Source organism: Canis aureus, chromosome 31 (genome assembly GCF_053574225.1).
Source record: "Canis aureus isolate CA01 chromosome 31, VMU_Caureus_v.1.0, whole genome shotgun sequence".
NCBI classification, from domain to species: Eukaryota; Metazoa; Chordata; class Mammalia; order Carnivora; family Canidae; genus Canis; species Canis aureus.
This window is the reverse complement of record NC_135641.1, coordinates 27618714-27862506: the sequence shown is the minus strand read 5'-3', so window position 1 is coordinate 27862506 and position 243793 is coordinate 27618714. Positions and strand designations below refer to the sequence as shown.

General features: G+C 36.4%; 3 protein-coding genes across 10 annotated transcripts; 1 reads left to right on the top strand and 2 right to left on the bottom strand.

Annotated features, from left to right (window-relative positions):
- Nucleotides 1-818: 818 nt before the first annotated feature.
- On the bottom strand, nucleotides 819-74849 carry CCDC50 (coiled-coil domain containing 50). 3 transcript variants are annotated; one of them, XM_077880086.1, is made up of 15 exons: nucleotides 74830-74849; nucleotides 57989-58094; nucleotides 55862-56091; nucleotides 52279-52315; nucleotides 45508-45570; nucleotides 44569-44695; nucleotides 39279-39369; nucleotides 30579-30696; nucleotides 25791-26318; nucleotides 17016-17131; nucleotides 16388-16432; nucleotides 16176-16280; nucleotides 14308-14387; nucleotides 8676-8782; nucleotides 819-7161 (listed from the first exon to the last, which is right to left on the bottom strand). In XM_077880086.1, exons 3-15 carry the CDS (start codon nucleotides 55889-55891, stop codon nucleotides 7142-7144), a joined length of 1467 nt encoding a protein of 488 aa, XP_077736212.1. In that variant the 5' UTR covers nucleotides 55892-56091; nucleotides 57989-58094; nucleotides 74830-74849; the 3' UTR covers nucleotides 819-7141. The 3 variants fall into 3 exon arrangements, with proteins under 3 accessions (XP_077736212.1, XP_077736214.1, XP_077736213.1); XM_077880088.1 differs by lacking the exon at nucleotides 25791-26318; XM_077880087.1 differs by lacking the exons at nucleotides 55862-56091; nucleotides 74830-74849 and having other exon boundaries at nucleotides 17016-17140.
- Nucleotides 73648-132401, top strand: UTS2B (urotensin 2B). 6 transcript variants are annotated; one of them, XM_077880090.1, is made up of 7 exons: nucleotides 73651-73802; nucleotides 103703-103855; nucleotides 114496-114719; nucleotides 119841-119939; nucleotides 121099-121136; nucleotides 122352-122445; nucleotides 128598-131174. In XM_077880090.1, the coding sequence occupies exons 3-7, from the start codon at nucleotides 114617-114619 to the stop codon at nucleotides 128723-128725; spliced, it is 462 nt and encodes a 153-aa protein (XP_077736216.1). In that variant the 5' UTR covers nucleotides 73651-73802; nucleotides 103703-103855; nucleotides 114496-114616; the 3' UTR covers nucleotides 128726-131174. The 6 variants fall into 6 exon arrangements, with proteins under 6 accessions (XP_077736218.1, XP_077736216.1, XP_077736217.1 ...); XM_077880089.1 differs by lacking the exon at nucleotides 73651-73802 and adding an exon at nucleotides 98132-98269; XM_077880094.1 differs by lacking the exons at nucleotides 73651-73802; nucleotides 128598-131174 and adding exons at nucleotides 98134-98269; nucleotides 132050-132401.
- A 1710-nt stretch (nucleotides 132402-134111) lies between these two features.
- On the bottom strand, nucleotides 134112-175165 carry OSTN (osteocrin). The gene is made up of 5 exons (XM_077880095.1): nucleotides 174997-175165; nucleotides 162937-163035; nucleotides 159950-160164; nucleotides 139848-139944; nucleotides 134112-136004 (listed from the first exon to the last, which is right to left on the bottom strand). Exons 2-4 carry the CDS (start codon nucleotides 163033-163035, stop codon nucleotides 139860-139862), a joined length of 399 nt encoding a protein of 132 aa, XP_077736221.1. The 5' UTR covers nucleotides 174997-175165; the 3' UTR covers nucleotides 134112-136004; nucleotides 139848-139859.
- Between the last annotated feature and the right edge of the window lie 68628 nt (nucleotides 175166-243793).

The following is a 243793-nucleotide window of genomic DNA, read 5'->3' as shown; positions in this document are numbered from 1 at the left end:
TTTGGTAATTGGCCTGTAGATATGTCAACTTCTTTCATTGTCAACTTTCACCCAGGAAGGTTGAAATCAACATACCAACTTTTTTCAACATCTGCACATCATTGGTGTGCCTTATGCATCTGGTAGTGGTAACAGTATAGATATATTACAGATCATTTAGATTTCCTATTATATTTGCCAGAGAAGAAGCTAAGTCCTAGAAAATATGCTCCAGGGAAGCTAGTAACCTCTGAAAATTGTTTAGTAGTCATGAAAAAGAAGATCTTATTTTTAAGATACCTAACATCTGGAGCACAGGTTTCTATATCATGGCTAATCTATCAAAACAAAGAAAAATGAACTTATAAAAAGTTAAATGGTAGTTGTTATTAATATCTATTTTATCAAAATCCATGGAGTATCAGGTATCCTGCAGACTTGAGTTATTGTACTCATGGAGTCTTTAATCACTTGTATTATTCTGTGAACATCCACTTACCTGTTTTTCTCCCAAATACATCAAACTAAGTCACCAACCGCCACAGACCATACAAAGCCACTTCTCTAAGCAACTTTAGGTTTGGAAGTATTTATTGAGGACTTCAACATATTAGCTATCAGTATCAGATTTGGGAGTATTTGTTGACAATTTCAATATACTAGATAGCATCATCAGTGCCATACATGGTTACAGAAAGTGGATGGAACTGGAATAAGAGAAAATGCTGTTATTAAACAAATATACATTAGGGTTACTTCATAAAGGAAAAAAAAAATACTCCTTTCCTCTTCCCAGAACTTTTCAAGTCCTTGAATGCAATAAAGAAAACATGAGACCATTGACTTAACAAATGGATGACTTTATTAAGAGAGAAGGACAAGATTGGTGTTTGCCTCAAACCATCCAGGAAAACAAGCACACAAACATATACATACTTTGGTTTAAAAATTATTCATAATATTAATGTTAGACCTGATTATTTAAAGAATCAAATGAGCAAACATGTATAAAACAAACCATGAAAACACAAGCTTGCATAGATGAATTAATGTAGATGTAGAACTGGCATTTAAGGGGGAGGCTTGAGCACTGGAGAGTGCTGAGTGACGTTACCACCTCACCTCCCAAGACACACGGAAGTCACCAGCACCATGTTTCTCATTTTCCTCAATGAGGTTATGAGCAGGAACAGCTTGTGCTGTGTGAAGGTGAACGGAAATGGTTTCCGTCAGCCTAGGCCAGATGGGTGCACACATACCCACCAGTACTCAACACCAGTCACCTTTAAGGCATCCACAGAGTATCCCTCACAGTTTCATCTAATCTCTAAATAGGCATGTGGTATGAGGTGGCCTCTTCGTTTTCTGTCCTCAGACAGACAACTGTATTCCATTAAGGTTCTGTTCAGTTCCATGAAGTAGTTATTTCAAAGCTGCCTTTCCTTCTGGGGCTTGGTTACAAGTTGATGAGCACTTGGATTAATATTTCACTCATTTTTTTAAACATATCCACATTCCAGATCCCAAAGGGCTTCTTACCAAAGAATCTGAAACTGCCTGGGCACTATGCATTATCTCTCTCAGGAAAGTACTTTTCCAAATTGTAAGACAAATGATAGCACCACCTCTAATTTCCTAAGCAACTTGATTTATATGAGCATACTCTTGTATTTTATAATTCAGCACCTTTTCAAAATATAATACTGTGCCGGGATGGATTCTTTTAAAGGAAAACCCCATTATAGAGAATTCTCATTGTGGAACACCATTTTAATATGCTATCTTCCCACTGCATCTCCTCATTATTTATAATACTCCATGAAACAAATATTGGGCTGCCTTTAAGAGGCAGGTGAAAAATATAGCTACTTCTGAAAAAGGGCATTTGGCTTTCAGTTTATAGCAAGAGCTGAAGTTTATAGCCTACGGTGATTTCAGGGGCTAATTCAATCAAATAAAAAAATTCTGACATCAAAAACCCTCTTACTAAATTTAATAGCTAGAAACTATTTTAGCAGTTTATGGTCTGAAATTCAGTGCAACAAAAACATACCCTAAGTATGCAATGTGTAATGGTGTATTTTCTTAACTGTTTTTTTTTTTTTTTTACTGCTATTAGTCCTTGCTCTTTTGTGAAGGACATGTCACTCAAAAACCCTGTCTTTCAATTCTCCTGTTCTTTATATGCGAACCTCAACAATGAATGATAGGGCACTAACTAAGATGCACAATTAATCCTGTCCTTATCTGAAATGCTGAAACCAGCACAGTGCTGGCTCCCTATGCTATTAACAGTAACTCAAAAAGAGAAAAGCATCCTCTAGTTTGCTGAGAATGAACAACAGCATATGAAATGCATTCAGAACATGTTTCTAGGCCGTTCACAAATATAAAGGGGAACAAGATGGTTTCCAGCACTAGATAGTTCAACAAATCAACATGATTACTTAGATGATTCTGTCAATTTATGGCATCAAACACGACCTTACAAAAACACTCTGGTGTCTCCCTTACCACAGCAGTTTTCCTGGTTAATATTCTCCTAAAACTAACAAAATAGAAACACTCTTTCCATCAAAGATCTCTCATTTCAAGTAAATGTCTCTGTTTTGTTTGGTTTTCTCCCTTTTTTCTGTCAATGGTATGCATTAAAAACACAAGAGTGTTGTTGAAATTCTCACAAAACAATAATAAGTGACTTCTCTACACAACACAACATTTGGAAGTATCTTCTACATGGTCACTATAGAATAGACAGTCAACTCTCAGTTATTCAGGAAACGATAACCTGAAAAATCTGGCTAGGAAATTCTCACTCTCCCTCTACCAGCCTTTTTTGGTCATGCCACTGCTTATTCAGAGATTGAGAGGCAACTCAATGAAATGATGTATTTATCAGTGTACAGGTCACCCACAGCTCAGCGGGAGGAAATCCAGAGTTCCTGACGGCAAGGATGTTTTGTGATCACCTGTGAATTTTATATCTCAATGGAGAGTTGACATTCACATACAGGAAGTACAGTACACTGACCTCAGTTAGAATCAAACTAATTTAAGGCAACACTGCTCCTCAAGACCTTGCAAGCAAAAAGTACAAGTCTCATCAGAAAAGTGACTCTGTCAGAAGTGAATTTTTCCTAGTTTACCATTTCCTTTTTTACTTCTCTGGAAGTAAATTTCAGGGTTTGTAACAACAATTAAATGGCAGGAGCAACAACAGCCTTGACTCTTTCCTTTAATAACTGTAAGCACCATCAGGGCTGAATGAGATTCTCTGACCAGGAGTTTGGATGACCCTGTGCCCCATTGTGCAGCATTATCAGGACAGTCTTCTAGTTTGCTCCTCCCTGACCACATTACCTGTTCCAAGCTAAAGGCTTTGAAAAATAGGATTCTATCAATAGTAAGGTAAGCAGTTATGGCTTTAAAACTCACAGGTACCACCCAGATAGGAAAAGAAAATGAGACCACTTGATCTAGTCACTTCTTTGACTATGAGCAGTAAGTAAGGGACAAAGTACCTTAAACATCTGTTTTTTCCTTTCAGCTGAAAGAACAGGTTTTGGTTATTTTGATTGTTTCTAAAAATTCGGTGTTATGAGAACATGGCACACTACATATGGTGAAATCTACCTGAACGGTTTTCCTTTCACATTAATGTTCCCTACACAAATACTCTTTTCCCAAAAGGGAAAAAATCCTTTCAGTGCAAGTTCTACTCTGTTCTCAGTCCCTGGGAAAGCTGATTACACGGGGGTCTCACTCCTTTACTTAGAGGGAAGATCTTACATCCAATCACCGTTTATCTTTCAAGAAAATCATCAATGAATAAATGAATAATCCTGATATTCCCCCAGAGTGATTTTTATACAAAGGCAATACCCATTAAAAATCAAGGCCCTAAAATGTTAACCACTGATGTGGTAAACTGAATGCACCATATTATATAGCAGGTGTTTCTAAAGAACAATTTGGCACAAGACAAAAATTAGAGAGTATCTGACAGTATTGAAGAAAAATAATTATCCATTAAAAGTTAATTATATTTATACTGAAAAGTCCTGACATCGATGGAAAGGTGTGGACAAATTCAGCAATGAATTTATTCATCATCCAGTTCGGCTGCAGACCACAGTAGAGAAGAAAAGGGGAAAAGGGGTCCGGTTCACAATTTTCTAGAGTGAGTTCAGTGGAATACAAGGTCCAAGATCATATACCTTGGAATATGTTGATCTAGATCCAAGTGGCCATTGCAAATATGAAAAGGTTTTCCTCCCAGGAAACATCTATCCAGATCTTTCTTTTTAATTTAGGTGTTTCTCTATGATCAAAGACCATAAGTCTTTTTTGCAGTTTACGTTACTCTGTTGCTGGTTGTTGTAAAGTCACTTGAGAAAAAACAATTCAAAGGTATGCAAAGTCACTTTCTAAAAAATCTCAATGTCCTGTTAAAGCATATGTAGCAACTGTCCAGTCTTCCGTAAAATAATTATGTCTAACAATGGCTTCAAACTACATTTTTTTTCCAACTCAGAACATTTAATGTGACCCTTGTCTGACCTTGCTTCTAGGCAACAAGTTACAAAAAGTTAGATTGGGGGCAGAGGCTGTACACATCCAGTAGCCTCATGATAAGGCTCCATAACATACTGTGCTCATTCAGCAATACTAGTGTTAATGGGGCCTCCAGGGAAAAGAAGTACGGAGACAGAAAGAATTTCCAAGGCCAGCTTATTAGTTTACATCACAACATTAAAGCATAATACATGGTGGGCCTAAAAATTAAATTGTGTGTGTTCCAGTGGTAGAAAGAGGAATAAAGTATTTCCGCATTTATATAAAAATAACAAAGTGATAAGCAGAGAACACAGTGAAGAATGTTTGGCAGTTCCTTTAAATACAGTTGTTAGTTACTTCTATAGTCTTAAAAATAATAATTATAATATTTGAGTGAGAATAAAAGGATTTAACTAATAAGAAAAGAATTTCTCTGATACTCTTTAAAAAGTGTTTGCTTTACAAAAAAAATAAAATATCTTAAAATTCTAATTTTTAAAAAACCTAAAGAAAAAAAAAGTAACAAATGTTCAATACAGATGTTGAATTGGGTGTCACAGGGAACTATCACCGCTGGCTGCTCACTAAGACAGCTGAAGCGCTAATATCCAAGACTTAACTGTTAAGTGGCCTAACATTTTTTGAATGAAAATACCTCGATAGCATTTTACAATAATAAATATGATTGGATAAAGTACATGAGAAGCAAGACAAATGCAGAATTTTTAAAGTAAATCTGATCATTGTATGAGATAGAAAAATAAACATTCATGAAATAAAAATATGGCAAATGATGTTGCACATTTGCCTATCAAAATAAAGATACATTGTGTTTTCTTTTAAAGTCACCACACAAAAAAAGCTTTTTAAAACATGAAACAAAATCACAGGGCAGACAAAGAAAAATATAGCATTACTAGAAGTCAACAAGGCCTAAGCTTTGGATACTGATAGCACCCTCTAGAATTTGACTAAGGCTAGGACCTCCATCCCTTGTGTCCTTGCCTATTTAATTGATGATTCTGCCTCATTCATTTCATCTGTGTCATTCAAAGTCCTGTTTGTTTTCTCTTTCACCTTTTCTCAAAAATTACTCTTTTAGGGTTTGCTTCTTTCTAGATTATCATTTCCCTAAAACTTGACTCTTAGGCACCTTTTACTCAAGTTCCTGCAATCCAAAAACTTTAGGAACGAAAGCTCTTTCTCAAAATGAAAGGACCCAAAATCCACTCTGAGAAACTATTCTAAATAACTTCCTGAATATTGCCTCAATTGAAAGACTATCTGCAAAGATAAGGCTAAACAATAGTCAGTTCCCAGTGGGAAAAGAATGGATTTACAACCTTTTCTCTAATCACTTATGTATTTCTTTCCTAAACAAACACCATACTGGAATGTCAGAAATGTCAGATTCACACAATAAAAAATAATGGAAAGTCAAGCTGAAGGGAAACTTTTATATAGACCGCATGTTTGCCATTTATGTTAACTAACTAGAATGAGAAGATAAGCATTTCCACAAGGTTAAAAGCTAGACAAAGACTAGATTTCTCAAGGAGGGCTTCAAAGATCCTGTACAAAGGAATCCAATGCCATGTATCACTAATGAATACGTAGAACCAAATACCTGGATAAGGAACCATTTTATCCACTTCAACTTTATGTTGAATCAATCTGATTATTGACAGATAAAATATTTTTTGAGTGGTTGCCAACAAATACTTGCTTTACTTTTTTAAGCAAGAGGAAAACTTCTCAACCTATGTCGAGAGAGAATTGATGGCATCATTACTTACATAAACTTTTTTCTAATTCTACCTCCCTTGGCTCTCCATATAAAAGTAAAATAAGAGAAGGGATACAAAGTTTTTCACTTTTTCACTTTCAGTTGACTGCACAGACTTGAGTTAAAATTTCATAGAATTAAACTTTTGTGAATAAATACTAATAATCTGCCCAATGCCCAGGTACCTCAGAAAGACTTGCTATTAATCAGAAGAAGAGAAAGTGTCAGAGAATGACATCTGGGCCAATTCTCCCACGAAAGCTTATAAGGATATACAAAACCACATGGTTCAATTGTTCCAGGTTTTTTTTTTTAAACACTTCATAGTTGTGATTTTTTAAAAAAAAATTTCTAAGAAATACAGAAAACAGGTTCTTTCTTCAATATGCCATATACTAATGCACAAAGAAAGCTATTTCTTATAGTCTTTTATTCTGTATTGCATCCAAACATTGTTTTACTCTGATCATAATCTCCACAAAATTCTAATTGCTAAATAAAGCCTAGTCTCTAGATACCAGTACTCCATACCTAACAGAAGTGACATTTTACAGAGCTTTTAGATACTATATCCCAGGAAGTGTATGCAGCAGAGAGGAGGCCAATATTCAGAAGCTAGATTTTCTTGTACTGCCCAAGTGATCAAGAATAACCAAAACATTTTAAATGAATTAAAATTATTTATGGTCAGAAGAACTCTTGAAGATAAATCCCAGGAATACAAACACAGGAAAGAAAAAAATGAATGTGGAACGCGTTCTGTATCATCCAGTAATGTTTGCTACAGTGAGTCCGTTCTCAAGGCAGATTCCTAGGGTTTTACTGCTTATGATGGAAACCTTGGAAAGGAGGAAAAAAGAAGAAATACCATTAAAGAAAAACCTCAGAAATGCTGTTTTCTCCCGGCTCGGGCAAATCATTTATCTTTATATCTATGCATGTTTCTTTGTTCTTGATTGTAAAATACTTACACACGGAGTCAATAAGTTATTTTAGGAATATATTTCAAATGTATGTCAAAGGCAAGAAGACCTCTTCTTAAAAGTAGTGGGTGTATACAATTTGAGGGAAAAAAATGAGCTACTTCCAATTAAGTCAGTGTGGTGGAAAGTCCACCAACTGACTGAAATTGTAGTATGTAGGGTTGTTTTGATAATGTCCAACTAATTCCATCTTTTACAATAATATCTTTTATCTGATCAACAATGGACGAATGTCAGAACAGAGACGGTTGGGGTAAGCAGAGTTTTCTAAAAAAAATATAAATGCTTGGCAACCTCTCTCCCCTAAAAATTCTGATTTAATTAGTCTGGAGCAGCACCCACACATTGATATTTTGTAATGACCACTGGAAAAAAAATTGAAGTTTGAGAAGGCAATCATTAGATTTGGAAAAAGATGATAAAATCATGACCTAAGATATCTTCAAAAGCTGTAACAAATAACAGACATCAAATAACAGGACCTAATATTTGTAAAGTCTATTGCAATCTGCTTTCATATATTTTATTTATATGATCCTGACAACACTGACACTATTATTAAAATCACTTCCATTTTTAGATGAGAAAATTAATATAAGAATTGCCTTTTCATTATTTCATTTTATGAATATCATAAAAATACAAGTGAATGTGTATGCTTGGCCACATGCAACTATTCCTTTCATTTTAAGGATCTGGTCCAAAAATTAATTAATTAATTAATTAATTAATTAATTAAAATTAGGATTTGGTCCAATTTAGACCTCATATTCTTTCATTTTCTTTGCCCTGTTTTTCTTTTGTATGTTAATAGTTTTATGTGAAGTGTATGTGTGTTCTTTATTTTTTTATTTTCTTATTTAAATTCCAGTTATTTAACACAGTGCAATATTAATTTCAGGTGTACAGTATGTAAAGTATAGCAATTCAACACTTCTGTAAGGCACCTGGTGCTCATCACAAGTGCCCTCCTTAATCCCTATCACCTATTTAACTCATCCCTTCTGATAAGCCCCTTCCTTCTGATAATCATCACTTTGTTCTCTATAGTTAAGAGTTTGTTTTATTGCTCTTTTTTTTCCTTTTGCTCCTTTGTTTTATTTATAGTCACACACTGATGAAAGCTACAAATTCTTCCTGGAGGAAAATGCACATACCCAGACATCTTGCATTCAATTTAAGGTGTTTTGTTTTCTGTTTTACCTTTTTTGTTTTTTAACAAATGAAAAATACTATAATGATCTTCCAAAAGGAAGGATAACTTATTTTGCCACTCCAGTGATCTATAAGACACCATTTGATTTTTCCACCATAACATGAGGATTTAAAAAAAAAAAAATCCTAAACTTGATCACATATATTTTTCTTACCTTTATGAGAGGATTCCGATTTTGAGAAATGACGTGTGGAATTATGCTGGTTTGTGAAATGAGTGTAATCCAAATCTTCAGCCTCTGTCATGGTAGGTGGTGGTGGCCTGAAGGGAAGTCAAACTTTAAAGAGATATTCTAAGTAGTGGTGACTACAACTCTACCTCTCATTGGAAAATATGGTAAAACCATTTTGGTAGAAATGCAAAGACACAGAACTCTCATTTTAGTTCCCGGCTTGTTGCATAACCTTGAATAAATTATTTTATCTTACTGTTCCTTTGTTTTGATGCACATAATTCAATAAAAACAAACATTTTTCTGAGAAATATGTGTGAGGCACTGTGCTATGGACTAGAGAGAAACAAGATTAATGAGATGTGTAACCACTGCCATTAATGAGAAATTTCCTTTGTTTTGGTAGGTTTTATGAAGAAATAGAGGGAAAAAAGGAAAAGATCAAAGGGAAGTAATACAGAAAGTTAAGAAACGAATTAAAAAAGAGGGCAAAATTGGCAGCTAATGGGGGAGGACAGGAAAGAAGGAAAGGGGCGGAAGAGGACATGGGTCATCATATAAAATCTAGAGCAAAGTCTTTCAATCCACTAGGTGGCAAAGCAGAGCTTAGAAAAGGAAAAGACAACTACATTGGCAACTTTTCACATCAAAATAATACAAAATGTAAAAAAGCACTGGGAATTTTTGCTACTCTGAAGTTTTTATTATTTTAAAATTATGTTACATAGATTTTTGTAAACATTTGGCATTGATGAAGATGAAGAACAAAATCTCTCCTTTTTTGGTTTTTGTTTCTCAGAGGTGTACTTAAATGTTGCATTAAAGCATGGAACCAGATGCAGTAACAGAATATGTCAAATACATAACCATGTTGTGGGAGATTTTCTGTAACCATATATGCAATCTGGAAGACATAAATACATTGCAGTTCAGAAAGTTATGCTAAGTTTGGTACAAAGGGCTCTGTCATATAAGAAGACAAGTGATTTCAAATTTCTCACTCTGTCCCTAAGCAGTAGGTCTCTTGCTGGGTATTCGGTTATCTGTAACAGGTCAGCATAGAAAAAAAAAAAAAACCAAAAAAACAAAAAACAACAAAAAACAAACAAACAACAAAAAACAACAGGTCAGCATAGGATGTAAACTTATTTATTGAGGACTGTGCTATGGGTTCTACTCAGATGATCTCAATGAACTTTATTTTTTTTTTTAAAGATTTTATATATTTATTCATGAGAGACATGGAGAGAGAGGTAGAGATATAGGCAGAGGGAGAAGCAGGCTCCCTGTGGGTTGATATCCCACAACCCCAGGATCACGCCCTGGGCTGAATGGCAGACGCTCAACCACTGAGCCACCCAGGGGTCCCCTCAATGAATTTTCAGGACAAGTCTGCATGGTAGCCATCATACACATATTTTAGAGTTAGATTAGGTTAGAGTTCTTTTTTTTTTTAATTTTTTATTTGTTTATGATAGTCACACAGAGAGAGAGAGAGAAGCGGAGACATAGGCAGAGGGAGAAGCAGTCTCCATGTACCAGGAGCCCGACGTGGGATTCGATCCCGGGTCTCCAGGATCACACCCTGGGCCAAAGGCAGGCGCTAAACCGCTGCGCCGAGTTAGATTAGGTTAGATGAGGTAAGTGATCGGTCCAAGATCACACAGTTGTTAAATGACAGGGCTGGGACTCAGACTCAACTGTACTTCAAAATCACTGTGCTCTTCACTACCCTATGCTATGCTACATAGTTGTGTATTTTTATCAGCAGCAGTATCTGTATTTGTGTGTGTGTAAATATACTTTCAAATGGTATTTGGCTTATATTTTCATACTTTTGTATATATACATATAATTAATGTGAGTATAACAAATGATATGGTATTTTCATTTTTCTTGTTTTTCACTTTGAACTACTTGTTTACAAATATTAGAAATTAAATACAGTTTTTTTTTCATTATTGACTAACATTTGTAACATTTACCTTAAAAAAGTAGTATTAGAAGTTGGCAGAAGAGTTGAGACAAAATCTGACTCTAGAATTAAGAAACTCAACTTCAAAAAAATAGGTGGTTAAAGAAGTAACTTGGGTCCAAGAAAATAGGATTGGTAATCAGGACAGCAGAGACTTGTACTCACTCTTTTTTATTAAACTCTTATATTAGGTGATCAAAACCCAGAAACACAAAAGTCAAATGGGACTCTCAAAACAAAACAAAACAAAACAAAACCAAGAACACCAAAACCCAAAAAATCCAAACAAACAAACAAAAACCCAGGATTACTGCCTCACCATCAACTTGTCAAGGAAAAGATGCTGAAGTGTGAAACAACACAAGGAACTTCCACAAATCCACTAGGATCTCCACATAAGGATATACAAAATCAATCTAGAATGCCCTTAGTTCTCTTCATATGCTGTCTAGTTTGTTGTTGTTGTTTTTAAAGATTTGAGAGAGAGAGAGAGAGAGCACATCACACAAGTAGGGGAAGGGCAGAGGGGGAGGGAGGGAGAGAATCTCAGGCTCTCCACTTAGCAAGGAGACAGTGTGGCTCAATCCCAGGTCCCCTGAGATCATGACGTGAGCTGAAACCAAGAGTCCAAGGCTTATGTGACTAATAAGACTGAGCCCCCCAGGTGTCCCCTGTCTGCTTAGTTATTGACTACACAGAAAACAAACCTTTGTTTATGGCTTCCAGTGTTCCTATTTCTTTCTTTCTTTTTTTTTTTTTTTAACTAGAACTTTTATGTACAGAATTCTCTGTTTTTAATGTTTCCTATTTCAAACTATTTGTTATGCTGGAGATAGCTATTTTAAAGTCAAAGATATTCACATCCAAAATTAGAAAAAGCTTGCTAACCCAATAGTTTGTTTCATAGTTTTAGATGTATTAGGAATACCTGTTTCCTACTGTCCTCATGAAATGATTTACATGTTTAAGTCAGCGATACAGACACATCCCTTTAAGAATTCACTTAAAAGTCATTTCTTGGGATGCCTGGGTAGCTCAGTCAGTTAAGTGTTCAACTCCTGGTTTTGCTTCAGGTTATGATCCCAGGGACCTGGGATGGAGCCCTGCATAGTGGGGAGTCTGCTTCTCCCTCTCTCTCCCCTACCCCACCCCTTGCTCATGTCCTCTCACTCTCTCAAATAAATAAATAAGTCTTTTTTTTTTTTTTAAGAGGCTCTCCTAGATATGCAGACTAGGCTGTCTCCTCATTCTTTATAATATCACGTACTTTTCATCTAAAGCATTTAACATGGTAATAGTTATTTATGCAATTGTTTAGATGATAAATTTCATGAGACTAAGAAACAGTTCTTTCTTGCTAACTGCTGTTTACTCTATGGGCAATTATTAGGACATTCAATAAATATCTGATAAGTGACTGAGTGGAGATAAATATATTTCACATTCATAAGAGTGCTGTAGGAACTAAATGAGATTTTAAAAATGCTTATTTTTTTCTAAGGGAAAAATGCAAATAAAATACCAGGAGTATTATCGCATAATACCCTACAGTTAAAAGACTTTGGAACTTATTTGAAACTTTTCCCAGTTATAAAGCATCATAGTTAATTCAGATCACCAAACTGATTCTGTATTTCTTTAGAGAGAATACAAGATTTTTGTAATGGACAAAGAAACCGATTTTTGACCGTGAATATTACAAGCTCTACACAATAACTTGTTTTCCCTCTACTATTATTAACACTATAATGCAGTGAACTTCTAGATCTGGGAAGCTCCATGATTTTCAATCCTTAAATCCGTCTCTTTCTGTACAAATAGCTAACTAAATCCACCAAAATTAAATGTGAGGGAAGAAAAAGGAAATGTGAAAGAGGAAACCAAAAGCTCTAAGCAGAATGCATAAATTCTAATATTAGTTGTATAAAATCGTAATAATAGGCTTAACTTTTAACTATGAAATACAATTTCATAAAATTCTCAGTTTTATCACCTATATCTAGATCTGTATCTACACATATCTTTCTGCAACCGATACTTAAAGACAAATAAATATTCCCTTCAAGTCAAAACAAACAAACAAACAAACAAAAACTTCAGTTCTACCAGTCAAAGATCACTTTCACTTATTTACAATAGCTATTTTTAATACAGGATCATTTGATTATTCATTCTACAAAATGCCAAATATTTTTATTATTACTTTTTTTGCCAAATATTTTTTGAAGTATTACATTTTCAGAAACTTGTTTTCAATTTTAATTCATTTTTTAAAATAGACATTCCAGATTGGTCTATCATATCTGAAGTCAAAATTGTTAGTGTTCTAAAGAACCCCAAAATTTGGAAGACTGCAGAAAACCCAAAAGATTATTTTAATTCATTTGACTAAAGAAAACATAATAAACCATACCTATTTACCTACTGAGAACAGATTAGTTACATCTTATTTTACCTGGATATTGCAGGGATGAAAATAAAGTCTACCTTTGGCATGTATTTAATTAAAAGATATAAGAAGAACCAATTTTAAGCAATTGATAAAAATATATTACTCTTGTCCTAAGAGCCTTACAAACTTGATGCAGTTTTCTGAAGGCTATTTATCTTCTGAAAGCCCATGGATTTAAAAATAGAATATGGCTTTTTTTAAGTAGGTGGGCGTGGAGCCACTACTTATGGGACTAATGTCATGACCCTGAGATCAAGACCTGAGCTGAGATCAAGAGTCAGATGTTTCACCGACTGGGCCACCCAGGCATCTCAAAAGAATGTAGATTTTTAAGGACACTAAATATATTCACTTTAAGTCAACAAGTCTAGCAGCTTAAGCATGGGCAAAGAGTGGCAACAACAGTGTATGCTTTCAATGTGATAAAATTTATCTTTAGAGTTAATACATACACTATAATTAGGAACAATATTTGAAGTTCTAATAGAATTTTCAAAATTTTATATTTAGTGTTACTTTCATCTTTCTGTATGTAATATTCTTTCTATTCCAATCATGTTTTGTTTTGAAAAGCAACAGAAAGCAATAAAGGACAAAAAAAAAAAAAAAGTTTGCTTCTCCAGAGACTTAAATATTGCCAACTTGAGGTATGAGGTAGAAAGACAGCAACTGCTCCATTAACTATGACCTAAGACTGAGAGAAGTCAGAAAGAAGTACATACACCATAGCCACAGCTATTAGATCTGGTGGGATTTAGAAGTCTGCCGTGTCTCGAAATAAGTATTTGCCTAGACTTTGAAACTCATGCAGAAATGAATTTAAGCATTTGTAAATGTCATGCACACATTAGTGTACCCATGAAACTTGGTAAACCTTAAAACTGGAGATTTTACTGGGAAAATGGTTAATCTCATCCATTCTTAGCTAAGGGAAGTGAATCCAAAGACAAGAACTCGTCCTAACAAAAAACATCATTTTTTATATGCCCTAGCATCTTCCTGATTTGACTTGTTCAACCCAATTTAAGAATGGAAAAAAAGTTTGATAATAATCCTGCAAGACTTGATACCCCCTGACAACTGCCGATTTCTGGATCTCCTCTCCAAAGAACACTCTTCTCAGAATATCCATATCTTCTTACCCCAAAGTCAAGTCCCTCATTCCCCTTTTTTAGGTGTCATCTTACCGTGCTGGCCTGTCATTCTTAGAACGATGAGGGTCATCACTCTCTTTTGACTTTGAGTGTGCCGATTTAGTAGTTTTTGGCTATGGACAGAAAAAGAAAAAGAAAAAACATACAGAAAACAGCAAACAAACGGAAAGATTATTAGGTTTAGAAACTATCCAAATTATGCCAAATTCTAGTAATTTTAATTTACTTACATTCAGTTGAACAAATGAATAAAAAATATATATATATAGTCACAAAAATATGTTGGAAGTGCTCAGTACAGCCAGAGAGTGAGCTAACTACATGTGAACATGTTCCCCAGCAGGGGTGTGCCTGGCTACACATTATTAACATAATAGCTGCACAGCAGCTGACAAGAACTTCCAGAGTCTGTGGAGTGTAGGTCTATGCTCTTAAACTTATTTCTGAACATCTGACTTGAGGATGGTGATTTTCAAGCCAGGAAACTAAGGAAGGTTCAGTCCAACCCTTCCAAGAGACGAACTTACACCAATACCAGCACCCATTACAGAATCTAGAAATTAAAGAAATCCTGATACTTGCTAGAAATGTGGCTTTCCCCTTTTACTTGCCTGATTTGCAATTCTTAAAAATACTTACTTCTTTGTGGTTAACAAAGAATCTGAGTAACTCCTGGGCAATTATTTGTAGCTTAACTTATATAGCAGAATCATTTGGGAGCCTTCTACTTCTACTAAAATGAAATACATTTGTTAAAAAAAATCCTGAATTACTCAGAGGGTAAAAGAAGGAGATTCCTATAAATAATTAACATGGCAGTAATACTTTCATTTGTTTTCAGACTGACAGCTGAATAACTGAGCTATAGGAAATAGTAGAGCAATACTATTATCATCACAGTTTCTATGTCCTCTTTTTCCTCCTAATCAGTGCTGAGACAGAGACAGAACCAGAGACTCAAGGGAGGAATTTTTTTCGAGAGAGAGAATAAAAAAAAGAGAGAAGGAAAGAACAGAGCTGAATATCACTATGTCATGGACACACATTCTAGCTGCATCCTTCCAGGCCTAGTACAAAGTCCCTCTCTGAAGGTCCTGTAGCTTAGGAATTGATCCCTCCATAACTCTGCTATTCTTCTACTATACTTTCTTCAGTCAGTTTGACCTTGTGTTTGTTAGCTATCTATGTTATCCTATTTGTCCTCCTACATTATATAGTATTATGAGGAAAATAGATCTTTGTCCTTCCCTGTTAAGTCCAGAGGGGTGCACTGCACACAGTAACTAATGAGTCAAGTCTGTTAAACTGAACTTGCAACCACCACATACAACAATTACATTACTTTACAGCAGAATAAACTATTTTGTATAATATTTCTGATTAACTAGGGAAAAGACAACAGGTGAAGCTCATGCTATTAGTTCCTATACTTTGACATAAGCAATGATTATTGGCGGCATCTGTCGGTCTGCCATAGATTAAGTTGTCAGAGAAAAGAGAAATAATGGGCACATGATTATGGATGGGCAACACCGAGGACTTAGAGAAGGAAAGAAAAGGCCACTAGGGAGCTATGAAAGCTTGTGAAAATTCTCCTGTAAGGTACAGGTTACATTCTCCTGTAAGGTAAATATTAGTAAAACTAAGATTGCTCCTAACCAGAGGCACCTGCAACTTAACTGGTCTTAAAAGGAATAGAATGAGTTTTTCAATCTTAGCAGTTATTTTTTCATAGTTATTTTTCAAGAATTATGATTTTTTGTAATGAAATAACCTTTACAAATAAGATTCATATATGCAATACAGATAATTTGTATACCCTAAATACATTTGCAGAACTTACCCTAAAAGCAAAATCCCCATTACAAAAATCAAAAAAAAAAACAATAAACAAAACTTACCTTCCAATCAGAGTCATGCTTTCTTTTGTCCAAAGATGATTTCTCCCGCTCCTTGGCTTTCTTGTAAGCTTTCTTTTCTTCAGCCATGAGAAGTCTAGCGATTTCCTAAACAAAATCCAGTCAATATCATTGATTGCAGATTCATGGGAATCCCAGAAAATTACTGGGATATTTCTAAAAAGTCCTGGCTAAACAAACTAACATGGACTCACCTCATCCTGGGCTACTTGAGCTGCTCTCATATCCACCTGGGTAGCCTATGGTATAGAAAATACACAAAAGATTAATTAGAATCTATGTTGTCCATTTAAAAAATATCTGGGCACCAAGGTGGCTCAGTGGTTGAGCATCTTTTGGCTCAGGGCATGATCCCAGGGTCCTGGGCCCGCATCAGGGTCCCTACAGGGAGCCTGCTTCTCCCTCTGCCTATGTCTCTGTCTTTCTGTGTCTCTCATGAATAAATAAAATCTTTTTTTTTAACCTTCCATAAAAATAAATTGGTGTTTCAAACCAATTGTAATTAACATCCCTGAAGTTGAGCTAGTATACTTTCACCAGCCAGAGCAGGGGCTATTTTTATTAAATTCTATAGCAGATTATGAAAGAATTATCAGAATTCAATAACAGAAAGATAGGGATATGGAATTCTGTTGCTAATTCTTACTCAGTAAGTAAAACTGGACAATCTATTCCCATTGTCTTGATTTTTCCACCCATAAAAAAGGTATCAGTTTCTCAACTCATAGAGGCTCATTATGCCTATTATGTAATCTCAAGAATGATTCAATTCAAGAAAATCTAGTGACTATCACCTAAACTTTTGCATGAAAATTTGCTCACCAAAATTTCTTCTTCTTGCAGTTTTCTGGCAATTTCAGCATCATACCATTCCTGATCCCTGTGGGCCACTCGCGACGGAGCAGAGTCAGCTTCTTTCATCATTCTTGGCTTCATTCCTAGAAAAACTCAATGTAATAAGGCAACTACATTTGTTTTCTGAAAAGGTGCAAAACTTAAAGATTTTTTTCTTTAGTATCTAATACTGACAACACTGCTACCACTACTGAACTCCGTGTAGGGTACACCTGAAATAATTTTTTCTCCTAGGTATAGATGTGGCAATGCAGATTATCCACACATTTTTTTAAAAAGTTACCCACCCCAAACTGCCAGGCACAAAACTCCCCTTTCACATAGTTTCTTCAACAGCAGAAAATCACGCAATGAACTGTAGGTGAGGCTTTTGCAAAACAGTAAGTGAAATAAAGGCTAAGTCACTGAAACAAACAAAACAGAGAAAAGAAAGTTACAGAGCTGGAGTTTTAAAAAAGCTAAACTTTGAGACTGGAGGAAACAAGAGTCTTCCTTCTGTTTAACTCAGCCTTGCATACTTTACCTCAGAGGGAACAGAAATCGCATCACCCGGGGGTATGTGAGTCAACCAGTGGCTCTACCATAGCTTCTGCTCTAATGGTCAACAAACCCACTTGCTTTAGATCTTTCCTATATCTTTGATCAGTTCATGCTGTTGCTAAATTTTAGGGAAGATATAACATAAAGGAAATACCAGAGAACATAATGAATGATCTTAGATTTCTATTCCTCTGAGAGAAAAGGAATACAGTGGACTGATGGGGAATTTTGGCATTTTACTTTGAAATGTTGTAAGTGGCATATATTCCCTTTCTAACTTTTAATCAAGTGGTAAGTGCTAAGGTTTACTTCAAAATTACAGGCATTTCCCTCTTTGTATCCTGTATAAATTACAATTATTCAACAATGTGAATGTATTGTATTCAGAAGTAATAAAAAATTTTTAATGCCATGAATAAGATTAACCATCTGGAATAGTGACTTCCAGCAAATGGGTTACTGAAGGGAAAAAGAAAGTTTTTACTCCTAATTGACTATATCTTTGCATCAGTGGTTGTCAACCCTAGCTAATATATTAAAATCATCTGGAGTGCTTTAAATAAACATAAAAATCTTTGACACAAATCTCAAGGATTCTAATTTAAGTAGCCTGGATGAGATCTGGCCTTTGGTAGTTTGGTTGATTGCTAACAGTTGATTCTTATAGGAAATTGGCATTGAAACTATTAGTTTATTATATCCATCAAGAGAACCATATATTAAAACAATTTTTATGAATATGCCTCACTACACTTGATTCACTTGCTTTAAACAAAAAAGAGAAAAAGGAAAGAAAAAATACAACTAAATTCTGGGCACATGAAGAAATTTAAATTGTCTGGTAAAGTCTCTCTTTGTAGAGCTTTAAACCTAGCTTTGTGGTAAATCCAAAAGCAATGGAGTCATCTGTCTTTCCTACAAATACAGACTATTAAACCTGGCTTTCTTAGCTTCAGGCCTATTAGCACCTGTTTACTCAGCATACAGAATCCACCTCAATTTCCTATCCTCTCCAGAGCTACTGAATCTTACACTGCTGGGTTGGGCTACGCTGGTTTTAACCCAGATTTCTGAGGGGTCTGGGATAGTCAGGAAACAGAGGGATATTCCCGTAAGTGCACCATATTTAAATGAAATCTAAACCTCTGAGTTATCATTAGTTTGGGCATAACTAGAAAACAACATTTCAGAAAAAATAAATGAAATCAGATAGGGAGGTAGAGTTGGACAAAGTTAGTGGAAAAGAGCTTGTGATACTATTCTACCTAAAGAAAAATGACACTTCTGTAAGCAGCTCAAAACCTCATTGAGTCTCATACGAAAGATCACACTTAGGCCTTGCTCCTTCAATTTTGCCACCACTAAAAGAAATAGAGTGGGATATACTCAGATTTCAACACACTAAACCTTGTATGCCTCCTCTTACTCTACACCACAGAATTCACTGAGAAAATATTTTTTAGTTATCTTTCAAAGATACTTTGAAGACATTCAAATGAAACAGTCAAATGAACAGACTTAACTGGTTTAACAGGGTGATAAGACTGTCACCTCCAGGCAGTTTAAAAGAAAATGATACATAGGTCAATGGAACAGAATAGAGAGCCCAGAAACAAATCTCTGTATATATGTTCTATTAATCTATGACAAAGAAGCCAAGAATATACAATGGGGAAAAGACAGTTTCTTCAAAAAATGGTGTCTGGAGAACTGGACAGCTATATGCCAAAGATTGAAACTGGACTTATACTATATAAAAAAAATTAACTCAAGTGGATTATAGACCTGAACATAAGACCTGAAACCATAAAACGCTTGGAAGAGAACATAAACTCTTAGAGATGATTCTTTTTTTTTTTATTTGACAACAAAAGTTAAGGTGACAAAAGCAAAAAATAAACAAGTGGGATTACATCAAACTAAAACGCTTCTAATAGAAAAGGAAACCATTAACAAAATGAAAAGACAAGCTATGGAATGGGAAAAAAATATCTGCAAATTTGATATGAGGTTAATATACAAAATATATAAAGAACTCATACAACTCAAGCAAAAAACAATCTGATCTAAAATGGGTAGAGGATCTGAATAAATATTTTTCCAAAGAAGACATACATATGGCCAACATGCTCCACATCTCTAATCATCAGGGAAATCCAAATCAAAACCACAATGAAATAGCACTTCACACCTGTTGGAATGACTATTATCAAAAAGACAAGAAATAATGAGTGTTAATGAGGGTGTGGAGAAAAGGCAGTACCCTTGTGTACTGTTGAAGGCAATGTAAACTGAACAGCCACTATGCAAAAAACAATTTGGAGCTTCCTCAAAAAATTTAAAATAGGACTACCATGTGATCTGGCAATTCTGCTTTTGGGTATTTTTCTGAAATAAACAGAAACATCAACTCAAAAATATATATGCACCCCATGTTCACTTCATATTATATAGAAAAGCTAAGACATGGGAACAACCAAAGTGTCCATCAACATTCAAAGTGGCAAAGAAGAAGTCAAACTCTTCCTCTTAGCCGATGATACTCTACATAGAAAACCCAAAAGCCTCCACCCCAAGATTGCTAGAACTCATACAGCAATTTGGCAGTGTGGCAGGATACAAAATCAATGCCCAGAAGTCAGTGGCATTTCTAGACACTAACAATGAGACTGAAGAAAGAGAAATTAAGGAGTCAATCCCATTTACAATTGCACCCAAAAGCATAAGATACCTAGGAATAAACCTAACCAAAGAGGTAAAGGATCTATACCCTAAAAACTATAGAACACTTATGAAAGAAATTGAGGAAGACACAAAGAGGTGGAAAAATATTCCATGCTCATGGATTGGAAGAATTAATATTGTGAAAATGTCAATGTTACCTAGGGCAATTTACACATTTAACGCAATCCCTATCAAAATACCATGGACTTTCTTCAGAGTTGGAACAGATCATCTTAAGATTTGTGTGGAATCAGAAAAGATCCCGAATAGCCAGGGGAATTTTAAAAAAGAAAACCATAGCTGGGGGCATCACAATGCCAGATTTCAGGTTGTACTACAAAGCTGTGGTCATCAAGACAGTGTGGTACTGGCACAAAAACAGACACATAGATTAACGGAACAGAATAGAGAATCCAGAAGTGGACCCTGAACTTTATGGTCAACTAATATTCGATAAAGGAGGAAAGACTCTCCACTGGAAGAAAGACCATCTCTTCAATAAATGGTGCTGGGAAAATTGGACATCCACATGCAGAAGAATGAAACTAGACCACTCTCTTTCACCATACACAAAGATAAACTAAAAATGGATGAAAGATCTAAATGTGAGACAAGATTCCATCAAAATCCTAGAGGAGAACACAGGCAACACCCTTTTTGAACTCGGCCACAGTAACTTTTTGCAAGATATATCCACGAAGGCAAAATAAACAAAAGCAAAAATGAACTATTGGGACTTCATCAAGATAAGAAGCTTTTGCACAGCAAAGGATACAGTCAACAAAACTAAAAGACAACCTACAGAATGGGAGAAGATATTTGCAAATGACGTATCAGGTAAAGGGCTAGTTTCCGAGATCTATAGAGAACTTATTAAACTCAACACCAAAGAAACAAACAATCCAATCATGAAATGGGCAAAAGACATGAACAGAAATCTCACAGAGGAAGACATAGACATGGCCAACAAGCACATGAGAAAATGATCTGCATCATTTGCCATCAGGGAAATACAAATCAAAACCACAACGAGATCCCACCTCACACCAGTGAGAATGGGGAAAATTAACAAGGCAGGAAACCACAAATGTTGGAGAGGATGTGGAGAAAAGGGAACCCTCTTACACTGTTGGTGGGAATGTGAACTGGTGCAGCCACTCTGGAAAACTGTGTGGAGGTTCCTCAAAGAGTTAAAAATAGACCTGCCCTACGACCCAGCAATTGCACTGTTGGGGATTTACCCCAAAGATACAGATGCAATGAAACGCCGGGACACCTGCACCCCGATGTTTCTAGCAGCAATGTCCACAATAGCCAAACTGTGGAAGAAGCCTCAGTGTCCATTGAAAGATGAATGGATAAAGAAGATGTGGTTTATGTATACAATGGAATATTACTCAGCCATTAGAAATGACAAATACCCACCATTTGCTTCAACGTGGATGGAGCTGGAGGGTATTATCGGAGTGAAGTCAATCAGAGAAGGACAAACATTATATGGTCTCATTCATTTGGGGAATATAAATAATAGTGAAAGGGAATATAAGGGAAGGAAGAAGAAGTGTGTGGGAAATATCAGAATGGGAGACAGAACATGAAGACTCCTAACTCTGGGAAACGAACTAGGGGTGGTAGAAGGGGAGGAGGGCGGGGGGTGGGTGACTGGGTGATGGGCACTGAGGGGGGCACTTGACGGGATGAGCACTGGGTGTTACTCTGTATGTTGGCAAATTGAACACCAATAACAAATTTAGTATAAAAAAACATATAAATGGATAAAGAAAACGTGGTATTTATACAGTAGAATATTATTCAGTTATAAAAAAGGATATCTTGCCATTTGCAACAATAGGGAGGGACCCTGACAGCATTATGCTAAGTGAAATAAGTCAGAGAAAAACAAATACTTTATGATCTCATTTATATAGAGAATCATTAAAAAAAAAAAAAAAAGGAAAAAAAAAGTGCTCATGGATACAGAGAACAGACTGTTAGTTGCCAGAGGCAGAGGGTAGGGAATGGGCAAAATGGGTGAAGGGGGATAAACGGAACACACTTCCACTTATAAAATAAATAAGCATGGTGACTACAGTTAATAATATTGTACTACATATCTGAAAGTTGCTAAGAGAGTAGATCTTAAAAGTTCTCATCACAAGAAAAAAAATTGTGCCTATATATGGTGATGAATATTAACCAGACTTATTGTGAACATTTTGCAATATACACAAATATCGAATCATTATGTTGTACACCTGAAACAAATATAATGTTATATGTTACCTATACCTCAATATAAATGAGTGAATGAATGAATGATTAATGAGTATTTGAGTTAATATCTCTCTAAATCCCAAATATCTAGTGGGGAAACAGTTTATTTGAACGACTGTATACCACTGGAATTTACATGTCTCACAAGCATAAAATCTCATATCCTAAAGTGTTAGATTTCTGGACTGGCAAAATTGCTCACTAAATGTAGTATGCTCTGTACCAGAGGTAAAAAGAGCTTATTTAAATAAGAGAACTTCACATACTATATTGTAAGGCTGTACATTTCATTATAGAAAACAGAGATGCTTCAAAAATTTAAAAAAGTTAGTTGAAGGAAACTAACGGAATGGCTACTCTCATCTTAATAGCCCAAACAATCCAAAAACTAGCCTTCAAAAGATCAAGTGAGGGGCGCCTGAATGGCTCAGTTGGGTAAGCTCCTGCCTTTGGCTCAGGTCATGAATCCAGGGTCCTGGTATAGAGTCTGGAGTAGGGCTCTCTTCTCAGCAGGGAATCTGCTTCTCTCTCTCCCTCAGAGACCATCCCCTCACTCTCCCTCAGAGTCCACTTGTGGACTCTCTCTCCCTCTCAAATAGAATCTTAAAAAAAAAAAAAAAAGTGAGCCATATGTAACAGTTGCACATTCAATTATTTTTTCTTTTAGAAAGAAGGCGGGGGGGGGGTCGAGGGGGGGGGAGAAGGCAAGGAGAGGAGGAGACAGAATCCTAAGCAGGCTCCACACTCAGCACAGGGTCTGATGTGGGGCCGGATCTCATGATCCTGAGATCATGACCTCAGCTAGATCAAGAGTTGAACACTTAACCGACTGAGCCACCCAGGCGCCCCTCCACATTCAATTCTGAATCTAATCTTTGCTTATCTTCTTTTGTTCATATTCTCCAGTTTAAGGACACAAGAACTTCCTCCAACAAACATATGCAAACCTTATCTTTAAATTCTCACCAAATAAGCTAAAATTATTAGAAGTACTGATATTTAAGACACACCTATCCCAAGCCCCGGATGAGGTAAAATCATGACTGATAGATTCTTGGATATCACGCAAGAATATTTTTTAATATGCCAGTCTGAAGCTTGGGGAATGTCACAGCAGAAAGATACAAAAGTTTTATGGCCCTAAGAGGTTGGAAGTTAACCTGCAGGAAATAATACGCTGTTATGATTTAATAGCTCATTAGAGAAGTCACCCTCAGAGGAGATAGGGTTTTACTGTTCTTTAGAAAGTTAACCAATCTTATATTTAATTTAGCAACTGTATTTTGCATTCCTCTTTCAACGGACTATGCAAATTCCATTAGAACTAGCTCTTCATCCTGCTGGTTTTTTCATTACTAACTTAAATAAAACTTTGGCCTCTGCTGACAACTTTAAGAACTGTGCCTTTACAAAACAAGAACAGACACCAGTATTTAATAACTGCATTTTAATGTAATCTTCTATTCTAGGGGTCACAGAAGCAAATGCCTAAGGTCTCTAGGAAGGTAACATTTGTAAAGTTGAATACAGAATGATAGATTAGCAGCTATGTTGTAGCCATTTTAGTACTTGCCTAGCCACACTGTTTTTTAAACCACTGGGGGGTGAGGGGGGAGTTTGCCCACAATTCCAGTAGGAGGGTTGTGAATCAGTGTTTGATTTCCTATCAATTTTATCCTTCCTAAGCCTGTGTTGAGACTCACATATAATTAAAAGCCATATAAACCAGCCCTCAGAACACACAAAAAGTCAGAATCACAGAATCAGAAACGTAGAGGCAGGTACAATTCTCCCCCATGTTAGGACTCCAACATGTCTTTCTACATTTGGATATGGACAGTATAACTTATTATAGATAGATTATATCACCACCTCCTCTACTCTTTGTTCAAAGTATATCTAATTTCCAATTGTTTGTTTACATTCATTCTACTTTCTGGCTTGACTTAGTAAACCCCCTGAGGCTCAGATTCAAGCATATATCCCTGAACATAAAGCCTGAGGTAGTAATATTTTTGGCAGATACTCAATACCAAATTTTCATTTTATTTATTACCAAGTCTTTTAATAACTTAAATGACTAACATCATAGGAAGAGATAACATGATAGAAGAAACCAACTGTATCAATCTGAATCTGCAACCCAAAAAACAGTTTCCAAACCCAGAAGTAGAGTTTTGCTGGGCAGTAAAAAGGATGGAAATAAGAACAGATACCTCCGTGGTACTGCTCAATAACTCCTGCATCTCTTTAAAACTTCAGGAAAGTAAAATAGAACCAGGGAGGGGAGTATGGTCCCCTAATTATGACTTACAGTGGTAGAGCCACAAGGAAAACAGCACCACAGCAGTTTCCAGATAAAAATGAGAAACAGTACTGTGTCACTGAAGAACATCAGTTAAGCCTCAGAGACCAGAAATTTGAGGCTCAAATCTAACATTCACTTCATTTCAAACAAACGCTAAGAACATACCCAATACTGTCATTTCAGAACATCAATTGCAGCCTTAAAGCCGAACATGGTTAGACCTTAGAAAGGAACTTAAGGCAACAGTCTTCCAACTTCAAGCACAGGTCTAAAACAAGTCCAAATCACCAGGAAAAACTACAGAAATGATCATATATGTGAGATCCAGAAAGTTGCCTCATTTGGAAACAGCCTAGTTGATTCTTACAAAAAAAAAAAAAAAAAAAGCCTAAGGCCCACAATTAGAAATCTGCTGCTATAAGAGAATGCCTGTCCAATCTCTCACTTTACGGATGAGATCAAGAGAAGCTGGTACTTCCAGCCTGGGTGGTTCTCTAGTCAGGCAAATACTATGATGACAGTATCAACATATCTGACTTACAACCAGAAACTCAAGAGCTTTGATTTGGTATCGGAATTTCTGGTATATGGTCTCAGCAAATGAAGAACTGTATCTGGGATGGGCACCTCACTGCACTCTGGGGCTGGAAAACTCTGCAAAGAACTGGTATATTTTCTTAGAAGGCAGTAGGAGAAAGGTACAAATATTTTTTCTTTTTCTTACACGCTTGATACTAAGTAGATACCTTTTATAATGTTTGGCTCCAGGATTTATTTTAAAGCCACCAGTACAGACTAGAGAGAAAGAATAGGTTGCTTAAGATGCTTATCAAATATATTTGCTTGTATGCATATATGTGATACGAGGACTTTTCAAGGCGACTGTCCTTCATTACCTGTGTCATGGAGTTGGAGCTGTTCCTCACTCCCTGGGAAGGGAGGGGTCCTGGGCCTGTGCTTCCTTTCTCTGTGCTCCCCTTGCCCATTGTCCCTCCCATATACAGCTTCCTTGCAATGAAGCCCTGCTTTCTGTGAAGACTTGGGTGAAAGCCGGTCTTGGTGTCTGGATTGTTTTTCCCAATTCCAAGTTCGATGGCTACTGTGAGCCTCCCCGTCATCAAATCCAGTACTCAGAAACACCTCACCACTGATCTTGGGGAGCGGAGGTCTCCGACGTCTCTCATGGTCAGACCGTTTCCTTTCACGCTGCTCAATGTCAATTTGGGGATTGGCCCTCAATGTGCCCAAGCTACGGGATGACAGAAATTTCCCTGATGAACAATGATCTTCTAGTTCTTCCAAGTTCTCCACTGGATGTTTGAGTTTCTTGTTCCTTTGCTTCACAATGTTTCCATCACTTTGGAGTCTACATGACCTTGAGACTCCAGAACCCAATTCCCTTGCCCTCCTTGACTGTGGCTGGTCTGAGTGGAAGTGGAGGGATGTGAAAAATAGAAACGCAGGTTAACTTAATGAGAGTATGAACTCACTATGCAGGAAAGACAGGGCCCAAGCTTAATGTATTTTAAAATGGAGAAGACTACTTTTTCAACTTAACAAAATGAAAAAAAGGGGACAGGCATTTATTGGAATGGTTTGTGCATACATGAAGGATTCTGGGTACACAATCAAAATGTAAAAGACTAAAATTATGTGAAATAAATCTGAAAGGAACTTGATTATGATTAGGAGAGTTAATATAGTACTTTAATATTTGCCAATAACAAAAATCACAGCCATCAAATGTTAAATTCTACTTATAAAACCAATTTAGAGCTACTGTGGGGAGTTCAGGGAGTCATAAAACAGAAAACAACTAAGTTTGGTAATAACTAAGCTTTCTAGAAGAGGCTTTCAAATATTCTTATTGGAAATGACAATAAATCTCTATCAGGATGTGCTAGTATCTGTTTAGTTCAGGTAAACGGCCCAGATTTCCCTACTTTCTCCCAGCCATGCACAGTTCAATGTGGAAGAGAACTGGAGTAGAGAATTTTGAGTAAATGACCCTGTTCTCTGTAGATAAATTCTGATCCCAAACTTCCTTAACTTTGGTAGAGGAAAAAATTAAAATAGGATGCCATAACAGAATATAGAAAAAGGAGTCACTTCCATCCCTACATTCATTTCAAAAAATTTTGATATTATATTCTTTGTATAAAAATACAGATGTGCTAAATATACAAGTCCTAAATGTACACAAATTTCAAAAACAGCACAGAAGGGTGCTTTGGTCAGGTCCCACTGAAGCAAAATATATGATGAAAATGAAGGAAGGATATTACTATGCACTTTGCAAGGCACGTTTATTTTAGCACTTTCTAAGACTCTCAGTATATTCTGTAATAAAAAAAAGACATCCTAAATCCATAGAAAACTGCTAAATTAGCTATGTTCCCTGTTGAAATTACACACTTGCTAAATTGCATTTGAACCAGCTACCCCAATTTGATGGGATGTAGAGAACATATGGACTATACATTTTCTTAATTTTTCGGGTTTTTGTTTCTTTTTTTTTTTTTAATTTGTTGTTAATCTAATAAAGGAAAGAAGGAAAGGGAGATATGTACTAAATGTATCATTGATGCCATAAAGCATCTCAAAAACTTCAAATTGTTTCCACTTGAGCTTTCCAGGAGGAAAGGAAATTTGCTTCAAAGGTGACATCTAAATTAAAATCTGTCATCTCGGAAGTTTACAAAATTATCTGCAGAATTTTTTGTTAAATTTATTTTTTACATAAAAGAAAGAGAAACAGAATAATAATTATTATTAAATAATAACTTATTTTAAGTGTATCTTGACGATTGAGAAAGAAGCAATTGACTACTGCTATGAATTATTAATACAATATTGACTTGCTACTTAAATGATGACCACATCCAGGGAACAATGGTTTAGTGTTAATACCAGTGTTCCCACAGAGAGCTGCATGAATGAAGTCTGCCTTCTAGCCCCCAAAAAACAAGCAGAGCTTTGTTTCTGACATGGATATGTGAAGCTATGATTGTTCTGTTGTTTTTAATCTCTTCTAAAAAGTTAACTGATATTAGTACTTCTATTTTAGGTAATTATGCTCAAGAATTAGAATAGAGCTGTCACTATATTTGTATTAGAGTTGACAGAAAAAAAAAAAAAACATTTGTCTAGTTCACTTGTGATTATCTTTAAACCTGGGAAAGGAAAGAGACTGGGGAGGGGGAATCTGTCTTAATCTTTTGAAACTCTGAACTCTGTCCAGTTAAGGACTGAGACTTCTATGTTTCTTGAGGCCAAGTTATTTGGCAAATATAATTAACTTCCTTATAGCCAATACCTACATTTATATACACACATACATATTTATGTACACATTTTATTTGTATGTTTCCATGTCTTTCTTTCAAAATAAGATGATTTTTGTTTAGATATGTAAGATATTGTTATACACACATAATATTGATATATGTATAAACAATAGTACTTGAAGTCCTCGCCAAAATAACATTATTTATGGTGATCTTCTCAACATCCAGATGCAGGATGTATTTTTAAAATATATATTTTACAAATGAGAAAAAGGCTTAGCATGATTATAGTAGATAGCTTCAACACTGCAATTGTTCTAATGAAGGGATGCAACTTGAACCAAGGTCTTATGATTCCAAAGACCATGACTTAAAAAAAATTACTTAATATGCCTATGATACAGGTATGGCTTTGAAAGAAAAACATGGATTCACGAATGAGTAAGACATACCATTTCAACTAATATAAATCTGACAGATGTTTTAGATAATTTCAGATTTGCAGAAAATCAATAAATGATCATTTTTAAGATTAAAGCTTAAGTAAAATAAAAGCTAAAAAGAAGACCACTTCTGTAATGACCTACTGTAATTATTACATAATTAAGGCAAAAATCATAGTATACATATAGAGGGAAATACAATTAAAGAATATCCTTATGTGTTGGGAAAAGACTACTGCAAAGGACACAAGGATTACTTTGTGGGTAAGAGCTGAATTATAATGTGGTTTTTGTGGAACACAACTTTGTCTAACTCAAAGGTAAATGAATGAGGATCACACATGTTCAGCAATCTATAAACTCTGAACAACAACACCTGAAGAGGAATTTTAATATTTACATGAATATGGCTCAGGAGATCATGACATCACGTTTTTGTTTTTGTTTTTACTTTAAGGTGTCCTTGAAAAACTACTAAATTCTTAACATAGTCTCCTGTCCTAGAGGGATGACAGCACTCTGGTTAAAACCACCAGATTTCAGTCCCGACTGAAATTAGTCTAAGGTTTTAATAGAGGAAGGCCAAAATTAATACTTTAGTATACTTAATTACTTGCCATCCTAATGTTTTTATAGACTTAATAGTTTTAAATCGTTACTTTTATTTGCAGTGAAAACTATTCCAGAGCAGAAATAAATATAAAAACAAATGGAAAACACCAGAGCACATTTCTAAGCTTTTAATTAAAACTGGAGAATAAACTCTTGACCTTCTGGTCTCTAGCACAGAAATATATGGCGATATTTTTTTTCTTTTTAAATGATGTAATACACAATTTCATTAGAAAAATCAGCATGTAGAAAGTGACTATCAAAAAAGAGCTGAGCATTTTACATATGGAAGAAGAGCACATCAAACCATAGGGAATCAACCCGCTTACTATGCAATAGAAAGGAGCTCCACTGAGAACAATAAATTTAGAGCGTGACTGGGCAAGATTGTACTCAACTGTAGTAATCCTAGCATCTATGTATGCATACCTTGCATTCTGCTCATCAAAGACAAATACCTATTTACCTTTTACTATGAAATTATACAGGAATAATTGATAATTAGCTCACAAGGGCCTTTGGGATCATTGACCTTGATATTATTACTTTCTAGGAACTGCTTTAGGTGTTACTTGTTACCCTAAGCTTGGTCTCCAAGCTGAACTACAATAAATACTGACATTAGAATTATAGGGAATATCTCTCCTTTGACAGATCTTTTAAAAAGGCAGAACAATATTTGCAAATACTCATTTCCCAACACACTTTTAAGATAAAGAATCACCAGTACCACAATTGCCACCACAATACCATTGCTGTCACCACACTGCAAAAGCAAGCACTAGAGTAGAGAAATTCAGAAGGGACTTCTCCCTCAGGAATTTTTCTATATGGCAATCAAATAGCAAGAAAGTATCAAGAGTAAATAATGAATGCAGAATCTTAGAATTTAATTTTTCGTCAACACACATAGTTATTGGCCTATTTTTGAAATACAAGAGGCATGGGAAAAAGTTTTATTACCCAACTGATGTATGGTGTACCATCTTCATCATTCATGGCACTTTGCTGCTTCGGACATTCTGTCCAGACTCCTTGAGAAAGATCAAGCCCAGAGACACACCCCCACTTTTTACAGCCCAGTTTATGTGTTTAGAATGTAGTACAGCATTCCAAGTGGTTATAGCACAACAGAATGCATGTCAAATCTTACAAAACCACAATTGTTTTAATAGCCATAAAAATGGCTCTGATTATTCAACTAAGGAACTGATGAATTCAATAGATTCAGAGAGAATTTGGCCACAAATCCTTATGGGCCCTGAGGTCACTTTACAAATTTAAAGGGGTGTCTTATGGTTGAGTCTAAAGACAGAGTAAGTCATAATGTAGCCATTGTTACCTCCATTTTCATAATAGTAACTATCTCCATAAGCACTGGATCCAGAAGACTCTGGAAAGTGTTTCTTTCGCTTTTTCTCTTCCTGTAACTCCTTTTCTTGCAAAAGGCGAGCTATGTCCTGCAAAAACAGACAGAACACTAATCAATATTACCAGAGAATGAAACCTTTTATAATGAAACAGATTCCATCCAGTAGCTCTCTAAGTCAGTGGTCTGACATTCCATTGCCAAGCTTTTGTGCGTTCTGTCCATAGCTTTCCAGACTTCCTGGCATTGAACTCATGCCATTCAAACACCATAGATAACTGCTCAACAGGAGTAGTGTATGATCCAGATGAACAAGAAAGGTTTAAAAAAAAAATCAAAATTTATGTCTAACTCAATCTGGAGTCATACAAATCTAGTATTCCTAAAGCTGGTTACACAACAGATTTTTAAAAAATACTTATTTGTGGGCCCTTTTTCCAGATTATGATTCAGTAAGTCTGCATGGAGAAGAGAGCAATAATCTATGAAACTTTATAAATCATATGTATAATTTAATTTTAAAGCTTTATAATTCTTCAGCTGATTCTGATTTAGCTTTTCATTAGAATACCACTGTCTTCACTGAAAAAGAAAAAACAGTATTCTGTCTCCCCTTTGCTTCATTTTCAGGCAAGTTTTTAGCAGTTACTGAGTTCTGATCCTGCCTCCCAAGAGATTACCATCATTGTAAGAAAACAAAGGTATAAGAAATAACTACAATACAATTAAATCACAAATCCCTTAATAAGAGGGTAAAAATGTCAATGTGCGTATAAAAGAGGCAAATCTCATTTCTGCTGAAGTTAATTATGGCAAGTCTTTGCATTTGCATTAGGTTTTGAATAAAGAACTGGATTCCAATAGGCAAAGTAAGGAGGGAGAACAACCTCAGAAAAAATATGAATGTTTTAACTGGGTGACAACCAACAGTCCATTAGAACACAGGAGATATGGTGTTAAAGAGAAAGATGAGGCTGGAAAAACACTCTGACACTGGAACACAGGCAGTCCTTAACACACAATCTCAAGAAGTCTGGAGTCTACAGTTTAAGGGATGAAGGGTTATTAAAGGTTTTGAGCTAGCCAGTGACAGTGTTCTGAAACTGAAGCTCATTTCTATGAAAGCCCCACAAAACAGCACATAAACTTTGTTCCATGTACATTCTTTTGGAAAGAAGGTCCCTAGCTTCACCAGATTCTTAACTATCACACAAATATGCAATAGCATTCACTGGTGAAAAATGATAATAATCATAGGTAGTTTAAGGTGCTTACTTTCTATTTACACTAAGTACTTATATAAGACAAGAAGTGTTTAAATGTTGATATAAATTTTGAAGCAAGAATTCATTACTACTCTCCCTTTTGCAATTTTCCAAATAAGTCAAAATGAAGACGATATGAAGACTAGAAGGCAAACTTCAAAAAAATTCATCTGGATGAATCAATTTCTTTCATGTCAGTGCAGAAACATGAAGGATGCTGCAGCTAGGTAAATCAACAATGATCATCCACACACTTAGCTTTCAATGATCATCAAAATGGCCTTACAAATCTGCCTTTTTATTAAATGAATACCTAAATTCAAGCTTATGAATATACTAATAACATACTATCTCTAACTGATTTCTATGCTGGAAGTGTCTCATAAAATTTTGTGAAAGGTGTACATACCTTTCTGCTACTTAACTACCCAATGTTCACTCTCTATATATGTATATACACACACATACACATACATACCTATAGATATATATACATATCTGTATCTACATATTCTATACATACATATATCTATACAGACACATTACTAGTCAATCTTAAAGTCCAATGTCTTAATTTCCTAATGCATCATTTTAATAAATCTGTTACTACATATAACCCCTGTACCAGGTTCATTGTATTTGATATCTTATAAAGTAATATACCAATCAGTTCAAGAGAGACAAGTAGAACAGATAACTGTTCTCCCAAAGCTATTATTATTATAATAAAGTTTCCCAAATCTCTATACTTCTTAGTGCAGGATAGGAAGAAAATGCAAAACTTTCCTGAGCTATCATGTTTACTGAGTACCTAACGCGACAAACGGTTTGCTTTAGAGGAAACAAGAAATTTCCCTTGCTGTAACTGAGTAAAAATAAACAGGAAAATTACCAGGTCCAACTACCAGCATAAATGATTTAACGAAACTATGCTTTAGAGACCTTACAATTGCTTTCCTGCTACTGAACTTCATCCTGATGAATATACAGTAATAAGCTGTGCTCTCAGTGTGAAGAACAAGGAGGAAAGAAACAAGGATGATGCCACTTGTTTACCGTGCATTAGCCAGTCAAAGAAAGTGCTTTTCATCAAAGAGAGAAACAGTTATGCTCCTTAGCACCCAAACCTGTTGCTCTTTTAAGCTCTCAGCTCCTTTTTGAGTAAGCTTCCACTTGGTGAGAGGAAAGGCTGCTGGCTTGAGGAGGGAAAGGATAGACTTCACAGACCAGTGATTGACTTAGAGCTGTGGCTTAGTCCAAGGGCGGGCCCCTCCCTACTTTTCAACATCACTGTGCACTGCCTGCAGGGAGGTGATTTCAGTAGAAAAAACTTCCCCTGAAACAAACTGAAGATTTCAGTTAGTCACAATGCTGCTGCATGCAGCTTAGTCATAAACAAGCTCCTTGGTCCTTAGCTTTCTTCCTGTAAAGGTTAGTCTAGAACAGCATTTCCAAAGCTCTATTCCTGAGAATGCTGGTCTCTAAAGGTTCTCCAAGAAACACAAAGCATTCAATGGAAAGCCTGCATTACATCTAACTCTTTGAAATGCACAATAGATTATTTTAAAACTTTGATAAAAGAAACCTGTCATCTTCCTATAACCTAAAAATATTCAAATTTGTTTTGAGTAAAAAGCTTTTTACATAAAAGGTATAAACCTAATGGAATTACTGTTTCATAAAACATAACTTGAGAAAACAAACCTAAAAGAACTCATAAGCTCTTCTGAAGTCATTTTAAATTATTTTTTTAATTAATCATACTAATCAGGTAGGCTTACTTTGGGCTCATGTGAAAAAAACAAAACAAAACAAAAAACTGTAATTAGAAGACTTTCTAGTAAATACATTTATTGGAATGAAAACTCACTATGGTATCCAAATCTTGAAAATTTTAAACTATGAACATAAGACAGAACACAGTTAAGGATCTCTAGATGATAAAACAAGTCATTTTAATGAAAACATAGTCTTACTAATTGCCTTCAATGGACCAAACATTCTCCTACAGACCTGTAGAGAAAACAGGATATGTGGTCAATATCCTCAAGGTTCTTACCTATTAAGTTTTAGAAGCAAAATGATTAGTATAATTTAAGATATGCAAAAGTGAGTGCTCTAAGAAAGGCATTATCACAAACAAGGCATAGTGGAGCCCAGAAGAGCCTAACACATCATTCCCAAGTAGATGACAAATTACTAAACTATTGAGGCACCTGGGTGGCTCAGTGGGATGATTGTCCAACTCTTGACTTCAGCTGGTCATGATCTCAGGCTTATAGGATTGATCCCTGCATACCAGGCCATATGCTCAGGGGGAGTCTGCTTGGGATTCACTGTCTCTTCCCTCTGCCTCCCCACCCTCACCCCCTGCTGATACTCTGTGTCTGTCTTTCTCTCAAATAAATAAATCTTTAAAAAAAATTACTAAACTATTATGTTGGGTTCCTTAGGCTTTTTTTTTTTTTTTTTTTGGTTTATATGATTTTATATCAGGGTTACTTCTCCCCTGAAAGTTTCTACTTCTATTCCTCAATGGTAGTAGGTTTCAAAATTAGGAAATCTTTGGCATAAAAACAATCAAGGAAATCTAAAAATGTGATTATTAAATAACTATCAGAAAGAGAAAAGAAGAAACCCATTCCATTAGATTGCTACACTTCTTTATCAACTAGCAAGTAACATCTAATTCAGTAGGGAACTCAGAACAGGTATACTCTCCAGTGGGGTTTAAGACTGGAAAACAACGTAACAATTCTATGGATGTAAAAACATCACTATGACCAAGATAAGAAGAGAGAAGAATCTTCTCAGTCAACAACCTTCTACTCACTCCCCCTTTCTGGCCATATATGCATAATCTTATTTTTAAAGTACCAAAACATAAGGCATTTTTTTTTAGTAGCTAAAATGTACTGCTATTTGAAGTATGCTCTAATTATTACCAACTTACATAAATATCATTTTAGAATATGAAATTCTAATCACTTGAAGAATGTTATGAAAAAATACCATGGTTCACACTAGATTAATTTTTAATGTAAACTCGTTACTAAGTTTATCCCTGAACAGTTCATATTATAAATGGCTTCAAACTGTTGGACTAGTGCCACAGACTTTTCATAATATGGTCATGCTAATGTTTCCTTAAGCAAAAAAAAAAAAAAAACTTTTGCCCTAAAATAGTTGCACATTTCACATATATTTGGACGTAGGTTCAAAAGAAACATATATGTATAAAGAAACATATATGTATATCTATAGATATTTAAACACACACACATATGCTTAGGAGTTTTATTTAAAAATTACTTAAATCGACTAAACACATTCCTTAGCTTTATGAAACAACAATGACAAATGCTTATGCTGTGACCAAAGAGAATGATCCCGGTGGAATTAGTCCACTTTTCTTAGTTACAAACACATACAGTCCACTATTCCCAAAGGCTACAAAACCCTGCTTCCACAGAGGCCTAGAGAGAAATGGAACTACTATAGTCACACGATGTAAAAATGTTTTTTGTTTTTTGTTTTGTTTTTGTTTTTGTTTTTAAAGGAGAAAAGCTGAAAAGAAGGAAGAGAGGGAGGGAGTATGGGAGAAAAAAAAGAAAGAAGAAAGAGAAGGGGGAAAGTAAGGGAGAAGCAGGAAGGGGGAAGCTGCAATGCTGGTAAGAATACTAAAGATCTTTCTTTTTCTTTCTTTCCTTCTTTTCTTCCTTTCTTTTTTTTTCTTCCTTTCTTTTTTAAAAAAACTTTTCTACATCTGCCTCTCTGCATGGAAATGCTAGTTGCCTTACATCTGTGCTGTGTTAAAAAGCACAATAAAATTATACCATAACAAAGCTAGAAATGCTAATTCACCCACACAGAATTGTATAACTTCTCATGTACAATGCTATGCAGGAAAAATACTCTGTCCCAAGAGAAAAGAGGCCTTGGATTCTACATCTGGTTGTTTGAAGGGTAATAAACTACTAAAGAGAGTTGACCCCAAAAATCTCTGAAAATGAGATCTGGGTGAAAATCCAGAGAGGAATTTTCCACAGCCCTGCTGTTCAGTAAGAACTTACTAGCTAAGCAGACTCCACAAGGAAACAGAAGAGCATAAATGGAGAAAAATTTTAAAAAGAATTAGGGTAGTTCATGAGTAACAGGCAACATTTTTTTCAAGAGCTGGCTGGAAAAACCCCACTATTATCTCATCTCAGTCTCAGTCTCCTCTGCAGGACTAAAATAAATAAATATGCATTATTATACATCCTTCAATGATAAGCTTTACTATTACAAATCTTGTTCATTTAATATAGTAACATACCAGTGGGCTGAGAGTCCTATCTTTTGTTAAGAGAACAACTCAGCATGGTAGGCATCTTCTAATCTAAGGCATCAGCTAGAAAGTCAGAGTCTGAACATAGTTTTTAAGGTTAGTCTCACTAAATCTCCCCTACTGAATTTCTCCTTTAATTCTCTGCACTGCACTGGGGAATGGGGCCATTTCACCAGGTCAAACAGCAGTGGAGGGCAAGTCAGCTGGGAGGCCTATCAAGGCAAGGAAATGCATGAAGACTACTCAGATCACACTAGACTGGAATATACTTAAGCCTGTTTATTTTTTCCCTTTCTAATTTAGCATACATCTCTATGTAAGAGAAATAAGAGCTGTTATAAAGGGCATAAGGATGTGGAAAAAATTGGCAAGAAAGTAAAAAAGAAAGAAATTATTAACTTAATATGTCTCAGAGGCCTTACATACATGATCTCACTCAGCCCTCCAGGGTTTGTACAATTATCATGCTATCTTCAATTTGGAACCTGGGTTCTACAAGGTTAAGTGAGATTCGAAAGTCATAGCCAAAAGTTAAAAAGCTAAGATTCAAACCCAAGGCAGTCTGACTCCAAAGGTTACATGTTGTCTATTGAATCACAGTCATGTGTGTCCGAAGTGGTCAGTCAGAGGACCTGAACTATTGAGACATTTCTCTGGAATCTTATTATAGCTGGGGAACAGACACTGACTTCTTCAAGTTTTAATTTCTTCATCTGAAAAAGAATTAATCACTAAACTGCTTACTTTTATATAGTATTACCATGAGACTATTTAGTATGATCGCTGTTTAGATTCTACATGCCTAAATAAAGTGTTTTGGTTTTTCATTCTCCCCTGTTTTTCCCGAATGGGAGAAAAAAAAAATCACAGGACACCAGTAGCATTTATAAGAAGCCAAGTTCATTACTCTGTTATTTTTAAAATAAAAGCTTTCCTGTTTAGAAAATATAATCACTCCTTTCAGTTCCAGTTTCATCCCTAAAAGCAAAGTATTAACTACAGAGAGGCAACACATCCTGTAGTAAGAAAGAGTTCCTGTGTTGATAACAGGAAGGATAAAAGGGAATTCTTAATTCTTACTTGCAGTTCTGATTATTACAAAATCAAGGTTTGTTTCTTAAAAACAAAAAACAAAAAAACAAAAAAAAAAAAAAAACAGCTAAATACACACATACCAGGTGTCTCATGCTCACCTGGCATAGTACTAGGAGTCTTATAGGAACAAGGATGGCTCTGTGGGAGCAGCAGTATATGCAGGCTAGTTTACGGATGGCCCTCATCCCACCTATTTAACAGGATGATCACATGTGCTGGTACTCAGGATAGGCCCAGTTTATGTAATTATTAATAGTGCCCCTTTTAACCCAGAAAAATATTTGAGTATACATACAATAAATTTATGGCAATCCTATTAAAATTATAAATCATCTTCTTCTTTAATATAACCTTAACCTGTGACCAAGAACAGCACAATTGGTTTCAAAGAAGGCAGATGCAGAATCAATATACAATGAAAAGGAATTGTTTGTAAGATATGCTAAAAGTCCAACACAAAGGCAAATTCAAGTTAGTTAACTGCAAATTCAAGTCTTCTTACCAACAAGCCACTATTGATACTTTTAGTCATTTTCAGCTTTAAAAACAATACAATTTTAAAATATCCACAGAATCCAAAAGATTAGTTCTTTGAGGCAGAACTCATAGAAGAGTGAAGCCAGAAGCAACGAAGAGTGAGAGCAACGGCAGCTTGTGACCTCCCACAATGACATGTACTGACTCCCGTTCAGCCTACGCTCAGGTCTGTGCTTTCCCTCTCAAGATCACAGGAATACAGCCTGTACTGGGTCAAAGAGTGTCTCCTAAAAATTCATTTCTACCACGAACCCCAGAAAAGGACTTTATTCAAAAATAAGGTCTTCACAGATGTCATTAGTTAAGATCATGCTAGACTACAGTGGGTCCCAGAACCAATCAGTGGTTTCCTTATAAGAAAACAAGAGGACACAAAGATACAGCAAAGAAGGCCATGTGACAATAGAGGCAGAGGCTGTAGGGACGCAGTGACATGCCAAGGAATGCCAGACTGTCAGGAGCCACTAGAAGCTTGGAAGGGGCAAAGCATCATCTTTTCCAGAGGCAGCAAAGCCCCACAAAAACTTTGGTTCAGATTTCTGGCCTCCAGAACTGAGAGAATACATTCCCACTGTCTTTTTTTTTTTTTTTTTTTTTTTCAGTAGCAATAGCAATTTTTTTTTGAATTTTTATTTTATTTTTTTAATAATAAATTTATTTTTTATTGGTGTTCAATTTGCCAACATACAGAATAACACCCAGTGCTCATCCCGTCAAGTGCCCCCCTCAGTGCCCACCACCCAGTCACCTCCATCCCCCACCCTCCTCCCCTTCCACCACTCCTAGTTCATTTCCCAGAGTTAGGGAGTCTCTCATGTTCTGTCTCCCTTTCTGACATTTTCTACCCATTTCTTCTCCCTTCCCCTCTATTCCCTTTCATTATTATTTATATTCCCCAAATGAATGAGACCATATAATGTTTGTCCTCCGATTGACTTATTTCACTCAGCATAATACCCTCCAGTTCCATCCACCTCGAAGCAAATGGCGGGTATTTGTCGTTTCTAATGGCTGAGGAATATTCCATTGTATACATAAACCACATATTCTTTATCCATTCATCTTTTGATGGACACCGAGGCTCCTTCCACAGTTTGGCTATTGTGGCCATTGCTGCTAGAAACATCGGGGTGCAGGTGTCCCAGCGGTTCATTGCAACTGTATCTTTGGCATTCCCACTGTCTTAAGCCAACAAGTTTAGGGTCATTTGTTAAAGCAGTCCTAGGAGACTAATTCACATGTTACGTTCAATTATCGTTATCTTTTAAGATTTCACTTATTAGGTTATCAAGGGGCAATAAACAGTGGTCTATGGAAGGCAACACTCAGACTACGCACCCCAAAGACAAGAGCTCACCTGCCCACCTGGCAACCCTACCCTGAGCCTATGAATACTGAAAGCAGTCCCTCCTCTGCTAGGGTAGAGGGGCATTATCTAAGTTGTACCTCATCCTTCTTCTCCTGAATGCGTCGTCTTTCTGCTTCAATAGCCAGCTTCTCCTGGATTTCCTGAGCAATTTCACAGTCTTGTTGTTCACTAAAAGAAAGAAAGAAAGAAAGAAAGAAAGAAAGAAAGAAAGAAAGAAAGAAAGAAAGAAAGAAAGAAAGACACTATGAATAAAGAAAATAAGAAATGATTTTTCCTAAAAATAACACAATTTACTGAATACTCACTATAAGCCCCTGTACGTTTTTCTATCATTTAATCCTCACAATAGTGATGTAAAGAGTTTGATACTGTTACATCTTACAGAAAAAAAAAAAAAAAAAAAAGCTGGGGCTGAGTAGTCAAACCACTTCCCTAAGATCACAGAGAAAATAAGCGCCAGAACCAGATTCTGATCCCCAGACACTACAATGGAAAGTCCCATGCTTTTTCTGCACTCCTGAATCACCTCACCATACTGGGGCCACTCTACAGAGAGGCATGTTTTCTCAAGATTCTGCAGAGGAAACATACACTCTGAGATTAATGTCCACAAATACCCAAATAAAGATAGGGAGTACACAGAAAAAATTGGGGGAGAGCTCACTAAATATCACCGGAATCACTTCGAGGTGGTATGACTTTAAAATGATTGGATGTATTTTTCAGTTTCACTAATACTTAAAATACTCCCCAGCTTCAATTCACAATAGACACCTCCTGGCTGATGCCAGTTTTCTTCATACTCAAGCCCCTAAGAAAACCAAATGTTGTAATACTGTAGCTAGCATAGTTTGTTTGGGCATTCATGCATTCAACAAAGATTTAAATAGCACCTGCTGTGGTCCAGGCACTATGCTCCTCACTGAGGAAGCAAACATGAGTAAATCTTCACTCTGCACTCAGAAGCTCACAATACTTTTTTGGTGAAAAAAACAAGAGAATGATTTTGGTGGGAGAAACAGATCCTTTAAAACAGAACCTCTAAAACAGCAGTTCAAACAAAAAATAGGGTTTGGATCTCTCAGAGATGGTTACAAGTCCATATGTCTTCTGGATTCAGGTTTCAAGAAAAGTCATTGGGAAGCCTAAATCTCCAGAATGTGATAGTTCTGGAGAGCCAATTTTTACACAAAACTGTTAACTAGGAATGAAGACCACAGACAGGTTTAGAGCTTACTATTTAAAAAGATGCTGGAATAAAATCATAATTGTGATTTATAGATGCAGTTGTTTCCTAAACAAATAAATCCTCTCATTCTCCCCCTGCCAAGTGAACTTTAAATACTCAGTAGGGGCATGTGGGTGGCACGTCAGTTAAGCACTGACTCCTGATCTCAGCTCAGGTCTTGATCTCAAGATCCCAAGTTCAAGCCCTGCATTGGGCTCCATGCTGGGTGTGGAATCCACTTAAAAAAAATACTCAGTGAATCTCAGTCTTGGTTATATGTTCCATATTTAACAAACAGCATTTTGTAATTTAAAAGTGTTGTAGAGAGCAATAATCCTAACTTCAATTGAGGAATTAAAATCCATATATTCTATTCTGACAAAACTGAGAGGAAAGAATTATTTTAATTTGTATGGAAATGGGTCACTTAACATGCTTGGAAATAGGTAGGTGTTGGTGGAAGATGTGACACACACACAGGTGTGTACACATGTGTTATGCACACACAAGACAGAAAAGAAGGAAAAGAAAGTAAGACAGCACAGGGAAGGGATGGCAAGATTCCGTTAGAATCAGTAGGAAAACCACTGGAGAAGGTGGCTGCAGATGTGATGTCTGGTTCTGCCACTGACAGCCAGTGAGCTGCATCCTCTTGTGTCAATTTAACAGCTATAAAAGTATTTGCACTTAACGACTTCATTTAATAGGTCTAACATTTTAGGACTCTTATCCACTCAAGCCAAAGTACTGAAAAGAAAAAAATAACTACTCAGAATAGGTTTTATTATATAACCTCTTTTCATTTACTCACTTCTAATAATTAAGAATCATACACAAAATCATGGTCTTAGTTTTCAAGTATGCCTCTATATGCATCTCCCAAATTCATGTAGAATCTACACAGGACTTAGCAATTGTTAATTAAATGCAGATGATAACAGATGGGAAGAAAGCAGAAGCTCGGTAGAGAAGGCAAATCCAAATGAAATGTTAAAGATCACAACTGACATAGATGTATCTCCTCGTATAGAAAATAGCCAAACCATGGAAAGAGCCTAGATGTCCATCAACAGATGAATGAATAAAGCAGATGTGGTATATATTTATAATGGAATATTACTCAGTCATCAGAAAGAATGAAATCTTGCCATTTGCAACAACTTGGATGGAACTAGAAGATTTTATACTAAGCCAAAGAAGTCAGGGAAAGACAAATACCATATGATTTCACTCACATGCAGAATTTAAGGAACAAAATAGATGAACGTAGGATAAGGAAGGAAAAATAAAACCATAAAAACAGGGAGGGAAACAAACTGTAAGAGATTCTTAACTACAGAGAACAAAATGTGGGTTACAGGGTGGGGGAGGTGGGTGGGAGGGAGCATGGGGGATGGGTGGTGGGCATTAAGGAGTACACTTGATGGAATGGGCACTAGGTATTACATGCAACTAAATGATTCACTAAATTCTACCCCTAAAACTAATAATAATACATTGTATTTTAACTAAAATGAACTTCCATAAAAATGTTTTTAAAAAATAACAAACAAAAAAAAAAGAAAGAAAGAATTGAGGTTTAAGCTAAGCTTAATTACTTCAAATCATATTGCCATGAAGGACCAGATTTAATTCATTCAGCCAATTATACAGAATCCAGAGGAAGCAAAATCAAGTGATAAAGAAGTAGTCAACAACTGGCAAATCTGACGCTGGACAGGGCCCCCAGGATGCAGATTGAGTGGGAGGTTCCAGTTCATTAATATTTACAGCATTTCACCCATCCAGTGATGTGCAACTGTCAAAATTACCAGAGTGTGAAAATCATGAAACTTCCTTATTTCAGTTAGGACTATCTGCCAAACCCTGAAGTCCCAGGCAGAAATATAATACCTGGCTCTCTTCTAATTTAAGACCTATAATCCATCACTCCCTGAATCTTCATTTATATTTAGTGTTTTATTTTTATCTCAAGAATCTCTGAATAATCTCATTATGCTATCATTACCCTAATTCAGGATCTTAAACCTCTACACCAGCCTGAGAACTGCCTTTCATAGCAAAGCACTGTGGATCATATACAGAATAGTTGAGAACTCTAGAATATTTTTCTAGCTCTGGCTCTGATCTTCACCTGGTTGTGACCCCGAACCTCTCTACACATCTCAAATCTCTTCTGAAAGATTTATTTATTTATTTGAGAGAGAGAGAGAGCAGGGAGGAGGTACACAGGGAGAAAGAGTCCCAAGCAGACTCTGCCCTAAACACGGAGCCCAGTGCAGGGCTTAATCTCATGACCCTGAGATCATGACCTAAGCTGAAAACAAGAGTTGGTCGCTCAACAAACTGAGCCACCCAGATATCCCTCAAATCTCTCTCTTTAAACTCCATTTCTATTACCCTCAAATCAAACCTTGTCGTCTCTTCATTTGACCATTGCTCAATAGCGGCCTTCACAATCCTCCACCTACCCAGTCCACAAACTAGGCCTCAAAATGAAAACCCCAACAGGTTCTCTGTTGTTTCTAATATAAAATCTGCAAAATCTAAATTCCTAAAAACATAATTTATGTAACCTTTCGGTCCAGGTTTTGACTACTTTTCCAGCCTCATCCCCTACCCATGCCCTTAATCACACCCTGTAGTCCAGCAAGACTGAACATCGTGTAGGTACCATGAGATTCCAAGTTCTTTTACCTCTTACCTTCCCTATTACCTCCTCTGGCGAGAATGGTTTTCCCCAGCTAGGACTACACATTTCTAATTAACCATCAAGGTTCAGATTACCTGTATCTTTGTTGGGATGGTTTTCCCAGTCTCCTCTCTTCATAGGAATGAACTGTATTCTTCAATTTCCTGTGGCTTGTGAGATTATCTGGAGATTTATAATGCTCAGAGCTTTATTCTGAGGCTCTTAAGGGCAATGGCTATATTTTACTCCTATCTCTGGTCTCTAGTGCCTTTCATGGTGACAGGTATAGCAAAAGTCAGTGACAGCGTTTTTTCCAAAATAAGGAAGATGAACAAAATGATAACTAAAGTTCTCTCTATGAATAATAAAACAGAAGGATAAACCCTTCCTCAAAGACAGCACAAATAATAGGTTTTCCTGTTTCTCTGAACAAGAATGACATTAAATTGAGGGGTGCCTTCACTTCTTCCTTTGCCCTTTCCTCCTTAAAACAATACCTTGTGGTAAAATCCATCATTGAGATTTAAGGATGGGGGCCACTCTCAATTAAGAAATGCACCCTGTGAGCTTTTAAAGCATTGGAAAAGAACAAGTCATTGTGCTGGAAGAGACCTTACATGTGATCTTTCCATTTACCTAACTATTAAAGGAGGAGACTAAGAAAGAACTTTTGTCACATGCTGGAGTTATAAAGATAACTGAGGGTGTAATTTAAAGCATTCCAGGGCAGCCCGAGTGGCTCAGTGGTTTAGCACAACCTTCAGCCCAGGGTGTGATCCTGGAGACCCAGGATCGAGTCCTGGAGACCCGAGATCAAGTCCCACATCAGGCTCCCTGCATGGAGCCTGCTTCTCCCTCTGCCTGTGTCTCTGCCCCCCTCTCTCTCTCTCTCTCTCTCTCTGTGTCTCTCATGAATAAATAAATAAAATCTTAAAAAAAAAAAAAAAGCATTCCAGAAGATTCTATCTCTCCCTGAAAAGCAAGAGGTTCAAGGAAAATAATAGCAGCAAACACCCCCAGGAAAGAACTGTAGGAAAGAGTACCCCTAGAAAAGAGTAAAGAAATCCAAAACAACTCAGAAAGTTCTTTGATATCCACTATTTCCCTGGATTCCTCCCAAACCACCTACAAGGCAAAGGGACAGAGATTATTTTCCACATGCTACAGGGAAGAAATATAGACTCAGAGAGATGGACCAAATGGCTCACAGTCCTAAAGTTAAAAGTGCTGAGTTCATATTAGAATCCACATGTCCCAAAACCTAGAAAGTGTTCCAACAACAGAGAAAAATTTTCAAATCAAAGAAAACTATAGGATAGCCACTACAGGATTTATAATTGAATAGTGAAAGGCAGGAGAGGGACAGACACGGAGTCTCTTCCCTGCCCTGCTGCTCCACAGAGAAAATCAGTCCCAGCGTGAGTCCCTCCCACCCCCAAATCCTCACAGGTCTTTGTAGCGCTTCTGGAGCTGAGCCTGAGCTTTCAGGTCTTCCTCCTGAAGCTGCTTAGCCACCTGGAGATCATGTTGGACCAAACGGTTCCGTTGAATGTTCGATGCCAAATGATGCTCAACTGGACAGAAATATTGAAGACAGGAATAACAATGTTTCAGTTTTTGGCTTATTAATAGTATGCCTCAGAATAACTTAAGAAGAGCTTTTCCCTTAAAAAGAGCCTCACACCTATGACTTCATTTTATGCTCTCAATAATGCTATATAACAGGCAACTTCTTTGTATCTTTCCATTAAGTAAAATGAGGATCAGAAAGGTTAAGTAATTTGCTCCTGGTCACATGGCAAAATAGTGGTAGTGCCAGGACTTCCACACAAATGCTCTAAGGCCACGGCTCCTCTGCTCCACCAGTTGTCACTCTATTTATAAATTACATTTTTCAATACTTAATGTTTATATTGACATGTGAATTAATGATTCTTAAATTACATATTCACAAATATGTACTTTTATGTAACAAATACAACTTTAGCTGGATTTAGCTTCCATGATTACATATATAAATACTATGAAGACTCCACAATCCAGATACTGCCAATGCCTTGGAAAGATGTTCAAGCCCCTCTTCTAGGGGAAGGGATAGATGCCAGATAGTGTCTCCTTCCTATAACACTAAGGCAAGAGAAAAAGTTCAAGTCCCCCTTCTCCTTCCATACACCCAACAGTCTCCTAATCCCTGGCAGCTGTCATACTTCAAAATACCCAGAATTTCATCCCCCACCCAGGTGACATTTGCCTAGATAAATCCCCCAGGATAGATGGACAGTGTAGGCCTGGTGACTCTGTTCCTGGCTGTCTCACCCTAAGAAACCTGCCTCAAGCTACCACTAAAAAAGAAAACAGAAGAAACATAATGAGGGCCATTACTCACTCTCTTGTTCCTGTAGGCTGTGGGCCAGGGTGTGGTCCTCTAAAACAGCAAAATCTCGGCACACTGCAAAGGATGAGGGAAGAGAAGAAGACAAGAAGGCTCATTGGTAATATTTTATAGTTTTTTAAAAAAGAATTGTGTTTACTTCAAAAATCAATTCTAATATTATAAGATAACATGCAATGTAAAATAGTGACTAGTTAGTATAAAGTCTTCAATCATAAAAATCCACATAGTACGTGCTTAGTGCCAAGCACAGGGTGTCACAAAATAATGGTTAGCTCTTATTCCTGGCCTACCTATACTAACCACAGAATCAGAACTCAGAGGTCCAGAAATTCTAGTCCGCTAAGAGAGAGCAAGTGCTACTGCCATAATACAAGAGACAAGAACATTCTGCATACTGCAGATGAGAGAAAGTGGAGTCCTCGCATATCAGAGGAGTTAAGAGAAATCTATCTAGCCTTTTCCTCAGTTATCTGGGTGGAGGGGATCCTCTCTCAGAGACTGACAGCTATCTTGGTATCTCTAAAGAAAAACATACATTTATTAGTCCCTCAGGTAGGGGCAGATCTCTTTGTCAAGGATAATCACATTCTTTAATGGGTCCACACCCTCAGACATGAGTTAGAACTGGCTCCTTACATGTCCCTAAATGTAGAGCTTCCTAAAATGAATCTGTACACCAAAAGAAAATGGGAACCTTAGAGGATCCAGGAATCCGTCCCTAATGTTGCCTCAATTTGGAGATCGGGGCAGGAGCATTTAGTGGCCTTTTTAGAAGCAAATGGGAAAAGATGGTCTCCAAGGTCTGTTCTACCCTAAACAGCAATTTAAACTCCTGTTTCTTAAAACAAACATATACATAAAATAATACTTATGAAGGATTCTTATTATGACATGTGCTTTTTTACTTGTTTGAAGGACATGTAGTTTAGACGGTAACTTCTTGCTCTATTCCCAACATGTAACTCACATTAAAAAGGAAAAGTCCTCAAAGCCATAAACTAGTACTAGGGATTTATCTAGGATTCCAGAAACTATACCATAGCATTAGCAGAGGTTATAGATTTCTTTCCGCAGCTTTGGATTTGCCTATGAGGACGTTTACCTAAAATGGAATTTAAAAAAACCACACACACATTTTTGCTATTTTTAGCACTTACATATGCTAACATATACACTCATGTAGCCCTGTCCCTGAGAAATAATGCCATAAAAAAAGTAGGTAGATCTTGGACAATAGGTTGCTCCAAAATGGTTTTACAAATCATTTCTGCCTAAGAACCGCTTAAACTATATATGAACTGCTTACCCTTGTTCAAATGCAACTGTGAAACTAGTAATTCCAGTAAAAAGTCCTGTGCTTTGACATCAGATATATTCTCAGCAAGTTGTAACAACTGTGTCCCTGATCCTAGTTACCCTGTATTTCAGAGAATGAAAGTGCTTTCAAAATGACCTGGTGAACCCTTTCAATTAACAGGTGAGGAAAGTGAGGGCTGTAAGGAACAAAGGCTATTATTAAGGCCAAATGGAGTCTGTTGGTGACAAGGCTAGAAGTCAGTGTCCCAGCCAGTAAGGGCTCTTTCCTTCCCTGAAACCATGACAGCCCTCCTGGACTTCAGGCAAACCATGAGGTTGGAACAGACTGAAAGGAGATATTCGATATTGATCAACATGCATTCCCTAAAATGCTTAGCTAATTAATATTAATTGATTAAATGGCTAAAACATGTATGAATTTAGTTCACAGAAAACAAATATTCAGAATGAATTAGCCAAAATGAATATAATCAAATCTTGTTCAAAAGAATGCTATCTTAATATGTTGCCTTATTATTTGAAGTGCTTTTATTTTACTGCAAAAGCTTATGTGTGTATACTAAAGTCAGTATTAAACTTAATTAAGATTAGATTAATTGTTGAGATGATTATTTTTCAAATCATGGATGACAACCTGTTATTAGGTCAAATCAATTTACTAAGACTAGAACAAGTATTTAAAAATTAATAGATTCAAAAAAAATGAATAGAAAAAAGTATAGCATACACAGTGGAGGAAATTATGGTATGGAGAAACTTTTTCAGTTTTACACACACACACACACACACACACACACCTACACACATAAGTATATATGGTATGTAGTAGCTCACAATGTAAAACATACTTCATCCTGTATATTATACTCACAAAAAAAGCCACTTCACTTTATGTTATCAGAGCAAAAAATTATGCCAAACAATATATTTTATATATATTTTAATGTCATGCTGAATAAAATAAAAAATTATAAAATCGTTGCAATTTTCCATGTGCATACCCATGTGAAGAACTTCAATAATTTTTTTTTTGCTTTAGTCAGTGCAACATTAAAAATATTATGTTTATGGACTTAAACACTTGTAATAAAAATATGTTTTTAATACACAGCACTGACACAAACTGAATTAGAATCGTGCTCATCTGTAGAGAGAAGCAAAGGGCAGGAGTGTCTTTGCTATATCAGGTGTTCTCTTGTTTTAGGAACAAAATAGAGAAGACTACTGCAAATAAGGCAAATATTAACATCTATTAAATCTATTAGGTTCTTACATTTTGTATTTCTTCTGCTTTTTGTAATTTTTATATTGCATTTTAAATTCTACAATTAAATACAAACATTTTTAAAATCCACATCTTTAATTCCATCAGTAGCATATATTGCTAAATCATAAACATGAAGACACATTTGACATAACAGGTACAAGGAGTTTATGAATCGCTAGTTACCATAACAATGACTCTTCTCAATGATTTCTTACTATTTAAACAAGAACAAAGTACATTCAATTATCATGATTTGATCCTAAATCTTACAGCATATAGGGGTGAGGGCTTGAGCTAGCAGAGAATCTAGAAGCTCTTCAAGGACTAGAAGGAAGTGCACACACTCATACATGGAATTATACTGTCAATACGCTGATTTAGCACTTCAGAGCTTAATAAGAACTTTCAAATAGATAATCTCACTTATACCAAGTATTATGTGTTTAATCCAGTTTCTTCTGCATCCACTCTAGTTCCCTTCAAGATATATCTTTGCATCGTGACTCTACTACTAGCTGGAAAAAAATCACACATTCAGCCACCTTTTAAATCAGTATCCAGGCTGGGAATTACAGAAATACTTCACAGCCAGGCCAAGTTCAGAGCCTAGATAGTTGTTCCTTCCCTAATCTACTCTACTTTGAAGTAAACAGTATAAACACTACTGAGGATAAACAGCATAAACTCATCTCACCATCTTTCCCTGCAAGCACATTTAAGATGTATCATTGGACCTTGAGCTCTTACCTTCCCACGTCTCAAACTTTCTCCCTCCTATGTTCACTTTCACTCATCCGAATTTCAGGCTGATGTTGATATTAAGGCAACACCAACACTCTCCTTCATTCCCATTCAAACTTCAATGGTCCTGTAATCTCTAACCTCAAACATTTTCCCCACAATTAGGGCATGGTAGCTAAGTCTCTTTTGAAAACTAATAACCATGCAACTCTGCCTCATTGCTTTTGAAGAACATCAACAGAAAGAAACACACTTTATCATTCAGCTCAAATACACAGCTGCCTCCCCAACCAGTTGCAAACTCTTCAGGAGAAGGACCCTATTGGACTAATCTCTGCACCTTCCACACAGTTAGCACTGGGCGTAGCATATAGTAAGACTCCAAGAGATATTAATGGAAAAAATGAAGAAACACTGATCAACAAAGTCAAAACACAGTAAAAATTCCATTGACAAGAGAAGAAAACAATTTTATGAACAGAATTGAGCTCTTTTGTTATGACAGCAACACAGAGGCTTACAAAATTTTCAAATATTTAAATAAAAACTAGAAATCTTCCTCATTCCCATTAAATGAAATATAGTTTTAGTGATTCTTTTTAATCCAGATATATACATATAGGGATATAGTGAATTAGTTTGCATTGAGCCAAACAAATTTCAGAAATAAGAAGTGGGATTTATATATACATATAACACACACACACACACACACACTCCCCCATCCATTTTCCTTGAAGAAAAAGATGTTTTTAATTCATTTATGGATCTCCCTAAATAAATAAATGACATAGAATATATCTAGAAAGCACAGTCATTCAACAAACATTTGTTGAGCTCTTTTTTAGGATAAATAAGTCATCTCCAAGCCATCAAGAAGATAGAGATGACAGAAAGGTAAGTAAACATAAACACAATATAATTTAATAAATGTTAGAAAGACCTACAGAATATTCTTTGAGGGCATAAATAATGGAGGAGTTATGCTTGGTATGAAGTGGAGGTAAGTATAAGAAATGGGAGTGACTCAGACAAAGGTATCCAGAAACCTTAAAATAGCTAACATACAAAACAAATTTCAAAGGAAGGTTAAAATTCTTAAGGGCAGAAGGGGTAGGCATTCTCAGTGAAGGAGATCAATTAACTCTTACAAACCAGAAGAGTAAAGACAGCATTCCACTTCTGTCCTTCTTTTACCCACATCCCAAAACTTTCTGGAAATAACAATTCCAATGAGTCAATCTTTACAAGCTTCCACTCACATACAAATGCCTGGATTAATAATACACTCACTAGAAACTTTTTCTTTCAACTGCATCTGTATGCCTTTTATATTCTGGTATAGCTTGTAAATTATTCTATTTTTGTGTAAATGCTATTAGCAGCAGATGGGATACCTACTCATCACATTGAGAGCAGGGATAGTACTTGCTTTCCTTTGTTCCATACACATGAAAACAGCCTCTATGAATGAGGATGATATTCCAGACATATATTTTGTCTTAAAAAATTTGGTAATGACACTCAGGCACAGTTGACACTAACATAAAAACTGTTGATGACAGTGCACTTTCATATTTATTTCTCCTAGCCACTTGAAGGTAAAGGCTTTATCAATACTCTCGTTTTATTTATGAGAAAACTATGACTCAGAGAAATAAAGTGACTTGACCAAGATAGCCCAAAAATAAACAAATGAATCAGAACCAAATCAAGCTCTTCTGGCCCCAAAAGTTTCTGTTCAAAGTCTATATTTCATTACATCAGAAAAGAGTGATATCATTAAATAGTAAATAAGATAAATATGCATTTATTGATAAAATTGTGAATACAAGAGAATTTAGGTAAGGGTGATACATATACTTAGAATGTGGATTCCAGGTCTCAAAATAGAGCAATAAAAATGTGACATCACTTATTTTGTCTCACTCTCTCCCCAGAATAAGTCTCTATAGCAATCAGGCTGTGTTTACCTCTGAAAAACAACAGCAATAAAAAGATCTTTTCATCTACAGTGTTTCATGGGCAATCTACAAGAAGATCCCTCAGCTGTGAGTATAGTGGGAAATTCTGAGGAAAATCTCCCTTTGGGATCTAACCACCTCCCCCCTTCTCCTCTACTTTCCATCCAACATCAATGAGTATCCCCCTTTGCAAAGAGCGTATTAATGAATTTCATACTAATGTGTCCAAGTGATACATATGTAAACCCCTATGCTTTTGTTTGTTGCCCTACAAAAGGAAAAGCTCTAATAAAATTGCCTGAGTAAAAGAGAAATGGGATGCAGGAGAAAGTGTAAACAGTTATCCTAATGACAAGTTTTCAACGTTTTCATAATCAACAAAGTATATATATATACACATATATACCAATATCACCAATATCACCACCAATACCAATCCAAAATGAACCTTCATCCCCATCCCCGTAGCTCAGCTATGGACTGTGGACACTCTCTTAACCATCTGCCCCAATAATGAGTCCCAAAATAGCAGATAGCTTTGAGTCACTGGCCACTCTGACAACTGAAACTTCCCTTTCAGGCAGAAGGTTGAAACAATGAGAATAAGATCTCAGTGATGTTTGAGCAGTTAATTTACTAGAGGATAAGGGATAACTGAAGCCCTTGATCCTTCTCTGACTTTTAGTGTCCTAGATGTCCATCCTGTGGAAATTAACAACATCCAAGTACGGTATGACAGAAGTTGGAGAGTAGCACCTAATTTTGGCTGATGAAAAACTGGTCAATGACATAGGTATTCCATCCTCATTTACTTTGTTCCTAGTCAAAGTAGCCAATGGTTAGGCCTAGCTTTCTGATCAAGTCTCCAAATCTCCTGTTCTATCCCATATACTATGGTTATTTCATCTGTCTAGAAGATAGATGATCCTTCTGAGAAGAGACCCATAATATAATTAAATCAGATCCACTTTTCTAAAATATTTATCCTTAATGTAATTGCCCCCCTTACTAAATTAATTGCAAAGGGCACACATATTTCTATAATTCCTTTATGAAAGACAGAGACTTTCATCCACGTTTTGTACAAATGACTGAGTCAAGTACTATTAACCAATGTTTCAACTATTTGGGGATTTTTATGGTTACTGGTTTTGGTTTACATTTTAGTTCATTGGTGTGGGTACAGAACACAGAGAATGGGAAGAAAACTTAGTCACCATACTACGGATTGGGTGTGGAGGGCAGAACTCTGTTCTATCTGCCTGAGGCACCTCTCCACTGTCTAAAAAATTCATAATCAACTTTCAAAAGCCTCACTCAAATGTCATTTCTCTATTATCCAATCTTCTTGAATAAAGCCAAAACCATCACAATTGACTGTCACATAACCAACAGATATGCCTATACATTTTTCCCCCAGTGACTTCATAGGATATAGTAAATATAATACTATAGCACTAATCTTATTATTACCTTTACCCATCTGTTTCCTCAGCATACATTCAAGATCCTGTAAGGCAGGAAAAATATTATGGATTATTTTATCTCCAACATTTATCACAGTTCTTGAGATAATGATTTTCAAATAAATAATTGTGGAAATGAGGGCTCCTAGGAAAATGATGACCAATATAAATGAGGTACCATGATATACTGCATTTTTTGCAGGTATGAGCCCATCCTCACCTTCCAGCTAACCTGAAAAAAAAAAAAACTGAGGAGCTCCATGTCTGTCCACATTACCTAAAATGACAGTAAAGGGGGGCGCACACCTGGATGACTGAGTCGGTTAAACATCTAACTCTTGATTTCAGCTCAGGTCATAACCTCAGGGTTATGAGGTAGAGCCCGTGTAGGGCTCCCCGCTCAGCACGGAGTCTACTTCTCTCCCTCTCCCTCTGCCCCTTCTCTTGCTCACTTTCTTTCTAAGATAAATAAATCTTAAAAATAAAATATAAAATAAAATGAGAGTAAAGAGTTTCTGGTTCCATCACCCAAATTTCAGATACATTATACATATTATAATGGATAAAAGTTGATAGAATCCTAGAATATCTAGAAAGGTAGTACATTCAGTCAGATGGTCAACTGTTGGTCCCTTTAGACCACAGTTCAAAACGTCATTCAATACATGAAGAAATGATGGCTCTGAGAGCTGGAATAATAATGTCAAGGATCACACAAATAAGTGTCTAAGATTAGACCCCCAGACTACAAAAAGTGTGTGTATACATCAGGATATGTGTTAAGCTAAATAACCCAACAGGATACATAAGATGTGCATGGCATTTTGAAGCAGAGAATGTAACGTGTGCTAAGATACTGACAGGAATTTTCAGAATCTTGGAGTGGTGTCCTGACTCATCTGAGAAAACCTTCTCAGTCTTCAGAAATCTTCTATAGTAGCAGACTGCCAAAGAGTCTTAAAATCAGAAAATGTTAGTAAATTAAGGTAAATGAAAAAAGGGTCAATATCGGAAGAAATAAATAAATTGATTAATTAATTAGTTTGTTTGTTTTTTAAAATATGGGGGGAAGAATCTTGAAGGATCTTTGTAATAGGAAAATATCTTCCAGGTGAATCAATCCTGCCACAAACATTACTGAGAGATAAAAAGCTACCCTTTTCAAAAAAGGTGCTACAAGGAGCAGAATTCTGCAAAGTTCTACCAAATATCTGGTCTGCTAAAGTTATCACTTTGGTGAGAGCACCAAACTGTTTTAGAGTATCAAGAATTCTAACCTCAAGAAAATATAGCTAAGAATAATGAAGGGATCTAGGCCAGGTTCTCTAGTTTCTTCAAATATTTCTAAGCTTCAATCTCTGGTCATAAAAATGTGCTTATTCATCACTTTCTTAAAATTATGGAAACTGATTATCAGAAAAGGTTTTAGTAGTTGTCAAGTCCAATCTTACCCTGTCCAAGTAACCATCCTCTTAAATATTTCATCCCCAGGAAGCCCATTTCCTTTCAACGCAGCACCCCCTGTAAATAAATATAAGTAAGGGGGATCCCTGGGTGGCTCAGTGGTTGAGCGCCTGCCTTCGGCCCAGGGCATGATTCTGGAGTCCCAGGATCAAGTCCCACGTCGGGCTCCCTGCATGGAGCCTGCTTCTCCCTCTGCCTGTGTCTCTACCTCTGTGTGTGTGTGTGTGTGTGTGTGTGTGTGTGTGTGTGTGTCTCATGAATAAATAAATAAAATCTTTAAAAATAATAATAGGAAGAGAAGAAAGAAAGAAAGAAAGAAAGAAAGAAAGAAAGAAAGAAAGAAAGAAAGAAAGAAAAGTAAGATGGTCTTCAGAAGGACAAAACCTGTCAATTCATAGACATTATCCACTGATCCTACTTCCAGCCTTGGGTAGATTGGCGGTGGTGGTTGGGGGAGGGGGTTGCATAAAAAATGGCACTCTGAAATCTGTTCAATACACCCTATAGATGATTATCCATGTGGCTTATCATACAAGCTAGGCACAAGTAAAGGTATTCTCCATTATATGAGCTGACCTTTAAAAAAAAAAAAAGATTTTAATTATTTACTTGAGAGACACAAAGAGAGAAAGAGAGCATGCACTAGTGGGATGAGGGGTAGAGGTAGAAGCAGACTCCCGCTGAGCAGGGAGCTTGATGCAGGACTCAATCCTGGAACTCCAGGATCATGACCTGAGCCAAAGGCAGACACTTAACTGACTGAGCCACCCAGATGCCCCATATGGGCTGATCTTGTGACCCTTTCTGACTATAGGTGACACACCTGACTTTGCAACTTCATAAAATATTAGGAAGGATAAACCTCAAAATTCAAATACTGACTATATACTGTAGAATTACAATGTCACTTATTTTCCTTTTTAAGTATTTCTATATTTTCCAATTTCTCTACTCTGAAGAGTAGTCAATGTTTATAATCCTTTTAATAATATTTTATAATAAGATACATGTTTTTAATCTAATTTTCACATCTAAATAATGAAACAAATATTTGCTAGGAAAAAATGAGTTGCATTTGCAATGTTTTATTGATTCAGTTTATAGTTTCCTTAAGGTTACAAAATGAAAGGGTGTTGTTGTTGCTGTTGTTGTTGTTAAGGAAAAAAGTATATTACCAAATACAAAGTCTACATAAGTCCTCAAATTTGTATCTGATTTTCCTGAGAACCAAAGCAAGCTGGGAAATGTGAAAGTTGCCCAGTTTCCATTATCTAAAAAAAGAAAGAGGGATCCCTGGGTGGCGCAGCGGTTTGGCGCCTGCCTTTGGCCCAGGGCGCGATCCTGGAGACCCAGGATCGAATCCCACATCGGGTTCCCGGTGCATGGAGCCTGCTTCTCCCTCTGCCTGTGTCTCTGCCTCCCTCTCTCTCTCTCTCTCTCTGAGACTATCATAAATAAATAAAAATTAAAAAAAAATAAATAAAAATAAAAAAAGAAAGAATACCAGTTCTACACTGAATAGAAATATTTTACTAGCAGTAAACATGAAACTAAGCTGTTATAATGCTAGAACTTAAATAGAAAGCACTTAATGGACATCATCAATAGTTAAAGTATGTGTTTTAAATGTGTACCTACACATACACACACCACACACATCTTCAACAAAAGCCCAAGACTAAGTAAAGAGACATTAAAATGTCTTAAAGCAAAACAACTGATTTAACCCCAACATTTCACTCTGATGCAATTTATTAAAATCAGTCCCTGAGTTATTTTTTTTTCTAATCCCCCAAATTCAAAGTTAAATGAAAACCCCAGTAACCCAAACCACTTGTTTGGCAAGTAGATATGTTATAGTTGACCACAGACACATTAGATTGCAGGCAAGTGGGTTTTGAAAAATGCTGAGATAATGTAAGTCCTCAAATCAGAAGTACTACTTTAATATCATAAACCATCCACATCATTATCAGAGACCACAGAAGAACTGGGTAACTTATTGGAAAAGTGAAAATGGCTGAGTCAGAAATTTCCATCTGACAGAGCAAAAGATTGAGAGTGAGAGGAACAGTGAAAAAGTGGCAGGAGGGAAGATAGTAGGGTGGAAACAGAGCAATGTTTACCCATCCCGGTAGAACTGTCAGGTAAAACATTCCATAAAGAAATATCTGACTCAGAATGCCTGTGTGGCTCAGTGGTTGAGCTTCTACCTTTGGCTCAGGGCATGATCCCAGAGTCCCAGGATCCAGTCTTGCATTGGGCTCCGTATAAGGAGAAAGAAGGAGGAGCCTGCTTCTCCCTCTGCCTATGTCTCTGCCTCTCTCTGTGTGTCTCAAGAATAAATAAATAAAACCTTTAAAAAAAGAAAGAAAGAAAGAAAAATATGACTCAAGTTATCGTAAAGTATAAAAAATACCCACAAACACAACCTCACAAGCTTCCTGTGTTTGCAGGCATCAACTTTATGGATCAGTACTCTGAAGCCAACCTTTTCTGTGTTGACAGTAACCAAAATACTACTCAAGAAAAGTTACAACTCAGATCTTATCTATTTTCAGAAAATGCAGATCTAGATCCTCTCTTCTCAAGAAGCATCCCATAATCTCAAAATGAGGCTCAACCTGCAGGTCACTTAGTCTACACTCCCAAAAATTGGTGCTTAGGTTCTGTCCTTGCATTCCCACCAAGTGATCGCGAGTGAAGCTCCCTTCAAACTCTGTATGATGTACCTTTATATCATCCAATGTTGGAATAGATGTTAGAAAAGATTTCCTTAAACTAGACCAAATCTGTATGGTCTATCCATCACTATTCTATCCATTCAGGTCACAAGTTTTCCCCCATACTATATACGGGAACCACTACTCATATATAGATATTTCTTCAAATTAACTAAAATTAAATTTTAAAAATTCAGTTCCTCAGTCTCACGAGCCACATTTTCAGTGCTAAATAACTATATGGGGCTGATGACTACCATTTTGGACAGTGTGAAATACAGAACATTTCCATCATCACAGAAGCTCTATTGGACAGCACTGCTCTAAACAATAATCACAGTGAGATAGATAGGTTACCGCTAACTTAAACTAGACCACTCAGTAGCATTTAAAGCCATTTTAATCATCTGTGTCTGTGTGTATGCAAACACACACATGTGCATATGCACTTATATTTTAACCAACAGATGTAGCTCACTTTACCAGTATAGGCAACCAAAGGTTTTGAATATATTACTGGTCTTGTGTTAGCCACTGATTTATCTTCAAAATTCGTGTATTTCTCCTGTTTCTTTTTCTTCAGCTATAAAGTGGTGGTAGTTTTGCTAACTTCAGCAGTGTGAAAAAAGAAAAAGTTATTCCACATTTATCAAGCAAGTACTGTGCAGATATAGTCACTGAAACAAAGTGAGTAAATACCCACTTAGAAAGGAAATCGAACTGATTTCAATACAGTTAAAGGAATTCAATTCTGGGAAATACATCTGCTACTGAATAAACCCACCAGATGGCTAACACTTACTGACCAAACACTTACTGAAGAATTCTGCATTCTGATTAACAAATCTACATCTGTGAATTTCAGTTGATCCCGAAAATCAAACTGGTCAAAAGTAGAGAAGATTCTCCTCAGTTTACTGTCTTTGGTGCACTCCTTAAAGAACAATTACATTTTACATGGGTGCTCCATTTCAGAACAATTCAGAAATATGTGAATTTACACAGCAGGTAAATAAGTAATTACTTTTAATATCATAAAAATTATTTAAAATAAATCATTCCTTCTTTTAAATGATTCGGTTTATTTTTAAATGGATTTAAAATTTCCTAACTGAATATAAAAAGATAAATATCAAAATTACACTCAGAGGGGTACCTTGGGGGCTTAGCCAGTTAAGCTTTGCATTCTTGGTTTTGGCTCAGATCATGATCTCATCAGGATCCAGGGATCTAGCAGCCAGCACATTGGGTTCTGTGCTCAGCACAGAGTCTGCTTGCTGTCCCTGCCCCTCTGCTCCTCTCACCCCCCAAATAAAATCTTTAAAAATAGTTACACTTAGAAAACAATGAAACTCTTTACACAGTGTTTTCTGCAATACTTTACATAGAGCACTTGTGTTCAGTGAATACTCACTGCTGTAAGGATACAGTATAGTGTAACCAAGTATTCTTATCCTGATTACAGTCCTGGGTCTAACACTCCCTAAATGAATAATCTTGAACAAATTAATATAGCTTACATTTACTCACCCAAAATAGGAGTGATAACAACCACTATAAGGACTTGAGCACTGCAGGAAATCTGTACACTTCTTTTTAAAAGGTATTCACAAATTATTCTGATGGAGATAACTTTCTATGTAGAAAACAAAAGATCCTTGATTACCACAAGCAGTCCTCAAAATACCCCAAATACTTAAATGTCCTTAGATAAGCAGTAGCAGACAGAACAATTTTCCACAAAGAATATCTAGACTGTAAGAATTTATTGCTTTTATATTGCATGTATCCCTAAAGAAACTCCGATCTTCTGTTGTTCCACTATTTGAATGGCACTTTTCCTGGCACTTAAACAAGCCCTCAAAAGGTTTGGCAGCCCTCAAATGGTTTTGGTTTCTCTGTTTGCCTTAGCCTAGAAAGAAAAGCCACCCATCTCCTTAAACCCCTGTAGGATAAACCCAGTCATGCCCATTAAAACCCAAAAGATCACATCCAACCCAACTTAAGTACAAGTTTACACCAGGGAAAGAAAACCATTTTGGTTTATTGGCTTCATATGACAAGAGAGTTTCCTTAAGTACTAGCTACGGCAAATTCTATTTACCCTGAGTCAGATATTTCCACTTTCAACGTCTCTCCTGCAAGGAGATACTTTAGCTAGCACTTTCTTTCCTATCAGGATTAGTAAACACATTTATTTTTTATTTTTTTATAATAAATTTATTTTTTATCGGTGTTCTATTTGCCAACTTACAGAATAACACCCAGTGCTCATCCCGTCAAGTGCCCCCCCTCAGTGCCCGTCACCAATTTCAAAAAAGTAAGGGGTGCCTGGGTAGCTCAGTTGGTTAACCGTCTGACTTCTGATTTCAGCTCAGGTCATGATCTAGATGGTAAGATCAAGCCCTGAGTCGGGCTCTGCTCAGCATGGAGTCTGCTTAAGATTTTCTCCTTCTGGGATCTCTGGGTGGCGCAGCGGTTTAGCGCCTGCCTTTGGCCCAGGGCGTGATCCTGGAGACCCGGGATCGAGTCCCACATCGGCTCCCGGTGCATGGAGCCTGCTTCTCCCTCTGCCTATGTCTCTGCCTCTCTCTCTCTCTCTCTCTCTCTCTCTCTCTCTGTGACTATCATAAATAAATAAAAAAATAAAAAAATAATAATACTTAAAAAAAAAAAAGATTTTCTCCTTCCTTTCCACCACCCCTTGTTCGTTTCCCAGAGTTAGGAGTCTCTCATGTTCTGTCTCCCTTTCTGATATTTCCCACTCGTTTTTTTTAAAGGGGGGGTGGGGGGGACTGGGTGACGGACACTGAGGGGGGCACTTGATGGGATGAGCACTGGGTGTTATGCTATATGTTGGCAAATTGAACTTCAATAAAAAAAATAAAAATAAAAATAAAAAAAATAAAAAGATTTTCTCCTCCCTCTGCTCTTCCCTTCTCTCTCAAATATATATATATAATTATTATTTTAAAAAAATCAAGAGTAATATTCACCCCCCCCCAAATTTTGTTTCAAATAGCAGCCATGGAATAAATAGGCATTGTAAAAAGATTCTCTTAGAATCCTGTTCCTATAAAGCAAATTGTACTACTCAACAGTTCCACTCTGGTAACTATTTTTCAGAACTCTACACACAATTCCAGTAATCTTAGATCATATAGATTTAAAAATATATAAAAAAAAACAAATGAGTAAATTTGGAGATTTTTTGGAATTTTACTCTGATATGCTGCCATATGCTCAATAATTGGTCATGTTTACTGACTAGAAATGTGTTTTTCTACAAGATATCTTGAGATCATGGGTACCTTTCTTAGAATCTAGGGGAATGCCTTTCCAGAAGATCAGGAGATTTAGCTTTCTAATTATAATACAAGTAGGCTTACATTTAAATCAGATTTCCTGGAAATTACCATCTATATAGAAGGAAGCAACCCAACAGTAAACTGAAAGAAGCTAGCTTATATTTCAAAGCACACCTAGAAAATGCCTATGCTGATAAACAGGGAGTTGAGCCAAGAATTTAAAAAGTGATTCTTTCAACCACTTTGGCTCTCTCTATGCAGTTCATCAGAGAGGGTATTTTATTTTTTAAGATTTACTTATTTTAGAGAGAGCATGCGTGCATGAGCAGGAGGGGCGGAAGGAGAGAGACAAAGAATCTCAAGCTGACTCCATACGGAGTGCAGAGCCTGATGCAGGGCTTGATCTCAAAACCCTGAGAGCACAACATGAGCTGCAACCAAGAATCCAATGTTAACCTATTGCGCCACACAGGTGCCCCTATTTTTTTTTTTTAATTTTTGAGAAAAAAAATGTACTCACCTTAGTGGTACTTAAGTTAGATGTAAACTTTTGATAGTTCCCTATTCCTAAAGAAAGCTGGAAATGAAGCAGCTACTGCTATCGGGAGAAAGAAGCAAAACCTGAAGCATAGAGGTAAATTCCAATAACGAGAAAGCTGAGACCTCTTCAATAAAGCAAAAATAAAGATTATATAAAGTGGCAGCATTATTCTGTCTTGGATTTTTCCTGCTGTGTAAAGAGTATTTCAGAGGGGGAAAAAAAAAAAAAAAAACTTTGGAGCTATACAGACCAGGATTCAAATATGGCTTACTTAATGGCTATAAGACCTGTACAAGTTATTTAATCTTTTTGAGGTTCAGGTTCCTCCTCTGTAAAATGAGAATAAATGTCTTGAGAACTAAATTAGACAAGTGAAGGGCCAACAAATACATCTGTCACTCAATAAAAGGAAATTCAATAAATGGAACCTATTATTATTGGCAGCATCAGAATTAAGGAATTCTTAAGTCCTATACTTATGTCCCATTAAGTATTTCTTCCAATCAAGTCCCTCAACTAAGTTACTCACTAACACAGATCTTGGCACTTGTCTAGTATAGAATCTATAATAGAATATGCAATCACTGCTTCCTCTTATGAATGTTTAGAAATATCCTGGCAAAAAATTAAACTGTAATCACACCTTACTACATTTCTATAGCTCTTGCTAACCATTGTCCAACTGAAGGAGAATGTTTCCTTTACATATTGTGGGCCTGAGTCAAAGGAAAATCAGTGTGTCTAAAATGTTTAATAAGCTCCATCACTTCAAACTTTCTTTTTCAAGCGAATGTCCAGAGTTAGAAAGCAGAGTAATAACCTACATCACTTCAAACTTTTTCTATTGAATGTCCAATGTTAGAAAAGTAGAATTACATGAGAAAGTCATGTAATAGCTTAATCAACATCAAGAATGATGAGGGTAGGGGATCCCTGGGTGGCTTAGCGATTTAGCACCTGCCTTTGGCCCAGGGCACGATCCTGGAGTCCTGGGATCGAGTCCCACGTTGGGCTCCCGGCATGGAACCTGCTTCTCCCTCCTCCTGTGTCTCTGCACCCCCACCCCTGTCTATCATAAATAAATAAACAAATAAATCTTTAAAAAAAAAAAAAAGAATGATGATGGTAGACTGCTGAGCAGAAGTATAACCAGTCAAAATATAAACACACGGGGATCCCTGGGTGGCGCAGTGGTTTGGCGCCTGCCTTTGGCCCAGGGCGCGATCCTGGGGACCCGGGATCGAGTCCCACGTCGGGCTCCCGGTGCATGGAGCCTGCTTCTCCCTCTGCCTGTGTCTCTGCCTCTCTCTCTCTCTCTCTCTCTCTCTGTGACTATCATAAATAAATAAAAATTAAAAAAATATAAACACACTAACAAGTAGATTAAAAACAGTGCATGCTTAAAACTAGATGTCTTTTCCTCATTTCTATTTTTGAGTTGCTCTAGTGAAAGCTTTCTCCCAAATCCACATGTCATTTTGGTATCTTTACTATTAGAAATGTGGATATTTCTTGCCCAATGTATAGAAATATAGCTTTATTGTAGCATATAAGGAACTCACAAGTTAAAGTACAAGAGCCCTGTTCTTCAATTCCAGACACCTGACAGAGTTTTAGTTCTGGTTCTGTCAACAGTTCACCAAGTGACCTCTGACAAGTCACTTTCCAAATCAGAGCCTCACTGTCCTGAGCTGTAAAGAATCAGTCCAAATTAAGAATTCATCCATCTCTGGGGCACTTGGCTGGCTCAAGTCACTTAAGCATCTGCCTTCAGTTTAGGTCATGATCCCAGGGTCCTAGGATAGAAACCCCCATCAATCTCCACATCTGGCTCCCTGCTCAGTAGCTTCTCCCTCTGCTCCCGCCCCCATCACACTGGTGTTCACTCTCTGTAATAAATAAAATCTTAAAAAATAAAAAAAAAAATCATCCAAATTAGACATAGGGTTGCATGAAAGGTAGTTGATTCAGAGTAAGTGTTAAACATTTCTCTTGGACACGAGTATATAAAATGTGATCATCACAGCCTGTATAAAAGACTACTCTATAGAATGACTGTTAGGCTTTCTCCTTCACCAAATACCGCTTTCTTCATTGTTTCTGATGATTTAACTATTCCCACCATACAAAATGGCAAACATTTGCTTTTATTAATCTGTATAGTAGCTTTAATCATCAATAAATCCTAAAATAACCTTTCATTCAACTGCTGCCTTATAAAAAAGTGATCTTTTTCTGTTTCAACTAGCAATTCTCACAGAGCCTTCAATACTAGGGCAAAATGAGACCATGTTATCGGTCACTTATTGTCCAATGAATATAAATGTGAACTGTGTCACTAACTAAAGGGCTTATACGGGGCAGATGATCACAGCATAGCCTGGGAAATTCAGAAGGCTTCTGAAAGATCACCAAATGTTTTAAATTCAAGTAGAATGGATTCTTAATATGCCTTGGATTTTTCTCTGCAATGCTATAGAAAGTAGCTTCAGTACATTCTATAGTATGCTTGGTTATCGTGTAATTCCCCTGCAGAGGAAGTGAAAGAAAATCAGGGGCCGCCTGCATCTGTGAATAGGAAGACAAGTTGTCCAAATCCTTTCTGCTCTACAAGATTTACTCGCTTTACTGTTTTTTTAAGGAGTAAAAATTATTTTGGCAATTTTTTAAAAATTGAAATAGCTGTCTATGAGTATAAATTTATTTTTTACAGCACTGTTTTTAAAGTAGTGTTAACTCCTAATATATCATATGAAGCTGAAAGAAACTAAACAATGTGGCCTTAGAAAACCATTCCAAAATAAGTACAACTGGACATATCCAGGCCCAAAGCAAAATCTATTGAGCTCTTACCCATGCTTTCCCACCTTTTGACCTTAAACCACTCCAAGTTCGCAATCTGTACATCGTCCCTCTAGTCTCCAACCAGAAACTTTCAGATTCTTCACTATCTCTTCTTACAATCAAGAAGTTTAAAAATACATGTTATGTTTGATATGTTTAGTTAAAGCTTTGTAAGAACCTTACTCCTTTTATGCCAAAATAAATTTAAAGGAGAAAACAGTAAATATAAAAATTCCGGGAGAAGTCAAAAAGTCAAAGTATTACAGGGCAACTTAAACAATAATGTCATCAGGAGCTTGATTGGATACCACAACATTTTATAGAAAGTTTTCATATCCATTTCTTCAGTTAGCTGCCATCAGAAGCCCATGTAAATATCATCTTCAATAAACAGATAAGGAAACTAAAGCTTAGAAATACTGAGTGTTATCTCTGAGATCTTACACCTAATAGGTGGTAAATAAAGAGATGTGAAACCAGGTCTTACAAGTCTAGGTTTGGGGTATTTCCCTTTAGGAAGAAATCAGTCCACTGAAGTTAAATTTTATACCACTAGTCTGATTGCAATTGGGATGAATTATTTAATGTACCAGTAAACTACAGCAAAGACTGCAAAATAATTCTAAGAAAAGCTCAGTTACTAAAAAGATGCATCGTAGAGGTATATAGAGTAAAAAATGTAGCCTCCTGTAGTATTTAAAATAGAAAAATGATAGAAATATTACATATTGCCAAGTAAACGGGAATCAGAAATGTCTCCATGTCTTATCTCCCTTCAACTGGCACAAATCTTTTCAACACCTGTTCCCCACATTTTGGGGAGAATACATGGAAAGAACCCATAAATAGGGAACAGAAAACTAAATAAAAATAAAATCTTGATAAACCCCAATATGAATAGCTGAATGACACCCTAATGATTTCTATTCTATAACCTACAAAGCAGTTTTATGCTTTACATAGTAATCAATTATGAAACAGAAAACAAACTTAGAACTTCAAGACAATCTGTGACAGACAGGTATCCTTCAGGTTTTAAGTGCCAATGAAAATTTCACATATCCAGAAGAGGCTTTGTAACACAAGGACTTTACTCAGTCACCACATCCAACTGCTCATGGTATTTCAGCAATGTCTCCTTTAGTTGTGTGATTACCAGTATCCATTTACTCTGGTGAAATAATTAGAATCACCCTTTTTACTCACAAAGGATCTGGGTTTGGCCTATAAATTCCTTGGTGATCCCATCTTTAAGCCTAGTGATTATCCTAGTACAGGGAGCTTGAGAGTCACTGAAACCAAGTTCCTAGACCTCAGGGATGTTAAAAGCACAGTAAACTGGCATCTATCAATAGCTCCCTAACTATTCTCTAAACCTCCTGTCTCTCCCCTCTAACATACACACTTAGCCAAAATGACCTTTTGAGGATCGGCTCTGTGAAGCTCTAACGGGGTAACTACAGAAAGAAAAGAAATGTTCTGTGGGTCCACTAAAGCCCAATTTGAAATAATAAGGTCTGACCATGGAAACCTGGAAAAACAAGAGAAGCAGACATGTCAAGTTAAAATCCTGCCATCACTGATAGGATAAGGGACCTTTTGTAGGCAAAGCTAAAAAGTGATCTGGTAAATACAGACATTGAGAATGAACAGTTCTTTCCAAATAGCTCTTGGCCCAGATGTCAGACCAAGCTCAAGAAGTACAGATGGGGGAACAAAGATCTTAAGTCTCTTCTTTCTCCTTATTTATTTATTTATTTATTTATTTATTTATTTATTTATTTATTTTCTCCTTTTCTACTTCAGGTTTCCCATCTAGACAATAAGGACTTTTGGACAGTATTTGTCAACCCTAACATTTTATATTTTACACATCTTCATAACACCAAAGGAAAAAACCTAACATTTTAAAGCATTTGACAGAATGTTACCCCCAACTTATGTAATTAATGTAATAAAGTAAATCATGGACTCCTCCATACAGTCAATTAAAAAAAAAATACAGAATCCAAAACAAATGTTGTTGATGGGGAGGTAACAAAGAGGAAAAGACATCCCTATAAGGCACTCACACTTTTCTATGTGCAGTTAAAAGTTCTGGAGTAAAGTTAATGGAAAGTGACTCAACCTTTATGACTCATTAGAAAAATAAAAGCCAAAAAAGTCCAGTGGAGACTCCCCTGGTATTTGGTCATTGAGGAGCTGTATCAAGACTGGAAATGCTCATTACACACTAAACCTTCAAAGCTGAGGGGTAATTCAACCTAGGTACTTCTGATAGAAGTTTCCAAGAAGACAAAGTAACATTTCCTTCATGCAAATGTCAGTAACACATTTGAAGAGAGTAATTAGCAATAAACTAAAAATCATAAGTAAACTTTTTCAAAAAGTTCAATCTGTTTACTCATGCACTTCACTCAGGAAAGGCCACAGACCCTCACTCAGAGCTGGCATATGACATGCTCTTATTTTATATAAGGCTTCTATCTAGATAATCAATTTTGAAGTACCTAGAAATACACGGAGTGTAAATTTTTTCTTCCTAAAAAAAAAAATCAGGATATAAGTATATAATTTTAAAAGTCACTACAAATAGAAAATACACTACCATAAGAGTTCAATCAGCAATAGTCCCCAACAACACCAACCTATTAAAGCTGTAACTGATGCTCATGGTGATAACTGAAGTATTCAGGATTGAGTCCCACATCAGACTCCTTGTATGGAGCCTGCTTCTCCCTCTGCCTGTGTCTCTGCCACACTCTCTCTCTGTCTCTCATCAATCAATCAATCAATAAATAAACAAATAAATAAATAAATAATTAATTAATTAATTTTAAAAAAAGTCAAATAAGGAAGTTTTTTTTTAAAGTTTCATCAAAAATGGTCAAAAAAAAAACCCCACTATTTGTTCCCATAAAGTACCAGATAATAAAAATTTTAAGCTTTGCTGGCATATGGTCCCTGCCACAATTACTCATCTCAGCCTTTGTAGCATGAAAGCAGCCACAGACAATATGTAAACAATGAGCATGTTTTGTTCCCATAAAACGTTACTTATAGAAATGAAATATGAATTCCATATGTCACTAATCTTTCTTCCTCTTTTTTTTCAATTACTAAAAAAATATAAAACCTAGTCTCAGCTCACCTGCTGAATGAAAACAAGTGGTAGGTGAGCTGCATTGGCCTATGATCCATAGTGTACAGACCCCTATCTTAGTGGAACCGTCAATTACTAGAGGGGGGAAAATGCTGCTTATGTTTGAACATTGATAGAGAACACTGCAAAAACTTGAGAAATTAGAATAGAGAGGACTCCTGCACTAGGGTGACCACATTATATTGCAAATGTCCATTGTGTAAGTCCAAGTGTATAATCTGGGTATAAAAACTACAGACTCAAAAAAAAAAAAACAAACAAAAACAAAAAACAAAAAAAAACTACAGACTCCTGGGACCATATCAAAGAGATTCAACTGGTATCTAGTATGGCTAGGAATGTGTTTATAGTAAATTGCCCAACATAAACAATCTAATGCTGTACCAAGGTTTAAAATCCACTGACACTTGCAACATATTTATCTGATGTAAGACTTGACTCCACAATATATAAAGAACTCTCAGAATTCAATAAAAAGAAAATAGTCTAATTTTTAAAAAGGGAAGGCAAAAGCTTAGAACACATACTTCAACAAATACATAAGAATGGCAAATAAGCATAAGATAAGAGGCTTAACATCATTAGTCATTAGAGAAATGTAAACTAAAGCCACATATGTTATCATATACCTACTAAAATAGCTAAAAGGAAAAAAGAAAACAAAAAATACCCTGACAACACAAACTGTGGGCATGGAGGCAGAGCAATTGGACCTCACATACACTGCTGGTGGGAATGCAAAATGGTATAGCCACTTTGAAAAACAGTTTGGCAGTTTCTTATAAAGCTAAACATACACTCACCATATGACCCAGCAATCCCACCATAGGTGCTTAACCAAAAGAAAGGAAAACTTTTTTTCACCAAAAAAACCCCCTCTATATGCAAATGTCTAGAGTAACTTTATTTATAACCACGAAAAGTGAAAACAACCCAAATGTTCTTCAACAAGTGAATGGATAAGTAAACTGTGGTTCAGCCAAACACTGGAACTCAGAAATAAAGAGAATTACTAATATATACAACATAATATCAGATACATTATGCTAAGTGAAAGAAGCTAAACTCAAAAAACTATTTTACTGTATGATCCAAAGACAGGGCATTTTTCCAAAGGAAAAAAACTATAGTGGCCAAAAACGAATCAATGGCTAGCTAGCGGGAGACAGGGAAAAAGAGTAGAGAAGTTTGGTGGTTATATAACTGTTCTGATCTGGATTGTTGCAATAATTACAAGACTATACATTTGTCAAAAACTTAGAACTGTAAATTAAGGATGAAATTTCACTGTACATAAATTATACCCCAATGAATTTGACTAAAAAGAAAAAATATTAATATATAAGCAAAACGGATTACAACTGGTTCTGGTTTATGAGAAACTTCTTAATGTTGTTATGTCAATGTATGATTACCAACTATCATATGCATATGTACATACTTTATGTGGGGTTTTTCTTGTAAAATAAATGATGGCAAAAGAAATGACTGTGTGTGCACACGCGTTTGTCATGACTTCTAATGGTAATCTCTGAGAATTCTTTTGCACTGGTTTCTAAATTCAAACATCTGGGAATAAATGGTCTAAATAATCCCCAAGGTCCTTCTGAATATACAAACCAATTATCCTTTATAGGTCTTATTCAAGATCTAGGATATCCTAATTTTACATTTTGAAGTACAGAACACCTTTAAGTGGGTCATCAGTTAAAAATATTAATTCAATAGATCTTCCACCAGCTACTTCTGAAACCACAAATATAGCTATTATAGGTTTGTTTTTCCCCATGCTTCAGAGTGGTTCATTTTGAAAATATGCTCCTGTACTTAAGAAAACTAGGATTTCAAGCAGAGTTTACTAAAGCTTTGTGGTATCTATAAATGCTTTCTTTATAAGAGTATCACATAGCTTTTTGTCATTGACGCAAATTCACTCATCTCAATAACAACTCTTACCCCCTGACAAGGACTATGGAAAAACCATGGCCTGTAGTTTTCTTTGACTTTATCCCTCTATACATTTAAAGGGTCCAAGCCTTTAAACATTGGCCCCGTCAGTCAGGCTGACTATAGCAGAGAAGACATGCATTATTATTATCTTTTTTTTTAGATATAACACTGATGCAGGAGTATACCTTCTTATAGTTCACTCAGTAATTCATTTGATGAATCAAAAATAAAACCTAAAAACAAAATCTTAGTTAAAAAGTTTTTAAAAACCTACATAAACTCATTAACATTCATATCAAACATTATCCCTAAAATAACTTTAAAACATCTGTGAAACTTTTGTCCATTATTTTCATTCCACTGTTGTAAACATAAGGCAGTATTAAGGAAACATATTAGAAATTAATCTTATGTATCTACAGAATAATTTAAAAGAAAGGTGACGAGGGGAAAGGGGAAAAGGATGAGAAAGAGAGAAGGCAGGAGAGAAAGGAGAAAATGCGAGAGGAGGGGGAAGGTAAGTAAGGAGAGAATATCTGCAGCTATAAGTGTTTCTAATTCTAGTCTCAATGTGCTAATTCCTAGCTACTCAACCTCACCAGTTCCTGTAGCTCACTTCCCCATCCTGGCCCTCAGACTTTCATCTAGAAAATGAGGAGGTTGGCTTAGATTAGTGGTTTTTTTAATGCTTTCTACTCTGAGATCCTTTGATTAAGTATCAATTAACTTTATGGTTTCACACATGGAAGAAGTTGCCCTTTAGGAACCTGTTAGTTAAAACAAAACAAAACAAAAAAACTCAATGACTTAAAAAATGCTTTATTTAAAAAAAATCTTTATTTTTATTTTGTTTTAAATCTTTATTTTACAAATGATAGCTATATCCATTTTTTTTTTAATTCACTCATTCAAGAAAGTATTGCATCCATAAACTGGAAGAGCTTTTCTTTCTCCTTCATGTGAGGGGCATTTTGGCTACAGTATGAATTTAGAGGGTTCTTTACAGCAACTCCTTGAACTCTACACAATTGCTTCCCCACCACAGTGAATATCACGTCCATGCACTACAGGGCATGCTTTATGATGGTACTACCCTTGCGCAACAGGTGGCACACAGTAGATAAACACTTTTTTAAAAAATATGCATCTAAGATTCCTTCCAACTTGCAAACTGTGAGATAAGTGTATTAAACCTATTACTCAAATAAAAATCAAAACCACAAAAGAGCATTTATTACGAGTTTTCACTAAAATTTTATTCTTAATAATGATTCTCCAAGGACAGAAGGAAGAGCATAACAATTCCTTTATATTTTTTCACTTGTTTATGTTATACTTACCTATATGGGATGATATCTATTTCTACGATGCACCAATGAGAAAATAAACATTAGGGGGATCCCTGGGTGGCTCAGCAGTTTAGAGCCTGCCTTTGGCCTAGGGCATGATCCTGGAGATCAGGGATTGAGTTCCACATCAGGCTCCCTGCATGGAGCCTGTTTGTGTCTCTGCCTTTCTCTCTCTCTCTCTCTCTCTCTCTCTGTCTCTGTCTCTGTGTATCTCTCAGGAATAAATAAATAAAATCTTTTTAAAATTTTTTAAAAAAGAGAATAAACATTAGAAAAAATATTAAAAGTTCTTATATAAAAAATAAAAAAATATGTATTTCTTTAAATAAATTTACTTTCTGGCATTGTGATCTGTGCCCCCCATGGTTAGAAAGCATTATCTCTGCCCCTTAAGAGCTTATACTCTGAGAAGGAATATAAAATAACATATTATCTATAATATACAATAATAATAATAATATAATAATAATAAAATAATATACTTTGCCAGAGGTATGATTCCTGAACTAACAGGGAACATTTAATAACACATTCATTCATTCACTCACATATGCAAATATTTGCTGAATACTTTATGGCTGAAAGACCTGAAGCCAGATGAGGATAAAGAAAGATAAATAAAATATAAATCTCCCAATTCAAGGAGATACAGCCATTGTCTCATTAAAAAAGAGTAACAAAAAAACCTGCTGTAGAATTCTGAAGCAAAGAGAAACTGTAGTTTGTCCTGGAGCCATGTGCTATACATCTATACATCTCACCTTCACTGCTTCCCATTACACACCTTGTATGCTCACAACATGCTTTCGATCTCTGGGAATACTTGCTTAACTTAATGCATCAGACCTAATTTTGTACTCTTCTCCTTAAAATTCTGGATTTGTGCCATTAACTTAATTTACCTCATTATGCGACTACGGTGTCCTGGACCTAAAATGAATCAGTCCTTTGGGACATATTTCTGGAAATGTATTAAGATGTACTTATCTTCCACAAAAAAAAAAAAAAGAAGAAGAAGAAGAAGAAGAAAAGAAAAAAGAAAAGAAAAGAAAAGAAAAGAAAAGAAAAGAAAAGAAAAAAGAAAAGATTTTCTTTTAGAATAGCTAGTTGCTTTTACTTCAAGAAAAAAGTCATTAGGTGCATTTATTTCAGACATGCACATGAAACATAGATATAACCAACTTTGGAGATGGTGGAACTTTCCATATGAAGACTAGTACAAATACATAACAAAATGATTTCACTTCTTACTGTTGTAAAAGAAGAAAAAAGAAGGCTGGCCCTGGGAATTGACAGGAGGGTTTGTGTGTTGGGCTAAATGGCTAAAAGTGGGAAAATTCTAATTGCAAAGGAGTTGATAAAAGTTTAAAAGCGTCTAGAAATGGCTTTGGTGGACAGGCTAATATTAGCTCTTAGACCAACACTTTAAGTGTCAAAACTTTGTAAGATGGGAGAAGGGGCAAGATTATGATGATAAGTGATCAATTAAGAAGTGATATGGGAATCTGACTGGAGAGGGGAAAAAAGGAAAGTAAGGAGTCTGGACTATTTTGTCAGAAAGAAAATTCGGCAACGACGTTACAATTGACCAAAAATCTAAATTTGTCAACTGAAGAAAAGCATTCATTCTAAGAGAAATATATTCCCAGCTCTGATCTAAACTAAGAAGCTTACAGAATACTGTTGGAACCTGAATACACCTTTGTCTAACATTCGAAAATTGCATGATGCCTTTGAGTCATACATCTACTGATCTAAAAAACACTGGGGATTATTTCAAATCTTGTTGGGTAGAAGCTCGAATGTTTCAGAAGAAATAAAGGACTATTCCTAAACATTGGCAAAGTATTTCCATTACAAAAAGTATGCCTGTGTCCCAAATATGCTTTTAAACCAGAAATAATGACGTGTGTGAACATTTAGCTAGACTTAATTCCTTTCACCTACATATCAACTCAAATGTGTCCTTTTGTCTCCTATTCTAAGAGATTTCCTAAGGTAAAAATACTGCTGTAACTTTGGGTATTTTTTAAAGGTCTGGCCAAATTATGAATGTCTTTGACTAAGCAAGCATTGGATTTTAACCTAGAAAAGAAAATTATATTAAAACATTCCCTGCTGTCAGCTGTTACCCATGACCTCTGTTGAGACGTTCACAACAGAGGTCACAGGGCTCCCCAACCCCTCCCAAAGAAAAGGCAGCGGGAAGCCACAGACACTGACTACATTATTCTTAATCTGTATTGGAATCTACCCCATGACCCGAAATCGTAATTCTATATAAATCTACCAAAATTTAGATCGAAAAGAGAAGTGGAAGAGACAGATTTTTAAAAACAGAGCTTAAAAATCTATTCCAGGGTATTAAGCAATTTACCACTAAACTTCCTTTACAAACTCTGTTGTAGTTTCAGTATTAAGAACAGTCTCAAATGTGTATGTTTTACCCAAACAAGGGCATCAGCTTTCTTCTCTTTAAATTAGGGTTCAAAGACATTATTAGGGAGTAACTAGGCCATAACTAAGAATTACATTAGAGAAAGATACATTTTATTAGACTTGAATACTTCCCAGATCAAAAACTACACCACCATTAGGGCGTTCCTAGCCTGATACATCATTTCCTTTGAGTATCTTGGAATCAGAAAAGTCAGCTGCTCACAAAGACAATAATCTGACCACCTTCAAAAACAATCAACATTTAATTCTAACTTAATAAAAAAGCCACACCAAATTTTCGTACCACCTTACCATATCATGCAAACTGGACTGCCAAACACATGAGCAAAGTGAAAGCCAATTTGAATGTGTTAAAATTCCAGAGTCTAGCAATAGAAACATCTTGCATTTTTAGATGGAAAGTGTTTGTTGAACCCTTTGAGAAAGAATGTACTAGAATAAATCATTCCTGTTTTGGTTAGAAACCAGAAGACCTAAGAGTCATATAAATGCTAATACAGAAAGTGAGTTTCGAGTTTGTTCCAGGTCACTGACAGATGCAAGGGGCTGGGTAAGATCACAGCACCACACGATTAATACTTTACCTGTTAAGGTTGTGTTTGAACTCCAGTGCTCAATCTACTCATCACCCACCCCCAAGGAAGCACACTACACAGGGTCACTTTTTCTTTAGAGACATTTGTCCATAACACTGTACCCAAAAGGCTAAGGGCAACCAGACAATCTCAGAGACTAGGTCTTTCAAAGTGTCTATCAGCTTTTCCTTTCACTCAGGCACCAGACCTGACACTGCTGTGAAAACGACATTTACATGTGAATGCCTGAGTCTTCACCAAAGCCTTGCTGGAAATTGAAAGGTTGAAAGATCTCAGGCCTAAACTCTAATACCCTGCAGGAAAAATAGGACAAGCCTGGCCCCAAGAAAAATTCTACATAAAACCAGGGACTCTATCTTGTAGTGTTTGGAACTCTGGGAAAGAAAGCAGTCAAGCTTCCTTGGGATTTTGGCGTCGGTCTGAACACCAGAATTAAATCAAGTTGTCAATGAAACATGCAGTTGCAAGAAAGCAAAAATTCTTATTTTCAATTCCACATTCCCAAGACAAGACACCCGAGGCCAAGATGTTCAGTTGAAACAAATGGCATTCACAACAAAGACAACCTTTGCGAGCTTGGATAGCACTCTGGGATTTCCACACTTCCTGGGGCCAAAGTGGAGCCAAAGATAACTAAAGGTTAAGGTGATCTAACACCACCCAAAATTTCAACAACAACAACAACAACAACAACAACAAAAAAAAAAAATGCTAAATCTTGGAGCAGCCGATCACGAGCAGGGGAGGGAAGTCAAAGGGCTACTTGCCAGTGGCTAAACCAGACCAGTACTCATCAACCACGATTTTCCAGGACATCAGTATAAAGAGCCTTTAAAAATCAAGGTCACCAGTCAGTCCCCTGTCCCCCCTTACCCCCTGCTTTTTCTAAGAAAATGCTTGCAGCAGCTTCCCATCAGCCTGCCCGCGCTGGGCAGTGCCAAGATGAAACTTTTAAACCTTGAGGGAGGTGGGAAAGTCAGCCAGCCAGACGCTGGGCTAGGAAAAGTGGAGAGAAGGAGGGAAAGAGTCAAGTTTCAAAACAAAGGCTCCACAAGGAACTGAACGTCAACCCCTCCCCACTCCCTAGCCCTCACGCCAGCAGCTAGGCTGGGCCTGGATTTTTCAGGACACAAGTAAGTCAGATGTGCCCAGCCCTCGAACGTTCACCGAGGCTTGGCCTGTCACTAGAGCATTTGCACAACCACTTGCCGCGGGTGGTGCTAGCCTGTCTCCCCCCACCTCCTGGCGTAGGGCAAGCCGGGCTCAGAACCGGGTGACTCGCCCAAGGTACCACAGTAGAGCCTCAAGTCAACCCCGTAACCGGCCAGGGCACCCGGGGCGTCAGGGTCAGGGCACTCAAGGGGGCCGGGGAGCCAGGGTCAGGGCACTCAAGGGGGCCGGGGAGCCAGGGTCAGGGCACCCAGGCGGGCTGGGGCGCCAGGGTCAGGGCACTCGAGGGGGCCGGGGAGCCAGTGCCAGAGCACCTGGGGGGGCGGGGAGCCAGGGTCAGGGCACCGGGGGGTGGGGGGGGGCGGGGAGCCAGGGTCAGGGCACCCAGGGGGGTAGGGAACCAGGGTCAGAGCACGGGGGGTGGGGTGGGGAGGCAGGGTCAGGGCGCCCAAGGGGGCCAGTGAGCCAGGGCCAGGGCACCCAAGGGGGCCGGGGAACCAGGGCCAGGGCACCCAAGGGGGCTGGGGAGCTGGAGTCAGGGCACCCAGGGAGCCAGAGCCAGGGCACCCGAGGGGACCGGAAGCCAGGGTCAGGGCACCCGGGGTGGGGGGGCGAGGAATCAGGGTCAGGGCACCCGGGGGGGCCAGGGAGCCGGGGTCAGGGCACCGGGGGGAGGCCCGGGAACCAGGGCCAGGGCCCCCAGGAGGTCCGGGGAGCCGGGGTCAGGGCCCGGGGGTCCGGGGAACCGGGGTCAGGGCACCCGGGGAGGCGGGCAGCCAGGGTCAGGGCACCCAGGGGGGCCGGGGAGCCGGGGTCAGGGCACCCGGGGAGCCGGGTTCAGGGCACGGGGGGCGGGGAGCAGGGAGCCAGGGCCAGGGCACCGGGGGGTGGGGCCCGCGCGAGGGCCTCGGGGGCCCAAAGGGCGACGGCCCCGGCCGGCCGGAGCCAGGCTGGGGAGGGGGGCGCCCCCGCTCTTCCCGCGGCCCCTACCTTCCTTGACTCCGGGCAGCTTGGACTGGTCGATGGTGACTTCAGCCATGTTGGGCCGGGGTCCCGGCCGCCCCTCGCCGCCCGCCCCTCGCCGCCGGCCCCGAGCGCGGCCCCGCAGCCCCGCAGCCCCGCAGCCCCGCAGCCCCGCAGCCCCGCAGCCCCAGCAGCCGCGGCACCGCCAGCAGCAGCAGCAGCGCCCGACGCGGCGCAAAGTCCGGCCGGCAGCGCGCGCCGACCTGGGGGAGGAGCGGCCGCCGCGGAAGCGCTGGCGACAAAGGCGGCGGGAGGGCCGTCCGGGCGCCCGGGCAGGCGGCCCCGCTGAGCCCGCCGCAGCCACCTGCTCCCGCGCCCCCCGCCCCCCGCCCGGATCGATACCCGATCTCCGAGCCCGGAAGTGGAGCCGGGCCGTCCCGTACGGAGGGACAGAGGAGACAGAAAGGCGGGCGCGCGGGCCGGGCGCGGGGGCGGGGCGGGGCGGGGCGGGCCTGTAACCGCGCCTGCGACCAACTGGGGGCTGCGGGTCTGTAACCGCGCCTGCGAGCCCGGGGGAGGGGGGGTGCGGGTCTGTAACCGGCCTGTGACCAGCTGGGGGCTGCGGGTCTGTAACCGGGCCTGCGAGCCCCGGGGGCTGCGGGTCTGTAACCGCGCCTGGGAGCCCCGGGGAGCTGCGGGTCTGTAACTGGGCCTGCGAGCCCCGGGGGCTGCGGGGCTGTAACCGCGCCTGGGAGCCCCCGGGGGGCTGCGGGTCTGTAACTGGGCCTGCGAGCCCCGGGGGTGCGGGTCTGTAACCGCGCCTGGGAGCCCCGGGGGCTGCGGGTCTGTAACTGGGCCTGCGAGCCCTGGGGGTGCGGGTCTGTAACCGGGCCTGCGAGCCCCGGGGGGCTGCGGGTCTGTAACTGGGCCTGCGAGCCCCGGGGGCTGCGGGCTTGTAACCGCGCCTGGGAGCCCCGGGGGCTGCGGGTCTGTAACCGCGCCTGGGAGCCCCGGGGGTTGTGGGTCTGTAACCGCGCCTGCGGGCAGCAGGGGTGCCGAGGTCCGCGCGGCGGCCGCCTCCCCGCCATCTCCTTTGTGCCGAGGGACGCCCGGGGGCTGCGGCCGCGCTGAGCCCCCGCCCCGGGCCCCGCCGCCGTCCGGTCCGAGGGCTCCTGAAGGCCTCAACCAGGGCACGTGGGTCACCCAGAACAGAATCGGCCTCGCCGCCGGGGCTCTGGTTCCGGGGCTGGGATTTCCTGCTGCCTGGCTGTGTCTCAGGCATGCTTTGCCTCCGGGGATTAGAGGAAGGATAACATATGGACGTGGAAAACCTCTGATACAACCTACAGAGCTAGACAACAGCTGCTATGTGGGCCAGTTTACCGAGGGGAGCATTCGCCACCAGCTGGGGGGACTGAGTCATTCATTCATCAAAAACGCAGGACTGTCTACCAACTGTGGAATTAGGTACTAGGGGGTGATAAAACGTGTCTCAGACATTGTCTTACAGCACATCACATACTAGGCTATAATTGTGACATTTTCATCTCTCAAATATAGACATCCTGTCTGTATCTCCTGGCAACGCAATTCTCCCTCCTTTTGGGACACTGTCCTAAGCAGTGGGCTCCTCTCTCCGGAGCTTGCGCGATCATAGAACCTCCCACCACCACCACCTACGCGTGTTCATCCAAGGATGGGTGTGTGACCGAGATAGGTCAAGCAGAGTGCTCCCCCAAGATTATAGCTTAAAGAGAGGCAGGTACTTTCTGTTCCCTACGGGGAGGCTTTGCCCTCAGCAGTCGACAGTGAAACCAAACTCCCAACAGAGCAAAGGTAAGAGGAAGAGAGAAACAGGGCATGTTCTGATACCACAATAGCAAGCCAGGTCCCTGGAATAGCTGGGATGCTTGCAGCTCCTTGATTCTGGGATCTCCCTCCAACATCGTCTCAAATTCAAGCTGGTAATTTTACTCTCTTAAGGTTGTAAAAATGGATTTTCTTTCATTCATAACTCAGAGAATCTCAGCACAACAGGCCACAGGGAAGAGGTTTTATTTGGACTGGACATTAAAAAATAGATGTAGGTTAGCAAACATTTAGGAGAAGACTTTCTAGACTAGAAGGTGATGAACTACGGCTCACAGGCCAAATCCAGGCACTGGGTTTGGGTTTTTTTTTTAATTAATTAATTAATTAATTAATTAATTAAATTTTATTTAGGGGGAGAGAGAGAGAAGGGTAGGAACAGGCAGGGGGAGGGGGAGAAAGAGAATCCCAAGCAGGCTCCCAGTGCATAGCCCAACACAGAGCTGGATCCCATACCCCCGAGATGATGATCTGAGCTACAATCAAGTCAGGCCAACCGAGTGACCCAGGTGCCCCAGCCCACTAGATTTTAATGACTACATTTTATATGCTTAAATGGTTACATTTTAAGTGGTTGCATAAATACAATGTAATATTTTCAATTTTCTCTCAGGTCTCAAATCTAAAATATTTACTATTGGACCCTTTTCAGAAAAAGTTTGTCAACTAGTACTAGGCAGAAAGAGCACTCAGTAAGCCAAATGGTTGAATAGGAAGGTGATACTATTAGGAAGGTAGTGTTATGGTGATTTTTAAGTTCCTTGCCTTCTGACTTTTTAAAAAAATTATGGTCATAGAGAATATTTATAATAGATATTTTCAGTTTTCCTCTCCAAATCCACTGCCTCTACTTCTCTCCATGCTCTGCCTGGGAGCTGACATTTATGAATGTATCACGGGAACCTCCTTGCCTTGTGATTTCTGTTGAGTTGGACCAATGGGAAGCATTATCAGAAGATCAAAAGAAGGAAGGAGAGAAATACCAGCCTGTGAATTACCCTCTTCTCACCTTTGTATTAGGCCAAAATTTTGGCCCTACCCTGGCCCTCTAATTACAATGCCTGTTCAAAGACTCTTTTCCATGGCTATAGCTCTCTTGGGTCTCTAATAATACCATTTCCTACCAGTGCCCCTTCAGGTGTAGGGTTGTACCACTTTGCTTGGCCCTTGAACCATTCCCACACCTCTGTAATCATCCTTCATTATATTCTTTTCAATTAAAGCATTTTGCATGCTGCTTCTGTTTTCTGCCTAGACTCTGACTGATAGGATAAATAAGAAATGCCGAAAGGTCGCTGCTTTGTTTTCCCTAAAAACACCCACATTTCTGTCCTAGAGAAAAATAAATATATTCAAAGTCATGTCTATTGTTTAGGGCATCAGCTGCCTTCAACAGAAAAAGTAATGAAAAGTGACCAGAAGCCCCTTTCAGTTGCTGGACCAGATAACATGAAAATCCCCCCCCAAATCAGGCTATCCTTCCCTATCCCCACCCTTACTCTATATCTACCCCCCCCCCCAACCTCAGCAATTAGAACTTAGAGTTATAGGATCAGCACTTTCCAGCACAGGGCTGAAATGTCTAAATATCTTTTGACTATTTAAAAGAAAATGAATGTATAGTGAATTCCTATATCTAGTTTATGTATTTTAATGTCCTGAAATGTCAGTTTTGCAGTAAGAAGATTCAAAAGATACCTCCCAGAGGAGGTACAAATCCCCAATTTTAAGCAGATCTCAAACAAGCATTCCAGGGCTAAATCGCAACTCAAATGCCACAGGGAGAAATAAGGATTTATTTATAAGATACTATCAAACCACTAATTGAGTGGATTATTATAAATGAGAGTTATACGGCACATTTTCTACATGAAGAGGGTTAATTTGGGAATAACAAAACACGTGGATTGGAAGGGGGAGAGTATGGCCATAAGAAGTCAAATCAGAAAACTAAAATATTCAAGAGACAGCCAAGTGGTACTAGATGGCGAACTCCGTAAGGTCAGGGATTTTTCACCTGTTTTACTATCCCTAATACTTAGAACAATGCCTGACACAAAAGGGGCACTCAATAAATGCTTGTTAAATAATGAATATAGCTATCCAATTATAAAAATCCCAAATTAAAAGAAGGCTAAAGGGAAAGCAATATGGTCAAATGAATAAGTCACACTGGACCTTGATAAGGCAAGAAAGGGGACCCACGATGTTACACATGCTCCTAGAAAGACCCCTTCCTTTTCTTGGCACCCAGTTCTTTCTAGAAACTTCACCACCACAGTCAACCTAAGAAAGAAGTTACCCCCCAAAATAGGCCATAATTAGAGCTAATTATGCAACTTCTACTAAGTAGACATTGTCAGTCTGCTGGGGCTGTCTTAACGAAATACCACAGCCAGAGTGTTTTAAACAAATTTATTTCTCACAGTTCTGGAGATTAGAAGTCCAAGAGCAAGGTTTTGGCACATTTAGTTTCTTCTGAGGCCTCTCTCCTTGGCTTGCAGATGGCCACCTTCTCACTAAAGCCTAGCTGTCACCTGGGAACATTGTTTTTCCAGCAGCCCTCAACAATTAATGGGTTTCTTCTCGAATGCTCTATACCCCATTGGGCTTGGAGGTGCTACGGTTGTATTCTTTTTTATCTTATTGCCTCTCCTAGAACATACTTATCTCCTATTCTTAAATATATCTAGTGTCTCTGAAGCTCATAACCTCAGAATCCCTACATCTCCTGTGGTAGTTATTTACATACCCTTGGGTAACTTCTTGTTCCTTCAAGATGACAGCTTCTTTCTCATTGTGTCCATCATCTGTAACTTGGTGATTTCAATGTCTACATAGACAGTCCACCTCTCTTTTCTTGACTTCCTTATGCCCAGTGATTTTATTACCCCACCCCATCTCCACCAAAAAGTCCCAGGGTCATTAACTAGAATTTGGCATTACTAGAGAATGTGCTCCTTCATCAATCTTGAACACCTCATTCTCCACCTACCGTTTCTATCTCTGCAACTCACTCCTACTAATACCCCAACTCCAACAATTCTCCAACAGCAGCAGAACCGATCATCTCTTTATCCTGCCACCTCGGTACTGATTCTCACTTCTCCCTATATCCCTACTTCTTTTTTAACTAGTCTATGGCCTATTTTGTAATCACTCCCTGCAAGATACTCTCACTTCCCTTACCTCTGTTTTCCTTTTCCCTACTTGCATGGCAATATCCCAGCCATGGCTAATTGACTATAAATTCTGCATATTGCCCAGACCAATTTATTTCCTATTCCATTAGACATTATTTGCACATCTTCTTCCCTTCTACCTATATAGTCCCTTACATCTCTTTACTCTTAGTTTCTTAGACTATTAAGAAAATAAAAATCATTGAAAAGAGGACTTCCAACCTCACCCTCTCCAAATCTATCAGTCCACCTGTCTATTTCTCTATATAAGACTAACATCTTCATTGTGGACTGGATCCTTGGGTGATTTTCAAAAAAAAATTATAAACAGGATGGCAGAAATACAAACATGGAAACAGAGCAAGTTGTGGATCTTCCCCCTGTTCCAGCTGTTGCCCCTCTGTTTCTGGATGATGAGAAGACCTAGAGAGTTCCAAAGAAAAGAGATGTGGTGTCAGTGGGGGTAGGGGTAATAAGGGGGCTCAAGACAGCACTAAAACAAAAGCCAGCCTGAAAGTGTTACTATTTTAGCAACCATTATGTCTGTGGTTATTCACATCCGCTGAATATCAGTTTTTTTTTTAATTTGAGTTCAATTTGCCAACATTTAGCATAACACCCAGTGCTCATCCCGCCAAGTGCCCCCCTCAGTGCCCATCACCAAGTCACCCCAATCCCCCACCCACCTCCCTTTCCACTACCCCTTGTTAGTTTCCCAGAGTTAGGTGTCTCTCATGTTTTGTCACCCTCACTGATATTTTCACTCAGTTTCTCTCCTTTCCCTTTATTCCCTTTCACTAATTTTTATATTCCCCAAATGAATGAAACTATATAATGTTTGTCCTTTTCTGATTGACTTATTTCACTCAGCATAATACCCTCTGGGTCCCTCCACGTTGAAGCAAATGGTGGGTATTTGTCATTTCTAATGGCTGAAGAATATTCCATTGTATACATAGACCACAGCTTCTTTATCCATTCATCTTTTGATGGACACCGAGGCTCCTTCCACAGTTTGGCTGTTGTGGACATTGCTGCTAGAAACATCAGGGTGCAGGTGCTCCAGCCTTTCACTGCATCTGTATCTTTGGGGTAAATCCCCAGCAGTGCAATTGCTGGGTCATAGGGCAGGTATATTTTTAACTCTTTGAGGAAACTCCACACAGTTTTCCAGAGTGGCTGCACCAGTTCACATTCCCACCAACAGTGCAAGAGTGTTCCCCTTTTTCCACATCCTCCCCAACATTTGTTGTTTCCTGTCTTGTTAATTTTCCCCATTCTCACTGGTGTGAGGTGGTATCTCATTGTGGTTTTGATTTATATTTCCCTGATGGCCAGTGATGAGGAGCATTTTCTCATGTGTTTCTTGGCCATGTCTATGTCTTCCTCTGTGAGATTTCTGTTCATGTCTTTTGCCCCTTTCATGATCGGATTGTTTGATTCTTTGCTGTTGAGTTTAACAAGTTATTTTTTAAGATTTATTTATTTATTTATTTATGATAGACATAGAGAGAGAGACAGAGAGGCAGAGACACAGGCGGAGGGAGAAGCAGGCTCCATACTTGGAGCCCGACGCAGGACTTGATCCTGGGACTCCAGGATCACGCCCTGGGCCAAAGGCAGGTGCCAAACCACTGAGCCACCCAGATCTTCGATACTAGCCCTTTATCTGATAGGTCATTTGTGAGTATCTTCTCCCATTCTGTAGGTTGTCTTTTAGTTTTGTTGACTTTCTTTTGCTGTACAGAAGCTTTTTATCTTGATGAAGTCCCAATAGTTCATTTTTGCTTTTGTTTCCTTTGCCTTCATAGCTGTATCTTGCAAGAGGTTGCTGTGGCCAAGTTCAAAAAGGGTGTTGCCTGTGTTCTCCTCTAGGATTTTGATGGATTCTTGTCTCTGATTTAGATTTTTCATCCATTTTGAGTTTATCTTTGTGTATGGTGAAAGAGAGTGGTCTAGTTTCATTCTTCTTCATGTGGCTGTCCAATTTTCCCAGCACCATTTATTGAAGAGACTGTCCTTTTTCCAGTGGATAGTCTTTCCTGCTTTGTCAAATATTAGTCAACCATAGAATTGAGGGTCCACTTCTGGGTTCTCTATTCTGTTCCATATCTGTGTGTCTGTTTTTGTGCCAGTACCACATTGTCTTGATGACCACAGCTTTGTAGTACAACCTGAAATCCGGCATTGTGATGCCCCCAGCTCTGGTTTTCTTTTTGAATATTCCCCTGGCTATTCGGGGTCTTTTCTGATTCCACACAAATCTTAAGATGATCTGTTCCAACTCTCTGAAGAAAGTCCATGGTATTTTGATAGGGATTGTGTTAAACCTGTAAATTGCCCTGGGTAACATTGACATTTTCACAATATTAATTCTTCCAATCCATGAGCATGGAATATTTTTCCATCTCTTTGTGTCTTCCTCAATTTCTTTCAGAAGTGTTTTGTAGTTTTTAGAGTATCGATTCTTAACCTCTTTGGTTAGGTTTATTCCTAGGTATCTTATGCTTTTGGATGCATTTGTAAATGAGATTGACTCCTTAATTTCTCTTTCTTCAGTTTCATTGTTAGTGTATAGAAACTGATTTCTGGGCATTGATTTTGTATCCTGCCACATTGCCGAATTGCTGTATGAGTTCTAGCAGTCTTGGGGTGGAATCTTTTGGGTTTTCTTGGTACAGTATCATGTCATCTGCAAAGAGGGAGAGTTTGACTTCTTCTTTGCCAATTTTAATGCCTTTTATTTCTTTTTGTTGCCTGATTGCTGAGGCTAGGATTTATAATACTATGTTGAATAGCTGTGGTGAGAGTGGACATCCCTGTCTTGTTCCTGATCTTAGGGGAAAGGCTCCCAGTGTTTCCCCATTGAGAATGATATTTGCTGTGGGCTTTTTGTAGATGGCTTTTAAGATTCTGAGGAATGTTCTCTCTATCCCTACACTCTGAAGAGTTTTGGTCAGGATGGATGCTGTATTTTGTCAAATGCTTTCTCTGCGTCTATTGAGAGGATCATATGGTTCTTGTTTTTTCTCTTGTTGATATGATCAATCACATTGATTTCTTTACGAGTGTTGAACCAGCCTTGCATCCCGGGAATAAATCCCACTTGGTTATGGTGAATAATCTTCTTAATGTACTGTTAGATCCTATTGGCTAGTATCTTGTTGAGAATTTTTGCATCCATGTTCATCAGGGATATTGGTCTATAAGTTTCCTTTTAGGTGGGGTCTTTGTCTGGTTTTGGAATTAAGGTGATGCTGGCCTCATAGAACGAATTTGGAAGTACTCCATCTCTTTCTATCTTTCCAAATAGCTTTAGCAGAATAGGTATGGTTTCTTCTTTAAATGTTAGATAGAATTCCCTTGGGAAGCCATCTGGCCCTGGACTTTTGTGTCTTGGGAGGTTTTTGATGACTGCTTCAATTTCTTCCCTGGTTATCGGCCTGTTCAGGTTTTCTATTTCTTCTTGTTCCAGTTTTGGTAGTTTGTGGTTTCCAGAAATGCATCCATTTCTTCTAGATTGCCCAATTTCTTGGCGTATAGCTGCTTATAATAAGTTTTTAAAATTGTATTTCCTTTGCACTGGTGGTGATCTCTCCTTTCTCACTCATGATTTTATTACTTTGAGTCTTTTCTCTCTTCTTTTTAATAAGGCTGGCTAATGGTTTATCTATCTTATTAATTCTTTCCAAGAACAAACTCCTGGTTTTGTTGATCTGTTCCACAGTTCTTCTGTTCTCTATTTCATTGAGTTCTGCTCAAATCTTTATTAACTGTCTTCTTTTGCTGGGTAAAGGTTTCATTTGATGTTCCTTCTCCAGCTCCTTTAGGTGCAAGGTTAGCTTTTGTATTTGAGTTCTTTCCAGTTTTTGGATGGATGCTTGTATTGTGATGTATTTCCGCTTCAGGACTGCTTTTGCTGTATCCCAAAGATTTTGAATGGTTGTATCTTTATTATCATTAGTTTCCATGAATCTTTTTAATTCTCTAATTTCCTGGTTGACCCCCTTTTTTTTTTTTTTTTAACCAATACCAAAAGATTGGGATGTACCCTGCATACTGGTGACCCAGTATGTGGTCTATTCTGGAGACAGTTCCATGTGCACTTGAGAAGAATGTGTATTCAGTGGCATTTGGATGTAAAGTTCTATAAATATCTGTGAAATCCATCTGGTCCAATGTATCATTTAAAGCTTTTGCTTCTTTGGAGAGGTTGTATTTAGAAGATCTATCAATTGTAGCAAGTGCCCTATTCAAGTCTCCAAGTATAAGTATATTATTATCTAAATATGTCTTTTAATGGGATCATTAAGCCCATTCATGTTCAGAGTTACTACTGAAAGATATGAATTTAGTGTCATCATGATACCTATTCAGTCCCTGTTTTTGTGGATTATTTCCTTGGACTTCCTCTTTCTTTTACAGTCCCCCTTAATATTTCTTGCAGAGCTGGTTTGGTGGTCACATATTCTTTCAGTTTCTGCCTATCTTGGAAGCTCTTTATCTCTCCTTCTGTTTTGAATGAGAGTCTTGCTGGATAAAGTATTCTTGGCTGCAGGTTCTTCTCATTTAGGACCCTGAATATATCCTGCCAGCCCTTTTCTGACCTGCCAGGTCTCTGTGGAGAGGTCTGCTGTTAACCTAATACTTCTCCCCATAAAGGTTAGAGATCTCTTGTCTCTTGCTGTTGTAAGGATCTTCTCTTTATCTTTGGAATTTGCAAGTTTCACTATTAAATGTTGAGGTGTTGAGCAGTTTTTATTGATTTTAGGGGGGGGGAATCTCTCTATCTCCTGGATCTGAATGCTTGTTTCCCTTCCCAAGTTAGAGAAGTTCTCAGCTATGATTTGTTCAAATACACTTTCTGGTCCTCTGTCCCTTTCGGCACCCTTGAGAACCCCAATTAAACATAGATTTTTCCTTCTGAGGCTGTCATTTATTTCCCTTAACCTATCCTCATGATCTTTTAATTGTTTTTCTCCTTTTTCCTCAGCTTCCTTCCTTGCCATAAACTTGTCTTCTGTGTTGCTCACTCGTTCTTCTACCTTGTTAACCCTCGTTTTTAGGACCTCCAGTTTGGATTGCATCTCATGTAATTGATTTTTAATTTCTGCTTGATTAGATTTAAATTCTGCAGTCATGAAGTCTCTTGAATCCTATATGCTTTTTTGTAGAGCCACCAGTAGCTTTATAATTGTGCTTCTGAGTTGGCTTTCTGACATTGAATTGTAATACAAATTTTGTAACTCTGGGAGAGAGGGCTGTTTCTGATTCTTTCTTTTGTGTTGAGGTTTTCCTTCTAGTCATTTTGCTCAGTGCAGAGCGGCTAAAAACAAGTTGTACGTGATAGAAGCGCAAACTCTTCTCACTATAGCATTCCAGCTGTTCTCTCTTTAAATCTCAGGCCGAATTCGTAGGTTTTCAGGATGATTTGAAAGTTATCTAGGTAAGTTGGTGGGGACAGGTGACTTGGGGACCCTACTCTTCCGCTGTCTTGCCCCGCCTCCCCTGAAATCAGTTGTAATTAGGTCCTATTCTCTTACTGATTCAAGGATATTACTCCCGAACAGTAATCATTTTTCCTCTCTGGTAAATATTTTTCAACAACATTTGAACATGCTATAATTCTTACACCTTAACAAAAACTTCCTTTGACCTAAAATTCCCCTCTATCAATTACTACATTTTTCTGCACATTTATAGCGAACTTCTTTGAAATGTTCATCTATTCCCATGATCTCCTCTTGCTACTTCCTCATCCTTTCTTGAACCCATTCCAATTATATTTTTTAGGCCCACCATTCCAAAAAATTTTTTTATTACACAAATAATAACCTTCATGTTGTCAAATCCTGAGCTCAGTTTTCAGCCCTTCTCTAATCAACCTATTGCTACTTTTTAATAAATATGATCCAACCTTCTTTCTTCAAATGTTTTTTTTTTTCTATTTTGTTTCTTAAGTTTGATTTGTTTGTTTGTTTTCGTTTTGTTTTTCTTTTTTGGGGAGGGAGGGGGATTGTTTATTTTCTGCCAAAGTCTTTTTCACTTAACTGGTCTCTATTCCTGGAAAGCCCCTACCCTTGCCCCATCATCTGACAAATAACTGCAAGATGTGCTTCTCCATTTTTATTCAGATATCTGCTCAAATATCATTTTCTCAGAGAGACCTCCCTGACTTTATCTAAAATGGTAATCTAATCCTAGTCATTCCGTATCTTGCTCACTCTTCTATTTTTCTCTCCAAGTCAATTATCTCTGCAGATATTACATGTTTAAATGTGTATTCGTTGTGTCCATCCAATCTACCAGGAGGAGTGGAACTTTGTCTATGTGAATCACTACTGTATCCATAGTACTTAGAATAATGTTGGCACACAGTATCTGCTCATAAAATATGTGTTGAATAAATCATTGCATAAAGTATTTGGTAAAGAATTATTAAAGGAAATCATTTTTACTAGGCTGATCAAACAATATCCTTTAAAAAGTAAAGTTTTTTTTTTAATTTTTACTTATTTGAGAGAGACCATTTGCACACAAGTGAGGGGGGAGCAGAGGGAGAATGAGAAGCAAAAGCTGACTCCATGCCAAGCAGGGAGCCCGTGATATGGGGCTCAATCCTAGGGCCCTGACATCATGACCCGATCCGAAGGCAGAGGCTTAACCAATGGAGCCACCCAGGAAGCCCTAAAAAGTAACTTTTTTTATATTTATTTATTTATTTATTTATTTTTTTTTTATTTTTATTTTTTTTTTTATTTATGATAGTCACACAGAGAGAGAGAGAGGCAGAGACACAGGCAGAGGGAGAAGCAGGCTCCATGCACTGGGAGCCCGACGTGGGATTCGATTCCGGGTCTCCAGGATCGTGCCCTGGGTCAAAGGCAGGCGCCAAACCGCTGCGCCACCCAAGGATCCCAAAAGTAACTTTTTTTTTAAAAGAAAAGTGTGTTTTTCAGAAATGAGTTTTAAGAAAAAGCCAAGAACTTAATAGATAGCAGATATAATTAAAAAATTTTAGAGAAACAACTGGATTTAAAAGAAATATCACTTTGCAAAGAGGAATCTTTAGCTTATACCATCTTCTCCTGAAGCCTATGTTTGTTTTAAAGGCCTTTTATTTATTCCAGATAAATTTATTTCCAATGTGGAAAAAAAGAAAAAAAAATGATGGACACCACTGTCATTTGGGAGGTATTTTCATGGCTGCCATGAGAGTGTAGGCAAAGAACATTGTTGAAGAAAGTGAGTCTATAGGGAGCCAGGGCAAGAGAATCTCATCCATAAGACTTGTCAGGGACTAGGGTAGGATCCTTTACATCCAGGGATGTTAAACACACTGACACAAGTGCTGATTAGTGCAAGGAGCATACCATAAGGAGAAGCATGAACTAACACCACCAATGCAAGTTTCAATAGAATGAGCTATGTAAAAGGTGCATAACCTCTGGGCTCAGTATGCTAGAATTATTATGCTAGGCTTCACAAATTCATATTCATATCAAAAATTATAATGCTGACTTCATAAACTATAAATCTCTCAAAAGCATATTTCTTTTTTTAAAAGGTTTTATTTATTTATTCATGAGAGACAGAGAAAGAGAGGGAGAGACAGAGACACAGGCAGAGGGAGAAGCAGGCTCCATGCAGGGAGCCTGACGTGGGACTCGATCCCGGAACTCCGGGATCAGACTCTGGGCTAAAGGTGGTGCTAAACCACTGAGCCACCCGGGCTGCCCCTCAAAAGCATATTTCTATATTTTTAATGAACACAGTACAGTTGTGATGAATTTATTTACAATTTGTGAAAATCAGTGAAAGGAAACCTCTCTAAAATACAATGGGAGTGCCAGGAAGGGGAACACAAAAAGGGGAAACCCATCATTCAAATCTCAATTATAGGAAGAATCGTCAATTACAGACCCCAAAAGAAGCATAATCAACAAGAGTCAGTTACAGGCCCCAACAGGGAAAGATGCACATTGCATCTCTGACAAGAAAATCAACTACCCTTGCAAGTCAGCCAATGAGAAACCATCATTACCCTGAACTCTTGACTTTTTTCAATAGACTTTCATTTAAAACAACCTCTCCCAACTTCCTTCTTCTTCTCCATGAAATAACACTCACCTCTTTTGTTTGTGGGACCCGGCCTGTGGTTTTTCCACAACTTGTATGTTCCAAATTGTAATTCCCTGCTACTCCTGAATAAACCCATTTGCTGATAAAATATTTTTTATGTTAACAAAGTAATCACTAAGATCAGCATAACTTTTTATAACTATGTGTGTTTTTTTCAACCAAAGGTTAACGACAACAACAGAACATTTAGTATGGAGAAAGGTTTTGATTAAAAGGAGAGCTTCAACTCAGAAAAGACTGGAATCTACCTTTAAAGGATGAACTACACTATCCATTTTTTTCTGCAGGAGATTCATAATTTAGGAAACTTTTTCTACCTGTGATTTTCCTCAAGATATCTGTAACTGGAAAGGCAGGGCTATAAATTCAAATTGGGAGAAGGAGAAAGGATGAATCTGTGCAGCTTAAGGCATCAGCAATGAAATGGCCTTAGCAGATTCTTGGGTAAACATATCAAGGGAATCACTGTCTCTAACACATTTGTGAATTTCCTCAATATTCTGCTTGGCTCTATGTGGAGAATGCTTGAAGTATAAAACGAGTTCAGTGCTAGAGAAAACTATACTAACAGTATAAACATGTGAATGACAAGAATACATATCAATACATATCAATTATGGTGGCTATCTCTGAGGAAAGATGTAGGGAAGGTGAGGAAACTGCCATAGGTTGTATCTGCAAGAGTGACCACAGCATCGTTTCCTGTCGCATATGCCCTCCTGCAAAATGACATGGTAGTCCCTATCAAGGTGTGGAGTCTAGGGGATCCCTGGGTGGCTCAGCGGTTTGACGCATGCCTTCGGACCAGGGCATGATCCTGAAGTTCCGAGATCGAGTCACACATTGGGCTTCCTGCATGGGGCCTGCTTCTCCCTCCGCCTCTCTCTGCCTCTGTCTCTCTCTCTCTCTCTGTGTGTGTGCGTCTCATGAATAAATAAAGTCTTTAAAAACAAAAGGGATGAAATATAATTCTCCTCTGATTGAATCTTGGCTGGACCTGTGATGACATTCATCAATAAAATGCAACAGAAATAACACTCTAAGACTTCTAAGTCTTGGCACTAAGGCTACTTCTGCTTTTATGCTCTGAAAAAAGTCAGTGGACTGGTAAGAAATCTGACGGTCCTAATATATGTTGTCAGAAACTCAGCTAGTTATATAGAGAGGCTATGTGAGTGGGAATAAAGATGCCCAGCCAACATCTCTAGTGACAGGTAACCCCAAGATGTTTGCCAAGCATTTTCTTCAAAATCAGTTGAGACATTTAAGGTAAAGCCATGTGGGACCATGTCCTCACTGATCTTGCCCAGTTTATAGAATATTAAACAAATAAATGAATGCTATTGTTTAAAGCTAATAAGCTTTAGCTAGAGTGGTATACTATGTATCGATAGGTAACCAAAAGACTATGCTTCAACTATATCTGTGAAGATTCAATTCCTTGAGAAAAGGCCACATATTTGTGACAAATATGGAAAAATGGTTTCCTTGAATCTGGTTGTGGTACTTTGGTGACTGTATTATTTTCCATTTTTTCTTTACATAAGAAATTTTATGTAATTCTTAACTCAAAATTTAAAGACCCATTTAGGCTTGCATTTCTGGTTAGGATAGAGTAAATAGTTCTAACCACAGCCTCCCTCCATATGCAACTATACAGCTAGAGAAAGCATATGTGGCAACCGTTTTCAAATATGGACTGATAGGTGGTGTGATCCCTGAGGAAAGATAGACACATGAAGTGAGCCTCCCAGTCTTGGCAACTCTGTAGCATGGTACAATTTTCTAATGTTTATAAAGGGGGTGTAGGCTCCTGGATGACTCAGTTGGTTAAGCATCCAACTCTTGATTTTGGCTCAGGTCATGATGTCAGGGTTGTGAGATCAAGCTACACATCAGGTTTTGTACTGGACATGGAACCGGCTCGAGATTCTCTCCCTCTCTCTCTACCCAGCATCCCCCTCAGCCCCCTGCACATGTGGCACTGGAAAGAGAAGAAAGAAAGAAAGAAGAAAGAAAGAAAGAAAAAGAAAGAAAAGAAAGAAAGAAAGAAGAAAGAAAGAAGAAAGAAAGAAAGAAAGAAAGAAAGAAAGAAAGAAAGAAAGAAAGAAAGAAAGAAAGAAAGAAAAAAGGGGGGGTATAATCCAAGCCGAGTCTCTTTGGAGAGGGACAGAACTGAGCTTAGGGCTGCGGACACAATTTCAACATGTGGGGTAGAGTACAGAAGAGACAGTTGTACATACAATTTCCCAAGTGCTTCGCCAAAGCCTGAACATATACAAGACGAAACTGTGACAGAAAGAGTTTCCCTAACAGAGAGCAGTATCCCTAGAATAGAGAATGGAATAGTAATTCAAGAGGTCACTAGATGCTGGAAATGTCATATTAAAGACCCATTTAGAGTAGAGAGGACTCATTAATGCATCTAGTATTCAGATAAGTTACCAAAGAAGCCATAAATTATATGGATAGCTTACTTGCAAAGTCTACTCTTTAGCTAATCTAAGAAAGTCTAAAACCAAGCCTTGACAGAAAGAAAGAGAGCTTTTAATAAATAACTATCTGCCAGGACAAAAGTCAACAATTGATTTTTTTAAAAAAGCAATCTAATTCAAATTAGATTAAAAATGTGTCTTTCAAAATGTCCAGAAAAAAATTATCTACCAAAAATTATCTAATGTGCAAAAGAGTAGGAAAATGTAGTAATAGGGAAAAAAAAAAGGCATCAGACGTCACAGGTACCAAGATGACCCAGATGTTGGAAATAGTAGGCAAGGACGCAAAGAGGCTCTCATTATCAATTATTAAAAGTATTTTCAAGGATTTAAAGCAGAATATATGGTTATAAGGAATGAATAACTGGAGGATCTCCCTGGACAACAGAAACTGTACAAAAATCAGTAAACAAATCTAGAAACTTTTCAGATAAAACCTGAACATAAACGCAAATTCTAAAAGTAAAAATTATAATATCTGAAGTGAAAAAAAATAATATCTGAAGTGAAAAAAAAAAGACTAGATGGGCTTAATAGTAGAATGAAGATGGTAGAAGAAAGGACTCTGAACTTGAGGATAGATCAATAGAAAGGATTTAATCTGAAGAAACAGAAAACAGATTTTTTAAAAGAAGAGCCTCGGGTGCCTTTGGTATAATATCATTCTTGCAAGAAGTTACTGTGGCCGAGTTCAAAAAGGGTTCTGTTTGGTACTTAGAGACCCAGGAGTGGAGAGAGAATAAGGCAAAAATACTCAAAGGAATAATGGTTAATAGTTTCCCAGATTTTATTTCAAAACATCAACCGATGGGTGCAAGTAGCTCAGGAAATCCCAAAAGGAGAAATACAAAAACCAAACCAAACCAAACCAAAAAACCTAGGCCATTCCAATCAAGAATTTGATAATCACAGATGAAGAGAAAATCTTTAAGGCATCCGAAGAAGAATGGGACATATAAGAAAACAACTATATAAATGATGACTATCTTTTAATGAGAAACAATATAGGCCAGAAAGTAATAAAATTACAGCTTGAGAGTGGCAACAAGAAAAAAATACCTATCAAATCATTATTAAATATATAATAGGGCAGCGCAGGTGGCACAGCGGTTTAGCACCACCTTCAGCCAGGATGTGATCCTGGAGACCCGGGATCGAGTCCCATGTCTGGCTCCTTGCATGGAGCCTGCTTCTCCCTCTGCATGTGTCTGTGCCGCTCTGTGTTTGTGTGTGTGTGTCTTATGAATAAATAAATAAAATCTTCAAAATAAATAAATAAACAAATAAATAAATAATAAAAACGTCTTTCAAAAATAAAAATAAAGTTATTTTCTAATACATGAAAGCTCAGAAAAGTTGTAATCACCATTCCTAAATCATGAGAAATACAAAAGGAGGTTCAAAAGGCTAAAGGAAAGGATAGCAAATGGAATTTCAGATTTTTTTTTTTAGATTTTATTTATTTATTCATGAGAGACAGAGAGAGAGAGAGAGAGAGAGAGAGATAGGCTGAGGGAGAGGCAGGCTCCATGCAGGGAGCCTGACATGATACTCGATTCCAGGTCTCCAGGATCACACCCCGGACTGAAGGCAGCACTAAGCCACCTTAGTGAGCCACCAGGGTTGCCCCTGGAATTTCAGATTAAAAGAAAGAAAAGTCTAAATATGAGGATAAGTTTTCAAAGATCTAGCTGCTTTTATCTTTTCACTTTTTCCTAAAACATAATTTATTGATTAAAACAAAAAATAAACAAATAAAATTGTAAGTTAATGTTTATAAAGTATGTAGAAGTAAAATTCATGATAACAAAAGTACAAAGTAATGAGTGGATAAATGAAATTAAATTGCTGTGAAGTTGAGGTGTGAAAAACTTAGATAAATTAAAAAGGAACATGCCCCAATTTATTTATGTGTCCAGCACAGCACTAACTACAAAACCTGACAGAGATATAAAAAAAATATAGAACAATATCCTTTATGAATATAGTTGTGAAAATCCTCCACAAAATATTAGTAAATCAAATATAGAAATATGCAAAAGGAATAACACATGAACACCAATTGAAGTTACTCCCAGGATGTGAATGCAGAATTTATTTAAGAATCAGTCTGTGGAATTCAACGTCTTAATCATCTCAATAGATATTATCAAAATAATTTCGACAAAATGCAACATCAATTTATAGTAAAAAAAAAAAAAAAAGAAAAAAGAAAAGAAAAGAAAAGAAAAAAACTCCTGAAGACCAGAAGTAGAAGGATGCTTCCTCAATATCATAAGATGTATCTACGAAGAACACACAAGTTAGTGAAATATTACATTGTTTCCTTCTAATATTGGGAACAATAATAGGTTATGAGCTCTCTTTATTTTTATTCAATATTTTACCAGGCAGTAATCCACAGTGCAGCAAGAAAGAAAGAAAATAAAGTGCCCTTAGATTGAGAAAGAAGTAATTTTGTATGTTATATTATTGGCTAAGTAGAAAACTCTAAGAAATGTGCAAAGCAACTACTTGAAATGATAAATTTAGCAAAGGTACAGAGTAAAGGGTCAATATATAAATATCAACTTTATTTCTACATACTAGCAACAATTAAAGAATAAAAATTTACAAATTTTAAAAATCCATTTACTGTAGCATCAAGATACATAAAATTCTTAAAAATGAGTTTAACAAATATATGCAGGATTCCCAATCTGAATACTACAAACTGTTGCTCATAGAAATTGAAGATGACCTAGAGGAAAGAATCATTCTGTGTTCATGGATTGGAAGAATTAATATTTTAAGAGGCCAGTTGTCTCAAAATTGATGTATAGATGTAATGCAATTCTGTCTAAAGTTCCAACAGATTTTTTTTGGCAAAAATTGACAAGCTGTTTATAAATCTAATATAGAAATGCAAATGATTAAGATAGTCAAAACAATTTTGAAACTGACCAACACCAGTAGATTTACACTATGTGTTTTTTTTTGTGTGTATTTTATTATTGGAGTTCAATTTGCCAACATGTAGCATAACGCCCAGTGCTCATCCCATCAAGTGCCACCCTCCGTGCCCGTCACCCACACCCTAACCCCCTGCCCACCTCTCTTTCTACCACCTCTTGTTCATTTCCCAGAGTTAGGAGTCTCATGTGCTGTCACCCTCACTGATATTTTCACTCATTTTCTCTCCTTTCCCTTTTATTCCCTTTCACTATTTCTTATATTCCCCAAATGAATGAGACCATATAATGTTTGTCCTTCTCCAATTGACTGACTTCACTCAGCATAATGCCCTCCAGTTCCATCCACGTTGAAGCAAATGGTGGGTATTTGTCATTTCTAATGGCTGAGGAATATTCCATTGTATACATAGACCACAGCTTCTTTATCCATTCATCTTTCGATGGACACCGAGGTTCCTTCAACAGCTTGGCTATTGTGAACATTGCTGCTATAAACATCGGGTGCAGGTGTCCCGGCACTTCACTGCATCTGTATCTTTGGGGTAAATCCCCAGCAGTGCAATTGCTGGATCGTAGGACAGATCTATTTTTAAATCTTTGAGGAACCTCCACACAGTTTTCCAGAGTGGCTGCACCAGTTCACATTCCCACCAACAGTGCAAGACGGTTCCCCTTTTCTCCGCATCCTCTCCAACATTTATTGTTTCCTGCCTTGCTAATTTTCCCCATTCTCACTGGTATGAGGTGGTATCTCATTGTGGTTTTGATTTGTATTTCCCTGATGGCAAGTGATGTGGGGCATTTTCTCATGTGCGTGTTGGCTAAGTCTGTGTCTTCCTCTGTGAGATTTCTCTTCATTTCTTTTGCCCATTTCATGATTGGATTATTTCTTTCTTTGCTGTTGAGTTTAATAAGTTCTTTATAGATCTTGGAAACTAGCCCTTTATCTGATAGGTCATTTGTGAATATCTTCTCCCATTCTGTAGGTTGTCTCTTAGTTTTGTTGACTGTTTCTTTTGCTGTGCAGAAGCTTTTTATCCTGATTAAGTCCCAATAGTTCATTTTTGCTTTTGTTTCCCTTGCCTTCATAGCTGTATCTCGCAAAAGGTTGCTGTGGCCAAGTTCAAAAAGGGTGTTGCCTGTGTTCTCCTCTAGGATTTTGATGGTATCTGGTCTCACATTTAGATCTTTCATCCATTTTGAGTTTATCTTTGTGTATGGTGAAAGAGAGTGGTCTAGTTTCATTCTTCTGCATGTGGATGTCCAATTTTCCCAGCACAAATTTATTGAAGAGACTGTCCTTTTTCCAGGGGAGAGTCTTTCCTGCTTTGTCGAATATTAGTTGACCACAGAGTTGAGGGCCCATTTCTGGGTTCTTTATTCTGTTCCGTTGATCTGTGTGTCTGTTTTTGTGCCAGTACCACACTGTCTCGATGATCACAGCTTTGTAATATAACCTGAAATCTGGCATTGTGATGCCTCCAGCTCTGGTTTTCTTTTTTAATATTCCCCTGGCTATTTGGGGTCTTTTCTGATTCCACACAAATCTTGTTTGTTCCAACTCTCTGAAGAAAGTCCATGGTATTTTGATAGGGATTGCATTACATTTATAAATTGCCCTGGGTAACATTGACATTTTCACAATATTAATTCTTCCAATCCATGAACATGGAATATTTTTCCATCTCTTTGTGTCTTCCTCAATTTCTTTCAGAAGTGTTCTGTAGTTTTTAGGGTATTGATTCTTAACCTCTTTGGTTAGGTTTATTCCTAGGTATCTTATGCTTTTGGGTGCAATTGTAAATGGGATTGACTCCTTAATTTCTCTTTCTTCAGTTTCATTGTTAGTGTATAGAAATGCCACTGATTTCTGGGCATTGATTTTGTATCCTGCCACACTGCCAAATTGCTGTATGAGTTCTAGCAATCTTAGGGTGGAGTCTTTTGGGTTTTCTAGGTACAGTATCATGTCATCTGCAAAGAGGAAGAGTTTGACTTCTTCTTTGCCAATTTTAATGCCTGTTTCTTTTTGTCGTCTGATTGCTGAGGCTAGGGCTTTTAACACTGTGTTGAGTAGCAGTGGTGAGAGTGGAGATATACTCTGTTTTAAAATCTAACTATAAAACTGCAATAGTCAAGAAAGTGTAGTATTGGCATAAGGAAATAATCTAGTGGAATAAGAATCCAGAAAGAAGTAAATATATGCATTTAATTGATTTTTTCACAGTTCTATAAGTATGAAATTTTACAACACTTTTAGAATACTGACAGTTTTTCATGTCAAATATGCGTGTAACCCATGACCCTTCACTTTCTATCTAAATGTGACCTGCAAAGAAAACATCACCTTGTATTTGTCTTACCACAGTTCTGCTTCAGTATTCTTTTCTCTATACTCCTGCTGCCCTCTTACCTCATGATAAAGTGTTAGCATATAATAAGTTTTGTCAAAAGTTCTGTTTCCTAACAGCCCTAGGCAAACATAACTGATACAAAAAATGGCCCTCAAAAGCCCATCCTCAATATGAGTTTTTGGGTTAAATCACTCATGTCCTGGAGCCAGAGCAACTCACTCCATTACTGTCATAAAGTGGAATGGCAAACCTTCCTGGCCTGCAATGGAATTACAATTATCCAAGCTTTCACCTTTGGTTAAGTGGAATGAAGTGTAGGTATAAGGAAGGGCATTAAGAGGTCAAGTGGCAAGGCACCTGTGTGGCTCAGTCAGTTGAGTGGCTGACTCTTGATTTCAGCTCAGGTCATGATCTTGGGGTTATGGGGTCCAGCCCCATGCTTGGGATTATCTCTCCCCCTCTCCATTTGTCCCTCCCTCCACTTATGCTTGCTCTCTCTCCCCAAATAAAATATTTTTTTTAAATGAGGTTAAGGGGCTATTACTATACTAGATCAGTTTAGAGGCATTTGTGATTATAAAGTTGCAAGAGCTGCAAAAAGAAAACAGGTGAAGACTTGGTGGGTCTCTTAAGGCAAACAAAACAAATGGGGGTCCCTGAGGCCAGAAATGACGATATTTGGGAATTTGAATCTCCTAAATTCTCTGATTTTTCAGGGCCTGCAGAATCAGTCCTTCCTAATTGCCAGATGAAGACAGCATAACCTAAAGACTATGCCATAGCTACTCAAAATGGTGACTTCTAATATGACCACTGATGTCCTCAGGGTCCATGCTTAAAATTCCTCATAGTTTCCAGAGCTGACACCCAGAATCAGGTTTTGGTACAACCTGACTAGGGAAGTACAAATCTAAGAATTTGCTGGTGTGGTCTCTTGAAACCTGGCATTGATAATGGCCTATGGTAAATGAAATCAAGATGCCAGAGTGTCCATTTTGTTTGTTATTGTTTGGAATTTGTTTTTTTTTTTAATTTATTTTTTTTATTGGTGTTCAATTTACTAACATACAGAATAACACCCAGTGCCCGTCACCCATTCACTCCCACCCCCCGCCCTCCTCCCCTTCTACCACCCCTAGTTCGTTTCCCAGAGTTAGCAGTCTTTACGTTCTGTCTCCCTTTCTGATATTTCCCACACATTTCTTCTCCCTTCCCTTATTTTCCCTTTCACTATTATTTATATTCCCCAAATGAATGAGAACATATAATGTTTGTCCCTCTCCGACTGACTTACTTCACTCAGCATAATACCCTCCAGTTCCATCCACGTTGAAGCAAATGGTGGGTATTTGTCATTTCTAATAGCTGAGTAATATTCCATTGTTCTTGAGGATTGTCAAGTCTCAGAGAAGTAGAGATATTGGAATGAACACCTGAGAATTATTACCTAAAGCCCAAAGAAAACTGCTTTTATTAAGGCAATAATGAATTCACAGTGAGAAAGACATTGATATCTTTGAAAAGCTCAAAGGTAGGGGCACAGGGGTGGCTCAGGGATTGAGTGTCTGCTTTTGGCTCAGAGTGTGATCCTGGGGTCCTGGGATCGAGTTCTGCATCGGGCTCCCCACAGAGAGCCTGCTTCTCTCTCTGCCTATGTCTCTGCATCTCTCTGTGTCTCTCATGAATAAATAATTTTTTTTAAAAAAGAAAAGCAGCAAAGGTAGCTTCCTTCATCAGTGGGAGATGATGCTATGAAACTAGGCTAATTAAATACACATGAAGAATATGGGATTTTGGAATGGCCAAGGACAAAGTTAATATGCAGAAATTCTGGAGTGGTGGTCAGAGGAGCTTGACCATCAGAGAAATACACTGATGGCTAATAGATTATGGTTTTCCTAAGGGGTAACAAAGATGGACAGTTGTTTTATATATACGACAGAGAGAAAGAAAGAAAGAAGGTGAGGGATGTCTGACATCCAATGTCACATTGGAAAATCACAGTCTGTCTTTCAGTTTCCATATTGAAGTCTATTCACAGAGCTAGGTTCTATTGATTGAAAGAGAGGCTGGAGACCTGAGGGCATATGTAATAAGTATCCTCCAACTTTCTCCATAGGGACTTGCTGCCATTTGACAAGATAACTTTTCCTGGGTGCTTTTTAAAAGACATATATGCAATTTGAACTTATGCATAGGGAACCTGAAATGCCATGTTAGACCCCTGATGGGAGAGGGACCTCATAGAGGACAGATGTTAAGTACAGTTTTGATCCAAGTCTGTCTCTCAGTGAGTCCACTGCATCTATAGACTAACCCAGTGGTTATTTCCAAAGTCAGCAAATGCATACTAAGGATGGATATACTTAGCAGGTGACGGAACTCTTAGATTCATTCTCTGACCTTTGGAGTAAGAGCCAACTGGAGATGCCAACTGGAAGCTTCTGCGACTGCCCTCCCCCACTTCAAAGGTAGGAAATAAGAAGCAATACCACATTCTAAAGTAATTGAAGAGATGTGAGCCACCATCAAAGACTTAAACTGCAAAGTTAGTTACCAGCATGTTCTTCAATTCATCTCTGACCTCTGTAAAAACCACTTGGAGCATAGGGGATGATGGAGAGTACAATAGCCTTAGCCAAATTATAACTCCAATCACTGCTGTTTTGCTGGATGTCAAGAACCGTGAAAGGTCTGAGATTCGACTCCACTGGCAAATTAATAAGTTAGCCTGCCATAGTTCCATGGATGCTGGTGGAAAACATGAGATTCCTGAGTTGGAGACAAATGAACAGAAAGAGCAGAAAGCAGTACATTAACACTTAACACCAGTTCCTCAAGCTCTAACTCACAGGGTATTGCAAACAGAGCCAGGCGTTTCTTTATAGTCGGTGGGGTGTGTTAAGAGAGGAACCTCAAGCTTTGGGATCCTGAATCTTTCATAATGGCAAGTAAGCCTGCTTATCCTATGCCTTGATGGGAGATACTATTTTTCCTATACTGGAATGTAAATACACCTACTATTTGCTCTGAAGGGATATGCTTTTTCTATCCTTCAAAGCTGTTTGCTATAAAACATCCTTTGAAAAATAGCCTAGAACAAAGGAAGCCAGTGCCTCTGCTCACAGGATATGCAAAAATGTGGGATGCTCACTGAGAATTGACTCCCAATAGCGGATGCATTATGTTTATTGAAGCACATTAGTCAGCCTCTGACATTTGGTTTGCTATTATCAAATTAGTGATCCCTTTAGCATGGAGGATCAGATATAGCTTGCCCTTTTCATGGCTATGTTAACTATCCTACATTTTTTGCAATATTGTCCTTAGGACTATACCTCGATCCTCGGGTATCCGGACCATGATGGTCATTCTCACATTCTGCAGAATATCCTAGTGGTCAACTCTGTAGATAGCATCATTCTGATTACGTTGATAAGCAAGAGGTGACAAATATCCCTAATACTCTAGCAGGACATATGTGTCAGAAAGTGGAACTAAAACCCACAAATTTTAGGGGTAATGTTCTTAGGGTCTGGTGATCTGGGGCAGACTGAGTCGTGTCTAAAAGCAATGGCTAGGGCAGCCCAGTGGCTCTGGTTTAGCGCTGCCTTCAGCCCAGGGCCTGATCCTGGAGACCCAGGATCGAGTCCCACGTTGGGCTCCCTGCATGGAGCCTGCTTCTCCCTCTGCCTGTCTCTGTCTCTGTCTCTGTCTCTGTCTCTCTCTCTCTCAATCTGTCTCATGAATAAATAAATAAAATCTTTAATTTTTTTTAAATAAAAGCAATGGCTATTAATTGGGGATGATTTTCCCTTCAAGAGACATTTGGCAATGCCTGGAGACATTTTGGTGTTCAAAAATCAGTGAGCGGGGGTGACATCAAGTAGGCAGTAAACTAGGGGTTGAAGCCAGGGTAACAACAAAAGTGGGTAGAGGCCAGGGAAGCAACTAAACATCCTACAATGTGCAGGAAAGCCCCCTCACAATAAAAAATTATTTAACCCCAAATCTTAATGATGGCAAGATTGAGAAACTCTGCTTTAAAGTAATAATCATAATGTTGTCCTTTGCAAATTCTATATAAGAGAAAAAGATTGTGTATGTGGGTCCCTCTGAATTTCAGAGGTAACATTTATGGCGACTGGTAATACTATTGAGACCCTTTCATTAAATGACTTGGAGGCTGCACATTTTTCGTGTAGTCCTATGCAAGAGGGGCCCATATTGTAGTGCAAGCTGCCCTGCCACTTGAAATATATTCATGTGGCTTATCTCTACTTTTATCCCTGGCCCTAGCACTGATTTCCTTCCAAGCCATAGATGTTTTAACAATAGCTCTTGCCATTACCCAGGTGATAAGGGCCCAACTATTTCTGCTTGTTCCACCAACACAAACAAAAAAGAACATTGGTGAGGTACTGACAGACAAGGAGAGACAACTGCAATGGCTTATTGGTGCAATGAAGTTGAGGAGTTTCCAGCTTTCCACCTGAATACCTAGGGGGTCAAGAGGGTAATAATAGAACCTGCAAGTGCCAGTTATCACTCCATGGGGTAGAGCAAAGATAGAAGACATGAGATGGAGGCAGCAGAGAATTTCCCTGCCTTGCCCTTTTAATCCACCGTGGACTATTCTATAGTACAGTGATTCTCTGATGTCAGTTTTATTCTGCAGGACTCAGCAATCAAACATAGGTTTTCAGGTAAGACTATAGCCAGCACAGAAACACATCACCCTGTATTTGATTTCCTTTTTTCATGCCTTACTTTTCTTTTTTATCTTATGCTTCTTTGTACTGTGGAGGAGACAAAATTGTATCGCTAACTTTCTTGGAGTTTTTGACTGGGACTCATAGACATAGACACATTAACAGGAGGAAAGCATAAACATGTATTTAATATAAGTTTTGCATGACAGAGAGCCCACATAAGTAAATGAAAACCCAGGGACACCTGGGTAGCTCAGCAGTTTAGCACCTGCCTTCGGCCCAGGGCCTGATCCTGGAGTCCTGGGATGGAGTCTTGCATCAGGCTCCCTGCATGGAGCCTGCTTCTCCCTCTGCCTGTGTCTCTGCCTCTCTCTGTGTGTGTGTCTCATGAATAAATAAATAAAATCTTAAAAAAAAGAAAACCCAAAGAAGCAGTTAGATTTGAATGTGTGTCTATGCTGAATGGAACAAAGAGTAATAAGTTGTGAAGATGTGACAGTGCAGAGGCGCTTGGGCTAGGGTAATTAATATGATAGATAAGTGACCAGAAAGACAAGTTTTATTTTAACAAGGTTTTTTTTTTTTTTATAGATTTCTTTCAGTGATAAGAATGTTAGTTTTCTCCTGATACTGGAAAGGTATTTTCCATATGAGGTTTAATGTCTTGCTTTCAGGTAGAAAAAGAGGAGTCATACCACCCCTCTTGCACCTGCTGTTTTTCAAGTATCTTTATCTCTCAGTGATCCTTATGTCAAAATGGCATATCCCGCCACCTTTTAGTACCCTCTAGTAAAGCACCAGCGTATAATTTTGTCTCGGGGTTTCTTTTTTGGAAAAACTTGGGCTAAAAGCACAGTGTATTAGAAATATGGAAGGCATATGGACCTGTGGTCAGCAAGGAGACTAGAGACAGGTTGCGGCTCATCCATGCATGGAGCACCTTAAAAGTCAAGCTAAGCATTCAAAAGAAGCTCAGGTTCCAAAAATCTATTATTCTGTATTCACACAAAGTGGTAGGAACAGAATTCTGCATCAATAAAGTAACTTAGTGCCTGTCCAGGCATTCATTAGCTAATTAAATGGTGGAGCAGAGATTGCTGAGTCTTTCTTGTCACGTAATGCTTAGGAATCTCTCCTTTGTTTAATTATGTGGGGTGCACTCTGCTTCCTGTCAGCAGCCCATCCCTCATTTGTTGAGGAAGAAAGGTCTGCCAGAGGTGAACTGGAGCTTCTTCAGGAGATTAGTTAATAGGAAATCTGCTGCAAACTTCAGCATGAAAATTTCTCCTCCTTACCGGAGGAAACTTTGGTACTCAAGCATCTTATGAACCCCCAGGCATGTCTTTTGTACTATTATCAATATCTCTATGATGCTTTTGGCAATTTCTGAGGCTAACATGGAAACTGGTTGCTATTTATATTTCTGATGCAGGTTGTTTGGGGTAAAATGAGAATAGATGTAAACTAGCAAAATACATGATAAATTGTTCGCAAATTGTGAAATGTGCCAGAGTTCAATCATCCCCTTGCCTAATTTATAGACAATGAAATCAGTGAGCATGTTGATTTTATCTCTGAAGTTAACTTGTATTCTTTATGTTTTAAAGCAATGTAGTCTTTCTTTATCTTATAGGGTAATGAGAGGAAAGATAAATGATATAAAACATATTGTATGTTTGCTGAGTTTCTGTATTGAGGTTTAAATGAAATGTGAATATTATATTCACATTGTGTTAGTGGTTTCTTAATTATATTTCTATAAGAGTATACCTTGAGACAAGTATTCAAATGCAAGTAGTTTATTTGGGAGGAAATATCAAAAGGGATCTGATGGGGAGAGAAGTGAGCCTGGGAAAGAAAGAAAACCAAAAGAGAATGTTATCAAGCAGGTTACCACTGTGGGCAAGTGGAATATAATCTACTAGGGAATTTTGGGTGACAGGGAAGCACGTAGTTCACAGTTGTCCCAACCAAGGTCAAGGAAGCCAGCATATTTATTTTGTACATCCCTGTCTTTCACTGGATGAAGTCTGTTTCAGGGAGCTCTACTAGATTTTCTTCTAAAGCCATCACCCATATCTCTCTTCTGCAATTTTCCAGTGAAGGATCTGGTACCCACTTGCATCTCAACAAGTGTGCTCACCCTAGTATATGCCTTGCTATAGTGAAGACTGTAAATACAAATAGCCTGGATGTAGGTCAAGGTCATGCACATAATACTCCATAAACAACTACTCACTGTACCCTCTGCTCGAAACACTAGGAAGAACACCGGATGTGGAAGGAGAAAAAGAAATCAGGACTCATTAATTGTTATGATATTCATGGGTAGTGCATCAGAAGTTGAATTTAGGCATTAAGAATCTTATTGATGGGTCCTTTCCTTTATGGAACACAGCTCCTTGAATGATTGTATCCATCATATCACCCACCTCACTGATGGTCATAAGATTGGGGATAAATATTATGAATCAACTGTGGGTTTTTTTTTTTTTTGAAGGGGAATGTGTTCTCAGATACTACTGTCCAAATCTTGTATTAATTCTTCCCTCCTAGAGGAAATGAATATCAGTTCAAGGGATGTAAGTTGTGCCTGCTGGGGTATCTTATGCCAAAACTATCTATGGAGCTGAATCTCAGCAGCCAACAAAATTGATTGTTTCTGTGTCCTCCAATTTCCAAGGACTCTTCCTCTCAACCCACACCTCTTTGCAAAGCTTCTAGTAGTGCAGTAAATCTGAGTTCATCCTGTTATAGTAGTTAATGGACTTAAGAACTGAGCTGAAAAGTCATACCCAGGCAGGAGTTACAAATTACTCAAGTCAGGATAAAAGCTTCATAAATATTGACTCCACCTAATGGTTTTTATCAGAGGAAGAAATCTCATTACGATAATGGCATCTTCTCTCTAAAGCACCGTTCTTTGGACAGAAGTTCTATAAATGTATCAATATCACCAAGAATTTAGTTAATAAAATTGAATTGCTCAATGTCTATCTTCATTTATTATTTAATGTATTGATAATATAGAAGGTTTCTCAGAGTGAAATCTTGAAGAATATTGTGGTGAGAAATGAAAAGAAATTTGTGGAGGGTGATGTAGCATTGTGAATCATCTAGGACTGAGCAAAATGGATTATGCAAAGCCAAGGATGTTTTAATTACTTTATTGTTTTTTATTCATATCTTCAGGCCATCAGCTAGAATGAGACAAATTCTCCTGCTGGTTTGACTAAGTCTTATGTAAATACATAAATCTGTTTGGCCACCCAAAACGACCTGATGGAATTCACCTAAATAAAGAGGAGATGGCTCAGTCAAGGAGAAGAAGGCGACATATTGTGGGTAAGCAGGAAATCATTCCTATAAATGAAAAGAAAGGAAGTGATAAACTCGAATGCACACAAAAAATAGATTTACTGAGGAGAAAGAGTAACCATTTTGAGTTAAAGCAGTGACTTTTTCATAATTCATCAATGAACTTTTTGTGAGTTCTATTATTGTGCTAGATATTATGTCAGATGTATGAATGTACAAACAATCTTGAATTATCTTTTTTCTTCTTAAAACATAAAAAAATGATTATACATGCTACAAATAGAGAACAATAGGCTATAAGAAAGTTTTTAGCAGAATGTTGCTATGAAATGGTCAAGAGGAAGAGATGTTGGATGTAATCAACCTTAACATTTTACATGAGAGACTGAAGCCCAGAGCTTGGAAGTTATGTTATGTGGCAGAAGGAGAAGGTGTTAACTTTTTTTCTTCACTAGGTGACCAAGAAACACTTAACCTGGCTGAATGACAATGTAAAGATTTCTTAAGTGCATTATTGTGCTGAATAATATTTTCTTAAAATTAATTTTATTAGTAGCGATTATTTAAATGAGAATAATCAATGGTGGAATTACTATTCACTTTAACTAGCATTTGCAATCACAAACTATGTGTCGAGAACCATGCTAAATATTCTACATCTATTTTTTCATTTAAATCCTACCACAGGCTGGAAGGTGTATGTCACAATGAACGATAAGGAATCATTATCCCTATACTCAAACAATTCAGATTTAGAGAGAGACCCACATGCAGCTCTCATTAGTGCAACATAATGCAACAAGTGCAATAACATAATTTGTATTATGCCTCACAGTATATGGAAGAAGAAGCAATTAATTCTGCCCTAAGAAGATCGAGGAATTCTTAATTGGAAAATATAATCTTAGACCTCTGACTTTTTCTTTTTTAATGAGTGTCCTGGGTAGAATAATGAAGGATAATGATCTTCTAGGCAGTGGGAACTATGCGAACAAAAGAATAATTTCTTGAAAGTATTCTCCTATCTCCACCTCATAGTGAGGCAAGTGCTAAACCAGCCCTCAGAGTAAGAGAAAGGAGAAAGCTGAAATCAGTGTCAGAGAAGAGTTAGTAGGACTTCTGAGATTAGTTCCTAACAAGAATAAAGTCAGGAAAGTGGCCAAACACAGACGTATTCCTCTATGAGTTAGATACTTCTAAGGGACAAACCCTTTAATCTGCAGTTCAAATCCAAGAGTCACACACAAGGAGAAAAGGCACAGAAGTTACCAGGAAGCTCTTCATTTGAAGACATTCTCATAGAAAAATACTTTGTGCTCCCAACCTCCTCTGGAAGAAGCATTGATTCAGACCTTCAATGAATCTGCAGGATGCCTGCCAATTTTCTTTCCTGATATCTCTTGGCTTCAACACAGTTCTTCCTCACAGATATTGACATTCTTTTCTCAAGCATAGCAAGCATCATTACAGTTTATTGCATGACCTATACAGACATTAAAGTGTTCACATATTAGTTAATTTGCCTATTACATCAAAGGCATGTCTGGTTCCTCTTTGCCTCACTCATTCAAAGCCATTTATTTCCTCTCTGTAGGAGAGAAACAACAACAAAAAATATGCCAGCCTTTGCCTTTTCTTGCCATCTTTTCCTCTGAGCACTCTAAATTTGTAGATCTTAGCCCTGTCTATTTTGGAAATATTTGTCTTTTCTTCTTCCTTTAGTCTTATTCTGCATCTGGAATAGTCAGTATCCTTCTTCCCTTTAGCAGGTGGAAGGGAAGTAGTCAAACTAATGGGAAGTATCCAAGCATAAACTCTACTACAAATGGACCCTTACTCTATTCATTTGTTTAATCATTAAATATTTGGCTAGGGATTATCATGTACCAGGGCCTCTTGAGATTGCTGACAATATGGTTATAAATATAGCAAACAGAAATCAACATGTTGAATTCGATAGTGCATTAAATACAGATAATGCACAAAAGCATACATAGTAATTTTTTTAGAGTTGAGACATGGGCTAATCAGGAAATGTACAGTGCAGTGAGAGCTATGACAGGCAGACTCACCTAATCTGGAAAAATCAGAGAGATTTCACTAAGGAAGTAACAATATTAACTGAGGCTTGAAATGGAATATGTGTATGTATGTGTGGGGGGGTATATAAGTGGGGAGAGAGTGTGTGCCTCCCTACAGACACAAAGTCCTTGTGGGAGAAAGTAGCTTGACAATTTTGAAGAACTAAGATCGTTGTGGCTGATCTATGGTAAGGCAAAAATAAGTCTGGACGAATTGAAGATATGGGTAGAAGCAGATCATGCAGGACCTTATAGACCATGTTCTGAATTTCAATCTTTATCCTAAGTGTAACAAAAAAGGATTCAAGGGTTTTAAGTAGGAATATTATGAACTGGTATTTTCATTTCCAAAAGAGTACTCTAAAAGCTTGTGGGGAATGGGTTAAAGAGAAGCAATGGTGAGTATATGGAGACTTGGTAATAACGGTATTTCAGTAATGCAGGTGTGAGATGTTGGCTTCCTAGTCTAGGGAGGTGCCAAAAAGATAGACATGGAAAGATTTGAAAAATATTTAAGAGGCTTAATGATAGAACTTTGCGATTGGGTGGAAAAGATGGGGCATGAGGGAGAGGAAGAGGGCTCTTGAATGAATGACTGGGTAAATAGCCATGCTGCTCACTCAGGTAGCAAACTTTGGAAGAGAAGTGAAACACTAGAGTAAAAATGAAGGGTTCACTTTTGGATATGATTGAGAACCTTGTAAAAAATCCAGGTATGGTACTCCATAAAGAGGTGAGGAGAGAGGCAGACATTCTGGAGTCATGATATGCAGGGAGTGATTAAAGTTATACATTTCCTAGAAGAGATTGAAGCATGATAAGAAAAGAGAATCTAGAACAAAACCCTGACAAAGTTCACGTTTCAAAGGTCAAAGGAGGAGGAAATGTTGAAAGAAACTGAAAAGGAATGACTAGCAAAGTCAGAGGAAACCAGGGAGTTTTTCAGTGAGTAGGCTGTGGTCAACCAAGAAGATTCTGAAAAAGAGGAGAGGAAAACTAAAAAGGGTTCATTGGATTTAACGGCAATGGGATTCTTGCAGAGGGCTGTTTTGTGGAGTTGGGAGCAGGGTGGTAAAAGCAAGATTGAATTGGGCTAAAGTAAATATGTGGGAAAGAACCAGAGGAAGGAAATTATTTCTGGCAGTTTGGCCTTGATGGAGAGAGAACCTAGGAACCGTAGTTGGAAGACACTGTGAGTAGTCTAGTAAAGTTTATTTGTTGTTTAAGATGAGAAAGAGAAAGTTTGGTTTAAATGATAGTGGCAAATGGAGGGATTTTTTAAAAAGTTTTATTTATTTATTCATGAGAAACAGAGAGAGAGAGAGAGAGGCAGACACATAGGCAGAAGAAAAGCAGGCTCCATGTAGGGAGCCTGATATGGGACTCTATTCCGGGACTCCAGGATCACTCTCCTGGGCCAAAGGCAGACGCTCAACTGCTGAGCCACACAGGCATCCCTGGAGGTTCTGATTCTTGATGCAAGGATAGACCATCTTGACAGCTACTACCTCCATGATGGCTGAAGGAAGAAGAGTTTACAGACATTAATTGTAGCCCAGGGCCCCTGATGGCCAGGGAGTCTACCCTTTAAACTGAGGCTCAAACCTTTTTGACAGTTTCTTCTTCTAATCTCAATTCTAAGAGTCTGGTTTCCTACTGCTTAACATCTGTAGGCTTCGAGAATCTCTTATTACACAAACAATGCTAATAGATCCTGGATTTTCCATCCAGTTTTTCCTTTCTTTCTGTTCCAATAGACTGTATTTTATGATATATTGCCCAGTGTTCTCACCTCAGTTATATTTTGGAAAAATGTTTTATTTTGCATCATGTGCTATAAGGGAAGAACCTTATATTTGAACCTTGATTTTAAACCTCTAGTTTGACCAGAATCTAAGCCCCTACTCATTTCTACTCAGACATCTTTTATGCTTTCAACTATTAACAAAAGTGCTACTAGAAAACAGGCTAAACTCCCGTAGTACAATGTGTCTATGCCTGGAAATTTCTGTTGTCTTGCCCATCTACTAGTGTAGAGCCCCTCTGAATGTTAATTCCTACTGATATTCAATATTAGGTATACACGTTATTATGATTATTCCTCTTCCCTGGATCCTGCCAGAAAGGTCTCTGTATCTCACGGTTTTTCTTAATAAAAAAAGTGAAAAAATATCTCAGTGTTTTATTTCTATATTGGAAAATAAATAAACTCCATGGGTTGGGGATATCATTGCAAACCTTGCAGAAATAGAAAGGTATGTAAAGGAATACCATGAACAGTTGTATGCCAATAATTATATAACCTTGATGAAATAGACAAATTCCTAGAAAGACACAAAGTACTAAAACCAAATCAATAAGTAAAATAGGCCTAAAAATAAGAAGATTGAATTAGTAGTTCAAAAAGTTCCCACAAAGAAAAGTCAAAGACCAGATGATTTCACTGTCAAATTCTGCCAAACATTTAAAGAATAATACACACCAATCCTTCAGAAACTCTTCAAAACATAAAAGAGGAAAGAATGCTCCCTAATTCCTTCTATGATGCCAGTATTATCCTGATACCAAAACCAGACAATGAAATAAGAAGAAAATTACAGGACAATATCCCTTATAAGTAAGGATGCCAAATTTTTCAATAAAATGCAAGCAAAAAAAAGTACACTAGTGCACTGAATCAAACATATACTAAGGATCATACAAATGGGATGTATCCAGGAATACAACGTTTATTTAACTTACAAAAATCAACCAATGTAATACATCACATTAATAGAATAAAAGACAGAATCACATGATCATCTCAATAGATGAGGAAGATTATCTGAGAAAATTGAACGCTCTTTTATAATGACAGCACTCAACAAACCAGGAATTGAAGGGAATTTTCTCAACCTTGTAAAGCGCACTTGCAAAAAATCCAGAACTAAGATTGTACTTAGGGTGAAAGCTTGAAATCTATCTTCTCTGAGATCAGGATCAAGATAAGTAGACATTGTACTGGAGGTTATAGCTAGAACAATTGACAAGAAAAAGAAAAAAAAAGCACCTAGAGTGAAAAGAAAGAGTAAAACTATATTTATGGATGACACGATCTTCTATATAGAAAATCCTAAGGAATCTTCAAAACAAACAAAAAACAAACAAACAAAAAGGGTAGAGCTAATAAATGAAATCAACAAGGTTTTAAGAAATAAGATCAATATGCAAAAATCAATTGTGTTTTCATACCCTAGCGATGAAAAATGCGAAGGTTAATCAAGAAAACAATTCCATTTATTACAGCATCAAGAAGATAAAATATTTAAGAATAAGTTGAACAAAATTAGTGTAAGGCTTGTTCACTGAAAACTACAAAATAGCTTTGAAAGGAATTAAAGACATAAGCAGAAAAACTGCTCATGGATTGAAAGACTTAATATCTTTAAGATGGTGATATTTCCCAAATTGATCTACAAATTCAATGTAATTCCTATCAAAATCCCAACTGCCCTTTTTACAGAAATTGACCAGCTAAGTCTAAAATTTTTAAAAAGATTTTACTTATTTATTCATGAGAGATACAGAGAGAGAGGCAGAGACATAGGCAGAGGGAGAAGCAGGCTCCCTGTGGGGAGACACAGGTAGAGGGAGAAGCAGGCTCCATGCAAGGAGCCCGACATAGGACCTGATCAGGATCAGGCCCTGGGCTGAAGGCAGTGCTAAGCCACTGAGCCACCTGGGCTGCCCCCAAATTCTGAAATTTATATGAAATTGAAAGATCCAGAAAAAGAACAAAGTTGGAAGTCTCATGTGTCCTGATTTCAAAACTTACTACAAAGCTACATTAATCAAGATAATATGATAGGGGCACCTGGCTGGTTCAGTTGGCAAAGCATGCAACTCTTAATTTCAGCATTGTAAGTTCAGGGCCCAAGTTGGGTGTAGTGATTATGTAAAAATAAAATCTTAAAAAAAAAGATAGTATGGTAATGACATAAGGGCATACAAACTGATCAATGGAAAACCACATATCAATAAAAACTAGATATCCACATGTAAAAGAATAAAGTTGGACCTATACCTCACATCATATACAAAATTTAATGCAAAATGGATCAAAGTCCTACATTTTATAACTAAAAGTATAAACTCTAAAAGAAAACATGGTCATGAGTGTTCATGACTTTGGATTAGGCAATGGTTTTTCGATAAGCTAAAAAAATAGACACACACATACACACAAAGAAAAAATAAACAAATTGGACTTCATCCAAACAAAAACTGTGCTTCAAAGGACAGTATTGAGAAAGTAAAAAGGCAATCCATAGAATGTAGAAATATATTTGCAAATTATATATTGGATAAGGGACTGGCATCCAGAATATAAGAGACTCTTGCAACTTAATAATAAAAAGACAATTCAATTTAAAAAATTGTGAAGGTATTTGAATAGACATTTCTACTTTATTTTGACAAATAAAGGCTTTCTGAACTCTTTTAAATGAAAAAAAAAATCCATGCACACAGTTATCAGAATGCAGAGCCTCTACTTTTGCCTCGTCTCTTCTGTCTGCTGTTTCTTTCACTCACTTAACTGTACATTAGGAATTCTACCAAGAAATAATGGGGTCAGAAGGAGGTCAAAATGAAATTGTTTAAGTTTTTTTACTTACTGATAAAAAAAGCCCAACTGTTTAATAGAGTCAGAAAGTAATCATTCAAATGTATTTGAGTCACCTTATGGACCCTGATTATCTGTGCTTTTGCTGTCACTCATTATGAGAAATAGTTAAGATGTAAATTAATCTTAGAGTGATCAGTAAATTATAATGACAATGTCTTCATTGACAAAATAGAAATGCTATTTAGAAACAATACGTGAGATACAGACTAAGTGATCAAGAGGATTTCTTTTGAAAATTTGAAGCAAAATGTAAATTTCCTTTAAAATCAGAATCTCTCTGATTGGAACAACCAATCACTTTCCATTTCTATGTTTTCCAGACTGTGGACAAGAGACAAACTGGATAAGAGTATGACTCTGCAGTAGAGCTAGGTTTCCTTTTGGCTCTTTGCTGTAAAAGGTGAAAAATCAAAATAGCTTTACAGTTTTTGAGGGACTACAGAAGGAATTAAATAAGACACTGTATGTGAAGTGCTTGGAACAGGGCCTGGCATGGATGATTTTTCAATTAGTGGCAACAATGTCCTTGATTATGTGTTATTGCTGTGTACTTTAAAGGCTCCAGAAACAAATATTCTAACTTCATTTGTCTGTTTAATGCGACCAGTCTTGAAAATTTGTTTTTATTTGAACAACTAATTAGATTAAATACTCATGAGAATAATTTAGTAAAATATTTTGATTATTAAGAGAGATAGATAAAAGATTTAGTATAAGGATCTTTGTAGCTTTTTTTCCCAAAGTAGATGGAATGGCCACAGATAAAGAACTTGTTTTTCATGACTTTGCCAACATTAGCTAAAATATGACAGAAAATTCAGGACATTACATGTGGTTTCCTGAAATAAATGTTTGTGGAACAAAAGTCATACATAACATTTTGTAGCCATCCAAGACTCTGAAAGGAAAGAGGGCTAAGGAGAAGGTGGTCCTAGCCCCTGCTGTTCTGAAGAAGCCCAAAGCCAAGAAGATGGTCAATCTCCTGTCTGAGAAAATGCCCAAGAATTTTGTCATCAGACAGGACATTCAGTCCAAAAGAGACTTCAACCTTTTTGAAAATGGCTCTGCAGTATTCAGCAGCAGTGGCAAAGGGCTATTTTCTATAAACATCTAAAAGTGCTTCTCGTGATGAACCAGTTCACCCAAACCATGGAACGCCAAACAGCTACTCAACTGCCTAAGCTGGCCCAGAGACATGGACCAGAGACAAAGCAAGAGAAGAAGAAGAAACTGTGGCCTGGGCTGAGAAGAAAGTTGCTGGCAAATGGGATGTCCCCACTGAGACCCCTCCTGTCCTTAGAGCTGGGGTTAATTCTGTCACCACCTTGGTGGAAAGGAAGAAGAAGCCTCAACTGGTAGTGATTGTATATGATGTGGATTCCATTGAGCTGATTGTCTTCCTGCCTGCCCCATGTCTTGAGATGGGGGTCCCCATTGCATTATCAAGGGGAAGGCCAGGCTGGGGCCTCAGGTCAAAGGAAGACCTGCACCACTGTCATCTTCACACAGGTTAACTTGGAAGACAGAGGAGCTCTGGCTAAGCTGGTGGAAGCCATCAGGACCAATTACAATGACAGACATGATGAGGACTACCCTCACTGGGGTGGCCCACGCTGCCAAGTTGGAAAAGACAAAGGCTAAAGAACTGGCCACCAAACTGGGCTGAGTGGATGCTGTTGAATTTTCTGTACAGAATAGTAGTAAAAAGTTCTCTTTCAGCCAGTAAAAAAGAAAAAAAAAAAAAGAAATGAGTCATCAGTATCCAACTTTATTAGAGAAGGCAATTCAATTAAGCTACCTTTTTTTTAAGAAGGCAAACTCCATGGGAATTGGAGTTCCTTGTGCTCCTATTTAACAACAAAATTTTTAAAAATCCAAATAATTTTATTTATATTCAATATTTTTGAATTAAGTAACCATAAACTGAACATGTCTTTAATACTGATTCATATTTAACTTGCATTTCATTTGTTATTTATTCCCAGATCTTCATTTTCAATTATTAGATTTATTATTATTATATTTTATATATGATTGATCAGATTTATTATAGGTGCACTTTATATTTTGTTTTTACTTTTTTCTTTAATAATTACTTGCAACTATACTATTTTTCATAATAGTTGTATATTATTTGTCCATTAAGTAATATTTATTTCTCATTTTCCATATTGATATATTTTTAAAAATAGAGCTTAAAAACCTAGTTCAAATAATGTATTAAATAAGTAATGATAGTATCAAGGTATGTTTGAATGATGAAAGGTTTTGAAACACTATGGTATGATAAACTTTAAGGATCAGGGCAGCCTGGGTGGCTCAGCGGTTTAGCGCCTGCCTTCAGCCCAGGGTGCGATCCTGGAGACCCTGGAGACCACACACATTGGGCTCCCTGCATGGAGCCTGCTTCTCTGTCTGCCTGTGTCTCTGCCTCTGTGTGTGTGTGTGTGTGTGTGTCTCATGAATAAACAAATAAAAATCTTCAAAAAAACCCAACAACTTTAAGGATCAAGTTGCAAAGACATTGTTCTTGAATTTTAAGGCTCAAGAGAAAATAGGCACTTAAGGAGTACAATTATTCTTTCCATTCATCTAGCTTGATACCTACATGTAAAATTTAAGAGCATTATCCAATTTTGCCTTTAAATTACCAAAAATTTCAGTTACTGCTTATTCACAAATCAAATATGTTTTCATTTATTTTTCCTTTGAAATGCTCCAAAATTTGCAAATAGGGCAGAAATGTCCACGACAAGAACTGTGAATACTCAAAGTATTCACAATTTAATAGTGGAAGCAGACACACAAAACATGGAACTGTAATGGAAGAATGGATTTGGGGTGATGATAGATATCTAAGCAGTTTTGTGGTAATCCAAATGAGGTAAAAAAAAAAAAAAAGTTATGTCTGAAAGCAAAAGAGAGAGATCCAGAAGACTAAACAGATCTAGTGTCATTTCCCAGGGGTTTAAGGAATGAGTAGGTGAAATGGTGGTGGAATGGAGTCCAGGTAGACAGAAGTGATGCTCTGAAGTAAGGAAGTGCAAGATATGTTCATCAATTGAAAGCCTACTATGACCAGTGCAGAAGGCCATGTAGTGGAAATGAGCCTGCGAAGGAAACACAAGCCTGAATATCAAACTAAGCAGTTTAGAGTTTATTCAGGGAATTTATTAAAGCAATGGGTTCATGAAAAGTTGGGTCATTGCATTTTTTTTCATATCATCCCATGCTGCCGTTTATGCAGAGGAAACTGAGTCAGTTTAGAGCTAATGCATCCAGAGTTCTCCTGATCGAAGAAGTAAATGCCAAGGCCAGAGGTCATTAGCACATCCTTGGAGCCATAAAATTGGAATTGTGGATATACTGGAAGACTTTGACTTAAAAAGAAAACCATTACAATTAAAGCAAGTATTAAAGAGTGTAATTGACGGGACATTTGCCAACTTTGAATTAATTAGATTTAGCTTTAATCTCTAGAAGTGCTGGTTGCAGCAAAATGAAACCATCCTTCTTCAGTGCAGTAAGACATTAATGTTCCCATTATGATTCATTTCCAATTTGAGCTCTTTCCCAACTCAAATCTATTGGTTGGTTAAAAATGAAGTGGTGGCTGCAAATAACATGGGAAGACCTCCGTGGGGCTCTAAATTAGTCAAATGAAAGGCATTGTTCCCATTTAATTGTTCTGAAAATCCAACCAATAGGTTCGACATTGCCAGTTTTTGCACTATGCTTGTGCATGTGTCTGAGTGCGTGGGCATGCATAGGAATGTCTGCTTTTAGCGAAATGGGCAGGTAGGAGATATATCGATTGAGTTCTTCCTGTCATTGACTGAGTAGCAAACCTGTCACTTCTCCAAGTAGTGAATCATGTTGACAGAATGCATTACATTTTATAAGTTTTTTTCTTTGTTCAGATCATTTGTAGTTGAAGCACACTTGCCACCTTTTAAAAGTGATCTCTGCAGCATTCCAGAGCCACTGAAGTATTCATCTTGACCTGGATAGTCAGTTTCTCTGCTAGCACAGATTTTTAACATGAACAAGATTCTTTCAACCACTCTTTGCTTTGGATTCCTAACTTTGTTATCTGTAATGATTTTTTTGGAAATGGTGCATGGACGGCCATATCTTACCCAAGGTATGTACACGTGAATCTAAAATCCTACAGATGGGTGAATAATCCTTATTCTCCTGTTTGCATTGCCTTGATTTTTCTGCCATTATTGAAATAATGCTCTAAGGCACTGGTATTATGTAATCATCAAACATCCCTTCAGAAGTTGCTGTTTTAAATTATAATCTATGATGCTGTTCTTCTCAAGTAAATTAATTTTAATCAATTTGTACTAAATGTATTTTAACTGCACTTTATTATTTTTTTTCTAACCATGGGGAACCTTTTTCTTACTTCTACTCTATGACCATAGGTGGTGAGTGTATAAATAGTAATACAATCAATGAACTAATATGTGCATATTTTGAAGTACATTTGGGGAAAGAAAAGTAATATTTTTATCCAATGAGATTATAAATAAGTTATTTATGAGAGGAGAATGGCTCAGAAAAGAACAAATTAAGATGGAAATTTGTATTTGCAGAGATTGGGAGGTAATAATGCAAGGGGAAATCTACATAGTATTTTCAAGGAGGACAGTGCTAGCACCCACATTATGCATTTATCAGATCTCTAACATATTAGGGTACTTATGTTAAATGAAATAATTTAATCTATGACATCTACAAATATTTACTATATATAAAGTTGGAGAAAATAAATATCTGCTCTAATAATATTGTAACTTCTGTTAATCTTTCTTTAAAGTCTTCATTTTGTAGTGTAAATAACTCTTCATCTGAAAATCAGTAGAGCTAAATTTAATGTTGGTTTATTAGGTGAGCAATATCATCGAGACTTTTGTATATTTCTTTATGTTTGAAAAATAGTAACTTAAAATGTGCTATTTTCCCTTCTAGCTTCAGGTTACCATCATCTAACTGACCTCCCTGATAGGAAGGAGTCTTTAGCTTTTGTCTTACATAAGGGAATCAAAGGACAAAAAACAAAAAATAAATAAAATAAAAATTAAAAAAAGAACATAATACATTTGGTTTACATGACATTGGCTTAAGAAGAGGGCTAAGTTTCTCCCTTTTGGACTGAATTCAATTTTACTAGATCATGTTGTCTCAAGTGTGGTTTTAAAAGTCAGTGAAAGAACAGTTCTTTTGGCAGTGAAAATAAAAAAGCATAAATCCTTGTTATTTATTTATAGGGATTTTCCCATTGAAAAACAAATTATCTCAGAGACATAAATAGAAGCTTGGGAATCAAAAACTTTGGATTTTATCCATGGCTCTCATTTTGTGTTTGGCTGGTCAAAATCATTGCACTTCATGGGCCTCCACTGGTCTTGTGAAATAATGAGATTTTCAATATTCTTACCACTCTGCTGACATGTGAGGAAAAATGACATCATTCATTGGGAGCTTTGCAAAAAGGTTAAGATGTTAGTTAGTGGTAATATATTTATTTTTTTATTGGTGTTCAATTTGCCAACATATAGAATAACACCCAGTGCTCATCCCATCAAGTGCCCCCCTCAGTGCCCATCACCCAGTCACCCCACTCCCCACCCACCTCCCTTTCTACCACCCCTAGTTCGTTTCCCAGAGTTAGGGGTCTCTCATGTTCTGTCTCCCTTTCTGATATTTCCCACTCATTTTTTCTCCTTTCCCCTTTATTCCCTTGGATGTTAGTTAGTGGTAAATGTAACTTCTGATTTCACGTGGATGTGGAATCTAGAAAAATCCAACCCTAAAGCATTTTTTCTCGATTAAAATTAAATAACACCTCTGACCCTAGAATACCACACATTGATGTGCTTATATCACTGGCAGTATATTGGAAAGTTTTCTCTCGGGGACTCCCTTGGATCTGTTGCATTGTACGTAAATGGAAAAGATTTAATTACTAGTAAGGTCACTTTCTTATCTAAATTGTCTATGATTAGAGTGAGCCTCTGTCCATACACACATTTGTCATAGCAGCCAAATGTTTGACTTATTGTAATCTTTTAACACATTTCTCAAATAAGCATTTGTCTGCTGACAGGGTACAAAGTTGGGGTTACCATCCCTTGCTCTTTCTGTGTTAGTATTTCAGACAAATGGCACACTCTGCCAGCTTTCGTTTTGTTGGGACTATAGAAAAGCACGGCTTGATGGGTAAAACCTGACACTGAGCATACTGCCTAACACAAAAGACTGAAGAGTGAATATCATGACCCAGAATACTGTATATATAATTTATTAAGTTTTGGTATTTTATCATTTTAGGGGTTTCAGATTTGTTTCTGGTAAAATTTCTCTGTCTCAACTAAAAAGCTTCACATTTGAATGTAAAGCAAGGAGACAGTAAACCCTTGATCCAGTATCTTAAGTAGTAATGAATCAGTATTATTGGTATGCCTGGTGGCTCAGGGGTTAAGCGAGTCTGCCTTCGGCCCAGGGCGTGATCCCAGAGTCCTGGGATCGAGTCCTACATCGGGCTCCCTGCATGGAGCCTGCTTCTCCCTCTGCCTCTCTTTCTGTGACTCTCGTGAATAAATAAATAAAATCTTTTTTTAAAAAATGAACACGTATTATCTGTGTGTTTCTAAAAGCATTCACTCCATCACATCTGGGTCACTTTGCCATCCTTTGTGCTAAGGGTGCATTGACACTCAGGTATTTAGCATTTCCTTTATCAATATTAACTTTTAGTTCAAGGGCAGAAACAGTCTGAATAGTGCAATTTTTTAAGGCTGTATCGGTTTTATTTACTTTTAAGATTTTATTTATTTATTCATGAGAGACACAGAGAGAGAGAGAGACAGAGAGACAAAGACACAGGCAGAGGGAGAAGCAGGCTCCATGTAGGGAGCCCAATGTGGGATTCGATTCCAGGACCCCAGGATCACGCCCTGGGCTGAAGGCGGCGCTAAACCTCTGAGCCACCCGGGCTGCCCATGCATCTGTTTTAAAACTAAATATGAAATCAAGAAAAAAAAGACTTATTTTCTATTATATTTCTTAGAGAATATATTAACTTCAGGAATAAAAAAAAATTTTTTTTTGAGAAAATATTTCTTCCGAGATTCCTGTAAATGATGGTTGCTTTAGAAGGTAGTGACAAGACGTTCTGAGGACAGTTACGCAAACATAGTTACTAGAAAACAGACTGGCCAAGAAAGGAAAATAGATCAATTTTCTTTTGTGAAAAATGTCCCACTTAAACATGCAGAAGTGGATTGTGAATGAAACATAAAAACTTCAGCTCTAAGCTTTCCTCATTACTTCCTTCTCATCTTATACATTCTCTAAGTTGAAGGTAATGAATCAATTTTTCTTATACAGTTCTCTTTCCGAAACAAGTTAACTATTATCATCTGGCTGTCAAATGTATGGTATTTCTTTTTCAAACAAACATTATAAGGTGTATTATTTAACATTTTCATAAACAACTGTAATAACAATTATGTTATTGCATGGCCACATCTTTAAATGATTTCTGAAGGTCTTCATATAATTGATGTTAAAGTCCCATTAATATTTTATTAGTGTTTTAATTGATCAATAGAAAAAAAACATCACAGATAATTTCTATGTTTATGAAGTAAAGAAATTGAAGACTAAGCATCAATGAACTATGGTCAGTGTAGATACAATACTGTCACTTGCCCCAAGTCATCCATTTGCTTCCTCACCAAGGTTTTCTCATTCCTTTCATTAGCCTCTTAGTCCTCTGGATTCATCAATTAACATTCTGTAGATACAGGAAAGGCAGATGATTTAATGGAATTTTATTTTATTTTATTTTATTTTTTTTTATTTATTTATGATAGTCACACAGAGAGAAAGAGAGAGAGGCAGAGACACAGGCAGAGGGAGAAGCAGGCTCCATGCACCGGGAGCCCGATGTGGGATTCGATCCCGGGTCTCCAGGATCGCGCCCTGGGCCAAAGGCAGGCACCAAACCGCTGCGCCACCCAGGGATCCCCGATTTAATGGAATTTTATATTCAAATCATGAGCCATTTCTGTACCTAAAACCACAATTTTTGCACATCTAAACTTCAAACTCGCAAAAAAAAATAAAAAATAAAAATAATAACAATAAATAAAAAATAAAATAAATAAAAAAATAAACTTCAAACTCGCAAATCTAGTTTCTGCTCACACTGTCAGTGACTATGAGGAACTAGGAAATGGGGTGAATGATCTACAGAAGTTCTGTGAAAGAGGTTTGATTTTGCAGGCCACCTCACAAAAGTTCATTTTGTTTTAATACACTAGCTGTTGTTTCAATTGCATTATTTGTTGATAGTTTATTGAGTCTTCATGTTTTATGGCTTGAGTAAAGGCCATTTTGTCCTGATTTCTACTCCAGAATAAAATATTTACAAAAATTTGGGTGATATTTCTGATTTTAAAGTGCTAAAAAAGTTGAGCATCTGATCAAAGAAGGGGCTGGGAAGTAAATTGACAAAGATGGAAAGATGTCAATAGACAGGAAGTAGAGATGCCTGGGTGGCTCAGTGGTTGACCAACTGCCTTTGGTTCAGGTCATGATCCTGGAGTCCTGGAATGGAGTGCCGCATCAGGCTCCCTGCAGGGAACCTACTTCTCCCTCTGCCTCTGCCTCTGTCTCTGCCTCTCTCTCTCTCTCTCTCTCTCTCTCTCTGTCTCTTGGGAATAAATAAATAAAATATTTTAAAAAATAGGGAGAAAGTAGACATCATACCACCTCTCCTGCAAGGTTTCCTTAGATGATTTTAAAGGTAATCTCAAGAACACAAAAAGGCTCATATTTAAATTTGTACAGTAAATAAAATCTTAAAATAAATTATTTTTTCTTTAAAAATAAAACTTTTGATTTATATTTTTTATATTAAGCACAAGAGTAGAAAATTTCAATAATACAGATAAAAAATAAGAAATCTACCTGCAATTCTACTACCTAGAAATGATGGCAGGTAAATTTTAGAGTGTCATGTTTCAGACATACGTCTCCACCTTTCCTCTCACAATCTCTCTTTGAGTGCTCCTATGCATGCAACGATTTATTTATCAGCCCATTTTTTTGGATTACACAACTTTCTCCACACCCCTTTTATTGGTGAGTATATGCATTGATAGTTACCTGTAAAATGTATTTAATTAGAAATACTTTCAGTGACGGATTGAAATTGGAGGTCATTACATTGAGATGATTATTGCAGGAAATGAATTGTTTCCAGCAAAAGAAGATACAAATAGCAAGGAACTATTGCTGGATCTACTGAATACAAATTTTGATTTCCAAAGACCTTCCAATGTTGGTGAGTCAAGAATTTATTCTGCCTTCTGAACTGCTCTTTCTAAATGTTAATGTATGTTAAATAAAATAGTAACTACTCCCTTTTATGCCGCACTGATGGCTTAAGTGTTTTTATTACTTCATATTCACGCTAAAAGCAAAGGCATTATTAACAAATATTAAAATCGTATCTTCTTCAATTAGAGAGTCCTAGTGGGATCAATAACCATCTTGTTATAAAATAGTTACCTTTACTCATATTTTCCTCTCATCTGTGCAGCTCCTCAATGGCACAGTTAATATTTTCTTTTACTAAATGCTTCACATCTGTTCATAGGTTTCCACTAGAAATTTCACAAATTAACTGCAGTCTTATAGCACATTTTGCAATCAAATTCTCTCAATGTGGGAAATGGTTGGAGTAAAGAACAGTGGGAAATTTAGGCTACACCAATGGAGATTTTTTTTTTCTTTGAAGAACAGCAGAATCTAATTTATAATTGTGCATCAGAATGCTTTCCAAGAAATGACAAATACTGCCAGAAACAGTAAGTCTAGCTTCAGAAAAAAATGTGATAATATGTCAGTGTGGTACACTCTCAGAAAACATCTGGCCTAAAGAACATGTCTATTCATGGGACAATGTACTGACTACACTATCTTAATAAACACTTCAAAAATACAAAGTTTTAAAATTAGAAGTAAGATATTCTCATTGAAGAAAATGAATGAAATTATAAAAAAGAAAAATGCGTGCTCATTGTAAGGGAGGGAGTTATTATTAATATTTTAGGTATTTCTCAGTTGAATTATACAGATATTTGTGTCTTGCTTTTTTCACTTAATATTGTTTTATAAGATTTCCTCATGTCAATAAAATAGTTTATTTCTAAATAATAGTAATTATTAGAACTAAATAATAGTACTTGTTAGAGCTACGGTCTATTTTAGAAAGCTTTGTGTTTGTTACTAGAAATTAAGTATTTTCTCATTACATAACTGGTTGCAATTCAATATTACAGGTATTGAGAAAATATTTGGGCTTTATTTAGGGATGATGGGTGGTCTTAAATCATATGGAAAAGAACTTTGCCTTCCATATAAGATCCTGAATGTGTGTTCTGAAGTGAGTGAAATACTACTTGCAATGAAATTTTTTATATGAAAAATGTATCTTGCAGGAATAGAACTGGCAAACAAACTGGAAGAACTTAACCAGGTAAGAATGTGAAATACTTACATTTCAATTTTAATGATAATTACAAGCATCTTCTTTGGACACATTTTGAAAAATTATTAGTACTATAGTGTAAATTTTTTTTTTATTCCTGCTAGAGACAGAGTAAAGTAGGGGAAAAATAGTCAAATTTCACTTAAAGAAAAGAAAAAGAAAACAAAACTATAGCTGAAGTGATCTTGAGATGAAACGTGTAGAAACTGGATTCTCATCCCAGCTCTCCAATTACCTAACTATAAGACCATGGACAAATTGAAATTCTCTGGATCTAAATCTCCTCATCTATAAAATGGAAGACTATACCTAGATTCATGATTTTCAAAATTTATTATTATTTTTTAAAGTGGAAATACATTTTTCCCAAATAAATTGGATGTGTTCCTAGTCAATGAAGCATATGCAGGTGGAGCTGTCCTGCTTAAAGCAGCTGGTTGGGGGCCTGAGGTGTTGCATTCTTGACCTGCTCTCAGCTGCCCTGATAGGGGGCCAGTTAGCAGCTTTATTCCTCCACTGCTTGACATGTGGGGAAAAAATGTGAAGATCACCAAGTTAGATTATTTCAAAACTTTTTCCACAAACACACATGCAAATCCAATAGTATACAAACCATGTGGCTGTTTGGGAGAGTGAATTATGCCCCATCGTTCTGAGCAGGTTGGACACCCTCAGTAGTCAGGTTGAAGAGTTAAGTCTTCAGGGCATGGGCAATCAGAGAGATTGCTAAAAATTAACATGGGTTGAATCCTGGGTAAAACCTCAAAGGCCTCAAAATACTTCTCTCTTTCTGCTGGAAAGGAGAAATATTTCAGGAAATTCAAACATTTACATAACTCTTTGGAGCTCCTTGAAAAGGACTGCTCGTTATAGGTGACATAAAATCTAGTCCAGCAACACAGTCTGTTTACAGCCTCTCCATTAATTAACACCTAGAGTTGACTTCCTTCATCATAAACTTGTTTTTTCCTGATCTCCTGTTGAGTCATGTACCTTTTCCAGCTAGTCTCTAAGTTTCCTTGTATTTTTCTATTTAATTCTTTTTATTTACTTTTTTATAGTTTTTCTCCTTTTCTATTCCCTTTTCTCTTCTTTCTTCCATTTTTCCTACTCTTTTTTCTTGTCTTACTCTAATTCTTCTTCAGTAGAAAGCAGCATCATTCTTATGAAAGATCAATAATTTTTATATTTGACTTTTAACAGTTGGAAAACCTAAAAGAGCAGTTCACAGAGGCAAAAGATGCTGAGATATCCTATGCTATAGATGGTCTATCTTCTTCCCATCCAAATAAGCGAGGTAAATTTTCATTTCAAAGTTTTAAAATTGATATCTAAAAGATTAATTTTTGCAATGATTACTGAGAGAGAAGAGATTAACTTGACATTTCTTAATCCTATGGTGAATATCAAAATCCAAGTTAATTTTTAAGAAAGAGGCCAATGAAAATGTTCCCCTATGAATGTATCTGAGCTATGTTGTGTTTACCGCAGTAGGTAGCAAAGTCATATGTCCCAGGTTTAAGTAAAATAGGGTCTTATTGTTTAAAATTGTGACCTATGCTTGCTATTTTGCTTAGAGACTGAAGTTGGGAGAATCACAAATAGAAACAACCCAGTTTTAAGTCAATTCAAATTTTAGAACATCTTTATTGAAGTAAGGAGAACCCTCATTGCTCTAACACTTGGTTTAAGGTTTGAATCATCACAGTTAATTTTAGAAAGATTTACCTTTTGGACTCTCTTATTTTTTATAACATTTCTTGGGAAATTATTGTTTCTTGCTGAATTAGTTATTATATTTGAAAAAATTATATGTATATTCCTCTATTATAATAGTGATGTGAGCCTTCCTAAGATTCACAATGCTACTAAGTGGGAAGAGGATGCACTGGTATTATTTAAACACTTAGCATATACCAGACATTTTATATTTTAATATGTCAAAATATTGTGGTTAAATACATAGGCTCTAGAGCCAAACTGCTTGGGTTAAAATCAATGTGACATTTCCTACCTGGTAACCTTGAGCAATTATGTAACTTCCTATACATTTTCTTTGCCCCCAAATGCAAATTATAATAATAATTATCTTTATGAGATTGTTGGGGGGATGAGTAAATATATGAAAGGCATTTAGAATAATGCCTGGCATATAGTAAATACTATGTAAGCTTAACTTGTTTTTTATGGTTTTGATCAATACTATAATTATTATTTTATTTTCATCATAAACACCATAAGATATCCATTACTATGCTTATTTTATAGATGAGGAAATTACATCTCAGAGAGGTAAAATTATATGCCAACAATAACCCAATTGCTAAGTGACTCAGCTAGTGAGCCAGAAAAGAGAGAGTGATAGAAGATGAATTGGAAGCTGTCAGGGAGAGAACTGTCAGGAGTTTTAAGGTCCTTAGCTTTTACTGGGACATCATTAGAAACTTTGAACAAGAGAATAATGAGATAAGCTTTACCAGAACTGCTCCTCATGGAGAATACACTGAAAAAGATGGGGAAAGGTAGAAGCAGAGAAGCCATTAAGGAAGAGAATTTAGTGTTTCAGATGATAACATGGTAGCAGCTTGGATTAGGGTGGCAGTAGTGAATTGATAAGAAGGAGCCTGATTCTGGATATATTTGAATAAAAAAATTAACGAAGTTTATAGTAGGATTACCTGTGGTTTGAGTATTTTTTTTTCAAAAAAAAGGAAGGCATCATAAATGACTTCTAAGTTTTTATTTTGAGCAACTAAGTAAAAGAGGGTGATTTCTATTTATTGAGCAAGAGATAGCTGGAAGAAGAAAAGGTTTGATGGTATAGAAGTGTTGAGATAGAGATTTATTGGGCCTTCCTATAATTAACATAACTTAGGCTATAATGTGGTACCAGTTTTAATTCAAATCTCAGAGGCCTATTAATAATCAAGTTCAATGCATGTAGTATAATCCTCTTCTATTTTCTGGCTATATCATCTAGAATGTTGTTATATCTTTACTGTCCCTAATATTGCCAAGACACAGGAAAGGGATAGAGGACACATCCCAGCTCTAAACTGCCTCAATTCAGAACTCAGTTCAATGATAGGTGTCGCTTCTCCTGAAGTCCATTGGCTAGAATTAGTCAAGTGGGCTGGCCCCAAAATACTGGCAAGACAGGTTGAGAGATTTTAAGAAGTACATATAATAGTTGGGGAGTACTGCCTCTACCACAGTCTATCCTTTGATCTCTCCTTAACCACATAGACTCTACTCAACTCATTCCCATTAGAGACAATTCCAGATTTCTTTCACTGACTGAACCCAGAACAAAGAATAGGCTCCCCCGGGGGAGATACTGTCTTCATCAGCTACAGTGTAGCTTCTTCATTTATAGACCTGTTGGCTAAAAGGACAAATCCAGTAATTGGAAGAGGAACAAGGATGAGATAAGCACAATCAATAATCCCATTCATAAAGGAAACAAACAAGAGACACAAAGAATACTATCCTCCAGTAATTCTGAAATCCCGCTGGACAAATATTACAAAGGTCCTCTACCCTCCAGTTGGGAAAAAGTGTCTTGACTGGATTCTGTGGTATCTAGGAGGAGTCATCTGCCCACTGTAATGTTTCCAATGGCTGTACTGTTTGAGATTTTTGCTTTTTCATTTTTATTCCTGGACACATCTTATATGCTACTTTGGGATTATTCTCTTCTCCAGGATGACATAGTTTTCTCAGGTTTCGTCCTGCTTTTACAAAGTTGGAGGCCCAAGATTTATTTTGTCTTAAAGTGTCAAAGATATTTTTGTTTTAGGATTTATGGTTTCTTTGGCAATGATATTGTTTCAAAAATTTAGAAAACTTCTCATGTACTTGCTATATGCAAATACTTTCAAAAAAACAGTTTTAGGGGGTCCCTGGGTAGCTCAGTGGTTTAGCTCCTGCCTTCAGGCCAGGGTGTGATCCTGGAGTCCCGGGATCGAGTCCCATGTCAGGCTTCTGCATGGAGCCTGCTTCTCCCTCTGCCTGTGTCTTTGCCTCTCTCTCTGTGTGTCTGTCATGAATAAATAAATAAAATATAAATAATAAATAAATAAATAAATAAATAAATAAATAAATAAATAACAGTTTTAATTTTTCTGCATTCTCACCCCCTACTTAGCAGCAGTTGCCTGGAAAATATCTGAAACATACCTTAAAGACTATACACTCAATTTGATTTTTGCCCTGAGTTCTATTTACAGAGCCTCTGTCACTTGGAGTAGTTTCAAATCTTATTTTATAGTGTTTGGGATCTAGAAGAAGTCAGTTCTTTCAGCATTTTGAGATCTTGTATTTCTTGACTCTCTTTATTCCCTTTTTATTTGTTGTCAGGTAGTATTTGGGGGGTAAATAAGGCAAACTACATTAGGAAAATAACCTCACAATCTCAGTGATATAAATTGCTTTAAGATTTATTTGTTGTTTACATGAAACCTTGTGTATGTTGGTTATCTTCCTTTACTCTTTACCTATTCTATGTGTCCCTGTAGTAGAAGAGGAGAGAATTGGAGATAAACACACTCTTAATTGCCAAATTAGGCACATGATCATAACCTAACTTAACAGGGTCATGGGAACACCTAGAAAATGTAAAAAAACAACAGAAAACAAACAAACAAAAAACAAAGTACAAGAATATCCCTACTACAGCCATGCATAACAATATCTTCCCAGTATAATAGGCCTCCTTATGCGCATTTTGCAGTTTCAGTTACCTGTGGCCAACCATGATCTAGAAGCAAATGATCCTCCTTATAACATATCAGAATTCTGGTCAATAGTAGCCTAATGCTACATCATAGTACCTATGTCATTCACTTTGCTTCATGTCATCACATAGACATTTTATCATCGCACATCATCACCAGAAGAAGGTTGACTATAGTATAATAAGATATTTTGAGGGACAGAGGCCACATTCAGATAACTTTTATTGCAGTATATTGTTACAATTATTACAATTATAACTAGAACAATTGTTCTAGTTTATTATTGGTTATTGTTGTTAATCTCTTACTGTGCCCAATTTATAAACTAAACTTTTTCATATTAATGTGTGTATAGGAAAAAATATAGTATTTATAGCGTTCAGTACAATCTATAGTTTAAGACATCCACGAGGAAGGGGTCTTGGCACATATCCCCCACAGATAAGGGGAGACTTTTGTAACGATCTGAATAGACCAATGAATATATAAATTTGAAGTTTAGGGAAGCAGCTCGTATTGGAGATAAAAATTTGACAGGTATCAGCATATCAATTTTGCTTGGTATTGTGATCAGACCACCTAAGGAATGACTCTAGATATAAAAGAGAAGACAGCCAGGACTGAATCCAGGGTGATTCCAAAGTTAGAAATTAGGCAGATGAGAGAATCAGCAAAGGAACTCTTGATAAGAGTAGCTACCAAGGAAGGAAGTGACAAAGGAAGGCTGCACTGTTTCCAGAAAGTAGTGAAACTGTATTTAAAGTTTTAATAAGTCCAGTAAGTTGATAACTGCAACTTTCCTTCTGAACAGCAATGAAAGATTATTAATGGATTTGACATGAATTTCTTGGTGGACTTTTTGTTAAAGAGAACATGATAAAACAATATTTTTATCATTTGTCAGGAACCACCGACAATAGACACCACTTTTGAGAAATTTCATTCTAAAGAGTAGAAGAAATTGGGATATCAGCTAGAGAAGTTTGAGGGCATGTCAAAGAAACTTCTTTGTGTTTTAGCAAGGTGATATTAAAACATATTTGTATGTAGTAGGAATAAAGTAAATATTTGTGGTGATAAAAGATATGAACTGAATGCCTAGGTTAAGTCACAAAAACAGCCTACATTATATTTTAAGTGTGATTCCATTATGTAACTAGAAGTTGTCTGGTATAAATAAGATTGTATGAAAGGAAAATGGACCCAGAGATCCAGCTAATGCACTAATAACTTATACTTACTGGGGAATCTTATACTTTGCTTTAATCATTTAATATATCGTTGATAGATGCCTACTAAATTCATTAAGAATGTTGCTGTCTAATGTGATAAAATACAACATCTTTCATAATAAAAACCCTTAATATATTGGATATCAAAGTATCACAACTCAACATAATAAAGGTCATATGTAACAAACCCATGGCTAATATCATATTCAATGGAGAAAAATTGAAAGGGATTTCTCTGAGTTTGGGAACAAGACAAGGTTGCCCACCTTCACCACTTCCATTCAATATAGTGCTGAAGTCCTTTCTTGAATAATTAAGAAAGACAGAAATAAAAGTCAAGGAAGGAAGGAAGAAGTAAAACTGTCACTAATCGCTGATGACATGATCTTATATATACAAAATCCCAAAAATTTGATAAAAAAAACTGCTAAAATTAATGATTTCAGTAAGATGGCAGATTACAAAATCAATTTACAGAAATTTGTGGCATTTTTTATACTAATGATGAAGCAGTGGGAAAAAAATTCCAATCACAATAGCATCAAAAACAGTAAAACACTTAGTAATACATTTTTTAATTAAATTGTAGTTGATCTGCAAGATTATTTTAGTTTCAAGTGTATAGCATAATGATACAATATTAGGAAGTGATCACTAAGATGAATCTAGCTACCCTATAAAGCTTTTAAATATTATTAACTATATTTCCTACACTGTACACTGTGTTCCCATGGCTTATTTATTTTATAACTGGAAGTTTGTACCTCTTATTCCTCTTCCTTTATTTCACTCCCTCCCCTCTGGCAACTGCCAGATTATCTTCTGTATCTAAGAGTCTATTTCTGTTTTGTTTTGTTTGTTCATTTGTTTTGTTTTTTTTAGATTCTACATATAAGTGAAATCATATGGTCTTTGTTTGGCTTATTTAGCATAATACCTCTAGGTCCATCCACATCACAAATGGCAAAAATTTCTTTTTTTAATGGATATTCTAATGTGTGTGTGTATGTGTGTGTATGTAATGTCTTCCTTATCTATTCGTCTATTGATGGACACTTAGGTTGCTTCTACATCTTGGCTATTGTAAATAATGCTGCAACAACAGAAGGATGCATGTATCTTTTCAAATTACCACTTTAATTTTCTTCAATTAAATACCCAGGAGTATAATTGCTGTATCATACGGTAGTTCTATTTTTAATTTTTGAGGAACATCTAGACTGTTTTCCATCGTGGCTACACCATTTTTCATTCCCATCAGCAGTTCATGAGGGTTCCCTTTTCTCCACATTTTTACCAATAGTTGATATTTGTTTATTTTGACAACAGCCACTCTGACACGTATGAGGTGATACCTCATTGTGTTTTTTATTTGCACTTCTATGATAATTAGTGATGTTGAGCATTTTTCATGGTCTTTTGATCATTTGTATGGCTTCTTTGGAAAAATGTTTATTCAGGTCCTCTGCCCATTTACTTAGGAAAAAACTTAACCGCGGAAGTGAGAAATCTGCACAATGAAAACTCTAAGACTTTGCTGAAAGAAAATGAAGAAGACACAAATGGAAAGAAATCTGTGTTTATGGATTGGAATAATAAATATTGTTAGAATGGCTATATTCTCCAAAGCCACCTTCAGATTCATGCAATCCTCACCAAAATAAAGAAGGATACTTCACAGAAATAGAAGAAATAATCCTAAAATTTATGTGGCACCACAAATGACCCCAAACAGCCAAAGATGTCCTGAGGATAAAAGAACAAAATCTGATTTCAAACTATACTGCAAAGCCATAGTAATAAAAGAAACATTATGGTACTGGCACAAAAATAGATATGTAGACTAATGAAACAGAACAGAAAGCCCAGGATTAAATCTTGGCATATAGAGTCAACTAATATTCAACAAGAGATCCAAGAACATCCAATGGAGGAAGGATGATTTCTTCAGCAAATAATGCTGGGAAAATTGGAGAAACACATGCAGAACAATTAAATTGGACCCTATGCCTCATACCTCACAAAAATTCATTTCGAATAGAGAAAAGACTTAAACATAAGCTTGATAACATAAAACTCTTTGAAGAAAATATAGAGTAGCTTATCAATACTGGTCTTGGGAATGACTTTGGACGTGACACCAAAATCACAAGCAACAAAAGCAAAAATTAACAAATGAGACCACATCAAACTCAACAGTTTCTGCACAGCAAAAGAAACAACAAAATGAAATGTCAGGTTATACAATGGAAGAAAATTTGAGAAAGCATATATTGGATAAAAGATTAATATCCAAAAAATATAAAGAATACAACTTAATAACTACAAAAAACCTCTAAAAACACCTAATTAAAATGAGAAGAACTAGATTTTTTTCAAAAATGATATCAACATAGCTAAAAGCCACATAAAAGATGCTCAAGATTCACTGATCAGCAGGGAAATGTAAATCAGAACCACGATGAGATGTCACCTCACACCTGTTAGAATGACTATCATAAAGAAAGTAAGAGACAATAAGGGATGGCGAGAATGTGGTGAAAGGGAACTCTTACACACTATTGGTGGGAGTGTAAATTAGTCCAACCACTATTGAAAACAATATGGAAATTCTTCAAAAATAATTAAAAATAGATTTACCATAAGATCCAGCAATTCCACTTCCAGGAATATATCTATAGATGAGTGGATAAAATTGGTGTATATCAATAGATAAAATGGTATATATCAATAGATGAATGGATAAAAATGGTGTGTACACACACACACACACACTGGAATATTATTCAATTATGAGAAAGGAAAATATCATTTCCAACGACATGGATGAAACTTGAGCACATTAGAAGTTAGACAGAGAAAGACAAGTTCTTTATGATATCCCTTTTATGTGGAATCTAAAAAAAGTCCACCCAGTGAAAAAAGAGTAAAATGATGGTAACCAGAGGGCTGTGGAGGCAAACGGGGTTTGGATCAGATTGATGATGTTTAAGTATACAAACTTGTAATGAGAAGTAAATAAGTCATAGAAATCTAATGCACAGTGTAATGAATATAGACAATGATATTGTATGTACTATAATGATGTAATGTGACCTATACTACTCCAATGGCAATCATATTACAGTATATAAATTTGTCAAAGTAACACTGCACACCTTAAATTTACAAAATGTAATGTCAAATTTAGCAAATAAAAAAAGAAGAAGAAAAGGTCTCTTTGCTCTCACTTTGGTTTACTTACTTAGTTGCACTCAATGGCTTTAGCTTTTTGGCTTCATAAGCTGACATAAGATGGAAGCAGCACATTTGAAGAAACTTGGGAAGAGGAGATGAAAAATAAATAAATATATGGCTGTCCAATGCATAGCATCCTGCTAAAAATAGGGTTACAAGAGTGAACCAGACAGACATCAACACCAGAATGATAGTGAGGGATTTCCTTCATGCAGATGACAAATGGTAGATAAGCACTGAAGAGTTTGGCTCTACTGGGGATATCATCCATGATACTTCCTTTCATCCAGGTCCAGAAAATTTCCCAAACTGTATTCCCATTGCATACTTAATCGAGCCCCGCATGAGTAATTTTTGGATATGTGTACATTTATATCTTCATGACAGAGTTATTTGATGATATCCAAAGGGCCAGACAGGTCAGTGATGATAACTTTCTGAAACACACTATAAAAAGATTGAATTAGGCCAAGCTCCTCAGTTTAGTGTCTGAAAATAAACTCTTTTCATAGGATTTGAATGTGGTTTCATTAAAGGAAGCTGTGGCTCATGTAGAAATGAAAAGTATACTCTGAGGCTGTCATAACACTGTGTGTGTAGGTGGTAATGCACTTGAGGGTTACTGGTTTACAGAGTGAATGGAGAGGGAGGGGAAACCTGGCAAGCAGAGACTTTTATCATTTATTTCAAAGAGTATTTCAAAGAGTATCTTTTTAAACTCTTTTTTACTGTGCGTCCCATTCATCAATAGTGAATCAAAGACCTGTCCTCTGAGGTCTTAATTTTCTAAACCACTTAGACTGAAGGAAATCAGAGAAATTTTTTTTAAGATTTATTTATTCATGAGATACACAGAGAAGGAGAGAGAGGCAGAGACACAGGCAGAGGGAGAAGCCGGCTCCATGCAGGGAGCCGGATGTAGGACTCAATCCTGGATCCTGGGATCAGGCACTGAGCCAAAGGCAGATGCTCAACCACTAGCCACTCAGGCATCCCGGGAATCAGAGAAATTTATCCCGAATTCTATGAAGCTACTATAAGTCAAGTGATTGGGAGCAACCTATAGAAGATTTAAAATGACTCATTTGTGCATTTGAAAGTTAAAGAGTACTGTTAGAATTGGTTTGATTTTTCTGAAGCATCATTTTTATGGTCCGAATGTGAAGACTCAATGTGACAATCAAATTGCTTAAATAACATTTGGGGATTTGCAAAGTGAACTTTAAACTCTCTTCCTTCCTTTCCCCTCCCTCCCCCATAAATTGAACCATATTTATCATAATTTTTACTCATGTGACTTCTCCTTTGGGATTTCAGTCACCCCAAATATAAAACAGAGAGATGTATCTAATTGGACAACCTACTGTATTCTCTGAACTGTATTATGTGCATTATTATGTAGAACAGTCTATATAAATGAACTTTCTGAGATGAAGTGACCATTATGGTACTCACTGGTTACAAGTCACTATGGGGTACTCTAAATGTGGCTAGTGTGATGGAGAAGCTGAATTTTTAAATTTTATTTAATTTTAATTAATGTATAGATTCACATGAGGCTCATAACAACCACATTGAACAATCCTTTTACCAAACTCTCTTGCTCATACTGAGCTACACATGAACTATTTTATTCAAATGTAATGCTTCATCAAATATCCTCCTAATAAAGAATTTGTTTCATTTTCTTTTTTAGCCTGCTTTTGGAAATACTGTGTCTGAAGTTTTTTTCTCTGGATACAAAAAGAGAAGAACATTAGAAAAAAGAAATACGTCTACTTATTACTGCTTAAAGATTGAAGCTATTTTAAGCATAAAGTAACGGTGGCATTTATTCTACATATTGCATACTTAAGGTTTAAGTTGTGAATAATGGCAAGTCGGTTGCACTTTTGTCTGGCATGGGCTATATCAAATGGACTTGTAGTGCTAAAGTTGACAGTGTTGTATCTATAATTGTATGCTTTCCATAGATTCAATGTCTATATATGGTTTTGTCTGGTGATGACCATGCTGTTGAGCTATACATTAAAATATTCTAAAAAAGCGTCTTGGAAAATTAAACTCTATGGTCTCAATTTATGAAAAAAAAATTGTCCTTTCTCTTTCTTATGATTGCGCTAGCTACTATCTCTTTTCTGTTCATTTGGACAACTGTCACTGAAACTACTACAACCAAATAAATATGTTACTAGAGAGAAGGAATATATGATTTATTGGGCTCTGGGAGAAAGTAACATTAGATGTCTCAGAGATAGCTATTACGAAAACTTTCTTACAAAACTATTTATTTGGCTTTTGGTTTCTTAATTCTCATCTCTGCCTCCACCACAGCATCATGAAATATTCGAGACTCAGCATGTCTTAAGAGACTACACTCATTGTGCTAAAAAAATAAACAAAACTCTTTGGCGTTTTCTTGATTCTTTTTTTTCTTTTTCACATCTATACATCAAACTGCTCTTGATTGCATCTGAACAAGCTTATTTAATCAACTCAAGGCAGGGAGTTCAATTTTGTCTGTCACCTGTGCTAGCAGAGAAACATCATCAAAGTAACTTTACAGAATATTAAGGACTAGAATAGGGCAGCCCAGGTGGCTCAGCGGTTTAGTGCCACCTTCAGCCCGGGGTGTGATCCCGGAGACCTGGGATCGAGTCCCATGTCAGGGTCCCTGCATGGAGCCTGCTTCTCCCTCTGCCTGTGTCTCTGCCTCTCTCCCTCTCTGTTTCTCTCAAAGTAGCTTAAAAAAAATCAAGGACTAGAATAGATGCCCAGATGAGCCTACACACAGTTCCTTATTTCACATGGGGTAAATGCAGCTTATCTACATAATATTAATTTTGTGGTGCTTAAAGAGAAAACTATCTCGTAAGAGAGAATGAACAATATTGTTTAAGTTTAAAAACCCATAAAACAAATCAAGTTGAGTAATATATCTATAGTGTTATTTATATACTTGTTAGGAGCCATCAAATGTAGATAAATATTAGTTGCTCAATAATGCCTAATTATTCTCACATATTTATACTAGTTAGAAACACAAACATAATACTGTTCTAAAGAAAGTCAAAAACTCCTGTGTTCATCATCTCATATTTATTAACTTTGGAATAGTTAAACAATATGCATTCTGAACATTCAGGGCTAAGGTCATTTTAAAAAGTTATTGCTACTTCTTCCTTTTAGAAGATTCCACCAAATCACCTTTTAATATTTTGCTTTGAGAAATTTGATTCCTTATCTGTAAATTAAAGGTATAATTTGCTAGACTTTTTGTAGTGTGAGTAAATTTTAAGATGATACAACCAGGAATGAACATCTCTCATGAAAAACAGGTTATGTAATTGATGCCAGAAGATATAAATCCATATTTACAATTTGCTCTATGAAGTTTCACAAATGAATGAGATGATTCATAATATTCTTAACAGAAATTATGTTTTAATTTCCTGCTATGTTAAAAGAATGCCTTATTTCAAACTAGTGTACTGCTGACTTATTTTCTACTTTGTATAAAGTAGTGGTAAAAATTAAAATAGAAAATAAAATAGCTATGAGTGGAGAAAACATTTTTCTCTTTTTGTTCTTGAAGTCTTGTATATATATTATGAGATAAATGCATTACACATTAGAATAGAGTATAAATCCATATATTGTGACCTCTGACTTTAATTAAACTGAAGGCCATACGCATAACTTTGCATTAAAAAAATAAAGATGATAGGAAATCAATTTGTTTAATTCAACTTTAAATCTTCACCATAAGAAAATTGTAGGCTAAAGTAGGCTTTAATACCTTTGTCAATGCATGAAGCAGCAGCACCTCGTTGGATTAGAAGCTTACAAACACCCAGATGGGAGAAAAAGGGAAGAAAGAACTTCCAAGGCCTAGAACACATTTCTATAATTCAACAGAAGGTTGGGGAAAGATGGCAAGATACATTCTAACTTCTTAAATAATTCTTTCAAATGACAAGTCCTACAGGATATTTACCCACTGCTAACTTTCTAATGCAAGTTTATGGAAAACAGAATTGGTTAGTTCTCTCAAAATTCATCTCTCTTTGCTACAGTCCATCTATTACATTTAACAGAACCATTAATTTGTTGTTTATTCTCTAAACTTAAATGTGAAGATTTTCATCAGTTGGAAAGATTTCCCCAAAACTAAGAATGTATATGCAAACCCACTCTGTATTCTAAGTATACATGTTCATTTCTATGTTCTTTGAGTCCACTTTATTCTTTGATATATTTATTCATTTTTTAGTTCAAATTAACAACTATCCATTTTTCCTCTTGTAATATGAATATACCATCTTATAACATTCTTCCTTTTATGCTAAAATAAACCTCTGTCCTACTGACCAAACTTCCTTCCTCTCATATGTCAGATCTGTTTGACAGTGATTACTTGGGTTTAAAGAAGTGTTTTCTAGAGGCTTTAAAAATTTCTGCTAACTTATGCTGTGTCTGCTTCAAGAAATAAGTTATCTTTGTGTTTTGAAAGCATACCCAATGCACAACGGGCTCATGTACCTAAGTTGCAGTAACATCACAGTTACTGTTGAGAAATGAACTTTCCAGAGTATGACACTTTACGCTTTAATAGATTAATGAAAAATAATTTGAATCATTTTAAAGAAATCATTCTTAAACAATATACTTTCCAATGCCTTATTAGACACAGTGTATGAAACCAGTTTTGTAGGTGAGTCACAGTATAATAAGCATCAAGAAGATACTTATTATACTGTGCTAAAATTATGTATATTTAATGAGCCCCAGACTGCTTTAGTAGTTTACTACTTAGTGATTCTTAGCCTTCCCCCATAATTTCATCTGTTACTCCTGTGAGGTTGTTCTCACAATTAACCACTGCTGCTCTTAATTAACTACCAGTTGTAATTTAGAGAAAAGAAAAGTTGTTAGGGGACATGAAACCTCCAAACTTGACAAATGAGTGATATCCTTCACTTCCTTCTTCTGTTAATGTGCTCTGAACTGCAAGTATTTTCTCAGTTCTTTAGAAGAATAAAATTGATGGGCTTTATTACTGCTGGTTTTTTTCCCCTTGCTTATAAATCTTTCTTCTTTTATTTCTGGGCTACGTTTTATTTGGTTGAACCTGACTGATAGGTGAATACATTAAGAGAAGCCTAATTTCATAATTATTACCCAAGAGGCTCACAGGCAAAGGATAAGAGAGAAATAAAATATTTAAGAGAACATATACAACAGTGTCTTTCCTTGTTCCTCAATAATGAGCAAACAGATTGTATCCAAGTTTTACAGAAACAAGTTGGTCTTCAGTTATTATTCTTCAACAGCATGAGTGTAACTAGTAAATGCATATAGAAAGCATTTCACTGTATAGTGTTTTGATTGTTTCTTGGAAAAGCAAGTTTTGGAGTTAGGTAACCATTTCTCTTAACTAAAATACATATTTTAAAAAATCCATGCTTTGAAATGGTCTGCATAATTTAATTGAAGTTATAACAATACTTTGATGTGATAGACTGAAGTTCAAACTGTGGAAAGGATTTGCAGAAGGTCAGTTCTTTAAATGTTTTATCATTCAGGAGTGCAAAGGATTTCACTGAAGCATCTTCCATGTTTCTGTGACGTTTCCTCCGAGGAAGTTGTGTCTGCAAAAATGAAAATTGAAATTGTTAAAGCTACTGAGAGCTCCATAGATAAGGGAAGTACCATGAACATCAATCGACAAGAGCTAAAACTCTACAAGATGTTTCATTATAGCTTTTTTTCTTAGGACATGCTTTAATTGCAAAGACAATAATGCAAAATGATAATTTCAGATGAAAAAACATTAAAAGGAGCATCTTCAATGTACAAGCCAGGTGCTTATGCTCAAGCCACAATTCCTTGCTTTGGATACCTGCTGTATTCTATTTCTTTTCGGTCTTCAATCTTGGTTCAGGGATGTTGCCATGACATAAGAAAGAAATGATCAAACTAATACTTTCAGTTTATTGCTATGAAAGCACATTGCTAATTGTATATTTTGCTCTACTTAAAGGGCCCAACAATAATACTGACATTTAAACATGATATTTCTGCTCTTTGAGAATTCTTTTAATATATATGAATGATAGTGTGTCAATATTTATCCAAAATAAAAAATTGTCAGGAAAATACAGCAACATATGCCTTACATTATTAAAAGTCTTTGTGCATGTGGCAGCAAGGGAAAGCATAACTAATAGTCCCATTTCTACCAAATTTCATCAGGAAGGCATCCTAGTTTCAATGGCAGTGACGTAGAACTTGCTAACTGTATTTAGAGAAGATATGAAATGTTAAATAAAACCCATTTGAGTTGCTTAGAGCTGAAGCCTATAAAAAACTCAAAACTGTGGTCCAATATGTTAATGACTTGAGGAAGACATTGTTCCAAATACCAGGTTATCTTCTTTTTTAAAACACATATTGAGAAGAGGTTATCTGTTCTGGAAACTAGGTAACATACAGCAGCTGCATCTAGATCTAAACTCAAACCACGCAAAACTTCCATGATTAGAACCAGTTTCACTTTTAGTATGAAGACTGAAACCGAGAACCACAAATAAACCTACTTTAAAAGAGTATACATTAATTCCCACAGAAGTGGAACAAAGATTTTCACAAAGTATAACATTCCACTTCTGTTTGTTTTAGAAATGTATAACCAGAAAAGTTGGCATCCAGCAATGACAACTTAGCATCCTGAAGACTTTATAGGTCATGAAGAGAAATGCTGGCCTAGAAGTTCAGAGACACCTGGGTTTGGGATTTTGCTCCAAAAGTCTGTAAAATTTTGAGCAAATCAATTTCCTCTCACAGACCCTCTCACAGACTCCTTTGTTAAAAACAAAACAACAACAAAAAAAGGATTGGGGATCCCTGGGTGGCGCAGCGGTTTGGCGCCTGCCTTTGGCCCAGGGTGCGATCCTGGAGACCCGGGATCGAATCCCACGTCGGGCTCCTGGCATGGAGCCTGCTACTCCCTCTGCCTCTCTCTCTCTCTCTCTCTCTCTCTCTGTGTGACTATCATAAATAAATAAAATTTTTTTTTAAAAAAAGGATTGGATTAAGTGAGATTTTATGTTTTTGAAACTCATAGTGACTTAATCCAAAAAATACTGTACCAATAAGAAATAACATACAAAAGTGATTTTGTAAAGTTAAATGGAAATCAGATATATTTTTTTATGTTTTTTACTATTCATAAACTATAAAACACTAAACTTCATATGAGGAAGCAAAAAAGCATCTGAGAAATCTCAGTGATAATGGCAGGAAATAATGAATAGAAACCTAATGGTTGAACGGCTGCACCTGCAATTATTGACAAAAGGGAAAGAGAAAATATATGATGCTAAATTTTATTGTAAGCCTGTTCTTTTGTTTTATTACTATCTTGAAACTTTAACAATAAGGATAGTGGTTGTCATCATACCACTATGAAGGACATAATATATGAATTTTAATTTCACCCATAGTGATTCAGGAGACATTATATTCATTCAACTACCTTTTCATAGTTCAGTGGTTATCTGGAGTTTGTATGCTCTAAAATTTCATATGAAAATGTATATGTAAATGAGTTTCCTACATGATTTTTTAAATCATAACCTGTTTTGGTTTAATTTAGAAATACTAAAATAGGTGATAATCCAGCATGTCCAAGGTGATAGAGTACATGTAGAAACCTAATTGTTTCAATCTCAGTGTCATAATGCTCTCAATACGTCGAGAAACTGGAGGATTATGATCCTAATTTCAAGGAGTTACTTGGTTTTTAATAGCAATTAGATCCTACTCAAAGATAATGTGGTGATTTTAAACAGTCCTGAAGAGTAACCATACTTGGTGTATCTCTAGATATAAGGAAAGTTCAAACCGTGTTTTGAAGATGGTAGTGCTCAAAATGCACTGTTTTATTCACAGTACTCATTAAATCCTCTCATATTGGTGGACATCAGTAACTTCATGATTTCATTGATCAAGAGCTCCATGGAGAAAAAAAATTCTTTTAACTGAGTTATTCTGAGAATAATAAAGTTGAAGTAAAAATATTGACTTCTCATTATGGTTTAGGGCATTTGATGAAAAGAAAAAACTGGCAGGATTTAAATTGAAAGGTTCAGGGCTAGTGTGATGCTTTGGGGGATCTGTATCATTGGTCTAAGGATCATCCTGAGAGAAATAAAAAGCACGAAATTCATGCTTGAAATTGGCAAAACAGTTCCAGATTGTCTTATCTGCTTGAGAGGGAGGATGCATCCTCTGTAAGCTTTACTGAGAAAAAATACGTTGCCTAGATTTTATGTTTAACATTTTATGTTTAAAATATATAATGTATGACTAAATATACTTTTGAAAATGTAAGCTCAGAATTTAAGCTTTCTGGAGTTTAAGCTCTGGAATTTAAGCTACTTACATCATTTACTAGCCATATGGCATTGTGGGTTAATATGCCTTTTCTGCTTATTGTATAATATTAATAATAGTATTAGCTATTATTATTATGGAGTACTTACATGTCAGACACTACTTTAAATGCTTAATATGTTTCAATTCATTTAGTACTCTGGACAATATAATTTGATAGAATTTATTATTGTCTTCATTTTACAGAGTGGAATTTCAGAATTTAACCAAGGTCCCACAACTAACAGATAGATGAACTGGGGTTTGATCCACAGAGCTGGCCTCTCCAGCTAACACTTCACTCCTCGTAATGTACTACTTCTCAAGATACTGAGTAGTGATCGGACCTAATTTATGGAATGGGATGATTGCACCAAGTATAGGGCCCAGCACAGAGTACATTTTCAGAACTGTAATCGAAGATCACTTTGTGTAGTGTGTGCCCCATATATATCTAATTTAATTCTCATCATACCACTATGTTACTATCTAACAGTACAAGATATAGAGAAACAAGTATGGAAACAAGATAATGAACTAGTGACAGAGCTAGGATTGGGAATAGGTGTTCTGATGCCATGGCTAATACTCTTTCTGCTATACTGTTCTCTCCCCTATGGTCCATGTTATTACAATTCTGGGGATGTAGTCATTAGAAACAAAATGCAAAATGGTGCGTGTCACTGAAATCTGTCTTCTTCATAATAGAGGGATTACTACACAGTTCTGTATTTATTACATCGATTACATCAGTGATTTATTACATCAATTAGAATTTTAACCATTGTTCACATATTAATATTCAATAATTATATAAAATCTGTGGGAATAACTGAATCTTTTTATGGTGAAGTAGATCTCGAATATTCTTTTGCTTCTTTAATGTATTTAAGTTACTTAACATCAATATACTAACTGAGTATAGGAATGTTGAAACAGTGAATTTATAAGCTAGGAAATCAAAAGGGCAATATACAAATCAAGATGCATCCATTAGTCCATTGTGAAATGCTAGTCAGAAGCCTGCATATCCTGCTACACATTCAAATTGTACTCACATTTGGTATCAGTTAGCCCCTGGAATTTGAGAGGCGGTTTCCACCAATCCGATCCACAGGAACACCAAATCGCCTTTTTGGATGATCTATTACTTTCCTGAAACAAACCAAGGAGAACATTTTTAAGCTAAAGTCCAAGTTATCAATTATGACTTTTGTTCTTTTATATCTTGCGGATCTGGGGGCTTTCTTTAGGAGTTGGAATACACACACTAGTTACCATTCATCAGCTTCATCAGCACCTACTATGTGCCAGATACTATCTCTTATCCTCTCAACCTCTGTCAAAGTAGGTATAACTACCTCTACTTTATATCTGAGGAATCTGAAGGTTTGAAAAATTAAATTACTTATGCAAAATCAAACAGTGCAGATGAAAAGCCGGGTCTAATCAGCATATCAATCTGCTGAGTGTTTAGCTTGGGTAAGTCCCTTTCTCATTTCAAATGTTGGTGTATTCCTCTGTTATGGAAGACAATTGCACTAGGTCAGTGTTTTCCCCAGTTTCTGACTCAGAATGGTTCTTCATGGGAAGAATGGTGGTGGGGGTGGTAATAGTGCTTACTTATGTCATCACTTATGTCATCATTTAAATTTTACCCAGATAAGCTTTGTACAAAATGGCCTATGTCTGTTACATATTCTCTGTGTCAATTATTATTTGAAAAAAAAGTTTATTATGAAAATGAAGTTTAAAAAATCAGAGGAGAGGACTTCTAGCTTGTATGTTTAGTAAATTCTCTCTTTAGAAAGAAGAAACATTTTAATTTGATTTGTAATTGCCATCCCTTAGTTCCACCAAATAAAAATCCTAATAGGGGAGGTCCCAGAACTCTCAGAACATATCTCTCACTGGTCTTGGAACTTTGAGAAGTTTTCAGTCTTCTTCATGAAGACAGAGACAACTGAATCAATTATTTTTAAAGATTTTTTTTGTTGTTTGTTTATTCATGAGAGACACACAGACAGAAGCAGAGACACAGGAAGAGGGAGAAGCAGTCTCCTCGAAGGGAGCCCGATGCAGGACTTGATCCCAGGATCACAACCTGAGCCAAAGGCAGACGCTCAACCACTTAGCCACCAGGCATCCTCAACTGAATCAATTTTCAAAGGCTTAAAGAATTAACAATATTTGTTTCAGAACATTCTGAATAGCTTCTATTCTAACTACTTGCATTAGATTGTCGATATACACTACACAATTTAAACACTAAATGTGAACAAAAACTTCAATATCTATGATTTTTTTCTATTATCATTTATTATGTAACTACCATTTAAGGCTCCTGTGGCTACCTTGGGATTGATAAATCAGACATAGCCTTTGCTTTCAAAAATCTATGATTAAGTACTCTCAGATGAGTAATGAGAAAATATGAACACGTAGAGGAAAAAATACCTCATTTTTATTGACACAAGGTCTTCATTAACTACCAGGTCTAATCAGTGTTCCTCATATCATTATTAGGTAAATAATTGATTTTAAGGCTCTGAGAAGTATAGAGAAAAATGGAAACATGGGGTATTTTTATTACTGTGTCTTGCATATGGAACATCCATTAACACTGATTGTAATTAAAACAATAAATTGGATGGTAATTAATATTTAATGCTTTATATATGTCAGTCATATGTGCCTAGTACTATGTAGACAAAGATGATAAAAATAGGCAATGAATCAAATTTGGAGGTTATCTCCAAATGATATTGGAGGAACAGGGCCATGTTATGTGTTTATTGTTTTGTTTTGTTTTGTTTTGTTTTGTTCTGTTTTGTACTAATGCAGCCTTCTTTTCTATTGATTCACATCCACCATCTTTTCTAGTTTGGCTTGTGGTTCTGTTAGTCAATGCAGATGGCATAGTATATATGATCTTATAAGGCTGTCTGCTAGACAGTAGTTCGATCAGTGGGGGGGAAATCCAGGAAAAAAAATTAGTGCTTATTCTTAACCTAGCCATAACACTACCTCTACTCTTTAGATTTCTGAAAAACATACCTTCTTAAGTGGGGTCTATCTTTGTACTCCGGATTTTTTGATACTACATTGACTACATATTTTTCAACTTGATAGTCAAAGGGGAAACATATTCTCTATAAAATAAGCATACATTTAATGATGAAGAATCATAGGAAATTATGCATATCAGTTGTGCTATGGGTATTCTGATATAATTATAAAGAATTATTTTTGGAAAAAAGAAAAAACACCTTTTATATTTTTTATTTTTATTCACATAATTTATAAACTTTTATTTTAAGCAGTTATTTTCCTTATGGTAGTAAGAATAAGGTCTCCTCAAGGACATTCACACCATAACCTACAGAACCCATAAGTACATCACCTTACGTAGCAAAAGATACTTTGCAGATAGGATTAAAAAGGACTTTGAGGTGAGATTATCCTGAATTATCTGAGTAGGCCCAGTCTGACTGAAGAGTGGGTTGGTTGGAGAGCTGCACTTAACCCACCACCACTGGCCTTGAGGATGGAGGAAAGGATCAAGAACAAAGGAATGCTAGGGGTGCCCATGTGGCTCAGTCAGTTGGGTATCTGACTCTTGATTTCTGCTCAGGTCATGATCTCAAGGTCCTTGCTTGACTCTGCGCTCAGTGTGGAGCCTGCTTGAGGATTCTCTCTCCCTCTCCCTCCACCCTCCCCCTCTGTTCATACACACACACACACACACACACACACACACACACTCTCTCAAATAAATAAATCTAAAATAAAAGAAAAGGAATTCTGTAACTTCTAGAGGTTCTCAAAAGAAAATGAGAATATAAGTCCTACAACCAAAAGGACTGAATTCTGCCAACAACCTAAAAGAACAGGAAATGATTTCTCCTCTGGACCCTCCAGGAGTGCTACCTGCTGACCTCTTGACTTCTTCCTTAGTCAGCTGGCACATCAGGCAAAGAAAGGAGAGCACAGAGCAGCCAGCAGGGAGAATTATAGTTACACGGTGGCTAACAATCCATCACATGGCTGCACCTAATTGGAAAGGAAACTAAGAAAAGTTGTGTAGATTGGCATATGGTGACTGCCAAGGTTCTATTGGATTTCGGACCTACAGAATTGTTACATAATATATTTGTATTGTTTTGAGTCCAGAAGTTTAAGGTAATGTATTACCATAGCGATAAAACATGGATATATTTGTGTGATTGAGAGCTTATGTCGTGGGCAATGCTGTGTATATATAAAAAATGAGACTGATAATGACTTTTATTCCTTGAACCCTTTAGTCCCTTTACTGACTAACTCCATCAGGGCAGGGGTAAGATAAAAGTCACCTCAGGGTGGAGGAGAGTGCTCAGAAGTTCCAGACAAGTAGGAAGAGGAAGAAAAAAAAAAGATAAAAAAAGAAAAAAAAAAGTAGGAAGAGGAAGTGAGAAAGCAACCCCTTCCAGATGTTTAAAGGCCTGGTGAGAAGGGGAAGGAAATGGCAGTTTGGAGAAAGAGTAGTGCCACACATGTGATCTGACCTCCCAAAGCGCCTGTGGCATGGATGGTGGCAGGAAAAGTAATGCTTCTGCTTTTTTAAAGGAAAGTATGATGTGTTATTATAAATTAGAACAGAACATGTATTGGTTAAGAGTCCTAATGCATTTTTTTAAAGTAAAGATAAAATAAATGAAAGTAGCATTTTCCCCTTTCTTTCCTGCAGTTGATCTTTTTTTGCTCAAGCAAATAAAAGGCAGCTATAGTGATGGAAAGGCAAATAAATTATTTTTTTCCTTACATCTTCCCTTGTTCCATGACCTTTCCTTCCATTCTTTCCCCAAGACTTGATTAGGAACCAGGATATGAAAGACTTTGATTCTATTTGGTTCTTCTACTTAATGGTAGTGTAAGCGTTTGTAAGACTGTTGTCATTCTGAGCTTCTCTCTCTCTCTCTCTTTGATCAAATTTAGATAATACCTGCTCGCCTATCTTTCAGACCTGTTTGTTTATTTAACACACTTATTTCTTAACTAAATTTGATTGCTTTATGCAGAACCATTGTTATTTATTCTCTGCGCTGGGCATACAGTGGTGAATGAGATATGCATTATCTGTTAAAGCTCACATTTTACTTGAGAAAAGCTAACGAGGCCTCTCTCTCTCTCTCTCAAATAAATAAATAAAATCTTAAAAAAAAAAAAAAAAAAAAAACATGGGGCACCTGGGTGGCTTGGTTGGTTAAACATCTGTCTTTGGCCCAGGTCAGGATCCCAGGGACCTGGGATCAAGCCTCACGTTGGGCTTCCTGCTCAGTGGGGAGCTTGCTTCTCTCTCTCCCTCTGCCCTTCCTCACCTATCATGTTCTCACTCTCATGCTTTTTCTCTCTCTCAAACAAATAAATAAAGTCTTTTAAAAAATGGGGCACCTGGGTGGCTTAGTTGGTTAAGTGTCTACCTTCAGCCCAGGTCATGATCTCAGGGTCCTGGGATCCAGTCCTTCATTGGGCTCCCTGCTCCCTGGGGAGCCTGCTTTTCCTTCTTCCTCTGCCTCTGCCCCTCCCTCTGCCTGTGTATTTTTTCTTTCTCTCTCAAATAAATAAATAAAATCTTAAAAAAAGAAAAAGCTAATGAAATCATTTTTACACATTTTAACTGATCCTACTATCATTTTCTATCAGTCCTCCCCTATCCACTGGTTTTCAAACTATTTGTAGTTTACTATTTATACAAATAAAAGGTTTGTAAAAGAGATCAATACCTAAAATGTTAAGTAAAGAACTGTCTCTATAGGGGCGCCTGGGTATCTCAATCAGTTAAGCATCTGCCTTTGGGTCAGGTCATGATCTCGGGATCCTGGGATCCAGCCTTGCATCAGGCTCCCTGCTCAGCAGAGAGTCTGCTACTCTCATTCTCTCTCCCTCTGCCTCTTCCCCTGCTTGTGTTCTTGCTCTCTCTCTCTCTAATAATAAAAAAAAATAATAAAAGAGCTGTCATTGTAAAGAAGTGCCCCTCCTTTTCCCTATATGGTGGTCCCTGAAAGAGCTTCCAGAAACACTTCAGGGTGCTTACAGCAGAGTTTGAAAACCACTGGCCAAGTGGATATGAATGCTTTTGTTCTAGCCACGGATCCATATAATTACTTTGATGTTTTTTTCTAAAATTTGGAATTGGTTTCAAATGCTTATATGTATCTTTAAATCAAAGAAGAAAAATCAATAAACAAATATATATGAAAAGCCATTCAGTATTTAACATTTTTGGCACTAAAACAAAATGAAAACAGTTATTCCCATAAAGCAGTTAAACCAAAAAAAGATCATATTTCAGTAAGTTAAATTATTTCTACACAGCTTCCAACTATTTAGAAGTAAAATGGCAAACTAGTATTTATCTTAACACTTTTGCTGTTATGAAATATATATCACTGTACTAAGCTCTAAACAAGTACACTTACAGGAATAAACAATGTGTAAAACATAAAAGTTAAGAAAGTGAAATATTCTTAAGACCAAAGGGGAAAGCTGTACTTTCTGACTATTTAGTCCCTCTTGTGACAAAATAATGGTATGACATGGCTTATATTATAGATCTGTGTTCATTTTCCATTTTAAATGATTCTGAAATAGTTTAAGGATACAAAAATATCTGCCAAACTAATATAGAGAATAGATTGATTATTTTAAATACAACTTTAAACTTTACACTAATATATACTTCTTGTGTTAAATAGGATTTTTTAAAACATTTATATTCTTTGATCATCCACATTCTAAAAAGCTTTTTACATTCTAAAACAAGTTATAAAATATGTATTTAAATATTTTATTGAGAATCACTTCACACATACGAAATAGCCTCTAGAATTATCTATTTGCAGTTTAAAGAAAAATAAAATGAACATTCCTGTTGGCACCAAATGAAGAGATAGAATATTACCTGCACTTTGGAATTAACCTGCATTCTTGCTCCCAAATTGCATCCCTTTCATGGCTCCGTTGCCAAGGTAATCTGTAGACTGCATTTTGGTCTAATTATCTCCTTGCTTTTCCTTATAATCTAGATGTATTATTCAAAACTCTCTTGTTTAGTGTAGATGGTTCTAAAATTTTATTTAAAAGAAATCATGTACGAACTCTTCTTGACTTCTTTCAGCAAGTATTTTGCTTTGAGATTTGTCCATGTTGATATATATAGCTTCAGTTCTTTATTTTCACTGCTGTAAATATTTCATTCTATTAACATACAACCGCTTATTTAGACATTCTACCGTAGATGGAAATTGGAATTATTTTCTTTTTTGTTGTTACGTATTCTTCAGATGAAAATTTTCTTATAGATGCCTTTAGGGCACATTTAAAGATTTCTCTCAAGTGTGTTTGTAGAAGTACCATTGTCAACTATGCCTATACTTAATTCTATTACCTAGTGACAGACTGTTCCTAAGTTGTACCAATTTACATATCCAAGAGTGGTGTGTGACAACTCCCAATTGTTTCAGATCTAGGCCAAACCTTGCAATGTGGGCTTTTCATCTTCCCCTATATTCATCTGTTTTGTTTCATAAATTCCACAAATGAGTGAAATCATATGGTATTTGTCTTTCTCTGACTGACTTATTTCACTTAGCATGATATCCTCTACTTCTATCCATGTTGTTGCAAATGGCAAGATGTCAAGTATTTGCGATTTTATCTCATTGTGGTTTTAATTTGGTTCCCCTGAATAAGTTTCTCCCCTTTTCCTTTGTTTATTGGCTGCTTGGATTTCTTCTCATGGAAGTACCTGTTCAAGTCTGCTGCCTGTTTTCTATTGGTTAGTTTTTGTTTTGTTTTGTTTTCTTTTCTTTTTTCTTTTCTTTTCTTTTCTTTTCTTTTCTTTTCTTTTCTTTCTTTTCTTTTCTTTTCTTTTTTTTTTTTTTAGAAAGGGAGAGAGATAGACAGAGAAGGTGGGGGGTGCAGTGGGAGAAGAGAGAGAATTTTAAGCAGATTCCAGACCCTGCTTGAAGCCCGAGGCAGGGCTCAATCTCACAACCCTAAAATCTTGACTTGAGCCAAAAGCAAGAGCCCGACACTTACCACCCAGGTATCCCAGTTAGTTCTTTTTTTTTTTTTTTTTTTAATATTGATTTGTAGGAGGGTTACAAATACTCCAAAAGTTAGATTTTGTCAGTTATATGCGAATATACTTTCCCATTTGTGGTTAGTCTTTATTGTGTCTTTTATTAAAATCTTTAATGTTGTTTTTAAATTTATCAATATTTTTACTTTTTGTTTACTAATGACTCCTGCTCTAATGTTATGAAGATATTCCTTTATTTCATCCTAAAATCTTTTTGTAGTTTTTCCTTTCACATTTATGTTCTAAATTCTTTTGAAATTTTTTATATATGGAATGAGACAAAGGTCATTTTTTTTTATATTCATACTCAGTTATTTATAAATGTTAGGTTCATGGACAATCCTTTTGCAACTTTACCTCAAATTGTATTGAATCAAAGGTATAAATAAGTCTGGAGAGAATTGAAGTCTTTACGATATCGAATCCTACTATCTAAGATCTTTCTTTAGGTTATCTTTCATGCCTTCTCAAGAATTTTTGTAATTTTCTCCATAAAAGACCTTTCATAGTTTATTAGATTTTCTGTTGTTGTGACACCATTTAAAAGCATGGGCTGTAAGGTTTTTTAATAGGTGTCCTTTACTTGGTTAAAACAAAGTTTCCCTCTGTTTCTATTATTAGCTTATCAGTGATTTTGATCATAAGTAGATGTTTAATTTTACTGAGTGCTTTTTCTGCATCTATTGAATGATCTGGCTTAGCTTCTTCAGTCTATTATCCTGTTAATTGACTTTGCAAAGCAAACTAACCTTATACTGTATTTTTGTGATGAACTCAAACATGATGATGCTGTATTGTCTTTTTAATACACTACTGGAATTGTTTTGATATTTTTTTTGTAGGAATTTTATCTTCTCTCCTTAATGCTATTATTCTAATTTTTTTCTTGTTCTTTCTGTATATAGTTTTGATGACCAGATAATGCTTTCTCATGAAATGAATTGAAGATTGTACCTTCTTTTTTGTTATCCTATTGGGATTTAATTACATCAAGGTATAAACATATGTTCCATATGGTAACCAGAGCTTTAAAAATCTTAAGCCTTAGTTTGTGGACTGGAACTTCATTGAAGTTAATAGCTATTTCATGTGAATGTAAATGTTTTCCTTTTCTTTCTACCAATTGTTTTATACAACAACAACTTTTACCAATCCTGCTTACAATTTCGAGCTCCAAGGAAAGAAACCTAAGAATCAGAGTGTGGGGAATGTTCTCTAAAAACAGCAGTCTTATCTGCTGGTATCTCTTAAATGGTCAACAAAATGTCAGGTCCTATCAAGAAAGGCATGGCACTCCAGCAACTTTGAGTAATATGCAGAAAAGGAACATATGCAGTAGTGGTAAACAGAGGATGTTCTTTTTAATAGTTCAGAATTTATTTTTTAAGACTTTATTTATTTATTTGAGAGAGAGAGAGAGCATAAGCTGGGGAAAGGGGCAAAGGGAGAGGGGGTTAGCAAGCTCCTCGCTGAGCAGGGGTCTGATAGGGGGTTCGATCCCAGGACTCTGGGATCATGACCTGAGTTGAAAGCAGATCCTTATCTGACTCAGCCACTGGGGGTCCCTTAAATAATTTGGTAATTTAGATTAGTAAAAGATGGAATTAAATTGTTATACTATGAGGCTTAGATGAGTACAGTAGCCAGGATCCAACATGAACCTCAATAATGCCACCATAATGCAGTCTCCTTCCGCACTGAGCAGGGCTGACCTCTGTAACCAACAGTATATTGTGATTAATGTGTGACTTTCAAAGCTAAGTCATGGAAATGTTGCAGCTTCTGCCGTATTGGATCACTCACATTATGGAAGTCATCTGCCATTTCCTAAGGACACTCTAACAGTCCTATAGAGAGGTTTATGTGGCAATGAACTAAAGCCTCCTGCCAACTGCCAATGAGGAACTAAGACTTCCTGCCATCAGCCATGTTGAATGGGTCATTTTGGAAATGGATAATCCAGCCCTGATATAGGCCTCCAGGTGACTGCTGCCTTGGCCAACTTCTTCACTGTAACCTTTACAGGAACATTGGAGCCAGAATGCATTCAGGCAAGAGTTTTCTGGGTTTCTGATGCACAGAAATTATACAAGAACATCAATGTTTATTAATGTCTTAAGCTGCTAAGTGTTGGGTAGTTCACCTGAATAGCAATAGATATCTAATACAGCGAAGTTCAAAATGCTCTGGGATTCCACAAGAGAAGAGATCACACCTAATTTGCAGGTCCCAGGAAGAATTTTTGGAGTATGTGGCAACAATAAAACAAATGATGGCCTCTGAATCCTGCAATCTTTGTTGTTGCAATTCAAAACTAAGGTATAGAATTAAGAAATGACTATATGAGGGGGTGCCTGGATGGCTCAGTAGGAAGAACATGTGACTCTTGATCTCAGGGTCATGAGTTCAAGCCCCACATTGTGGGTAGAGATTACTTAAATAAATAAACTTTGGGTGCCTGGTACCTCAGTCAGTTAAATGTTTGCCTTCAGCTCAGGTCAAGAGCCCAGGGTCCAGGGTTGGAGCCCTACATCAGGCTCCCTGCTTAGCAGAAATAAATAAAATCTTTACAAATAAACTTAAAAAAAAGAAGAAATGACTATAAGAGGACAGCTATACGAACTTGAAAGAACTAATGTATTAGGATAGACTAAAATGAAGGACTCAGCAAAGCCCTTTAAATCATGAAAAGGGAAATCATCAAAGTCCACAGGGTCATGTTTGAAACAGATATTGGGCTTTTGAATCTAAATTCCAGAATATTAGGATGAAGGACCATAATAAGTCTGAATGATGATGTAATTTTTAGGGACCAATGCATAATATCCTTTTTCCCCCAGAATCCACATTCAGAAACAATAGATAACCAAGCTATGATCAATGAAAGGAAATTAAAATGTCATTTTTCTTAGTGATCAGCTGAATATAAGATATGACTTGACATCTGCATTTGAAAGGTCTTCTTTATATTTCCTGCTAGTATTAGACAGCTTTATGTGACTAGTCATGGTTATCTAATAACAGGAAGAAAAGGATCTACTAAACATGCTCAACTCGTCCTCAGTAAGTGGCCTATTAGATAAATGACTGCTTTCTCTTCCAGAAGGGAGTGAATCAAGGGTAGGTAGGACAAAAAGCCAGTCTTTCCCTAATTAGAGTTCCTCTACATGGAAATTTGAGGCTTAATAAATGGGATGTGTTTAGGAAGATGGAAGAAAGTGCTATTTGGCTTAGCAGAAAGTTTATGTATGACTTTTGGAATTCTATTTCAAAGTAGTAATTCAAATTTAAGTGGATTCTATTAAATTTATGATGATGGTGCTGACTAAGCATAATGTCACCTTCTGAAGTATTATCCCAAGGAATGAGCATATGAACAAGCCTTCAGAAACAAACCATGAACACTGGAATAAAAAATGAGATTCAAGTTTCTGTAAAGTAATATAGGCTTGCTTGATTTCGTAATTGCTGTAGAGTACTAGGATAAGGTATAGGGGATCTTCATTTGCTTGGCTCATGAACCTTTGTGAGAACCTAATGAAACCTTCAGAACTTCTACCTAGCAAATAGATTTACATAAAAATGTCTTCTAGAATTTTATTTATTTATTTATTTATTTATTTATTTATTTATTTATTTATTTATTTATTGTGGGTGATGTACACATCAAAGCCTATCCATGGAATCTTCTTTGGGGAGAAGGTTTTAAACTCATTCATATATGAGCTAGGGTAGGAAGTGAAGGCAAAGGGACTGTCTGTGGTGTTGAGCTGCTGTGATGAGAGGCCGGCAATAAAGAGCAGCTATAAGGAACAAGAGTCCTGGATCATTATGCTTAAGAGCATTTCCTATTATTCAGCCAGGCTTTTTGACTAGGAGAAAGGAAGCAGGGAAATAGGGTACCATACTTGAATTATTTCCCTGTGTTTCTCACTCTGAAATTGAGCCCATTTTGAACTACGTCCTTGGGCATCACCAAATAAGAGCTGGAAAGGAATAGCAAAAATCATGAGACGTCTACGTCAGTCTAGGTCTGTAGGATTGTTTCACAATTAATTAGAAAGGCAAATGAAATGTTAGGATTTTTATCTTTAAGCTTTGGGACTGTCAGCAAGAAGGGCAATCATATCTGACAAGATGAAACCACAACTTCTATTCTCAGCTGTCGTCTGAATTTTATGTCTGGCTTAGGATTGAAACCTATATATCATTGGTATAATTTTTCTCTGAAACTATTTATTTAATGCATACATTCTAAGTAAACCTTGCTGTTCTAGGCCTTGGAAAAGTGCCTTATTCATGCAGGACTTTAATTTCTTCGTTAGAAGCAGCTGCTTACCTGGAAAGTCATTGGGTTTGTATTTAAACAATCTAACGTTATGGCTGGTAAACTCAGGAAAACCATTTTGTCTCCCTGAAAATATGCAAATAAATGAGAATAATAATATCTTCTTGGGAGTTATAGGGATTAGGAAAAAAAATCCCATTTTATCAGAATGTTAAAATGGGATTTTTTTTCTATCTTAGTTTTGGCTGTGGCCTCAAAAAAGCTGAGGAAAAACAGAAGTAGGTGGCAAATGTTTCTTCTTGCATTCCAAAGTGGGATGCTACACTCACAAAGTTTTTGCAAAGGGGTTTCCTAAAAATTGATTTTCCCAACTTGACTCTAGTAAAAGAACTGATGTAGAGTAGGTGATTGAGGAGAATTACTGTGGAGTGAGATATTGGAGAACAGTGGTATTTTTCCTCTTCTTTCATATATGGGGCAATCTTCAAGAAAAAATGTAGACAGTCTGACATATACCCATGGAAGCAGGCAGGCCTCAGAGATAGTGTCAGGAAAATCTGAAGAGCAAGAAGCTATAAGAGTTCCACCCAGCAAGAACGAAGAGATGGTGACATAGGGAATAGCTTCAGTTTCAGTGACCAGAATCAAAGGTGTGGGTTTTCTGTGGAGCAGATGCAGGGCAAGCGCAATGGGTACAGTTGGCCTAGGTTCATTACAAGAGGCACCTTCCCTGAAGGCCTTGCCGCCAGGGGTGATGCTGGTGGTGGTGTCAAATGAAGAATTTGAGAAGGGAGGATGAGGCTGAGGGGCAAACTGACTTACCAGGGGAGAGACATTGCAGGAAGCAAGGATGTGTATATCAACGTTCCCAATAGGGGTTATGTGATGACCCCCCCAAAAAACATCCTGTGATAAGGAATTAGCTTTGGCCATTTACTGAGGCCACAGAGCACTAAAGCCGGGGCATAATAGTATCAGTCAGGTCAGATTTTTTTTTTCTTTTTACCTCTCTGTACTGCCATCCCCAAGACCAGAGAAGTGGAAGGCGGCCCACTGTAGTAGGAGGAGGGGTGAGGATCAACTGACTAGAAGCACCCCTGCCTTTCCCATTACAGTTTTACAGCTTGAATGGGGCCTAAGCAGGGGAGCAGAGAAACTTTAATCATATCTATGGTATGGGCTAAGACATAAGAACAGTTATTTTGATGACTGAAATATGGTTGTTTTCTAATAAAAGTGACCAGAGGGGTCTTTATTATTTCAATGGGACCAGTGGAGTCCTAGTACCTGCCCTTGTCTTTATCTAAAAGATAGGAAAAAAACCAACTTCTACTGAATGGGTTAGAATGCATGTAGGCGAGGATTAAAATGTCTTTCTGAGTGTATCCCACGGAGTCCTTCTCTTTGAATTAAGTGGTTATAATAACATTGTCCTGGAGCAAAGTTTATTGAGCTGGATCTGTACAATGTATATAATTACGCTGGGAGTCCAGCGTCTGCTTGCCAGAATTAATCCCTGCCTTTGCTCATTTGACTTTCAGTCCAGGAGGCCGACCTCTTTGGGTCACATAAAAGTTCCTTTGCTCTCTGTCTTTGGTTTGGTTAGGTAATGTGCAACCTTGGAAAGAGACTAGAAAAACAGAGGAAGTGACATCAGGATAATTCCCCCTGCCTCCTGCCCTGCAAGATCACTTCCTCTTGATGGAAGGTCACTGCTTCTCTTGACCCATCTGGCTGTTCAGGACTGTCTCTCCGACTTTTGGAAACCTCTCCCTTCCTTTTCTTTTTGGACCAGTGTCTCAGGCTGTTGTGCCATCCACAACAATTCCCCTCTGCTCTTTTATAAAAAGTCCTGTTGTGAACAAATCCTTCTCAAATTTTCCTATGTCACACGTGCTGCTTGTTTCCTGCAGAAACTCTGACTGACACAATAATATCACTTGCTTGGCTGACCCCAAAATATTAATGAGGGAATTCAAACAATAACAGAAAATACTTGTAGCAAGTAAATACAGATATCGAGTACTAGGACTGTTTTTATTTCCCCAAGGTAGTCTCAGCATTGTGGGAGGGAGTGAAGGGACACAGTTTTTAGAGAAATTCCAGGCCAATTATTAGCATCTTCTAATATTAGAGGGTCATTTATGCAGTAGATACTACTTGGCCAGGGATATAATCATAGCTGCTTTATTTGCATAAATGAGAAAACCATTCATTAACTTCAGGCTTTAAACAGATGAGCTGAATGAGGAAAATACTTTGGACTTCAAAGCATAGTTAACTTCGCCCCGTGAATTAAAGTAATTTGCACATCCATTTGAAAGTACAGCCTGTGTCAAACTAAGGTAGGAAAAAAGTTAAGCATCATACAAAATAGGAACCAATAGGTGGTTCTTTGCTTCATTTTAATATGATCTGACATAGACTTTGCTCTGTTTATCCTTTCATGATTTTTTTAAAATTTTTCCCCAACTATTCATTAATTTTCCTATTTCCATCTCTTATGAAGCTTTTCAAAAGCAGAGTGTAAAATCTTCCTTTTCTGAATATTTGAAAATAATTGGAAATAAAATAATGCATGTCATATACTTGAAAGTCAGATTTTTAAAATATGGAGTCCTGTACCAATATAGTTCAGGAATCCATAAATGAGATGGGAAAATGTTACATCTTCAGTTTCATTGCCCTCTAATGGAAATATGAATGCAGGGAACAAATCACAATAACATGAGGAGTGTCTAGACCTCTGTTACAAATAGAAATCACAGCTACATTCAGATCACATTTCAGTCACTGTAGATACTTCAAAATTGCTTTTATGTTCAGTGCTACTTGAATTGATTGTTACTTTTTAGACTTGGCTCTTAGAACTTGTTATTTTATGTATTAATAAACATATATGCTGTTATTTACGGATTAATTTAAAATTTTTGGAAAATTCTATATACAGAATAATTCTATTGGTAAGATTTGAACTTTATGAATATTGGTAAGATTTGAACTTTATGAATATTATCCACTTAAAAATAATAATAATATAAGAAGGAAGTTTCACCAAACTACCCAAAGTGGCCCATGACCCAAAAAAGTTTATGAATCCCTGGATTAAGTGATGGATACAATCTTGGGGCTATTGTATGAAAATTGATCTCAGACCCATGACCCTCTCTGGGTGAATATGAGAAGATAGAGAATGCATGCCTGGGAAGGATAAAACTTGATGGCATAGTCACAAAAACCATAGGTTACAAGCAACAACGAAAGTGTGTACACATGCATGTTAAAGTAAACGATATTTCCTAATTTTGTGAAAATTTTAAAAATATATAGAGAAGAGTTTAAAGCTACCTGGATTAATGGACCAAAGTTATTGTCTCATATATGATAAAAGAGCAGCAAATAACCTTATGTGTGACTCTCCAAGCAAAATTACTATAGTTCTTATGAATTTTCTTTTAATAAAAAAGTTGCAGGATTCTAAACTGTGTGTCTTTTTCTATTAAACATGGGAAAATGCAAATTTTTGTCCTGTCACCCTTTTATATACATTTCAATGATACAAAGATACTTTTTTATCAGATGATTTAAAATTTTAATCTTTAATTTTGAGTTATCATTACACTTTGAAAAAATCTAATTTTTTTCTATTAAAACTCAAGAAGTATAGAGAAATATTTTATATAAGAGCTACTACTAAAAAAAAAGAGCTACTACTTATTTTAAGTTTCTCACCTTCCTAATATACAAACCAAATATAATATTTAATTTATTACCAAGAACAGAAATCCCTATTAAAAATATAAAACCGAAACACTCCCCACACAAGATGTGCCCTTTGAATTTACTTTGAAAGAGTAAAACATCAACTAGTGAAAATAAAAATATAAAATGCATAAATAAATCTACATGAGAAAATTATTAATGTATATAGATAATTCTAAATAAATTCAAAATAAAATAATCCTGACATCGGAGCTCACCTTTGTTGTTATGCCAGAGACTACAGAAAGGCCTTGTCTTTGTATTTTAATTCCAGATGTGAAACAAGATAAAAAGTCTACATTAAGGGAAATCCTCAATTTTTTAAACTCATTGGGAAACTATTGTGCAAATATATTAGTTTCACTTAACTCATTTCCAACTTCTGGAAGTAGTCAGAGGTGAAGGGAAAGGTAGAAAAAAAGGAAATAGAAAACTAATTTTTGACCTCCTAAGATCATCACTCTACTACGATGCTTTCTTGATTTATATACGTTGGATGGAACCTTCACTGTCTAGCTTCAGAGATACTGAATGAGTTTATATATGGGGTTTGCATGGCTTTTGAACATAGTTTTTGAACATGATGTCCCTGTGTGGCCCCAAATCTCCTTCCCAATTTCGTTTCCTATCTTGCTTCTTGTCTGTATCTGATATTGAGCCAACACCATGCTATTAAGCCCTTGCAAGAACATGCCCTGAATGTTCAAGCCTGTAAACCATCTCTTACATGAGTTACTTTCCACAGAATAATTATTCTTAATCCACTTAACGATCAAAAGCAATACTAGTTATTTCAGTCAAAATTTGTTATTACTGCTGAATATGAAAAAATATCTTTTATTTTACCTTTTCTGGAAAATATTGAAAAAAATAACCCCATCTCCTCAAGTAGTGATTCCTTCTGTTCTATTTGTTCCCACTAAACTCTTATTAGATTAAGTTATATGTTGTAATTTCTTATTCTGTTCTCCATCTCTTGGTGTATTCTAAAGTAATTTCCTTAGCCTTCGCATATGATGAATCCATTTACTGTTTGGCCAGATCTAATCTACTCTTTCTTTCAGTGTGTAGCTTTTTTCCCTTTAATTTATCATGGGACATTTCAGGCACCTGTCAAATAGAATAGTGTAATAAGCTCCCAAATATCCCTCATTCTAAGTCAGCAATCACCAGTTAGGCAAACCTGTTTCATCCATTCTGTTCTCACTCCTGTATGACTTTGGAGTAAATCCAAGATAAACATATTCAATGAAATATTTAAATAAGAACCTCTCTTAATGTAACCACAGTACCATTTTGATATTTAAAAGTACACAATAAAAAAAAATAAAAGTACACAATAATTACTTAAAATCATCAAGTAGCTTTTGCTCATATTTACAATTGTCTCCTACATAAGTTATTTTTTAAATAAATCACTTGTTTGAATTAGGACCCCCTAACATTGTGACTGGTTAATAAATGTCTTATTCTGCTTTAATCTTTAGGATCCCCTTTCCCTTCCATCTCTTTCTTTTTCTTCAAAACCTTGTAATTCTTTTATTGAAGAAACTGGATTATTCGTCTTGCAGTTCCCTATAGTCTGACTTGCTGTTCACATCCCTTTAGAGTCTCTGAAGTAATTTCTCTGCCTTTCATATTTCCTGAAAATCCACCTACTAGGTGGATTTCGGGCAAGACTATCTTGTCTTTTTAATGGATTTTTGCCAATTTAACATACACAAGAATAGTATATCAGAAAAACTTTAATATGCTTTTCTTCTTACGACAATAGTTACCATCTTTTCATTTGATTGTTCATGATTTGAATTTCTTTTCTCGTGAACTATTTTTACCCCATTCTTCCATAGACCTGTTTGTTTTCTTCTCCACTTTTAAAAGTTCTCTCTATATATTAAAGTTATTAACACTTTGGTATAAGTTACAAGCCTTTCTTTAATTTACTATTTTTCCTTTTACTTTGCTTTACAATATCTGTAGCCATGGAAACTTTTAAAAATCTGTAATCAATCAAGTGTATCTAGTTTTTCCTTATTTTTTTCTGGATTTTTCTGGATTTTTGCATCAGAATTTTGAAGACTTTACCTACTGTCTCTCTGAACAGAACTTGTCAATATTTTCTTCATATCAATGGATTCATCTGTTTTCTCACTTAAATCTCTGATTCATTTACAATTTATCACAATGTATAGTTTGAGAAAAGATCAATTTTGTCTTTTGTTTTCCATATTTCCAAGTCACTTATTCAGTCTATCCTTTTACTCACTAATATCTGAGGCTGCTTTTAAATCAAGTTATATGTCTATTACTTGAATTTCTGTTTTGTTTATTTAATTTATTTATCTTTTTTTAGTTTTGGTCTATCCATGGGCTATTATACTACTGTATGGAAAGGAAAATATGATATTTTAAAATATTTTGTAGGGCCCTTCTTTTTTCGTCTATGCCAGTTATTAATTTTTTTCAAGTTAATTTTGTAATCGATTTCTTTAGATACAAAAATATCTGATAGTATTTTTTTATTGAAATTGTGTTGTTTGTAATTTAACCTAAGAGCTACCATCTTTTTTACTTTTGAGTCTTTTTTGCAGGAACACAGTGTGAGACTCCATTTGTGCAAATCTACTTTTTATATTTTAGTATTATTCTTATTGGTTCCTTATACATACTTGTAAATGGATATTCTTTTTGTTTTTATTTAAATTTCAATTAGTTAACATACAGTGTAATATTAGTTTCAGGTGTACAATATAGTGATTCAACACCCAGTGCTCATCATATGTGCCCTCCTTAATCCCCATCACCTATTTAACCCATTCCCCCAACCATCTCCCCTCTGGGGACCTTCAGTTTGTTCTCTAGGGTTAAGAGTCCGTTTCTTGGTTTGCCTCCCTCACTTTACTGTGATTCCATAGTGAAGTGTTACACTCACGCCAATTCCTGTGATGATATTTCTCCAATCATTTCTGTCCTCCAAAGAAGCTCATCTAGCAGTTTTTTCAAGAAGTACTCAGGGGAATAATATTCCCTAATTTTTAAATGTTTATAATACTTTATTTGGAACCTTTATGTGAAAATCTGTCAAATGGGTATCAAATGCTTGCCAATCTCTTTCTTGCAAGCTGGGGTGTCTGAGACAGATTATATCTCCTGATATGGTCCCCCCTTATGATACTTCCTGAAGAAATTTTTAGGATGAAACTTCAATATAGGTTTTATGCATTTATGATATTGATGATATATGTATCTGATATATATGTTATGTATTTATGCTATTATAAATCTATATTTAAATACTTATATATGGCATCTATATGTTGATTTTTCAATTATTTAATAGACTATGCTGCAAACTGAGGAATCAAGAAATATCATTTATTAGAAGGCATATTTTCTCCACTAAAATTCCATTGATTCCTTGAATTTCCATGGCCTTCTATAAATTGTTCTATAAACATATCTCTTTTTGCTTTGTACTGTAATTCATTATAAATATTTTCATAATTCTTATTAGTATGCGATTTCTTTGAGGGAAAGAGACTATACTTTCCTCCTGTTTTCCACCAGAACTCAACACAATGCCTACAACAATAAGTGGAACTAATTTGTATTTGTTTAATTAAAATAGGGTCTGAATTTCAAAGTATGAGTGAGGGACTATTTTTCAAGTACAAGTAGGATAAATTACACTCCCCAAGTGGTAATTTTATTTCCTCATGTAGCTTTGAGACTCTCAGAAGTGTAGCAAATTGTATCCTGTATGCTGAATCATGGAGCAAAGTCATGGCACTATGAACAAAGATGACAAGTCCTCAAACTCCAAGTAAGCAGGTGATACTGGAGCAAAGGACATGGAAATGAGTGTATGAAAAAATGAGGTGCCAGATGTTGAAATTCTTTGTAGGGTGTGCTGAGGAGTTTTCTTTTGTCTTGTAAGCAATGGGCACATTCACCAAAAGATTTTTGGGTTAAATGATCTCCCCTGGCAGTAGAGCAGAGGATGCATTGGTGATAAAAGGTAATGATGGTAGTAGAAGTGGAGATGAAGGAGGATTGGAGGAAAAAATAAATATGAAAAAGATAATTTAGACCCAAATTAGGAAAGCCTTAATAGGAACAGATATTCTGGAGATATTTAAGACACCAAACAAATGAGATTTGAAGAATTTCATGAAAAATAAAATGTTTAAAGTAAGCAAAAGGTATCCTGGTAAATTCCTCAGATTCCTGACCTTGGTAATTGGGTGGTTTTTTGTGCAATTTCTAATATGAAATGTATGAGATCAGGAACAAAGACTGAGAAAGTAGAAAATGAAAAGTTTGAAACTGATTCAAAATTACTATAGTTACTCAACGATTAAAGAGATTTAATGACTCTAATTCTCTTATAATAACAGCATACCAAGTACTCATTGAGTTTTATAGAGGTTAAGTAATTATCCCCATTTTACAGATAAATAAGCTGAGGATCACAGAGAATAAGATTCTTGTAAAGTCATATAGCTAGAAATTATCAGAAATTTGATTTAAACATACATGTCTGACTCCAAGTCCTGAGAGATCTCCACCACCTCTTGGTATATGGGAGTAGGCTCATTCACTCATTCTGGAAAGCTTTGTTTCATAGGTGAAAATAGAAATGGAATTCTGGGTAGCTCTATTAAATTGAAGACTCAAGTAGCGAGAACATTTATCCCATAGCACACACACACACCCTCACCTCCCAATGCTGTAATAGTCTGATAATAACTATTTTACATTTGCATGCAATGGAAGTTTCCTCAGGAAAGTATAACAATATTAATGCACACTGTAGCAGTCATTTTAGATACTAAATCATTCTGTTCAAAATCATAGTATTAAACTCACAAGTTAGCTAAAACACTGTCAAATATGCTTATCTACAAGGTTTCGTTATACTTTTTATGTGGAATTCTGTTTCTGAAATTAGAGTGGAAGAATTAAAAAATAAAAATGTTCCTTACCTCTGTTTACCTTTATGATCAACAGAGCCAGCTGAGAGTCTGTCCAGGGGAGACCCAAAACCAGAGAAGCTCCTTTTCTTCTTTGTTTCAATCACATCATTCTCCAGAGACACAAGTTCATTAAGAAGCAAGAGTTTTGCTGCCAGATTAGTAGCTGACTTCTCTTCCCTGACTGTGGGTGGTGACTGCACATCTATGACTCCAGAATCAAAAGCCTACAGGGCGGGAAAGGTGATTCCATTTGTTCAGAAAAAGAAACCTTAAATATGTATAATCATCTCATTTGGCTTTTGTTACCTTTAGCTGACCTGCCTGCCTGTCATGAAAACTTGATTTCTTGTGGATTTATGGTCTTGAGAGAAAGCCTTTTGGGGACAAAAATGCATAGAGGTGAGGTATATCCAAAATAATTAAAACAACACACACACACACACACACACACACACACACACACACAGGAATAAAGGAAAAAAAAAACTACAGGCTTGCCTCTAAAATTTAGTATATTAACTGATTATTCTTTTCACATCTTTTTCAATAATCAACTGCATCCTTCCTTATCATTCCCACAGCACTCTATCTATACTTCTTTCATCATTGTGCTCATTACATTTTCCCTTGTATTACATTGGTTACCATATATTTGTACTGATTCCGATTGTGAATATCCTGAGGGCAATAACTGTGTCTAATTAGTCTTTTATTTGTTTATTCTATTCAATGCTTAGGCCAGTAGTTTGCTTATAGTTAGTACTCAGCAAATTTCTGAATATTTGTTGAAGAAATTTTGAAAATGCAAACCTCACACTGCTTTCTTTTCACCATTCATTCACAATTTATTAATTCAAGCCATTAAGCACTCACTATGGACCAGGTTCTGCATTAGACTTGGCAGATGTGAAAATGAACAGAATCCAGTCTCTGCCCTCGTGAAGCTTACTATATCTTTCCATGTGATGTGTTACCACATGCTTTTTTTTTAATTTTAAAGATTTTTATTTATTTATTCATTCATGAGAGACACAGGGAGAGAGAGAGAGAGAGGCAGAGACACAGGCAGAGGGAGAAGCAGGCCCCACGCAGAGAGCCCTACATGGGACCCGATCCTGAGACTCCAGGATCACGCCCTGGGCCAAACAAAGGCAGGCACCAAACCGCTGAGCCACCTGGGCTGCCCAGTGTTACTACATGCTAATGAGAGTCTACTGTGAGTCAGAACTATCCCCATAATTTCACCCTCCCACGCAAAATTTCTTGTTTGTTACATATTTTGCCAGTTTGCACTTCATTCAAATCAGAAAAGTGTAGATGTCATTTATGAAGCCTGTCTTTTCCTTTCCTAAGCTTGATCACAGCATTTAAAAATGTTCCTATTGGGGCACCTGGATGGCTCAGTGGTGAGTGTCTGCCTTCGGCTCAGGCAGTGATCCCAGTTCTGGGATCCAGTGTTCTGGGATCAAGTTCCCCCTGCAGGGAGCCTGCTTCTCCCTCTGCCTATGTCTCTGTCTCTCTCTATGTGTCTCTCATGAATAAATAAATAAAATCTTTTTAAAAAAATGTTTCTATTAATTATCTCTAGTCATTGTGCAGTCAGGGGGATATACTTTTCTAAGAAAATGATAAAATTCCCCTGTGGGAAGAAACTAGTCCCAGGGGCCTCCTCCCTGCATCCTCCACTAGTCACGTTCCTCCTTATGCCAGACTACTGGTCTTGGCAAGACTCTTTTTCTTCCCTTCCTGTCCTTCTTCGATTATTTCTTCCATTCTCTATGTTCTTCATTTCCCTTCAAAAAATGAAAGAGTGACATTTTTCTTTTCATCATTAGTCCCAGAAACTCTTGAAATACATATAGTCTGACACTTAAACTCAAAGCTATCAATCCTCCTCTTTCCTGAGCCAACCAAATTTGCACAAAGTCTGGTCAATACTTCCTGGAAAACCCCTCTTGCTCTTGCTCTTTCTGATTCCCATCAACGGCGACTCCTTACTGCTTAGTGTATACTCTTAATAACTTTATGGCCTGCTTCTCTATCTCCTATCTCCCCTTTTTCTCTTCTATCCTTAACACTGCCATGAAGCTGATTATTTCATGCATACTGTCTTCATATAGAAAGAACAAGAAATCTCTCATGGCTCTTGTTATTTACAGAGCAGACTCCATAATGTCCACAAACTCATAATGTCTATCTCTTCCCTACATGAGCTTGACGACATAGAAACTGGGAAGGGAAGGATGCTATATAATCATGAGAAAGAAACTCTAAAGAGTAGTAGACAAACTTTCAAAGGGCAAATATAGGAGATCTTCTATTATCTCTCAGAGCATCCTCCAAAAGATATGTTTTCATTCTTCCAATCACTGCACATACAAAATAGAGTTTGGTTCCTTTTCAAGATATTCTTAATCCTCAGGGGAAAAAATTCATGGAACTCATGTAAAACTTTCCTTCAGTAAAATGTATTTCAAATTCTCACTTGTTTAGTTACGAAGTACAGAGAACACTTTCTAATGAGATCAGATAAGCCAAATTAACATTTCTCTGCATGGAGATGTCCTCACATTTCTTTCCCTGTGTACTTTAGTCAAGGCAGCAAGAAAACATTTGTATAGTAGTACAGAGTTTGGCCAAAGCGAGTTAAATTTTGACAGTTAACAACTTCAATTTTCCCACAAAAACACTTCACCTTGATGTAATTGATTTCATTAAAAATATGGCTGAAATGATAATGGAATTTCTCTTAATGCTTTTTGTTCAGGGAATACAAATCTTTATTACTTCCAGTTCATTTTTTGACAGTCAGATAACCGGCCTTCTCTGAATCTATAGTGAAGTCAAGACAATACAAAAAAAAAAAAAAAAACTATCTCCTTGATTTTGTGCTACGAAGGCATCTATTTTCCAGCAGCACCTGCTTCTGACACTAGTAGAAATGGCTTCTGTTCATAAAAAATATATGATCCCTTAAGCTAGTTTCCATTAATTACCTCTGTTGCTACATCCACTGAGTGTACTTTTCCTGAACTCCACAGCATCAACGTCATGGCCAGAATAAAATGTGCATTTGCCAATCTCCAGTCCAGCATCTGAGGGTCACATACATCAAAGTCAACATTTATTAGTTTGGCATATAAAGATAGAGAACAAAAGCTCCTGTAAAACTTGTTAGATGCAGGTGATAAGCCAAATCATTCAGCTTCTATGTGCTGGAGTGCATCTCTGCAAAACTTAAATAATACTTAATAGAAACTGTCAGTTTTCCTGGCATGAACTCTATCAAGGCTTCATTTCCATGGAAACCTAGACTGCGGTTGTATAGATATAATCATAATTTGAACTAACCAAAGTCTGAGAAATCTAATTTGTATAATTTTATTCTTTGACTATCTAATCCAAGGATTGTAACCTCATATATCTAGGGGAAATGTGTGAAATTGGCCAGGTTTTAGAAAATAAGGCCTAGCAAGGTCTGCATGAACCTGAGAGAATGTGCTCTGTCTATAAGCTATCAAATTCACAAATTCAAAAGCACCACATATCCGAGAGGCAAATATATATATGTCCTTGTGTTATGAGAGGATTTCTTAAGATTCAAAAGGTGCAAAATGGGATATAGCTTCAACATGCTGTATAAAAGAAAGATTAGCATTTGAAATGCTTAAAACTGATAAATAAAATTAAAAATAACAATTAATGAACAATTATATTAAAAATTGGCCAAAGTTATGGATGGGCATTTCATAAAAGGAAATAACCTAATGGAAAATAAACATCCAAAAATACATCATCCCAAAATACCTGCAACTTATTTCATACAAAAGAGAGAGAGACATATATCAGGTTGGCAAAAATTTAAAGTGAACATTGCAAATGTTAGAATGGTGCTTGGACACTGAAAAACACAAGTGATGCTGGTGGATTTGGAAATCAATCCAATTGATTGGATTGGATTGAAGAAAATTGGACAATATCCGGAAAAGTTGAAAATGATCATGTCCTACACTATAACCCATTTATTTTACTTCTTGGTATATATTCCAAAGTATCTCTTACATGTTTATATGGAGACATGTATCAGAAAGTTTGTATACTCATTGTTTATATTGGTGAAAAACTGGAATCAACCCAAATACTCTACCCAGGAGGAAATGGATTTATCAATTGAGGTACATCCGAATTATGGACTTAGAACAAATGACTTAAATATATCTGTATCTACTGTTAAAACAATGTCTTAAATGCTATGTGTATTTGTATGCATAGATTTCAAAGAAGCTACTTTGGGGGAAATGAGAAGTTGTAGAACAACATATATGCTATGCTACCATTTACCTAAATTGGGAATACACAAAGCAATTTTATATATTTTGAAATCTATACACACACTTAAAGTATAAACCAATGGAACTTGATTCATGACTATGATTGCCTCTGTGGAGGGAAGGAAACATAGGGACTTAGTTTTAATGAATATATTTTTTAAAGCAAATACTTCTCAATAGTACATTTGTTAATTCTGTGCAGTGAGCACAAAGATGTGTTATTTATACATTTGTGATTTCTTATATTTTAAAAAACCACTATATAGACAATTAAAGCTAATCTATGGTCTATACTGGGTCTGCTAGCTGCCAGTTTGACTGCAGGTAAAGGGGAGGCATTGCCTGTTTTAGGGAAGTTTATAGTCTGTGGGTTACAATAGAATGGGCCCAACTTCGTCACTTAGTACATTATATTGACAAAGCCTCACCTCCCACCTCTCCCTCCCCAGCCCCCAGTTCATATATGATGAGTGAGAAGTCTCAATAGACTTTTATTTCCATAAAAAAAAATTTGGAAAACTTCTGGAATTAAAAAGGATGGGATGCTTAGATGGATCTGAAGAATTGGACTTGAGTCTCCTTGTATTAGTAACACTGGATGTGCATCACCTAATCTACTTGAGCTTTATTTTTTCATTCGTGAAGCAAGAAATAATTCTCACCTCAAAAGAGCTTTGAGAGGATTGACTTGATTCATGTAAACTTTTTTTTATCCCCTATAGTACTTATAATTTGTTAATGAAAGAACACTGATGAGGTATTACTAAGTATTTCTTTAGTAACTACATTCGCTTTGGTGTGATCCAAGAATTTTTTTTATGACATTTCCTTATAATACTGCTATTGTGAAACCTTAGTGTAGATTTTAGCAAGAAAGATCATCTGTTAGAATACAGACAAATAGGTGTTTTATATAGACGGGGTAGCGTCTGTGCTAACCATGTCTATTAACATTTAAAATGGGCATAAACAGATTTTAGTGTTGTTTATAACATTTATTGAATATAATTTTGATTTTCATGTTAGTCTAAACTAGTTCTTCAATATGTCACCAACAAATATTTTGGACTCTTACTATGTTAACCACTAGTTGCTTCTTTATATTCCACCCTTTCTGGAAGAGGGCAGTAAATTCTGTGTTCTCTTTCTAACAAACTGATATCTGAGCTGAGCACTTTTGTAAGTATCAAAAAACAGTAACTCATGACTAGTTCTCTAAATTGAGACAGTAGAAAAATAACAAGAAAGAATGCAACAGCTATCCGATAAAAATACCAATAAAAATGCATTACAAATTATTTAGAATTTCTGCCACAGAATTACACTTTTTCCTCCTGATTATTCTGATGTCTTTTTAACTGAAGAAGATACATCAAAACCTGAATTATTTTAAAAATGACTTCATATTTCTGGCAAATCTTTATTTTTTTTAAAAAATAGCTCTCTTATTCAATCAAAGTTAAGCTACAATTGTGATGTTTGCCTTCCTCATTTTTTATCATGTTAAAAACAGGTTACAAAGTGTGAAACTGTCCAATTTTATAAGTCTTTCCATGTGGATTTCCTTTAACTATTTTTATGTACGTTTTACTAACCAGGTTTCTCTTCATCTTTGCGATATTATAAATGGCACAGGATGATGGGCATTTATAATATTGATGATTATGTCCAAGGCATATATTTTTGTGCTTGGGTGTATATAGGAAAAAAGTCATAATGTATCATCTTACAGATAACCACATCCTGATTATTTGGATAGGGAGATGTAAAAATAAATGCTGAGTTTAAATACACACATTTAATGGTCTAAAGCCATGCTGTAGCCAGTTAACCAAAAGGCCAAGTTCCTAAATATGGCAGTTGGTACACTAATGAAAACAAACACCCTGGCACCTGCCACACAAAAGACATTTGATTAACTAGTTGAAACTTGATTGCCACAAAATTAGAAATAGAGGAAATTATAGGGAGGGAAGGAAAAGAGTAGGTTGAGCTCCGTTTCCCTATTTTGTTGATAGTGGATAAATATAGCCTATGACTTAAAATCTAGTTGGCCCCATGTACACTCCAAATCGAAAGAACACTGAAGGATGTTCATTGTGGGAATATACCAGAGCAGAGACGTTTGTCATTTTTCCAGGACATCAGTAATTTACATTGAGCAGTTTTTGAATATTATTCCTCTGGCTAGTGAGGATCTTCAAAGGAGACAGTGAGTGTGGGACCTGACTGATAAAATTAGGTGCAGTACTTCATTCACTGTCAGCCAACTGGTCTACTATGTTCCTGCATTTTCACATTGTGAATAATACTGCTGAACAAACAAACATTCACATTGTGCAACTTCTCAACCTTTGTTTCAAAGACTTTTCCACATGTCAGAATTATATCCCAAAGGGATCCTCAAACTGTAGCTGGAGTGGCAGTGGAGGGAGCCAGGTGTGTGAAGTTTTGTCCTTTAAGTTTGGGAAGCAACATGTATTGTAGATTCCCTCAAGGAACACAGAGCGTGCATATTGGCATATTAAAGGCTCTGAAAGTACAGTAGCAAAGAAACTATTTAATTATATTTAAGCTAGAATTAAATGAGAATTCTGTTAGAATGAAGAAAGATGTTTGCCTTATTGAGAATCGGTGAGAAAATGAGTCATTGTTGTTACAAAAAAAACCCCAAAAACAAAACAAAACAAAACCCTCTCAAGTGGGTTGAGGCAGGAAAAAAGAGAAAAGATCAAAACCCACAGATCTAAATAAGAAAGCAAACAGGAATGAGGGTAGGTGTCAGAGAGAGAGAGAGAGGTTAAGCTGGAAAAAAAAAAAACATTGTGAGCCAACATCTGACTGTATGCACTTTTTTTTTTTTTTTTGTATGCACTTTTTAATGACACTTTTAAACTATCTGCCTTGAGGGCTGGCGTTGAAAAACACAAACTACTCTGGTGATGAAGAAAACTTCTCTTCAACCTAAGACTATCATTACTGTCTGACTTATGGGTAGTAGAAATGTTAGAAAGTCTCAAGAATACTGAGTTTGGGGGTGAACCTTGATAACTTTGGGAATTTTTAATTTACCCTAGTTACTTGACTGGAAATATTCAAAATAGACTTTGCCCTACCCTTATTTTCAACAAAAACTAAAAATAAAGGGCTTAAAGATAAAGGATAAAGGACTTACAAACTAATTAAGGCTTTATATATTTTTAAAGTGAGATTTAATAGGACATATTGTAAAAGGTCCCTAGTTCTGACACTATGCAATGACCATGGGTACCTGCGCACTGCACTGCTCACCATCTTCTTAGAAAGCAATGATGGTGGGATGCCTGGTTGGCTCAGCGGTTGAGGGTCTGCCTTTGGCTCAGGTCCTGATCCCAGGGTCCTGGGATCAAGTCCCTCATCGGGGTCCCCACAGGGGGCCTGCTTCTCCATCTGCCTACGTCTCTGCTGCCTCTCTCACTGTGCCTCTCATGAATAAATAAAATAAAATAAAATAAAATAAAATTTAAATTAAATTAAATTAAATTAAATTAAATTAAATTAATTAAAAAAGAAAGTGATGGTAGTCATCTAAGCAATTGGTGAATCAGCGTGGCTCTGAGTAAGTCTGTAAAACAGTAAGCTCAGTGTGCCCTGTACCCTGCTCCATGAGTTACAGTCATCCAGGTCTTTTTGATAACAAAGAAAAGCTTTAGGAATAATAGATAACAGAGTGACTATCATTTTTTTATCTCAAAAGAGGACCTAAAAGGGACAATGCCTGACACAAAGTCTCTGTGGCTCACTGTACTAGAAAGAGACCTGCTCCAAGTCTTGGGAGACTGAGGCCCTGCCTTGGCTTGACCATATCTATTGCTTGGGCTAACTCTTTCCTCTCTAGGTGGAGTGAAATGGGCTTGGTCTAAATGACGTCTAATGTTGCTTCTAGCTTTTTAAAAGTCTGTTGGTGAATCTGGCTCTTTTCTGGCAGAAGTACAGACATTGTAGGTAATGATAATAGTTGGTGCAGGTGCCGCTAGAAAGACCTTCTGCTGTCCCTCAAATCATCCAGTCTATGCATAAAATTGCATGTAGGTTTTGACATAAACACATTCCTCTTGAATGTAAAGTATTTCCAGCTGAATCAGGAGGACCTCCAAATCTTTCATTTTAACATGTCATTTATAGTAAGAGATCCCATCTAATACACGTATTTTAAAAAGAAAACATGCTACCAATTAAATTATGACATCCTATCAAGTGTATGATGCATTCCAATTTCCAAGATGTTAAATGTGCATCAGAATGGATGAAATATAGTACACCTAATGTACTTTCAAATGTTTACTTGGGCTTTTTTACTTTTTTTCATCATGCTTAAGTCATTATGCTTAGTATTATAAAAATATAACTCTTTCAGTCAACTAATAGGTAGAAACATCATAAAAATTTCTGTGATGGTGAGAAAAACAACACAGAATTAGACTTGAAGGATAGAGAAAAGTGTCCTTGCTGTGCTACTTATTGGTCTGGTGACCCTAAACAAGATGCTTAAATTGTCAAAATAAAATTATTGTCTAATAAAACTCACTGTGTGAATTCATAAAATTTCGATTTTAGTTAATTTAAAATTAATTAATTTACCAGCAGCATAAGCATTGTGGATTTGGTTTAGGATTGCCAAATATCAGTAATAAGTGTATTTAATCTTATATTTCATATTATTTACTAACTATGTATAAAGATAATTATTTATGAAAATATACCAAATCACTTTTATTATTATTTCACAATAGGTAAAAAATTTTCAATGGGAACTCTAAATTGTACATGAAAACGTTTTGTAAACTATAAGATCATGGGAAAAGATTAACTACATGGCTTCAAGGGGATTATATTTGAGCTGAAGGCAGATCTTTGAAGCCAAATTCTTCCAGGGAACATTAAACTTACACTCAACAACCAGGTAGGAAACTGAAAATTTGGGGGCATTGATAAAGTATTACAGATTGTGCAACATTGCAGTTTTACATTGTACAGATAATTTTGATATTTCGGTGAGTGACAGTATTTGAACAGAGTGGTAAGAAAGTTGCTACTAGTTTTCTTTGAAGTGTGAAGCAGCCAGGTGCTGGAAATACTTGAGAGACTCAGACCAGGTGAATTGAGGGTCTCTTCCTTACTGGAGCTTCCCTGCCTCTGGAATTTGGCCCCAGTGAACAACTCAGTGTAGCACTTAGAATTATAGGAATGGGTAATTGCTTTTGTATCATCATAAATAAAAGACTTAAAAATCACTGAGGATTTTTGTCCAAAAGCAGTTTGAATTATAAGTTGTGGCTTCTGTCAGCATATATATATAAAATCTATATCATCCTCCCAAAAATACATCTGAGAAAAATACTTGTGTTGCTGAGACATTTATTTGAAATTCTCTTTGTAAAATTTGTTATCTTGAGTAAATTGTGTGATGAGTAATTTTTTTTAAATTTTTATTTATTTATCATAGTCACACAGAGAGAGAGAGAGAGAGAGAGAGGCAGAGACACAGGGAGAGGGAGAAGCAGGCTCCATGCACCGGGAGCCCGACGTGGGATTCGATCCCAGGTCTCCAGGATCGCACCCTGGGCCAAAGGCAGGCGCCAAACCGCTGCGCCACCCAAGGATCCCATGTGATGGGTACTTTATGTTTCAAGTACAATCCTGAAAGAAAGGTGCAAATTGAGATAGCAGCTTAATATTTCCCTTTTTTTTTGTTTTAATTAAAATATCAGGAATGTGTTCTTTCTCATTCACATTGCTCTTCAGTAGGCAATAGTACATTTTTTCCAAAATCACAGAGCAAGTTAAAAGAGCCAGAAAAACAACTTACATTTCAGACTCTCAGTTTCATGCTCCTTCAAGTATAACCAATTTATAAAAGCATAAAACATTTTTCCATCTCCAAAACAAACTGCTTATAAAGTAAAATGTTTACGGATGACATGTTCTTAGTGTAGCACACACCTGCATTTTCAAAGGACTTTTCCTGAATGCTATGAATCAGGAAGAATGTTAATTTACTACTATACATGTGTTAATTGATTTTATTCTATTTGGCACCCTTTTCATTCTTTTTTTAGACATTATTGCCTTTGGAAAAATCTCAAAAATTTTGTTGTTAAGTCTCTCTTTTTGCTTAGTTGGAATTTGCAATCATAGTACTAGTTTCTTTTCTTGCAAAAATTTAAGAGGGAATTTATAATGACAATAAGGGAAGATTGCATTACTAAAAAGCCCAGGTAAATAAATTTAACAAAGTATTTAGAGTTAACACGATGTGTTGAATGAATGAATGAATGAATGTAGCAGCTTTATGTGTTAGGTAAATAGGAATGCAGACCATATTAACATTCCAGCTTTATTGATATGAAAACAACTAAGGCTTAGGGAAGAGAAGAGATTTGCCCAAGTTGTACAACCACAGTAATATGGGACAGAGTTCATGACAGAGTCACAGCAAGTCCATTAATGTTTCAATATCTCAGATTCTCATTCTAATGAAAGCAACACAAATCAATATTCTCCAGTAATTCTCCCAGTAGACTTTAAGATTGCTCGTTATCCAACCTTAGCTTGTGCTTAGATCCCTGAATTAATGCAAGTTTCTTGAAATAAAACAATGTCACCTGGAAATAGAAAAAATCTTTAGTGTATGACTGTAGACAATTCTAGACAATTCTGCTAATGGGAGTTCCTGTTTTATTCTAATGCTTGATCATGAGAAAAACTAGTATCATTAAAATTATGGGTAGGGAAAAGCTGGTAGATTTGTACATAAACTAGCTGCTTGGCCATTTGATACATTGGAGGGCTTTTTATCTGGCATAAAAAGGCTTTCAAAGGATAAACGCAATTAAAGATGGCGTAGATAAGCCTCTAGATATTGTGGAATGTTACCACCACCTTTTATCTTTTATCCCATTTTGTACTTACATATAATATATGATAAAAATATTAACTTACATTTCAATTACATTAACTGGCCAATATAATCAATAAAAAATACTGTCTAAAATGTACATGAAGGGTCAAAAATATAAATTTTATCGTACTCAATAGGATGTGCTTATTAGGTATATATTATGTGTCAAGCGCCAGGGAGATAACAGTGAGTAAGATACCCATCTTGTCCTCAGATGCTCACAGCCTGGTCAAAGTGGAGACTCCTTGACCACATGCTCTGCCCAGGAATTTCTTCCTGTAAGAACAGGCTCTTCCATTTCTTTCAAGTACAATTGTTGTAAGTAACCATTTTTTAAACATTTGCATAGTACTTTATTATTTTGAAATTAATGTTTCTCCTTTCATCACCACATCAATCATGCTAGATCTAAATGAAAAAAATATTATAATTGTATTTTTTAAAATAGATGCCCTGAGACAAGCAGAGTTACTTTAGAATACCGGTATCCGAACTCCCTGTACTGTGTGTATACTTTCTGTATACAATGAAGTCAATTAGCAGGAAGAGGTTGGTCCTTAAGTTACACAGATATGGATATGATTCTTGACTGGGTATGCTACTTAGCCTCTTGCTTTAATATTTTCATCAGGAATATGGGGCACAAATTTACTTTGTGGGTTTATTATAAGGATTACGAATAATGCAATTGACTAGCACAAATTAATTATGCAAATAATAGTTATCATTATCCTGATAATGACTTCTAAATCTGGCAGCTTAATGAAAGATGCCATACTACTTTTTTATGTCATGAAAAATATTTTTTTATCCTTATGCATTTTAAGGATGAAATTCAGTTGAATTACTTGAATTCTAGAATTATGGCAAACTGGTATTGTAATTATTAAATGAATTATAATAAAGTAATATTGAGCAAGGAAAGAAATTTCACCAAAGAGAGTTATAAGTGGCAACCACTCTGACATTTGGTGTTATAGTACATTATGCATTATCATTAATTTCAGCAATAACATTTCTATGAAATATTTCCATGAAAATATTAGCATACAACAGAATATCATAATGGGAAGAAAACAAAGGGAAGTAATCTCTTTTATACTCAAAACATAATTATTCAAGTTCTCATTGTAGTAACAAAAGTGAATTTTTAATTGAATTTTAATAGAATTTTATATGATACCTATTTTTGTTTTACAGTTCATAAAATGTCTTTATTGACTTTGTTTTTTTGAAAATCTCTATGTTGTTAGGATTATGATTTTCACAGAGTTTTTATGATATTGACTGTATAGCAATAGTCAAGCTGTGTCATGAAAGTAGAACCATCATGGGGATTAAGGGAATGAAGGATCTTGTTACTGGAACTAGACCTTACACAAGCACTGGAAGAGCTGGGAAGAGATGGACCACAAAAGAGACAGAGGAAGAGAGGATGCCTCTTAGAGCCTTGGTGTGGATGGACAAGAGAGAGCTTACAGGAAAATGCACCCGGCAAAATGATCCCGTGGGAACCACAGCTCTGACTTGGTGGGCCAACAGCCAAGTTGCCATTGGTGGTATGGGTGATATTTTAAAAGTGCATTTTTTGCATGGTTACAGCCTTATGTGTCACAGGAACATAGAATTTTAGAAAACGGAGGGGATGCTCATCGGAAACTGTCAAATTTAACACTCTCAACAGATGGAGAGAGCAAGGCTCAGAGATAATTAGGTTGGCAAAGGGAAAGGAGATGAAGGAAAACTTTAAGATGGATAAAGAAAAGGAGGGAGTGGGGTGAGGCATAATGGAGGAACTGTTCTTGTGGGAGCAGCCTCATGCTGAGGCCTAAGCTGATGGGAGCCTGATAAGGCTAAGGCTGGGCGACAGTCAGTTCAGGCCAGCTAAGACCCCGGCAATGATGGCAGCTGGCTCTAACCACTGCTCCACAGAGATACCTTGAGAACTATCTGATTAAAGACAGGGAAAGGCTCACTTAAACGAGACCTCTAATCAGAGAGACCTCAGGCACAGGGGAGTTGGCCTACATAGAGAGGTACCCAGGGCTAGGAGGGCACCTGGTGACCTGGGGCTCACCTTTTATAACTCCAGGGGAGAAGGAAGCCTCAGAGAAGGCTGAGCGAAACGTGCTGAAGTCACGACTGGGATTAGAAGTCTGGTTTTCTGACCCCCAAGCTCATGTTCCTCTGAGGGCACCATAGTCTCTAAGCAAAAGTGTCCAGTAGATAGAGATCTTAGTAGATGAAATATGGGCAATAAGATTAAATTAGGCCATGTGTAAAGATTAGCTCCAAAGTACTGTGAAACTGAGTCTTCATTCTCTAATATAGGAAAACTAGCTGATGTAGGAGCTTCCTTTGGCCATTTTCCCACTCTGTATCATGGCATTTCCAGTTTTTTTTGTTTCTTTCCATAATAACAGGATATTATTGAACCCTAGTCTGTGCCTCAGACTTGCCTGAAGCTATAAACTACACAGTGACAGAGTTGGGGCAATATTTTGGGACTGCTTACTTGAGCTCTGTTCCTTTGGGACAAGTTCCATTAATCTAATTTTATTAATCAAAGGTTCAAATCATTGAAAGTATTTTAACAAGAAGTTAAAATTATAGTCCCGAAGAGCCCAAATCTAGCCTACTAAACATATCTGCTTCTCTACTGCCCATATTCATTATACTGGAATCAGTTCAAAACTCCAAGAAATAAGGGGGAGAAAAAAAAAAGCCTACTCTAAATGACTTATTGAATGACACCACAGTGCATGTAGTTTGCTTACAAAGAGGAGACTTGAATTCACATCCATGGGAGAGTTTCCTTAGAAAAATTCTGTAAGAATACTGAAAACTAGTACCAAAGTATGGAGGAGATACATGCCATGCCTGATGTTTTTGGGGAGACCTATCAATTTCAAAACTTATGTGGGCATTAAAATCTTCATAATGTATTATTATTATTAACATTATTTAATTTCTAGAAAGATAATTTAAAAACAAATAATTATCACCATCCTAAACCTATGGAATCTATCATTGTATTCTGAAGGAGCAATATTTTGCATTGGTAAAACTGAATTTATTGAGTGTACACTATTCCTACAGATGGAAACCTGAAATAAAGTTTTAAATTTGTTCTTAAACATAACTCAAATATATGTTTCAGATTAACTCTCAATGTAATCATTTAATAGCAAGAGCACTTCAAATACAAAAGAATTGGTATGACTTAAGTCTAAACTGTTAATATCACAGTGGCACATTTGAGTTTTATAAGAAGAAAACCAGAGGATACTTTAGGTTTGAAGAATATAGAATATTGAATTTAGAATTTGATTAATTTAGGGATATCTCTTAAGCTTTAACTTTGATAGAAATCAAGATAAGAGAAAACCTTTCTTTTCTACCGAGGCTTTTAAAAGTTGAGCACTTTTATACACTTAAACATTTTCTAACATTGGACATCTTTGATGAAAGCAAAATTAATACTGTTAACATATATAGAGAATCATCATCTTGCATTGTCTTTCTCTTTATTTTGAAGTGGGAAATAAAAGCAACAAACAATATAATAAATAAGAAATATCTGAACAATTAGCTCCACCTTAATTTTGTGTTACAAAAATATCTTCTTAGATTTTTCTACTCATTTTAGAGAGGGAAATATTACCAAACAACATTCAAAATCAAGATATAATCGAAACATTTTAACAGTATGTGAAAATTTAAAAAGTAGTTTAAAAGAAAAGTAAACCCTTAAGTTTTTCTCATAGTTTTTATATTTAACTTACCTTGTGAAAAATCAGGAGATTCTAACTTTAGAGTCCTGTCTGTGCAGTTTCTCCCAAACTCAGCCCTGATGGTGAGTTTTCTCTCTGAGTTTTTATAGTCTCAGTTAGACACCCCTTACTCCAATCCCTGTCTTTGCTTTCTCTTACATCATTTCTAGATTTTCCACTGAACATTTTCCCAAGCCTCTCTTCAGTCTCCCCCCCACTCTCTCTCTCTTTCTTATTCTCTTTTTCTCAGCTTTTCTCTTTCCCTCTTAACTCTTCTCCATATTTATCTATTGCTTTGATCATGGTATTTAAGTAGCAACAGGAGCTTGGGCTCTGGAAAATTTAAGTATATATTTAATATTGTGTTCAGCGTGAGACCCATCACTTCTCCCTGAGGTTTTATGTCTAGCTCGGATAATTACAAATCATATTTGGGAAACAAAAATGCACTAGGATTTGTTTAAAAAAAAAAAAAAAGAGGCTCACCAGGCTATTTCAAAGTAAGATTTAGGGAGATTATACCCAGAAACTCAAACTGATTTATTGGTGTATATTTTGGACTCTTAAATGAAATGATCATCTATGGAAATGGTGAGCAGTTTCAGCCTTAGTCAGGTGCATAGCGCTGTGTCAGGGAGACTGACAGCTACTTCATAATTAACATTGCTATACTGGGAAGGTTGTCACTAACAAACCTATAAATACCGAACTGTGACATGTGGGCTATAAATGCAGGCATTGTAATCATTCATATCTTTCTCCGTCCTCCAGTATTTTAATTTTCATTTCACCAAAACATTCCTGCCTCTGTCTGAAAGGTTTCTTCATTTCATTTCCTAGTAATCACATTTGCAACCTTATTCACACAGATTGTAAAATAAATAAATAAATAAATAAATAAATAAATAAATAAATAAATAAAAGTTACTAAGTTCTAAAATACGTATTATGCTGTTAGATCATTATGAGCTCATTTGATTCACCACCAGATGCCCATTTAATGGATAAAGGAAACTGAGTCTAGATAAATCAAATGACTCTGAGGCCACACAGCTGGGAAGTAGTAGCAGAACCAGATTTCAAATACGTATCTTAATTCCATATCCAGTTCCTTTCCCACAACGTCATCCTGTCTCACTATTTAAAAAGCTAGAAAAAGAATCCAAGCCAGATGATGTTTTGTGAAAATAGAAATAAATTTGTTCTCTTTGGTTTTTCTCTAAAAGTCATTAAAAATACTAGTCATTAGGGTAGAAACAATTACATGGTTAATTTGGATCTAGATAGGGACGGGCCAGAGCACATTGAATTGGTGGGACAGTAAAATGTTTCATTTTTTAATGAAGGGTTTCCAGGATAACATACCTCTCAAAAGCTTGAAATTTGAGTAGTTGGCAGTGATAGTTCACAAGTCAAGATAAAAATACAGCCTAATTGTGGACCCTTGTTTAGACATTACTGCCATAAAATGATTATGTTAGCTTGAATCCACATGATGGAAAACTCTCAGTATAGATTTAATGGATACATCATAATGCTACCAGAAGCCAATATTTTTGACGTACCTTCTACTCTTATTTGAAATGCCTCCCTCAGCATGCTGACAAGTGATATCTGCGGCTGATTTATTCCAGATCTGTCCCTGCTTAGACAGTCCAAAGATTCCACCCTATTTGTGGATTTTGTTGACCTAATTCAAAAGTTTGACTTAACTGTTCTGCAGCAGTCGAAATAGCAAGCTTATTCCAGGAACATAACCATGGTACATTTAAGCCATTTATGCAGGGTTCTGCACATTATATACCCCCTGTATAAATTGCTTATGCATTAATACATTTTAGGGAAATTCTGTTACCTTGAAAGAGCAGAAACAGGAGCACGTGAAGAAGTTGAAAGAGAATATACATCCAGTGATAGAAGGGAGAGACTAAGATGAAAAAGGGAGAAACTATTAATGAAAACTCTTCAGCTAGTATATCATTATTTAATCTGCATGACAACCTTGCCGAAGAGGTATTATTATTCATGCTTAACAGATGAAAAAACTAAAGTTCAAATATGATAAATGCATGGGCCAAGTGCTCACAGCTTCAAAGTGATGGAATTAGGAGTTGAACCTTGTTCTATGTATCAATCAGGATTGTGACAGTAAAGAGATGGCACGTTGAAATTGAATAAGTTGTGGAGAATTTAATGTGGGCAGGGTGTAGAGGGACCTCTCTGGTCCCTGAACCCAATAGTAGCCAATTATCCCTAATCCTGAAGGATTAAAATTTAAGGAGAGACAGAGGAATATGGGTAGACAAAGTTGCCTGTCAGAAGAAATGTGACCTTTCATCAAGGGACATGGCCAGTCCAGAGCAGCCCACAGGGGAGGGAATTGTGTGTGTGAAATACACACCGAGATTTCATTCTGCTTTCTCCCCATAATCTACTATTACGTTTACTTTCAGTCACACCCGACTGGAAAAGGGATTGGATGGTGTAGCTAAAAGACCCAACACCTTATCTAACCTCACAACTGTGTTAAAAAGACATACAAATAAGATCCTTTGTAAAGACCAACGTGACTGCAAATGCTGTGGTTTACCTGAATTACAATCTGTTACTTCCTAACATTTTTTTAAGTCAAGTTAATTGAGATGCAATTTATACACACAAAATCTGACTTTTAAAAATGTACAGTTTTAGGAGTTTTGACAAACATAAACCGTATGTAACCTCCACTAAAATCAAGATATAGACTTTGTCCATATCCCACCAAATTTCCCTCATGCTTCTTCACAGTCAAACCCTACCCAACCCCCAGGTCCTGGTAACCACCGATTTGATTTCTATCCCTATAATTTTGCCTTTTCCAGAAGGCTGTAGGAAATTATACAGTATATAGTCATTGGTGTCTGGCTTCTCTCACTTAGAGTAAAGCTCCTGTGATTTATCCATGCTACTAAATGTATCAGCACTTTGTTTCTTTTTAATGAGAGTGTTCTATTGGATGGATATACCACAATTTACTTATTCATTCAGGAGTTGGTGAAAATTTGGGTAGTTTCCAGTTTGGGATGATTATGAATAAGGTCATCATAAACATTAATATAGGAGGCCTTGAGTTGAGATTTATGTTTTCGTTTCACCTGGACAAATACATAGATACAGGTTTCCTAAAATCACCTGGTCAAGTTTTCACTTAATAGGAAATAGCTACACTGATTTCCCAAATGGATCTACCATTTTGCATTCTTACCAGATATATGTGAGAGTCCCGGTTGCTCAGTATTCTTGGTACCATTTGACATGCATTGCCAGTTTTAAAAAAATTAGCCATTTGAATAAATGTATTCTGGTATCTTTTATTTTAATTTATATTTTCTTAATAACTAATGATGCTGAGAATCTTTTTATGTACTTATTTCTCATTCATATATTTTTGATGAACTGTTTAAATCTTTTGCTTAATATTCAGTTGTGAGAGTTCTTGATATATCTGAACACCAGAATTTTATAAGATTTGTGTTTTGCTTTTTTTTTTTTTTTTTCACTAGGTGGCTTGTCTTTTCCTTGTCATAACATTTTCCTTCACAGAGTAGGTATTTTTAATTTGATTAAATCTGGTCTTTTTTTTTTAATTAATCATGCTTTTTTGTGCCCCCCAAAATCATTCCCTTACTCAAGCTTGCAAAAAATTTTCTCCTATGTTTCCTTCTAGAAGTTTTTCAATTTTTTTTTTTTTTGGCTATTTTAGGTCTTTTACATTGCCACAAAAATTTTAGTATCAGTTTGTCAATGTATACCAAAGAACTTACTGAGATTTTGTTAGGATTTCATTGGATTTTAGATCAATTTGGGAAAATGTGACTTCTTAATAGTATTAAATCTTCTGATCTGTAAGCATACTGTATTTCCCTTTTATGAAGATCTTTGATTTTTCTTGACAGTTTTTTAATTTAAAAAACCATATAGGGGCACCTGAGGGGCTCAGTGGTTGAGCATCTGCCTTCGGCTCAGGTTGTGATCCCAAGGTCCTGGGATTTAGTCTCGCATCAGGTTCCCTACAGGGAGCCTGCTTCTCCCTCTGCCTGTGTCTCTGCCTCTCTCTCTCTCTCTCTGTCTCCCATGAATAAATAAATAAAATCTTTAAAAAAAAGCATAGGTCTTGCATGTATTTTGTTAAATTTATTCCTGTTTCATTTTATATTGAGGTATAATTGACATATATTAGTTTCAAGTGTGCAATGTAATGGTTTGCTATTTGTGCAAGCTATGAAATAATCACCACAATAAGTCTAGCTATCATTGATCTCCATACAAGATCATATTTCTTTTCTCATTATGAGAATTTTCAAGTGTTACTTTCTTGGCAATTTCCAAATATACAGTACATTACTATTAACTATAGTATCCATACTGTATGTTACATCCCCATAACTTATTCATTTTGAAGCTGGAGGTTTGTATCTCTTGACGCCCTTTACCAGTTTTACCCACCTTCAATCTCTTACTCCCTAGTGAATTATAACCTTGCCTTCCTGGCATAAATTCCACTTGATCATGACATATTATCCTTTTCCATACTGCTGGATTTGAAGTGATACTACTTTTCAAAGATCTTGATTAATGAGGGATATAGATCTTTTATCTCCTTGAAACATATTTTTCAAGTTTTGGTAAGAGGTCTCATAAATGTTTAGGAAGAACTACATGCTTGCCTTAGTCCATTCACAATATAACACAAATACTATAGACTAAGTGGCTTAATCAACAAACACTGAGTTCCCATGTTCTGGGAGATCCAAGATCAAAGCATCTACAGATTTGGTGTCTGGTGTGTACCTTATTACTGATTCATAAATTGTGGTCTTCTTAAAAAAAAAAAATTGTGGTCTTCTTACCGTGTCCTTACATGACAGGGAGAGTGAGAGAGCTCTCTGGAAGCTCTTTGATAAGGGCAATATCCTGTTCATGAGAGCTCCACTTTCATGACCTAATCACCTACTAAGGACTTCACCTTCAAATAACATCATACTGGCAGTTAGGATTTCAATCCATGAATTTTGCAGGGACGTATTTAGTCAATAACAACCCTCATCTATTTGCTGGAAGAGTTTGTGTCAAGTTTACATCATCTCCTCCTGAAATGTTTGATAAAATTCACCAGGAGAGGTTATCTGTGCGGGTAGATGGCTTTGAGGGAAGGTGTTTAACTAAAATTTCAAATTCATTAATAAAAGGTATAGAACTAATCATTCTAGCTAATTTTGAGTGCAGTCTCATAGCTTTCACTTTTCAAAAATGTTCATCTCATTAAATTATTAAAGTTATTTATACTACTCTCTTTTTTCCTTTTGATATTTGTACAATCTGGGTGATATCCTTATTTGATTACTAATTCTGGCATTCTTTTTCCTCAGTCTTTTCATTTTTATTTTTTTCAGTCTTTTTTAAAATTAGTCACCCTAAAGTTTTATAAATTTTATTTATCTTTGAAAAGAATCAGCACCTGGTCATTTTATTTTAATGAATGCTACTTCATGTTGTTTTCTTTCTGTTTCATGATTTTTGTAATTTTGTTCATCTTTTTCAATTTTCTTAATATGGATACTTAGCGGGATGCCTGGGTAGCTCAGCAGTTGAGCATCTGCCTTTAGCTCAGGGAATGATCCCAAGATCTGGGATCGAGTTCCACATTGGACTCCCTGCGAGGAGCCTGCTTCTCCCTCTGCCTCTGTCTCTGCCTCTGTCCCTCTGTGTCTTTCATAAATAATAATGAAATCTTTTAAAAAATATGGATACTTAGATTATTGAATATAGATACTTATTTTCTTTTAATATAGACATGTAATACAATGTATTTTCCTGTAGGCACTGCTCTAGTTATATCCTGTACATTTTGATATGCTCTGTTTTCACATTTTAATTAATTTGGAATATTTTCTAATTTTCCTTAAAATTATTGACTACTAGTCCTAGTCATTTAGCATATATTCATTTAATTGCCAAATATTTGATAATTTCTGTATAATTTTTGGTTATTGATTGCTAGTTTGTTTTGTATTAAGGAAACATACTTTGTATTCTTTTAATTCCTATGAATTTTTCAAGATTTGTCTTATGACCAATAATATAGTTGTCTACTCTGGTGAGGTTTCATGTGTACTTTAAAGAGAATGTATATTCTATTTTTATTGGGTGGAATATTTTATAAAGCTCAGGTAAGTTTGCTGATACTGTTCAAGTCTATACTTGAAAGATTTTTGTCTGCTTGTTCTCCCAATTACTGAGGAAGGACGGCTGATTTCTCCAAGTCCAAATTTTCTCTATTTCTGTTTTCAGTTCTATCAGCTTTTGCATTTCATACTTAAGCCTTTTATATCCCTGTATCATTATGTAATTTGTCTTTGTATCTCTAGTAAAAATCTTTGTTTGGAAGTTTGCTTTGTCTGTTATTAATCAATTTATCATAGCTTTCTTTTGATTATTGATGGCATGTGTATCTTTTCTCCATATCCTTCCACTTCTAGTCAACCTATCCCATCTGACATTCTGATAATCTCTAAAATTTGATTGCTGTGTTTTGACTACTGCCTTTAATGTAATTATTGATATTTTTAAAACCAATCTTAAAATGATTTTCTTTGGTTTTATCTGTTCCCTGTTTCCTCTTACTCTGCCTTATATTGGATTATTAGTTATATCTCTTGCTTATTTTTATATTGTTTCTACAGGTTTACAATATACATCCTTAGGCCACCATAGTCTTCCTCAAATATTTTTCCATTTCATACATAATGTAATGATCTTTCAACAGCAGTCTTCTACTTTATTCCTCTCATCCTTTATGGGATTACTATCACGCATCTTAATTTTACTAGTTATAAACCCTACAATTTAGTTCTCTTTTTGTTTTGTACAGCTAATTATTTTTAATGATTTTTTTAAATGTTTAAAAATTCATATTTATCACATCTACTGTATTGATGCTTCTCTGTGTGTGTGTTTAGATTTATAGTTCCATGGAGTACTATTTTTCATTTTGCTTGAAGAACTTCTTTTAACATTTCTTATGGCATTTTGTCCAAAGAAGTGTTTAATTAATCTTTATTTTTACATGTTTTTATTGCTCAGGATAGAAATTTGAGGTGATAACTTTTCTTCTTTCAGTATTTCAAAGTTCATGTTCTATTTTCTTTTGGATTGTATAGTGCCTGCTGGAAAGTCTGCTATCATCTATTTGTCTATGATGTATTTAATTATAGTTTTATTTATATTTATCCCTAGGTTTTCTGAGTTGCTGGTTGTTTTCTTTAATTGATTTAGGGGGAAAGTTGGCCATTGTCTCTTCAAATATTTCTTTTGTCCCATTCTCTTTTTCCTCTCTTATTCCAATTACATGTATATTAGATCCTTTGACCTGTCCCCTATATCCTAGAAGTTCTGATATTTTTAAAACTCTTTTTCTTCTCTGAATTTCAGTAAAAATATTTTCTATTGATCTTAATTTCAAATTCATTTACTGTTTCATATGCTGAATTCAGTCTCTGATATTGTGTGTTTTTAATTTTAGCATGTCATAGGTTTAGCAAATTAATGAGATTTCATGATGTCTTCAGCTTCCAGGAAATCTAAATTCTCATATAGCCAATACATTCAGTTAAAAAAATTAAAAATATTAATTTTTTAAATCACTTTTATGGTGACCTCTTCCTTAGATGCCCTACCAACAGTCCAACTATTGTGTGCCCCTCTCTCCCCTCAGAGGGGCTGTAACCATTTGAAATTTCTACCCTTGGTAGTCTGTTGACCTTAGCTTTCTCATGCATGCACTGAAAAAAGTCATGGTTTTGCATGATTTTGTGAAAGTGACATTGTCATGCGGCTTCCTATATGCTAAGTGGAATCATGAGTCTTATTCTTTACATTTTTATGTGTGTTTTGCAATATAAGAATATTTTGATAATCTGTTTATTTTTTCTAATAATATTGTTTTTATTATCATCCCAATTTTGTAGACATGCAAACAGATTTGAGAGATGCCAAGCTTGTCTTTTAGCTAGGTTCTTTCTTTGCTACTGCACTTGTCATCTGTATAAATCATCCCTCTAATTAAATTCAGAAGTGTTAAAAAAATAAAAAATAAAAAAAATTCAGAAGTGTTAAAACTGTATTCACAAGCTTCCACATATTTCCATTTGTATTTATCTTGAAGTGAACTCCAGAAAGCTACATTTCCATTTCATGTGATCTTCCAAGTCAGAAGACTGAAACGCTACCTCTGGCCCCTGTAGAACTCCTCGTGTCACTCTAGTTTGCATAGATTTTAGATGTGTTCCATGCCTATCTCACATTGCGCCTATGTACTTGGTGTGGTGGAGCATTCTACAACGGACTAGAGTTTTACAGACCCCCTTTGAGGCAAGGCACATTCGTTTTATTTTATTGGGCTAGAACCCCAATTAGTCTTGTTGGCTGTCTTTCAAAAATGGCTTTTATAGTCATGCCATTTGCTAAGCCTGTTACCATTTGATACCTCTGCTCCTTTACTCTTTCCCTATTAAGATCCCCCCTACTGGTTACGTTAAATACCGGAGTCTGTCTACTAAATTCTGACAGTTCAAATCACTAACTTTATCAGTTTAAGGACAAGGAAATGCCGGGACACCAGAAACCACACTAGAAGACCAATTGACATATATATCCTTATTCCTCTCTCTCTCTCTCTCTCTTTCTCTCTCTCAAACACACACACAGTAACTAAACAGAATGATTTAATGACCTGTCAGCAATAGCACTTCAAAATTTACAAGTCTTTATATAATTTATTTTACTACTGTAGTAACTGTTCTCTTGTGGATACAACAATACTCTTACATAATAGGCAATTATTATTAACACCATTATATAGTTGAAAAAAACTGACATTTAAAGAATTATACTTACCTGTCCCCTTAATATGCAAGGAACTCTGCCAGGTCTGTGGAAGTCCTGATCCTGATCCTCTTCTCAATGAGCCTATATTTGAATGGAGAAGACAAAATAGAAATGCAAATAACTCCATGATGGTTTCCATATTACCCTGTGAAGAATTCAACTCTCTTATTTTAACTCATTTACACTATTTTTATAAGGGTTTCTTTCCCTAATGAATCACCTGATACTCTGGAAAGCTTTCCAACATCATATCAAACATGTTTTCTCTCATGTTGAGTCAGGAATTATTTGTCTAAAATTAAGGTTATCGGAAATTATAGGGGTAGACACCAAAAAATAAGGTTAACTATTTATTGATTACCTTCTTTGATACGGGCATAGTATTATGTTTTTGCAGTCATTATAACAATCAACATAGTTTATTGAAGACTTACCATGTGACAGCATTGTCATTAAATTCTCACTTCAATACAGTAAGGGGGAGATTATGATTATCTTCATTTTAAAGAAGAAGAAATCAAAACTTAGCCAAAGTCAAGAAACTAGTTAGTAGGAAAGCCAAGGTTTCAGTCAAATTTTTCTGATGCTCAAATTTCTAACAACTGCACTGTACTAACTTTCCATGTCATCCTAAAAATTATCTTACAAGTTAAGTATTATCTAAAATTAAATCATGGGGAAACTAGGTTTGGAATATGTTCAAAGTCATGCAGATATAAATGAGAGAGCTGGGATTTGTCCATGAAAGAATACTTCAAAACCTTTCCTCTAAACCCTACTCAAGATTGTTTTCCACTATACTACACCAGTGACACTGAGGTCAACTTGACAGCTCTGGGCATCCCTGCCTTTCCTGCTATTCATCTATTTAGGCCATCTACTTCTATCACTGTGGAGAGGTAATGTCTCTGTAAATTATGTATCCCTCAAACTTGTCTCCATGAACACACATAGTGGGAAGGATCCTTGGAAATATAAAAATAAACAGACTTTGTTCAATATACACTGGGACCTCTCAAGTAAGTAGGAAATGCCACTAACAAAATACTCCAGTTGTCGAAGCATCTAATAAAGCAAGGTTTATCCTAAGTAAACATATCCAGTACAAATAAACACTATGATATAGATGATGCTAACAGAACTTTTATTTTATTTTATTTTATTTTTTTTTATTGGTGTTCAATTTACTAACATACAGAATAACACCCAGTGCCCGTCACCCATTCACTCCCACCCCCCGCCCTCCTCCCCTTCTACCACCCCTAGTTCGTTTCCCAGAGTTAGCAGTCTTTACGTTCTGTCTCCCTTTCTGATATTTCCCACCCATTTCTTCTCCCTTCCCTTATTTTCCCTTTCACTATTATTTATATTCCCCAAATGAATGAGAACATATAATGTTTGTCCTTCTCCGACTGACTTACTTCACTCAGCATAATACCCTCCAGTTCCATCCACGTTGAAGCAAATGGTGGGTATTTGTCATTTCTAATAGCTGAGTAATATTCCATTGTATACATAAACCACATCTTCTTTATCCATTCATCTTTCGTTGGACACCGAGGCTCCTTCCACAGTTTGGCTATCGTGGCCATTGCTGCTAGAAACATCGGGGTGCAGGTGTCCCGGCGTTTCATTGCATTTGTATCTTTGGGGTAAATCCCCAACAGTGCAATTGCTGGGTCGTAGGGCAGGTATATTTTTAACTGTTTGAGGAACCTCCACACAGTTTTCCAGAGTGGCTGCACCAGTTCACATTCCCACCAACAGTGTAAGAGGGTTCCCTTTTCTCCGCATCCTCTCCAACATTTGTTGTTTCCTGCCTTGTTAATTTTCCCCATTCTCACTGGTGTGAGGTGGTATCTCATTGTAGTTTTGATTTGTATTTCCCTGATGGCAAGTGATGCAGAGCATTTTCTCATATGCATGTTGGCCATGTCTATGTCTTCCTCTGTGAGATTTCTGTTCATGTCTTTTGCCCATTTCATGATTGGATTGTTTGTTTCTTTGCTGTTGAGTTTAATAAGTTCTTTATAGATCTTGGAAACTAGCCCTTTATCTGATATGTCATTTGCAAATATCTTCTCCCATTCTGTAGGTTGTCTTTGAGTTTTGTTGACTGTATCCTTTGCTGTGCAAAAGCTTCTTATCTTGATGAAGTCCCAATAGTTCATTTTTGCTTTTGTTTCTTTTGCCTTCGTGGATGTATCTTGCAAGAAGTTACTATGGCCGAGTTCAAAAAGGGTGTTGCCTGTGTTCTTCTCTAGGATTTTGATGGAATCTTGTCTCACATTTAGATCTTTCATCCATTTTGAGTTTATCTTTGTGTATGGTGAAAGAGAGTGGTCTAGTTTCATTCTTCTGCATGTGGATGTCCAATTTTCCCAGCACCATTTATTGAAGAGACTGTCTTTCTTCCAATGGATAGTCTTTCCTCCTTTATCGAATATTAGTTGCCCATAAAGTTCAGGGTCCACTTCTGGATTCTCTATTCTGTTCCACTGATCTATGTGTCTGTTTTTGTGCCAGTACCACACTGTCTTGATGACCACAGCTTTGTAGTACAACCTGAAATCTGGCATTGTGATGCCCCCAGATATGGTTTTCTTTTTTAAAATTCCCCTGGCTATTCGGGGTCTTTTCTGATTCCACACAAATCTTAAAATAATTTGTTCTAACTCTCTGAAGAAAGTCCATGGTATTTTGATAGGGATTGCATTAAACGTGTATATTGCCCTGGGTAACATTGACATTTTCACAATATTAATTCTGCCAATCCATGAGCATGGAATATTTTTCCATCTCTTTGTGTCTTCCTCAATTTCTTTCAGAAGTGTTCTATAGTTTTTAGGGTATAGATCCTTTACATCTTTGGTGAGGTTTATTCCTAGGTATCTTATGCTTTTGGGTGCAATTGTAAATGGGATTGACTCCTTAATTTCTCTTTCTTCAGTCTCATTGTTTGTGTATAGAAATGCCACTGACTTCTGGGCATTGATTTTGTATCCTGCCACGCTACCGAATTGCTGTATGAGTTCTAGCAATCTTGGGGTGGAGACTTTTGGGTTTTCTATGTAGAGTATCATGTCATCGGCAAAGAGGGAGAGTTTGACTTCTTCTTTGCCAATTTGAATGCCTTTAATGTCTTTTTGTTGTCTGATTGCTGAGGCTAGGACTTCCAGTACTATGTTGAATAGCAGTGGTGAGAGTGGACATCCCTGTCTTGTTCCTGATCTTAGGGGAAAGGCTCCCAGTGCTTCCCCATTGAGAATGATATTTGCTGTGGGCTTTTCATAGATGGCTTTTAAGATGTCGAGGAATGTTCCCTCTATCCCTACACTCTGAAGAGTTTTGATCAGGAATGGATGCTGTATTTTGTCAAATGCTTTCTCTGCATCCAATGAGAGGATCATATGGTTCTTGGTTTTTCTCTTGCTGATATGATGAATCACATTGATTGTTTTACGGGTGTTGAACCAGCCTTGTGTCCCAGGGATAAATCCTACTTGGTCATGGTGAATAATTTTCTTAATGTACTGTTGGATCCTATTGGCCAGTATCTTGTTGAGAATTTTTGCATCCATGTTCATCAGGGATATTGGTCTGTAATTCTCCTTTTTGGCGGGGTCTTTGTCTGGCTTTGGAATTAAGGTGATGCTGGCTTCATAGAACGAATTTGGAAGTACTCCATCTCTTTCTATCTTTCCAAACAGCTTTAGGAGAATAGGTATGATTTCTTCTTTAAACGTTTGATAAAATTCTCCTGGGAAGCCATCTGGCCCTGGACTCTTGTGTCTTGGGAGGTTTTTGATGACTGCTTCAATTTCCTCCCTGGTTATTGGCCTGTTCAGGTTTTCTATTTCTTCCTGTTCCAGTTTTGGTAGTTTGTGGCTTTCCAGGAATGCGTCCATTTCTTCTAGATTGCCTAATTTATTGGCGTATAGCTGTTCATAATATGTTTTTAAAATCGTTTGTATTTCCTTGGTGTTGGTAGTGATCTCTCCTTTCTCATTCATGATTTTATTAATTTGAGTCTTCTCTCTCTTCTTTTTAATAAGGCTGGCTAATGATTTATCTATCTTATTAATTCTTTCAAAGAACCAACTCCTGGTTCTGTTGATCTGTTCCACAGTTCTTCTGGTCTCGATTTCGTTGAGTTCTGCTCGAATCTTTATTAACTCCCTTCTTCTCTTGGGTGTAGGATCTATTTGCTGTTTTTTCTCTAGCTCCTTTATGTGTAAGGTTAGCTTTTGTATTTGAGTTCTTTCCAGTTTTTGAATGGATGCTTGTATTGCGATGTATTTCCCCCTTAGGACTGCTTTTGCTGCATCCCAAAGATTTTGAACGGTTGTATCTTCATTCTCATTAGTTTCCATGAATCTTTTTAATTCTTCCTTAATTTCCTGGTTGACCCTTTTATCTTTTAGCAGGATGGTCCTTAACCTCCATGTGTTTGAGGTCCTTCCAAACTTCTTGTTGTGATTTAGTTCTAATTTCAAGGCATTATGGTCCGAGAATATGCAGGGGACAATCCTAATCTTTTGGTATCGGTTCAGACCCGATTTGTGACCCAATACGTGGTCTATTCTGGAGAAAGTTCCATGTGCGCTTGAGAAGAATGTGTATTCAGTTGAGTTTGGATGTAAAGTTCTGTAGATATCTGTGAAATCCATCTGGTCCAGTGTATCATTTAAAGCTCTCGTTTCTTTGGAGATGTTTTGCTTAGAAGACCTATCGAGTATAGAAAGAGCTAGATTGAAGTCACCAAGTATAAGTGTATTATTATCTAAGTATTTCTTCACTTTGGTTAATAATTGATTTATATATTTGGCAGCTCCCACATTCGGAGCATATATATTGAGGATTGTTAAGTCCTCTTGTTGAATAGATCCTTTAAGTATGATATAGTGTCCCTCTTCATCTCTCACTACAGTCTTTGGGGTAAATTTTAGTTTATCTGATATAAGGATGGCTACCCCTGCTTTCTTTTGAGGACCATTCGAATGGTAAATGGTTCTCCAACCTTTTATTTTCAGGCTGTAGGTGTCCTTCTGTCTAAAATGAGTCTCTTGTAGACAGCAAATAGATGGGTCCTGCTTTTTTATCCAGTCTGAAACCCTGCGCCTTTTGATGGGGTCATTAAGCCCGTTCACATTCAGAGTTACTATTGAGAGATATGAGTTTAGTGTCATCATGATATCTATTCAGTCTTTGTTTTTGTGGACTGTTCCACTGAACTTCTTCTTAAAGGAGAATTTTAAGAGGCCCCCTTAAAATTTCTTGCAGAGCTGGTTTGGAGGTCACATATTCTTTCAGTTGCTGCCTGTCTTGGAAGCTCTTTATCTCTCCTTCCATTTTGAATGAGAGCCTTGCTGGATAAAGTATTCTTGGTTGCATGTTCTTCTCATTTAGGACCCTGAATATATCCTGCCAGCCCTTTCTGGCCTGCCAGGTCTCTGTGGAGAGGTCTGCTGTTACCCTAATACTCCTCCCCATAAAAGTCAGGGATTTCTTGTCTCTTGCTGCTTTAAGGATCTTCTCTTTATCTTTGGAATTTGCAAGCTTCACAATTAAATGTCGAGGTGTTGAACGGTTTTTATTGATTTTAGGGGGGGATCTCTCTATTTCCTGGATCTGAATGCCTGTTTCCCTTCCCAGATTAGGAAAGTTTTCAGCTAGAATTTGTTCAAATACATATTCTGGCCCTCTGTCCCTTTCGGCGCCCTCGGGAACCCCAATTAAACGTAGGTTTTTCTTCCTCAGGCTGTCGTTTATTTCCCTTAATCTATCTTCATGGTCTTTTAATTGTTTGTCTCTTTTTTCCTCAGTTTCCCTCTTTGCTATCAACTTGTCTTCTAGGTCACTCACTCGTTCTTCCACCTCGTTAACCCTCGTCGTTAGGACTTCTAGTTTGGATTGCATCTCATTCAATTGATTTTTAATTTCTGCCTGATTAGCTCTAAATTCTGCAGTCATGAAGTCTCTTGAGTCCTTTATACTTTTTTCTAGAGCCACCAGTAGCTGTATAATAGTGCTTCTGAATTGGCTTTCTGACATTGAATTGTAATCCAGATTTTGTAACTCTGTGGGAGAGAGGACTGTTTCTGATTCTTTCTTTTGAGGTGAGGTTTTCCTTCTAGTCATTTTGCTCAGTGCAGAGTGGCCAAAAGCAAGTTGTATTGGGAAAAAGAGAAAAAGAGAGGAGAGAAAGAAGGAAAGAAAAGAGAAAGAGAAAAAAAAGGGAAGAAAAAGAAAAAAAAAACGAAAAAAAAAAAAAGAAGAAAAAGAGAAAGAAAAAGAAAGGAGAAAAAAAGGGGGTGGGGGAAGGAAACAAATCAAAAAGCAAAACAAAACAAAAACAAAAACAAAAACAAACAAACAAACAAAGAACCACCGGGGAGTATCTTCTGATTCTGTGTACTTTAAGTCCCTTGGCTTCTCCTGGAACTTGTCCGTCTAGCTGGTCTTCTGGGGGAGGGGCCTGTTGTGCTGATTTTCAGGTGTTAGCAGTTGGGGGAGCTGCTGTGCCCCTGCCTGGTGCAGGGCTCGGTGGGGGTTGTTTACCCCGTGAGGCCCCAGGAGGAACAGCCCCAGTGGCGGGGCAGCTCTGGAAACCTGGATTCAGCTCCGGCAGGAACTCCGAGCTCTCCGTCTGCAGGGCCTGGAGGCTCCGGGGCGGGGCCGCTGATGTGCTCAGCTGGGGCAGGAGCGTCCTCGCTGTCCTGGGCCCTCCCGGCCTCTGCCTGTCCCGGGGGAGGCGGGATCCTGGGCTGTGTCCCGGCGCCCTGTGCTCCGGGGCCTGCGCTGGTGGATTCGCGCTCCCGGGCCGCGCAGCCCCCTCCGTGGAGCCGCCGCCCGAGCCCCTCCGAGCTGCTCCTGGAACCGCGCAGGCCCCTCCGCACGGAGCCTCTTCCTCTGCCCGAGCCCCTCCGAGCTGCTCCCGGGGCCGCGCAGCCCCCTCCGCGGAGCCACCGCCCGAGCCCCTTCAGCTGCTCCGGGTCCCGCCGGGTCCCGCCGCCCGCGCTGCAGCCCTTAGGGAGCTCGGCGCACTCTCCTGGGGCGCAGGTGCCTGTTACTGTCCCGGGGAGCCCGAGGGCATCCCCGCCCTCCTGGTTCCTGCTCCAACCCCCTGCGAGCCCCTTTCCCCCGGGAAGGTCGGTGCAGCTCCTGCGTCTCCGGGACGGGGCTCTCCTGTCCTGGGGACACTCGCCCCGGCCTCAGCCCGGCTCCTCGCGGGGCCCCTCCCCCTTGGAGGCCTTTGTTCCTTTATTTCTTTTTCCCCGTCTTCCTACCTTGATAGATGCGCGAACTCTTCTCACTGTAGCATTCCAGCTGGTCTCTCTTTAAATCTCGGGCCGAATTCATAGATTTTCAGGATAATTTGAAGGTTTTCTAGGTAGTTTGGTGGAGACAGGTGATTTGGGGACCCTACTCTTCCGCCATCTTGCTCCTCCCCCCCCTAACAGAACTTTTAAACATGGATATGATATCTAAAGGATGGAGGTAATAGTCCTATTCTTTGTTGGTAAGATTGCATCATACTTTAAGAGAGAAACAGACAAACTAGAGTATCCTTAATGGATGCTCAGCATAGGGTGGCATCTGGACAGCAGTTAATCTAAGGACCATTAGAAGTACAGATATATTTCATTTTAAGATAAATCTATAGTCATATTAATTACCTTGGATAATAAATTACAAGAAGTTAAATTTGATTTCAATAGGAAGAAAAGGATTGTTTATAAGTAACATTTTTATTTGATACCTTCTATTCCTCTTAAAGGACACTTAGCCCCCACATAAAAAGATATTTGGGAAGAAATGGAAATATAAGATGTGCTGAAGAAAGGATTGTCACATCAAGGGGGAGGTAAGATTAGGAAACTAGGAAGGTTCTTCCAAACTTTGTGTTGTTTTTTTTTTTAAGTTTTTATTTATTTATTCATGAGAGACACAGAGAGAAAGAGGCAAAGACATAGGCAGAGGGAGAAGCAGGCGCCTCGGGGAGCCCAGTGTGGGGCGAGATCCCGGTACTCCAGGATCATACCCTGAGCTGAAGGCAGACACTCAACCACTCAGCCATCCAGGCGTCTCTCCTTCTAAACTTTGTGATTCTATAAACAAAAATGGAAAATGGATCATACTTATGTTCAAATAGATAGGATAAAGGCTTGTTTAGGTAATCTTCCATATGTTGATCAAAATTCAAACCTGTGAGGGGCACCATGGTGGCTCAGTCAGTTAAACATCTGACTCTTGATTTTTGCTCGGGTCATGATCTGAAGATCGTGAGATCAAGCCCTACGTCAGGCTCCACACTCAGTGGGGAATGTGATTGGGATTCTCTCTCTCCCTCTCTCTCTCTCTCCACCCTTCTTCCTGTTCACACATGCACATGTTCTTGCTTTCTCTGATAAATAAAACCTTTAAAAAATCATACACATGAAATTTTTAAAATATAAAACACCTACCCTAATATGATTGCCAGACATATTGAGTATTAGCTCCAAATATTAAAAATAGTGATTTACTCAAACTACAGGCAAATCGTTCTAGAATCACAAGTTTTTTAATTCATTGTTTTCTTAAAGACAAACAATGTTTAAGCTTAGTTTTCTCTGAAGTTAGATTGAGGAAAGTAGCAGGGAATGACTTACCAGTGATTTGGTAGTTCTTTTAAACTCTGAATTTCCTTTCAAGTTTCAGGTTACTCCTAACCTGAAATATTAAGGCATATTGAGGGATTCATAACTCAGTAATTGGGAATTGAAAATAAAATATGTAATAAATATGTAGTTAGCATGTATATTTAATATCTATTGAGCGCATCCTATGAACCACATACCTTCCCTAAGATGTTTTACATATAGCAGTTTATTTAATCATCATAATAATCCTATGAGGTAAATTCTTCAGTTGTGTTCATTTTGGAAATTAGAAATCTGAGGTATATAGAAGTTAGTTAACAGATTCACTTGGTTCAGAGGCCTGATGCTTAGCCATCATTATTGGTAGATAAAGTGTACTCTGTATGCTAAGGCAGGGATAGGTATTTATTTTAGCTGGAGTAGCAATAGGTTTTAGTCACAAAAATTAGTTGGTAATTAGCAAAGATAATGTTTTCCTTTAAAATTTTTTAGCAAGTCAATATTAATGTCTAAATGTCATTGTACTTGTTTTTATATTTTCATGTAATTTATATTTCTTTGGGAATATTTTCTTATACCATGTTTGTTCTCTCTTGCTATTCATTCTCTCTTTTAAATACACAAGCACACGCACTAGTATTTCCAATGTCTTTATGACTTTGTGTATTAGAGGTGAACAGATATTCAGCAGAGGCAAGCAAGTTGCCTTTTTCTTCCTGCAGAATCTTCATGTCCCACAGCCTTCTGCAAAACTGGACGTTAGCCTTCCAGGCATGACTTAATTTAGAAGTATTCCATAGTTTTTCCCTCTGCAGATTATAAGTAAGATACTTATTGGAGCAGTAACCCCAGCACCACTTGTTCTTGCTTGTTTGACAATGTGTCTGCATAGACTGCTCTATTCTTAATTGCATTTCCATAAATATTTCCCAAGAATCTATTGTGCATCAGGTCCCAAGAAAGTCATAGTGCAGGAAAAAGAGTTTGTAGAAGATAGCTCACGTCCTCAAAGTAATTTAAAGTCTTGCAGAGAAGAGGTTAATTTTGAAAATAACGACATTTCAATATGATTGGTACTATACAAATGGTACGAAAAGAAAGTTTTATGGAGGCGTATTTTAAACATGATTTGAGAGATTTACCTTCTGTCATATTATTTTAGTTGCCAGGGTGCCTGAAGAGTGGCTGACAGATCTCACCCTAACATTAAGTATGTGAACACATGTTTTTTAAATAAGGAGGTATCTTACCATCCACAGGCCAAGATCAGAGGGGACCTTTAAAGTCCACACTTTAAATCATAAATGCACGAAGTAATTTTTTTTTTTAAATATCCAAGAATCAAGTCTTTTTTTCAGCTTCCATGGATGTATATAAGAAAAGAGCAGCTATCAACCTATACATCAAAGTCCAGGCTTAGAATTATCTCACCTACAATGATCACCACGGAGTATTTCCTCCAATAGGAATCATACACTCTTGTCCCTCTATATATCTTAGAACATAAAAGAATGGTGTTTCTTCCTCTTCACACTAAGTCTTTGTTTCAGCATTTATACTGATCTGCTCATTACCTAAAATAAACTCTCACTCTTTTGTCTGCCAAGTTACTAGAATTCACTGACCTGACAATCTGAAGCAAAACTGGATACCTCTCATTAAAATGCATTCTTTCCATGAATCTAATTATAAATGTGGGTATGGTAATATGAAGTTGAGAGTGAAGTTGGGGTTTAACTTTGTGCAGAGTTGACAAATAGAAGCACTGTGGGTGTGAGCAAAGCCATCTTCTTCCCACTCTGTCCCACAATATTCTCTAGTTTCATCGGGCCATCTCTGGGCAGCAGTGGGGTGCTGCCATTTGTGTTAATTTTTCACTAATGTTTAAAGTCCAGTGTGAAATAGCATAAAAATACATTCAATTATTGGAAAAAGATTTAATTACTGTATAAAAGAAACAGAATGAATTAAAAAATCACAGAAGATGAGAAACATTGAAGTTCAAATATTACTGCATTGAAATAATTGCTTACTTAAAAATTATAAAGGATAGGAGCAGTTCTTCATTTGTTAAGTTTTAAAACACTTTTCAAAGATTCTGCATTCATTAAGCAACAGAACTCCCAGTAAAGTGTTTCCCTTAATTATTTTATTAATAGCTTCCTTGGCATAATGATATTAAATAAGTATGATTTATGGATCCTTGTCTCATGAAGGAAAAAGCATCTACTTAATTATTCATTATTTATGATTTTCTTATGTAAATAAATTCATCAGCATCCCTATGAAGATAGGAATGAAGAAAGGTGATATTTAAGTGAATGTAGAGGAAATTGGAACAAAGAATGGCCCATTTACCTTCATATTACCAAAATGTGGGGTCTAATCATAACAATAACTATTGCAACATTTATTCAGTGATTCCTCAGTACCAGCCCTCTTGTTTAATCTTCACAGTAATTCTAAGAGGTAGGTATTCTTATTAGCATAAGTTTGAAAAAAAATGACTTTGGCAAGAAGTGCTTACATGATTATAAGATGTCACCCAGACAGGAAGTATAGAGGTGGGGTTTAAACCTTATGCTTTCGGAACCCACAATTCTCATTACATACTATATGCCTCCTGAATATAAGTAATTTCTGTTCAACTTTTTAATTAGAGCTGGTTACCCAGAATTATACATCTATTTTTTCATTCTTTCTTTTCTTCCCTGGAACCCTGCTAGGGTAAAGAAAGTACTTGGGAAAATTCAGAGAAAGTGTATGGAAGACCTTATACTAACCACAGGTATATTAAAAAAAAACAAACAAAAACAGACCCTTTTTTTTAGAAGTAGGGCTAGGTAGATTAAGGAAGGAAAAATCAGATAAAGGGTTATAGAATCTAGCCCAGCATCTGTTATGTCAGTCCAAAGAATTCTAGATCCCAGGGAGAATGCTCCCTACCAATTGGGTATTTGGAATGCAAGGCTATTGACATATCAAACTACTCTGAAGTGTCTGTTGGAAATGTTTTTCTAGATCTAATGTCTTAAAATTAAAGCTTTATCAAATGGATACATTTATAAATGCAAGCGAAATGGATTCATTTAGCTCATATTTTTTTTAGTTGATTTAAAAATATTGATTCTGGGTATGGTATGTAGTATACAATATTGTACTTAAATTCAAGAGCATTACAAATGAATTAAAGATGAAAAGCAGCACAATTCTATTATCACCTCATCTGATTTAGACTATCTTTAAAAATTAGCTTTCACTTTCTCAAAAGCCTCATTTTCTCTTCCTTATCAACACATTATTATTGGAGCAGAAAGAAAACTTTGATTTTCCAAACGCTTCTCTTCAGAGAGGTTTATTGCTGCTGCAAAGAGATTTGCATCTAGGGATCCTGTGGACAGACCAGGTAGGCATCAGCCACTATTGGAAACTAAAATTAAAAAGGTACGGCTTCATTTCTAGTGTGTACCATTCATATCTTCTGTATAAAGGGTGATTACTCTTTCTGTTCATTTCAGGCTCTATCAGATACTCCTGATCTACAAAACCTGACCTCTCTTGTGTTCAGCTCATTGGAGTTACCTTCTTCCATTTCAGGAGCGTTTCTAGATCACTTCCTTTTTGTTCCCTCCATGACTTATTATGCTTTGTCGTTCTGGTTTCTCAAACGAGTTGGTTTTATAACTGGCTCCCAATGGTCCCCTTACTACTTGCTTTGACTATTTGATTTTTTTAATTGCCATTGGATTTTAATCTTTGATGCATGGCTTCTGGCATCTATTCTCTATTTCCAAGTTACCAAGGTAAAAGAAACCCAATTCTGAGCTCTATTTCAGAACATGTCCTAATAGGAATTGCCTCTCATTCATACTTTACCCGACCAGGGATAGAAATTACTATTTTCCTTTATGAAGATGAAGTGAGATATGTAGAGAAAATAGGGAGACGGTGATTGCAAAGAGAAATACCCATAGAGATGGCATGAAAAATGCAATTTATTCACTAAACATTAAATTAGAATTATAGAATTTAATTAATTAGGATGATAGAATTTCATTTAATTTCATAATTAGTTTATTTTCAAAGACACTCTTCTCATTTCCTATTGCGTAGATCTTATTAAAAGAGGAACTAGGTATGGTTGTTTTGGATTCTAAATTTGGATAAATTTCAGGAAGAAATGCAAAACATGAGCCAATTTGTATCTTTGCAGGTTTCACTGCTGTCTGAGGATGTACTTCTTAGATAAATTATAAACCAGTATTTTATCTTATTCCTTAAATTCTGATGATTAATGTTATTGATCCCATGATAATACCTTAAATTTGTTTAGAATTTAGATTCCATTTTTTTGGGGGGACATGTCTTTTGGATACTTGTTAACTAGAATAGAACATTTCAGTATTTTCCAAATAGACTAGATCCTCAAGGATATATTTCTAAGTAGTACATAATAGCCTATGTTAAATATCTTTTCTTCCCCAGCTTTTAACTATTATTCAGTTTCCAGAGACCACAAAATGCTCTTTTCTAATCCCTCCAGTTGGGTTAGTTTTTTTCTTTCTGTGACTTTACATAATACAAGTATCCTTCCTTTCACTATTACCTTAAAACTTGCCTACATCCCTGATCCTCCCACTGGATTGTAAGGTCCTTGACAGTAACAGCAGCATGTAATCACCTTTGCCTCTAGCACAGAGGTCTAGCTTCATACCTGACTTGTGTTGGGTAGTGGTAAGTTGTCCTTTAACTGAGCTGACAGTGTGTCTTAGCTTCATCAGGATTATATGGCTTCTTTGGAAATTCTATCTCTTAAGCCCTTTTTGGTTATTTGCGAAAATATTCTTAGATTTTTAATTTTTTGTTAAAAAAATACCACTTCCTTCTTGAAAGCTGGTACTGGTTTATGTCTTAACAACCTCATTAAACTTGATGAAAATCCATATTAACCGAGTATCTTATTTCCTTGTTCTAGCTGTTCACTTTTTACCTTTCAAATAAGTCTGACCAAATTACTATACTAGATATATTTTCTCCAACACATGCACACATACATACACCCAGACATACACATACACACACACACCCCTTTGAGCAAATTTTCTGTAGAAAAAAACACTAACACCTATTCTGTAATGCTGCAAGGATGATTACATTTAATAATGTATGTAAAGCAAATGTAAGTGCTTAAAGTGTATTCAATATGTGTTGATCATCATCATAATTTCACATTCAATTTTTTTTTAAAGATTTTCATTTACTTATTTGACGGAGAGAGAGCCACAGAGAGAAAGCCAGAGACCACAAGTGGTGGGCCATGGGGGCACAGCAGAGGCAGAGGGAGAAGCAGACTCCCTGTTGAGCAGGGACTCCCCCCACAATGTGGGGCTCCATCCCAGGACCCAGAGATCATGAGTGAGCTGAAGGCAGACACTTAACTGCCTGAGCCACCCAGGTGCCCCTCAATCAAATTTTACAAAACAGTGATGAGATTTTTGAGTAGTTACTATCATTCTTACAATTTTTCAGTTGAGAACTTGGGAGAAACAGATGTCAAGTGACAGGCTCCAAATCACACATCCAATAAACTATAGGGATTGTGTTGAACTTCAAGCAGAGTGTTCTCTCATTCTCAGATAACTTGTACATTGGAGAGTATCAGCACACTAACATGCAGAGAAATTAGTGGTATAGCTTTTCCAGAAGTGTTTTTGGAAGTCAAAATCAGACTGAGCAGTTAAATAAATGAAGATACTCTGATGGCAGAGGTTCTGGCAGTTGAGGAAATTCTCAGGAGTTCCTTAAAATACAACAGAGAACGCAATGCATCGCTATATTGTGTATCTATGAAAGTCTCTGTCTCAGCCAAGAGGCAGGCTGATACAACTCTTTGAACAAAACCATTGTAATAAAAATTATGAAAGATTTTACAATGGTAATTAGTCCTCTGTGTCTGAAGCATAATGAAATGCATATAAAGTACCGGGATGAGGTATTAGAGGAGAGAAGATCCAGAAGGCAGATGGATTCATTTAACAAGTTAATATTTTTCTCAATTATGTTCCAGAACTGGGTTAAATAATCGAGCCATAAAGAAGCAAGACATGCCACTCCTCTCCATGAGAAACTCATCCCAAGACAGGAGGTTGAAAAGCACGTTCAATGGTTGCAGTAAGTGCAGTGGGAACAGACAGGAAGAAGGGAACCTAATTGCCTCTGCCTGGGGGGACTTGAGACGAAGGTTTCATAAAGCGGGAGATATGTGAGTTAAGATCTGAAGGATGTGTGAAACTACTAAGTGATGAGGAAACACTATATGCAAAGTCATTCACGGATTAAAGTACAGGTTCTGAGAAAAGTGAATATTCGATTAGGGCCAGAATACATAACAATCAGGGATGTCCTCTTAATCTGAGAAATGGAAAACTAAAAAAAATCTTAATTTACAAGATAATTGCTCCATATTTAAAATACATGAAGTACAACTTTTCTATGGAGTCCAGATGTAACACACATTCACCTCATGCCCATTATCAGAGCATTGTATCATAGACTTGGGTTTTTAGACCAATATACGAACTAGTTAATAATCACAGTTTGCTTATTTTCATTGAGCTATTAAATATACTCTGTTCTGTAGTACAGAGATTAGAGAAGTATAAGCTATATATAGTCAGAAAGACTTAAAAACCTCAGTAACTAGAACAGACAGTTGCTTATTGGCATAGGTACCCTGAAGGATGTCCTTTCCTCACATTACCAACATGTCAGGATTTTTAACAGATGTTATTAGGACGCCACAGTAATGCAGAGATGTATGTAAGCTGAGAGCATAATCACTATGGGGACTGAAGGCCGATGATTTGACTGTGTTGAAATTACTCGGGTGTCCCTCTAATTTGTCACATGACTTAATGTTTAAGTCTGTCATATGGTTTTCAGATCTGGGCTCTCGATGATTTCTTTTTCTTTTTCTTTTCATGAAGTGGATGATGATTTGTAAACTGACTCTTCATGTTCCTAAACCACTGAACGTTTTAAAAATTAGTTTCCATGAAATAGAAGTGGTTTCAAAGGAAGTCTTGGCTCAAGCAGCTTCTGTTTGGGGATTTTGACTGCCAGGATATCCATTCAAAGAAAGATGGTGATTTCTAAATTATTCTATTTTTTACTTTGATATCCTCCCTGTAACTCTACAGTTTTCTCCATGCTATTTCCCAGGATTTCCCTCCTGTTTGTCCTCAGGATCTGTTACCATTAGCAACGGCTATTACTGGCCCTTCTTCTCCCATCAATTACCAAATCTTGGTGTAAAAGTGGAAAAATCTTCCAAATATAATTGTTTAAGGAAATATTTCCACATATATTCCTAAGGGTGATCTTTTCTATTCTTTTATAAATTTTTTTAAATTTATTTATTTATGATAGTCACACACAGAGAGAGAGAGAGGCAGAGACACAGGCAGAGGGAGAAGCAGGCTCCACGCACCGGGAGCCCGATGTGGGATTCGATCCTGGGTCTCCAGGATCGCGCCCTGGGCCAAAGGCAGGCGCCAAACTGCTGCACCACCCAGGGTTCCCATCTTTTATAAAACATGTTGATATATGAAAAGCAGGTGAGAATCAGTAAACTAACCTAGATTATTTAGCGTAAACTAAGCCAAAACAATGAACCTAATAATATAGAGGCAACATTTGACTTTCACTTGATTTCTTAATTCACTTCATTTCTATGCAAACTTTTTTTTTTTTTTTTAGGATTTATTTGTTTATTTATTCATGAGAGACACAGAGAGAGAGGCAGAGACACAGGCAGAGGGAGAAACAGGGTCCCTGTGGGGAGCTGGATACAGTACTGGATCCCAGGACCCCAGGATCAGGACCTGAACCAAAGGCAGACACTCAACCACTGAACCACCCAGGCGCCCCATTTCTATGAAAACCTGAACAATAAATATTAGTTGTTGTTGAATGCCTGTTTATACTAGGTACTGTGTTAAGTGCTTAGAAAATGACTAGAAAGTCAGAATAACAATTCTTTGGAAAATTTACTAACTAGAGGAGGAAACAAATAAGATTATTTTTATAAGGGTCATAGCAGAATTCACATGACATAATGTTAAACCTCTGTTTTTTGTTTTTTAAAGATTTTATTTATTTATTCATGACAGACAGAGAGAGAGACACACACACACACAGGCAGAGGGAGAAGCAGGCCCCATGCAGGAAGCCCAATGTGGGACTCGATCCCCGGTCTCCAGGATCATGCCCTGGGCCGAAGGCAGGCACTAAACCACTGAGCCACCCAGAGATCCCCATATTTTTTGGGTGGAAAAACAAACTCCATTTCTATGTCTTAGGGACTCACAGATTTCACTATAAACTGTAACTATAGAATTTAGATATGTTTGGGACATGTCTGGAAGTTCAACAATAGGACTCACTTGGAATTTCCTTGCATGGGAAACCAAAGAGTTTTATGGAAAAGAACTCTGTGTAGCATAGTAAGATACATAAAAAATACATTCTCATAAAAAATGTTCATAGTTACCGGAAGAGGGGATTTTTCATTGGTTCTTCTCTTGTGGACATGTCCTTGAGTTCTAATAAGGACAGAAAAGAAAAAAAAATATGTGAGTCTCTAACTTTCTGTTAAAGACATGTGGTGTACAGTATGTGAGCAAACTATGGTGGTGGTGGACACAGTTGCCTAAGCGGGGATCGCCCTTCAGCAATGGATCAGAATAAAAGTGAGGGAAGATGCTATGCTTTGGCATACATTGGCAACTCTAACAACAGCATAGGCATCATGCCATCCTCTGCACGGACACCAGCAATTTTGGCCTGGGCACGGGAGCACTTGCTGACTTAGTGCCTCTCCGGCTTCTGGTGATTTCAGCATTCTCAGCAGCCATTGCCTTTCCATTGGTCTGGAGAAGTATGGGAGAAAAATGACAGATAACACAGAGAGGAATTGTGAGAAAATGTAGGACACCCCTTGGGAACACAAAGAAATAAGTTGATAGAGTTTGAAGGAACCTGGAAGTACTTAACAACACTGGCTAAAAACAGAACAGAGAGCATCATTTGGTATTGCTATTTTTACACCAACTGAACCCTATTTTTAATGTCTTCTTTCAGGTAATTTTCTCTAGAGAAAAATGGTCTGTAACTAAAACAATATTTATGCTAAATAACACGCCCCAACTCACTCTTCTATGTTTTCTAGATAATGTTCTATTATCATTAAGAAGCAGTTAGCTTGTAACTCAAAAATTTAGCCCTCTGCCAGAAAAATACCTCCACTGAATCTAATTTAATCTTATGACAAATGTTAATTGAATCTATTTTAAAAAGACCCACACCAGACGTTTATGTTCATTCTGTTATCTCGGACTTCCACACAGGTGTCGGTTACCCACTTTCTGTTTCTCAGCTTCACATCCACCCTCCTTTGCCCTGCTGGATTCTGGGGATCTTGCCAGATGGAGAATGTAACTCTTCATCAACAAAGAGCTCAGGAGTGAAATGAAGGTGATGGAGGCAAGTAGACTCTTCTCTGTTGGGTTTCTACCAGTTCTCCATTATTTTTATTATTCAGTGATGGAGCTTCTGTTGCATCCTTGATGCAACTACTTCCCTAGAATCAACCATCTGGAAGCAGCTCTCTCCTGCTATACTATACGCAGTATGGCTTTTTTATTAGTTAACTACTTCCTAACTGTTGAAAATCCTTCATATACATATTTCTTTGTTTAAATTATTGATGTGATGGGCACCGAGGCTCCTTCCACAGTTTGGCTATTGTGGACATTGCTGCTACAAACACTGGGGTGCAGGTGCCCATTGAAAGATGAATGGATGAAGAAGCTGTGGTCTATGTAAACAATGGAATATTCCTCAGCCATTAGAAATGACAAATACCCACCATTTGCTTCGACGTGAATGGAACTGGAGGGCATTATGCTGAGTGAAATAAGTCAATCGCAGAAGAACAAACATTATATGGTCTCATTCATTTGGGGAATACAAATATATAGTGAAAGGAAATAAAGGGGAAAGGAGAGAAAATGAGTGGGAAATATCAGAGAGGAAGACAGCACATGAGAGACTCCTAACTCTGGGAAACGAACAAGGGGTGGTGGAAAGGGAGGTGGGTGAGGGTTGGGTGACTGGGTGATGGGCACTGAGAGGGCACTTGACAGGATGAGCACTGGGTGATATGCTACATGTTGGCAAATTGAACTCCAATAAAAATAATTAAAAAATAAAAAAATAAATTACTGATGTGATATTTGTCTGTTGATTGGACTCTGATTGACATATCTAATTTTCTATTTTACTACTGAAAGTCACACTAATATACAAATGGGAAATTTAGCATCAGTTATAAAAAATAATTGTTTATTTTCCTTTTATTATATAATGAAAATCCATTGTTTTACTTTTTATTTTGGTATCCAGGGAACTCAGAGTACATGATATATATTATTGGAAAATAATGGAATCCTTATACTAGAGTTAGCAAGTTTCTTCTATAAAGAGCCAGGCAGTAAAGAGTTTTGGCTTTATGGGTCATAGGGTGTCTGTGGCAAGGATTCAGTTCTGCTGTTATAGTGCTAAAGCAAACAAAATAATACAAAAATTTAGGGGAGTGATTGTGTTCCAGTAAAACTTCATTTACAAAAACAGGCATCTGACCGGATTTGGACTTCAGACGGTTGTTTGCCAACTCCTACTTTAGATATAATCTCAAGAACACAGATACATAGTAAAAATATCACCTACTAAAAATATGATCTGTGAAATGTATTATTCTTATTTTAAAGCCATAGTGTCAAAAAAAAATAAAGCCATAGTGTCATAGAAAAAATATAAAGAGTTGAATGGACTTTCAAGTTAATCTAAAATGATTTTTAATTTAGAAAAGGTACAGACTTGGTGGACAGAGCCTTTAGCTATGAAATCAGACTTTGAATATGAACTCTGCCTTTTTCTACTTGTGAACCCATGAGTAGTTTAATTTCTCTCTGTAAACTTTATTTTCCTCTAATATAATATGGAATATTAATACTTTACCTTAAAACCATATGATAATGGTTAGTGTAACAGAAAAATGTAATGGATGCCTAGTCTTTGGAACATACTATTTTGGCCAGAGGAAGCAGAAGCAAAAACAAACAAACAAACAAACAAACAAACAAAAAAACGAAAAAATGCAACTTAGACTTGAAGCCTGCTTTTGAGGGAAATAATAGTGATTTGTGGAATAAACTGGTACATGAGGATAGTTTATATAAAGGCCCAACTATGTCATGTAGTGTACTATGAAGTCCACTACTTTAGCTTGTTAAATATTATATTCTTTAAATAATTGTTCAATATTAATTTAGAGGAGATGCTGACCACTGTGAAAGGGAAGGATCTGGGCCAAAGAAGAGAGGACAGCTGATGTTATATCCAGTCAAACTACCCAAAATAGGTGATTTTAAAAAAATCACCTTTATTTGTCAAGGTCAAGTGCTGTTCATTATTAGTTGTTATAAGGTCTTGATAATAAGTTGCTTCAATTAGAGAATGTAATGTTTTCTCATACTTTCAGTTTCTGATTATATATAATATACATATTGTATAATAATATACATATTATATATACATATATTTATGTGTGTTTATATATACATAATTATACTTTCTTATATATAATTATCTAAAAATTATAATATAAAAAATAAACATGTAATGTATAACATATATATGGAAAAGAATATAGGGAAAACATATTTGCAGAGTTCAATTACCACAAAGAGACCACATCTGTAATCATCACACATTTCCAGAAATGGGATATTGCTTGCACTCATTCTCCTCCTACTCATTATTTCTTCCCTCTGAACAAACATAATGATAATATCAATTTATATTATTACCCTTTAGTTTTGCTTTTATTACCCTTTACTTTTTTGAATTTCATGTAAATGGAAACATACAGTATATATTATCCTTGACTCAGTTCTTTTGATCAATATTAGGTTAGTGATCTGCAAATATGTCGTTTGCTTTAGCTGTAGTCTTTTTCATTTTCATGCCACATAATATTCCAGTGTATAAATAATAAATATACTGTCAGTTAAACATAAATTCTACTGCTATTGGGTTTTTCTGAGTTTTTGGCTATTATGAAACACTACTATGAACAATTTTATTTGTTTTTTTTTTTTTTTTGGTATGACTTTGTTTGATATATGTAATACTAAGTGAAATTCCTGTCAGAAAGTATGTTTATTTTACCAGTTGATGGTTTTGTCTTTATTTCCAATAACAAAATTTTTTTTAAATATTTATTTATTTATGATAGTCACAGAGAGAGAGAGAGAGAGGCAGAGACACAGGAAGAGGGAGAAGCAGGCTCCGTGCACCGGGAGCCCGACATGGGATTCGATCCCGGGTCTCCAGGATCGCGCCTGGGCCAAAGGCAGGCACTAAACCGCTGCGCCACCCAGGGATCCCCAACAAAATTTTTGTACCAAGAATTACTTTGTCTGATACTGACAGAATTTAAGAGCTTTCTTTTTGTTGGTGTTTGTATTCTATATCTTTTCCCAAGTTTTTAACTTCAACCTTGTTTTACCTATATTTTAGAAGTATTTTTTATGGGCAGTGTATTATATTTTTGTACTTTATATTTCCTTTAATTAGAGCTCTTAGTTCCAGTTATAGGTACTGCAACTCTTGGTATAGTTTTATTAAAATCTCTTTATTAAAATCTTTATTAAAGTCCTATTTGCTCTATTTGCCTTCTATTTCTCTCTCCTTTCTCTGTTTTTATTCCCATCTTCTGTTTCTTTTGGGTATATTACATATTATTTGGTTCCCTCTGTTGGGTAAAATTCATTTACTTTTTAATTATATATATATACATTATTTATTGTGAATACAATTTTCTTGACTTAGTCTAATATTAATTGGTGCTTTTACCTTAAATAAATCTAAGGGACTTAAAACATTATAAATGTTTACTATTAAAAATAAATAATAAATAAATAAATAAATAAATAAATAAATAAATTTTTACTACTACATTTCAACTATATGCAATTTTGTATATTTTAATTCTCTTACTTTTGATATGTATATGCATACATACACACATATCCTAAGACATTATGATTTGATTTTTTTTAATTTGATATAGTCAATGTTTATTTAGATTCACCTTGATATTGACAATCTTTATTGCTCTTCATTCTTCTCTGCACCTCTAATCTTGCATCTGAGATTCATCCCTTCTGCTTGAAAAATGTTCCTTATGGGATCCCTGGGTGGCGCAGTGGTTTGGTGCCTGCCTTTGGCCCAGGGCGTGATCCTGGAGACCCGGGATCGAATCCCACGTCGGGCTCCCGGTGCATGGAGCCTGCTTCTCCCTCTGCCTGTGTCTCTGCCTCTCTCTCTCTCTGTGACTATCATAAATAAATAAAAATTAAAAAAAAAGAAAAGAAAAATGTTCCTTATAATTCTTTGTGTCTGTTGGGAAAAATTCTCTTTTATTTATATGAAGATAACTTCCTTTCACATGAATTCTTGAAGATGTTTACTATTTTGTTTTTCTGGGTATAGCATTCTAGGTTTGTATGTGCTTTGTTTTCACACTATATAATATTGCACAGTTTATTTTATTTTATTATTTCTAATAAGGATTCAGCTCTCAGTCCAAATGTTTCTTCTTTAAAAATATTTTATGTATTTTTAGCTTCTTTTGTATCCTATTATTGTTTCAAGTTTTCAGGGTTATCAGTAAAATGTTGTTTGGTAATAATTTGCTTGGATCTCCTGTACCTTCTTGAATTTTATGTTTAATCATTGGAGAAATTTCATCCAATATCTATTCACATATTGCTGCTACTTCTTTCCCTTTCTTCTGAGACTCCAATTATAAATATATTTGTCTATCTCACTGTATCTTACCCAACTATTTTGCATTTTTCATTAATTTTCTTCCATGATTCATTAAGATGTTTATTTCTGACCCATTTTCAGTGTCACTGATATTCTCTTCAACTATATCTAAGCTGTTAAATCCTATACTAAGTCATCAGTTTCAGTCTTAAAATCTTTCACTTGCAGAATTTCTGAACTATAGCTTTTCAGTCTTTTATCTTTTTGAACATAATAAGCATAAGTACTTTAAAGCTTAGTCTGGCAACTCCAGTATCTAGAGTTCCACTGAATAGGCTTCGATTATATTTTATTTCTGCTGGATTTAATTCATGTATTCTTATTACTACATGTTCCTGATTATTTTTAATTAAGCATATTTTTAAAATTTAATATGATTTGAAGTTGGGCTCTAGTTCCTGAAAGTGCCAGTTCATATTCAGTGCATATTTTCTCCTAGAATACATCTCTTTCAAGTTTCAACCAAAAATATACAGAAGTTTATCAGAGGTCTGCCACATTAGCTGGTTCTCAAGTCCAAATTTTATTCACCCAGTCCTGTAAGGTTGTCAAAAATATGACTCAAATTTTCTTCCTCTTTGATATCTTTAACAGTACTAGTAGATACCTCCAGGGGCAATGTCTAAAATGCTAGGCTCACCTTCCAGGGCCTCATTTCCTTCTTTTTTCATAGTCACACTGAATAGGCAATTCTTCACGGCCTTTGTAGCTCTTTAAAGACTCTCCAATTATCTATTTATCTATCTATCTATCTATCTATCTATCTATCTAGTCTCTATTACCTATTTATCCCAGTTTTTCTATTTATCCTTAGTAGAAGGGTTGGGCTAAATTAACTGTTTACTTGATCAGAAATGGGCTCTGAATTGCCAAAATGTCTTTCTTTACCATTCTTTGAAAGGTCAATGTAAAAATGTTCTGTTATGCTATCACACTATTTTGCTAAAAATTATTTTTAAAAATAATGATTCTTGTTTAATTTTTAATTCTAAAAATTACCATGTAATTGCAATATAGCCTAAACTGTTAACTTTGAAATAAAGAAAATTCAAATTATTTTTTGTTAAAAATTGATTTTTGCTATTTACTAAGATACGTTTCCCCTTTTCAGAAGATTTATTTTAAGTGTCTTTGGATAATGAGGAAATTCCATAATTTGAAGCCAACAGTATATTTTTAGACATAACATTTGCAAAGGACTTACTTAAATATTATGTTGAATATTTGTTTAAATGGCACTAAAGTAAAAATTACAGAAGTACTACATATTACTAAAATATCTTCCTAAAACCCCCGAGTTAGGCAGTGTTAAGCAAAATAATAATCAAAGGTGCAAATGCCCTAATTCTTTGAAACCTGTAAATATGTTGCCTTACATGGCAAAAGGGACCTTTCAAATACAAATAAAGGTACAGACCTTGAAGAGATTGATCTAGATTATCTGGGAGGGTCCAAATTAATTATATGAATCCTTGAAAGTAGAGCATCTTTCCCAGATGTAGTTAGAGAGATGCAATGTGAGAAGGCATGCTGTCTTTGAAGGCAGACAGGACCATAAGCCATGGAATGCAGGTGGTCTCTAGAAATTGGAAAGGCAGGGAGTGAATTTACCTCGAGCCTCTAGAGGGGAAAGCAGCCCTGCCAAACACCTTGATATTTAGCCAGTGAAACCTATATATGACTTCTGACCTACAGAATGGTAATATGATAATTTGTGTTGGTTGTTTCAAGTCCCTAAGTTTGAGATAATTTGTTATGCTAGCAATACAAACTGATGCAATCTCCTTAGGAGTTCAACATTTTTACTTTCTTTCATGCAATTATCTCTTCATACTGCTCCTGTGTGATCTTTTTAAAAAGAAATAAGGTAGATACTAATAATCTGCAATCATATAAAGTAAATGGATACTGTAATAAATAACTCTATTTTATGGGAAATTGAGGCTAGAAATTTGAGTTGTCTAAGGTAACACAGCTAGCAATTTTTAGTACTGAGATTCAAAATCTTGCAGTCTGGCTCCAAAAAGCCATGCTCTTAATAACTAGCCCATACCACCTTCCTTCGTTTTAAGTTCTCGATCAAAATCCTTTAGTGACTTTACATCTCACATAGAATTGAATTTGAACTGCTAACCATGGGTCCATTATCTATTATCTGCCTATCTTATACTTCTCCCTTGACGCCTTGGTTTCAATTATGGTGGCCTAGCCTATCTCCCTTCTTAGGGCTTTTGCATTCACTATTCCAGAAGGCTATTTCTTCAGATCTGTGCAAGCTGAATCCTTCTTATTCTTTAGCTTTCTGACTCAAATGGGTCATGCTCAAGGAGGCTTCCCATGGCCCATCAATCTAATAGTCACTTGGCCATACTGATTATCCAGTTTAATTTTCTTTGTGGAATTTTTCTGTATTAACAATGCCTTTAAAATTTATTTTTTTTGGTTTATATATTTTCTCTCTTCTCACTAGAAAGAAACCTCTACAAAAGATTTTTGAGATCATGTATCTCTTGCTTACTTCTATATTCCACCAAACTAGAATAGCACCTGACATGCACTGAGCACATAATTTTTTTTGAATGAATAAGTGATCTCATGCACACTCATAAGCATTTCAGTGCACTTTCTTCAGTACTTGAGGGAGACATGGTGCTATGAAAATTATACAAACACCACAAATTTTTCATTTGTACTAATGTCAATCAATAATTGCAGAAATTGCCTATTATTATAAGGCTTTTCAAATATGTTTAGAGTATTTTGAATATCTACTGTTCCTATTTTAGGTGAGCAGATTGGAAGGCAGATATATTTTCTTCCCTAAGTAAAGCAATGAATAGGACTAAATTATCCTACAAGGAACTAGGGCTCAAGCTACCTAATAGGAAGAGAAAGATAGAGGGAGAGAGATAGGGAGAGAATGATGATCTAATAGCAGCTGCCAGGCACAGGGGAGAAATCTCTCAAGAAGATAATGAGATATGTGTAATTGAGAAAGTGTCATCGAGATATGTGTCATTGAGATATGTGTAATTTCATTATTTTCTTTGTTCCTCCCCAAAAAATATTCAACAAAAACCTATTTATTTCAAAATATTTTAAGAGTTTTGCTTTTGGTGTGTTTGTGTCTATTTTTTTTCTATTTTAATTTTTATTGTTCAAGCATTTGAGACTGGATTGCATAAGGGTCAAATGCTATATAAGAGTAAGACAGTTCATATACACTCCATTAAACTTGTATTTATTTCTGCACAATTTATCATGTACATTATTAATAAAAACCAAAAAATGAAAACAAGGCCAAGATTCTTTAGAGATTCTATTTTTGTAATGAATGTTAAAAGAACATAAGTGTAAATCTTCCAAACACAGTTTATTCTCAAGAGCTTTGGTTAACCAAATGTTCCAGTTATTTTATCAATCACACACATAATGTACAGACACCTCCCTTCATTTCCAAGAAAAAATGCAAAGATAAGAATAAATTAGAAATTCCACAACCATAGTACGGAGCCTGTGGGAGATGAAGAAGAGATCTCAGAGACAAACTACAAAGGTAAATTATAGCTGCCATTTACAGGTTCTCAGAAGTAGCAGATATAAGAGTTGGTATAGAGCATCTCCAGTAATTAAACAAATTTGTATTATGTAGAACAGAAATTTATATGTACAGATTTATCTTATATATGCATATATACAAATTAACATTATAAATACATAAAGAGACTTTGTCATTATCTGACATACTATTTGTCTGCCTCAGGCCAATCACTTATTTTCATGAGGTAAGAACTGAGACACACCCAAATCAATAGTCCATGACTTATAGGATTCTTGTGAAAATTAAATAATGTAATAGTGCTTGGTAAAGTATAAAGGACTGTGTGATGCTAACTTTCTTGTGACAAAAGTTAATAAATAGGCAACTCCGTTTAATATATGTGTAGTATATTATAGTAGTATGCTATACTATAGTATAATTTAAAACAATAGCTAGCATTTGTTGAATGCCTATTGTGTCCAGCAGTGTACTAAATGCTTTATAGATGAGTTCATTTGTTTCTCCCCAAACCTTAAATAATAGGTAACATACTGATGTGCAAACAGATGAAGTCTACTTGAGGACACATTGTTATCACAAATCATCACTATAAATTGGTTTACTTTTCATGAAAAAAAAAAGAGAAATTAAAAAAATCCCATCCAAGTCTATCTCATTTGGTTGGCATTGTTATATACTTCTCAAAGTTTCAGAAGTTTTGAAGTATTCCCCTGGCTCAACTTAGACAAACCTGTTAGATGAGCCACATACATTCAAACAAATATATATATATATATTTTTTAACACTTACTATATGTCACATACTGAGACATGTTAATTATTAAGATTAGCACAACTTCTGTCCTCATGAGATTATTTAGCAGACAGGCAATGAGTACAAATTAAAATAATAATGATAGAGATCTATAAACATTTTTATGTTATGGAAGGTTTATGATTGAAGAGATGAAAAATGCTAAGGGAGCAGAAGTAGAAGGATCTAACCTATTCTCAAGAAATACCTCTCAAAAAAAAAAAAAAAAGGCATAGTTAAATCAACTATAAAGGCAGAGGTAGGTGATGTGCATTCCTAGCAGCAGAAGTAATGTATGGAAAATCAGACTGGTGAGAATATAGGACATTTGAAAAGCTTGGTATAGTCAGGCATTGCCAGAGGATGAAAAGTGAGGAAGTGACTTTAGGATGTTAAAGAGACATGCAGAGGAAAGATCATTAGTGACTTATTAGTCTATTAAGAAATTGAGGTTGGTTATAAAGGCAATAGGAGTCTACTGAAAGTTTTTAAGCAGAGGAGAGAAATGGTCCCATAAGTGACTCATAAATATTGCACAGCTGGTTGAAAAATAAACCAGAAGAGAAATGTACTGGATATGGTGGAACCTTTATATAGCTGGTATATAGGAGATACATGTTAGTGATGGATGAGGGTGGTGGAACTGGGAAACGAAGGAGTGGACTGACCTGAGAACTATTTAAGATATAGAATGATAGGATAAAGTGATTTATTGATGCAGTGGAGACTGTGCCTCTTGAATTCACTTTTCAGGGAGTGCATCTGCTAAAAACACCCCTGTTCCAGCTGGAAAGAGCTCCTTTATCCAACGCTGCACCCCTTCCGAGGGTGACCCATATCCAATGACTACTCAATCTGGGGATATAAATGTTCATTCAAGAACAACCATAATAAATTGGCTGAGGCGTCCATTGAGACTACATTTCAATCCAACTTGTCCCTCCTCACACTACTGTTTCCATATCTTCCCTTCTATAGCTGTTGATCCCAGGAACTCTTCCTACTAAACTTACAAACACTGATTTCTACCTCAGAGTTTGCTTCCCAGGGAACCCAATCTGTGGTGATTGGCTAAGGCGTTGGGGTGTGTAATGAAGAATAATAATTTCATAGACTACTAGATTTCTGTCTGAAAACTGGGTAATAAAGAGATATTTATTATTTAATAATAATATTATTTAATGAGACAGGGAATCTCAGAAGGATAGCATATTTCAAGCAGTCAGAAGTTGTGTATACCAATGTGACATGTAAGTGAAGCTATTCAGGTACCTCTTAATTTCAGATCTGTATCACAGAAGATAAGCTATAGAATTTGAGAAAAAAAAAGGATAGGTAAGGGAATTAAAGAATTTACTAGAATAGTTGAAATCTGACTGAGTAGGTGGGAAAATAAATTAACTAGAATACAGAATACATTACAAGCTCTAAACTCTTCTGCGGAGAACCATAATTTGGCATATGTTCTACGTGAATTCTTGTAAAAACAAAGGAGTTAAGAAACGATATCATGGCATGATACTTTTTAACATGAGACCCAAAGTTCAATTTGTTGGTGAGAATACTTTGTCTTATACTCTCTGCCTGTCTTGGGAACTGATGAAAATGTTTCTGCAGAGCTCAGATTTAACCAGCTACAGGGACCATGAGAGTATTTCAGTTCATTTGACAGAAATCTTCTAATGAAAAGAATGTATCTTAAAATTAATGTCTCTGGATGAAAAAGCATTATAGTACAGTGGAAGTTTAATCCTGTCTTTTAAGGTCAAGAGCATACTTTGGCTTTTGTATGATCCTCAATTCAAAACATCTGTCCTTATGAATGATGTGGTAAAAAGGATCATGTAAGATTTGGCACCAAAGGATTGGCTATCCTAAAAGCCAACAAAGACACTCTTTAGGTGCTTCTTTGGATCTTCTTTGCAGAGAAATAAATCCATCTTTGCTGCACTGAAAATTGCCTGGTCAGAAAATTGTTGCTGAACAGAAAACTATCTGCCACTCATGACTTATTTTTTATTGACCAGAAACTAGATCATAGACCCAATTTTCTTTCTTCTTTCTTCCTTTCTTCCTTTCTTCCTTCCTTTCTTCCTTCCTTCCTTCCTTCCTTCCTTCCTTCCTTCCTTCCTTCCTTCCTTCCTTTCTTTCTTTCTTTCTTTCTTTCTTTCTTTCTTTTTCTTCCTTCCTTCCTTCCTTCCTTTCTTTCTTTCTTTCTTTCTTTCTTTCTTTCTTTCTTTCTTTCTTTCTTTCTTTCTTTCTCTTTCTTCTTCTTTTCTTTCTAAAAAAGATTTATTTATTCATGAAAGACACACAGAGAGAGGCAGAGATACAGGGAGAGGGAAAAGCAGGCTCACGTGGGGAGCCTGATGCAGATCTGGGGACCCCAGGTCCACGCTCTGAGTTGAAGGCAGATGCTCAACCATTGAGCCACCCAGGAGTTCCCATAGACCCAGTTTTCTAACCCACGGAAAACCAAATAAGACTTGTGGCTGAGAACTCTTGAGTGAACAGAATGTAGATTTTCTAGTTTATTTGCAAAGAGATACACAGAAGATAGAGATTATAATTATGGGTCAGACAGAAGCTCAGAATCCAACCACATGGCATTTATTTTAAAAAATAATATTTATCTGCCTACCATGGAAAAGAATTGACAAAGACTATATTCTTAATGTTGTGGGAAATAAGAGAGTCGCCATGCCAGATTATCTTTTCTTTCTCCCTCTAGACCCTCTGCTCACCTTTCTCTACCTGAACTTGGCCCAGGAGAATAACCCTGGAAGCTGCATCAGCTGGCTCTTTGTCCTCTAGCATTCAGTTGGTTTTGACCAATAGATGGCACTTCTAGGAGATGCTGTGAGAGGGAAGTCAAGTCAGGGTTTTATTTTCCTCGTTGGTTTTCCTCCGAGGTTGTTATGGGCTGTCTATATGGCAGGTCTTACCTTCTGTTAGGTGGCCTTTCTCTCTCCACTCAAAACTGCTCTTTACTTCACTTTTGCAAGACTTGGGGTGGTAGTGGTACTCTGCTGTTACTACACCCAGTGTGCTGAGCTAGCTTACATAGAACCCTATACTAGACTAGATTCTTTGCCAAGAATCCATTTTGAAAACCCCCTTCCAGTTACTCAATTTCAGTGTGCCTTTTTTTTTCCTGCGGAGACTCTAAACTGAACCCCTCAAGTAAAGGTTAATACATGATTAATTGTTCTTCAAATTTTCTCAAAATATTGGCATCCAAAGTAGGATATTTTTTAAGATTTTATTTATTTATTCATGAGAGACACAGAGAAAGAGAGAGAGAGAGACAGAGACAGGCAGAGGCAGAGGGAGAAGCAGGCTCCACGCAGGGAGCCCAATATGGGACTCAACCCAGGAACTCCAGGATCAAGCCCTGGGCCGAAGGCCGGCGCTCAACTGCTGAGCCACCCAGGCATCCCTCAGAGTAGGATTTAATCAACCTTACATGATATTTTTAAAGTCTTCTGCAACCCTGTAGATAGGCTTCTAAATATATATATTCATTATAATTGAGAATTTATTTTTTAATGCCTGCCGTGTGCATGGAACTGGGCACAGAGATGAATCAAACACTAAAACAACTCTTAAGAGGCTGGCCATGGGTAGGAAACACAGAATATATTAGAAAGATGTATGATAGGCTTTGGAAATTTAGCGCATGTTTCATATTCTGATTTCTAATTTTATATTTCATTTTATTTTCAGCATTTCTTTTGAATTCCTTTACTTCTAGTCTATATTTGGCTTGTTTTATGCAGACTGTTTTCATAGTCTGGTAATTTAGGGAGCTATGTTATGATTGCAATCATTTATTTACCTAATAATGTTTCCCAATTTATAAGTTTTGCACATTATCTATTGTCTCCCTGCTTTAAAAAATAAGAAATTTATGTACATATGTCTTCCTACCTCCTCCCCTGGCTTCCATAGTTTCAATTTTTATTGTGTGGTATTTTTACAGTGTAAAGATTTACAACTTTACATTCTCCTCAATAACCATAATTTTCAAAGCGGTTTAATGTTATTTATATTTAAAATGATTTAGTGTTCACAGAATTTTCTTTTATAGCATAACTTCTGCCATTTAGAGTTATTTTGGGGCATTGTTTATTTTGGTGGGTTTTGATATTAATAACTTTTATGTGTTCTTTTTATAGTCTAAAGATAGTTCTTAGTATTAGATGTTGCAAATATCTCCTTGCTATTTTTTTACCTTTCTGTTAAAGATCATAAACACATAAAGGATCATAAGCACAAAAATCTGAATTTTAATGAAATCAACTTTATCAACTGTTTATCTTGCAGTTTATACTTTAAAAAATAAAAAAAAACCTTTTTTAGTTTTACAATTTTATCTCTTATATTTAATTTTTAAAAGCTCACCTGGAGTTCTTAAAGTCTTTTTTTTACTGGAATGTGAACCAGTTTCTGTGACCCTACATACTAAGGAGTGCATGTTTTCCTTCCTGCTTTGTGTTAATGACTAATCCTTATTGAGTATTTATCCAGTGCCTACCAGTGTTCTAAGTGCTTTGCTCAACTAATCTTTACAACTCCATTAAGAAGGTACTTTTTTCTGGTTTATTTATTTATTTTTTAAGATTGTATTTATTTATTCTTGAGAGACACACACAGAGAGAGAGAGAGAGAGAGGCAGAAACAGGCAGAGGGAGAAGCAGGCTTCATACGGGGAGCCTGACATGGGACTCGATCCCAAGACTCCAGGATCACGTCCTGGGCTGAAGGCAGGTGCTAAACCGCTGAGCCACCCAGAGATCCCCTTTTTCCTGGTTTAAAATATATATTTTTAAAATTTCAGTTTTACTGAGGTGTAATTAACATGTACAGTTGTGAGATTTTTAAAATGTTCACTGTGGTGATCTGACATACAAATACACTCACCGTAGAAGTACTCCTCCCATCTCTTCCGCACATATCCACCACCTTGCATAGTTACCTTAGGAGCATTATGCTAAGTGAACTAAGACAAAGAAAGACAAATGCTACATGATATCACTTATCCGCGGAATCTAAAATTAAAAAAAAACAAAGTCAAACAGAGAATAGAAAAGCAGCTGTCAAGGGTTTGGGAGATGGAGGACTTAGGGAGAGTTTAGTAAAATTGTGTAAACTTTTAGCTATAAGATGAGTAAGGTCTGAGGATCTAATGTATAACATAGTGTCTATAGTTGATTACACTGTATTATATAATTGAAATTTGCTAAGAGAGAACTTAAATATTCTCACTACAATAAATGAATAAACGGATAAATAAATAAACACACTACTTTTATTTCCTATTTTAGAAAAGTAGAAACTGAGGCATAGAAAAGTGAATAATTAGGCCAAAGTTACATAACTATTTAATAGTAGAACCATGTTTGAGTGCAGGCAGGTGGCTCCAGTGTCCATGCTTTTAGCCCTTCATTCCATTCATCTTTACTCCATATATGCATGAGTATTACTCTAAACTTTTTGGCTTTTTGTTTGTTTGTTTTTTGTTGTAGTTATTTGTTCCTGAACTGGTCACACAATATTTTTTTATTACTGTGTCTTACAATGTATCCTATTATCTGGCAGGTTGAGTCTTTGTTCTTCTCTTTCCAAACTGAAATAGCCATCTGTGACTTTATTCTTCAAGATAAAAATTTTTTTAAAGATTTTATTTATTTATTCACAAGAGACACACACAAACAGAGAGGCCGAGACACAGGCAGAGAGAGGAGTAGGCTCCATGCAGGGAGCCCGATGTGGGACTTGATCCCAAGTCTCCAGGATCACGCCCTGGGCTGAAGGCGGCGCTAAACCACTGAGCCACCCAGGCTGCCCAATTCTTCAAGATAAACTTTTTAAGTAGTTTTCCTTAGTTCCTCAAAAACAACAACAAACAACTCTTTTGGATTTTGCTCCAAATTCGTTGAATTTATAGATTAATCTGAAAAGCACTGATATCTTTGTAATGTTAAAAATTCCATCCATGAACATGAAATTAGTCTCTGAATTAGCTGCTTTATATCCTTTATATCCTTTAAAATAACTAAAGTTTCTTCTCCATGAATTTCTTATGCAAGGTAAATTCTTTTTATGTGAATGCCTATCTTTTTACCCCCTATTGTGAATTGTACCTAATACATACTCCAGTTAGATATTACCAATATAAATACATGTTCATATTTCGTACTTTCATCCTGTATTTAGAATCCCAGGCAACTCTGATTTTTTTTTCACTATGCTGAGTTTTCTATGTGGTTAATTCTATTATCTGTACATAAGGACAGCTTTGTCTCTCTTCTTATTCTTAAATCGTCTATTTATTTCAATCATAGGCCTGGAGAACCTTTTTATTTCTTATCTTTTATTTCTGATCTTAAAGATAATATGTCTAACTAAAAATTTTTCATGAATCATGAGATTTCCTGTAAGTTTTGATCAAATTAAGATTGCTTCAGACAATTCCCAGCTTTAGGTTCTAACCATAAATACTAGTTAATATTTATCAAATACTTTGTATCTATTGATCATTATATTTTTTTTCCTTTACTCATTAATGTGATAGATTATCTGAATTTCTGAGTTAAATCTACTGAACAAAATATATTATTTTTAAGACACTTTTGTGTTTGTTTACCAGACATTTTATTAGGGTCTTTTACAACTATATTCATATTTGAAATATACCTACACTTTTTGTGTTATTCTTATTCTAGTTTGGGGCTTAGGTTTAAAATGCCTCATTAGCTTCTTTTTTTTTTTTTTTATAACAATGTGTTAAAGCAAGTTTGTGAGAATTAATCATATAATTATTTTCCTTTGGAAAGTTTTTTGGAGAATAAGGAGGGGTTGTTTTTGATTCTCATTTCAGTTTCCTAAAATGATTATTAGATTATGCCAAATATTATATTTTTGCATCAATTTTTCCATTTTAGGGATGCCTGGGTGGCTCAGTGGTTAAGCATCTACCTTTGAATCAGGGCGTGATCCTGGAGTTTTGGGACTGAGTCCCACATTGGGCTCCTGGCAGGGAGCCTGCTTCTCTCTTTACCTGCTTCTCCCTCTGCCTGTATCTCTGCCTCTCTGTGTCTCTTGTGAGTAAATACAATCTTTAACAATTTTTTTCCATCTTGTATCTTTCTATTTTGTCCATCTAGATTTTTATATTTTGCAAATTTTCATTGAAACCTTTTTATCATATTATTGATGATGTTCCTTTACCATCTTATGTAAAATCATAACATTATGAGGAATATTTTGCTTTTATGTTATCATTAATTACCAATTATTTATGTTCAGATTTACATTTATATTTGATATGTACATTTATAAAATCTTTTATGTTTTGTACATCTTGGTTATATCAACATTCATTATTCTTTTTTCCTTCTTTATCATTTGGGATTTGCAAATTTTCTTACCCTCTTCTCTGGTTTAATCTAGTTTTAATGTGGTAGAGGGAGCCAAGGTTGCTTGTTAATTTGCCACATTGAGCAACATCTCTCTTAGCATAGATAATTTTCATTCCATGTGTGTATTTTTCTCTTTTTCAGGAATACCAGTTATGTCTCAATTGGTTTCTTCCTTGTGCTTTCCATAGCTATGTCTTTCAGCATTTTTGTCACTGTCTTTTCCATTTGGTATTGCATGTTTACATCTGTCCTCTGCCACATTGCTTCAATTTTAACAGTATCAATCATATGCCTTACAAATATTAATGTATTTTCAAATTGTAATAATGCTTTTCATTGTGATTTTTTTGTTTTTAATAATAAATTTATTTTTTATTGGCGTTCAATTTGCCAACATACAGAATAACACCCGGTGCTCATCCCACCAAGTGCCCACCTCAGTGCCCGCCACCGAGTCATTGTGATTTTTAATGGCCATTCCTGATCTCTTCTGGTTTACTTTTCCTATTTTGCTGTCTTTTTTCTATTTCTTGTATCATTCTTTGAAATTTCTTTGCAAATAATTTATATTCTTTTTTTACCATAATGAACTCAAAAATTTATTTTACAATATTTCATTTTCTGGGGCCTTCTTTCTTTCATATTGTTTAGTTGTTTCATTATTTCTGTCCTTACCTTTTGTTTAAAATAGAAATCCCATGTTGTATACTTCCTGCTTATTGTGCTATCTTAATGTTAGCAGTACCTTTCAGACATACTATTTGCTCCATGGTGTAGCAAAGCACTGAAAGTGGGCATGATAGGCAGTGACAGCGCACATTTTTGGGATATGTTTTCATGTAATTTGTGGTGTATTCCATTCTGGGTATGTTTAATCTGTGTCCTCTCTAGGTATGCAGATTGCATCAGTAAGGGTCACTATTTTTCACAATGAAGCCTCATAGATCAGTGTTCTCTTGTTTATTTAATGGTTATTTGCATCTTCTTGGTCATCTTAACTCAGAGTTACATGGCTGAGTTAAGCTGAAGGTGGCATATTTATGTTGTCTCTTGTATGGCTTCACCTTCCTTACTTTTCTATTGAGTCAAAATAGTGAATAGCAACCCATAGGAAATGTATTTTCTTCTTCTGAGGCCCACTGATATTTTTTTGTTATTAATTATTCTAATAAATGAATCATGATTATGTTCTTCAGGGACTTCTCCAAACTTTTAGTGAAATCTGTACATTGCTTAATTCTAAAAGTGAGTATTGCTTCTGTTATTCTTCTCTGGATTGATTTGAATACTGAAACATTTGGCAAATATTCTTCCTAGTATATGGTTTTGCAAAATCATCACTTCCTGGTTTTATTAAAGAAGAGACATATACATTTCTTTTTGTTGCAACTATTGAATTCCTTTGTGTATATTTCTTATAACATATTCCTAATATGAAAAAAACTAATACTAGTATATCTGCATAAATGATTGAAGGCAAAATAATTATAATAATACTTCTGCCTGAACTGAGTGGATTCAGAATTTTGTATTAATTAAATCAGGTCTATGTTCAAATTTACTTTTTGAATTATCCCCCATGTCCCTTCTTTTGTTATAAAGAGGAGTGTAGAAGTTGATTAATAGTTTTAGGAAGATTAGATAGTATATTTCACTTTAACTTGTTCTTAAAACCTTAAATTTATTAACTGCATTTATGTTTACTAGATGACCATTATTTCTCACTTATAATATGTTGCATGCCACATCAATGGTGCATCACATATCAGCTCATTTAATTTTAGCATCTACCTTATAAGGCATATACTGTAATTAATTTTATTTTACAAGTGAAGAAATTAAGGCACAGAAAGATGAAGCTACTCCCTAATGTCACACAGTTAGTAAGTGGAGTAGCTGAGTGGTAATCTTTTCTAATTAGGAAGGATTCTTGTAAGTTATTGGCATTTATAGCTATAACTTATAAAATTCAAATTAGTAAAATTGTATTCTTAGTTTGATATTTCAGGGTTAGGATGATTCTTTTTCAAATTACAATAGTCAATTTGTAGAACAATAAACTAGAATGGGTCTTTGAAACCATCAGGCCCAGTTCCTTGATTTTGCAAATGAGAGAAATAAGCCAGAGAGCCCTGTTTTGGTTGCTGAACTATCTATCCTTGCTACTCCTTCTGTAGCTCTTTGATATAATCAAAGGTTCTGCTGTTTGTGAATCACTTTGAGATACATAAGTATTGAAAAATAGAATCCACCCATCCATCCATCTTTCTTCCTCCTTTAATTAAACACTGTCATAAAAATGTAGGCTAGAAAATATATCTAAAAATCAGAAGATAATTTTGACTTAATGAGTAGTCCAAATGTGCTTTCGTAAAATAATTTATTATCTCTTAAATATCTTTATACTGCAAAATTTTTTCAGTATGATTTAAAGTGAAGAAGTGTGCTTGCCTAGACCAAGAATATAATTTTTAAAATAATTCAGGATCATAAAATCTATTCTCTCACATAAAGCTAATGAATGCTTACTAAGGGCTAGGTACTGTCTGAGCACTAGACACACAGCAGTGAACTGTGCTGCTCTTGAGTCTCTGCCCCCATGGAACTTACAGATACAAAAGTAAATAAACTAGGTTTTAATAAAAGCTTGTAGGCAGAGCCAGAAAAGGGATGGAGTGATGAGGTTGGGGGTGGTTTTTAAATAAGTTAATGAGGAAAGACTTCTCTAAGGAGTATATATGGAGACTTGAATGAAATGATGAAATGAAACATTTAACAATTCAAGGGAAGAGCTTTTCAGGGAGATCAGGAGCTGGGCATATTTGAGGAGAGGCTGTGATTGAAGTGAGTGGAGGCGAAAGTCATAATGAGGCAAATGAGGGGAGATGCTGTCATATGTGTAGGCAAGGACTAACTCATGCACAATTTTGCAGAACCTAACAAGGAGGGGGATACACTCTAAATGTGACTGCAGCCCTAGAGTATTTTAAGACTGGAAATGGTATAATTTATATTTTTAAAAGATTGTTCTGTTGCTGTTTGGAGGAGAGACTATGAGAATAAGAAAGGAAATAAAAATGTCAGAACAGCACAGATTATAAAGTCACAAACTGTAAATTGACAATCAAGTCAAGTTGAACGAAATAACTGTTTTAACTAGACACTCCTTATTGCTTTCTAATTCTCATTAAATCTTACTGGAATATAGTTTGGTATATTCTGCACCTTTCAATCCTATCTAAGAGAAGAGGACTCAGAATTTTATGTAAAGGGCATTTACTTTGAGCTGACAAGTCCTGTGCCACCATTCCTAAATAGATTGGTTCTTCTGACCTAAAAATAGTCTAATACAGTCTAGTCTAGGCACTGACCATTAAAGTTTAAATCTCAGATTTGCTACTTACCAGCTATGCCTATGGCCAGTTCTGCAACATTTTTTGAGTTACTTAAGTTCTCTCAGTTTCCTTATGGATATATTTAATAGTACCCACTTACCAAGGTTGCTCTGATGATTAAGTAATCTATGCAAGGCTTTTTAACAAAGAATTTACTGCAGAAAAAATGCTCAATATAGGGTATTGGTCGTTGTGTTGTTATCCACTCTGACCTTGGTAAAGACTTTTTACAACGTGAGTCTTTTCCTAGTTTTACCTGTTTCCATGACTTTATATTTGTTTGTAGGAATCTGGGTCGAGCTAATTGTATGGGATAAACTGAAAGAATAACTTAGAGACAACAATAATGAAAATACTTTCAAAAATTTCAACAAAAATTTTCTCCAAGATTAAACTTGAGTATATGTGTTTATTCATTTAATAGAACGGATATCAAAATAAGAGAAAATATTAGAAAATAATAGAAAACACTTATGTCAACAACAGTAATGCTCCAGGTTCTACACGAGCCACATGGGCAGGAAGAAAGACTCAAAGGAAAAAGAAGGCATTTGCTTTAAAATGGCTTTCTGATCTCCATAAATTAATATGCAAAAACATACAAATATCTTAAAATTTCAGTATGATTCTCTCTGTAAGAGATAATTTGATATATCAGTTGAAGCTTTAGAATTCTGAATATGAATGGCCTTCAATTAGAAAAAGAATCAGAATGAGTAAAAGAATTTAAAAAACTCTGGATATATTTTCTTTATTTTACTCCTTAATATCCTTTGAATATTGTGGAAAATAGAGCTACAGAATTTACAGTTTACTCTAATTTAGCACAGCCAGGATAAGAAATTCATTGTCTTTGTTTGTTTGTACTGCAGAAAAAATATAAGGTGTTCTTTTTTTTTTTTTTTAAGATTTTATTTATTTGAGAGAGAGAGGTAGCGAGAGAGAGAGACAGAGCACAAGCAGGGAAGAGAGGGAGAAGCAGGCTGCCTGCAACCAGGCAGACTGACTCAATGTTCTATCCTGGAACGCCAGGATCATGACCTGAGCCCAAGGCAGATAGATGCTTAACTGACTGAGCCACCCAGGAGCCCCAAGATATCCTCTTTAATTGGCTTTTTTTAAAATTGAAATGCAGTTGACATACAATATTATGTTAGTTTCAGGTGCATAATATAGTGATTTGACACATATATATACATTACAAAATACTACAATAAGAGTAGCTACTTCTCTATCAACTGTTCTTGCTTTGAGAAGTCTCTTCTCTGTGGAGTCACTACTCTGAAGCAACATTTTCATAAACAGTCACAATTTTTTTCTGAAAATTCTCATGGAAAATTGTGTTTCAAGTTAAAAAATAACAACAAACTTTTCAGGCTCATTATCTTGAAAAAATGTAGCCATACAGATGGCCTGAACATGAGTCCAAGAAAACAAAGGGTGTTGGGGATAATGGAAGAGATTAAATTTGTAGTGTTTACCATTTCAAATTGGCAATTTATAATTTTAAAGAATTAAAAAAGGGAGCAAATGAAAATAGGAATATACTTTAATCGGTAAAAAAATATCATCCTCTGTGGTATTTATTACCGTGACTTGCTCTTCTCCCTAAGTCCTTCCTATATAATTTAACTTTGAGAAATTTGAATCCAAATCAAGTTGGATGATTTGTGGTCAAATAATCAAGTGAATCTAAAATTTAATTCATTTATTTACAAATTGTCAAAAGAATCCTATGCCTCATAATCGTTCAGCATGGCATTTTAAACCACAAAGTGAAACAGTATAACTTAATAAATTGGGAAACTCAGCAAGGAAGCCATTTTCTTTCAAGTTTCTCTATCATTTCTAGGGCCAACTACATAGAAAGGGCATGTAAAGGGTGACTGTTTATATTTGAATAAATATGCCTTGAAGGCAAGGTACTTGATTCCTTTCATTTCAGGTTATTTTCCTTTCATACTTGAAATCCATCATTGTAAAACTGATTTTATTATAATTCAAATGATAATTTGGTTGTTTTTCTTAACAACCAAAGTGAGAATATTAATGATTATATATTGGAAGTTGTTTGCAGTTTTCTTTCAAATGTTTATTTATTTACCCTATTCTTGAGTGAAAAAAAGAATTTGTTTCATTTTGTAGTTGAGGTACCAGAAATAGAGACTGAAGCTCTATATTCTTGGACATCCACACATTTATGTATGGACATTTATGTGTAATTAGACTTAGTATGATCTGGGGTGCAGTTGGAAGAACACTGGGTAAAGGAAAGTTGTGTTCTATTCTTAGCTCTGCAGTAAATTTCTGTATAACCATATTAGCCACTTCCTCTTTAGGTCTCAGTTTTCTTATATGAAAAATAGAGAGTAGGTCAGATGGTATTTGAATCCATTTATGCACTTAATTCTATGTAAATATACTGTGAAATTGGAAGAAAAAATAAATTTGATTTTTTTCCTTAAAAAATCAGTAGGCACAATTTTATATTGCATGTCCAAGATTTAAAGTTAGCAGGCAATTGCCTGGAACATTTAGCACACTGTTTTAGCTATCAAACTTACATGATGAGATTTTCCTGGAAGAAAAATCTACCTAAATAAATTTCCAAAGCCCTCTATGGGATTCTAATCTGAGGTCCATAAATTATTATACAGACCTGAGTGTTTAAGAGTCCAAGTTATTTTTACAAGTTGAGTTGACATTCAAAAGTATGCCATGCTCACAACCCAGTCAGTTCAATAGACAAATGCATGAACATGATCATTAGTAACCCCTTTTATTCACTGTTCAGACCACCAAAACACTTGCATCCTAAATGTAATACTTGATATTATAAGCCAATTTAGAAATCTTTTACTAGCAGAAATAATGACTTCCCTGGTGAAGACATAAAAATTAAATGGGCTTCCTCATAAAATCACTTTCCAGGGTTGACATGTTCTCCTGGCACTCAGAGACTTACCAGATAAACTGACAAGAAGACTAACTAGGCATGAGGGATTGTTCCAAAAAGATTTCCATCCCCAAATATTCTAATTGAAGAACAAGAACAGGGCAACTTCTCTGTTGTTTCTAAAATTACAGCTTTATTGTTTGAAAGCTTAAGCACGATCTGTCATTTGTACATGGTACAATCATTTCAAAGTCCCCTGAGGGGAACAGGAAAGATATACCGGGTACTTTTCTAGCTTCTCAAATATGGGACAGAATTATAAAGTAAAACAAACCTAGACAATAAGGTGAAACAATCTGGCATTTTTCCAAAAAAACAAATTTCCAAGGGGATTTCTAGTTCATGTTGCCTTAAGTGATCAACAAAAGCAGCATCTTTGGAAAAAAAGTTTTCTTGGGAATTTGGGTTTTGTAAAGGTTCTGGAAAATTATAATATCTTTGAGATTATCACCTTAATTGATGATGTATATAGGGATAAAGTGACATGCTTAACATTAAACACTAATAATGATAGCTATCATTTTATCTTGCCTTGAGGAGGCATTCCTGGGCCCCTTACCAGAGTCATTGCCTAAGACCTTCATAGTTCTGGGCAACTGAATGAAGTCCCATTATTCCTTTCATCCCATGGTCCTGGGGCTTGCAGGTCACTGGCTAATATCTGGATTGCCCTTTGGGCAATGGGACTCATGTAACCAAATTTAGTACTATTTACCCATGTCCTTTTCCCATTCTACTTCAGATAGACCCTTCTCACTTAGATCCTAATAGACAAAACAGAGCTTTCCATTTCTTGCCCATCATTAGGAAAGGGCTCAGCTCTAAACATCTCATAAAAATAATTTGCCTTCATGCTGAAGTAAGGAGGCCCCAGTTCTTAGAAACACAACATATTTTTTCTCAGTGAAGAAGAAGATAATTTCTTTCCTAAGCTCCTACTCTGCAAATATAAAACTGGGTTGAGATACAATGATAAGAAATTAGCAAATGATAGAGACAAGGAAGGCTTTCCAAGCACAGGGCATGGTATATGTGAAGACTCCTAAGAGTTCAGAGTATGTGAGAAAACAAAAGGAATCTATAAATGGCTGGGACAGGGAAAGTGAGGGCCAATTGGAAGGAAGGAAGATTGGAAGAATAGTATACAAGGTGAGCATCATTTAGAGCCCTGTAGAAAGGATAAGGATTTATTTTAGCTTAAATGAGATGGAAAAATATCAAGGGCTTTATGGATGTAGGGTAGTGACATTGGATCACTTACAATTCTAATAGTAACAGCCTAGTTCTCCACTCATAAGAAGATATAATAGGAAAATAAATAATAAATAATGTATATTTATATCATGGAATAGCATATAATATTTAAAATGACTGAACTATATTATATAATATAGCTAGATATTAAAATGCAGTATTGAATAAAAAAGCAAGATGCAAACAATATATATTGTTGAATGATAGTTGTATAATTTAAAGCATGAACTCTATATTGCTTATGGATATATATCCAGATGAAAGTGATTAAAAGTGGCTTGAGGAGAGGGTTCTGGGTGGCTCAGTCAGTTAAACATCAGACTCTTGGTTTCCATTCAGGTCATGAACTCAGGGTCATGAGATTTAGCCCTGCATTAGGCTCTGCACTCAGCATGGAGTCTGCTTGAGATTCTCCCTCTCTCTCTCTCTGCCCCTTCTGCTCATGTTTTCATGCTCTCTTGCTCTAATAAATAAATAAATAAATAAATAAATAAATAAATAAATAATCTTTTTAAAAAGTGGCTTGAGGACTACGCCTCTCATGATAGTAATTGCCTCAGTAAATGAAGGAAGAGAACAAAGCAGGTGGTGAGTAAAAGTGACTTCAAGTCTATTTGCAAAATATGACTGCAGGAAAATATGAGAAAATATTTAGTGTTTGGTGAGAACATTAGTGTTAATTTTCATTTTCTTTGAGCATTTATATATTTACACTAAAAAAATTAAGATTCCAAAGCTAAGCTGATTTTCAGAATGGACATAGATGGAAAAAAATAATCAATGACTGTAAGATCGGTCCTCTGTGCTAAAAGCCAAAGACACAGAAAGCAAAAGAGAAAAATTAGGAGACATAGAGTGTATGTTCTGATATTTTGACATCAGCCAAATGGAGTCTTAAAAGTAGAGAATAGAGATAATATAGGAGAGAAAATCATTAATAGTGAGAGAAAGAGAAAAGCAACAACATAGTGGATGACACAGATGGCCAAGTGCCAAGCCTAATAAATGAACATAAGAGTGAGACTGGAGAACTGCCATGAAAGCTCAGGGGGCCACAAAGTATATGCAAAAGCATGACAGCATTCATGGTAATGGCAGTAACAATAGATTGCCTACAGAAGAAGCAGATTGGCACTGGTTTTTAACATTTAACACATCTCTTTAATATTATGAAAGGAAATGCTTTTGAAACCAGAGTCATTCAGAGTTATCTAGCAAAATAGACATTTTCAGATAATCAAGAGTTCAGATCAATTCAAAAGACATGATAGAAATTATATTTTAATGAAATAAAAAGTGAATGCAAGAAAGGGAAGATATAGGATACAAGACACTAGTGAAGAACACAGTAGAACTATAGTTTATATAATTTATGATGAAAAATGTAAAAATTTGGATATTAATAAAAATATGCAATTAGATTTTCAGATTCTCTACAATGAGAGATAACTGAGATGGGGGAAGGAAAGTAAAACTTGGCTAAAGTTTCTTTTCTTTATCAAGTGGATATAGATATTAAGTAAATCTAGATGATTTACTTACAGTAAATCATAATTTATTTATAGTAAATCTATAAAACATAAGTTTAAATTTAATTATAATGACTAAAAGACTGGAAGAGGATATATAAATTTTAAATCACCAGAGATACAAACCACTGTAGAGAGAAGACTGATGAGATGGTGGTAGAGTCTTGGCCTAGGAAGCTGCAACAATTGTCAGTGCTACTCACACTTGCAGGTAGAGAGGAAACAACAGTGGTTTTAGACTCCAAGTGCTGGCTTTCTGACCTTAGCTATATGCTAGATGGTCTCATCAGATTTTTTTTTTTACTCATTTTTTCTGAGTTTTAGTTGTTGGTTTATGTGCCACATGAGGTAACATATCACACACACACACACACACGGAAAATGTAAGCCACTGGATTATTTTCTAATCTAGGTCACTATTCCATTCCAAGTGACCTGACATTACCTTTTTTGAAATCTTCATTTATGTCAAGGAAATTGTAAAATTTATCTCTCTACTTTTCTCTGGTTGAATAATTGATAAGAAGGACTTAGCAAATTCAAGGTGTTTGAATAACACAAGAATAAAAATAATGTGTGGTGCTATAGTAGAGAATCTACCAAATTAAAGTGCTAGTTTCAGATCTTGGAACCAATTTAAAACCTTGAAAGTAGTGTTGCTTCCTCCCATAGTTCTGGATCTATGAAGAAAACACCAATATACAGAACAGATTGTGGCATTCAGGGACTATTTCTTACACCCTGGGATTCCTAACAGGTAGCTTCCCCAAGATTCAAAATAGGATTATGTTGTTTACAAATTGAATGTCTGTAAACTGGTTATGATCATTACACTCAGGACAAGTGTGATTTCATAAATGAATGTGAGCTGGATCTGTAGTGTAGGCAGAAGTGAAAAGAGGGGAAAGAGGAAATAGTCTCGCATGGGGATATAAAAGAAGCAGAATATTAAAATGCTTATGAGTGTGGCATCTGTAGAAGGTGAAGAGATCTCAGTGTGGTTAATCACCTGGCTCTGTGTGATTAACAGCTGGTCAACAGCTCAGTTTCCTCTGAAACCCATGGTGCTAATGCTTCACTCAAATCCCTAGACAACTGAATTATTTGCTGGTCTTGGATTAAATCCTAATTCCCAATGAAGACAAATTTCATTTAGACCTTTGCCGATCCTTGAAACACATCATTTTGGTGCTTTGCAGAGACGAAGACACTGAACAGTGGTTTTGTTTTGGTTTTGTAATACAGCATTTGGTCACCTCACCCGTCCTCACATCTGCTTCCAGTTTGAGATAAAACCACTTAAACCTCATGTACTCACTGCAAGCCATGGGTTTGTCACAACATTTTGTCACAAAAATTACATAAACATATAAACAGAGGGAAGACTTTCTGGCTTTGTTTTAAAGTTTTGGTTTATTCCTCTGAATTCAAATGAAATAAATTCAGTCAGCATTGAATGTAAACAGAATTTTGCTAACCAGATCAGATGACAATGTTCCACGCTACGCTTGAAAATCAATATAGATGTATCAGCATTCAACACCATTGTGCACTTCCTAGGCATAGACCTACTATATCAACTTTTGTTTGGGGCAACTCGATTTTACATTTCATTCCTGGGCTATAAAAGAGGATAGCCACTTTTATTTTTTGACATGTATTCATTTTAGTTATAAGTTGACTTTTAATTTCTTCACATGGTCATAGACATGGAACGAGACTTGGAGTTATCAAATACATCCATCCCCCACCCCCCACCCCGGTTTCCTTACAGGGACGCAGACCTGGACTCAAAGAGAAACTAAAACCCCTGATGATACTGGCCAGATTCTGGTTTTGCTCCCAACTCATAAATACTGATCACTTGCATTCATTAAAGTCTGCTAGTGATGAAACCAATGTTTCTAAATGGACTACTAACAAGAAAGACTTACTTTTACTCTCTCCTGGGCCAAAATTGTATCTACAACCCAGCTTTCCGTTGTTATTCATTTCATGTGAAATCAACGTGTGACCAAACAAGTGCTGACTTTTTCACAAAAAGAAACATCATGCACTGTCTTGAACAGACATGTATGCATATCCTCACTGCACACACAAATTTATAGACACACAAAACCTCTCAAAGGACACACTGAAAACTTTTAGTGAATTTTCATTATATCCAGAAAAAAAGACCAAATCCTTTAGCTCAGCAAATTACTTTACAACTGGCTTTAACTTCAAAGTGTAGCCTCATTTCCTACCCTGTCCCCTCCAGCACCTGTGTTCAAGCTAATCCCAAGTAGCACTGCATACCCCACGTCATGTTCTTTACACTCTTTGGACGTTAAACTTACTCTTCTTCCTACTTAGCATAGCACACCCAGCTCCATCTTCTCTACCTGGACAATTACCGCTGGTCTTTCAGCTAACAATTTATGTCTTTAAGTGTTTTCTTTATTCCCAATCTTTGCTCATGGCGGAATCATCAGACTTATTCAATCCCTTCTCTGTGTTCACATAACATTTTGTGCAAACCTCTGGTGCAGCATTTATTCATTACATCCGGTTAAATTTTCTTATTTATATGTCTATCTACCAGCCTGACTGCCAAAATTTGGGACAATGCATCCAGTTCATATGTTTCTTTATACTGAGAATAGAACACGACCCAACATTTTCTGTTTTTGTCTCTGTTTTTTTTTTTTTTTTTTTATCTTTGGATCTTATCACCTTTCACTATATTTATCCCCCCACCATGTATTTACTTTGCTTAGAACCCATTCATACATAGTACTGCCCTCATATCATACCAATTTTGCAAAATTAAATTTGATTAAATTAAATGTGCCACGTAAACTGACCCTGCAATCATACTGGAGAAAAACACTTTACTCAATGGTACCACTTCTAAATGCATACCTGCTAATCTCCAACAGACATTTTCTCCTGACCCACAATCCATTTAGGGAATTTTTTTCCTCCTAATCCTTTAGAGGTCTCTTAAATATTTCTCTCCTTTAGCCACTATAACCACCTCCTTTCCAGCTGTACTTTCAGCGGATAACTTTGCTTTCTATTTCACAGAGAAGAAAAAAGCAATTAGAAAAGACTTTCTAAGGATGTCTGAGTGGCTCAGTTGTTGAATGCCCCACTCTTGATTTTGGCTGAAGTCTTGATCCCAGGTCATGGGATCTAGACCCACATTGTCATAGGGCTCTGCCCTCAGTGTTTTCTCTCTCCCTCTCCCTCTGCTTCTTCCCCTGCTCACTTGCTTTCTCTAAAATAATCAATCTTGAAAAAAAAAATACTTTCTTCAAGTTTCTACTACTACATCTACTCCCCTGTAAATATTTGTACCAATATACTTGGCTTTCCCTCCTACTAATATGGATAAACCATTGGGACCCTAGATAACAACTCTCTGGAGCATTCAAATACATCACTTCCACAGTTTTCCTTTTCTGTACTGTCTCACCAATTTCTCTTTCTCTACTGGACCATGGTCAGCAGCACACAGCTAGACTAAATTATCTCCCTTCTCAAGCAAACCTTTTCATGGCCCTATCTCCTCCTCCAGCTACTGTCCTGTTTCTTTGCCGTGTTTTACAACAAAACTTCTCAGGGGAGTTAACCTTCACTAATTCTTTTCCATCTGTTCTCTCTTGATCCTACTTTGGTGAGGTTTCAATTATTACCAGTCCACTTAAACTGCTCTTGTCAAGGTTACTAATTACTTCCTCATTGCTAAATCCAATGGTCACTTTTCAGCTCTCAAATTACTTGAAAGTATTTGTCACAATTGATTACTCTTTCTTTGCTTCATTTAGTTGTTAGGGGACTAATTCCTTTTGACTCTATTATTTTACTCCTCATTAGTACCCCTCTCCTTGGCTGAATATACTCCTTCTCCCTGGACTCTAAATTTTGTACTCTTCGGGGCTCAGTCCTCAATCTCTTTCTTTTCTCTATGTACACTTACTTCATGGTTACTATACTCCAGTCACAAAGCATTACATTTCATGTAACTCCTGATGACTCCCAATTTTTTATTTCCAGCCTGATTTCCCTGAACTCCAGAGCTGTAGATTCAGCTGCCTACACAAAATCTCTGCTTCAGTACAGATAGGCATCTCAAACTTACTCTATCTAAATGTGGCATCTAGACAATTTAACAAGTACTTGCTCTTCCTGGAGTCTTCCTTACCTGAATGAATGGCAATCCCATTTGCTTGGGCTAAGAAAAAAAAAAAAAAAAACTGGTGCCAGTCTGACTTCTCTTTTTTTCCCAGTGTTAGTCCATTATCAAATCCTATCAGTTCGAAGTATTTTCAGAATTTGTTCCATTCTCATCACTTCCTCCATAAAGACCCAGCTCCAGGTCACTGTCACTCATCTTGATAACTGCAGTAGCCTCCTAGTTGCTCCATCTGCTTCTGTTCTGTCCTTTGGTTCTGCTCAAGGGAGTAGTCACAGTGTCTCCTGAAAATGAAATAGCATTCTACTGTCTTATTCATTGTCCTCCCATGGCTTCCCAACTTGCTATCACCTGTAGGCACTATATATCCCATGTCTGTGTCCTGTCTCTCTCACCTCACCTTTCTGACCTCATCTCTTATCACCTTTGCAGATCACCCCCAATATTTCAGTTATCCCATTCTTTATATTGTTTCTTGAACATTCCAAATATGCTCCCACTTCTGGGCATTTCTGCCTACAGCCTTTTCTGCTTTGATGGCTCTCATGTCCTTCAGGTTTCTACTATAATGTTACTTTTTAGAGAGGCCTTTCTTAGTCACTCATTGTACAAGTTTAACCATTCATTGAATTGCCTTTCCTTTGTCTCAGCTTCATTTTTCTTCAAAGTGCTCATAACAGCCCTGTAGTCTGCATTTGCTTGTGTATTGTCTGTCTCCCCCTACTGGACTGCTCCATAAAAACAAGGATTTTATTATTCACTACTGTTCATCAGTAGCTAGTTTGGTATCTCCCACATAGTATTTGCTCAATAAATATTCTCTGAATAAATGAATGGAGGTTTTTCTCTTCATTGCCTCATAATACGTGCACTGTATCAACAACACTTTATTGTAATTGTTGTTTTCTGGGTTTCATAAAAGATTCTGTATTTTTCTGTCTTAATCCTATTTTTAAGCACCTACCACCTTCCATTTCCACACACTCAACTCATATCTATATTTCAAGGCTCAATTTACATGCTATGCTATATGTAAGAATCTTACCAACTAGAAGATACATCATTCCTGAGAATATCCAAAATACTTTATAAATGTAATATACCCAGGGCTTTTAGCACTTTCTTGTCTATCACTGTATAAATCCTTACACAGTAAGTACCTAGTCTATCCTCTTGTCTACCTTCTCTCCCCTCCACTCTACCATGTTCCTCAATAGGAGGAACTCTAGCATTCAAAAGTTCCTGAATGGCTTTTTGGATAAATATAAAAGTTCCATTTCACTAAATATACAAAGGTATACATAAATCCTTACCATGGTTTCAAGTCAGGGCTTTGAGAAATAAAACCCAAAGTATTTTTATACACTACGCAAACATAGATGATCTTCCTTAACCCTCCAGCTTCACTTTGTAGCATCCTCTGCCTCAGTCACCATGTTTCTGTTATTCTAGCCTTTTTGTTTTTCTAGAATTTTCTAAACTGTTTTCCACCTTAGGGTCTTTGCCCTTACCGCTTTTCTGCTTAGATATTTACATGGCTTATTGTTTTGTAAATTAAAAATCCAGGTATCAGGTCAAATATCACCTTTTTTATATATGCCTCCTTCCATGATCACCTAACCTGAAGTCCCTTCCAATTCTCTATCAAGTCACCTTCCACTACTGACTTCATAGCACTTATCAGTACCCGAAATTATATTTTGAAATTTGTTTACTTGTTAATCACAAGCATTTTACTGCCTCTCCTACTCATCATATCCCTTCTCCCTATAACCTACACATCTAGAACATGAGGTGCATGGAGAAGACCTTGTTTGCTTTTTTCATTGTGTCCATCATGCCTAAAACTGTGGAACTTCATAGAAACTAAATAAACATGTATCAAGTTATGTTTTTAAATTCATTGCTTTGCCTCACTTCTCAAATAACTACTATATTGGTTTATTTAGCTTTTATTAATAGCAACATTCTAGGGTTTATTAATTGAACAGGATTTCTTTTTTGCTTCTCTCTTCACCACAGGAATCCATATATTCATTTAAAAAATAAAGACCTTTAAAAGACCTTCTGGAACATGTCTTTTCAGAGACTCTAAAGGCAAGAAACATCTTGAAATAAACTGTAATTGATTCATAAACTCGCCTCTAGCCCTTCAAATTTGTGAAAGACAAAACTTAGTTCCTGAAATAAACACCTTCCTACTCATGAAACTATTTTGTGCTGATGAAATCATACAGCATCAGTAGTTTCCAAGGAGGAATTGTCTGAAAATAATTCCCCAAATCTCTAAGAGAGAGGTAGTTCAGGGAATATACACCATGATCTTCCAAATCACTAATATCTAAGAATATTAGTATTTTTGTGGCAAATGTGGCTTTCAATGTTTTTGTTTGTATAGGTTTATTAAAATATTTTTCATGAGTCCAAAAAAATCTATATAAACATATAGAATTGACACCATGGAAACAGATTCATGTTGATGGGTTTTATACTTAGCTGTCTTAATGTGTTTCCATTGTGGTTGACATTTGCTGAAGACAAATGGAAATATCCTGTTTTAACATTAAACTTTCTGGGATCCTCCCAGCTGACACAACCTCTCTTCTTCCTTTTAGCTCCACAACCATCTCTCTTTTTACAATGTGTCACTTTTGATCTTGTATTATGGTTATGCCTCTTTACTCCTAAAAAATGGAATTCAGAACTAATCTCTGTATTTTTCATCACTTCCATTGCCTTTTGTAATTCTAAGTATATGCATGTATTTAATAAGTATTTGTGGAATAAGCAAACAACAATACTTGTATATATACAGTTTCTCTTTACTCTTTTGGGATCAAATTTCTAGACAAATGAACTGACAATGATTAATTTTTCCATTAAGCTTTTTTACTTCCAGAAAGATACACATACATAGAATACATAGAACATAGATTTCCAGATTCCTAGGAAGCTGAAACGTCTTTCTTACTTCCTATTTGTATGTTTTTAATAAGTACCACAGGGTAAGTAGTGTATATAGTTATAATTTGTAAACAAATGGTGAAGCAGCTCCAGGACATATAGATCTTCTTCCTTATACTCTCATATGATACTAAGCAAGATGAAAATAATGCATTGGCCATAGAAGAGTGGAATTTAGATACATAGGGTCATAATCAGTCAGGGAGAATGGTCTAGGGATTGGAAATTTGGGGGGCTTATTCAGGAATGACAGGTTGGTAGTTCTATTTAGAGGGGAAGATGAATAGAGAAGAATAGTGCAGGACAGTTTGAGAAGGAATTTGTAGGCTGATCTAAGTCCTGGACAGCTTGAAGGAGGTTCTAGGCTTCACTTGGCAGGCAACGGGGAACATGTAATGGTTTCTGTACAGATCAGTGACATGATCAAAGCTGTGCTTTAGAAAGAATAATGAGGAAGTATATGCTTGATGAGTTGGCTAGAGACAAATGAGAAAGAAAAACCTTTTCAGAAGTTTTTAATGGCATTCTGGATAATTTTTTTTTCTATGGGAAAATACAAAAACTGAAATTTTGTTGCTTGTTGACACCTAAGATAAAAAAGATTATCAGATAATGAATGGGCCATATATGTGTAATTTTTCTCTGTGTATTCATGCATATATATTTTTTTGTCAGAAATATTGCTATTTAGGTTTATATACTAAATCAGATAGTGTGTCAGACTTAGACCCTAAGTATAAATATCAGAATTCTTTAGTTTTATTAGATCCTATGACTCAGAGCCCTGGTCACAAAATCAATTTTAAATTTCATCTGATTTTTTTTTTTTAGGAACTTCCATTAAAAGGTACTAATGGCAATTGATCTAGAATAATTTGTAATTTAACATTATGTGACTATGTCAAATGTGGTGTTTACTCTCAGAATAATAGTTTTACACATGCTTTTTGAAGAACCCACCCTCAGAAGAAAACAGGCATCAGGAAAGAAGACTGAGTTAACAATTCAAGTTAACTCTGCCATTACAGGATGATAATATTTGAATATCCTCTGGCAGGATCACCATATTACAGAGAGTTGATGTTTTATTACAGCCCAAAGCAGAGACTCAGATACACAGAAGTGACACCTTATTAACTCTGATTGAATCTCTAGTGCAGTCTGAGCTGCACCACCCTTGTTGGGTATAAAGTGCAACAGAAACCTTTCCAATGATGAAGACATGAGGAGAGAAGTCATAGGTATCTGGTTAAATTAATTGATGTTATTGTTGTTGTTGTTGTTTGCCTCAGTACTGTATGCAAACCAACTACTATTAGCTTATTTCTTTGCTTCTTACTCTTTTGGTAGGGGGAGGGCAGGCCATGTAAATTGTCCTTTATTCTTTGATCCTGACTTTTAAAACTTTTTGTCATGAAATATATGTAACATATTAATCATTTAAAGTGTATAGTTCTGGGATGCCTGGGTGGCCCAGTGGTAGAGCATCTGGCTTTGGTTCAGGGCCTGATCCTGGAGACCTGGGATCGAGTCCCACATCGGGCTCCCTGCATGGAGCCTGTTCTCTTCTCCCTCTGCCTCTCTCTCTCTCTCTCTGTGTCTCTTATAAATAAACAAAATATTTTTTTAAAAAAAATAAGAAAAAATAAAGTGTATGGTCCTATAGCATTAAATACATTCACATTGTTGGGCAATTATCACCACCATCCATCTCCAGAATTTTTTCTTTTTTCCCAATGGAAACTTTCTACCCTTTAGACACTAGGGCTGCCCATTCCTTCCTTCCTTCAGCCCCTTGTAACCACCATTCTACTATCTCTATGAATCTGACTGTTCTAAGTACTACAAATGAGTGGAATCATAGAGTATTTGTCTTTTTATGATGAGTGACTTCACTTAGCATGATGTCTTCAGGGTTTATCCATGTTGTAGTATGTATCAGAATGTCCTTCCTTTTTAAGGCTGAATAATATTCTCCTGTTATGTCTATGCCACATTTTGTTTATCTACTAGGATTTCTTCCATGTTTTAGCTATTGTGAATAATGCCATGATGAATGAGTGCACAAATATCTGTGGAATCTTTGTCTTCAATTCTTTAGGGCACATACTCAGAAGCAAATTTGCTAGATGCTATGGAAATACAAAGTTCCGTTTTCTGAGGAACTGCCATTTGGTTTTCCACGTGGTTGCATATATTTACTTTCTCACAAGTAATGTTTGAGGGTTCCAATTTCTCCACATTCTGGCTAACACTTTTTTTTTGGTTTTGTTTGTTTGTTTGTATTATAGCCATCATAATAGATGTGAAGTAGTATTTCATCATTTTGATTTGCATTTTCCTGATGATTAGTGATATTGAGTACCTTTTTATGTGCTCATTGGCCATTTTTAATATTTTTGGAGAAAAGTCTATTCAAGTCCTTTGCCCATTTTTTAATTTGAATATTTTATTTTTGTTAAGTTGTAAGAGTTTTAGAAAATGTATTCTGGATATTAAAGGCTTATCAGATATATGATTTGCTTTCTTCATTCCTTGGCTTGTCTTTTCCCTCTGTTGGTACTGTCCTCTGATGTACAAAAGTCTTTTTATTTGGGTGAAGTCCAATATATTTATTTTTCCTTTTGTTACCTGTGTGATCCTGGCTTTTATCCTTTCTTTTGGGCTGTGACTTATTTCTACATAAATCCTTCAATCAAGCAATGAGATGAAAGCTATGGAAATCATTACATAATGTGGATGGAGAGTGACTGGTATAAATGGACTAGTCACATTTTATTTAATAGATGTGGGTCCCTAGAATGAGCCGGAGAGGCTGATGGCATTTAATGAGATGACTATGGTCCAGATGTGGTCCTCTGCTCTGCTGGTCCAAAATTCCCTCACAGGGAACCAAATCTGGAGGGCTGAATCAGACTGAACCAACTTCTAGAAGAATGACTGATAAATCAAATGCTAAGTAATTATAAACCATAAAGGAAAACAACAACAACAACAACAACAAAAACTAGACCAGGACCCGGAAAAACTTTATTACCCAAAAAGTTAACCTTCTCTATTCCACCAACATGTGGAATAGAATCAATAACCAGAATTTTGCTTTGTGAGCACAAAATCAGATCAGATAGCCTATGAGGATATGCAATTCTGTTTTATTCAGACTGTGGAGAAATTTGATGATTTGCCCTTATCCTATGGCAGACATTTGACAAATAGCTTCACTTGCTCTCATTTAGGTCATTCTTTCAATGGGAATTTTGCTTCTATGTTACTTGTGATACATTATGTAAACTATGCTATAATCTGAAGGGAGTTCAATATAATGTTTTAATAGGCCATTATTTTTACTGTACACACAAATAATAAAAGTCATATTCTTTTTATGGGTGCATTATAAAATTATCAGTTTCATCCATAATAGTAATAATAATATGGACAGAACACTTAACGTGTGCCAGATGCTCTTCTATTTATTTTATGCAATGAACTCATTTAATCATTGTAACTCTTTGAGGTAAGTACTATTACTATCCACATTTTTATGTAGGAAATGGATTCATAGGGAGGTAAAATAAATTGCCCAGGGTTGTACAGTTTGATGTGTAAATTCTAGGAAGTCATGCTCTAGGGACTGCATTCTTTTTGTTGAGAAAGGGGAGAGAGAGAGAGCATGTGCATGTACATGAGCAAGAAAGTGAGCAGGGGTGGGACGGGGAAGGGCAGAGGGAGAGGAAGAGAGAATCTCAGGCAGGCTCCATGCTCAGCACAGAGTCCTATGTGGGCTCTATCTCAGGACCCTGAGACCATGATCTGAGCTGAAATCAAGAGTCAGACACTTCACTAACTGAGCCACCCATATGCCCCTCCACATTCTTGAATTGTATTTCCATACCTTTCAGCATGTTAGCTAAGGATTTAAGATGCATTTTCTCCAATGTTCCTCCTCCCCTCCCTTCTTTTCTCTTCTCTTATCTTTTTTCCCCTCTCCCCTCCCCTTCCTTTCCTTCTTTTACCTTTCCTCCAACTTCTTTCTTTTCTTCTCTTCCTCTTTCTCTCTTTCTTTTGTTCACATCCAGAGATGTGCACTAACTTTCCTAAGGTCATGTAGCTAATTATATATTTTCACAATTTCTTTTTTCTTCTTTTTTATATCATGTAAACCACTGGAATTGCATTGGGAGAAACTAGTTGATGCCCTCGACTGGTCACTTCTTGGTCTCACAATTTTTAGGTAAGTCAGAGCATACTGTTTCCTCATGTAGACATTAAATAAATTAATTCTGTATCACAGGATTATCATGAAGCAAAATCGACCTCATAGAGGGTCATTTTGGAGCCAGTGAATTTTGTCAGGGCAAAACATCCACTGGGTCTAACAGTATAATTATAATTGAAGGTCATGTGAAATATTGCTCACTTTGTAATCTTTCAACCCTATGACATTTTCTGGAAGAAATTTGCTTCCTTCCCTCCATGGCAGAAGTATATTGAAAGACCAACTTTTCCTGCCCTAGTAGTAAGGAAAGACAGGGTTAAGGTATAGGCAGGGAGAAATAGAGGGCCCCCGACTAGGCTCTATTTCTGGCAGGTAAAGCTCTAAGGCAGAGTGAACAAGAAGTAAAGGAATAGAACAGATCATTGGCCCCTGATGTTAGGGAGTATTTTTCTTTGGTGACTACAGTGTAATCATAGAAATTGGCCAAATCTCAAAGAATTAAGTCAGTAGGGCTGTTATCAATAGTCCTTGATCAAACCAGGATGGCACAAGAATCTCAAGGCCACAAGCTTCCCAGTCAGTTCTCGATAAAGACTGCCAGTGACAGCCCTCTGTGGCGATCCATTTGGGACCCCTCTCACTCTAGAGAGCTTTTCCTTTCCTTTCTGCTCTCATCCTAACTTGATAAACTTTCACCTCACTTCACTTTTTGTGTCTGTGAGATTCACTCTTCTACTCCTTGAGACAAGAACCCTGCGATCCTGCAACAGTAGTAGTTCTGCTATGAAGTGGTGTATCTTGGCCCTGATTGTACTAGCAATGTTCCCAATGGCTCTCATTGGTTTGGAAGCTGCTTTTCTCAGCAAAGGTAGTTCCCAGGCAGGAACAACTATTCTGTCTCCAGTATTGATGCCAGCCCAAGGCAATTCCCAAATGATGCTTCACTGGTCCCATTGATTAGGTAACAGGCTTTCCTTTGGATTGTCTTCCACCTGGATCTTTAACAGTTAGCTACATTAGCCCAAATCTTTAAATATTTCTCTTAGGCATATCTATTTTGGGTTTCTTAGTGTCTCCACTACCTTACCTAGTCATTTATTATTGGACCATCATAAGTCACAAACAGCCTCTAGATTTTGAGGTGAAGTACCTCTTACTCTTGTACTCCTTGAGTATTCCTGTTCGTTTATTAACTAAAGTCAAATCGAATCTAATACTGAATTTTGAGCTAACAGGGTGGAATAGCATCTAGTTTCATTATTCATAAAATAAAATTAAAAAAAAATTTAATTTTTTATTTATTTATGATAGTCACAGAGAGAGAGAGAGAGAGAGAGAGAGAGAGAGGCAGAGACATAGGCAGAGGGAGAAGCTGGCTCCATGCACCGGGAGCCCGATGTGGGATTCGATCCCGGGTCTCCAGGATCGCGCCCTGGCCAAAGGCAGGTGCCAAACCGCTGCACCACCCAGGGATCCCCCATAAAATAAAAATTTAAAATACCACAGAATTTAGCACATGTAACAGTTTTTTGGTTTTTTAAGAGAGAGTGAGTGCTAGCGGTGGGGAGGGGTGGAGGGAGAGGGAGAGAATCTCAAGCAGACTCCATGCTGACCACAAAGACCTACATGGGGCTCTGTCTCATGACCCTGAGATCATGGGCTAAGCTAAAATCAAGAGTAGGAGGCTCAACTGACTGAACCACCCAGGCACCTCTATGAGAGTTTTTTTTTAGATTGACTTCCAAATAAGACTATATTTCAAGAAACTCAGAATATAAATAAATGACAAAATAAAGGGCTTCTATTAAAAATTATGAAGAGTTCTGGGAAAAACTGTTAATAAAGAGCTGATGAAAAGAGGTAAAATCTGTTAAAATTTGAATAAAATTTGAGTAAAAAAACTTCCATTTTCGCACAAACCAATTTTAAATCTAATGAGAAATTTATTAAAAACAATAGCAAAAATGGGAAAACATCATTAGAAAAATAGTCACTTAGCAGCTAATACATCTCTCCCCTCCCTTCTCCCTTTCTCTTCTTTCCTCTCTCTCCTTCCCTCTTCTCTCACTGCCTCTGTCTCTTTCAACAGCTCCAGTTAAAAATATTAGATGTTGTCCTGGATTCAGGGTGGTGCAAAGGATAGATGGGTGAGGAGCTGGAGCCTGACAGGTGGCATTTGCAGAATAATGAGATTGAGTCCAATAACCACAGAAATCAACAAATAACAAACCTCCCACTCAGGTGATTTGATCCAACACACAACAAGTCTAAAGCACAGAGGGAAAATTCATGCTAGAGAGAGAGACATTTCTTATCACATTGTACATTTATATATCTAGAACAATCTTCCTGAAACTACCAAAACGTTGGATAAAATATGTATTTGGAACACACATACATACATACATCTGTAACACTCATTATAAGGTGGCAGGAAAGTAGGGATATGAAGAACAACATAAGAACCAATCAACCAAGAACTCCAGGAAATATACAGTTGTCCAGTCAGCCCTCACTGAGGGTGTTTTCCCAACCTTGAGGAGGCCATTTGTATGAGTACATTTTGTATAGGGGCAGAAAATGGAACAACCGTGGTGACCCCTCACATAAAACCAGGATCCCAAAGAGTAAATTAAAGTCTGATGCTTTAACACAGGTAAGAAAAGAAGCTTGCCTGTCTCAGCCTAGTACTGGTTGGAGGGGAGAAAAAAATGTTCTTATCTAGAAATATTTTTATAATATTCAAAAGTCGTTTTTTAATTTGAGTATAACTTATGCAAAGTACACACATCTTAGAGTTCAGATATATAAATGTTTGCATGTGTTTACACTCATGTAACCAGCAGGGAGTTAAAAACATTACTGAAAAAGATTACCTCATGCTCCATCCCAGTGAATACAGCCCCTACCCTTGGAGTGATCATTATTCTGGTCTCTAGCATCATAGATTACTTTTGGAGTGATCATTATTCTGGTCTCTAGCATCATAGATTACTTTTGCCTGTTCTTAAACTTTATATAAATGGGATCTTACACTATATTTTGTCTGTATCTAGCTTCTTAACCTTCACATTTTTTTCTTTGTTCCATTTTCTCTCCCTTTTTGCCATTTTGTTCTAATAAAGTGTTTCTCATTATTTCACTTGTCTCCCATATTAGCTTTTTTGTTGTCCATTTTATGATCCCTTCAATGGTTAATTTAGAAAAAAATAGAATGAAATCTAATTTATCAATTACAAAGTTATTTTAAGAAGAAAACAAGAAGTTAAAAGGTTTCAGAGAGTTTGAGGTGATTTGGTTATTAGACTTGGCATTGGGAACTTTCAAGTTGATAGTTCAACCAAGTATGGTAAAAGTTAAAATGCCTAGCAGAAAGGAACAATATATTTATCAATTCCCCAGCACCTAGCACAGCACTTGGTATAAAAGAAATGATTGTTAATTATCTGTCAACCTTTGAATGAAACTGAAATAAACCAGGTCAAAGAAGTAGTCTTAGAGGTTTTAAGAAAACAAGCAAATAACAATTCCCAATACACTTGGATAGAACAAATTCACAGAAGTTAAAAGGTGATAAAACTGATTACTGACAGTACATGTGTAGAGATGAGAGGCAGAAGGCATTTATGTCTCCTAACTAGAGTTTCCTTGCATCTAAAAGAGTTCCTCTCAAATCTCTTCTTTCTAAAGTTGCCAGAATGATCCAACATGCAATTTCAATCATTTCATTCCCTGACTCATTACCTACAAACTTTTCAGCTTATCATTTTGACCCCTGTATCACCATCCAACTTCATCTTCTACTACTTTTTGCTTCATACTCACATTCCAGCAATATCCCATGTTTGAGATTCCCATACACATGCCTACATGTTGTTGTGTGATATTCACTCTTCTCAAGATGCCTTACTTATTCCCATTTCTTCACCGTCACTAAGAAAAATACTTTTCAGGTCATGTATCACCTCTTCTGAATCATCCTTTCTTTCAACCACCATACTGGATTAGGTATTTCTGTTCATCATGTATAGTTCTTTTTAGTGTTTTACCCAAGAGCACTTCTCAATAAAACTTTCACATGCAAATCTCTGTCTTAGTTCCCATGTCCAGAAAACCCAGACTAGGAGAGCTGATGTCCATAGTCCTAGGAAACAATGTCCAAATGGATATGGAGGTCATGAATTTTATTTTTTAACATTTATTTATTTGAGAAAGAGAGAGCACAGGAGGAGGAGCAGAGGGAAAGAGAGAATCCTAAAGCAGACTCCCCGCTGATCAAAGAGCTTGACAAGTGGCTTCTTCCCACCACCAATGAGATCATGACCTGAGCTGAAACCAAGAGTTGGAAGCTTAATGAAAAAAAAAATTTTTTTTTTGGAGACTTTGAAGGGCATTGTAAAATCTTTGGTAAGATCTTTTGTAATCTTTGGTAATCTTTTGTAAGATCATAGTTGAAGAGAGAAAATCAGATTTATACAGTTTACAGATACATTTTATAAGGAGTTCTTCAAATGGAAAAGAGCCAAGATGATTAACCTTCATCTCCTGATTCTGTACTCTGCCTTTGAAACTTTCCTTCGTTCATATCTCAGGACATGCCTTCAGTAGGCTCTCCTACTGGACATAGCCTAATTCTCAGAGAGCTAGTCCTGCTACAGTTCACTATCACGATGCTTCGCATACATTCCCAGGCATTGGCAGTTGTCTGTGTGTGTTCCAACTTTCCACTTATTGCAATGAGTGGACAAACTGCCAGTTCTCTTGCTTATTATTCATATTTCTTTATTGATTAATTATTTCCACAGAACATTCATCTAGCATTCCTGGCAAGACTCATTTCAGTAAAATGATGAAGAGAACAAGAGTGGATTTAAGGTTTGGCCCCATCCCAGATTGCTAGGGGACAGGCAAAACAATCATAAATGCCTCTTGGTCTTATTTTCAGTTTTGTGGAGATTGCATGATATAGTGAAAACAGGATGAGATGTCAAATATTCATTCTGGTCCTAA

What these genes read in the sequence shown, in the direction of transcription:
- OSTN (XM_077880095.1), bottom strand. Translation starts at nt 163,035, where the DNA reads ATGCTGGACTGGAGATTGGCAAATGCACATTTTATTCTGGCCATGACG. An exon ending in CAGTGGATGTAGCAACAGAG is followed by an intron (nt 160,165 to 162,936) that starts GTAATTAATGGA and finishes CCCGCCCTGTAG; the next exon opens with GCTTTTGATTCTGGAGTCAT. An exon ending in GATCATAAAGGTAAACAGAG is followed by an intron (nt 139,945 to 159,949) that starts GTAAGGAACATT and finishes GGTTTGTTTCAG; the next exon opens with GAAAGTAATAGATCATCCAA.
- CCDC50 (XM_077880086.1), bottom strand. Translation starts at nt 55,891, where the DNA reads ATGTTTTACCTGACAGTTCTACCGGGATGG. An exon ending in TTCAGGAGAAGAAGGATGAG is followed by an intron (nt 30,697 to 39,278) that starts GTACAACTTAGA and finishes CTGTTTTTGCAG; the next exon opens with GACATAGCTCGCCTTTTGCA. An exon ending in AGCATGACTCTGATTGGAAG is followed by an intron (nt 14,388 to 16,175) that starts GTAAGTTTTGTT and finishes TTCTGTCCATAG; the next exon opens with CCAAAAACTACTAAATCGGC.
- UTS2B (XM_077880090.1), top strand. Translation starts at nt 114,617, where the DNA reads ATGAACAAGATTCTTTCAACCACTCTTTGCTTTGGATTCCTAACTTTG. An exon ending in CCAAAGACCTTCCAATGTTG is followed by an intron (nt 119,940 to 121,098) that starts GTGAGTCAAGAA and finishes TGTATCTTGCAG; the next exon opens with GAATAGAACTGGCAAACAAA. An exon ending in TTCCCATCCAAATAAGCGAG is followed by an intron (nt 122,446 to 128,597) that starts GTAAATTTTCAT and finishes CCATTTACTTAG; the next exon opens with GAAAAAACTTAACCGCGGAA.